Source organism: Pyrus communis, chromosome 12, assembly GCF_041283825.1.
Source record: "Pyrus communis isolate YQ-2024b chromosome 12, ASM4128382v1, whole genome shotgun sequence".
In the NCBI taxonomy this organism is placed as follows: domain Eukaryota; kingdom Viridiplantae; phylum Streptophyta; class Magnoliopsida; order Rosales; family Rosaceae; genus Pyrus; species Pyrus communis.
The window spans coordinates 9,533,897-9,806,690 of NC_142576.1; the positions used below are offsets into that span (position 1 = coordinate 9,533,897).

General features: G+C 37.3%; 19 protein-coding genes, 1 long non-coding RNA gene and 4 pseudogenes across 70 annotated transcripts; 18 read left to right on the forward strand and 6 right to left on the reverse strand.

Annotated features, from left to right (window-relative positions):
• Positions 1–19,618: 19,618 nt before the first annotated feature.
• On the reverse strand, positions 19,619–24,745 carry LOC137744958 (two-component response regulator-like APRR7). 2 transcript variants are annotated; one of them, XM_088681831.1, is made up of 11 exons: positions 24,391–24,743; positions 23,892–24,013; positions 23,392–23,733; positions 22,872–23,033; positions 22,617–22,750; positions 22,113–22,280; positions 21,716–21,887; positions 21,326–21,550; positions 21,100–21,247; positions 20,183–20,993; positions 19,619–19,962 (listed from the first exon to the last, which is right to left on the reverse strand). In XM_088681831.1, exons 3-11 carry the CDS (start codon positions 23,720–23,722, stop codon positions 19,855–19,857), a joined length of 2,259 nt encoding a protein of 752 aa, XP_088537957.1. In that variant the 5' UTR covers positions 23,723–23,733; positions 23,892–24,013; positions 24,391–24,743; the 3' UTR covers positions 19,619–19,854. The 2 variants fall into 2 exon arrangements, with proteins under 2 accessions (XP_088537957.1, XP_068340886.2); XM_068484785.2 differs by having other exon boundaries at positions 21,100–21,550; positions 24,391–24,745.
• Positions 24,746–34,234: 9,489 nt separating this feature from the next.
• Positions 34,235–35,970, reverse strand: LOC137745552 (adenylate kinase 1, chloroplastic). Its single transcript, XM_068485513.2, has 4 exons — positions 35,574–35,970; positions 35,341–35,481; positions 34,844–35,116; positions 34,235–34,692 (listed from the first exon to the last, which is right to left on the reverse strand). Exons 1-4 carry the CDS (start codon positions 35,895–35,897, stop codon positions 34,549–34,551), a joined length of 882 nt encoding a protein of 293 aa, XP_068341614.1. The 5' UTR covers positions 35,898–35,970; the 3' UTR covers positions 34,235–34,548.
• A 142-nt stretch (positions 35,971–36,112) lies between these two features.
• LOC137744861 (Thioredoxin superfamily protein) lies at positions 36,113–38,528 on the forward strand. 2 transcript variants are annotated; one of them, XM_068484668.2, is made up of 9 exons: positions 36,113–36,369; positions 36,458–36,599; positions 36,703–36,748; positions 37,023–37,082; positions 37,220–37,256; positions 37,361–37,440; positions 37,550–37,607; positions 37,695–37,755; positions 38,284–38,528. In XM_068484668.2, the coding sequence occupies exons 1-8, from the start codon at positions 36,165–36,167 to the stop codon at positions 37,709–37,711; spliced, it is 645 nt and encodes a 214-aa protein (XP_068340769.1). In that variant the 5' UTR covers positions 36,113–36,164; the 3' UTR covers positions 37,712–37,755; positions 38,284–38,528. The 2 variants fall into 2 exon arrangements, with proteins under 2 accessions (XP_068340769.1, XP_068340768.2); XM_068484667.2 differs by having other exon boundaries at positions 36,114–36,369; positions 37,516–37,607.
• Positions 38,529–40,184: 1,656 nt separating this feature from the next.
• LOC137744858 (putative disease resistance protein RGA3) lies at positions 40,185–54,442 on the forward strand. 2 transcript variants are annotated; one of them, XR_015954084.1, is made up of 7 exons: positions 40,185–41,521; positions 41,921–43,087; positions 46,975–48,444; positions 53,686–53,790; positions 53,897–53,995; positions 54,091–54,234; positions 54,408–54,442. XR_015954084.1 is itself a non-coding variant. In XM_088681142.1 (2 exons), exons 1-2 carry the CDS (start codon positions 40,385–40,387, stop codon positions 43,118–43,120), a joined length of 2,337 nt encoding a protein of 778 aa, XP_088537268.1. In that variant the 5' UTR covers positions 40,185–40,384; the 3' UTR covers positions 43,121–43,335. The 2 variants fall into 2 exon arrangements, 1 of the variants encoding a protein (XP_088537268.1); XM_088681142.1 differs by lacking the exons at positions 46,975–48,444; positions 53,686–53,790; positions 53,897–53,995; positions 54,091–54,234; positions 54,408–54,442 and having other exon boundaries at positions 41,921–43,335.
• LOC148692307 (uncharacterized) lies at positions 47,013–54,442 on the forward strand. The gene is made up of 4 exons (XM_088681143.1): positions 47,013–48,444; positions 53,686–53,790; positions 53,897–53,995; positions 54,091–54,442. Exons 1-2 carry the CDS (start codon positions 47,013–47,015, stop codon positions 53,703–53,705), a joined length of 1,452 nt encoding a protein of 483 aa, XP_088537269.1. The 3' UTR covers positions 53,706–53,790; positions 53,897–53,995; positions 54,091–54,442.
• Positions 54,443–63,975: 9,533 nt separating this feature from the next.
• On the forward strand, positions 63,976–69,079 carry LOC148692308 (putative disease resistance protein RGA3). Its single transcript, XM_088681110.1, has 2 exons — positions 63,976–65,548; positions 66,020–69,079. The coding sequence occupies exons 1-2, from the start codon at positions 64,400–64,402 to the stop codon at positions 68,969–68,971; spliced, it is 4,101 nt and encodes a 1,366-aa protein (XP_088537236.1). The 5' UTR covers positions 63,976–64,399; the 3' UTR covers positions 68,972–69,079.
• A 450-nt stretch (positions 69,080–69,529) lies between these two features.
• Positions 69,530–127,228, forward strand: LOC137744859 (putative disease resistance protein RGA3). Of its 28 annotated transcripts, none has more exons than XM_088681123.1 (23): positions 113,473–113,614; positions 113,913–113,975; positions 114,127–114,290; positions 114,386–115,022; positions 115,249–115,353; positions 115,456–115,505; positions 115,602–115,707; positions 115,881–115,998; positions 116,093–116,192; positions 116,679–117,197; positions 118,145–119,663; positions 120,136–122,524; positions 123,182–123,263; positions 123,795–123,874; positions 124,133–124,191; positions 124,333–124,438; positions 124,686–124,746; positions 124,846–124,945; positions 125,343–125,452; positions 125,589–125,730; positions 125,862–126,092; positions 126,244–126,405; positions 126,501–127,228. In XM_088681123.1, the coding sequence occupies exons 11-13, from the start codon at positions 118,515–118,517 to the stop codon at positions 123,217–123,219; spliced, it is 3,576 nt and encodes a 1,191-aa protein (XP_088537249.1). In that variant the 5' UTR covers positions 113,473–113,614; positions 113,913–113,975; positions 114,127–114,290; positions 114,386–115,022; positions 115,249–115,353; positions 115,456–115,505; positions 115,602–115,707; positions 115,881–115,998; positions 116,093–116,192; positions 116,679–117,197; positions 118,145–118,514; the 3' UTR covers positions 123,220–123,263; positions 123,795–123,874; positions 124,133–124,191; positions 124,333–124,438; positions 124,686–124,746; positions 124,846–124,945; positions 125,343–125,452; positions 125,589–125,730; positions 125,862–126,092; positions 126,244–126,405; positions 126,501–127,228. The 28 variants fall into 28 exon arrangements, with proteins under 28 accessions (XP_088537240.1, XP_088537249.1, XP_088537252.1 ...); XM_088681126.1 differs by having other exon boundaries at positions 125,973–126,092; XM_088681129.1 differs by having other exon boundaries at positions 126,030–126,092; positions 126,214–126,405.
• LOC148692309 (pentatricopeptide repeat-containing protein At5g02830, chloroplastic-like) lies at positions 73,772–76,275 on the reverse strand (annotated as a pseudogene). Its single transcript, XR_015954085.1, has 8 exons — positions 75,997–76,275; positions 75,716–75,900; positions 75,468–75,533; positions 75,249–75,330; positions 74,827–74,924; positions 74,550–74,760; positions 74,341–74,401; positions 73,772–74,181 (listed from the first exon to the last, which is right to left on the reverse strand). The product of XR_015954085.1 is annotated as a pentatricopeptide repeat-containing protein At5g02830, chloroplastic-like (transcript).
• LOC148692310 (uncharacterized) lies at positions 78,102–80,349 on the forward strand (annotated as a pseudogene). Its single transcript, XR_015954087.1, has 2 exons — positions 78,102–79,116; positions 80,192–80,349. The product of XR_015954087.1 is annotated as an uncharacterized LOC148692310 (transcript).
• LOC148692311 (putative disease resistance protein RGA3) lies at positions 103,509–127,228 on the forward strand (annotated as a pseudogene). The gene is made up of 11 exons (XR_015954083.1): positions 103,509–104,798; positions 105,842–108,281; positions 108,920–108,990; positions 109,983–110,369; positions 110,570–110,650; positions 111,394–112,121; positions 112,625–112,752; positions 113,473–113,610; positions 126,030–126,092; positions 126,244–126,405; positions 126,501–127,228. The product of XR_015954083.1 is annotated as a putative disease resistance protein RGA3 (transcript).
• A 138-nt stretch (positions 127,229–127,366) lies between these two features.
• LOC137744860 (Tetratricopeptide repeat (TPR)-like superfamily protein) lies at positions 127,367–132,821 on the reverse strand. Of its 2 annotated transcripts, XM_068484666.2 has the most exons (13): positions 132,022–132,821; positions 131,544–131,631; positions 131,153–131,357; positions 130,467–130,574; positions 130,125–130,289; positions 129,697–129,979; positions 129,416–129,600; positions 129,168–129,233; positions 128,949–129,029; positions 128,530–128,627; positions 128,253–128,463; positions 128,044–128,104; positions 127,367–127,884 (listed from the first exon to the last, which is right to left on the reverse strand). In XM_068484666.2, the coding sequence occupies exons 1-13, from the start codon at positions 132,581–132,583 to the stop codon at positions 127,541–127,543; spliced, it is 2,457 nt and encodes an 818-aa protein (XP_068340767.2). In that variant the 5' UTR covers positions 132,584–132,821; the 3' UTR covers positions 127,367–127,540. The 2 variants fall into 2 exon arrangements, with proteins under 2 accessions (XP_068340767.2, XP_088537267.1); XM_088681141.1 differs by having other exon boundaries at positions 128,253–128,627.
• Positions 132,822–138,303: 5,482 nt separating this feature from the next.
• On the forward strand, positions 138,304–141,892 carry LOC137745717 (zinc finger CCCH domain-containing protein 11). The gene is made up of 8 exons (XM_068485716.2): positions 138,304–138,732; positions 139,724–139,808; positions 139,910–140,050; positions 140,154–140,245; positions 140,396–140,584; positions 140,707–140,837; positions 141,018–141,120; positions 141,416–141,892. The coding sequence occupies exons 1-8, from the start codon at positions 138,562–138,564 to the stop codon at positions 141,581–141,583; spliced, it is 1,080 nt and encodes a 359-aa protein (XP_068341817.2). The 5' UTR covers positions 138,304–138,561; the 3' UTR covers positions 141,584–141,892.
• Positions 141,893–146,043: 4,151 nt separating this feature from the next.
• Positions 146,044–147,532, reverse strand: LOC137745242 (2,3-bisphosphoglycerate-independent phosphoglycerate mutase). The gene is made up of 2 exons (XM_068485158.2): positions 147,289–147,532; positions 146,044–146,464 (listed from the first exon to the last, which is right to left on the reverse strand). The coding sequence occupies exons 1-2, from the start codon at positions 147,455–147,457 to the stop codon at positions 146,181–146,183; spliced, it is 453 nt and encodes a 150-aa protein (XP_068341259.2). The 5' UTR covers positions 147,458–147,532; the 3' UTR covers positions 146,044–146,180.
• A 3,764-nt stretch (positions 147,533–151,296) lies between these two features.
• Positions 151,297–154,393, forward strand: LOC137745568 (protein REVEILLE 8). Of its 3 annotated transcripts, none has more exons than XM_068485538.2 (8): positions 151,297–151,574; positions 152,034–152,091; positions 152,170–152,293; positions 152,388–152,546; positions 152,653–152,760; positions 152,870–152,932; positions 153,112–153,171; positions 153,877–154,393. In XM_068485538.2, exons 1-7 carry the CDS (start codon positions 151,411–151,413, stop codon positions 153,162–153,164), a joined length of 729 nt encoding a protein of 242 aa, XP_068341639.1. In that variant the 5' UTR covers positions 151,297–151,410; the 3' UTR covers positions 153,165–153,171; positions 153,877–154,393. The 3 variants fall into 3 exon arrangements, with proteins under 3 accessions (XP_068341639.1, XP_068341638.1, XP_068341640.1); XM_068485537.2 differs by having other exon boundaries at positions 151,300–151,574; positions 152,870–152,979; XM_068485539.2 differs by lacking the exon at positions 152,653–152,760 and having other exon boundaries at positions 151,302–151,574; positions 152,870–152,979.
• Positions 154,394–155,542: 1,149 nt separating this feature from the next.
• LOC137744060 (large ribosomal subunit protein uL4) lies at positions 155,543–157,950 on the forward strand. The gene is made up of 2 exons (XM_068483920.2): positions 155,543–156,734; positions 157,614–157,950. Exons 1-2 carry the CDS (start codon positions 155,631–155,633, stop codon positions 157,725–157,727), a joined length of 1,218 nt encoding a protein of 405 aa, XP_068340021.2. The 5' UTR covers positions 155,543–155,630; the 3' UTR covers positions 157,728–157,950.
• A 6,227-nt stretch (positions 157,951–164,177) lies between these two features.
• Positions 164,178–167,692, forward strand: LOC137745865 (APETALA2-like protein 3). Of its 4 annotated transcripts, none has more exons than XM_088682073.1 (10): positions 164,178–165,032; positions 165,131–165,156; positions 165,248–165,278; positions 165,389–165,476; positions 165,573–165,718; positions 165,967–166,011; positions 166,119–166,234; positions 166,323–166,459; positions 166,599–166,715; positions 167,068–167,692. In XM_088682073.1, exons 1-10 carry the CDS (start codon positions 164,572–164,574, stop codon positions 167,344–167,346), a joined length of 1,446 nt encoding a protein of 481 aa, XP_088538199.1. In that variant the 5' UTR covers positions 164,178–164,571; the 3' UTR covers positions 167,347–167,692. The 4 variants fall into 4 exon arrangements, with proteins under 4 accessions (XP_088538199.1, XP_068342000.2, XP_088538200.1 ...); XM_068485899.2 differs by having other exon boundaries at positions 166,119–166,222; XM_088682074.1 differs by lacking the exon at positions 165,967–166,011.
• Positions 167,693–176,114: 8,422 nt separating this feature from the next.
• On the reverse strand, positions 176,115–181,676 carry LOC137745121 (uncharacterized). 6 transcript variants are annotated; one of them, XM_088681417.1, is made up of 15 exons: positions 181,449–181,676; positions 181,209–181,308; positions 180,778–180,905; positions 180,553–180,697; positions 180,299–180,408; positions 179,986–180,069; positions 179,859–179,907; positions 179,659–179,750; positions 179,378–179,504; positions 179,084–179,157; positions 178,142–179,004; positions 177,713–177,823; positions 176,967–177,637; positions 176,670–176,878; positions 176,115–176,442 (listed from the first exon to the last, which is right to left on the reverse strand). In XM_088681417.1, the coding sequence occupies exons 2-13, from the start codon at positions 181,299–181,301 to the stop codon at positions 177,108–177,110; spliced, it is 2,406 nt and encodes an 801-aa protein (XP_088537543.1). In that variant the 5' UTR covers positions 181,302–181,308; positions 181,449–181,676; the 3' UTR covers positions 176,115–176,442; positions 176,670–176,878; positions 176,967–177,107. The 6 variants fall into 6 exon arrangements, with proteins under 6 accessions (XP_088537543.1, XP_088537545.1, XP_088537544.1 ...); XM_088681419.1 differs by having other exon boundaries at positions 181,209–181,326; positions 181,457–181,611; XM_088681418.1 differs by having other exon boundaries at positions 181,209–181,326; positions 181,449–181,611.
• A 1,837-nt stretch (positions 181,677–183,513) lies between these two features.
• LOC137745252 (L-ascorbate peroxidase 2, cytosolic) lies at positions 183,514–186,138 on the forward strand. The gene is given in 10 exon segments (XM_088681840.1): positions 183,514–183,586; positions 183,588–183,647; positions 183,754–183,928; positions 184,074–184,139; positions 184,764–184,812; positions 184,899–184,981; positions 185,100–185,179; positions 185,396–185,498; positions 185,631–185,689; positions 185,826–186,138. Coding segments are annotated over 10 exon segments (750 nt in total). The 5' UTR covers positions 183,514–183,530; the 3' UTR covers positions 185,845–186,138.
• A 2,123-nt stretch (positions 186,139–188,261) lies between these two features.
• On the forward strand, positions 188,262–189,286 carry LOC137744354 (uncharacterized). Its single transcript, XM_088680906.1, has 2 exons — positions 188,262–188,450; positions 188,774–189,286. The coding sequence occupies exons 1-2, from the start codon at positions 188,262–188,264 to the stop codon at positions 189,284–189,286; spliced, it is 702 nt and encodes a 233-aa protein (XP_088537032.1).
• Positions 189,287–191,345: 2,059 nt separating this feature from the next.
• On the forward strand, positions 191,346–213,948 carry LOC137744356 (TMV resistance protein N-like; annotated as a pseudogene).
• LOC148692312 (uncharacterized) lies at positions 193,866–195,172 on the forward strand. Its single transcript, XR_015953786.1, has 2 exons — positions 193,866–194,478; positions 194,805–195,172. It is a non-coding gene; the product is annotated as an uncharacterized LOC148692312 (long non-coding RNA).
• Positions 213,949–235,572: 21,624 nt separating the features above from the next.
• On the forward strand, positions 235,573–242,198 carry LOC137745778 (putative LRR receptor-like serine/threonine-protein kinase At1g67720). Of its 4 annotated transcripts, none has more exons than XM_068485790.2 (15): positions 235,573–235,950; positions 236,284–236,812; positions 237,025–237,530; positions 237,713–237,845; positions 237,954–238,025; positions 238,140–238,208; positions 238,282–238,350; positions 239,125–239,193; positions 239,503–239,657; positions 239,754–239,992; positions 240,498–240,624; positions 240,694–240,762; positions 240,881–241,067; positions 241,362–241,497; positions 241,655–242,198. In XM_068485790.2, exons 1-15 carry the CDS (start codon positions 235,884–235,886, stop codon positions 241,985–241,987), a joined length of 2,760 nt encoding a protein of 919 aa, XP_068341891.2. In that variant the 5' UTR covers positions 235,573–235,883; the 3' UTR covers positions 241,988–242,198. The 4 variants fall into 4 exon arrangements, with proteins under 4 accessions (XP_068341891.2, XP_088537312.1, XP_088537313.1 ...); XM_088681186.1 differs by having other exon boundaries at positions 235,677–235,950; positions 236,281–236,812; XM_088681187.1 differs by lacking the exon at positions 239,125–239,193 and having other exon boundaries at positions 235,677–235,950; positions 236,281–236,812.
• An 8,738-nt stretch (positions 242,199–250,936) lies between these two features.
• On the forward strand, positions 250,937–255,877 carry LOC137745813 (nuclear transcription factor Y subunit B-1). 4 transcript variants are annotated; one of them, XM_088682084.1, is made up of 6 exons: positions 250,937–251,147; positions 251,276–251,510; positions 251,607–251,740; positions 252,519–252,595; positions 253,296–253,346; positions 255,497–255,877. In XM_088682084.1, the coding sequence occupies exons 2-6, from the start codon at positions 251,287–251,289 to the stop codon at positions 255,533–255,535; spliced, it is 525 nt and encodes a 174-aa protein (XP_088538210.1). In that variant the 5' UTR covers positions 250,937–251,147; positions 251,276–251,286; the 3' UTR covers positions 255,536–255,877. The 4 variants fall into 4 exon arrangements, with proteins under 4 accessions (XP_088538210.1, XP_088538211.1, XP_088538209.1 ...); XM_088682085.1 differs by having other exon boundaries at positions 250,940–251,147; positions 251,280–251,510; positions 253,291–253,346; XM_088682083.1 differs by having other exon boundaries at positions 250,940–251,147; positions 251,280–251,510.
• A 6,592-nt stretch (positions 255,878–262,469) lies between these two features.
• On the forward strand, positions 262,470–270,181 carry LOC137744883 (E3 ubiquitin-protein ligase UPL4). The gene is made up of 17 exons (XM_068484693.2): positions 262,470–262,757; positions 263,299–263,971; positions 264,092–264,202; positions 264,291–264,407; positions 264,492–264,650; positions 264,743–264,904; positions 265,151–265,303; positions 265,391–265,512; positions 265,597–266,773; positions 267,115–268,338; positions 268,437–268,667; positions 268,752–268,856; positions 268,964–269,044; positions 269,125–269,193; positions 269,284–269,412; positions 269,505–269,588; positions 269,686–270,181. Exons 2-17 carry the CDS (start codon positions 263,339–263,341, stop codon positions 269,749–269,751), a joined length of 4,623 nt encoding a protein of 1,540 aa, XP_068340794.2. The 5' UTR covers positions 262,470–262,757; positions 263,299–263,338; the 3' UTR covers positions 269,752–270,181.
• Positions 270,182–272,794: the final 2,613 nt, after the last annotated feature.

A 272,794-nucleotide genomic window follows, 5' to 3' on the forward strand; every position in this document is an offset into this window, starting at 1 on the left:
CGTCTATCAGTAATGTTCCCGGCCCAATCAGCATCAGTGTACCCTTTTATCTCCAAATGCCCATGTTTCCTGAAAATCAACCCTCTTCCAGGTGCACCTTTCAAATAACTCAATATTCGCATTACTGCAGCCATGTGATCTTCACTAGGAGAGTGCATAAATTGACTTACTACACTAACAACATATGCAATATCTGGTCTTGTGAGAGACAAATAAATCAACCTCCCTACTAACCTCTGGTATCTTTCCCTGTTTGCAGGAACCTGGTCCGGGTAGACAGCCAAATGATGATTCTGAACTATAGGTGTTTCTGCGGGTTTACATGCCAACATCCCAGTTTCAGATAAAAGATCCAGAACATACTTCCGCTGGGATAAGTAAATACCACCACGGGAACGAGCAACTTCAATTCCCAAGAAATACTTCAAACCCCCTAAATCTTTCATCTCAAACTCAGAAGAAAGATACTCCTGTAATCTTTCCATTTCCTCTGTATCATCACCTGTGACTACCATATCATCCACATAGATTATCAACAAGGTAACCTTTCCTTCCCTGCGTTTGATAAACAAAGTGTGGTCCGCATTCCCTTGTTGGTACCCGTATTTCTTCATTGCATCAGTGAATCTTCCAAACCAGGCCCTTGGCGATTGTTTGAGTCCATAAAGAGCCTTTCGTAGTCTGCATACTTTGCCTGCTTTATTCTGAACTTCATACCCAGGTGGGAGTTCCATGTATACTTCTTCCTCCAAGTCGCCATGTAGAAAAGCATTCTTCACATCAAATTGTTTCAACGGCCAATCAAAGTTTGCAGCTAAAGACAAAAGAACTCGTATGGTATTCATCTTTGCTACTGGGGCAAATGTTTCCTGATAATCTACCCCAAAAGTTTGTGTGTACCCTTTAGCAACCAACCTTGCCTTGTATCTATCAATGGTTCCATCAGCTTTGTGTTTTATGGTGAACACCCATTTGCATCCCACTGGTCTTTTTCCTTGTGGTAATGACTCCACGCTCCAAGTTTCATTTTTTTGTAGGGCTTTCATTTCTACCTCCATTGCCTCTTTCCATCTAGGATCTTGCAAAGCTTCTTCCACTTTTGTTGGAATTTTGATAACATCCATTGTATTCACGAAGGCTTGGTACTTGGAAGACAGTCGATGTGTAGAAACATACTTTGCAATTGCATATCTAATTTTCCCATCCGGAGAATACCTGTCAGGAAGTTTCCCACGATTTTGTCTCGGGGGTAATACATAATTACTTTCAATGTTAGTCAAATTATGAGCTTCATTAGATTGGAATAAGCTTACCTCATGGATATCCTCGGGCACACGGACGGGTACAACTAGAGGAGGGTTATTTCTTGAAGTGTTTGAGCTGTCACTACACGGTCCAATTTGTGTGCTGCTGCTCGGTCCAATTTGTGTGCTGGACTTAGAAAGGCTTTCGGTCCCTAAGCCCCCAGACCCACTTGTCACATAATCCAAAGTAGACAAGCCCAAATTGGGCTCACACAGGTTGTTGGACTCACGGCACAAGCCCAGATTGGGCTCATCAAATCTGCTGCACTCACGGCTACTTAAACCACTAGAACTCTCGGCTGGCTGGCATATGGTATTACGGCAGGTGTCATCCACCTGCACAGTTGGCAGATCAATCCAACTATAATCTTCATTTGTGCTCATCTCCCCCTGAAGATTATAGTAAGTGTTTTCAGTGGGAAAAAACATCTCGTGCTCGGAAAATGTAACATCCATGATGACGTACAAATGCTTAGTTGGTGGATGATAACATCGGTACCCCTTTTGCTGACTATTAAATCCCAGAAAAATACAACGAACTGCACATGGATCCAACTTACTGCGCTGATTTTTATGGAGATGCACATATGCCACACAACCAAAGATACGTGGGGACAAATGAAGAGAAGATGGTAATGTCACATGGTCAGCAAGAACTGCCATAGGAGTGCGAAAATTATGCACTCGGGATGGCATGCGGTTCATTAGATAAACGGAGTATCTGACGGCATCCGCCCAATAAGAGTGAGGAGCGTGAGCACCAATGAGGAGGGCTCGAGTGGTTTCCAAAATATGTCTATTTTTTCGCTCGGCTACACCATTTTGCTGTGGAGTGTGTGGACAAGTAGTCTCATGAAGAATGCCGTGCTCCTGAAAAAATTGAGAAAGTTCGGTATTGATATATTCCCCACCATTATCCGACCTAAGAACCTTAAGGGGTAGAGAGAATTGATTTTTAACCATGCAGTAGAACTGGTTAAAAATCTGTCCAACATCACTTTTATTCTTCATAGTATAAAGCCATGTCATTCGGGTGCAGTCATCCACAAAGATAACAAACCAACGAACCCCATGACTAGTGGCTACTGGAGAAGGCCCCCACACATCAGAATGAACTAGCTCAAAAGGAATTGTTCTTTTATTGAAACTCGAATGATAAGAAGTACGATGACTTTTTGCAAGAATGCAATCATTACACTGAAAATCAGAGTCTGAAATACCACGAAATAAAGACGGTAGCAATTTTTTCAAATAACCAAAAGATGCATGCCCTAATCGACGATGCCATAACCAAATTGTCTTATTCTTGTTCGGATGACCACTGCGCACTTGATTTACGTGACTTGCCGATACATCATCCACATAATATAACCCTCTCCTCTTAGTACCACGCCCAATTATCGCCCGAGTCTGGATATCCTGAAGTAGGCAAAATGTGGGAAACATTAACACAACACAATCTAATTGCTCAGTAACTTGACCAACAGAAAGTAGATGATTAGATAATGTTGGAACAAGTAGTGCATTGTGAATAGACAAAGATGGAGTAAGGGAAATAGAACCCGCTCCCGTTACAGGAGCAACATCACCGTTGGCTGTAATGACATCTTCTTTAGATGGTGAAGTCATGTGATAAAATAATGATGCATCGTAAGTCATATGGTCTGTAGCTCCAAAGTCAATTATCCAACCAGTATCTCTCTTGGTGGAAGTTATTAAAACAGTACCGATTTTACCTGAATCTTCTGCGTTGTCACCCATTGAAATTTGATTGATTAAGGATAGAAGTGGGCCCGTTTCTGTCTCCTTGGAAGCTGCTTCTGAAATTGGCACCGCAAACTGGGCTGCAGCTATTGGACTTGACGGGCTGGGCCTTAGTTGACTCGCTGCAACAGCAGCTATCCCCCTGCTCCCATCAGATTTCTCTTGTTGGGCCTTGGACCCAGCTTGGCTCCCTGCTGCATTATATGCGGCTCCTGATCCAGTGGCTGCCATACGGGCCTGTCCAGCCCGTTTGTTCCCCCGTGCCTTTAGCTCCTTCTTCCTTTCCCAGTACCATTCTGGGTACCCATGAATTTCAAAACAGGTCTCTTCAGTGTGTTTTGTTCCATTACAATGATTGCAATGGAGTTTGTCCTTATCAATATCCTCATGGGTTCGGAATGATCGAGAACTTCCATTAGATGGTGGACGAGACCCAGGTGCCTTAGTTGCCATAGCCATAGGAGGTGCTATCATTGTAGATTTTGTTCCCATCATAGTGACCAGCCTTTGGGATTCACGTCGTACCAAATTGAAGCATTCTTCGATTCCGGGGATAGGTTTCATCCTTAGAATCTCACTCCGAACTTGGTCAAACACACCATCTAATCCCGCAAGAAAATCATACACCCTATCTTTTGCGAGTTCTTCTTTACGAGTTTTCAAATCTGCTCCACACACCATACGAAGAGGACGTCGTCTGTCAAGGTCCTGCCACACACTCTTTAATTCAGTGAAGTACAAATTAATTTGACGACCATCCTGTCTCGTCCGTGTAGCCTTGCACCGGAGTTCATAGTATTGGGACTCATCAGAACCATCATAAAACATCTGGGTGACACTCTCCCAGATATCTTTAGCCGTGGGCAAGTCTATAAACAGGCCAAGCAGGTGGGGTTCCATGGTTTTGAGCAACCACCCACGCACAATAGCATCTTCCGTTGACCACTTCACATATCCTGGATCATCTTCATCTACTGCCGGGATTCTTCCCGTTAGATACCCTTGCTTACCGAGACCTGAAGCATGAACCTCCATCATCTTCGACCAAACCTTGAAGTTCGAGTCGCTCAATCGATACCCAAACGGAATGGAGTTGACGTTGGATGACTCACCTTGGACCGATATAGTTTGCATGGGAATTATATCTCCAGTTTTGATGTCTGCCATTGCACGGACAAATGTGCAGGTTATGTATATTTGTTTTTTTTTTCTGTAGCTTTGTTGATTCCAAAGGCTACGGTGCTTTGGTTTCTGGGTTCAAGATTTGATGAACACCAAAGTTTTGACGGCTAGGGTTTTTTTCCGAGACGAGACAGGTCGAAACCTGCTCTTGATACCAAGTTAAATTCTAGGTTTTAGATGAATATTTTTCTTATCTTTATTCTTCTCACATAGAGGAATATATAAACATATACAATCTCCTACAAACTAGGAAACAAGTATCCCAAAACCACTAGGATACCAATTACATAATTTTATACCAAAAATATCTCTTCATTCCTTATTCCCTAAGATTTCCTCACGCAACAAGGTATGGGTAGGAAAATCATAAGGGGAGAGTTAGGTGAGGCATAGATGGGTGTGACAAGTAGAGATTTTCTAGAGCATACATGGGTGTGACAAGTAGAGATTTTTCAAGAGTATAGATCAGGAGACATTGATCTCAAAAACATTATCCCTAAAGACCTTGGAACAGAGAAATCATGAATCAAAGACAAGTAAAGTTATGAATTTATTTTTACTTTTCAGTTATTAGATTATAAAGTTTAATGTGGAACTAACTCTTCTTTTTTCTGTATGTGCTAACAAACACAAGGAAGTTATGAATTAAAATAATTATTATACTTATGTTGTACAATTAATACTACGATATAGTAGTATTTTTCTTCACTTATAAGTGAAAGATTTCATGTTTCACCACATTGATTGCGAGGACGTATAATATTTATGCTGAGTATGATACTTAGTTATGGCTAGCTCACTTGGTGGCTTAGTCTGATCCCCATTCTTTTAGAGTGGAATATCCCTGCATTTTGAACTAGAATATCGTTGTGGAAAACAATATTCATGTGTTAATAAACACACAAAAGTTAAGAATAAGAATAATTTCAATATTCAATCTATGTAAGTAAACATGTCATAAACTCTTAAAAATAAATGATCATGGCTATAACCATGCACGACTAAAAAAATACTTTTGACTTCTAATTGAGTCCAAGAAAATTCACTTGGAAAAAAAAAAAAAAAAAAGCCTTCAAGCACTCTTAAGACTAATAAAAATTATATTGGAAATGGTGAAAATTTAGATTGAAGAATGATAGAAACTAAGAAGTACTATATATAAATCTATAATCTATCTATACTTCATATGTATTTAATTTAAAGGTTTTTTCTGTTAAAGTCAATAGATTCTTTTGTATTTAAGGATATATCAAGAGTAAATTTCGTTTTTGGGCTAGATCAATGAATTATTTTTATTAATTAGTTTAAGACCAATGGCACGGGGCTCGTGTTTTATGTGCTTCCTTAGTTTGTGCATGAAAATACTATTTAACCCATACTAAGATTAAAAGAATATTTTGTACTCTCTCTCCTTCACTTCTCTGACTCTTGCTCTTGATAACCCAAACAAATTTATGAAATTACAAGAAATCGACGATGATCTCTACCACGAATGCCAATCGATTTTGTTTCGAGTTGTTCGATTTCATCTTGAATCCTTTTAATTTGCTGTGAGATCCGTTTGAGATCCGTTTGTCTCCACCACCGCTACTATATCACGTTTTGGTGGGAACTTTGCATAGACTGCATTGCAATTAATGTTTCACAATGCAAACTGCAATGCAAAGTCTGAATTTACTACAACATCGCAATTGACATGATTCCTTCCAAAACATGAACGACATCCATGAAATCATGAAGCGATTGATGGCGGCAAGGTTTGGGAAGGAGTGGTTGCACGTGTATATCAACTAGTAAAGAATTAAGAAATGGATACTGCGATGGAACATCCGAATTAAAATGTAAAAAGTAGAACCAGGAAACAAACACTGCAACATAGTGTCTGAATCCAAATGCAAAAAAAAAAAAAAAAAAAAAAAAAAAAAAAAAAAAAAAAAAGGAACAAGAAATGAACATTGCGTTGCAGTGCCTGAATCCAAACGTAAAAAACTGAACAAGAAACGAACAATACACTGCAACGTCTGAATTTAAATGTAAAAAACAGATACAAGAAATAGACTCGAATCCAAATGTGAAAAACAAAACAGGAAAAGGATATTATGTTGCAGTGTCTGAATCTAAATGTAAAAAACAAAGCAAGAAATGGACAATGCAATGCAGTGTCTGAATCCAAATGTAGAAATCAACAATCACGTGTGGTGTTAAGCATAGAAGGCATGTGAGCGATGAAAACAAATAGAACTGGGAAACAGACACTTCAACGTAGTGTATGAATCGAAAAATAAAAAAAATACCAGGAAACAGACATTGCATTACAATGTCTGAATCCAAATGTAAAAACAGGCACGTATGAGACATATGAGTGATGGAAAAAACAAAACTATGAAATGGACACTGCTACACAGCGTTTGAATCCAAATGTCAAAAACAGACTTAGGAAACAGACACTGCAACGTAGTGTCTGATCTATATTGACCTATTTCAAGATATAAAAAATATGAGAAATGGGGTGTCAGTTGAAGTGGGTGCCAGCTGTAATGACAGATTCTATAATTTTTGTTTATTTTAAATGCATTTAAATGTTACAATGCATGATTAACCTATTTATAATTAACATAAATATTGTTGATCTATTGTCAAGATGATAACTTTGTATTGATTTTATACAAAATCACTCTTAATTTAATTGCTAATATATAATTATTTTTAATATACGTGACATCATCACAATATAAGATATGTAGGCCCACATATGTGCCACGTAATTAAACTAAAGAGATTTTTTTTTACGGAAGTCAACGGAATGGAGCAATGCTCCACATTTTGAGCCAGTTTGGAATTTCTGTTATTAAAATAATAATAAAATAAAAACAAATAAAATAAAAAAAAAACTCTTTTAAGGATAATTAACTGTAAAATAAAGCAATTGAATGTTTGATAAAATGCTTTTAGAATAATCAATTGTAAAATAAAGACTGAGCGTTTGATAAACATCTTTTTGAAAGTGTTGTGAGTATTAAAAAAAGTGTAAAAGCGTTTGGTAAATTTTAATGTAAAAATGATAATTTTATATAATGACAGAAATGAACATAGTAGTGGGGTGGTGGCATCGACAATGGTGGCGTGGATAGTTGTAGTGATGGAAGTGGCAATGGTTAAGGTTGGTGCTGGTGCCAATAATAGGGGGTGGTGGTTGGGTGTAGAGGTATGAGTAATGGTGGCGATTATGGCGACAATGATTGTAGCGTTGTTGGTGGTGGTGGTGATGACGACAGTGGTATAAGGCTGGTGGTTGCAGTCGTAGATGGTGGTGCCCATTTGTTCTCCAAGGGAGAAAATATTGTAGAATAAATAATATCATTTTTATAATTTCATAAAAGCAGCTTTAAAAGCAAACTTGTGACATCCCACATCGCCCAGGGGAGTGATCCTTAAATGTATATTTCCATCTCTATCTAGCATGAGGCCTTTTGGGAGCTCACTGGCTTCGGGTTCCGTAGGAACTCTGAAGTTAAGCGAGAAGGAGGCTAGAGCAATCCCATGATGGGTGACCCACTGGGAAGTTGCTCGTGAGTTCCCAAAAATAAAACCGTGAGGGCGTGGTGGGCCCAAAACGGACAATATCGTGCTATGGTGGTGGAGCGGGCCCGGGATGTGGTGGACCCCGGGCCGGGATGTGACAATTGGTATCAGAGCCTAACCCTGGTCGTGGTGTGCCGACGAGGAAGTCGGGCCCCTAAGGGGGTGGATTGTGACATCCCACATCGCCTAGGGGAGTGATCCTTAAATGTATATTCTCATTCCTACCTAGCACGAAGCCTTTTGGGAGCTCACTGGTTTCGGGTTCCTTAGGAACTCCGAAGTTAAGCGAGAAGAGGCTTAGAACAATCTCATGATGGGTGACCCACTGGGAAGTTGCTCGTGAGTTCCCAAAAACAAAACCGTGAGGGAATGATAAGCCCAAAGCGGACAATATCGTGCTACGGTGGTGGAGCGGGCCTGGGAAGTGGTCCCCCCCCGGGGCGGGATGTGACAAAACTACATGTTGTTTTTAAAAGTTCCGCTGTTTGGAGGCCAATGCTCTAAAAAATAAGTAAGATATTTTATTTTTGCTAGACTTTTGTATTACTTAACTTTAAATTGAAGCAATTTTTTGTGAAGAAAAACAATACCAAATAGGACATTACCCAAAATCTTAATTAACTAATTTTTAATTCAAGGAAGAAATCTAAACTAGGACCTTAGTTCAAGGACCAATTCTAATTTATTTTAGGGAAAATTAGAATCCCCATCACTTTTTTAATACTCTTTAGATTAAACATTGGTTATAATACAAAATTTGATTAGGACGCTTAAACAATAGCCATGTCAACATTTTTATATTTATCTTACAGTCATTATTGTGTTTTTTTAATTTAATATATTAATTATTAAATTTCATATATATCCTTTTATGTAGATATATTTTTGTACGTGCCTATTCTTTAGGAAGCCGGTTCTCCCACGTTTTTTTTAATTCAATCCCATCTATGAAAGTCTCTTACACGTGAAACAAAACCTACCATTGGATGTGTTGCCTCGTTACATTCGTGAGGAGCAAAACGAAAATCTATTGACCACGGTTGTGTTAAACATTTGATATCACATACCAAGCCTTCAATCAAAGCCTCACATTCTTTTCTTTTCTTTTCTTTTTCAAAATCAAAGCCTCCGAACAAAGAACCACATTTCTTAGTTGGCCTACTATATATTTCGATACTAGCCCAATGGCGTCGTCCATTTCTAGCTTTTAATCTAATTTCTTTGTATAATCTCGTTTTGATAGGAGCTAATGACCAGTGAGCATAACTTTGCCCCAATGCAATTAACTTTACATACCAAACACCTTGAATGATCTAATTTAACATTATATCATGAACCAAACGATCATTATGAGTTAGTGTAACATTAAGTAACGTATCAAACTCCTGGTACATTACAAACACACAATGTATAACGTTTTTCCAGACAAATACGTTTCAAAAATAAAAATTTTATGTACCAAACGATCAATATGAGTCAGCATAACATTAAATGACATACCAAACTCTTGGTACATTACAAAGTTGCAGTCCAATAATGTACCAAATTAAAAATGTTAACTGGTACATTACAATGTTGCAGTCCAATATGAGTTAGCATAACATTAATAATGTACTAATCATAGCCTTGCTCAGGACCCTCAACTTCTTATACTAGTTACGTACGTTGTGGTGTAACTTCTAGCAAGTTGGATAGATCTGAGATCCAACCGAAGCTCCATATAGGATTCTTAATTCGATTAATACTAAAACCCTAATTAACAATTTGGCTAATACACAACATGCATCGACCCTAACGTGTGAATCATGTTTTTTAACTCGATAACTTCAGTTATACCTAGATTAATCAAGTTTTCATCTTTTATTTGTTTTCGTTTAATCAAAACCCTCGACTTCGAAAGACAATCAAAATCAAAGCACCCAACTAATGATTGAATAAAAATCAGTAACTGGAACCTGAATACCAAGTCGACCTTGGTACGAAAAGAAGGCTTATATGGTACGTTCGTAGGAAGGAAGTACCGCTGGAAAATAAAATTCACTAGAAAAATAACATTATAAATATCCTTAAATTCAAATCCTTGTGATATTCAACAAGTATTCTACTCGAATTAAAACTCTAAGACATAGTTAGCAAGAATCTAGGAAACTTGTGTGCATTTTGGGGTGAAGAAACTGGATACGGCAAAGAGATATGTTAAAGGCTATGGCAAAATATGTAATTTAGGTACATTACAATGGGTTAATTAACATACACATTGTCACATCCCCGCCCGGGGTGGATCACTTCCCGGGCCCGCTCCACCACCGTAGCATGATATTGTCCGCTTTGGGCTTACCATTCCCTCACGGTTTTGTTTTTGGGAACTCACGAGCAACTTCCCAGTGGGTCACCCATCATGGGATTGCTCTAGCCCCCTTCTCGCATAACTTCGGAGTTCCTACGGAACCCGAAGCCAGTGAGCTCCCAAAAGGCCTCGTGCTAGGTAGGGATAAGAATATACATTTAAGGATCAGTCCCCTGGGCGATATAGGATGTTACGGAACCCGAAGCCAGTGAGCTCCCAAAAAGCCTCGTGCTAGGTAGGGATGAGAATATACATATAAGGATCATTCCCCTGGTCTATGTGGGATGTCACACACATGGCACCAAATTGTAGGAGAATGTTTAATCGAATTGTTAAATTGAACAGATGTTTAATCTAAGAAGCCTAAAAATGAGGGGTCTATATCAAAATGCCCCTTTATTTTACTCTTAAAATTAATAATTTCACCCCACGTATTTAGAGGAAAAGCCTTCTTCCATTTCCACATGCCACCTTAATTCCTCACACACCTCTTTCATCAAATTATGAAGATGGTAAATAAATAGGATTATAGGACATTAGCATTTGTTATCCTATATTTTACAAACACACACACTAAATTAAATCACTAGAAAAGAAAAAAAAAAAAAAAAAACAGTGTCAACCTCCAAAAGTTGATGGATTGGTGGAAAGAAGATACTTCTATATAAAAATACAAAGAGACAATGCACAAAAAGATGAATCCCATTCACTAAAATCATAGGCTGCAAAGAATTCTATAAGCTCCTGCAATAATAATCCACCATGCATGTTCTAGCAGTAGGAAGTTGCCACAGAGTTCAGATCCTTATTAGAGAAGGAATAGGGGTGGGGACGGAGATATGTTTGTTTCATCCCCAATTCCCGATCGATGTACTTTTGGAGATACACAAAATGAACTCTTCCTTATAAACCCTACCCTTCTGCATTTATTTGCTTATTTTCTTCTTCTTGTTATTTTCCACTTTCCTTAGTTTGGAATAATTAGTAGCTTGGTGAACAGTGGGAGGGAGTGGTACTTTCTTTTTCATATAATGGAGAATGGAACACTTTAGTAAATAAATAAATACATCTCTGCAGTGCCTCAGCAGGTCTAGACGCATTTTCTTAATTTTCAAATGTCTATGCATTAATCGAGATGGTGACCAGCCATCTAGTGCCGCCCAAACCCGCCTAGACACCTGCCTAGGTTGCAACTCACTTAGATAAAAAATAGATAACTTTCCTTTTGCATTTTATTGTTTCCAATAAATTGTAAGAGACTTATTGAACACTTAAATAAACACACATTATATGTTTGCTCCCTATATTTTCATTATGTTCCAATACTTCATAATATATATCATTCTATTTTCTAGCTTATGATGGAATTATATATATTTTAAGTATAAACAAACACTTATTTACACAAAATACAATAGATTTACTTAAATCCGCCTAGTTTGCTTATGCGCCCACCTAGCTGCCTAGGTATTAGACCCCATCCTACCGTCCGACTAGTGCCTTTTAGAACCTTGACTTTTAGATGATGAAAGTATATATGATGCTTATTATTCTTGTGTTTTCTAATGAACTATATATTAATGTTTGTTGTAGTTTTTAATCAAGAGATATTGACGATGACTTGGGTCTAATTTTTATCTTACTTCCTTTTCCATCGATCTCAGGTCTCTAATCAGTACGTAATTCGATCTGGAGGCACTTTATGATGATGTATACTTTTATTTCGTGGATAGGAAGAGGCACTTATGATTTCTATCTCCACTAGTGACCATACGAAGCCACCTAGCTAATAGATAACCACTTTGACGGACAAAAAAATTCATTTGTACAAACCATAATTATACTTCATAGAGAATACAATTATAGACTTGGCAATGATATATGCATGCGAGTGGCTTATTTGAATGTGTAACTAATATTTTCCATTTTAGATACATTTATCCAAATTAGTAACTCAATTAACAGTAAAAGTAAAATGAAACTAGTTGGTTGATAATGTTTTTAATCCGTTTAACATTTCTCCATCCATTTAATGTTTTTACACTCCGTTTAATATCTTTTTCAATCAAAAACAAATGAGAATTAAACCAGTTGACGAGAAGTAAGTTGACAAACCCTGTCCACCTAAAAAGAGAAAGTATAAATATAATAAGGAGTTTTAGAACATTAGTTCTCGCAAAAGATTAATAATAATAATAATAATAATAATAATAAAATTTTAAAAAAAAACTGGTGCTAGTTTAATATTAAATTTAATCCTTTAAAGTGTACTTTTATTAATATTTATATTCTATTTTTGTTATTTAATGTCTAAAATTATAATTTTATTAATATGCACATATTAGTTCTTTCAAATATAAATGAACATAAATGAGAAAATAATAAAAGAAATTAGCGACACAGAAATATGTAAATACATAAGTGTACAGAAATGACTGTACCAAAATATATAAAATTGAATTCTTTGTACCGAAATGTTTTGTACCTAAGTGTTTGTACCGAAATATATTATAGCAAACCTAAATATATGTATTGAAATGTATTATATTGAATTAATATACCAAAATGTACGTACTGAAATGTATGTACCAAAATTTATTATATTGAATTAACATACTTAAATGTCAATACCGAAATGTATGTATCAAAATGTATTATATTGAATTAATGTACCTATATATTTGTATCGATAGATATACTGATATATATCAAATGAGATAATGCTAGGGAAACTAAATTTGTAGACAACTTTCGTAAACTAAATGACATGGAAGTTGACGATTGGATTATTGCTTAAGCGTTGATAAACGTGCTCATTTCCTATTGTTACACGTCATTTAGTTTGAAATTTTGTCTATAAATTTGGTCTCCCTAGCATTACCCTATCAAATAAATTAATGCACCTAAATGAAGAACATACAAATTGTACCGGAATATATTAATATAAAAAAAAAATTAGTTTACCTAAATGTAAACATCAAAATATATTATGATGAATAAAATGAAAATTAAATTTAAATGTAATTAATACATTAAAAATAGGAAGTAAAAAGAGAATCAAACATCAAAATATAATTAATAAATGAGATGGTTAAATGTATCAGAGATGAAAATTAAATTTTAATCTTACACAAGATTATAGTCTAAAATTCATCCTTTTTTTAAAGATTAAAATAAAGTTTTCTAATATAATAATAACTTGGTTGGTTCTGCTGGTTAATATTCTTATAAAACTAGCTGGTGACTTATTGGTGACTTATTAGTTTTAACAAACTTCTAGTGTCTTCTTTGATTTATTGACTTGTAATCCAAGAAATATACCAATTAAGTTGTTTAGTTATTTACCAAAAGAATATATTTGGTAGACTTGTATAAAACTCACTCCTTTGCCTTTGGAATACGAATAATGGAAGCCAAAGTTTGGAGGTTTTGAAATCCGCGGCGTTTGTATTGTTCCAATAAGCATAGGGGGTTGGTTGACTCTTTTTTTAGGGTTTGAAGATTTCGTGCCTTTGGAAAGTTAGTTGGGAAGCGGCACTGTGGACACGTGGGGGAGTGCCCGTTCTTCGGCTACCCAATCACACTAAAACTAAAATTCTACGGCCCTGACTGGTAGTTGTGTTTGCACAACGCACGTGCCAATCAATTTATCATTTTAAAGATACAGCTACCGGTGAAACTTGTTCCATGCATGTATTACACTGTTAGGGTTTTGCCATGGACACAAGCGCTTACGGTGATGTGGACGATTTTTAACCGTTGATGTAATACACGTCATACATGCCCGAACAGTTTTGAAATATCTCATTCATGAGATATTTCATCGCTCCGGCTGACTCAAGCACTGTTCTATAAATTGCTTAATGCTTACAAGCAATTTGTCATAATAAATATAGTAATGTAACACTGTGTACTTTGGACTTGCATATTGCGTAATGTGTACTTTCTTTGGTGATTTAAGTGAAACAAAAATACTATCCTAAAATTTCAATAAAGTTAATTAATATTTTTTGTAAGATATTAACATTTGGATAATATTTGCATTTCTTCTTTGGAAATGACTTCATTCCCCCATTTGCAAATAATGTCTTTTTATCGTAGAAATTTTATATTCATAATTGTTCAATGTCTTAATCTTCATTTGAAGATCATTCCCACAAACAAAAAAAAAACATTTGACTCGAAGATTATTTAATCATTCAAATGATTTTTGTAAGGATGATATTCAAATGAAGATTAAGACATTGAACAGTTTATCAAATTTTTATGGTGAAAAGACGTTATTTGTAAGTGAAAGAATGAGCTCATCCCCCTAGAAGGAAATGCAAGTATTATTCTTAGCATCCTAATATAATTATGGACTTATATATAACGTTTGGCGTCACATACTACAATCTAGTAATATGTTTCTCCATTTGTAAGTGAAAATTTTTTAATTCAACTCTCTTGTATGATGAATTAGATAATAATTTAATATGATGAGTACAAATCTCAAATCCTCTTAGTCCCTTAGTGTAAATTACTAAAGGAAAACACAAAATTTGGCTTTATGCATGTGGATCATGACAATTTTAAGGTGGAGATCCTTCTATTATTATTGTCTGCATAAGACAATATATGTAGGGATTTCATGTTTGTTGAAAAACATGCATATTAGAGGCCAGACATTATATGCTTTATCTTCCAACTCTACTGCGCCATAGTCGGTAGGTTAAACTGAAGAACCGCCTGCCTCCAATGCTGACAATTTCTGCATGTGAGTGTGTGTGTATTTTTTTTTAAATTTACAATATTACAGACAATAAAGAAGAAAAAAAAAAACTCAAAGCGAGTTTCGTTTTACTTTTTAATCCTTTATCAGAAGTTATAAAAATCTTTAGAGGGAAGTCTTGAAATCCACGGAAAGAATAAAAAATAAGACTTGGTAAAAAAGTCATTGCAATTTGTAGTTAAAAAAATTGATGATTACAATTTTTTTCAACGGTCAAATAGTTTTGAATTTGGACATTTTTTATACAGATGATTTTTAAGGCAAGACTTAAAAAATGAATGGTTGAATCATTTAAATACAATGTGAAGTGAATCCTACAAATGACTTCTCAATTAAGCTTATTTGAGAGATCCCCTCAACAGAATGGAAGGAGCATTTTCGCAATGGAACTTTTCACGCACATACTAAGGGACGCATGCCACTTTGGTTGTCTAGGATAATACCGTGGAGGAACGTTGGACTCAATTGCCCATGCCCTAGTAGTATATGTACGTTAGGTAAGATCTCTTACTTGGGCACCATGACTAGAAACCAAGCCGACGTAGCACGAAGCTTAAAGGATTACAAAGTAAATCCTTGAAGAATCGAAAATCTGGAATCCACCAGTTTTTTAGAGAAATCCCAATGGTTTTTTATTTTATTAAAGACTGAATTGATGGAAAAGATGATTACAATGGAAACAGCTAATGGATTAAATAATTAGATTACAACTCCTTATGACAACTTAAAGGTCTTTGGTAATTAAATGACATTAACCGGAAGGCAACTGAAAAGTTTGAAATTTACTACAAACTTTATTTTGCGTTTTTGGAAGTGGCAACCAACGTTATACAATGAGTCTTATTCTGCTCGCGATTCTCTTCAAAACCACCATATTATACGCCTAATCCTGACACAAGAATATTTTTTTGCTGCATTTTATGTCGCCATATCAATTCAATCCAATATTTTTTCAACTTTAATTCTTCTTTTCCATAATTTGAAACATTTTATTTTCTTTATATTTCTTCGTCGGAATTGACCCATATCTTGTTCTACATTAGACTCTTCTGCTTGAAAGGAACTCGGCCTCGAGTTCGTCTTAAAATTAACTATGAAGCTAGATAAGCACATATAATCTAGCCAAAACTTCTTCAAAACTAGATGGTACAACCATGTAGTTGATTCCATAAATAAGATTTGAATATGTACGTAGTTGATTCATCTTGTTGTTCGTGCTCACATGCTTGGTAGTTTATGTTCGTGGTTGATAATGGCTTATATCCTACAACCATATCGACTACAATAGTTTGAGTTTTATCAATACCTTATTCATCATGGATGCTTACTTGATTATCTTCTTCTATAATAGCTTTCTTCAATCATGACATCACCTTGAATTGGCGATTCAACTTCCTTTTCTTCAAATTTTTACTCCATCTTTGTTAGGCATAAGGAATTATCAAATAATTTTTCCTTCACTACTTTTTCTTTGAAAATAACCTTTTTCACTGTTAAAAGAGACAAATCATATTCAAACGAAAGCTATAGCTTTACAATAATTTTCTTCATCCTCATCCTACGCCAAGGTTGGATATGATTCTTTCCTTCTTTCTTCCGTGCCTTTTGCAAACTATCCTACCAAAAGTAGTTTTTTCCTTTAGACAAAAAACAGCTATCTTGACCATCTTCTCCACTAGAATAATTATTCCTTACAAGAATTGCTCTACAATTGAAACTTTATCAAGAAAATCCTATGCATTCACCACCCTCAAAACGAGGAATCTTCCCAACATCAAGTTGACGAGTTTGGCTTGAGGCAAATCCTCCATCGCATTCCCCATCAACAAAAGATTGTCTACAACCACCATAGAAGATCTTTGGTGTGCCTCAAATAGTCTTCCTCCCACAATCAACGTTGAAGAGACTTTTCCATCTTCCAATATCAATTGCCAATAGAATAGGGAAAATCCCTACTCTAATACCAATTGATGCAGCACGAAGCTTAAAGAATTACAAGCATAAATCCTTGAAGAACCAAAAATTTGAAATCCACCATTTTTTTTAATCCCAAAGTTTGTGCTTGATTAATTGATTGAAGATGAGATTACGATGGGAACAAACAATGGCTTAAATAAATGGATTACAACTCCCTAGAACAACCCAAAGGTCTTAGGTAATTAAACGACATTAATCGAAAAGCAACCGAAAATATTGAAATTTATTAAAAACTTTATTTTGTATTTTTGGAAGCCAAAACCATTGTTTTTTGGCCTTAAACTTGACAGGCTCATGGTATATGATGAGTTTTGTTCTACTCGCAATTCTCTTCATGCAAAGCCAACATATTATACATCCAATTCTGACACTAGAATATTTTTTGCTGCCTTTTCTGTAACTATATCAATTGAATCCAATATTTTTCAACTTTAATTCTTTTTTTCCATAATTTAAAACATTTTATAGAGATGCTACCACATATATAGAATCATTGTAAGTTATATAGTTGCACCAACTATGAAAATCACCCCAAATTTTTCCACGAAAAGGTTTCATCTTAATCAAGTAAATTAAACAAACAAAATAAATAAATAAATAAACAGATTCATGCTGATCAAAGAAACCTGTCACACAGATCATATAATATACCTATGGTATTGGTACGGACTCCACATATCATAGCAATTAGCACGAGTGAAAATTATTAGAACCTGGGAATAGGAGCATATGTCAGTAATATATTTATAAAGTTTGAACCATAGTTATATTAAATAAGACATTGATTAGATTAATCTTCAACAGTTTATCAGTTCAATTCAATTAGATTAATGCTATAAAACACCCTCATACATGTAAGATGGTCGACTGAAGTATTCGTCCTATTCTTTATAGAAAACATTATCACCACTTTGCCGGTGGAGACAAAGGAGAAATTGAACACATAACTAGATACATAGATTGTTGAGTTGCAGTTGGATATCTTAATGGCCATGTATCTAATTCAAAGACCTAAGCGATTACTTAAACTAACTACTTATTAGATCATTCTTGCTATAAAAATGATATTAAAATTAAACCATCTTGTTTGCATCAGAAATTCAGATATATACTATATAATCTATATACATACATACGTACATACATACATGCTATGTGGATATATCACCAGAATTTCCACTGAAGTAGTGCTTCTGTTTGTTGAACTTTTGCTCTCTTATCTTCTGTAAGCCCTTTTGTGACTTGTTTTTTAGCTGTTAGGGTTTCCTACGTTGGTTCTTTGTTGGTGTTGGCTTGCAGTTAATCTCCACTATATATAAGCTCATTGATTAGGTAGTATCAATATTGAATTATGTGATTAATTAATTTTATTCAAACTTCAATATTATTTAGATATAATCTGAAATATATGTTTTTTTCAATACTAGCAAATACAGCAGTGCGGTGGCCTTCTTTTTCTTTTGGATTTGTTCCAATTGAATGCGACCAGTGAGCAGAATCTTTAAGACATTCCCAAATACAAGGAAGAACGAAGCAAAGCAAAGCATATCGTGTTTGTCTCTTGTTTTTGACACATCGTCCACTCAAACAAATCAGAGAAAAATATAAAAATGAAGGGTGAAGTCTACATTTCACCTTATTTCGGAGAAACTCTTAAATGTATACTAAATCCGATAAATACCGTCGATGTTTTTGACACATTTGTTAAATATCGAAGAAATTCTTATATTTCTTCCAAACCAATGTTTGACACTACCTAAAGTTTCATTTTAAATTTTATCATTTTCATCAAAAGCAACCGAGATCGATATCAATATTTGATATATTTGTCAATATTTTCACAAATTTGCATATCGATATTTCCACCAATATTGATACGAGGTGAAATTTAGATTTCATCTCCCATTTTCATATCTTTCTCTGATTCTTTGGATATTTCCATGAAAATTTCCATTGTATCAAAGAAATTTTAAACACTGACAACAGGGGATTAGGAGGTTGTTTCTTTTCCATTTTTTTACTTCGCACTTTTGGGTACAGTTGGAGCCCAAGGGCCGAAACACAAAAATTCTAAGCAGAGTCAAACCTGGGCCCAACCCATATCCTGACTCCTCCATCTCCAAAATGTACCAACACACCAAAAAAAAAAAGCAAATATTTTTTTTTCCTTAAGAACCTCCTACCGCCTGCATTTTAAAAGAAAGAGAAGTGATTTCGGCACTTTTTTTAATCTTCGCTAATTAGAGCGCACGAGATGAAAAGGAGAATGCAAAAATCACTGGTTTGTGAGTAATCTCATAATTCTCGTCCTAATGTTTTATCAACTCCGATTTTAACATAATAATTTCCATTGGTTCACGTAATCTGCGCATGTATACATTGGTAAAGAAATAGCGTTTTTCCTTTAACTACTCTAACGAAGAGAGAAATTTGAACTCAGATGCAAACGGCCGGCAAACTGCCTTGGCAAACCGGCCTGCAGTAAAGAGATATACCAGAACTCACATTTATTCTGCGGTGAAAAACAACTTACCTCAAGCGAAATGTTGGCCGGCTCACGGCCTAACACCGAGCGACCAAAAGTCTAGAGAAGGAAATGAAAAAGCTTTTTTCTTTAACATGAAAACAAAAATTTCTAATTATTGGCAGGGCAATAAAATAACACCAGATCAAATAAAGACACTGAAAGCATAAAGCTGATGGCCCCTCGTCTAAAAGAAGCAATTTGAAATCCACATTAATCGAATGCAGTTTCAAGGTGTGGTCTGTCTGGAGTTTTCACGTCCTACACCTCCAAATGTCTCCACACAAATATTTACGTAGCACCTTGCTTGTAAGAGTTGCAAGAAAATGTACATATGCATTTAACTGATAACAGCTCACAAGTACTCACCAAATTTCAACCCTATGTTACCGGAAGTGTCGAGTTAGATATCTGTTGTCCTGCTTGTGTTCTCGCTCACTGTATGCCGCACAAACTGTCCTCGAATGCGAGGACGTTGATCTGCCAGTTTCTTTCTGTTTTGATACCGAACCTGAAAAACCAAACGAAAATTAAATTCGACAAGCTGTCTATATTTTCTCCTATTTTCTGTTTTGATGAATTCGGCTCAAACATGCAATGCAAGAAGGGGTGAATTTAACAGACTGAAGTTAATCATTTAATATAAATGTTGCAAATATAGGAGGAAAGCGCAAATTTTTCATAAGCACTTATTAAGATCCACTATATGCAAACAACTGAATGCTAGTTACCTTTTTCCGGAAGCATCTCTCTTTTCTTTTCTCACGGAACTTGGTCAAGGCAGCTTCTCTCTGCTTCTTGTTTTCATCTACTCTATTTCCACTCTGGTTTCCGCTACCATCACCACTTCCACTTTTCCCAGCAACTCCATAATCACTTTCTAGGTTTGTACCTCCAACATTATGTCCACCACTGCCTCCGTTTTGCCCATTGCTCCCATGGTTACTGCCTGAACCACTCCCATTGATGCTGTAATTTCCAGGATTGCCCTCAACAGGCCCAGTCCCATTGGATGATCCGCAATGTGGGGCAGCTGCAGCCAATTTCTTCAAAGATGAATCATTATTGTTACGAAGCTGTTGCTCTTGCATATTGTAGACAACATGGTGATGGACCCGATGCTGATCATAATCATGATGGAGGTTCTGAATTTGCAGTTGCTTCTGGGTGTCTCTTGATTGAATTCGTATTGCTGTTTCCACATCATTAGCATTATCTACTACAATATGTTCGGTAGCACTCTTAAGGTCCTTCACAGAATGGAAAGCAGATGATGGATGCAAAAGTTGGACTGTGGATGCTGCTGCTGCTGACTTGTTTGCAACTTGAGATTTCGGAACGTCGTTATTAGTATTAGTAGTGGACCCCATATCGTTGATATTTCTGCCTCCGATCGAGCATTGATTGGGAAGGTTATCTCTTGAATGAGATCGAATGTCACAAAAGAATTCCATTTTTGTAACTTCTCCACTATTATCATGCGGAGAGTTGCTTCCGACATGCCCAGAAGGACCCTTGTTAGCATTTGAGGCTGCGTTATACCTGCAGAGGAAGTAACATGCTAAAGGAAAATATAGAAAGTTCAAGTGAACGCAGATTCAAACTTACACAGATAATAATAATTTCTAAGTCTTTCTGTTCCTAATACCTTGAAAAGGCTGAAGAGTCTGAACGTCTCCATACATTGCGGTCATCTTGTACTGTTGTCTCGGTGCCTTTGACTCCTCTAAGCCTTTTCAAACTGGGCTCCACGGATGGTAGTTCATGAGTATCACTATTCGCCTTATTCTTAACATCTAAGGCGTTATAATGTCTGTTAGAAGCTTCAAATTGTGTGTTGTCCATCTGGGAATCAGTGGGATTAGTAACAACACCTGTTACAGTAGCACCATCATACTTCAGCATGCTCGAAGGACTCTCACGATTCAAATTCAGCTTGCCCTTATCAATTTTCTCGTCACGTTTACAGGAACCTGTCTCAAGCAGATTATTCTGTCTTGTTCCTGCTAGTTTTGTTGAAAAATCATTACGTTGCCCATGCTGTAAATCTTTAGTATTGGTCAGGCATATCTCCAGATCTTTTCCCATTGCAAAGTTGTCTGGAAATAGAAAATACAGCCTAATCACGAAGAAAGTAAAACAAGTACATATGCACACACTTAGGTGCGCCACGCGCACACACATCTATATATAGCAAAATTGCATAATAACATTTGAATTTAGGACACGCAGAACCACACAGGTTTCAATAATTCCAGGAATACCATTTTGTTCCTTCTGTTGCTGGCACTCCCTAGTTGCAGCTGCAGGAAGCAATTTGTTACCAAGTGATTCAGCATTTGAGTGAACTACTTGGGCACAAGTACTATCAGGATGGGGCCATGAATATGCATGTCGAGGACTGTCAACTTCTACAGCCCTTTTTGTCCAAGAACTCTACAAAATGAAACGTATTGACACAGTGAGACTGCAGTGTACATTTCTATGATTCCAGGTCATTCTATGAATTTATTGTTTGATATTTCTTTACGGAGATGATCATAAAATTGGTACTGGGATCCTGTAACAAAAAAGGTATCAAGGTACAAAAAGAATCCCTTGTCCTAAGTGTCCAAGAGGTACGTACCATCCAAGATCTTTAGTATCCAATAACAACCATACCTGAGTGCCACTCCCATTGTCACTTCCATCTCCAATATTCAAATCAGTGCTCACATTATCTTCCTCATCATTGCTTCCGCTATTGTTCCTGGACTTTTCAACACTTTTTGATCTTATGGACCTTTGAGTTTGTGTGCCACTTTCACTTCCAGTACCACTGCCACTAGACTGAAAAAAAAAAAAAAAAAAAAAAAAAAAAGGGTTAAGATACTAGTCATACAAAAAAAATAAAGGCAACGTAATATAAACTGCAATATCAAACAAGCATTGAATCACCATTTAGACAAACATATTAAATATCATCATACAATTATAAAGCTCTTCTCATAAAAATCTGCGCTGTTCAATACCAATCTCAAGAGAGGATATTACTCTATATTTCAGGAGAAATATTATATATCAGGAAGTGAGGTAAAAAAAACCACAAAAGAAAGAACTGAACAGCACTATACACGCTTGTGGGCAAACATTTGAATACCAGATCAGAAAATCTTAAGGACTTACACTATGGCATCTCCTCCAAATGTGCTGCCAGAGGTTCTTAAGCTCATTCTTTCGAATAGGCTTCACCAAAAAGTCAACAGCACCCCTTGACAAACATTTAAAGACGAGACCCATTGAATCATGAGATGACATCACTGCACACACATCTCAACAGAAGGCATAGTTAAGCGTCTACTTTCTAAACTGCCTCAAACTCAACATAGATGACTGCTCACTACAGCTGTTAACGAGATGCTCATGGGGAAAATAACTTACTAATCACAGGAACATTTTTCCGCGTCTTATGGCGCATAATCTTGCTTAAAAGACCAACGCCTGATACGCACGGCATGACTACCTCAGTTAAGACTAGATCAACATGATTAGTCAAATCTTCAAGAATCTTCCATGCTTGCACTCCATTTGCTACTGGAATCACTGAAATTATGAAGATTTTAAATGTCAAATCCTCAATTCAAAAAATAAATAAAATATATAAAGAAGATGTGATTAATGCACAAAAGTAGGACTTGTCTGCCGACACTGACAATGTATTTGCAATGACAAAAACTCTACTAACATTATTGATTTTCAAATGCAACAATATACACATTTATGCTATTCAGTAATAAAAGACATGGTAGCATACAGATGATAGCATCCGCATTAATCGTGAAGAAAATACTCAACTCCATAAAGTTGAAAATGCATCCGTTCAATTCTTTCATAAACAGCAGTGCCTAGACATTGTCATGCATAAGTAAGCATTAGGAGTCTCACTAGTACGGTCACTAACCTTCATAACAGCAATTGCGAAGCAGTGCGGTGACAACATGGCGAGTGCAATCATCATATTCCACCAGCAAAACCTTAAGAGATCTTAGTGGTAGAAACCTCTCCCAGCATACCGTTGACCCTTGAGGCTGTTGTGTAACAGTCTGGGCTTGAACAGCCCCACCTTGCCGACCTTTTACATCTCCAGCTCTTCCATTACTTTTCGACTCATCTTCCTCCACCAACCTCCTTTCCTCATCCTCCACTCCATTGTTACCCCTCTTCCCCTCACCCTCCCATGAGCGGTGGTCCAGTTCCAACAGTTGTTTGTCCTCATCACTATTAACACTCATCAGGACACTCCCTGTCAGTCACACAAAACACTAGTAGTAACACGGCCCAAGTTCAGAACCAAAAAAAATATCTTCTTGAATCGGCGAAAAGAATAGCGGACAGCGCTGATTTCAAAACAAAACATCTGCAATTACAGACCCTTCTAAACCTAACACAAAGTGTATTCACCGGTTACAGAGTGATGCCGACAGCAAATTCATAACCAAATATATACACAATTGATGCGGAATTAACGCCAATCGTTGTTAGCTGGCTAAAAACGGCTTGAAACCCAACAAATTGCTTTCACCCTGTAATACCAGAACATCATATCAGTCAAAAAATCCACCGCAAAACATTGACAGCATCAATTGTTCTTAAAGAAAACAAACACTTCTCCAGAAATGAAACTTATCAGTACGCAAAAAATTTAAAAATTTCCCAAAAAGGAGAATTTGGTACTCCAAGAACTTGCAACTGTATATAACAATTAGATTAATCAACAAATTATTCAAATATACACAAAATCAACAGAAAATTGTGATTTTAGATTACTAACATCTCAATTAACAATTCTTAAAAACTGAAAATAATAAAGAGCTTCCAATTAACTAATTCAAAGTAGCTAAAAATAAATAAATAAACGGGGAATTAAAAAATCAAAGAAGCAAAACATGGAAGAAATCACCTGCAAAGCTTCATTAATCGCCATAAGTGAGCTAGATCCAAGCTGAAATTACCAAGATAATCATTGTCACACTAAAAATTAATAACAACGTCAGAGAATAATCCTGAAAATCTTAGTTTGGATCTCCAAAAATGTCTTGGTTCGGATACTTTCAGATAACTTTGTGTTTCCGACAACCTTGACCGGAACAAGAAACATAAGACTCTGTCAACAGCTACAGATGAGAGAGAGAGGGACAGAGATAATCGCCGATCCTTTCGTCAGGGAAAGAGAAGAAAGAGGTGGGGGAGAGAGAGAGAGAGAGAGAGAGGGAAACATTTGAGCTCCGAGATGAGCTGAACGATTGATGACGTGGACAAAACAAGGGCTGGAGATGCAGTAGAAGTAGAAAGACGCCACGCTGGATGCAAGATATTTCCAGCTTGGCGGAAAATGGGGCCGAGGGGATGCTGAGGTGGACGAAATCTAAAGCAGTGAGCGCAAGGACTCGCTTGGCGGGTCTGAAGATTTCTGAGATCGGATTTCTGACACGTGTGTGAACTAGATGGCGAGTACAGCGAGGGGAAACGTCGTTGTCCTTAGGGATTGCCTACTCGCCGAATTATCAACCATGGTTGGTACCGATTGAAGTGGAATGGTGGCGTGTTACTTTTTTGAGTTGACAAAAATGTCCCCCCACACGCGCTGTGTAAATTTTCTTCTCTTTTTTTATTTTTTTATTTTATTTATTTTTAAAGAAGATAGCTTAGATTTTAGATATTAGATTAGAGAGCTGACACAGTTCGAACTTACGCAGAGATGCAATGATATAACTATTTTCTACCGTTGTGGTAAAGGGCTACTTGCCTCTTTTGGGTTTGAATATTAACAGGTTGTAACAACACGTCACTAATTTTAGGATTTTATAAATTTTAAAAGTGTGAATTGACCAAAATGCCCTTAGAAGAGAGATTGTTGACTTTCGTTGACTATCTTTTCGTGATGCGTATGAGCTATTAAGCATAAATTCGAGAGAAATCCACTATGAATCTGCTCGTTAAGACGTTGTGAACTACATTGTTCGGTTACATGGCATGCTTGTCACTATTGTATCTCATAGTGATACATGTTTTGCTTCCAAGTATTGGGAAGCCTTCTGAAGGCCATGTGTATTAAGTTTTGTCACTTACCGCATTTCATTTTCAAACTAACGCCCAGTCTGAATGAATTATCTTAGGGTAAAGTCTTAATCTTAGAGAACATGTTGCTTTTGTTGTTTTACAGTTTTGGCCGGTTATGATAGACACCTATCTTTATTTATGTTGAGTACAACAATAGCTATTATTCTGGTTTGGTTATGGTACCGTTTGAGTCGTGGTATAGAGATTTTACTCACGAAACATGATTAATAGAAGAGTATTGCGAACAAGTATTCAAATGATTGAGATTACGATGTAGTAAAATTGTGTGCTATTGATGTTGTCACCCGAAAGGGTAGTGCGTGAGCACGACTGAGACTTTCATTAGACGATTTAGGTGTATTTCCCAATGAGGGGCAAGATGGTAATATTGCACCCTTAGGAATCTATTACTTACTTGAAGGGACAACAATGAGTTGTCGATATTACGGGCTACAAACCGTAGTATCAATAACTTATTCGTTGGATTCATTAAGTAAGTGGACAATTAGGCTTGTCTACGTTAGTATTTATATTTGTTTAGTTAATTACTTATTTATTATTTGGGCTTGACCCAAGGATACTACACTTATTCTTGGAATATGTGACACTACGAGTGCGTAGGTGAAATTTTTCTAAGCTTAGTCTTGATTTCAGTACAACTAATTTAATTCTATGTTATTGTATATATACATTTTGATGTTATGTTATCATTTATCTATTTTTGACCTCATGTTTTCATAAAGGTATTATTTTATACTATTGTACTAATGGAGAACAAAAGTCAAGTTTGGAGGCATGAAAGAGGAATCATTACAATAGAGACGGAATGACATTCTCTTTTATGCAACAACTCTAACTTGACATCTTCTTGTTATATATATTTTTCTTCTATCTTTCACTATTTTATGTATAACAAGTTATTTCAAATTTTGGGGACAAAATTTTTAAGATGGGTAGATTGTAACAACCCGTCCCTAATTTTACGATTTTATAAATTTTAAAAGCGTGAATTAACCAAAATGCCCTTGGAAGAGAGATTGTTGACTTTTGTTGACCGTTTTTCGTGACGCATATGAGCTATTATTTTACAGTATTCTTGAAGTACTCAACGGTACGAACGCATAAGCGCAAGCGGAATTGAATTTGGAGTTACAATGAGGATTTTACAAACTATGGAGCGTGATAGGCGTTTTGGTAAATTCACGTTATGGGAGATATTTTTCTGTTTCTTCATTGGTGACTTTGAGCTGTGTGCCAAGTGGGGCCCACACCACTCCTCCCCTCATCCCCGTGTCTCCTCTCAGTTTCTCTCCTACTCTTTCGAACCTCTATCCCTCTAGCTCTCTCATCTTTCTCACTCTCTCATTATTTTCATTCTCTATTCCTTATCACTCATAGACTCTCCATTCCTCTCAAACTTTCCTTTATATGTGTACAGCACTGAGAGGCAAGGATGCACACCCCCGCCATACTCCACCTGCCATCAACCCAGGCGAGTTTGACATCTACAACCTCACTCCCTCATCTCTCACTCCTCATTTTTCTCTGCAAACCCTGATTAAGTGGTTCAGCAATACCATCACCACCACTAACTTTGTTGCCTTGACAAGATCTGCCAGTTTCTCAGCCAAAAAACTAGGACTTTAAGCTATGAACGCAACCCAACCATGGAATCTACACTGTACAGCGGCCGTATCATTGTTCATTCTTTTTCCCGACCATGGTGAGCCTCATGACGTTCACATCCTTCTTATTTCGAAGCCTTATATAGTTCTTTTAACCTTAAAATTATGATTGGGGTGATTTAGTGTAGAAAACAAGTCGGGGGAGATTCCTTTAGATTTTTGGAAGGAAGGAACCGTGGCCATCGAGCCACTTTCAGGCCGTTTTTTCGGCGAACTCTGATTATAGCACAACCTCAAATGGGTATAGATTGATTCCCTATATTTCTAACTTTAAATGGGTGCTTGATTCACTGAATTTGGTTGAGAATCAAGCTCGAAATGAGCTCGGGAAGTTGGTTGTTCAACCTGCAAAACACAAGTCTTCGCGAGGAAGGTGAGAACTGTGGTATTCGCGGTGCATGGGCGCGCATGGGTGGAGCCACTGTGCTCGGCACGTGGAGGAGCCCGAGGTCCCTCCTTAGATTTCTAGATGTGCTGAACCCGAATCAGCCATCCATTTTTTGAAATTCGACCGTTTTAAAATAGTGTCTTTATTAGTCGTACTTTGTACAAAAAACGCGTTAATACATTATATATTAACGTAAGTAATATCGTTTCTAGGTGAAACGCATTGCAAGGATCATCAATGCCCGTGAAGCGGGTTCAACCCGACAACATGATTTATGAGTGGGTCTTTACTTTTAAATATTATATATTTATTTAGTTTCGACTTATATATCTTATAACGAATTTCCTATGCACATCTAGATTAGATTAACACTTATAAAAATTAATGCATCAACGGAATTCATGAAATTGTTCTACGTTTTACGGGATGCACTGGTAAGCGTACTATAATGGGATGCCTTAAATATATTTACGATCATGAATAGTATTATCTTGACTAGAATTATCGAATTACTATGACACGACTATATTTATGTTATTTGCTCATCGTGTGCTACACTGATGTCAGTACTCCCCCAAGCTAGGGCCAGGCTTTACGTGTATGTTTACATCACACCATACGCTCACTTAGATCCATTGTAGGTGCCAGTCTTGTCTTCGATTGCGATAGGCAATTATGACTCGTATGTGATGCGCATAGCGTCAGTCTTCACGTGACTATAGTACTAAAGCATAACTCATTATTACACCCAGTCATGTTCATGTCAGAAAATCTCTGCATGAACTCATGTCAATATATGTCGATGAGTACTCGATATGATATGTTTATTTCTGCGAGATATTGTGATTACCAGAAGTATTATGCTTATTTACGAATTACTATAAAGTATTGCATTTTCAAGGTATTGATGGCTACGGTAAGTATTTTCATACTATATATAGTATGTTATGTAGAAACTATACTTATTTTACGGTAAGGGACTATTATGTTTTTGAAAATGTTTCATAAAGCTTTATTTTCAGGTTCACTCACCCTTATTTTTTCACCCCTTCAGGTTTTAGTGGCTGAGCTTTCGTGTCGACGAGGATTCTTGGCAAATCTTGGTATATGTGGTTACCTTCAATGATATAATTCTCATCCTACTTGACTGTACTTTATTTATGCTCTGACATCACTTGTGAAATGAGTTCATTCCCACTCACAAGCGCACTCTTATATTTGGGCACTTTTATATTTAAATTTATTCACATTTTCCACATCACCACACTTTATGGCTTCATCACCCTCCTGGTGTCGGTCATCACAGCTCGATTTGGAGTCCAAGTGAACATCCCGGGTCGGGGTGTTTCAAGGTCATATGACTAAAAATGCCCTGAAACATCTAAATGTTGCAGTTCTAAATTGGTTAGGAATGTGATCGTATTACCAAATAAATCTTTATAGAATTCTATAATATTATTTAGATAGGTTTGTAGTTGTAATGTATTACTTGAAAGATAAAGATTCTCACTTCCTTTCTACTACAGATAAAGGCATAATGGTGTCAGAAAACACTCCACATACTTCACCAAATTCTTTCTTTTCTCTCTTGTTGCCGCCATTCTCCATTTCTCCATAATTCTTCAATAAAATAAACTTATAACATGTTATCAGTATGCTCTTGATGTTGCACTAAAGAGACTTTGTCTATCTTCAATTGGGGGAGTATTATGTTTCAATCATTCTTCTTATAATTAACTTTTTATTTTATTGAATTATTATACTTGTTATTGATTCAATTTCTTCTTTTATGTTAAAGGAGATAAAACACCTTAAAGATGGAAATCCAACATTGGAGAATGATCTTCTACAACTAGCATTCAAAGACTTTCTTTTGTTTCTAGCAAATTAAGTTCTTTTAAAACACGAAATCAATATTTTATTGGACTCTGTTAGCATGAAAACATTCACCATGATCCATGAACCCCCAGTCTTCCTATTATATATATTGTATATTGCATATATTATTCAATATATATAAGCATGCACACACGCAACTAATATTTTCATATTTTAATTATTCGAATTATCCTATATGATGCTATATTGCTATGTTGAACTATGTGAGTAAAAAAACAAAAGAACTAAAAACAAGGGTTAGATTGTATATTGCATATTGTTGAACTATGTCGAACTGTTGACACATTTCGTTGTTCCGAAGCTACTAACACTTGGGCTCCTAAAGTAACCTCAAATTTACTACACATGAATTGTATTATGTTTTTTCTCTAGGTACCCTTTTTAGGAACTGGAAGTTCATCTAAATTGAACTTGAAGTTTTGAATTTAGTGCTTTGAAACCTAAAGTTTTCATAAAACATAAACCCATGTATTTACCATGTCTTAGAATCCGAATGTCCTAACTTTGATGCATATTGAGGTTTTATTTCTCATAGCACCAACTACAATCATGTTCCCTTCATTCTTTGGATTGTCGAACAGTCACAAGTTCGATTTCACTGATTTGGACGTTTATGATGGAAACTACTTTAGGTGGGTACAAGACGTGAAGGTTCACTTGGCTATCGAAAAGCTGAGAAACCATTAAAGTCATCAAAGGGCGTGAATAAAGCTGAATAAGCCTCTGACGTGATCTTCATTCAAAGACTTATGCCTGAAGCATTACAAACAGAAGTACCTCGCTAAAGAGGATTCCATGGCTATTTGGCTAGCTCTACGGACCATTTAATCATAATAGTTGATCTTGCGTGAAGCAAAACATGATTAAAACCTTTATGTCCATGAATAGGTACCATTTTGACGTTTATAAAATCCGATCAAATCAAAGTTGTGCTAACCAAATCATATGCTTATCTAAAGTCGTGCGCCCCTTTTATTGTGTAGAAAGGAATCCTTCATTTGTAAGCTCACATAGGAAAAATAAGAGAGAAAGCAGGGATGAGCATTACCAAAGATGGACACATTGTGTGGGACTTGGTCTAGGAAAAGAGAAACTTTGGGCAGTGTGCTCAAACATGAATTTTTAGGCTCCTAGCCTTTACAGTGTTATACCAAAAAGGAAACTTGTAGCTATAGCCATGGAAAGATGAAGGAAAACTCAGCTGATTTAGAAAAGGAAAAGAAACCAAGAGATCCTCCAGCTGGAGTCTAGAAGGATCCGTGCTTCTATAAATACAATGCACTAGTACACTGTAAAGGGGGGGGAGAGAGAACCACGCAAGGGAAGAAGAACGACAAAGGCAAGTATGCATTACGCAGAGCAAGCTTCCCCTAAGTGCAGGAAACCTAGTTCTTTAGAGATAAGCCTTCTTTTCATCCTAAGCCTTCCAATAATCTTCCTTAACTCCTGCAAAACCACCAAACCATTAGAAATCCTATATTAGCTACTTTGAAGCGATACGGCCAAGAACAACCCCTATCTCATGTTAAACTTCCACACTACACATCATTCATGCAAGTTATAGCTTATTGTGACTACTCAGTCGTTTCCAGTGTTTGTTAGTTTAACAAATACTCCTTAAAGCTTTCAGCATTAGCGCCAAGGAAAACACTTCATCAACACTTAGGGAAACACTCCATCAACGCCCAAGGAAACACTTCATTGGCGCCTAGAGAAACACTCATCAGCACTTAGAGAAACACTCCATCAAGTAGGGCTGGAAAAAAAATTCCAAATTACCCGAACATGATCGAAAAATCCCGAAAAGTTCGGTAACCCATACCAAAAAAATTCCAATATTTCGGTACGGGAATTGGGACATGGTCGCCAAAGTGTTCAGTAATCCCCAACTGATATATATATATATATATGTATATGTATATGTATATGTATATGTGTGTGTGTATTATATTTATTAGCATAAATTGTAAGCGTTGGATTTTGTTGATTAAATCTCAACCGTTGGGGTCCAAAACTCACTCTCTCTCATCTCTCAAATCAAGCATGCACTCTCTCTCACTCATACCTCTTGAATCTCTATGCACCCACTCCTTTCCTCCTCCACTCTGTCAACACTCAACGGACTCAACACATGATGGAAATGATGGAAATTTGCTCAAAAATATCGAAAATATCGAGGAAATTGACTGATTTTCGAAAATATTGCGAATATGGGGTGAAGTTCCCCTCTTTCCATAACGTTCCCCAAATTTGGATATTTCCGTGGAAATATCGAGCATGTCCAGGATATTTCAAACAATGGACTTAACACATCGGCCGTCGAGTCACTGACCACCACACCTCTATGGACTACGACTCCTCCATATTCCAGATCTAGACTTCTACAGTTCCACTTCCATCTCCCATCACGATATCCAATCGAAGCTTCTTTGATCTGAACGGTACCAAGATTCATGAAATTATTGTACCATGATATCGATTTGGATTCTGAAATTGTGAATTATGGTTTTGAGCTTTCAATTTGGGGATTTAGGATTAAAGTTAGGATTTCTGTTTTGAAAACACCTAATTTCAATTACTGCTTGATGTCTTTGTATTTGGTTTAATTTTTCTACTTTTGAATTTTGATTGAGGGCTTTCTTCGAACTATGTAAATTTGGAATTTGGGGATTGCAAACTTGTGATTTGTGGATGCATTCATACGATCTTTCTAAATTATGTTAATATATGCTTTTCCTAATCTCAAACTGAAAAATCAAAACAACTTCGAAATACCGAAATTTCGGTTTGGTTTCGAGTTTTGAAATTCCATCTCGAAAAGGATCAGTTTGGGAATCGGGACTTGGGTTTCGGTTCGGAATCCTGACCTGAACAAGCCTCATCATCAGCGCGTAGGGAAACACACGTCAGCGCCCAGCGAAACACTCTGTCAGCGTCGAGGGAAACACTCCATTAGTGTCTAAGGAAACACTCCATTAGTGCTTAAGAAAACACTCCATCAGCGCCGAAGGAAACACTCCATCAACACTGAGGTAGGCATCTCATCAGCGCTAGAAGCACTCAACATAACACCAAACCAATCATCTAGGAGCTGCTGGAAGATCAACAAAGCATTCCCTCAAACTTGCTTTTTCTTTAAGATGTTTTGGGTCTAGTACTCGCAAACTCAGAAATGAGAAACGTGAGATTTTTAGCTCATCTCTTTATAACACAAGCCCATCAAAACCCTTCAACACGAAAACCCCCCCAACACCCCGATTCTATTATTCCCACTCATTCTCAAATTTTTAATAATTATTATCTTGTTATCTTGGCCCCTCATGAAAATGTCATGACAAAGCCTACACATTGACTTGTACGCTTTGGTAGGCAGCATGATCCAATTCCGTAGTGCTTACTTTTAATAAAATATATTTTTTGCAAACCTCACATATCTTCTTTAGGTAGATTTTGGGGCCCTACTACCCTTCCAGCCTTATCCAACACTGGAGAATTGAAGCTGCCAAAACCCTAAAAAAGATGAGAAATAAGAGGTGCAAGATTACGTGGAGGCAAAGAAAGCTGTTGCCTGAGAGAGCTTGCTCATATTCTTCAGGAGATGCTTATTAGTGCTAAACCATGATATGAATGATTAGGTTGAGGCGTTTCTCAGTCTTCATCGTCCCTAAACCGACCTCAGCGATTTCGGCCAGGCGGAGTAGAAGTGGATAAAGCACTCCAGAACTGGTGAGTTATTGCGTGGATTTAAGATGATGAGCAACATACTTAAGACGACTGAAAAACATAATCACAGTTAACCCTGATACAAAAACTGAAAGTCTGAAACCATCTGATGAACGAGTTAGGCGTTTGGCACCGAAATGGACGCCGGGGTTGCCAAGGTTGCAGATTTTAAGCTGTAGGCATAAAAATTAAGACTTCTATATGATATCCAGAAAGTCAGGAAAAATAAATTGGATTACGAGGAAGGGAGGGAGGCTGGAAAACATTTGGAATGAGAGGAGCAAAGACGATCTAATATCCACATCTCGTAAATAGTTTACAGATGTGACTCCAACGACATGTACAATCTTTGTCACGGACTCACGGGCACATTCGCAACGTTCAAGAACTACAACGTGCATGCGACGTAGCTATCACCGCCATAACCAAAAAAAGAACAAAGAATCGAACATGAATCTTCTCTACAATCTGGTTTTCATTTTCAAAGTTTCAGCTGTGATTGAAAGAGACAGTATATGACCCACTAAATAGTTCAAAAACACACAATCATTTCTGAGGCATAAAAACCCCACAAAGTCTAAGCACTAGGATTATAACTACGATCTAATTGTAAGGGAAGTGTAAAAAGAATTTTTACGTAAAATGTACGGCACATTCTATCCTGAAACCGCTTCAACTTATGCAGTCAAGAGCTGGTATTGTGCCGATTCAATATCTGCAGCTGATAACTTGATGATTGGCAGTACTAGTGCCAATCAACTCGGCCAGTGCAAGAAAAATCTGAAAAAAAAGGTCGAACGCAGCCATATAACAGCCAACGACCCTATCAGAATGAGCATGTATCATAACATCAGATATCTTAGCATAACTCATTCATCTGAAACTAAACTATGACACAGAAAGTGTCATTGTCCAAAGAAGAAAATATAAACGGTAAGTAAGAATATGATCACGTCCCAGAGAACAAATGGAAAACTCATAAGAACAGGTTTTACTTGAGGGTTATGAAAACCATTTATTGAGCCCCACAGGACGCAATGTCCTACATTAATCTATTATACGTTACAAGAATACAGTATGCTCATCCTCCTTTACCGGGGCTTATTGCTGCCAAAATTGTTAGTAAATAAATCATCCCCTCAACTAAACAATAATAATGGAAAGCTTCGCTCCCAATGCAATATAACTGAATTCTCTCCATGAGAAACACAGTCCAAAAAATTGAAATTGTCCAAAACCCTAGCTAGCACCTTAGGTGTCAAGAGAATGGCGTGTTCACCTTTTAAAGGTGCAATATAATAATTTATGCAGCAGCAGACTGCTTCTCCTTGTAATCATCGAGATTAAGAGCTTCAAGCAACTTGGGCCAAGACTCTGGGATCCCTCCTGGCAAATCAAACTCCAACAGTTTCCCTCGACTGCGGTAAAACTCCTCTACAGGCCGACTCTGGGAGAACCATTAAAAATAAAATCATCAAAATGAAGTGAAGATAACATTGAAAAGAAATGTTCTATTTTCATCCCTCATTGACTCTTTAGCATTTAAAAATGTTATTCAAATGTGCCCCTGACTAATCATCAGGAAAATAAAGCAATACCTTCTCATTGTAAACGTGAATCCGATGTTTAATCACTTTTTCGGTATCATCCGCTCGAGTAACAAGCTTTGACATACAATGTGCAGGGGGGAGAAGTGGAGCCATGCTAATTGCAGGATGTCCATTTGCGCCCTTGACATTAATGGATGCCACATTAAAATTTCCCCCGCACTGACTACAAGTTCTCCTCCCAAGGCATTTCTCGAGCAGCACATCTTCCCGGAGCTTCAGATTGAGCACCAAATCAATCTCTGTCACCCCTTCCAATATTTCCTACACATACATTGTTACAAACAATCAATCCTCAAGCACATTTCCACCAATTCAATACAACGTTAACATTCGCAATTCCAAGATATCAGCTTTCAATCAGTCAATTGCTCGTCCAGATCAATCAAATTCGTTTAAATCGGATCGCGACCACATTCAATTGTAAATTTAAGATCTTTTATACTACTTTGAATCACATTACACCATTCGAATGCGGAAACACTTACTGCTTGTCGAATCGTTCTAGGAAAGCCATCAAGAATAAAACCCAGTTCCCCTTTAGCTCCCCCAGCCTCCAATCTCTTCGACAACAAGTTTATTATGATCTCATCAGACACCAACTTCCCCTGGTTCACGATCTCCGATAACTGCAACCCACAATAAAACAAACACAGAAAATCAAAACCCAAAAAAAAAATGCAGATCTGACGAAAAAAGTAAGCAATCAGAAGAATAAAACCTCTTGGGAGAGAGGGCCGGAGGAAGCGAGCTCTTCGCGGACGAGATCTCCGGTGGCGATGTGAGGAACGCCGAGGAGATTTGAGAGCCGACTGGCGTACGTGCCTTTTCCGACGCCCGGCGAGCCCAGGAAGACCCACTGCACGCTGCGGTCCTTGGTGTCCTTCACCGCGAGATTGGGCGTGGACCCCAAGCGTGGGCTGTAAGATGAGGCGCCGTGAGAGGAGGTATCCGGCGCGACGCCTGAGTACAGGCACCGGCTTATGCGGGAGACGGAGGAGAGGGAGGAGAATGAGAGTTTTGATAGGCGGGCAAGGGTCGCCATTGCAATGGCGAGGTTTGCAGTGATGGGAGGGGACTGAGAAAGTTGGTTGGCTGTTGGGAAAGCGTTCGGTTTTATGCCCGCTCAACAGTCAACCCTAATGACTGATGTCGTTTTTTAACCAACTTGTTAGGATAAACGACTTGTCGTTCCTACACCCTTGGTAGGACGGAATGATCAGGAATCGCCACGTGTGTTCTCATTTCCCACAAATAAACCAACGGTCGAAAGGTCGCCACTTTCCCTCGACTGCTTCTTCTCTGAGAAACTATGGCGGTTACTCTCTCTGCAACGCTCTTCTCCAGCACCCTCCAGCTTAATCGGACCACCAATCGCAGTTCTCCACGTGCATTCCCCGCGCAATCTTCGAATTTGAAATCCAGCTTCGTCCTCAATGTCAACAGCTGCAACGGAATCGTCAAGTTCTCACCGCGCCAATCCGCCGTCGTAGCATCCGCCGTCTCTGGCTCCCCCGGCAAGTGTTCCTTTTCCAATAATCTGTTTGGTTTCCAAGAAAATCTAGAAAGTAGAAAACTATTATAATCCTGTGCGGACGTGAGCAGGGATTGACTCTTCTTTGAGCGGTGAAGATGCGGCGAGTTTATTGGAAACGGTGAAAGTGTTTGATTTGAACGGGAACGGGATTCCGATATCGGATTTGTGGAAGGACAGGACAGCTGTCGTCGCGTTTGCGCGCCATTTCGGGTGAGTTTCTATTACCAATTGAACTATTTCTTTCTGTACTGAGATTTGATTAGCAATCGTTAATCTGTATTAGTTGAGAATTAAAGTGTTGTTTAATTTTCAGATGTGTCTTTTGCCGAAAGCGGGCTGACTATCTTGCATCAAAGAAGGTATTTACTCATTGATCATAATATATAATTTGCAGCTTCCTCGGCATCAAAGATTAGTACGTGTTAAATTTAATTGTTGAATGGGAACTTTGCCATTTCCACAAGGCATACACTGAAGCCTCCCCGAGGAGGAGGATGTGCGTAATTACCTTTGGGTAGCGATTTTCGCACTCCTTAGTTTTTCGTCAATTGAATATTAGACGATTGTTTCTGCACTTGCATTGAAATCTCTTTGGTCGCAACACAATTTTGACATTTCTTTTCATGTTGACAGGATATAATGGATGCATCTGGTGTGGCGCTTGTTTTAATCGGACCTGGTAGCACTGATCAGGTTTGCCCTTAGAAACTGTATTTGATACATCTGCCATCGGTTGAGAGTTAATTTTTTCTGAGGTTTCGTTATCTATTCCTTGTTTTGATTTGTTAAATGAAATGACCGTTTATAACCATGAGCGCTAATTCGTGTAGGCAAAAGCATTTTCTGAGCAAACAAAATTCAAAGGAGGTAAATCTCAAGAGAGCTTGTGTTATCTACCTTGAAGGGTTCATTTTTTCTCCTCCTTAGGGCATCTCAGTCACAAAATTTTATTTTGTTTTATTGTATTTCAGAAGTTTACGCTGATCCCACTCACTCATCGTATGAGGCGTTAAGATTTGTTTCTGGGGTCACAACTACATTCACTCCCAAAGTAAGAAACACTTCATGTTTTTTATAAAGGTAGCTAGTGGGACTTCTCATCTAAGTTGCTTCCACCACATTCTAGGCTGGTCTTAAGATAATAGAGTTGTACATGGAAGGTTATCGACAAGACTGGAAGCTTTCATTTGAACAAGACACTGTGGCCAGAGGCGGCTGGTATATCTGTATATCCATATCTTACTACAAGTTATATATATATCATGGGAGGATTCACCTTTTATTACGTTCTTGTTTATTTGGCAGGCAGCAAGGTGGAATAATAGTTGCAGGCCCTGGTAAAAGTAACATTTTGTACATTCACAAGGTTAGTCTTTCTGTCCTTCTGTCTGAATGGGAGTTAATCACGTGGTAATAATCGGTTCAGACTGAAACTTCACTAGGAAATCTGGCAGTATTTGCTGATAAAACACTCCACTTTGATTAGGAGAACAGAAACGAGGAGATTTTCAAAAGTTCTTCAGAGAAAAAATGAATCAATATTTACAATTAGATCCATTAAAAGATTTCCTCTTTCCTTTCCCATTAAGATAGGAACTCTTGCTCATGGCATTTTCGGACTTCTAGATTCTCATGCTAGCGACTTGTGGCTACTTAGGAATTTCATGTTAATAAACACCCTTTTTTTCTCCTCCCCACTTGATAATATCACACTCTAGGCAAAAACACTGCAAACTCAATTGTTTAGAGAACACCTAACTTTGTAACACGAAAAGAATTTCACAATTAAGAATGAATTAGAGCATGATAATGAGCTCTTAAACGTTTTCATATAAAAGTTATAGTTGTCAGGTCGTTTTTCCTAATTTGTTATTTCTTTTTCCGGTTGGAGTAGGATAAAGAAGCTGGGGATGATCCAGATATCAAAGATATTCTCAAAGCATGTTGTGGTTCGTGAATTCTAGTTGTCTTTACCTTTGTCGAGTGATTGTGGATCCTATGTCAAGTCATTTCAAATTCCTCATCGAATCAGTGCATTCCTAACTAATTAGCCTAAATCTCGTGATACTTGCAAACCTCTTGTCCAAACATACGCAGGAAAATCGTGTTATAGCGAATATTGTAATGTTGTACCGATCAGTCCATGAAGTAGGGATCTAATTCTAGAAAGATGAAATTGTTCTTCTGGAACACAAATTAGAAAACAAAAACTTTAATGATGAACAAATAACGGAGCAACGTAGAAGCAGGAACCCGGTCTCCTGATCGAAGGATTAATTTTCTTGAAGAATGCTCTTCTTTTGTTGGGAGAAAAAAGATGAGTGATACGTGTGAAGAGGAATGTTAGTTCTGAGCTTAGGTTAGGGTTTTTGGTGGGTGTAGAGCTTTTTTCACACAAATAGGTTTTATTTTTCTTCGAACTGGGTGAATTCAATGTTTAAATAGAATTTTATGTTACATTTTTGTAAGTTTAGGTTGACCATTTAAACAAAGCTTATTAAAGGTTCGAGTTTGGGTACCTGTTAAAAATGCAATTTGTGGACAACACAGTCATAAAAAACGAAGGAAACAATGGCCAACTAGGTGAACTTTAGCACAATAATATTGAGTTTGGCTCGGCTTGTTTACAACGATATTGCTCGTTGGCCATATGATCGTCATATTCAAAATCTGAACTTAAAAAGCATCTTCCCTGAAGATTACCTTCTCTGATGTTGACTTTGGAAAAATATGTCGTGTAATTATTGTATGTCACCGGAGCGCGGCCAAGTGCTATACTTGTATACATGTTATAATATGCGTCAATATTCTACACTTCGAGGTAGTTATTTACAATAAAATAACAAATCACAAATTACAGGGAAGCTTCCTGGATTTTTCTTTATAATATGGTTCGAGAAAGTTTGGTAAGCTTTGAAAAAGAATACATACAAACACTGCTCCTGAGCAATGTGACATGAAAGCAATGACAAATATTGCCAGAGAAATCTATCTGCAATTATTCCAAAATTTCTAACTTAGACTAGTTCTCTATGCATGTTTGTAATTTACTAGCCCGGCAGCCTGTGTGCGATCCACTGTATAAGTTTTGATTCAATAGTCTTCGGTCACTCAATTTAATTCGTTGGATCATCCAAAAGTCTAATATATGTCGACATCGAGTGCTACTTACTAATGAAAAATCTATGTAAGAGACTTTTATCAAATTACAAGAAAGTTAAGGTTTCACAATAAAATGAATTAGTAATATATGGAGTAGTCCAATTACTTAAAAGCACTTTTCTCTGATGTGGGCATACTCTCAACATGCTCCTTCACATGTAGCGAAATTTTAAACTTAGCATGTGAACAACACAAATCAGGCGACTTGAAACATGTGTGCCAATTGTGCTTTACACGTGGGACAACCTGCTATATTACCATAAAGAAAGTTGGGTTTCATCATAAAACCAATTAGTAATATGGGAAGTGGTCCAATTACTTAGAAGCACATGCAATGTCCTTTTTTTTTTGGAAGTGGGATTCTCTCTAAACATGCTCCCTCACGTGTGGCACAATTTTAAGTCTAGCACGTGGACAATACAAATCGTGTGATGTGGGACAAGTGTGGTTATTGGACTTTACATGTAAAATCACATGTTATAATACCATGAAAAAATTAGATTCTATCGTAAAATCAATTAATTATATGAAAAATAATCCAATTACTTATAAAGGTAAACAGATTTTTATTCCTCCCATGAATGATTCACTCTCGACAATAATTCACGAACCACTTTTCCAAAGAAAAAGAAAGAAAAAAGAAATGGCATTGACCACATAGTCCAACCACAACCTACATAAAAATATCAAAATAACGTATAAAAATCACTCACCACACATGGTCTAACGAGCCTTCAATCTGCTTCTGGGTTGCTCTTTTCTTGGTCAACTTCTTACTGGTTTCTCTACTAGTTACTCATTGTCTTCCTTGTATCAGTAAACAAGAAGGAAGGATGGCAGAATTCCTTACTTTTGCTTCTGAGGGGATACTGAAGAGAGTCGCTTTACTTGCCGAACAAGAATTCAGTCTTCTCTGGGGTTTCAAAGGAGAACTCACAAGGCTGCGTGACTCACTATCCAAGATCCAAGCTATGCTACGGGATGCACAACAATCGCACGTTCGGGGCGAGACTGTGGAAATGTGGGCGAAGGATCTTGAGGACATAGCTCTTGATGCTGACAATGTCTTAGATGAATACGAATATGAAGTTCTCCGGCGCAAGGTAGAACTGCAAAACCATACGAAGAAAAAGGTGCTCAACTTCTTTTCACACAACAATCCTCTTGCATTTCGGCTCAAAATGGCACATAAAATTAAGAACATTATTGCGTCGTTGGCAAATCTGAAGAATGAGGCAGCTAGTATTGGACTAGTTGCTAGGTCAACGTTTGTTGATGCAACCTCTGATGATATGGGAGTGCTTGACAGGGAAACAGTCTCCGGCTTTGATCGAGATGAAAAGTGCGTTGTTGGAAGGGAGGAGGTTGTGTCTGAGATAGTTACAACCTTGATCAACTCAAGCAAAAATAAGGAGAATTATCTTTCAGTTATGGCCATCGTGGGCATGGGGGGCTTGGGAAAGACAACCTTAGCTAAATCGATATATCATGAATATGAGATAGATAGACACTTCGATAAAAGAATATGGATATGTGTGTCCACCCCTTTCAAAGTCAAGGCGATTTTAAAAGGGATCTTGGAATATCTTAAACCAGAAAAGGCTGCAATACAGCATAAGGCAGCAATTTGTGAAAACCTCCAAGAAGATTTGAGAGGGAAGCGATATCTTCTGATTCTCGATGATGTTTGGAATGAGGATCCTCAGCAATGGGATAATTTGATGAGTTGTTTGTTAAACGTTAGAGATACTCAAGGAAGCATCATTGTTGTCACTACTCGCAGTGTCAATGTTGCATCGGTCGTGCAAACACTTCCTAGGCATGATTTGGGAAAACTATCAGAAGAAGAATGTTGGCTCATATTGAAGGATAAAGCATTTGCAGATAGGAGTGCTTCTATAACCGAAGATCAAGAAAGAATTGGAAGGGAAATCGCTAGAAAATGTGCAGGTGTTCCATTAGTGGCAAAGGTATGCCTACTTGAACTTGTTACATGGTTTTTTTTTCTTATTCTTATTTGTTGTTCATTAATAAAGCCATACCTCATCACTAATTTTTTGAAATTTCCATCTCATTATAACTTTTTAAACATGAAAAGATTGGCATAATGAGTTCTTAGGGCTCCAACACGAATACCATTTTTTTATAGTTTCTCAGAAAAAGAAAAGAGTTCGAACAGAATACCATTTGATTTTCTTTTGTTCTTGTCATAGTCTTCATTTTCCTTGATAGTAGTTGGTTAGATCTTGTTTGATGATATTTTTATTTTCTTTTATCGAAAATGGTTATGATTGTTGTACATTGTTATTATTGCTTAGTTTTACCCAATCAATTGTCATTGAATAGAAATTCAACTCATGTAACATTAGGTTCTGGGAAATATGATGCGTTGTAGGAGTGACAGTTGGCAGTCTATTCAAGAAAGTACAATATGGGATATACCAGAAGGGGAAAAAAGAATTTTTTCGGTTTTGAAGTTGAGTTTTGATGAATTGAAATCACCATTTTTGAAGCAATGTTTTGCATATTGCTCAATGTTCACCAAAGATTTTGAAATTGAAAAGGATGAGTTGATCCAACTCTGGATGGCTCAAGGATTGCTTCACCCTTCTAACAAAAATAATCTAGAGATGGAGGATGTGGGAAATGAATATTTTAATATTCTCTTGGAGAACTCCTTCTTTGAAGATGTTACCATGGATAATTATACTACTACCACTATTACCCACTGCAAGATGCATGATCTTGTGCACGATCTTGCCATACTTGTATCAAAACCAAAAAGAGGCGACTGCAATGAAGTTCGACATATGGCGCAGGTTTCTACCTCAGTACTGCAGGGGATTCCAAAAGGAAGTGCTCATAAATTACGCTCAATATTTGTGAATGGTGAAATTTTGGGTAACATCTTATCAAGCTTTAAAGGCTTACGAGTCCTAAATTTATATTGGGCTGATATCAGTGAGTTGCCATATTCAATTGGAAAGTTGAAACACTTGAGGTATCTGGATGTTTCTAGGACAAGGATCAGCAGACTCCCCGAGTCTATTGGAAAGCTTTATCATCTACAAACGTTAAAAATGCGTGATCTCAAGCTCGAAGAGTTTCCAAAAGAACTGAAAATTTTGATCAACTTGAGACATGTTTATTTTGATCAGGTGGATAAGATATATCCACTTGGGATTGGGCGTTTGACTAATCTCCAATCGCTATCTGTTTTCATCGTGGGTAAGGAAAAAGGTCGTGGCATAGAGGAGCTGGCTGGCTTAAAGCTACTGAAAGGTGACCTATGTATATATAATCTAGAGAATGTGAGAGATGAAGAAGAAGCGAAGAAAGCAAACTTAGTGGAGAAGAAAAACATCCGAAAACTAGGTTTTGACTGGAAGGCAGACAGGTCAAGAATCAGCATTAACGATGAGGATGTACTAGGAGGCCTTCGACCACACCCTAAGTTGGAACTTTTAGGAATATACAACTTTATGGGTGATAAGTTTCCGTTGTGGGTAACAAGTAGTTCGTTTCCTGCACTGAAAGTAGACCTGGCAATTTCTGACACGACCCGATAACCCGACACGACACGACACGAAATTAACAGGTGTTTGGGTCGACACGATAACGAATCGGGTCTTATCGGGTAACCCGATAAGCACCTGTTAAGATAACGGGTTGGGTCGGGTATACACGTGGGTAAACACGATACACGATAAGCAGAATATTATTTTTATAATTTTATAACCCTCAAAAAATACTGTAATAATTATATACATTAATTTTACAATTTTATACCCCTAAAAATTATAATAAATATATATATATATATATTAAATTAACTATAAAATTTATAATAATTATAATAATTATATATACTATAATAATTATACCCCCAAAATATTAAGTCTATCTATACTAATTATATATATATATATATATATATATATATATTAAATTTTATAAAAACTATAATAATTATTAATTAATAATTTAATATGCATGATCATGCATTGCATATTTGCATGATTTTCCATTGAAATTTGATGCGTCAGGACTCATATGTGATTTGTTTCCATTCTCAAATTTCAATAATCAATTTCTTGCCATTGCCATTTGCCAACTTGCCGCCCTTTTTGAAAAAAAAAAATGGAGGGAAAATGAAAATGTTAAGAAAAGTTGAAAATAAAACAAAAAAGTGAGGGAATTCAATTAGGGAAAGATGTTGGAGGGAAAAGTGAAAATGATAAGAAAAAGTTGAAAAGGAAACAAAAAAGAGAGGGAAAAATGAAAATTAATAGAAGTGGTGAATCTAAGTATAAATAAACTCTAAGTATTAGTCAATCTATCGTTTTACGAATTCTCCAAAACTAATTTCAACGATCCAAACCGTCAAAATTGTTTGTATATGCTTGGAGATCACATCAGCAAAAAATCACAAAAAAAAAACATTCAGAGATCAAGTAACGGGACAAAGCTTTTCAACGGTTATAAATGAAAAATCACGATTTAACGGTTATTTTAACTCCGATTTTGATGATTTTTTATAACTACACTCCTTGACCCTATATGAATACAATGAATGAATTCGATCTTCAATTTAAAATATTTACACAAGTGGATACCACAAAATCTTATGTTATACTTAATAAAAGTATAAATAAACTCTAAGTGTTAGTCAATCTATCGTTTTACGAATTCTCCAAAACTAATTTCAACGATCCAAACCGTCAAAATTGTTTGTATATGCTTGGAGATCACATCAGCAAAAAATCACAAAAAAAAAACATTCAGAGATCAAGTAACGGGACAAAGCTTTTCAACGGTTATAAATGAAAAATCACGATTTAACGGTTATTTTAACTCCGATTTTGATGATTTTTTATAACTACACTCCTTGACCCTATATGAATACAATGAATGAATTCGATCTTCAATTTAAAATATTTACACAAGTGGATACCACAAAATCTTATGTTATACTTAATAAAAGTATAAATAAACTCTAAGTGTTAGTCAATCTATCGTTTTACGAATTCTCCAAAACTAATTTCAACGATCCAAACCGTCAAAATTGTTTGTATATGCTTGGAGATCACATCAGCAAAAAATCACAAAAAAAAAACATTCAGAGATCAAGTAACGGGACAAAGCTTTTCAACGGTTATAAATGAAAAATCACGATTTAACGGTTATTTTAACTCCGATTTTGATGATTTTTTATAACTACACTCCTTGACCCTATATGAATACAATGAATGAATTTGATCTTCAATTTAAAATATTTACACAAGTGGATACCACAAAATCTTATGTTATACTTAATAAAAGTATAAATAAACTCTAAGTGTTAGTCAATCTATCGTTTTACGAATTCTCCAAAACTAATTTCAACGATCCAAACCGTCAAAATTGTTTGTATATGCTTCGAGATCACATCACCAAAAAATCACAAAAAAAAAACATTCAGAGATCAAGTAACGGGACAAAGCTTTTCAACGGTTATAAACGAAAAATCACGATTTAACGGTTATTTTAACTCCGATTTTGATGATTTTTTATAACTACACTCCTTGACCCTATATGAATACAATGAATGAATTCGATCTTCAATTTAAAATATTTACACAAGTGGATACCACAAAATCTTATGTTATACTTAATAAAAGTATAAATAAACTCTAAGCGTTAGTCAATCTATCGTTTTACGAATTCTCCAAAACTAATTTCAACGATCCAAACCGTCAAAATTGTTTGTATATGCTTGGAGATCACATCAGCAAAAAATCACAAAAAAAAAACATTTAGAGATCAAGTAACGTGACAAAGCTTTTCAACGGTTATAAACGAAAAATCACGATTTAACGGTTATTTTAACTCCGATTTTGATGATTTTTTATAACTACACTCCTTGACCCTATATGAATACAATGAATGAATTCGATCTTCAATTTAAAATATTTACACAAGTGGATACCACAAAATCTTATGTTATACTTAATAAAAGTATAAATAAACTCTAAGTGTTAGTCAATCTATCGTTTTACGAATTCTCCAAAACTAATTTCAACGATCCAAACCGTCAAAATTGTTTGTATATGCTTGGAGATCACATCAGCAAAAAATCACAAAAAAAAAACATTTAGAGATCAAGTAACGGGACAAAGCTTTTCAACGGTTATAAACGAAAAATCACGATTTAACGGTTATTTTAACTCCGATTTTGATGATTTTTTATAACTACACTCCTTGACCCTATATGAATACAATGAATGAATTCGATCTTCAATTTAAAATATTTACACAAGTGGATACCACAAAATCTTATGTTATACTTAATAAAAGTATAAATAAACTCTAAGCGTTAGTCAATCTATCGTTTTACGAATTCTCCAAAACTAATTTCAACGATCCAAACCGTCAAAATTGTTTGTATATGCTTGGAGATCACATCAGCAAAAAATCACAAAAAAAAAAACATTCAGAGATCAAGTAACGGGACAAAGCTTTTCAACGGTTATAAATGAAAAATCACGATTTAACGGTTATTTTAACTCCGATTTTGATGATTTTTTTATAACTACACTCCTTGACCCTATATGAATACAATGAATGAATTCGATCTTCAATTTAAAATATTTACACAAGTGGATACCACAAAATCTTATGTTATACTTAATAAAAGCATAAATAAACTCTAAGTGTTAGTCAATCTATCGTTTTACGAATTCTCCAAAACTAATTTCAACGATCCAAACCGTCAAAATTGTTTGTATATGCTTGGAGATCACATCACCAAAAAATCACAAAAAAAAAACATTCAGAGATCAAGTAACGGGACAAAGCTTTTCAACGGTTATAAACGAAAAATCACGATTTAACGGTTATTTTAACTCCGATTTTGATGATTTTTTATAACTACACTCCTTGACCCTATATGAATACAATGAATGAATTCGATCTTCAATTTAAAATATTTACACAAGTGGATACCACAAAATCTTATGTTATACTTAATAAAAGTATAAATAAACTCTAAGTGTTAGTCAATCTTAAAAACAAAAACTCTTTATCCTTGCACATTTAATATTTGTAATAGATTAGTAGTGTATGTATTATTTTTTTTATTAGGCTTTCATTTTCGAGTGTAGATATAGTACTTGAACGAGAAATGTTTTAATGCTTTCAAGTAATATTTATGTCGCAATGTGTGGTATGTGCAAATTTTAAAAAAAATATATATTTTTTTTAACGGGTCATAACGGGTCATAACGGGTCGGGTCACTTTACCCGTTGGGTAAAGTGACACGACCTGTTAAGGACCCGTTAAGATAACGGGTGTGACACGACACGACCCGTTAAGATAACAGGTGTTACACGAAAACGACACGAACACGACAGACACGACCCGTTTGCCAGGTCTAATTGAAAGGATTACATATCGATAATGCAAGGAACCTAATTGAATGGATGGAAGCATCAGAAAACATAGTGGTGTTTCCTTGCCTTGAGGAGCTATTTCTGAGGAATTGTCATCAATTGAGAAGCGCCCCCAGTCATTTTCCATCTCTTAAAAAGTTAGAGATAGACTCCATGGTTAGTGGCATGCCAATAGCAAATATAAGCACCAACCTTAGCACTCTAACTTGTCTCACATTAAAGAAAATAAGGGGACTCGATTCTCTGCTGGAAGGGGTGTTAAAAAACAACAAGAATCTTGCATGTTTGAAGATAGAGGATTGTCCAGAGTTATCTTGTATTGCTACGGATGTATATGGGTGTTGCGCCTCTCTTGATTCGTTGCGTATTTCTACATGTGATAATCTTAGATGTTTGCCTGATGGGCTTCACACTCTTCTATCTCTTAAGAAGATAGCTATAGAGCGTTGCGATAGTCTAGAGTTCATTCCAGTTATACACGGTCTCACTTCTCTTTGCAAATTGTCCATTGTTGACTGTCCTCAGTTATCCAGTCTACCTAATGGGCTAGATTGCTGCACCTCTCTTCAAACATTGGAAATACAAAACTGCTCCAAAATAACCACAATTCCAATCACACAAGGCCTCCCATCTCTCTGTGCATTGCATATTACATATTGTCCTGAATTATCAAGCCTACCGAGGGGGTTGGAATTTTGTACCTCTCTTCAAAAGCTGACAATATCGTCTTGCTATAAACTCACCTTGATTCAAATTTATAGCCTCCCATCTCTCCGGAAGTTGTCGATAAAGTATTGCAGGAGTCTAGAGTCGATTCCAAGTTCTTTACAAGGCTGCACATCCCTCCGTGAACTGCATATCAGTTGTTGTAACAGTTTGAAGCATTTTCCAGATGGGCTACAACCGTTTGCCTCTCTTGAGAATCTCACAATACGCAGTTGCTCAAATCTAGAAACTACTCCAAGTTTAGAAAGCCTCACGCACCTCCGTGAGTTGGTTATATATGATTGTGATGGACTAAAAAGTTTACCTGGTGGGTTAGCAGCATCTTCACAATGCAGCCTCGCCCACTTGAATGTATTGAAAATTGGTGGGTTCAGGAAGGAGCTCGATTCATTCCCTCCTTTTCAGGTTATGTCACAACCTGAAAGATTAAGCTTGTGGGGTTGGCCGAAGCTCAAGTCTCTACCTGAACAAGTTCAACACTTCACTTCTTTAACACATTTGGTTATATATTCCTTTGACGGCTTGGAGGCTCTTCCTGAGTGGTTGGGTAACCTTACATCTTTTAAGTTCCTGCAGAATTGCAAGAATCTGATGTATCTACCTGTCGCTGAAGCTATGCAACGTCTCACCAAATTAAATGAGATACACATTTTTGGTTGTCCCCTTCTAAAAGAGAGATGCAACAAGGAGAGCGGCCCAGAATGGCCCAAGATTTCACATATCGCAAAGATCACTGGTAGTTTTTGAAAGAGTTTCTAATCTTTAATTATAATACTTCAAAAATCTCTCCCTTTCCAAGCCTTACGGGAAGGCTTTTATATGTACATCACATCAACAACTTTACATATTAAATTACTAGGTGACAACATGTACACCCATGCCTCAGCACTATCTATACACCTTTACATATTAAACTACACACACATGCAGCAGCACCATCTGCTGTCTTCTGACAGTAGCTTTAGTAGTAACCAAGCACGCATGGGAATACTTCGGACAGCACACATGCACCTGCACATTCCTTCCTGCTGTTCATGAGTCAGCAAATGCTTGCTGTGCTGTCTGTACAGTTTGGCCTGCTGTCCTTCTTCCAATACTTGGGTTAACAAGAAAAGCTTGAGCTTGACTTCGTCTAACACCCCCCCGCAAGCTAACAGGTTGAGGAGCAACTGGAAGCTTGGACACCAACAAATTGAATCGAGACGAAGACAGACCTTTGGTAAATAAATCTGCAAGCTGATCTTGTGAACAAATATAATTAACCAACAGTTCACCACGAACCACTTTCTCCCTGACATAGTGATAATCAACCTCTAAATGTTTGGTTCTAGAATGAAACACTGGATTGGAAGCAAGAGCAATTGAAGACACATTGTCACACCATATTTGAGGTCGAGTAAGATGTAACTGCAAGTCCCGAAATAAAGACCTCAACCACGAAAGCTCAGCTGCGGTGTAGGCAAGTTGCCTATACTCGGCCTCAGCACTCGATCGAGAAACAGTTTTATGTTTTTTTGAACTCCATGAAACCAGATTTGAACCAAGATAAATACAAAACCCCCCAGTTGAATGCCGAGTATCCGGATTCCCAGCATAGTCCGCATCTGAAAAAGCAGAAAGATGAGTAGTACCTGGCTTATAAAGGAGACCATGACTATGCGTCATCTTCAAGTATCGTAGAATCCGTTTGACTGCCATCCAGTGAAGAGTTGTTGGAGCATGCATAAACTGGCATACTTGGTTAACTGCATAAGATAAATCGGGACGAGTTATCGTTAAGTATTGTAGAGCACCGACAACACTACGATACATTTCTGGTTTATCAAACGGATCTCCAACATATGCACTGAGTTTTTGACCAGAAGACATGGGTGTAGAAATCGGTTTGGCATCAGTGAAATGTGTGCGTGACAATAAGTCAAGAGCATACTTGGATTGGCACAAATGCATTCGATTTCCATCGTACTTAACCTCTACACCCAAAAAATAATTAAGTAGTCCCAAATCCTTCATGGAAAACAAAGTACCCAGCTTTTGAATTAACTGAATGATGTGAGAAGAACTGTTGCCAGTAATCAGAATATCATCCACGTAGATGAGCAGGATAAGATACACCCCTTTTTGGTTGAACACAAACAAACTATAATCACAAGTTGATTCCTGAAAACCAAGTTGAAGCAGGTAATCTGAAAACCTCTGAAACCATGCCCTCGGAGCCTGTTTAAGACCGTAAATGCTCCGTTGAAGTTTACAAACATGATTGGGTAACTGTTGATCAACAAAACCCGACGGTTGACGCATGTAAACTTCTTCGTTCAAGAAACCATGCAGAAACGCATTTTGGACGTCAAGCTGCCTAACTTGCCAACCTTTGGAAACTGCAAGACTTAAAACAAGCCTAATGGTGCTGTGTTTAACCACAGGACTAAAGGTCTCATTATAATCCACACCAGCCTTCTGATGAAAACCATTTGCGACAAGGCGAGCCTTGTAGCGCTCAATTGTTCCATCTGCATGTCTTTTCAATTTGAACACCCATTTATTTGGGAGCAAATTCATCTTTGGATGAAACGGGACCAAACTCCACGTGCCACATCGTTGTAGCGCATTAAATTCCTGTACCATGGCATTTCTCCATTCCTGAGACTTGACAGCTTGACTGAAACAAGTCGGTTCAATTGGAAACTGATCAACAGTTACATGCATAGCATATTTAGGGTTAGGTTTTTGGATGCCAGACTTTGATCGTGTAGTCATTCGATGGTCATTATTTTCTGACAACACTTGTACTGATTCCATGGATACCACAGCTTGTTCATGTGAAGGTATGGGTGATGACAGAGGTAAGGCCGACACGGGTGTAGTAGAGGGTGGACTGGAGGAGTCAATTGAAGGATTGGGGACAGGTTCAGACGGTGCAGTGGAGGGTAAGGAAAGAATTTCATTAGAAGGACAATTTTGACGGAGAGGAATAGCAGGTACATTAGGTGAGTGAGATAAAGGAGACGTGCTAATATCATCAAAATTAAATAATACCACGGGAGAGTTAAATGTACCTGAATCGACGACATTTTCTGAGGTAGATGTGAGTCCCTTAAAAGGGAAAGAGTCCTCATCGAATAGGACATGGCGAGACAAGTAAATTCGTCTTGTGGACAATTCCAAACATTTGTAGCCTTGGTGATTCAGTGAATAACCTAAGAAAACACAAGCTTTTGATTTTGGTTGCAGTTTATGTTGTGTGTATGGGACTAACCATGGAAAACATCGACAACCAAACACTTTCAACATGTCATACTTTGGAACTCTTTTAAACAACTTCTCATAAGGTGACATATTGGATAAAAGTTTTGTTGGCATGCGATTTATCAGGTACGTAGCGGTAGAACAAGCATCAAACCAAAACTGATTAGGAACGTGAGATTGAGAAAGCATAACTATACTGGTTTCAACAATATGGCGATGTTTCCTTTCTGCAAGTCCATTTTGTTCAGGATGTTTTGGGCAGGAAAAACGTTGTGAAATCCCACTGTCAGAAAGAAACTGTTGAAAAGCACGACTTTTATATTCCCCCCCTTCATCACATTGAAAAGTTTTAATGGCAAGATTAAACATGTTCTCGACAGTGGCTTTAAATTTTACAAATATCTCAAAAACTTCACTTTTATTTTTCATGGGAAAAATCCAAGAATACCTAGAGTAGTCATCCACAAACAACACATAGTAACGAAAATTTTCATTAGAAATAACGGGAGAAGACCAGACATCAGAGTGCAAAAGTTCCAATGGAGACGTAGAAACAGACTCGGACAAATTGAAAGGTAACTTTTTACTCTTTCCTAAGGGACATGACTCACAAAAGCTTACATGAGGAGGACCATGAAGTGGTACTAGTTTATTGGAAATTAAAAACTTAATTATTGAGTTGGCAGGATGACCAAGTCTAGCATGCCATTTTTGCACTGAACACCGTACCCCTACCAAGGCTGACATTGAAGACTGGAACCGTCCACTGCCATTTGGAAATGGGTATAACCCATTCTCACATCTCCCTCGGAAAAGCGTCTTCCGAGTCTTGATGTCCTTAACAAGAAAAAAATATGGGAAGATTAGCAGGTAGCAATTGTTGTCTAAAGTAAACCTATGAGCAGATATGATGTTTTGAGAAGCAGTTGGGCAGTGAAGAACATCATTCAAATCAAAACAACAAGCTTTAGTATTTAGTTGTTGGAAACCAAAATGAGAAATAGGAATGCCAGAATCATTACCTACACCTCCAATAGTTTCATTACCAGTGTACTCTTTGGGATTAACCAAATTTTGAAGGTCAGGAGTGACATGTGCATTCGCACCACTGTCTAACAGCCAGGTACCATTGGATTGCTTGTTGAGAGTAATAGGCGAGGAGGACATGGCTGTGAGTTTGTGAGCAGGAATTCGACCTTCATAAGCAGAATTCATCCTTTGGAAGCAATCAAGCGCAGGATGACCTGGTTTGCCACATATTTGGCAAATAATACGCTCACCAGAAAACGAGGATTTCTCACCATTAAACTGCTGGTTGCGCTGATTGGTGGGATTGCGGGGATTGTTGCCACGCTGATTTGACAGAGAAGCACGGGTGAAGGAAGACATTCCTCTTCCATTCCCACGCGATCGTCCACCACCACGTCCTCTAGTGGCAACGAAGGCGTTGACAGGTGCAGGTGCAGCCAAGGAATTATTCTGATCCACCATTCGTCGTTCAGTTGTCAACAAAAGTGCCTCAAGGGTGGGATAGGTGATCGGGGTATCCCTAGCTTGAGCAGCACTTACTGTCATCTCAAATGCAAGTCCTAGATTGTTCAACACAATCTGCACGAGTTCATCATCACTGACCGGTTGACCCGCGAGAGCAAGATTATCAGCAATCGCATTCATGCGATCCAGGTAATCCGCAACAGAAAGATTACCTTTCTTTGTCTGCAGCAACTCATTCCGCAGGAACAAAATTCTGTTCTGAGAAGTGGAGGCATACCTTTGCTCTAAAGCTTCCCAAGTGGCACGCGCAGTTCTCTTGCTTGCCACAGTAGCTAAAACAGACGCTGTCAAGGAGCCATTTATCCAACTCAAGATCATTTGATCTTGTTGAATCCACGCACTGTATGCAGGATTGACAGTGGTAGCACCAGGCAAGTTTTTTGGAGGGCACACCAAAGTACCATCAACATACCCCATCAGATCTCTACTTTTGAGAATTGGGAGAATTTGAGCCAACCACAGTGGGTAGTTGGTTCTGTCAAGCTTGATATTAACAATAGTGGAAAACGGATGAAACTGATTGGTGGTAGGTGGGTTGGTGGAAGAACTGACATTGTTTTCAGCCATTGAAGCGTGGGAAAAAAAAAAAAAAAAAAACAAACAGGATCTAGTCGTTAGACAATGAGAGGCTCAATACCATGAAAGAGTTTCTAATCTTTAATTATAATACTTCAAAAATCTCTCCCTTTCCAAGCCTTACGGGAAGGCTTTTATATGTACATCACATCAACAACTTTACATATTAAATTACTAGGTGACAACATGTACACCCATGCCTCAGCACTATCTATACACCTTTACATATTAAACTACACACACATGCAGCAGCACCATCTGCTGTCTTCTGACAGTAGCTTTAGTAGTAACCAAGCACGCATGGGAATACTTCGGACAGCACACATGCACCTGCACATTCCTTCCTGCTGTTCATGAGTCAGCAAATGCTTGCTGTGCTGTCTGTACAGTTTGGCCTGCTGTCCTTCTTCCAATACTTGGGTTAACAAGAAAAGCTTGAGCTTGACTTCGTCTAACAGTTTTTTCTTTCCTCTTGCATTCTACTTTTTTCTCTCGCATTTCAGTTTAGTTTTCCCTTGCATTCTACGATTTACTGCCTTGTCATATTTTTAAATCATATGATAACCTGATAATTAAGATATGCTCTCTTTGCTCATTTTAGTTGACTATCAACCATACTAGCCAGACACAAGACTTGTCCCCAAATACTTCAAAGTCGAGTGCATGGTTGATGTAAATCTTATTCAAGTCGGCCACTCTTTTAAAGGTACGACTTCTATTTTAAACTTTCAAGCATCTCCAAAATGAACAAAAACATGATACTTTTTCCTCCTTCGATATTGATCAAAGTTGTTTGTTGTTTCCCGAGACAGGTGCTGTTGGAGTTGAAGTACTGTTTATGGAAAATTATGTTCATTTTAATTATAAGCGTACGAGCACTTCCCAATTGCTTAAAGTTGCATGGTATCAGGGTAATCTTTTCACCTCCTGTACCTCCTCTCCTCTAACTTCTCCCTGTTTACGGGTTTCATAGTTTATAGCTTTGCTCATGATGTCGTTTCTGCAGGGGCATCGTTTATTCTGTTAGCATAATTCGGAGGTGGCTTTCTAGGATGGATTTCACTCAACTGGAGGAACTGTTGTGCAATCGGTCCAAACAAGCTCGGATTTCAGGGGATCAGAATGTAATCTTAATCGTTGAATTTATAAGGTGGGTGATGATGCCATGTCCTCAGATTTTTTATTAGCCTATGCATTCAATCTGCCATCTGTGGACTAGCAGGGTAACTGTAAAAAATTGTTTGCCTTCTGTGAGATGTAATAATTAAGGTCTGCCAAAGGAAAAGTACTGAAGAACATTTCTTATCATTTTGATATATGTAGCTTGTACCAGATTGTGAAGTAAGCCTGGTTGGTTAGGCTCAGTAGCAAATCCCAGGCGACTCGTATGAGGCATTAAGATTTGTTTATCTGGGTCTCAACCACACTTACTCCAAAAGTATGTAAGAAACATTGTATGTTCTTTTTTATTAATTTGACAGTGCATACAGAAAGTAGGACTTCTCATATAAGTTGCTTCCACCACATCCCAGGCAGGTCTACAGATAATGCAATTTTACATGGAGGGTTATGGACAAGACTGGAACCTTTCTTTCGAACAGGATTACAGGACACTCTGGCCAGAGGTGGCTGGTATATATTTTCGTTTAACCATCTTATAACTACGAGTATCATGTATGTACAATATTGGGATGTCCACAATTGTGACATTGTTTCTTTGGCCGGCAGCAAGGTGAAATTATAGTTGTGGGGTGCGGGGAAAAGTAATATCTTGTACATTCACAAGGTAAGTCTCCTGGGTATCTGTCTGAATGGGAATTAATAACCTTGTTCCTATTGATCATCATCTAGGAATAACTAGTTCCAGTTGAAGAGAATCCATTTTGATTAGGAAAATAGAATAGAGGGAAGTACATATAGTTTTTCAAATCACAAATGACTTGATGTGTCGTAGAGAATGAAAGATTTCTTCTTTCTCAATACAAGTCAGGAACTTACTCGTGACTTAGTGCCGGCCCTGAGGAGGTGCAATAGATGCCACCGCATAAGGCCTCAAATCGGAAAGGCTCTCGATTTTTCAAATTTGCATACATTTACGTATATATAATAGTATGTGTAGAATATTACAAACTTGAGTCTTAGCACAAGTGGTATTATTGCTTCTTTACAGCAGCCTAGGAAATGCGTTCAAAACTCGTCTCCATCATCTTTTCAGTTTATTTTTATTAAATGCATAAGCTTCCACAAAATAATATAAAAATTCCACACAATAACATGAAAATTTGAACCTTGACCCTCGAAATAGTTAAAAAAAATAATACGCCACCTTTCCATTTGTTAAATTTGTTTGTGTTGTTAGAATTTATAGAAGTTCAATTGAAAACTATAATTATTTTTTTTGAACAAAAAAAATAAAATTCTTAATGTTTTTTAGGGCCTCCAATTCACTTTCGCACAGGACCCTCAAATCTCAGGGCTAGACTTGTAACATGTTGTTTTGGTTATCATTTGAAAATGACAAAGATGCTGGAGATGATCCAGGTATCGATGGCATCCTGAAAGCAGCATGGATTTTGAATTCTGTTTAGTCTTCGTTTATATAGCTAAATGTGGATTCATACGAACGCCCCGGTGCTTGTTTGAAGAGATATCCTTTTTGAAGATGTGAAAAAAGGAGGGTCTCAGAACCTAGGATAATGTATACGAACACATAACTTTTTACCAAAAAATATAAAATAAAAACATAACAAGTAGCTCTTGGAGTTTGAAGACATTTTTTTAGGGCATAGGTTTTTAATGTTTTCTTTTAACTTATTAAAGAAACCAAATGTGTTATTTTAAGAACCGAATTCGCTCAAGCAACTGATAGCATAGCATGTTTACTAAAGGGGAAATGGCGTCTTCCGGCTCCCAAAATACAAAAAAAAAAGAAAAGAAAAAGGAATTCGCTCAAGCAACTTATAGCATAGCATGTTTACTAAAGGGGAAATGATATCTTCCGGCTCCCAAAATACGAAAAAAAAGGAGGTCTCGGTTTGCGGTTCCAAATTAGCGAGTTTGCTTGATTGTGGTTAGGGATGGGCTGAAATGCCTCTGTGAGTCTTCCGGATCTCGGAATGAATGGATAACCATAACTTGCCACCAGTTGTCATCTTTTTTTAAAAATAAAAAAGGAAAAATGGCGTCAAATGATATGTTTAACTGCTATTAATCATCGAATTACATAATCACTTAACGTTTTTTTTTTTTTAATAAGTGATATTATTTACATTAAGGAGGTGGAGAAGTGTAAGATTTGGTTCATTTTATGCCTTTAGTATGTCAGAACTTAAGCAATTTTCTCACTCCAAGCAATTAAACCTTGATAAACAAGAACAACGGATTTCCCTTGTAAAAGAATATTTTGAGGAGGAGAAATCACAGAGCATCTTTTAATTAAAAATTACAGGGGGAAATGCTTTTTCTTTAACTTTAGCTTTAGCTTTATCTTGATTTATTTCCTTTGGCTTTAACTTTAGCTTTAGCTTTATTTATTACCCTTTCAAAGAGCATCTTTGAATTAGGCAGAGTGAGAGACTATCAACATGCTTATGCAATCTGTCCCAACGTATAGGTAGCGTGCCTTGAAGTTCTCTTACGGACGGTGAACTAAGTTCAATTAGTATATTTTTTTTTTTGGTTTAAAAAGAGGACAACGGGTTGTAAGCCACTGTTATCCATTCTTTTCGGGCCTGAAGAAGTTATGAGGACTTTTATCCTGCTCGCGACCATAAGCCAACAAACTCACAAGTTCAGAGCATCAAACTCTAAGTTCGATTAGTTCCAACGTGTCAGTATTGTTATTTTTTCAAGTTTTGGATACTTTCTAAATTAACTGATTTGGTTTATGAACGAGCTTTTCCGGATTAATAAACAAGGCTCCTCAAGAGTGAGCAGGCTATGATATCTGTTAGTGGACTTTTATTTTAGAAACATTTTATTTATTTAAATTATAAGCATGCCTAGATAAAATGAATTTCAGTTATATTTTACAAGTTACACCGATTTCATGATATGTCTAGATTATGATCTATGGCATGATTTATGATTTGCGAGGTAGACATATTTCGAGATTTTACTACCAAATTTATGATTTATGGCTTTTGATTTATGATGATAATGATTTTATAAACGTTAGATTTTTTTTTTTATTACTTATCTTGTCGCATGCCTACACCCACTAGGCCTGATAATTTTTAACACGATCCGTTAATTCGATACGACACAAAATTAACAGGTTATTAGATCGACACGATAACGAATCGGGTCGTTATCGGATAACTCGATAAGCACTTGTTAAGATAATGGGTTGATCCGGGTATCCATGTGGGTAACCTAATAAGCAAAATATTAATGTATTAATTTTATACCCGTAAGACCATCTCCAACCCTTAAAGTAAAACCTAAAATTTTTAGCTCAAAAAATTTAGGTTTTAACTTGGAAACAGTTTTTTTGCTCCAACTCTTCTGCCTAAATTTTTTAGCTCAAGATTATTAAAGAATAAATTTAGGCTAATTTTTTATGTTAAGTAAATTTATTTTTTTTTAAAATATGTACATTATCCTAATTTAATATTATGAACATTTTAACCTAAAAATATTTAGATTCTGATAAATATTGAAAAATCACTAAATTTAGGTGAATTTTGAGTTAAATAATTTTTTTAATTATTTTAGCCGTTGAATTTAAATTTGGACCGTTAGATCTTTTTTGTACCATTGAATTTGATCATATTAGATATCATGTGATAGCCCATCCCGGATTATTCGTACTGCAAGTGTGAAATGACGGTTTTACCCCTAGTGATTTTGTTTCGTTGTGTGGTTGTTTTGGGGTTTTGGTTGGCTACATTTGGACCACACACACACCCACACTCTCATTCTCATCACCTTCCCTGTCCCGAGTCTCTCTCTATCTTTCCCTTCTTCTTCTTACGTACGGACAAGAACCAAATCATTCGAAAACGTTACGGATCAAGGAAGAAAATTATACCTTTGTGTTCGTGAGGTTCATAGGAGTTCAACCATACCCATTTCAGGTAAGGAAACCTTTGTTTTCACGTTGAACTCGAGATCCCCGATTTGGTCATTGTTCATGCACACGTGAATTGTTACATTTCAGGGAATTTGAAGCTTGTAGGAAGCTTGGTGAGGTCCTTAGGAAGCTCGGGATGGTTCGTTTGAAGGTTTTGGACGTCGGGATCGTGAGTTGCAAGTTTGGCCGGGTTTTGTGAAGTTTTTCCGGCGAGATTCCGTTGGTTTTAGGGCTCCAAAGTGGTAAGGCTTTGTTCTATTTGTTGTAAGCTTCATTTTGGTACCAATTTCGTGAAATTTGGTTGAAAAAAGAGTGAGAAACGAAGGTTTGAAGATTTTCCAGTTTTCCGTTGACGGCGACGGCGCCAGAGGTTGGCCGGAGAAGACGACAGAATATTCCATCAGTTTGGACGGAATATTCCTAACGGTGTTAGGTTAATTTAGGTTAACTTTAACGGAATCTGTTAGTTTTAACGAAATATTCCTGATGGTGTTAACTGATGCCGTCAGTGTGCTAGGCACGTGCCTGCGCGTGGGCGATGCGTATGGCCGTGCCTTGGCCGACGCGTGGGGTGCGTGAGATGTCGAAAAATTATTTTAAAAATATAAGGTTGTTCGTGAGGTTAAGTAGATCACGTTGGTGTATTCACACACCTCATTTGAGCATTGTATGAGAAGTTATTACTTAGTTTGAGTTATGTGCCTTAAATTAACGTTTTTATAGTTGTTTCGCATATAGGTGAGACCTATCCCGAGGACGAGCGCAGTCACTCGAGGTAAGGGGGTTACGACCCTTCTACATACCAGTGAGTGGGCTTTTGGTTTTCCGTATATACCTATATACTTGTGGATTTTCCCAGAAAATGAAATGAAATGTTTATGTGTTTTAAATGCCATGCATTACGTTTGCCTATTTAATTATGCATTAGTAGTTGTATATATGTATGTTTGGTGCTGCGGACGCACAGGTAAGTGCTAGATAAGTTATGGTTTATATTTGTGATTAGTAGTGATGTGAGATGCGTAGAGAGCTCATAACCTGCACCCCCGATGTTAGTGCTCCCGCCCAGAGTAGGGCACAATCCTTCATGTGATGTTCACCTCCCGCACCACACGCTCATCTTGGATCTAAGTTAGGTGCACAATCCTGTCGTACAGACCACTATAGGTGGTTCCGACTCGTAGGTGACCTGCGATTATTCGCCCAGTCTTCACGTGATCGTAGCACCTGAGCGTATTTATTTACACCCAGTCCTGTCGTAAAGACCACTTTAGGTGGTTCCGACTCGTGTGCAAGTATAGTTAGTGAGTTGGAGATTTGAGCTCTAGATACAGCCGTACAGGTCATGATAGATGACTCCGGTTGACAGATTACATGGCATTGATTGACATTACCTGAGTGTTTACTTTTCATGTAGAGGCATTTAACATGACATATTTCTGAGCATGTTTTCTACATATGTGTATATTCTATTTTCTGGGAAATTATATAGGTTTTACGGCGAGGGGTTAGAACTTTTGATAATGAAATGATTTTGAAAAACTTGTTTTTGCCCACTCACACTTTCTGTTTTGCGCCCCTTCAGGTTCTAGTTGGGATAGCTCTTTTGGTGGCTCTCAAGGAATTCACGGCATATCTGACATATTATCACCAGTGTAGGACCACATCTGGGTGTGTTTAGTTAGTGTTTGTTCCCCTAAACTGCACTAGGTCTTCTGTGCTTTGAATATTGTTTTTCACACTTACGCTTGCACATGTATGTTATCTACTCAGTGTATAGCTTGGTTTTTATTTGTTCGTACTTTTATTATTATTCTTAGCTTCCGCACTGTGCACATGGTTACGTCACCTTCACGTGACGGCCAGCACGCCCTAATTTCGGTCGAGGTGTGTCATATCAGCTGTTGGATTCAATAAATATATAAATATAAAACAAAAAAAAAAAAATTTTGAACGTGGACCATTGGATGAACCAACGGCCCCTTGGCTCATGATTGCCAGTAGACAGCTAGGGGATAAGCCCATATGGGTGGGGTCCTGCTACTACAAAGCTGGTGTATGCAAGGGTGTGAGCAGGTGAGAGCTGGGCATTTGGGCTTTACCTTTTGTTTTCCACTCTCACATGTGGGCTTCACCACTAATTTTGGACTAAATCTTAGGAGGAATTTGAGTTTTGTTTAGATTGTAACACTTAACTCAATTTTAGAACAAGGGTTTGACAGAAATGGGAGGGATAGATGGGAAAATTTAGGCCTTACTCTACGAGTTGGAGTTGGTCTAAAAATACTATAATAATTATACACACACACTCACACACACAATATTTTATATATATATATATACATATATATATATATATTAAATTAAATTTAGAAAATTTGAAAAAAAATGAGGTAATATATTTTTATATAATACAGTACTATTGTTTTATTTCTTTTCATAATTATTTTGGTAAAATTCTCATAATTTGAATGGTTTATAATATTTGGTTTTTCTATACTTAGTTTATGCGGAAAAGAGTTCTAATGTGGAAAACTTTACTGAAAACATCACATAACTCTTGAAGGCAATAGATCAAGCCAAAGTTCCAATACAATTTCTCCATGATGATTGATGAAAATTGAAGGATTTTGTAAAAGGAATAACATGCAAACTTTGAGTTTCATTGGCAAGATTTTAACTTCTGAGAAATGCTTCACAACTTTGAGAAGAAAAACTCATTCATTTTGTATATCCTTGCACATTTGATATTTTGTAGTAGACTAGTAGTGTATTGGTGCTTTTTTTTATTAAGATCTTATTTTGGAGTATATATGTAGTACTTAATGACAAATGTGTTTGTATGTTTTGAAGTAATATTTATGTGGCAATGTGGTATGTGCAAATTTAAGGGAATTTTTTTTTTTTTTTAACGGGTCATAACGGTTCAGATCATTTTACCTGTTGGGTAAAGTGACTTGACCTATTAAGGACCCGTTAAGATAACGGGTGTGACACAACACGACCCGTTAAGATAACAGGTGTTGCATAAACACGACAAACACGACCCATTTGTCAGGCCTAACACCCACACATATTTCCAAATTCCACTAGTTATGGCTAGTGGATGACTATATGTTATACCATCAGTCAGTATTAGCTCAGTATGTAAGTATCTATCAATTCTCAATGATTCAGGTATATATCGGATTTCAGTTTTTATGGCATGCTTAGTTTTTCAGAAATTATATGTAGTGTTATATGTGATTTCAAAACATGGATTAGTATGTTTGAAAAATAAAATGTTCTAGAAAACTTTATTTTTCTTCCACTCACATTTTTATGTTTTGCACCCCCATCAAAACTTAGTAGCAGGAATCAGGTTGATGTCGAGGATTTAGTTGGCAGTTCTGACACGATCCCAAAACTATAGGGAGACTTTCCTTTGTGTGGAACTTCTATTAGTTGTTGCATCCACGTATGGTTTGTAGGTTTTAGACAAGGATTGTCTGCCCACCACTTCCAGTGCCCTACCTGTACCCTCCTGTTTGTATAGTCACAGTTAAGCTACATCAACATTTTATATTACTATTCATTTTTGTCTTATTATATCTATAAAAAAAAATATAAAATGTTGATGTGACTTAACCGTGACCACACAAAATAGGAGAACACGGGAAGAGCACCTGAAGTGGAGGGCAGACAATCCTTGTCTGTGGTTAAATACTCTTAACTTTCTCTGCACTTTATGTCTATGCTTTGAATAATCTGCATGAATGTGGTGGAGGGTCTGAGACCCACTAGCCCATTTTGTGACATCCCACATCGCCCAGGGGAGTGATCCTTATATGTATATTCTCATCTCTACCTAGCACGAGGCCTTTTGGGAGCTCACTAGCTTCGGGTTCCATGGGAACTCCGAAGTTAAGCGAGTAGCGCACTAGAGTACTCCCAGGATGGGTGACCCATTAGGAAATTCTCGTGTGAGTTCCTAGAAACAAAACCGTGAGGGCATGGTTGGGGCCCAAAGTGGATAATATTGTGCTACGGTGGTGGAGCAAGCCCTGGAAGTGGTCCCCCCCCGGGTCGGGATGTGACAATTTGGTATCAGAGCCTAACCCTGGTCGTGATGTGCCGACGAGGACGTCAGGCCCCTAAGGGGGGTGGATTATGACATCCCACATCGCCCAGGGGAGTGATCCTTATATGTATATTCTCATCTCTACCTAGCACGAGGCTTTTTGGGAGCTCAATGGCTTCGGGTTCCATGGGAACTCCGAAGTTAAGCGAGTAGCGCACGAGAGCACTCCCAGGATGGGTGACCCATTGGGAAGTTATCGTGTGAGTTCCTAGAAACAAAACCGTGAGGGCGTGGTCGGGACCCAAAGCGGACAATATCGTGCTACGGTGGTAGAGCGGACCCGGGAAGTGGTCCCCCCTCGGGCCGGGATGTGACACATTTGGGGAATTTCTATTGATAAATACAGTACTGCCTGCAGGTGGGTCTATAATGAAATTATATGGAAAATTTTCAGTAGATTTTATTAGTTGATAATTTTAGTTATGCATGCATGTTATGGCTTCGTCATGCACCCGTATGGGTGATGGTTAGCAAGCCTTGATTTTGGGGTCCACTGGATATTGGGGTTAGGATGTGTCAAGTTTTGTTAGGTCTTAGGATTTAGGCCTTCAGTTTTCCAAGATGCAGCCCTTTAGTCAGAACTAAATATGGTTCATTGGATCAAATCTGAACAGCTGAAAAAGAGAAAAATCCATCAAAACGAGCTTAGGGTGAAATCGGATCATAAATGATCCGTCATTAAATAAATAAGGGTACCATTAACAATTTTAAAAATTTTCAATTTAAACTGTCCCTCTCCCCTACAACAGTCACACTTCATAAATTTGTCTTCTCCGTCGCCCAAAACTCCCAATCTCTCGCGAGTAATTTCAAACTTCTTTCCTGTTGGACAACATCCCATTTGAAAGCTCCCGTTCGAAAACTTCCTTCCTGACAAAAGTTTACTGAAGAATCATGTTATTTGATTATCCACTAGATCTTCTTGCAATGTTCCGCTTAAGTTAACTTGGATCAAACAGGATTTTGAAGTTGTAATATTTGAGTTCTCTGCAACATTTCACTGACAAAAGTCAGAAGACTGAAACAAAAATTAAGAGGAAAAGAAGGTCAATTTAACCAAAGGCTTCATTATCTATTTCGGACTCTGATTTACTGTTTGGTGTATAAAGTTTGATAAAATAAAATAAAAAAATAAAAAAAGCAAGCTCTTGAACTTTATGATTTATACCAAAACTGCTTGGCTGCATTCCTCCCCGTAGACAAATTGCAATTTTTCTTTTTATACTTTTGATAAGTTACTTTTACGCACGTATCAAACTAGCTAAATCACCTTAAAATAAGAACTATTATTGGCACTTCAAAAATCTAATTGTGCACTTCAAATTTGGAGTACACAACAAGATCTTTGGAGTGTCACTAACCGTTTCCATAAAATGAATGAATCTTTATACCTAACTAAATCACCTTAGCCTCAAAAATGGGCTAAAGGAATGATTGTTTGAGCGTGCAACTACGTTAAAGCCAGAAATCATGTTAATTAATGAATTGTCGGGCCTTAAAGTTATTGACTTTTAATCGAGCGGTTGTGCATTGAGTAGGAAACTAGCTCGATTTGGTTCTTATTTATGCCTTCAGCGATGCCAGAACTTAAGAAATTTTCTTATTCCAAGCAATTAAACCCTGATATACAAGAACAACGGAATTCCCTTGTAAAAGAGTATTTTAGCTTTAGCTTTAACTTTAGCTTTAGCTTTAACTTTAGCTTTAGCTTTATCTTTTTATTTAGACTAGGAACATCCTTCAATAATAAGAAAAAGGAAAGGATTGATTCATCTCTGTTGATGTGCTGGTAATTATATGATTCGAAACTTTTCTTTCAAGGAGGTGTTTGGTATTTCAATTCCGGAAGAAAGTAGAAATTCTGAAAGAATCAGAACAATGTAATTTTAGTAGTTATGCTGATTCGAAACTTTTGTGCCTGGGCTTTGAAAAGGAATATTATACAAACAAAAAGCATTGCTCAAGGCTAAGACTCACCCACAACCAAAAACACAAGACTACTCAAGTTTTAAACAACCTTCGAGACTCAGGGGCTATACATTGCGCCTTCAGTCTTCTTGCGGTTTTTCTCAACTGAGACTAGCCACTGTGTTCTTTGCGTTCAACAGATTGTTCGGAAATATGGCAGAACTTGTTACTTTTGCTGCCGAGGGGATACTGACTACGGTGGCTTCACTAGCCGAGCAAGAATTCAGTCTCCTCTGGGGATTCAAAGGAGAAGTAGCAGAGCTGAAGCGATCATTGTCCCAGATTCAAGCTATGCTGCGAGATGCAGCCCAGCAGTCGCAGTTTCGGGGCGAATCGGTGCAAATGTGGGTGAAGGATCTTGAAGATGTAGCTCAACATGCTGATGAAGTGCTGGGCGAATACGGATACGAAGTTCTTCGGCGTCAGGTGGAACTTGGAAACCGAATGGAGAAAAAGGTGCTCAACTTCTTTTCACACCACAATCCCATTGCGTTTCGCCACAATATGGGACGCAAAATCAAGAAAATCAATGCATCTTTGGCGAATCTGATGACTAAGGCAGCTGGTATTGGGCTAGTTAGGCCGACATTCTCAACACTCGTACATGCAACCCCTCATGGTGGTGTAAGAGTACTTGACAGGGAAACCGTCTCCGACTTTGATCAAGATGAGAAGTACATTGTTGGAAGGGAGGAGGCTGTGTCGGAGATAGCTACAACCCTGATAAATTCCAGCAACAATAAGGAGAATTCTATTTCGGTTATGGCGATTGTGGGAATGGGAGGCCTGGGCAAGACAACTTTGGCTAAATCAGTTTATCATCGTCCCGAGATAGAAAGACGGTTCGATGAAAGAATATGGATATGTGTATCTACCAATTTTGAAGTCACGACGGTTTTAAGCATGATCTTGGAACAGCTTGAACCAAAACAGACTCGGCTGCAAACCAAGGAAGCAATGGTCAAAAATCTCAAAAAAGATTTGAAAGGAAAGCGATATCTTCTCATTCTCGATGATGTCTGGAATGAGGATTCTCATGAATGGAATGATTTGATGAGTCGTTTGTCAAGTGTTACAGATACTCAAGGAAGCAGCATCCTTGTCACTACCCGCAGTGAAAGGGTTGCATCAATTGTGCGACCACTTCTGAGGCGTGATTTGGAGAGATTATTGGATGACGAATGTTGGCGCATATTAAAGGATAGGGCATTTCCGAATGGGAGTGCTTCCGTGACCCAAGATCAAGAGCGAATGGGAAGGGAAATTGCCAAAAAATGTGCAGGTGTACCATTGACGGCAAAGGTACATACTTTTATTAGTTTTTTTAAAGTTGCATGTTATCTATTCTTATTCTAATTGTTTGTTCATGAAATGAACGAAATGAAAGCATAATACATATGAGCACTATCGAAACCAATAAAATCATTCAACCATGCTTCACTAGTCAGAAAATCTAGTCAGGATTAAACCCTAATTGATACCAGTTTGTACCTATAGAATTGAGTTCCAACTTTGGTATTCTCCTCTCTTAATATATGTTCAATTACTTGTATACCAAAATACATATACCCCAAACATAGTTTGGTCTCATTCACATTAGAAGTAGAACACTTACATGGAGCTCCCACGAATCATATCTAAGACCTCATTGGATGATATTTCTATTTGTTTTTTTAGAAGATGCTAGTGATCAGTTAAAATACTTACTGCATGTCGTTAATTTTTAGCCTATGAATTCTCAGTTGATAGACATTCAAACTCGTGTTCCAACAGGTGTTGGGAAATATGATGCGTGATAAACCGAGTGATGGATGGCAGTCAATTCAAGAAGGTGAAATATGGAATTTGCCAGAAGGAGAAGAAAGAATCATTTCAGTTTTGAAGTTGAGTTTTCATGAATTGAGATCACCATATTTGAAACAATGTTTTGCATATTGTTCAATGTTCGTCAAAGATGATATTATTTATAAGGAGGATTTAATCCAACTTTGGATGGCTCAAGGATTGCTCCAACCTTGTCGCAACAAAAGCATGGAGGATGTAGGGTATGAAAATTTTAATATTCTATTGGAGAACTCCTTTTTTCAAGATGTTGGAATGAAAGGAAATACTGTTTACAGTTGCAAGATGCACGATCTTGTGCACGATCTTGCAGAACATGTGTCAAAATCACAAAGCGAGGACTCCATTGAGAAACACATGGTAAAGCTCTCTACCTCGGCACTGCATGTAATTCCAAACGGAGGTTTGAATGGTGATATACTTGGTGGCATCTTCTCAAGATTTAAAGGTTTGCGCGTCTTAAAATTACACGACATTGAAATCAGTGAGTTACCAGTTTCAATTGGGAAGTTGAAATGCTTAAGATATCTTGATTTTTCCTACACAATGATCAAAAAGCTCCCCAAATCTATTTGCAAGCTTTATAATCTACAGACGTTGAAGGTGTCCTATGTCGAAAGTTTTCCAAAGAAGCTGCAAAATTTGATCAACCTGAGACATTTTGATCCTGGTTCTAAATGCGTTGGTAGTCCTCAAGCATATCCAATTGGGATTGGGCGTTTGACTAATCTCCAATATTTATGTTATTTCAATGTGGGTAAGGAGAGAGGTCGTCGAATAGAGGAGTTGGGTGGCTTAAAGCAATTGAAAGGTGATTTAAGTATTTATTGTCTAGAGCATGTGAGAGATGGAGAGGAAGCAAAGAAAGCAAAACTAGCAGAGAAGACAAATCTGCGTGAATTAGTCTTTGGATGGGATAAACACAGGTCTATGATCAACATTAATGATGAGGATGTACTAGAAGGCCTTCAACCAGCACACCCTAAATTGGAATTTTTAGGGATTGACAACTTTATGGGTGAGAAATTTGCATCCTGGATGATGGGGAGTCCCTTTCTTTCATTAAAAAGATTACGTATCGCTTCACCTAAGAATCTAATTGAATGGGCGGAAGCAGCAGAAAGCATTGTGCTCTTTCCATGCCTCGAGGAGCCGTCTCTAAGCAATTGCGATCAATTGAGAAGTGCTCCCAGTCGTTTTCCATCTCTGAAAAAGTTAGAGATACAATCCATGGGTAGCGGCATGCCATTAGCAAATATAAGCAGCAACCTGACCACTCTGACCTCTTTGGAAATACATGATATAAAGGGACTTGATTGTCTGCCAGAAGGGATGTTAAAAAACAACAAGAATCTTGCGTATTTGGAGATACAAGCTTGTTGGGATTTAACTTGTATTACTACGGATGATGTATTTGGTTGTTGTGCTTCTCTTCAGTCCGTGTTTATTTTCAAGTGTCCTAATCTTAGGTGCCTGCCTAATGGGCTACAAACTCTTGTCTCTCTTAAGGAGTTGGTTATAGAGTCTTGCGAGAGTCTAGAGCTCATTCCAGACATGCATGGTCTCACTTCTCTCTGTGAATTGTTCATTGTATTCTGTCGTCAGTTATCCAGTCTACCTAAGGGACTTGAATACTGCACCTCTCTTCGTGAGTTGACCATAGAATATTGCTCCAAGCTGACGTCCATTCCATTTGAACAGGGTCTCCCATCTCTCTGTAAATTGGTGATTGACAATTGTCCCGAATTATCAAGTTTCCCGGGTGGGTTAGAATATTGTACCTCTCTTCAGGATTTGAAAATACATAAGTGTGAGAAGCTAACATCAACTGGGATTCACAGCCTCCCACCATCCCTCCACTCTCTGGATATAGATGATTGCAATAGTCTAGATTCCATTCCATTTAAACAGGGCCTCCCATCTCTCTGTAAATTGAATATTCGCAGTTGTCCTGAATTATCAATCCTACCGAGTGGGTTAGAATATTGTACCTCTCTTCAGGATTTGACAATATATTATTGTGGAAAGTTAACATCCATTGGGATTCACAGCCTCCCACCATCCCTCTACTCTCTGGATATAGAAGGTTGCAAGAGTCTAGAGTCCATTCCATTTAAACAGGGCCTCCCATCTCTCTGTGGATTATATATTGAAGATTGTCCTCAACTATCAAGCATGCCGAGTGGGTTGGAATATTGTACTTCTCTTCAGGATTTGATAATATCCGATTGTGAAAAGCTAACATCCATTGGGATTCACAGCCTCCCACCATCCCTCCGCTCTCTGGAGATACATAATTGCAAGAGTCTAGGATCTATTCCTGGTTTAGAAAACCTCACACACCTCCGTGAGTTGAATATAGTTTGTTGTCATGCGTTAAAAACCCTGCACGATGGATTAAAAACCCTCACCACATTGAAGAATTTGGGAATTGGTGGGTTTTGGAAGGAGCTTGATTCATTCCCTCCCGTTGAGGTTACTCCACAACTTGAATCATTGATGTTGTGGGGTTGGCCTAAGCTTCGGTCTCTGCCTGAACAAGTTCAACACTTGAATTCTCTACTTGATTTGTGTATAACAGAATTTGGAATGGAGGCTCTTCCGGAGTGGTTGGGGAACCTTGCATCTCTTCAGTCCCTAAGGATATGGAGGTGCACGAATCTGAAGTATCTACCTACAGCTGAAGCTATGAAATGCCTCACCAAATTAAAAAAAGTAGAGATTGCTCATTGTCCCGTTCTAAATGAGAGATGCAACGAGGAGAGCGGCCCGGAATGGCACAAGATTTCTCATATTCCAAATTTGCGTATGTTTTTTTCTTTTCCGGTTCTTAAATCAATTACGCACAATGTATTCTATTTTCTTCCCTTACTTTTTCATTAAAGTGAATCGCTTGTTATGTGGTATGTATGTTTTTGTTTCGTTTTCCTAAAACTACAATTTAATGTACATGGTAAATTTCAATCCCCAGTAAAAAATTGTGATAAGATATATTTACATCATGATATGCATCTGGTTAAGTACCTATTCCAATCATGTTCTCACATCTCTTTTGACTCTTTTCTTCTTTGCCAACTTTAGTTAATCAGTCAGTTATTGAAATAAAGATATGATCTAATTTTCTAATTTTTAGCTCCAAAAAAAAAAAAAAAAAAAAAAAATCGTGTCTAAGTTTTGAAGTGTTCTTCATATTCATACATGCGTATTTGTAACACTTTTTCAAGATACTGTTTGTTATAGTCAATTAGTTGAAACTATGAGCAAGTGCTGACATATTATGTTTCAATCTACGGTTTACTAAGTAATGTGAACCCCAATTCAGTAATCTTATAAAGTATCTCTAAATGAGTTGAGTGTTAAATTATTCGGCTCAAGTCAGTCACTTTTTTTCTTCCTAAACCTTCTTAGGAAGAGAACTGATCTTTCTTAACATTTTTTGTGACCTCTGGCATTCACCAAAGTTTTTATTTTCTAATTGTCCCTTGAGACAGGTGTGAGTTCGGGCGCCTTATGAGTAACGGCAATTCCCAATGATGAGTAGAGTCATTTTGGGTTGATTCCACTTTGATTACGACTTTGCCATTCATTTAGAAATATACCTCCTAGCCCACGCGTCCATCATCATCGCTGCAGTTCGACTTCTTCTCCGCTTTTTCTGTGCTTTTCGATTCTGTTTCTTGCCATTCTCCGCCTCCGCCGTCACCTTCATTGCCATGTTCTCCAGGTACCCAATTTTCCAATTTCTCAATTTCAAGAACTAGGGTTTTAACCCAAGATTTTAATTTGGGTTCTTTTTTTTGTGTCTTTAATTTGGGAATGTTGCTCAGTTTAATTTTTTCTTTCCAGGATGAAATATTTAACAAAATCAATTCGGACTACAAAGATAATTGAAGCTCTGGAAAATTTTGTGGTAAAAAAGGATGACAGATTATTGAAATCATTTATCGGTGGACGATTTTGACTCCAGTTTAGGGTAAGAGTATGTTAATTTTTCTAATTACTGTTTTTTTCTTTCTTTATATCCAAAAAAAACCTTTGATTTTCTTTGATTGTGCGTTTATTTAATCTGTACTATTATAATCGTTCCCAGTATATTGGGATTAAATTGGGACTAAATTTATCATGATGCTCTTTCCTTTCCTTCTCAATGTAAACATATACCAAAACAACAAGGCTATGGTGAGGGGAATAATTTTCTTATTTGTATTCTATCTGCTCAACTTCGCTTTAGCCAAAATGTTGTCTTTTTCTACTGAGTTATCGTGTATTAGATGTTAAAAAAATGTAATATTATGTTTTCCTACCGAGTTATCCTTATTTGTGTTTCTCTGTTCAATCCAGCTTTCGTATAGAGAGTACATATGGGGTCCTACAATTCCTGTGTTGAGCTTCCAGTGCACAGTTGAGAGACAAGGAACTGTGAAGAGATCAAAGTTTAGGATTTTTGTTTGGCCACCATTGACAAAGTGAAAGGTATATTATGTGTAGTAGGCATACTAAGGTATACTATTATCAAAGTTTAGTATGCGTTGGATTCCAAATATTTCTAAAATCTCAGCTTTTTTGTATTTTCAGTGAGGCCAAAAGAGAGAAGAGTTGGTTGAGAGAGAAAGAAGTCTCACGGTGAGAGGCTACTTTCATTTATGATGTATCGCGAATGCTGTTTGTTGTTAACAACTGCTTCCATTTCTATATTCCCTGAACCCTCTCTGGAAATTAATTAAAATGATTTCTGGTATATGCAATATATGTTACAATTGTTCTATGTGAATTCATATCCTTTACTCCCAAACTTAGGATTATTACTTCATCCAAGTATTTGTAAGTTGGTTGGAAAAATCTCTTTTACATTGAGCACGTCTTTAGATGTTTGGTCCAAAGGGACTTGGAAACTCAAATGCTGTTTGTTATTCCCTTATTTTTTAAGTATTCTTTTGAAGATCTGCGTATCAATTGCAACTTTGAAATTCTGAATGCAAGACTTGCTGGCAATGGAAGTCTGAAGAATGTATATGTAATATAGCTCAGATGAGTACAAAACAACCGTGCATCATCTCAAAGATGTACAATGGCATTTCAGTATTTTACCTTAAAAATCATTTACTAAATAGTTATTATATACAAAGATGAAGAGTTAGGATAATACTCTTTTGTTTTATGGAGGAAAGGAAGAAGGGTTGTCATCAGGTAAGATGTTTAACAAACTGAAAATATCGAAAAGGTCTGGCCAGCTAGGATTAACATACGGCATCTGTTTGGCAGTTCCTCATCGGTTGCTTCTGCCATTTTTTTATTGCTCAGGGTGGTGGAAAAGTGTGAGTGTGTGTGTGTGTGTACTCCCGAAGCTGACTGTGAGAAACCAATGATTTATATTTTGTTTTGAGTATGCAAGGACTACATTTCTGGTTGGAACCTGAGAAACGGAATCGGTCTATGAAAATTAATTAAAATGATTCTGGTATATGCTATATATGTTACAATTGTTCTATGTGAATTCCTATCCTTTACTTTCAAAATTGGGTAGTTCATCCAAATATTTGTGAATGCTGCCTTTTTAGTGAATTTTTCTGTGGATATTATTCATGATTGTCGATTATAGTTTGAAAACCCGCCACAGAGCGCAGACAGTTTTTCTAGTTTTGTCTAAACCCAAGATGAAAATAATTGAGGCAGTGAATTCATTTGAAACGCAGGCAGTCGTGATTCTGAGCAGGAAGTGAACAAAGAAAAGTATCAGATTATTAATCGCATTTTCCAATTTATTTGGGTGCCTCAAATTTTTATGTAGCTTTTGGTCCTGTTATATCAATTACATTGCATATGATCTACCAAGCTGAAAAGGGATTCACCTATATATATGTATGGCAACACAAACAGCATGCAGTTCATTAAATATGTTTTTACCAGAATGTTAGTTTCCAACTTCCAGACTTAAGAATTGATGGTGAGCCTCAGACTAACTCTTCCTTATTGTTTTGCAGCAAGATTATGGAACAGGGTTTTTTCACAACTTTTCGTATCAGGGAATTTTGGTGCTGTATTGCGGACTTGGTTTTGTTGTAGACTACAAAGCAACTTTTAGCCATCAAAAGGAAGTAATCAAATCGATTTTAGGGGCCTATTAATGGAGTCTTCAAGGCATTCCAAGAAAATGTTGAAGCATTCCAAGAAAATGTTGAAGCAGGTAGCTCTGTCTTTCTTTTGCAAGAGTAATAGCTTGGGGAATTTGGGTACTTCATGTTCTTGGCAGGTATTAAGATGATATAGTTAGACAAGGAGGGTTACTGACAAAACTGAAGCCTTCTTTTAAACATGATACTGTTTATCCTTCTTACTACAAGTACTATATGTTGTATGTAACATGTAACGTTATGAGAAATTTTACAATTAGTAATCAACTTCTGTTACTGTTTTTATGTTTTAGCTACAATTGTAGCACCAATTTTACGTATGCATGTGAAATTGTTTGTCTGACATGCAGCACGGTGGAATTGTAATCTAGTTGCAGGTCCTTGGTGAAAGGAACATCTTGTACGCTCACAAGGTATGTCTCTTATCTGCCTCAGCTAATTTTGAATCATTTTTTAGTATGGTGTATGTTAAATACCTTTTTCATATTATAACATCTGAATTCAAATTGTGACTGCTAACAACCAGACGAGAAGTATTAATTGAGGTAGCTATGTGATTTCAAGTGCATCAGCATGGTCTTAATTCGGGTCAGGAAGTGATTGAATCAAGTCTCAGATTTTCATTGCCAATGTCACAATGCACATGTCATCCTGGAGACATTAAATTGCCGCAGTTTTCCAACGAGATTGAAGCTTTTCAATGATTTTGGTTGTCCTGAATTTCAAAGGTAAACAATGGTATTCTTATATAAATTCTATTGCAGATTAAATTCAGGTTGAGCGATCGAGTTGAAAGTCATCTCTTCTTCTATCTATTGCAGGGGGAGTGCAGTTAATTAAAGAATGGCCAGGGTTAGCAATTTTTTCGTTTGGCCAGGAGTCTCTGGATGTAGAATGATGTGCAGAGTGATGCATTGTTCATATTGTTGGTCGAGAAGGATGCTGCTTTTATTCGATTGTCTGAGGATCGGTTTTACAATAGATTTCCATGTATTATCCTGACTGCAGAGGGGCAGCAGGATGTAGCCACCCCTCTTTTTAAGGAAGTTGAAGCTGGAATTGAAGCTAACCGGTGCTGGCTCGTGGAAAAGGATCTGCACAGGCTGGAAATTTTATCAGTTTACGGCTGTGGTCGAAGAACATGTCATATGACAGTGTGAATTTGACCACACCAGATATAAAATGGTTGGGGATACAGCCGAGTGATTTAGGCATTAGTTTGTAAAGATGTAATATCTTTTGAATTGTTTCAGTTGAAAGGAGACGGAATGGAATGAAGTAACAGTGATTTTGTGAATTTGTTTCCCCCAGGGTGATATGCTCGTTTTTCTCGTGGCCGTGTTGTTGTATCTATGAAGTTGAGTAATTATATCTTAGAAATGATGGACAAGATTTCTGTAGTTTAAGGACACGAAAAAACTAAAAGAATATAACAGAATGATGGATAATAAGCTTATTTTCATTGCTTCTGCAGATTACATTTGCCCGTTGTGTGTAATTTACATGCGACACCAGTGCAGTACAGGCTTATTCGGCGGTACTAGTGTACACGAGTAAAAAGAATAATTATTGGTCGTTTAGTAACATGTACAAGTTTGAATTCATACATATGAAGCAGTCACCTTCTAGGGGCACTTCTTTTCCGCAGCCACTGTAGCAACGATCCCCTGGTTACCTTTAGCCTTTCTAGTGCAACGGGTCGTCTAGTGGAATATATCAAGTCAGTCGTTAATTCATTCCTACTTGTCATCTCTTCTGAATCTTGATCTGAATCAGTAATGTTCTCCGGTTCTATTGTCGTATCAAGTCCCGTTTTAGGTCCTGTTGCAAGAACCTTGAGCCCCAATTCATCCCGCAGAAGTTTCGTTATTGCATCTTTCACCTCTAAATTCTGTGTAGTTGAGCCTCCATCAACATCGTGGACTCCTACAACAATCAGCATATCTTCTTTTACTGAATGCCCTGCAAATCATAAACAAGTCTTAGCATCAGCATGCTGAAAGTTCGAAACTCTGGATCCTACGTTTCTTCTTCCATTTCTCATTCGCTAATGTAATTCAAGACTGATTTTTACCCTATCCAAAATCAGAAAGAATAAATGAATGCCCAATCCTTTCATACCTGAGCTGTAGTTCTCTTTGATCATTCGTAGAACTGCAAGAAGAACAATCCGAGCTTCAACCTGTCAACAATTATTGCAGCAATTTAAGAACGTATTAGCATGAGAACAAAGAAATGAATCCTATTTAAAAAAATGCACAAACGAAATCACATAATAACATGTTCACCGAGATTGCGAAGAATATAAATTGGCTGGTACATGAGAATACCTTTGTCAGTCCTTGAAGGTCAACTGCTAAGGTTTCGGCAGTACGCTTTTGCAAGTGTTCTGCAACTTTTTCAAGCAGCAGACTTCCAGGTCTCCCTATGTCAGTTTTGTCGTGGGAACTGAACTCTCCTTGTTTGGCATTGCTGTCTTGTATAACTCCTTCACACCACTCCTCAATCAGTTGCTCTAGGAAACGATCATTAGATTTGTAACTGCAAAATAAATCATAATTAGCAAAATGTACTTGTTCATGACAACCCAAACATGTGCTGGTATACCCCGCATTCCGCATGTCCCGGTATATAGCCAGGCATTGTTGCACTTCGCTCACAGAACCGTATCTACTACGAGCCCTCAGAATTGTATTATATGTCACCTGGAAAAAAAGTGCCAAGGATTTACACGGTGGACTTGTGATCATTTTGTTTGCATTGTCATTAGAATTATACGCAGAATCATGTCAAGACATGTATGGAATTTCTTGTATTGTATAAAATAAAGCAAAAAAATGACTTTGGCAACTATGTTTCATACATGTCGGAGCAGTTCCATCCTAATGGCAGGACGAGTCGAACATAACATGCTAAGGGGAAATCCAAAAGTACACCAATGGAATTATTTGTAAATCATGCTTATTCGCACGAAAACTTTTCTCAGAACGTGTTAGGAATATATGATTGGAAATGTTCTTGGTACTCACAAAATTCGGGCGTATCTGATATTTTTTTCATTTCTGCAAACAGCGACAATGCTAGCTCCAAATTTCCACTTTCCACACAGACCTATGAACCAAAGCACATGATGCATCAACATTTAGGGTGGAAAAAAAAATGCAATTTTGCATCTAATTAATTAAGCACATGTAGGAAGAATAGTGGTTGTAAACAAGATAAATCGCGAGACAGGGAAAGCTTCAAACCTTAATAGCTGTTGTATATGCAACAACATCAGGTTTCATCCCACCTGCACGCATATTTGTCAAAATCTGCACTGAACCAAAAATTTGTTATATTCGTGTCCCTGACTTATTTTGTTTCATCGTGACTTTGTACACTGACAATGAAATATTTTGCCTTGAGTTTTGCTTCTAATTAAAAGGAAATTTTTGACAATGACGCAGAAAGAACTATAAAATAATTAAGTTAATCAAATTAATTTATCTATTACCTGCAAAGCACCCTTGACATTTCCTGAGCTTCCGCAGATATCAGCCAAAATCGACCAGCTTATTTGATTAGGATAAAGACCTATTGTTCTCATCTCATCCATTAGTGCTTGTGCATGGTAGTAGTCAGTACCACAGGCCTTCATCATAGTATTGTACGTCGTAGTTGTGGGTTTGAAAGAAAGCCCTTTAGAAAGTTCAGGTGAAATCAAATTAGAGGTGGAAAACCATACTCATGATGATGCAATGTAGATAACTATATGCTCCACGCAAACTGCTATACCTTTGTAGTTTTTGCTCTTCAAAGACTGGAAAAGCCGAAAAGCCCTATCGTACTGGCAAGCCTCGACGCAAGCATGTAGAAGGATGTTAAAACACTGCGAATTAGGTTCAGAGCCAGCCAGAAGCATCTCTTCAAACAATTGAATTGCCTTCTCCACAAGACCTGCATTTGCACAGGCGCTGATCAATGACGACCATGTAACTGTATTAGGCGTTACACCTGCAGATAGCATGTCTTCTTTGACTTTTAGAGCCATGTGCCACAATTTTGCATCTGAAAAGACCTAAACGATTGGTCATTAGTTATGGAGATCGTAAACGCCTCTCTATGGAAAATCCATTGATACTAAGAAAAATAGTGTTCGTGTACTTGTGCATATTACTATTAACAGTAAGAAAATAATATCTCATAAGCAAATTAATATTTACCTTTACAATAGTGCTGTATGTGAAGACATCCAACTTCAACACTCTGGTGACCTGCGAAGGAAGTGGGCCGAGCTCAAAACTCACAACCCAAACCCCAGTTCGCCCAAACTCACAAGCCTTTGGGCCTAGAAAGCTAGGGCCTTAGGCCGGTTGAATTAAGAGCCCAACCCGTTTAACCCTTTTCTTATTTAAACACAAAAACGCTTACATTGGGCCGGTTCTTCAAGCCCAAGGCCCGATGGAACTTAAACCCAAAACCCATATTTGAACCCAAGCCCAACTCACCTAAACCTAAATCTAACCCAAGCTCAAATCTATATTGGGCCAACCCATTTGACCCAAATGAACCGTGCCTTTGACCCAGCCCGTTGACCCAGCAACCCGATTGACCATTGACTTCCGGTCAACATTGACGGTTGACTTTTTGGGTTTCGATCAAGACCCAACCTAGCCTAATTTCGACGTCCCAGATCCATTTTTGATGTCCGTTTTCTCAAATTCAACCGTTTAAATATAGTTTTATTAATTGGACCTTTTATGTGCTTAGGTGCATTTATTTGTGGCATTTCTGTTTTCGTTAATTTGCGTGGCTTTTTGGCAGCGAAGTATCTGTGAGTGGACCCTTTCTAAAATGCATGTTTTAATAGTAGAACTGCATACATGAAAAACATGATTTAATGGTTACGTTTTATGAGTTGTTATGCTTACTGAGAATATTTTGAATTATCATATTTTATCGAATTCATGTTCTTTGTAATGTAGATGATGGATGACTTTGTACAGCTTATGAACATGCTTTTGCACACTTCTTTATAGTATAGATGATGAATGACTTTATACTATGAAGATGTTTTTGAGACACACACCTATGTTTGGAAAGTTTATGTTCAATGGTTTTGTGCTTATCTAGTGGTCACTATATCGCCACGGGCGAGGATTATGGTTGTTGGCTACGGGTTGGGAGAAATAATCTTTGGCTTTGGGCTGAGAGACATGAAGCTGGCATTGGGCCGGGATATATCATTACTGGTACCATTATTTAGCACTCTATATACGAGATATGTTTTATGAAGGTTTTATAGCATGCTAGGGTTTTCGGAAAAAACTTATTACATATTATGCTATTGAATTTCCATAAAACTTTGGGGGTTAGTATGTTGTTAACTGTTTCAGTATTATATATGTATTAACTTGGTCCACTCATGTTTGTTTTGCGCCCTCTCAGGACTTAGAATCGAGGTGTACGATCCTGGCGTCAAGGCACTTCCGCATCGGCATCTTTGAGTCCTCTCAGTGTAGTACCCATTCCTTTGCTCATTCAATTTTATACTATTCCTTTTAGTGTTCTAATTAGTTGTATGCTCTAAACACGTTCCTCACTTGCACATTAATTTTACTTAAATTTAAAAGTCTTATTTATTTCTTTTTCTCATGCATCCTAATATGGCTTCGTCACCTTCGGGTGTCAGCCAACTTGGAGATAAAGGGGTGTTGAAAAACAAGAATCTTGCATGTTTGGAGATAGAGGATTGTCCAGAGTTAACTTGTATTGCTACGGATGTATTTGGGTCTTGCGCCTCTCTTGATTCATTGCGTATTTTTACATGTGATAATCTTAGATGTTTGCCTGATGGGCTTCGCACTCTTCTATCTCTTAAGATGATAGTTATAGAGCGTTGCAATAGTCTAGAGTTCATTCCAGTTATACACGGTCTCACTTCTCTTTGCGAATTGTCTATTGTTGACTGTCCTCAGTTTTCCAGTCTACCTAATGGGCTAGATTACTGCACTTCTCTTCAAACATTGGAAATACAAAATTACTCCAAAACAATGACAATTCCAATCACACAAGACCTCCCATCTCTTTGTGCATTGCATATTAGAAATTGTCCTGAATTATCAAGCCTACCGAGGGGGTTGGAATATTGTACCTCTCTTCAGAAGCTGATGATATTGTCTTGCTATAAACTCACCTTGATTCAAATTCATGGCTTCCCATCTCTCCGGAAGTTGTCAACAAAGTATTGCAAGAGTCTAGAGTCGATTCCAAGTTCTTTGCAAGGCTGCACATCCCTCCGTGAGCTGCATATGAGTTGTTGTAACAGTTTGAAGCATTTTCCAGATGGGCTACAACCGCTTGCCTCTCTTGAGAATCTCACAATACGTAGTTGCCCAAACCTAGAAACTACTCCAAGTTTAGAAAGCCTCACGCACCTCAGTGAGTTGGTTATATATGAGTGTGATGGACCAAAAAGTTTACCTAGTGGGTTAGCAGCATCTTCGCAATGCAACCTTGCCCACTTGAATGTATTGAAAATTGGTGGGTTTTGCAAGGAGCTCAATTCATTCCCTTATTTTCAGGTTATGTCACAACTGGAAATATTAAGCTTGTGGGGTTGGCCCAAACTAAAGTCTCTACCTGAACAAGCTCAACACTTCACTTCTATAACACATTTGGTTATATATTCGTTTGACGGCTTGGAGGCTCTTCCTGAGTGGTTGGGTAACCTTGCATCTTTTAAGTTCCTGTAGAATTGCAAGAATCTGATGTATCTACCTATTGTTGAAGCTATGCAACGTCTCACCAAATTAAATGAGATACACGTTTCTGGTTATCCCCTTCTAAAAGAGAGATGCAACAAGGAGAGCGGCCCAGAATGGCCCAAGATTTCACATATTGCAAAGATCACTGGTAGGTTTTTCTTTCCTCTTGCATTCTACTTTTTTCTCTCGCATTTCAGTTTAGTTAATTACTAATTATCTGATATCGTGTCTCTTTTACTCAATTCCATTATATCTAATGTGCTCAACTCTGTTTTTCATAGAATTTCCTTCCCCTCTACGACTTACTGCATTGTCAAATTTTTAAATCATATGATACGCTGATAACTAAGATATGCTCTCTTTGCTCATTTTAGTTGACTATCAACCTTACTAGCCAGACACAAGACTTATCCCCAAATACTTCAAAGTTGTGTGCATGGTTGATGTAAATCTTATTCAAGTCAGCTACTCTTTTAAAGGTACGACTTCTATTTTAAACTTTCAAGCATCTCCAAAATGAACAAAACATGATCCTTTTTCGCCTCGGATATTGGTCAAAGTTGTGTAGTTTCCTGAGACAGGTGATGTTGGAGTTGAAGTTGAAGTTCCCAATTGCTTGAAGTTGCATGGCATCAAGGTAATCTTTTCACCTCCTGTACCTCATCTCCTCTAACTTCTCCCTATTTAGGGGTTTCATAGTTTATAGCTTCACTCATGATGTCGTTTCTGCAGGGGCATCTTTTATTCTTTTAGCATAATTTGGAGGTGGCTTTCTGGGATGGATTTCACTCAACTGGAGGAACTGGAGGAATGTAATCTTAATCGTTGAATTTATAAGGTGGGTGATGATGCTATGTCCTCAGATTTTTTATTAGCCTATGCATTCAATCTGCCATCTGTGTACTAGCAGGGTAACTGTAAAAAATTGTTTGCCTTCTGTGAGATGTAATAATTAAGGTTTGCCAAAGGAAAAGTATTGAAGAACATTTCTTATCATTTTGATTTATGTAGCTAGTACCAGATTGTGAAGTAAGCCTGGTTGGTTAAGGCTCAGTAGCAAATCCGAGGCAGTCACCGTATGAGGCATTAAGATTTGTGTCTCTGGGTCTCAACCACATTTACTCCAAAAGTATGTAAGAAACATTGTATGTTCTTTTTTATTAATGTGACAGTGCATACAGAAAGTAGGACTTCTCATATAAGTTGCTTCCACCACATCCCAGGCAGGTCTACAGATAATGCAATTTTACATGGAGGGTTATGGACAAGACTGGAAGCTTTCTTTCGAACAGGATTACAGGACACTCTGGTCAGAGGCGGCTGGTATATATTTTCATTTAACCATCTTATAACTACGAGTATCATGTATGTACAATATTGAGATGTCCACAATTGTGACATTGTTTCTTTGGTAGGCAGCAAGGTAAGTCTCCTGTGCATCTGTCTGAATGCGAATTAATAACCTTGTTCCGATTGATCATCATCTAGGAATAACTAGTTCCAGTTGAAGAGAATCCATTTTGATTAGGAAAATAGAATGGAGGGAAGTACATATAGGTTTTCAAATCACAAATGACTTGATGTGTCGAAGAGAATGAAAGATTTCTTCTTTCTCAATACGAGTCAGAAACTTACTCGTGACTGTTGCTAACTTGTAACATGTTGTTTTGGTTATAACTACGAGTATCATGTATGAACAATATTGAGATGTCCACAATTGTGACATTGTTTCTTTGGCCGGCAGCAAGGTGAAATTATAGTTGCGGGGTGCGGGGAAAAGTAATATCTTGTACATTCACAATGTAAGTCTCCTGGGTATTTGTCTGAATGGGAATTAATAACCTTGTTCCTATTGATCATCATCTAGGAATAACTAGTTCCAGTTGAAGAGAATCCATTTTGATTAGGAAAATAGAATAGAGGGAAGCACATATAGTTTTTCAAATCACAAATGACTTGATGTGTCGTAGAGAATGAAAGATTTCTTCTTTCTCAATACGAGTCAGGAACTTACTCGTGACTTAGTGCCGGCCCTGACAGGGTGCAATAGGTGCCACCGCACAGGGCCCCCAAATCGGAAGGGCCTTCGATTTTTCAAATTTGCATACATTTACGTATATATAGTAGTATGTGTAGAATATTACAAACTTGAGTCTTAGCGCAAGTGGTATTATATGTAGAATATTACAAACTTGAGCCTTAGCGCAAGTGGTATTATTTCTTTTTTACAGCGGCCCAGGAAATGGGTTCAAAACTCATCTTCATCATCTTTTCAGTTTATTTTTATTAAATGCATAAGCTTCCGCAAAATAATATAAAAATTCCACACAATAACATGAAAATTTGAACCCTGACCCTCTAAATAGTTAAGAAAAAACAATACGCCACATTTCCACTTGTTGATTTGTTAAATTTGTTTGTGTTGTTAGAATTTATAGAAGTTCAATTGAAAACTAAAATTATTTTTTTGAACAAAAAAAAAAAAAAAATTCTTAGTGTTTTTGAACAAAGATCACTGGTAGGTTTTTCTTTCCTCTTGCATTCTACTTTTTTCTCTCGCATTTCAGTTTAGTTAATTACTAATTATCTGGTATCGTGTCTCTTTTACTCAATTCCATTATATCTGATGTGCTCAACTCTGTTTTTCATAGAATTTCCTTCCCCTCTACGACTTACTGCATTGTCAAATTTTTAAATCATATGATAAGCTGATAATTAAGATATGCTCTCTTTGCTCATTTTAGTTGACTATCAACCTTACTAGACAGACATAAGACTTGTCCCCAAATACTTCAAAGTCGTGTGCATGGTTGATGTAAATCTTATTTAAGTCAGCTACTCTTTTAAAGGTACGACTTCTATTTTAAAATTTCAAGCATATACAAAATGAACAAAACATGATCCTTTTTCCCCTCCGATATTGGTCAAAGTTGTTTGGTTTTTGTCCCGAGACAGCTGCTGTTGGAGTTGAAGTTCTGTTTATGGAAAATTATGTTCATTTTAATTATAAGCGTACGAGCACTTCCCAATTGCTTAAAGTTGCATGGCATCAGGGTAATCTTTTCACCTCCTTTACCTCATCTCTTCTAACTTCTCCCTGTTTACGGGTTTCATAGTTTATAGCTTCACTCATGATGTCGTTTGTGCAGGGGTATCTTTTATTCTTTTAGCATAATTCAGAGGTGGCTTTCTAGGATGGATTTCACTCAACTGGAGGAACTGTTGTGCAATCGGTCCAAATAAGCTCAGATTTCAGGGGATCGAAATGTAATCCTAATAGTTGGATTTATAAGGTGGGTGATGATGCCATGTCCTCAGATTTTTTATTAGCCTATGCATTCAAACTGCCATTTGTGGACTAGCAGGGTAACTATAAAAAATTGTTTGCCTTTTGTGAGATGTAATAATTAAGGTCTGCCAAAGAAAAAAGCACTGAAGAACATTTCTTATCATTTTGATTTATGTAGCTTGTACCAAATTGTGAAGTAAGTGTTTGGGTTAATATTTGAACATTGGACTTAAATGAAGGAAAGCCCAAGAGTGCGTAATTAAAGGGAACATGCCTGAAGCACAGCATCAAGGCCATAAATAAATTGAAGCATTCTCAGCCAAATATAAGTCATGTGCTTACCATTGAAGTGATAAGTGATGGAGACTAATATGCTATTAGACAAAGAACACTTTTTAGTAGCATTACAAGTGAAAAGTTGATGACTCACTATCTTCCAAGTGCTTTCCGGTAAGAACAAAGCTACCGCAGTCGGGTTAATCTGCCTATAAAAGCAGGAAGATGCTCCAGAGACAAAGATACTCAACCAATCAAACAAACAAATATACAAACTTTGATCTTAAGCCAGATTTGTATCTAAAACCTGTAATTAGCCCATATCTTAGTCATTTTCAGGATTATTCCCTACGAAAGCTATCTTTTGTCTAGTTTAAAGCTCTGCTACCTCCTTCAGTGGCGTAGTATCGATCCCCTTGTGTAAACTTGTTTACCATCCATCCCTTTTTAGCGTATAAACCCTTGTAATCTCAAAGATAAGCAATTGCAAGAAGTTCAACCTTGCCAAACAAGGTGAAATCTTGCCCGAGGCTCTTTGTTTGCTTTCTGAATTAATAGATTTATTGCTTAATGTATTCTCCAACATGTATTCAAGTTATTCCCATCGGTTTTCCTATTATAAAAGTTCCATTTACATTTGGATCTAGTTAGTTTAATGGATATGTTATCATTAAAATCAATTAAGAACCAAGTAAATGACTTAAGGGGATATGGACTCCCTTCATTCGAGCACACAAGACTATGAACTAAAAGTCCTTATTTACAAGGCAAGAAAAAGAACTTAATGTGTACTTAACTCATCTACTACAATCCTTTGATAACAAGAAGTCCGAGTAACTTGGGGTGCAAGTAATCGACTAAACACAACTTGTTCTACATCTGCTATACTGAGATAGCAGTGGCACGCCTAGCACTTAGTTAGTTTTGATTGCGAGCCTCAAGGCCTACACCTTAGACCCCACAAAGGCACCTTTCAGAACTAACTTTGTCCTCTTCTTGTAGCACATCAACAAGTAAGAGCCCGACTACACATCCAAAATACCAATCCCTTGGGGAGCTGTGCTGAGGTCCGAGGATTCGTCTCTAGAGAAATCTTCGCCCGAACATAGTTTTGGCACGCCCGGTGGGATCTTATTAGTCTTGTATGACAAGGAAAAAAAGGAAAGAGAAAACCTTCAGGTGGAACACAGAATACGGGCCATCCCAATGTCTACCAAGATCAAGCATGACTAATCATCTAGAGGATTTTCCTTCCCTACAAGGAACAGTTATTCTAGAAAGCCCGACTCCATTCGAGAAGTCAATAGGGAAGGTAACCAATGATGACTTGCAAGCCACCATGGTACAAGTGCTAAGAAGTATGGAGAAGATCACTCTGGATACCAGATGAGAAGTAAGCAGACTTTGGTCTTTAACGGGGAGTTTGCAAAAAACGATTAGATATGGAGTACTCTACTCCAAAAAATGGTTGTGCCAGGTAAGAAAGTCCCTAAAATGAATCAGTTATCCCTCTATTTCCTTTGCTTGAGGAAAAGAAGGATAAAGGAAAAAACAAGGAAGGATCTGGAACTAGCCAGCCAGTATTGGAGAAAAGGAAGTATGAGATGCCCCAGTTAATCGGAGAATCCAGTGGAAAAGGCGAGCCTACTAAGGCAGACAAGTCCCCCTTATAGGCCACCGCCATTGGTTAATAAAGAAGGAAGGTCCAAATGGAGGAAGCTCGAACCAAGAAAGAAGACTTACTCAGGCAACAATCGTAGCCCAAAGTGCGAACTTCCTCATACCCCACATGATAATACAACCAACCAACAACTTAGAGATGAGTTAGCTGAGTTAAGGAGGATGATGGCCCAGAATGCTCAACCTTAGGCTCGCCCGTTGTTCAGGAACACTTACTAGAAGCCATACCCCGAGTATATTGATGAGCATAATCCTTTTCCACTCAACTTCAAGATGTCTGCGTTCCCCACTTTTAGTGGAGAATATGGCAGTGTGTCATCTAGAGATCACATCTTTAAGTTCTCAAACCATTGCGTAGCATTCGAAGACAATCCTAATTATAAGTTAAGATTGTTTGGGAACTCGTTGGTTGGTCTAGCATCTCAATGATATTCTCTATTACCCCCTAATTCTATTGCTAATTGGGGGCAAATGGAGATGGCTCTCTATGAGTAGTTATATAGGATGGAGTCCGAGATCTCTATCAATAACCTAGTGGAGGTAAAGAAATATGAACATGAGTTTACAGAGGACTTCGTGATGAGGTTTAAAAGGACAAGAATGAGGTGCCAATTCCCTATCAATCATGCCCAACTTGTATCCATTGCTCAGAAGGCTTTGAGGTTGCCTTTGAGGAAAAAGTTTTATGATGTGCAATTCAATGAGTTGCAAGAGTTGGTGATTGTTGCCACAAAGTATGAGAAACTGTTGCTTGAATAACAAGTGAAGCACTTATCTAAGGTGTCTCCTTTCTACAAAAGTAAATCTGCCATTCACCAAGTGGAGTTTGAAGAAGCAGAACCAGAAGAGAATAATGGCCATGGAAGTGAGGGAATAGACATGTGTGCAGCAGAGATAGCTACCCCATTTAAACCTTTAATAGTGAAAAGGTTTAGTCCAACCAGTCAAGGATCAGAAAGTGGTGATGAATGATGGTGGATTTGTCCCCATGAAGCCCCCCTCCCAAAAAAAAACCAAAGTTAATCTTTTGATTTAACCAAGGCCTCGAAGATCTATGAAGAGCTGATGCGGGCAAAAGTGATTATGCCAGACAACACTAAAAAGATGCCTAAACCAGAAGAGCTAAGATGAATGAAGTATTGTAAGCTGCACTACACCTTCAATCACTCCATAACCAACTATGTCTAGTTCAGGGATTGGATACAAGACCTCATAGTCAAGAGAAATTTGTTGTTGGAGAAACCTCAAGCTAATTTGATGATTGACACAAATACTTTCCCAGAGGCCCCAATCAACATGATCAACTTGACTTGGGTTGAAAAAGGGAAAGGGAAAACCACCTGGGAAATGAAAGCAGAAAAGAGGCAAGTTGATAGACCAACAAAAGAAACTATAAAGTTGCCCGAGAAGCCTAAAGCAGCCTTAGTTAAATGGTTGGTGTTATGTAGTAAGTGTTAGTGTGAATGTGAGTTGGAAGTCCTAGCATCTAGAGCTATTGTTGATCGGAAGTTGGTCAAAAGAAAAGAGAAGAACAAGAAGCCCATAGAAGCATCATGCGGTAGTTGAGAAAGAAACATCCAGAAATGTTTTCCAACAGTTGGGGAGAGATTCTCAACCAAATGGCTTGTCAGAGGTATTCAAAAATTATGAAGCTTCTGAAGAATGGGAAGACAGAGAAGCCAAAATACCAAAATGGGTAGATGTGAGGCCACCCTAGCCAAGCTATATCGGTGGAGATGTCAGAATAAAGGAGAAGATGTTAAATCCAGTCATAAAGAAAAATCCTACCCTACTCGGGCAGAAATGGTACATAGTTGGAAAGGATGGGAAGCTTGTCAAAGAAATGAGAGCCTCTATGATCAGGATGGTTCAAAGGCAGCACAAAGCCCACATGAACTCACTAAAAGTCCCCGCTGCCTCAGAAACCTCTGAGAATGTCAAGTTTGAGAAAATGCCTCATGGGGGAAGAAACCAACTTCATTGGAGAACCAAAAAGGAGGTAGAAAAGGCTAATAACAAAATAGAGGAGGAAAGAGATCATGTACCACAAAACCTTCATCTTGGGAAGTATAGAATCTTAAGGAGAGCTCAGGAAGGCATAGTAATGATGCTGACACCAAGATGGAGCCTAGAGCCAATTTGTTTTGGAACTATCTCGCCCAAAAGGAGAATGCCCTCACTGTTGTTGGTCGATACTCTTTGTGAAGTTCCAGGACAAATGCCAAACTTTGGCATAACTTAAGAGGAAGCGCTGCCTGAGCTAATGCTGCCTAAAGAAGCACAGGTCTGGTTAGATGAATTCATGGGTCACATTGGGAGCAAAAAAGAAGACTTACCTGGACCTAGCAACTTCCACGTAAACATGACATATTGATGTGATAAAAGATATCACTCAAATTAAACCCTTTTATTGACAATTGTAGTAAAGATGTAAGTAGGGATTGTTCTAGGCCGGGGATTAGGATTGATTGCTAATCTACTCAAAATGGACTCAAAAACATAAAACTAGGCTTAAAAACACTTAACTAGACTCAAAGAACTCAAAACAAACTAAAAAGACTCAAAACAACACAAAACAATCAAATAGACTCAAATTAGACACTAAGACTTAATTTGGACGAATTCTAACTTTAACTTGACTCAAAACACTTAAAAACACAAATTGGATAGATTTTAGCTAATTTGACACAACAAAGTAAATGGGATTGGGTTTTTGACGAATTTAAAGTAAAAACAAGTAACTTCAAGACTTAAACAAAGTTTGGCACGAAATTGAGTGAATGGATGGGTGATAAGCTAGCCAGAAGGTCCTTTTCCACACATGACACACTTGCATACAAATTGATTTCCAGTTGCTTTTTCAATAAACCATGAACCTCAACACCCTAGATTAACCATGACATCATTAATTAACCCTCAAATTTTCCTTAAGTCATTGAATTAGACGCACAACGCATCGGCAACCAAATTATTCTTCCCAAGTTCCCTACATGAACTGCATAATAGAGACACGAGCAAAGATCATTAAACTTCGTGAAAATCATAAGCATTGACAAGACATTCGTAACTATGACATCATGATACTCATGCTAGGAATTTAACTTAACATGATTGTGACAAGCAACCTTTACTACTTGTGAATAAGTTTGTAACGATTATGTGAAACTCCCTTATATTCTAGCATCAAATTCAAGCATGCAAACTAAGTAGGCCTCCTTAATCAACATACAAGAATAAGTTCTTAATCAAAGGGTTAAGTAAATTGCATTCACAATTTATGAAATCACAACTGGAATTAATCAACTCATATCACAAATATAATCATGGTTTCAAAGTCTCCTCTAGCTAAAACAAGTTTAGCCTCTCATGTTCACAACAAAACAAAGAGAATTTAAATTAAACATTGAAAACAAAAGATAGACTAAACCTAAAAACATTCCAACAATCCAACTTGAATAACAAAAATGTCCAAGGCTACTCCTCTTCTCTTTCTTCCTTGCTAGGCTGCGGCACAAGGGTCTAAGGGTGTGAAATTGGGTTGTGGTGTGTTATGATGAAGGATTGATGAATGGCAGGGAAGTATAATGGATGATAGGGTGCAGGATTGTGTATGTGTGATGGTTGAATGGAAGGATGCGACTGTGTGTTAGAGAGGGATGAATGATGCCTCAATTGTGTATATGAATGAATGGATGTGTGTATGGGTGCAGCAAAGTGTATATATTTTAGGGAAAGGATCTTGACTTTAATTAAATATTTTAGGAAAGAATTAGACCCCAAATCGTCAAGGAAAAGGAGAATTAAAGTCAGAATCCCAAGGGAAAAGGGATAGGAAACTTGCAGCAAGGACTAGGAAATAGGAAAGGTGTTTCCCTTGCACGGCAAAGAAATGATAAAGGGCAAGGAGGTGCAGCATCCCTCTTTGGCTGGGATTAAGGCTTCTAGAACTTATATTTAAGTGTCCTAAATTGATTAGGAACTCCTTTGATAGCTGGAACATAAGTAAGAAAGATTTAGGATTGACTAAGTCAAAATAAGGAAGTTTGACTCATGTTTCCTTCTTTGTGGTTGATTCCTTTTCTTCCAAGTCTTGAATTAATTTCATCCATCTCTTTAGCAGATTCCTAGCCTCCTTTAGTCTTCAATTTCGTCCATCCAACTTGCTCCAAGCATGTGCTAACCATTCCAAGCCCAAAACTGCTCCAAATTGCTTCGAATTGCACTTTCTTGCCACTTTAGCCAATTAGACCTACAAACACACGAAAATAGCTTAAAATAACTAAGAACTAACAACATAAATGTAAGAAAACAAGCTAACTAAGTCACATAAATACGCTTCTATCAAATTCCCCCACACATAGCTTTTGCTAGTCCTCGAGCAAAACAAAACAAACAAAACACAATCTAGACCTTCCAACAATTGTCTCAGGGATTTCCAATGAACATGACATATTAAAAATCACTACTCACATAGATTTTAGCCATCTTTACTCTTAAGCAAACACTTAACCACAGTTACCACTTACTAGCTCACATTTAATCAATTAAAACAACATTTGGAATGTAGTAACATGCCTTAGAGAATTCCCTCAATTCCTCACTAGATATACTCTTTATTTTCACACAGATTTTTTTACTACACTCCCTACACTATGTATATGTGAGAAGATTGATGTAAACATGTAAACTAGCACTCACATATGTTATAACAAAGAAAGCATTTTCTGGAATTATTAAAATGACATGTATATAATCTCATGAATGGAATGCTACTACTTACAACGAGAACCAGGGATTCCATATGCTCATTCCAAATTCAAACTCCACATATTAAACACATAACATCAAGATAGAAGTCTAAGGGTTGTAATGAGGCTAAGGTATTGGCTAACAAAGAAAGGTAAAGGATAAACAAAGGTTCTTAAAGCAATAGGAAGCAAAGTAATGAAATTGACACTTAGAATTCACTTTTGATGCAGAAATCAACTTTTAAACACAAGGGGAAGATTCACACAAAACTTAGGGTCAAATTCAAACTTTTGGACCCTTTCTTCAACAACCAATACTTGTGAGTTCATTCTCACTTATTTCTCAACTTTTTTTCTTTCTTTTCGCAACTTTTTTTTTTCTTTCTTTTCTTTCTTTGCCGTGCCCTTTTACACTCCCCCATACTTGTTTTTTCTACAATATGTTGATCAAAAGGAATTCCTTTTAAGTCATACTTCACTATTCTTTAAAAACAAGGGTATGGATAGTCCTAATCTAGGCTACGTGAGGATAATGTGGTTAACAAAGAAAATAGGCTAAATAAGGCTCAAAAGGGTTAAACCTACAATACATACGCAAAGGGATAAGGCTTTTTGGCTTTGGTTTAACTAAACAACTTCATCTTATTGTATGTTATGCAATCAATATCATGCTTTGAATGAAATGGGCATGAGTTCTAGTATTTGGAACTATAATGATGAAATGCATTATAAGTAGCAACCAAGTAAAGAAACAATGAGATCATGCAACGACCTTAGAAAACAATAATCCACTGATTTATAACTCTCCAAACAAAGTTTAGGCTCAAGTCTCTCAGGGTTGTAGTGTTAGTTTGAGTTCCTTCCTTTAAACATGTTACAAAAACTGATTTTTTTTCTTGTGATCACATGTGAATTCGTAAACAACTATAACTAAACATAAACCAAAGAGCAGATCAAACCTCCATCCATGTTTGTAACTTTCTTTAATAGTCATGCAATTAAAAACCAAATCCTCATCATTGTGTTGGAAGGTACCCTAAGACACAAATAAACACACAAAAACAACTCTAAAACACTCTTTTGGGTTTTTCAAAACTGTTTTTCAAATATTTTTTCTTTCAAATTTTCGTATTTTCTAATTAAGAGACATAAAAACACTTCAAAACACACTAAAAACACTTAAAAATAGTGAGTAACAACATTAGAAGTGATAGGTGAATAAATCCCACAAAAATCATGCAAAAACAGCTTGTTTACTCCCCCACACTTAAAGCAAACATTGTCTTCAATGTTTCAAAGAAAGACTCACACTTAAACAAGCAAACAACATAACAAACAAACACAACTAACATGGCAAAATAAAATCAATAAAGAGAAAGGGTTAGGAACGCAAATCTGGTTGTGGATTGTTGGATTGCCTAAGTCTTCTTTATTTGAATGCATGGATTGCCTCCCAAGAAGAGCTTACTTTAACATCTTCTAGCTGTATGATACCTCATTTTAAGCTCTATTAGAACCCACGGCATGGAGGTGTATATCCTCCACAACCTACTCTTCGACATGCTCATAATATGGCTTCAAACGATGCCCATTCACCTTGAATTCTTGGCCATTCCTTAAGCTTTGAATTTGGACTGCACCATAAGGAAAAATATTAGTAATAACAAAAGGACCAATCCATTTAGAACATAACTTACTGGTAAACAAACAAAGGCGAGAGTTGAAAAGTAACACTTTCTGCCCAATTGAGAATGTCTTGCTACGAATCATCTTGTCATGAAATGTCTTTGTCTTCTCCTTGTAAATGCGATCATTCTCATAAGCCTCATGCCTAATCTCTTCAAGTTCATTCAATTGAAGCTTCCTATGAAGTCCAGCCGCATCTATGTCCATGTTGAATGTTTTGACGGCCCAATGCGCCTTGTGTTCTAATTCCATGGGAAGATGGCATGGTTTGCCATAGATAAGCTAAAATGGGGACATGCCAATGGGTGTTTTGTAGGCCGTACGATATGCCCACAGTGCATCCTCCAAACGCAAGCTCCAATCCTTTCTTGTTGGCCCAACGGTTTTCTCCAAAATCTGCTTGATTTCTCTATTTGAAACCTCGGCTTGGCCATTTGTTTGAGGGTGATAAGGTGTTGAAACCTTATGTGTGACATTATATTTCTTGAGCAGCGCCTCAATGGTGCGATTACAAAAATGAGACCCTCCATCACTTATGAGCACTCTAGGCATCCCAAATCTAGAGAAGATGTTATTTTTGATAAAATCTGCAACCATTCTAGAATCATTAGTACGGGTGGCTTTTGCTTCCACCCATTTTGAGAAATAATCAACCGCAAGCAAAATATAAGTGAAACCATATGAAGAAGAAAAAGGACCCATGAAATTAATGCCCCAAACATAAAAAATTTCAACATTGAAAATAGGGGTCTGCGGTATTTGATCCCTTGCACCTATATTGCCCATTATTTGACAACAATCACAAGTCATACAAAAAGTTCTAACATCCTTAAAGATTGTAGGCCAATAAAATCCACATTCTAATACCTCAAGGGATGTGCGTTGTGTGCCAAAATGACCTCCACATGCATAAGTGTGACAAAAAGCTAAAATTGAATTAAACTCAGAATCATGCACACACTTACGAAGAATCTGATCAGAACAATATTTCCACAAATATAGGTCATCCCACATATAAAACTGTGCATCCTTTTTGGGTTTATCATATTGGTGTTTGTTTAGGGTGCTTGGAACTTGTTTAGACACTAAATAATTCACCAAATCTGCATACCATGGCTCACTTACCTCAATGGACAACAATTGCTCATCTGGGAACGTCTCTTGGATGGGTAAGGACTTCTCATCGTGCACCAAACAACTCAAGTGGTCAGCCGCCACGTTTTCACTTCCTTTCTTGTCTCTAATTTCAATATCGAACTCTTGAAGGAGGAGCATCCAACAAATTAGCCTTGGTTTGGCCTCTTTCTTGGCGAATAAGTACTTCAACGCTGCATGGTCAGAATAAACAACTTTAGTGTCAAGTAAATGAGAACGAAACTTATCTAAAGCAAACACAACAGCAAGAAGTTCTTTTTCAGTGGTAGAGTAGTTCAATTGAGCATCATTCAAGGTCCGGGATGCATAATAGATGACATGTGGCTGCTTGTTCTTCCTTTGGCCTAAAACAGCCCCTATTGCATAATTTGAGGCATCACACATGAGCTCAAAAAGTTTGCTCCAATTTGGTGGAACTATGATTGGGGCCGAGGTAAACATCTCCTTGAGGCGTTTGAAGGCCTTCTCACATGCTTCATTGAACACAAATGACACTTCCTTTTGAAGGAGACGGCAAAGAGGTTGTGCAATCTTTGAAAAATCCTTGATGAATCGTCTATAGAATCCTGCATGTCTAAGAAAAAAACGAACCTCTCTCACTGAAGTAGGAGAGGGTAAGTAGCGTACAAGATCTATTTTTGATTTATCAACCTCAATTCCTTTTTTAGAGATTATGTGACCCAAAACTATGCCTTGTTTTACCATGAAATGACATTTTTCCCAATTTAGAACAAGGTTAGTTTCAATGCATCTTTTCAAGATTGAAGTGAGATTATGTAAACAATCATCAAACGAATCACCAAAAACACTAAAATCATCCATGAATATTTCAATGATCTTTTCAACATAATCTAAAAATATACTTACCATGCATCTTTGAAATGTGGCTGGTGCATTGCACAAACCAAATGGCATTCGACAATTAGGCAAAGGTACCAAAAGGACACATGAATGTGGTCTTTTCTTGGTCATCCGGAGCTATAACAATTTGATTATATCCCGAATAACCATCAAGAAAACAATAAAAAGAATGACCGGCTAACCTTTCAAGCATTTGATCAATGAATGGCAAAGGGAAGTGATATTTCCTTGTAGTGGCGTTGAGCTTCCTATAATTGATGCAAACTCTCCAACCTATTCAGATACGTGTAGGCACAAGCTCATTCTCTTCATTCTTCACCACAGTGACTCCGGATTTCTTTGGAACAACTGGGACCGGCGAAACCCAACAACTATCAGAGATTGGATAGATCACTCCACAATCAAGTAGCTTGATAATCTCATTTTTCATGACTTCCATCATTGGAGGGTTGAGTCAGCGTTGAGCTTCTCGAGATGGTTTAGCCCCCTTCCTCCAAGAGTATTCTATGCATGCAAGTTGTAGGACTTATCCCCTTAATGTCGGCCAAGGTCCACCCAATGGTTGTTTTGTACTGCTTTAGTACCCTCACCAACTAGTCTTCTTCTTGTGCCGTGAGTGAGGAAGCAACAATGACGGGCAAAGTTTCTTGTTCTCCCAAGAAAACATACTTCAAGTGGTTTGGTAATGTGGCTGTATCACTGAATGAAGCAACTTATTAGTAGAAACAGGAATTGGAATTGGGATTGGAGACTTACCATTTTTCGTGGCAATGACTCTAGAACAGCCACCATCTCAAATACATCTTCACAAGGGGGTACGGCATGGAATTCCTGATTGGTGCCGTGGGTGTGATTTGGTGCTGTTTCTTGGTTTTTGAGTTCCATTCCACTTGTAATGACCGTTTCAAGTGCATCCTCATGTAATTGTTTAAGATGTTCCTGCGCCAATGAATCAATAATATCAATAGAAAAACATGAATGATCATCACTAGGATATCTCATAGTTTTAGAAATGTTAAAATCAATAATCTTGCCATCAAATTCCATTGTCAATGTTTATTTGAACGCATCTATCTTGGTGCGGGCTGTTTTCATGAAGGGTCTCCCAAGTATCGGCAAGGGTGTGGAATGGGCTGTATCTTCCATCTCAAGCACATAGAAATCAGCCGGGAAGATTAAGTTATTAACCTACACCAAAATATCTTCCAACACTCCTTTTGGATATGCATTAGAACGATCGGCTAATTGAATAATAACACCATCATTTTTCAGCTCTCCTAAGTTCATAGATGCATAAATAGAGTATAACATGACATTAATGGATGCACCTAAGTCTAACATGGCATGTTCAAACTTAGTATTGCCAATAACACAAGGGATTGTGAAACTACCTAGATCTTTGCATTTAGGAGGCAATTTCCTTTGTAAGACCGCTGAAACATTCTCACTTACCCTTACCACTTCCTTATTCGAAATCCTCTTCCTTGTTGTGCAAAGCTCTTTCAAGAACTTGGCATACTTTGGAACTTGTTTGATTGCATCAAAGAGTGGAATATTGACTTGCACCTTTCTAAATGTCTCAAGAATGTCCTTGTCATTCTCCTCTTTCGTTGATTGCACAAATCTGCGAGGGAAAGGTACATTGGGTGGAATAGGGTTAGAAATAAGTGAATTTGGACCTAACTTACCTGTAGTGGACGAACTGGATGAATTAGGGTCTTTAAGTGGCTACGGCAAAGGTGTTTCTACCCTTGTCGTGGCTTGGCCTTGTCCCTCTTCCTCAAATTGCAACTTCTCATCCTCTTTTTGACTTGATTTGGATGGTCTTGGGTTAGTTCCAACTTCTTTGCCACTTTTCAATGTGATGGCTTTGGCATATTCAAATTCTCCCTTAGGGTTGATAATGGTTGAACTAGGCAATTTGCCTTGGTCTCTAAATTGTCCCATGAATTCCGCCATCTTCCCCATTTGTTTCTTCAATTCATCCACCTCTTTAGCTTGATTTTGTACCCCCTCCCCCCACATCAAAGAGGTAAGTAATTGAATAAATTTATCATTATCCAAAGATGTACTTGAGCTTTGTTGAACCGGAGGTGGTTGAGGTTGCATTGGTGTGAATGGCTTTTGATATATCCCAAGGGGTGTTGGACGAAATCCTCCTTGTTGTTGAGGTTGTTGAGGCTCACTCCACCTCATGTTTGGGTGATCTCTCCATCCCGGATTGTAAGTGTTGGAGTATGGATCATGCCTTGGTGGATTTTGTCCTTGATAGCCCACAGCATTGACACTCTCCCATCTTCCATTTTCAATCAATTGAGGGCATTTTTCAAATTGGTGTCCTTGTATAGGGCATACACCACATATTGTGTTTTCTTGCATTTTGGGTTTTTCAACAACCTGTGACACAAGAAGAGTGAGATTAGCCAATTGAGATTGAATTTCAAATATTGCACTTACCTCATTCACATGTTGTTGCCGTGGTATGTCTCTCTATCCAACTCCTTCATATTGTTGTGCATTCAAGGCTCGGTTTGCAATCACAGTCTTGGCATCAATTGGTGTTTTGTCAACCAAAGCTCCTCCCACTGATGCATCTAGCATTTGTCTCTCAATTGGAAGAAGTCATTCATAGAAATATTGAATTAGAAGCTCTTCTTTCATTTGATGTTGAGGACATGATGCAACAAGAGTCTTGAAATGCTCAAAGGACTCCCCTTGATTTTGTTGAATTCTACTAATCTTCTTCCTCAAGAGAATGACTCTCGAAATGGGGAAATTTTTTTTCTAAGAATGCTCTCTTCATGCTTTCCCAAGATGTGACAGTGCCATGTGCTAATTCATACAACCAATCCATAACTTTTTCCAAAAGAGAGAATGGAAAAGCTTTCATCTTCAAAATGTTGGCATCCATGTTGATTGGAGTCATGCTTGAACAAACCACTTCAAATGCTTGTTTGGATCCTCTATAGACAGCCCATGGTACTTTGGAATGTGATGCAGCAAGCTAGAATTCAATTCGAACTCATCGGTCTTGTCTTGAGCTGCCCTAGGATATTGAATGCATAGGGGTACGACATTGTCCAATCCTGAGGCTGAATGTTATTTAATTGTTCGATTATCCGCTGCCATGACTTATGCTTTTCCTTCCACCTGAGCCGTGGCCTATTCTTCCTCCTCAAAATCAAATTCTAAGCTAGAACTAGGTGGATTAGGTTCCGGCTCCTTCCTCTTCCTTCTCAAAGTCCACTCAAATCGTCGTCAAAGTCCAAGATATTTGCACGAACAGGTTGAGAGCTTCGAGTCATAAACTAGTACCTAAAAACAAGAAAAGAAAACAAGGTCAGCAACTAAAACAAAAACACACGAAAAAGAAACAAAAAGAAACAACGGGGGATTAGCAAAGTTGCTAATCCCCGGCAACGGCGCTAAAAATTTGATGTGATAAAAGATAGCACTCAAATTAAACCCTCTTATTGACAATTGTAGTAAAGATGTAAGTAGGAATAGTTCTAGGTCGGGAATTAGAAGGGATTGCTAATCTACTCAAAACTGACTCAAAAACATAAAACCAGGCTTAAAAACACTTAACTAGACTCAAAGAACTCAAAATAAACTAAAAAGACTCAAAACAGCACAAAACAATCAAATAGACTCAAATTAGACACTAGGACTTAATTTGGACGAATTTTAACTTTAACTTGATTCAAAACACTTAAAAACACAAATTGGACAGATTCTAGCTAATTTGACACAACAAAGTAAAGGGGATTGGGTTTTTGACGAATTTAAAGTAAAAACAAGTAACTTAAAGACTTAAACAAAGTTTGGCACGAAATTGAGTGAATGGATGGGTGATAAGCTAGCTAGAGGGTCATTTTCCACACATGACACACTTGCATACAAATTGATTTCCAGTTGCTTTTTCAATAAACCATGAACCTTAACACCCCAGATTAACCGTGGCATCATTAATTAACCCTCAGATTTTCCTTAAGTCATTGAATTGGATGGACAACACATCGGCAACCAAATTATTCTTCCCAAGTTCTTTACATAAACTGCATAATAGAGACACAAGCAAAGATCATTAAGCTTCGTGAAAATCATAAGCATTGACAAGACATTCGTAACTATGACATTATGATACTCATGCCAAGAATTTAACTTAACATGATTGTGACAAGCAACCTTTACTACTTGTGAATAAGTTTGTAACGATTATGTGAAACTCCTTTATATTCTAGCATCAAATTCAAGCATGCAAACTAAGTAGGCCTTCTTAATCAACATACAAGAATAAGTTCTTAATCAAAGGGTTAAGTAAATTGCATTCACAATTTATGAAATCACAATTGGAATTAATCAACTCATGTCACAAATATAATCATGGTTTCAAAGTCTCCTCTAGCTAAAACAAGTTTAGCCTCTCATGTTCACAACAAAACAAAGAGAATTTAAATTAAACATTGAAAACAAAAGATAGATTACACATAAAAACATTCCAACAATCCCAACTTGAATAGCAAAAACGTTCAAGGCTGCTCATCTTCTCTTTCTTCCTTGTTAGGCTGCGGCACAAGGGTCTAAGGGTGTGAAATTGGGTTGTGGTGTGTTATGATGAAGGATTGATAAATGGCAGGGAAGTATAATGGATGATAGAGCGCGGGATTGTGTATATGTGATGGTTGAATGGAAGGATACAACTGTGTGTTAGAGAGGGATGAATGATGCCTAAATTGTGTATATGAATGAATGGATGTGTGTATGGGTGCGGCAAAGGGTATATATTTTAGGGAAAGGATCTTGACTTTAATTAAATGTTTTAGGAAAGAATTAGACCCCAAATCTTCAAGGAAAATGAGAATTAAAGTCAGAATCCCAAGGGAAAAGGGATAGGAAACTTGCAGCAAGGACTAGGAAATAGGAAAGGTGTTTCCCTTGCACGGCAAAGAAAGGATAAAGGGCAAGGAGGTGCAGGCAAGAGACAAGAGACAAACATGTGACCATCGGGTAAGAAGTCTCGCAAAAGCTACATTTCGATTAGACAAGAGACAAACATGTGACCATCGGGTAGATGCATTAACCAAAACCATAAAATATCGAAATGGTCCATAAGATAGTTGAATAGGCCCACAACTATCCCCTTGAATTCTTTGCAAAAATGATGGGGGTTCAACATTACCATTTAGTGTGATGGTCTAATTACCAACTTCCCTTGAGAATAAACCTTGCAAGGGTTATCATTTAAGATAGCAATGTGTTTGCTCCATAATGGATGTCCATTAGAGTTGGTAATGATCCTACGCATCATGGTGGATCCTGGTTGACCTAGACGGTCATGCCAAAGCATGTAAACTTTTGAATCAATGAACTTCCGGTTCATGACAGTATGTGATTTAATTGTCTTTATGTATGTATAATACAATCCACTCGACAAACCATGCAACTTCTACAATATACGCTTCTGGGTATCAATGGAGGTAATGCATATATACTCCATATTTTATGCACTTTTAGTTTCAATGTGGTATCCGTTTAAACGTATGTTTTTAAAACTCAACAAATTTCGAGTAGATCGAATAGTGTACAACGCATTTTGTATGGATAATATTGTTCCATTTGGTAACATGATCTGGGCTTTTCCTGAGCCTTCAATTACATCTGATTGGCCTGATATTGTTGTTACCTTTACTTTTGTAAGCATTAAGCTTGAGAAATACTTTCGATCTCAAAGTATTGTATGCGTGGTTGTGCTATCTACAAGACAAATATCTCTGCCATTGCTCTTGTTTTGAGAATGACCATAGTTTTTATCTATGCTTTCTGAGTAAGGAAATCATAGTTAATTTATTTATAATAAAAGGAAATTGATTTGCCACTTTTATTGATTTTGAAATGCAAGCATTTAGACTACAAGTTCAGAATAATAAGAGTACATTGAACATAAATGATTTAATCGGATCAATACACTTCATTCCCTCTTTCCACAATGAAGTCCGAGACATCTAGGTTCGTTGTGTTCAACTGTCCTGATAAGTCGGACAATGGATCAGGTATATCCATTGGTTTAGCATGGCCGAGGAAATTGGTCTCGACACCCTTCTCCTTAAGGAAGGCTTAATACAGATCCACCAGATGTTTTAGGGTACAACATGTACGCGCCCAGGATCCATTGCCATCACACCTATGGCAAACCTCTTCAGGATTTCTAAGAGTGTTATTCATATGAGCTTTGCCTTTGTGGTGATTTGCATTCTTGAATCTCGAGCCTGAATTATGCCTTGGAATCTAGTTGTGAAATTGAACACCATGATTCTTGCCTTTCTCATTCCACCGACCTTGCCTGTGACCATATCCTCATTTGTAATTATTGCCACGAGAGGATGTGGTGTTCATTTCGAGGGGAAGCAGCATTCACGTTTGGAAATAGTGCAGATCCAGTAAGTCGGGACTAATGATTCTTCATTAGAAGCTCATTATTTTGTTTAACTACCAGGAGCACATATATTAGCTGGTTGTATTCAGTGAAGCCTCGCTCTCTATACTGCTACTGCATGAGCACATTAGAGGCATGAAAGGTGCTGAAAATCTTTTTTAGCATATCTTCCTCAGTGGTGTTTTCCTCACAGAGTTTCACCTGGGAGCTAATTCTAAACATCACATAATTGTACTTAGCCACTGACTTGAAATCTTGGATCCTTAGGTGAGTCCACTCATAACGAGCTATTAGAAGAATCACAGTTTTCTAGTGATTATATGTATTTCTCAATGCCTTCCAGAGTTTTAATGGATCTTCAATCGTCAGGTATTCACTCTTTAGTTCTTCATCAAGGTGGCGACGGATAAAGATCATGGCCTTCGCCTGATCTTGAGAAGATGCAATGTTCTCCTCCTTGATTCTTTCTTCAACATTCCTTACCTCCAAATGGATCTTGGCATCCACTACCCAGGTAAGGTAGTTCTTCCCAGTAATGTCCAGGGCAACAAAATCAAGTTTTGCCAAGTTCGCCATTTTCTTTTCTAAAAGAAAAATGAGATGTGTAAGAACTTGCAATAATATGTATTCTAGAGAGATGTAGTGTTAGAACTTCTAGTTCTTACAAATTTTTCATTTTGATCTTCAAGCCAAAATATAAGCACTCAAAACTTCAGGATCAAGATTTACATGATTATTGAGGAGGGCGATTGTACCGCACCATTTTCATTGAAGCAAGCATAGAATGAGCGATTATTCCGCACCACTCAAATAGTAGGAAAACATAAATATGCAGAGCAAGGTGGGCGATTATACCGCACCACCTAAAATTGCAATAAAATTAAATTTGCAGCTCAAGATAGACGATGATATCGCACCATCTTGGATTGCAGTAAGATTAAATTTGCAGTTCAAGATGGAAGATTGCACCGTATCATCATTGATTGCAGTAAAATTAACATAAATAAACACTGGGTTAATAATCAGGAACTACACCAAATAAGAAATCAAAGATATAAGTAGTTGTTAAATTGAGAACGAGAAGCAGGCATGGTGCTAGTAGTTCATCACGAGGGTACAACATGCAAGTGAGGCAGATGAAGAAGGAGAAAAGGAAAATCCTTGGAGGAAGCATTTTTCGGTGAAGGGAGATGAGAACTGGTTAGAGAGTCGTGCTGATAACGTATTATAAATAGGTAAAAATTAGAGAGATAACCTTTGCTAGTGATAGGAGCGAAATAGGTGTAAAATATCATACTGTAACTATAACACAAGAGAATGACAGATAAAAGAGGGAGGGAGAGATGCTGATGTTACTGATCTTTTCTTTTCGCAGTGTGTTTTGATAGCACACAGAGCGCTCTATTTATAGAGCAATAATTACATCTTTAAAAGCACAACACACACCTTTTGAAAGTATTACACAAAGACAATCATATTCTTTTCCCAAGTCCACATTACTGTGTGGACATTCATTCATCCACCAATATTTACAACAAATGTGTTATTTTAGGAACCGAATTCGCTCAAGCAACTACCATCATAGCATGTTTACTAAAGGGGAAATGGCGTCTTCCGACTCTCAAAATACAAAAAAATAGGGAGGTTTTCAGTTCGAGGCTCCAAACTAATGAGTTTGCTTGACTATGGTCAGGGGAGGCTGAAATGCTTATGTGAATCTTTGCGGCCCCCGAAAAGAATAGATAACCGTAGCTTGCCACCAGTTGTCCCTCTTAAAAAAAAAGAGGAGAAATGGCGTCAAATGACGGGTTTAGCTACTATTAATCATCAAGTTATAGAATCACTTAACGTTTTTTTTTTTTTTTTTTTTTGTGTTTTTTTTAATAAGTGATATTATCTATACTAAAGAGGTGGGTGAATGCAGGATTAACTAGAATTTTTTACTCATGATTGTTTCAAATATTTTCACCAAAAGTGCTTTTAGTTATTTAAAAAGCACATTTAAACGAGCTCATAGTAAATTTGGAGTACACAATTAGATTTTTGGAGCACAATAACAATTTCTATAAAGTAAATGAATCATTATATCTAGGAAGTTGTTTAATGATAGGATTTTTACCACTTGCGCAAAAAGAGTTAAAAACACCTAAAATACTTGCAGGAGAAACAAAATTATCGTAGTATAGTTGGCTTAAGTAAGGTCGTTCTCCACATAGGTTAATTTAAATAAATTTACGTAAACCAAAACTCAACTAATTATTAAGAACAAATATTGGAAAAATGTGATTTCATGACCTAAATTAAGAAAAATAAATTTAATTTAAAAGGTTGACTAAATCTGCAATTTTAAAGAAAGAACAAGGAAACAATTTTTAGAATTCAAGTGAGAAAGCACTAGGGTTCTGCCGTCACCTTAACAGACCTATGTAGTTTTACCAATTACTTATGAATTACACATACAACTTTGAAGGTTAGGTTTTCCTAAATTATATCCTACTTGTGGCAATCAAGCTAGAACATATATCAAACATGCAATTTGTCTGTGACATTCAGATCAAATATAAGTATGCATGACTCATTACGCTTCCTTGAAAAACCATGCAACCCCTAAGACGTGACATTCGCCCTAGGTGAGATTACAATTATCAATCACAAGAAGCAATACTCAATCCCTCCGTGGCATTCTGATCGAAATGCATCCAATTAATTATCTAAACATCCTAATGGTCGCGAATCACTAAGACACAAAGACAGTTTCAACACAGTGATTAATAATTTAAAGTATGCATGTATAATATCATAAGCAATCAAATAAAACTACATATTCATGCTAAGGTTCATGGCCTTGCCCTAGCCAAAAGAATTAGTTATGCATATTCATAATAAAAATCACAAAGTCTTATTGAAATCGAAAAAGAATGAAAACACCTTGAAAGTATAAGTCTTGAAATCTCTAAGCTTTGCCCAAAATCTTCTCTCCAAAAATTGCATGAAGAAGAATCCCTTAGGGCTAGCCAAAAGACTTATTTATACTACTCTCATTAAATCCTCCTAGTAAAAGGTCTTAGAATAAGACTAGGAAACCAAATAAATTGAAATAAATTAGGAAACATAATCCTAAATTGATTTGGTAAATTCACCCAAAATTTTGTATAGCCACGTTTTGAACCCATATTAGCTCCAAAACTGGCCCAAAATAGCTAGATTTAAATTTGGACTATTCTAAACACTTCTCTAGAAGGCTACAAACTCATTTGAGGTCATCTTGGGCTTCAAAAACTACATTTAAGCCCAAAAACGTCATATTCCAGCAATGCGCATTGCTTCTTTATTTAATCGTCAGAAAATAACCGCTTGGTAAAAATTGCTGAAATTTTGACATGAACAAGTTAAGGAACACAAAAACGTCCTCCAATTTAAATTACTCCAAAATTCATCCGTTTGATCAAGTTTCACTCCAGAAGAAGTAGAATGTCCTATGTTAAAAATATAAAACAAAATATCAAAATTCTATCAAAATAATTACCAAATTATACTAAGAATAGGAAAAAACTAATAATATGAAATCGACTCATCATTACCTTAATTAAGTCACCTTAGTAGGCCAAAGGATTGATTGTTTGAGTGTGCCACTACTAGTTAAAGCTAAAAAATATGCCACTACTAGTGAAAGCTAGAAAATAAGTCGAATGCATCATCGCGCCTTAAAAGATATTTGACTTTAATCAAGCGGTTGTGCATTGAGTAGGAAACTAGCTCGATTTGGGCTTCTTTTTTTTTTTTTTTTTTTTTTATGCCTCTAGTGATGCCGGAACTTAAGCAATTTTCTTATTCCAAGCAATTAAACCTTGATAAACAAGAACAACGGATTTCCCTTGTAAAAGAATATTTTGAGGAGGAGAAATCACAGAGCATCTTTTAATTAAAAAATTGCGGAGGGAGATGCTTTTTCTTGATTTATTTCCTTTTCAAAGAGCATCTTTGAATTAGGCAGAGGAATGCTTTTTCTTAAGCTTTAGCTTTATTTATTTCCTTTTCAAAAAGCATCTTTGAATTAGGCAGAGGGGAATGCTTTTCCTTAAGCTTTAGCCTTATTTATTTCCTTTTTCAAAGAGCATCTTTGAATTAGGCGGAGGGGAATGCTTTTCCTTAAGCTTTAGCTTTTTCTTGATTTCTTTTCTCTAGCTTTAGCTTTATTTATTTCCTTTAGCTTTAGCTTTTTATTTTTATTTTGGAGATTATGAACATCTTTCAATAATAAGAAAAAGGAAAGGAGTGAGTCATCTTTAGCTTTTTCTTTTTTTGCATGGTTGATGTGCTGGTAATTATATGATTCGAGACTTTTGTCTGTGCCTTGAAAAAGAATATTCTACAAACAAAAAACCATTGCTTAAGGCTACTCACCACAACCAAAAAGCGCAGACTACTCAAGTTTCAAACAACCTTCAAGACTCAGACGCTATACATTGCGCCTTCAGTCTTGCTGTGGTTTTTCTCAACTGAGACTACTCATTGTGTTCTTTGCGTTCTACAGTTTGTAAGGAAAGATGGCAGAACTTGTTACTTTTGCTGCCGAGGGGATACTGATGAGGTTGGCTTCACTTGCCCAACAAGAATTCAGTCTCCTCTGGGGATTCAAGGGAGAAGTAGCACGGCTGCGGCAATCATTGTCCATGATTCAAGCTATGCTGCGAGATGTGGCCCAGCATTCGCAGAATCGGGGAGAATCGGTGCAAATTTGGGTGAAGCGTCTTGAAGATGTAGCTCAAGATGCTGATGAAGTGCTGGAGGAATACGGATACGAAGTTCTCCGGCGTCAGGTGGAACTTAGAAACCAAATGGAGAAAAAGGCGCTCAACTTCTTTTCACACCACAATCCCATTGCGTTTCGTCACAATACGGGACGCAAAATTAAGAAAATCAATGCATCTTTGGCGAATCTGATGAATGAAGCAGCTGGTTTTGGGCTTGTTGCTAGGCCGACATTTCCAACACTGATGGATGCAACGTCGCATGATGGTATCAGAGTACTTGATAAGGAAACCGTCTCCGTCTTTGGTCGAGATGAGAAGTACATTGTTGGAAGGGAGAAGGCTGTGTCGGAGATAGCTACAACCCTGATAAATTCTAGCAACAATAAGGAGAATTCTATTTCGGTTATGGCGATTGTGGGAATGGGAGGCTTGGGCAAGACAACTTTGGCTAAATCAGTTTATCATCGTTCCGAGATAGAAAGACAGTTCGATACAAAAATATGGATATGTGTATCTACTCCTTTCAAAGTCAAGGCGATTTTGAGGGGGATCTTGGAAAAGATTAAACCGAAAAAAGCTGGGATTGAAGGTAAAGCGACAATATGTGAACGTCTCCAAGAAGATTTGAAAGGAAAGCGATATCTTCTCATTCTTGATGATGTCTGGAATGAGGATTCTCATAAATGGAATGATTTGATGAGTTGTTTGTCAAGTGTTAAAGATACTCAAGGAAGCAGCATCCTTGTCACTACCCGCTGTGCTAATGTTGCATCAATTGTGCAAACACTTCCGAGGCTTGATTTGGGATACTTATCGGATCACGAATGTTGGCTCATATTAAAGGATAGTGCATTTCCGAATGGAAGTGCTCTCATGACCAAAGATCAAGAGAGAATGGGAAGGGAAATCGCCAAAAAATGTGCAGGCGTACCGTTGGTAGCAAAGGTATATATGTTTTTTAGCGTTTTAAAGTTGTTGCACGTTTACTTCGAAAATTAAACAAAATTAATTAAAATTTCGGAGATCTCTCCATTTATATACAATTAGCATAAAATATTCATTAAAAATCGAAATTTACCTCAATAGATAAACTCAAAAACTGAGTTCTCTTGTTTTTTCGGGATATCAAGCTTCTTTGATCGCACTTCAAATTTTCCAGGAAATTGAGTGACAAAAACCCAACAAAAAGCAATTTTCTTTGCGTTTGATTTCTATATTCAAAGAAGAAAAACAGCAAAACAAAGAAAACCCAGATCGGATAAAGGGTTCTTGAGAAAGCCAAAGAGAGAAAATTTTCTTGGGAAACAAATAGGAAGAACAGAAGGGTACCAGGGAAAGCTGGTGAAAGGACAAGAGTTATGAGATGGAGTGGAGGAAGAAGAGAAAGAGGTGGAAACCGGTAATGGGTGATTTGTGAAACAGTACCGTAAGGATAATGTTCATTGAGGGGTTATTTTGGCAAAAAATGAAAATAAGATAATGTGAACAATGAGTCACTAGACCAAACCCTATAATTCAGTAAAATCGAACTATGTCTAATAATTGCTTACAAGGACTTATATCAAGTTTCCTCTTATGTTTTACCCGAGAAGAGAGGCCAAAGATGTGGTTTTATGCGCTGTGACCACTCCTCCTATCATGGAGTTAGTTACTAGCAGTTGTCTATGTGGTTTTAACCACTTCATCATTCAAATGATTGCTTAATTATTTTTTCTTCATAATATTTAATATTATTAAATATATTAAGTCCAATAATAATATGTCACTTATATATCAAAATACATATATCCCAAACATTGTTTGGTCTCACACATTAGAAGTGGAACACTTATATAAAGCTCCCACATATCATTGCTAAGATCTCATTTGATGATATTTCTATTTGTTTTTTCAGAACATGCTAGTGATCAGTTAAAATATTTATTTTATATTGTTAATCTTACCCTATGAATCTCAATTGATAGACATTCAAATTCGTGTACCAATAGGTATTGGGAAATATGATGCATTGTAAACTGAGTGATGGGTGGTAGGCAATTCAAGAAAGTACAACATGGAATTTGCCAGAAGGAGAAGAAAGAATCTTATCAGTTTTGAAGTTGAGTTTTGATGAATTGAGATCACCATCTTTGAAACAATGTTTTGCATATTGTTCAATGTTCGTCAAAAATGATATTATTTCTAAGGAGGATTTAATCCAACTTTGGATGGCTCAAGGATTTCTCCAACCTTCTCCCAACAAAAGTATGGAGGATGTAGGGAATGAATATTTTAATATTCTATTGGAGAACTCTTTTTTTCAAGATGTTGAAATGGAAGGACATATTGTTATGCACGATCTTGTCCACGATCTTGCAGAACATGTGTCAAAAAGCAAGGACTTCATTGAGAGTCGACATATGGTAAAGCTCTCTACATCGGCACTACATGTAATTCCGAACAGAGGTTTGAATAGTGAAATTCTTGGTGGCATCTTATCAAGATTTAAAGGTTTGCGCATCTTAAAATTAGGTGATGCTAACATCAGTGAGTTGCCAATTTCAATTGGAAAGTTGAAATGCTTGAGGTATCTTGATGTTTCCAATACAGTAATCAGAAAGCTCCCCAAATCCATTGGCAAGCTTTATAATCTACAGACGTTGAAGATAGGCAATGTCCCACTTACAAATTTTTCAAAGAAACTACAAAATTTGATCAGCTTGAGACATTTTGGTTTTTATTTTCATACTAATGCGGAGAGCTATCCAATTGGGATTGGGCGTTTGACTAATCTCCAATCTTTACCTTATTTCAGTGTGGGTAAGGAGATAGGTCGTCGAATAGAGGAGTTGGCTGGCTTAAAGCAATTGAAAGGTGAATTAACTATTTATCATCTAGAGCTTGTGAGAGATAGAGAGGAAGCAAAGAAAGCAAAACTAGCAGAGAAGACAAACATGCGCAAATTAGTCTTTGGATGGGGATCTGCGAAAATGTCAAGAATTGGTGATGAGGATGTACTAGAAGGCCTTCAACCAGCACACCCTAAACTGGAATTGTTAGAGATTGAATGCTTTATGGGTAAGAAATTTGCATCGTGGATGATAGGGAGTCCCTTTCCTTCATTGAAAAGATTAGCTATATCTTGCGCCTATAATCTAATTGAATGGATGGAAGCAGCAGAAAACATTGTGCTCTTTCCATGTCTCGACGAGTTGTATATGTTCTATTGCAATCAATTAAGAAGTCCTCCCAGTCATTTTCCATCTCTTAAAAAGTTAGAGATAAGTGTCATGGGTAGCGGCATGCCAATAGCAAATATAAGCAGCAACCTAACCACTTTGACCTCTTTGGAAATAGATAATATAATGGGACTTGATTGTCTGCCAGAAGGGATGTTAAAAAACAATAAGAATCTTGCATATTTGGAGATAAGATCTTGTCAGGATTTAACTTGTATTACTACGGATGATGTATTTGGTTGTTGCGATTCTCTTGAGTCCGTGTGTATTGATGGCTGTGGTAAACTCAGGAGTCTGCCTGGTGGGTTACAAACTCTTGTCTCTCTTAAGATGTTGAATATACGGTGTTGCAATAGTCTGCAGCTCATTCCAGATATGCACGGTCTCACTTCTCTCCGCAAATTGTATATTGAAGTCTGTCCTCAATTATCCAGTCTACCTAAGGGACTTGAATACTGCACCTCCCTTATTGTGTTGCACATAAAAAATTGCTCCAAGCTAACGTCCATTCCATTTGAATAGGGCCACCCATCTCTATGCACATATGTTATTTGCAGTTGTCCTGAATTATCAAGCCTGCCGAGTGGGTTAGAATATTGCACCTCTCTTCAGTATTTGATAATATATTCTTGCAAAAAGCTAACATTCACAGGGATTCACAGCCTCCCACCATCCCTCCACTCTCTGAGGATAAAAGATTGCGTGAGTCTAGAATCTATTCCAACTTTAAGGGGCTGCCCGTCCCTCCGTGAGTTAGAGATAGTTGATTGTCATGGGTTAAAAAACCTGCCCAGTGAGTTAAAAACCCTCACCAGCTTGAAGAAATTGGAAATTGGTGGGTTTTGGAAGGAGCTCGATTCATTCCCTCCTTTTGAGGTTACTCCACAACTTGAATCATTAAAGTTGTGGGGTTGGCCTAAGCTTCGGTCTCTGCCTGAACAAGTTCAACACTTGACTTCTCTAGCTTATTTGGAAATAATAAGTTTTGATGGAATGGAGGCTCTTCCAGAGTGGTTGGGGAACCTTGCATCTCTTGAGTTCCTATTTATACATAGCTGCACAAATCTGAAGTATTTACCTACAGCTGAAGCTATGAAATGCCTCACCAAATTACAAAAAGTACACATTCTTGGTTGTCCTGTTCTAATAGAGAGATTGTACGAGAAGGGCAGCGGGGAAATGCACAAGATTTCTCATATTCAAAATCTTCGTATGTTTTTCCTTTTTCCGGTTCTTAAATCAATTACGCACAATGTATTCTATCTTCTTCTCGTACTTTTTCATTAAACTGAATTAATTGTTATGTGGTATATACGTTTCTGTTTCGTTTTCCTGAAACTACAATTTAATGCACATGGTATGAATTTCAATCCCCAGTGTAAAATTGTGATAAGATATGTTTACATCATGATATGCATATGGTAAAGTACCTATTCCAATCATGTTCCCACATCATTTTAGATTGTTCTCTTCTTTGTCAACTATAGTTAATCAGTCAGTTATTGAAATAAAGATATGATAATTTTTAGTGCAACAAAAAAAAAAAAAAAAAAAAAAAAATCGTCACTGAATTTTGAAGTGTTCTTCATATTCATACATTTGTATTTGTAATGTTTTTCAAGGTACCGTTTGTTGTAGTCAATTGCTTGAAACTATGTGCAAGTGCTGATATGTTATGTTTAAATCTATAGTTTACTAAGAGATGTGAATCCAAATGACTTGATTGTTAATTATTCCACTCAAGTCAGTCACTTTGTTTCTTTCTAAACCTTCTAAGAAAATTATCAACACTTTTTTAAACTCTGGCATTCACCAAAGTTGTTATTTTTGAATTGTTCCTTGAGACAGGTTTTTGGTGAGGCGAATGATGAGTGACGGCATTTCCCAATTGTTTGAAGTTGCATCAAGCAAGATTCATGGTAAGCTTCTCTTTTTTATTAGATTTATCCAGCTTTTCGATGCATATTACTTAAGTCTAAAGTTGGGATTGAAAATGTTGAAAGGAACTTTGTTTACGGGTTCTCCTCCCCGCGTGAGAGCGTTCTTTTTGAGTGAGAGGTTTTCTCACTGTGTGTGAGTGTTTCCATTTCCAATTTCCAGTTCAGCCGCTGGCCTTAGCTTCGGGCAAAGCCAGTGGCAGCTCCTTTCAATTTGCTTTTTCTGTTTTTTTCCCTTTGTATCTCAGCCCTTGCACTTCAAATTTGTCCGTTCCTTGCCCTGATCAGAAAACTTGGTTTCCCTTTGTATCTCAGCTCTTTTCATCTTCTTTCTCTCCCATCTGGGTTTGCTCTCTCTCGACTTCACCTTGGACCCAATCTGCTCCCACCTTGTTCCGCCGTATTCTAAGATTTTATCGGAATGTGTGTCAAGCTTTGGCTCAGGTGTTCGCACCACCACCTTCCACCTTCATGTTGATCTCGGCACTGTTGCCAGTGGTTCAACTGACTTCATCCCTGGTTTTCTACCATTGGCGACGATGAATTGGTTATGTGTGGAGTTCAATTGAGGACGACGACGTCTACTTTTCTTTTTGTTGTTGGGGCTTGGTTGGTTTTCACCTCTGGTGCATGATGGTTGCTGGTTCGTGGTCGTCAGATCATGCTTTGGCAGCGATAGGGGAACCTTGCGGCTAAGGTTTTCAGTTTTTTTCTGTGCGTTTCTTTCTCGTGCTCAACTCTCGAGTTGGATTGTTGTTGTGGTGGCCCATTTTTGTTTGTGCTTTGTTGTGTTTTTTGGCCTTTGTTTTGTATGTAAGTTGTTGGTAATGAAACTTTACCTTTTATCAAAAAAAAAAAAAAAAAATTGAGATTGAAATTGAACTATTCATATTGCTTATAGAATTGGGCTTCGACTTTGCATTAATTACGGTTGTGCCATTGTGTGTGTGTGAACTGTGCTTCACCCAAAACAGGCGGGTTGGGCTACTGCATTTGGGCCTGGGATCAGCTCTCACGCGTGTTGGGCTGGGTTTTGCATTAATTCCTCTCATCTCTCTCTGTCTCATATCCGCAAATCGAGCAAGAAAAATCTTCAAACCCGAGCTACATTTCCGAACCCAAAACCATCTGAGACTCCGAGAATCGCATCGTTCAGAGACTGCAATGAATATGCAGGCCTTGACACATGAGCAACGCAGCTGCACTCTAGATCCCAACAACCCAAGGATGATATTTCCATGCTAGGGCTCTCGGATCGGCAACCCATGGACGCTATTTTTCTCAAACTCGCAGATCCATGTTCGATCCTCCAATTTCAGAGCAAAACATTGATCCAGTTCCCAGATCCACAAGAAGCAAAGGTAAAGACTCGGTTTGTGCCTCAAAAAATATACTCTCTTCTCTGTTGTGTGCTTGAATGCTTCGGATCTGTGACTCTGAATTGCCGAAAATTAGGTTCTTTGCACCACAACTATGAATTTTAGCATTTTTTTTTCCTACGGTTTAATGCAATCGCAAGATTATTATTTTGTTGATTTTTGACATACGTTTGTGGATGAAGGGTTTAGGTGCTCCGAAATTGCCCGCCCTGAGTTTTTTACACCAAGTGGAGATGGCAACCCAGGCATTGCAACTGGCCCAGGTACTTCAATCTTTTCAGTTTTTGGTAATTTTCGATTGCTGTTTGGTTGCTGAGAAAGAGAGGGAAAATAAGAGAAATCATCAAAGTTGACATATATCATTTGTTTTTAGTCACATTGATTTTTATTGTGAGAAATTATATGATTATTTTTTATAATTACCTGTGGAATTGAATAGTATTATATAAAGCTCTCTCACTACTCATTTTTATCTATATAGTAAGAAATTGCTGTGTAGGTGAACTACAAACCTCAAATTCCCTCCGTCTGTATATTTGCAGTTACTTTTCCGTATAAGTCTTCTCTTGCAAAGAAATTCAAAGGCCTCTAATTGCATTCATGGACTATAACTATAATTATACAATGTACATTATTATTTAAATATAAAAAGGTATAATTTATATATAAAGTCAATTTAAACTCATTAAAATATACAAAAGTAAATGTGAAAGAAGGTTAAGTAATATATGAATGCCATATGTTTTAATATGTTCAAAATTGAAAATAGAATCATGCAATTTTTTTTTATATGAATGAAGTACATGGTGTTCTCCTTCAAAATTGAAATTAGATATCTCCATCCCCTTAATTAAATGAAATATCAGAAAATTACTTTCCCTTTGCCTTGTTTGTCAAATATTATGCTTATATCTGTTTAATTTCATTTTCTATCAGCAAAAGAACTGTGATACCAATGTACTAATGAGTATTGTTTCAATTTCTATGTTTACTCATCTTTTCCCAGGGAAATACTGCATTTAAGGAAAAGCCTGATATAATGTTGTCAAGTGCTACACTGAAGCTATCAGATTGAACATGATGTGCACAACTTATGATTGCAACCGTGCAACTGCTTACTTGGAGGTAATAGTCATTCTATTACATGCATATCTTTAGAATCTTTGTTTTTATAACTATTGGTGAAGGCACTGCAGACCAAATCATGTTATCTCTGCATATTGTAAACAGTTCTGTTTGTAAAAGGACAGTTGGGTGGTTTTGCGTTAGTTGCTGTTATCCAGATTTTGTATCTTTATGTGGAAATGAGTCGTAGCTGTTGTGGATTATGGTTTCAGAACCAGCAGCAGAGCATGGGCAATTTTTCTGGTATCTACTATTTTTACATAGGCATCTGGTTTGGCTTCCTACCAAACATAAATTTCTAACTGTTTTATAGTCAGAAGGCATCGAAGTTTATCCAAGGTTGTTCTGTTTTGTACCGACTATTTTTCACATATAAACTCGAAATTAGTTTGTATAACCACCAATTGTATTTCAGCGTTATTAAACTTAGTTTAGTCCAATTAGGGTTCTTACAATTTCTGCCTGGAAGGAGGCAGAAAAAGCCATTTGCTTCTAGTACGTTCTTCCAACCCACAGCTCCAGTTCTCTCTGGCCAGTTTTCCAGGAAGCACAACGCGAATCCTGTTCTCCCGATTCGAAGAAAATTCTTCAATTGGCTTTGATTTCAGGGTAAGTCTTCTCTCTATAGAATTTTGTTTGGGATTCTCTCGTTTTCCCTCTGTTCAGCTCAATCTCTATGGCCTCTGGTTGAATCTGTTTTTGTTAATCATCCTTGAAAAGTGACCTATGAGCTTTCTTGGCCAAAGAATCGTGAGTGACTGGGTTTAGGGTTGTGGGGTTATTGATTTTCTGCCATGCTCTTTCTTCTTCCTCGACCTTTCCTTTGTCGGCTACCTCTTCCAAGTGAGCCACCTCATGATCTTCAAACCCAGGAACATTCCAAATTTGCAATCAACAATGAAACCTGTACATGCAACTTTCTTTTCGTTTTATCTGTTCGTCTCCAACGCCTGGACCTCGTTTGGTAAAGTAGATTCTCCCTTCTTTTTTATTTGTCCCACTTAACTCATTATTTTCTTCCCTTTTTTTGTTTGTGATTGTAAAATATGGAACAATTTGGTGGGCTATGACCAAATCTGAAATTATTAAATTTCCTGCTTTTGTTTTTGCAGAGTAGTACCCGCCAAAAGCCTGAGGGTTCAGTTCGAGAGCCATGGCTCCAGCTGGGAAGGTTTCTGAGTTCTGCAGAGAAGGCAATGACTGATAATCTCTCTCTCCTACACCAGTTTCATGAACACAAGTACAACACCTTTTCTTCAATTCTTCAATTCTCTAAACTATTGTTATTTTTGGAACTGAATTTTGTTAATGTAATGTACATGGTATGGATTTCAATCCCCAGTATAAATTTGTGATAAGATACGTTTACATCATGATATGCATCTGGTTAAGTGCCTATTCCAATAATGTCCTCACATCTCTTTTGATTGTTCTCTTCTCTGCCCACTTTAGTTAATCAGTCATTTAGTTGAAAATACGCGCAAGTTCTGACACATTATGTTTGAATCTGTAGGTTAAAGTGTACCAGGGGCACCTCTGTTAATCTGATTGTTACATTATTCAACTCATGTCAGTCATTTTCTAAGAACAGAATTGAGCTTTGTATTCCACATTAGCACAGCTTCATTGAATTTGTGGCTTGTGACACTTGCTAAACGCAAGATGAAAAGTAATCGAGGCAGTTAATTCATTTCAAACGTAGGCAGTCTTGATTCTGCGCAGGAAGTGAACAAAGAAAAGTCTTAGATAATCACTATGATAATTACAACTGTGACATCAATTACATTGCATATAAGCTACCATGCTGAAAAGGGATGCACCTACATATGTATGGCAACACAAACTGCATGCAGTTCATTAAAAATGTTTTTATCAGAATGTTAGTTTCCCACTTCCAGATTTAGGAATTGACGGGGAGCCTCGGACTAACTCTTATTCTTTTCGCAACTTTTTGTGTCAGGGGATTTTGGTGGCTGTATTGAGGACTTGGTTCTGTTGTATACTACAAAGCAACTTTTAGCCATCAAGGGGAACTAATCAAATCGGATTTTAGGGGATTATGAATGGAACCTTCAAGGCAGTCCAAGCGAATGTTGAGGCAGGTAGCTCTTTTTTTTCTTTTGCAAGAGTAAAAGTTTGGAGAATTGATCACTTCACATTCTGGGCGGGTATTAAGATGATACAGTTAGACAAGGAGGGTTATTGACAAGACTGAAACTTTATTTTGAACAGGACACTGTTTAACCGGTTTACTACAGGTACTATATGTTGTATGTAATATGTAACATCACGAGAAATTTTACAAGTAGTAATTAAACTTCTGTTACTGTTTTTGTGTTTTAGCTACAATTGTAGCGCCAATTTTAAGTATGCATGTGAAATTGTTTGTCTGACAAGCAGCACGGTGGAATTGTAATATAGTTGCAGGTCCTTGGTGAAAGGAACATCTTGTATGTTCTCAAGGTATGTCTCTTATCCGCCTTATCTAATTTTCAATCATTTTCGAGTATGGTATATGTTAAATACCTTTTTCATATTATAACATCTGAATTCAAATTGTGATTGCTAACCACCCGATGAGAAGTACTAACTGAGGCAGCTATTTGATTTCAAGGGCATCATCATGGTCTTAATTTGGGTCAGGAAGCGATTGAATCAAGTCTCAGATTTTCATTGCCAATGTCACAATGCACATGTCATCCTGGAGACATTCATTTGCCGCAGTTTTCCAACGAGTTTGAAGCGTTTCAATGATTTTGGTTGTCCTGAATTTCAAGGGTAAACAATGGTATTCATATATAAATTCTATTGCAGATTAAATTCGGGTTGAGCGATCGAGCTGAAAATCGTCTCCCTTCTTCTATCTATTGCAGACTTGCAGTTGATTAATGATCGATTAATGAATGGCCAGGGTCAATTTTTCGTTTGGCCAGGATCTGTGGATGTAGAATGATGTGCAGAGTGATGCATTTTTTATATTGTTGGTTGAGAACGATGCTGCTTTTATTCGATTGTCTGAGGATCGGTTTTACAATAGAATTCCATGTTTATCCTGACTGTAAAGGGGGAGCCAGATGTAGCCACCAGACTCTTTTTAAGCAATGAAGCTGGAACTGAAGCTACCGGTGCTGGCTCTTGTGGACAGTACGGCCTGAAGTGGTCGAAGAACATGTCATATGACAGTGCAAATTTGAACACACCAGATATAAAATGGTTGGGGATACGGCCGAGTGATTTAGGCATTAGTTTGTAACAGTGTAATATCGTTTGAATTGTTTCAGTTCTAAGGAGAAGGAATGGAATGAATGAACATTGATTTAGGTAACCTTGCATCTTTTAAGTTCCTGCAGAATTGCAAGAATCTGATGTATCTACCTATCGTTGAAGCTATGCAACGTCTCACCAAATTAAATGAGATACACGTTTCTGGTTATCCCCTTCTAAAAGAGAGATGCAACAAGGAGAGCGGCCCAGAATGGCCCAAGATTTCACATATTGCAAAGATCACTGGTAAGTTTTTCTTTCCTCTTGCATTCTACTTTTTTCTCTCGCATTTCAGTTTAGTTAATTACTAATTATCTGATATCGTGTCTCTTTTACTCAATTCCATTATATCTGATGTGCTCAACTCTGTTTTTCATAGAATTTCCTTCCCCTCTACGACTTACTGCATTGTCAAATTTTTAAATCATATGATAATCTGATAATTAAGATACACTCTCTTTGCTCATTTTAGTTGACTATCAACCTTACTAGCCAGACACAAGACTTGTCCCCAAATACTTCAAAGTCGTGTGCATGGTTGATGTAAATCTTATTCAAGTGAGCTACTCTTTTAAAGGTACGACTTCTATTTTAAACTTTCAAGCATCTCCAAAATGAACAAAACATGATCCTTTTTCGCCTCGGATATTGGTCAAAGTTGTGTAGTTTCCTGAGACAGGTGCTGTTGGAGTTGAAGTTCCCAATTGCTTGAAGTTGCATGGCATCAGGGTAATCTTTTCACCTCCTGTTACCTCCTCTCCTCTAACTTCTCCCTGTTTAGGGGTTTCATAGTCTATAGCTTCACTCATGATGTCGTTTCTGCAGGGGCATCTTTTATTCTTTTAGCATAATTTGGAGGTGGCTTTCTAGGATGGATTTCACTCAACTGGAGGAACTGGAGGAATGTAATCTTAATCGTTGAATTTATAAGGTGGGTGATGATGCTATGTCCTCAGATTTTTTATTAGCCTATGCATTCAATCTGCCATCTGTGTACTAGCAGGGTAACTGTAAAAAATTGTTTGCCTTCTGTGAGATGTAATAATTAAGGTCTGCCAAAGGAAAAGTACTGAAGAACATTTCTTATCATTTTGATTTATGTAGCTAGTACCAGATTGTGAAGTAAGCCTGGTTGGTTAAGGCTCAGTAGCAAATCCGAGGCAGTCACCGTATGAGGCATTAAGATTTGTGTCTCTGGGTCTCAACCACATTTACTCCAAAAGTATGTAAGAAACATTGTATGTTCTTTTTTATTAATGTGACAGGGCATACAGAAAGTAGGACTTCTCATATAAGTTGCTTCCACCACATCCCAGGCAGGTCTACAGATAATGCAATTTTACATGGAGGGTTATCGACAAGACTGGAAGCCTTCTTTCGAACAGGATTACAGGACACTCTGGCTAGAGGCGGCTGGTATATATTTTCATTTAACCATCTTATAACTACGAGTATCATGTATGAACAATATTGAGATGTCCACAATTGTGACATTGTTTCTTTGGCTGGCAGCAAGGTAAGTCTCCTGGGCATCTGTCTGAATGGGAATTAATAACCTTGTTCCGATTGATCATCATCTAGGAATAACTAGTTCCAGTTGAAGAGAATCCATTTTTATTAGGAAAATAGAATGGAGGGAAGTACATATAGTTTTTCAAATCACAAATGACTTGATGTGTCGAAGAGAATGAAAGATTTCTTCTTTCTCAATACGAGTCAGAAACTTACTCGTGACTGTTGCTAACTTGTAACATGTTGTTTTGGTTATCATTTGAAAATGACAAAGAAGCCTTCTTTTTTTTTGTCGAAATTTGGTGTCAAAATTAAAAAAAAATTTTGTCCAAATGTTTTATGTTATGACAAAGGTGTCCCGAGGGTCTAAACATATCATCTTTTTGCCAGAAACCTTCTTGTAGGACTTTCTCACACCAAAGATAAAATCACAGCCCAACGCCTCTGAACAGCGCCTCAGCTCTCTCAGCTCGGCGCATCTGAGCCGGGCCCTGCACCACACCGTCCTGACGTCAGCCCAGCTGACAGGCCCTCGACCACCTGTGCTGACAACCCACGTGCTGGGGCCAACCCACAATTATTCAATGCAATAATTCCATGTTGTAATAATTCAGTGGACCAAGTACTCTAGCCTGTGGGGCCGATGAAGCATGTGAGTTCACATGGTTGGCCAAGACTGGCTCACAACCAAAAAGCAGAGTACTGAAATTTTAAACCACCTTCAAGACTATGGGACGTTTGGATTTATTTGAAACGCATGCAGTCTTTGGTTCTGGGCAGAAGGCGAACAAAGAAAAGTCTCAGATTTTCATTGGGAATGTTACATCCTCTTGCCGCAGTTTGAAGAACTACGATGGACTCGGACCAACTCTTCCTTATCCTCTCCGCACCTCCACCTAAACCCCTGTGGTAAATTTCCCAATATTTCCCCCAATTCTTTTTTCTCTCTGTTTCTGAGTAAGAAAGTATGATGCTCAAGTTCTTTCAATTTTTTAAATTTTTTTCTATTTAATTTGAACTGTTAAGATGTTTTACATTGTGGATTCACTTAAAGATGGTGGAGAGGTATGAATCTAGCAACCCACCTTTTTTCTTCAAGATTTGAATCGACTGAGCGATAATGGTGTGTAGAGAACTTGATTAGTACAGACTGCTCTTAGACCATCTACAAGATGTTTTTAGTTAAATGGATTTTTCATTTGAAGGTTATGGCTGAGTTGCAAAGATTAGGCAATAGATAGAACCAGAAGGATGGAGTCAACGGGGGGATAGAGTTATGGAGTATGATATTACATACTTTTTCTTTTGTCATGATTGTAGGTTTTTGAAAAAAATTCACTTTCGGAGATTGAGTAAAAATATATAAAGGGTGTTGGTGAGGGTATTGATAAAGTGATAAAATATATAGAGGTTGGCAGTTAGTTAGGAAAGAGAGAGAGGGACAGAATGAGAGAGGATGAGTTGTGAGGGCATTGAGAAAGTGATATAATTGTTAGGTCTAAGAAAAAAAAAAAAATTATTTGTACAAAATTACTTTAATGTCCACATCGTTTAAAAATAAAAAATATTTAATATTTAATGAACAACTAATTGAATCATATTATTGCTAATTTATTATAAAATACTAATTATTAAAAAAAAACTATATAAAAAAATTAATTATTAAAAAAATGTTAAAATAACAAAAATACTCCTGTCATATTTGATGCATTATTTTAAATTGCTTTCGAAATTTTTTATTTGAGAAGTATTTTTGTTCAATTACTTTTTGTGAAACTTGTGATATGAAAAAATCCTATTAATTAGCCGTGGCTTTATATATAAAGATTCTACTTGTTTTGTTCTTTTTGGTTCAGCTCGCGCCTCTGAGCTGTGCCCTGAGCCACACCTGCCTGACGTCAGCTCTGCCGACAACCCCTAATAAATTTTTTCAGGTTCTCGGTACTCCACGTCATATATGTACCAACCAATAAAAATAAAACTCGTGGCTACAATTATTCAATGCAATAATTCCATGTTGTAATAATTCTGTGGACCTGGTGCTCAAGCCTGTGGGGCCGATGAAGCATGTGCGTTCACATGGTAGGCTAAGACTCGCCCGCAGATATTCAATTCAATAATTTCATGTTGTAAACAACCTTCAAGACTCAGGGGCCATACTTCTTGTTGGTTTTTCTCAACTGAGATCATTCAGTCTTCTTTGAGTTCAACAGTTTGTTAGGAAAGATGGCAGAGCTTGTTACTTTTGCTGCCGAGGGAATACTGGCTAGGGTGGCTTCACTAGCCGAGCAAGAATTCAGTCTCCTCTGGGGATTCAAAGGAGAAGTAGCAGAGCTGAAGCGATCATTGTCCCAGATTCAAGCTATGCTGCGAGACGCAGCCCAGCATTCGCAGTTTCGGGGCAAATCGGTGCAAATGTGGGTGAAGGATCTTGAAGATGTAGCTCAAGATGCTGATGAAGTGCTGGACGAATACGGATACGAAGTTCTTCGGCGTCAGGTGGAACTTGGAAACCGAATGGAGAAAAAGGTGCTCAACTTCTTTTCACACCACAATCCCATTGCGTTTCGTCACAATATGGGACGCAAAATCAAGAAAATCAATGCATCTTTGGCGAATCTGATGACTAAGGCAGCTGGTTTTGGGCTAGTTAGGCCGACATTCCCAACACTCGCGGATGCAACGCCTCATGGTGGTGTAAGAGTACTTGACAGGGAAACCGTCTCCGTCCTTGATCGAGATGAGAAGTACATTGTTGGAAGGGAGGAGGCTGTGTCGGAGATAGCTACAACCCTGATAAATTCCAGCAACAATAAGGAGAATTCTATTTCGGTTATGGCGATTGTGGGAATGGGAGGCCTGGGCAAGACAACTTTGGCTAAATCAGTTTATCATCATCCCGAGATAGAAAGACGGTTCGATACAAAAATATGGATATGTGTATCTACTCCTTTCAAAGTCAAGGCGATTTTAAGAGGGATCTTAGAAAAGATTAAACCGGAAAAGGCTGGGATTAAAGGTAAAGCAACAATATGTGAAAATCTCCAAGAAGATTTGAAAGGAAAGCGATATCTTCTCATTCTCGATGATGTTTGGAACGATGATTCTCAAAAATGGGAAAATTTGATGAGTTGTTTGTCAAGTGTTAAAGATACCCAAGGAAGCAGCATCCTTGTCACTACCCGCAGTGCTGGTGTTGCATCAATTGTGGAAACACTTCCCAGGCGTGATTTGGAGAAATTATCGGATGACGAATGTTGGCGCATATTAAAGGATAGGGCATTTCCGAATGGGAGTGCTTCCGTGACCCAAGATCAAGAGCGAATGGGAAGGGAAATTGCCAAAAAATGTGCAGGTGTACCATTGACGGCAAAGGTATATACTTTTATTAGTTTTTTTTAAAGTTGCATGTTTTCTATTCTTATTCTAATTGTTTGTTCATGAAATGAACGAAATGAAAGCATAATACATATGAGCACTATCGAAACCAATAAAATCATTCAACCATGCTTCACTAGTCAGAAAATCTAGTCAGGATTAAACCCTAATTGATACCAGTTCGTACCTATAGAATTGAGTTCCAACTTTGGTATTCTCCTCTCTTAATATATGTTCAATTACTTGTATACCAAAATACATATACTCCAAACATAGTTTGGTCTCATTCACATTAGAAGTAGAAGACTTACATGGAGCTCCCACGAATCATTTCTAAGACCTCATTTGATGATATTTCTATTTGTTTTTTTAGAATATGCTAGTGATCAGTTAAAATACTTATTGCATGTCGTTAATTTTTAGCCTATGAATTCTCAGTTGATAGACATTCAAACTCGTGTTCCAATAGGTATTGGGAAATATGATGCGTGATAAACCGAGTGATGGATGGCAGTCAATTCAAGAAAGTGAAATATGGAATTTGCCAGAAGGAGAAGAAAGAATCATTTCAGTTTTGAAGTTGAGTTTTCATGAATTGAGATCACCATATTTGAAACAATGTTTTGCATATTGTTCAATGTTCGTCAAAGATGTTATTATTTATAAGGAGGATTTAATCCGACTTTGGATGGCTCAAGGATTGCTCCAACCTTTTCGCAACAAAAGCATGGAGGATGTAGGGTATGGATATTTTAATATTCTATTGGAGAACTCCTTTTTTCAAGATGTTGAAATGGAAGGAAATACTGTTTACAGTTGCAAGATGCACGATCTTGTGCACGATCTTGCAGAACATGTGTCAACATCACAGAGCAAGAACTCCATTGAGAAACACATGGCAAAGCTCTCTACCTCGGCACTGCATGTAATTCCAAACGGAGGTTTGAATGGTGATATACTTGGTGGCATCTTCTCAAGATTTAAAGGTTTGCGCATCTTAAAAATGTTCAATGTTGAAATCCCTGAGTTGCCAGTTTCAATTGAAAAGTTGAAATGCTTAAGGTATCTCGATGTTTCCTATACAGGGATCAAAAAGCTCCCCAAATCTATTTGCAAGCTTTATAATCTACAGACGTTGAAGATGTCCTCTGTCACAAGTTTTCCAAAGAAGCTGCAAAATTTGATCAACCTGAGACATTTTGATTTTGGTTTTAAATTCGATGGTAGTCGTGAAACATATCCAATTGGGATTGGGCGTTTGACTAATCTCCAATATTTACGTTATTTCAATGTGGGTAAGGAGAGAGGTCGTCGAATAGAGGAGTTGGCTGGCTTAAAGCAATTGAAAGGTGATTTAAGTATTTATTGTCTAGAGCATGTGAGAGATGGAGAGGAAGCAAAGAAAGCAAAACTAGCAGAGAAGACAAATCTGCGTGAATTAGTCATTGGATGGGATGAAGACAGGTCTATGATCAACATTAATGATGAGGATGTACTAGAAGGCCTTGGACCACCACACCCTAAATTGGAATTTTTAGGGATTGACAACTTTATGGGTGAGAAATTTGCATCCTGGATGATGGGGAGTCCCTTTCCTTTATTAAAAAGACTACGTATCGCTTCACCTAAGAATCTAATTGAATGGGCGGAAGCAGCAGAAAACATTGTGCTCTTTCCATGCCTCGAGGAGCTGTCTCTGACCAACTGCGATCAATTGAGAAGTGCTCCCAGTCATTTTCCATCTCTGAAAAATTTAAAGATAGAATCCATGGGTAGCGGCATGCCAATAGCAAATATAAGCAGCAACCTGACCACTCTGACCTCTTTGGAAATAAATAATATAAGGGGACTCGATTGTCTGCCAGAAGGGATGTTAAAAAACAACAAGAATCTTGCGAATTTGGGGATAATAAATTGTGGGGATTTAACTTGTATTACTACGGATGATGTATTTGGTTGTTGTGCTTCTCTTCAGTCCGTGTTTATTTCCTGGTGTGATAATCTTAGGTGTCTGCCTGATGGGCTACAAACTCTTGTCTCTCTTAAGGAGTTGACTATAAGGCTTTGCAAGAGTCTAGAGCTCATTCCAGACATGCACGGTCTCACTTCCCTTAGTGAGTTAACCATAGAATATTGCTCCAAGCTGACGTCCATTCCATTTGAACAGGGCCTCCCATCTCTCTGTAAATTGGATATTCGCAATTGTCCCGAATTATCAATCCTACCGAGTGGGTTAGAATATTGTACCTCTCTTCAGGATTTGACAATATATAATTGTGAGAAGCTAACATCGATTGGGATTCACAGCCTCCCACCATCCCTCCACTCTCTGCATATGCATAATTGCAAGAGTCTAGGATCTATTCCTGGTTTAGAAAACCTCACACACCTCCGTGAGTTGAATATAGTTGGTCGTCATGCGTTAAAAACCCTGCCCGGTGGATTAAAAACCCTCACCAGCTTGAAGAAATTGGAAATTGGTGGGTTTTGGAAGCAGGAGCTTGATTCATTCCCTCCTTTTGAGGTTACTCCACAACTTGAATCATTAAAGTTGTGGGGTTGGCCTAAGCTTCGGTCTCTGCCTGAACAAGTTCAACACTTGACTTCTCTAGCTGATTTGCACATAATAAACTTTGATGGAATGGAGGCTCTTCCGGAGTGGTTGGAGAAACTTGCAGCTCTTCAGTCCCTAGAGATATGGAGCTGCACGAATCTGAAGTATCTACCTACAGCTGAAGCTATGAAATGCCTCACCAAATTAAAAACAGTAGACATTGCTCGTTGTCCCGTTCTAAAAGAGAGATGCAACAAGGAGAGCGGCCCGGAATGGCACAAGATTTCTCATATTCCAAATATTGGTATGTTTTTTCTCTTCCGGTTCTTAAATCAATTACGCACAATGTATACTATTTTCTTCCCTTACTTTTTCATTAAAGTGAATCACTTGTTATGTGGTATGTATGTTTCTGTTTCATTTTCCTGAAACTACAATTTAATGTACATGGTAAATTTCAATCCCCAGTGCAAAATTGTGATAAGATATATTTACATTATGATATGCATATGGTTAAGTACCTATTCCAATCATGTTCTCACATCTCTTTTGACTGTTTTCTTCTTTGCCAACTTTAGTTAATCAGTCAGTTATTGAAATAAAGATATGATATAATTTTTTGCTCAAAAAAAAAAATTAAAAAAAATATTCGTGTATAAGTTTTGAAGTGTTCTTCATATTCATACATGTGTATTTGTAACGTTTTTCAAGGTACCGTTTGTTATAGTCAATTAGTTAGAACTATGAGCAAGTGCTGACATAATATGTTTAAATCTATAGTTTACTAAGTAATGTGAACCCCAATTCAGTAATCTTATAAAGTGTCTCTGAATGAGTTGATTGTTAAATTATTCAGCTCAAGTCAGTCACTTTTTTTCTTCCTAAACCTTGTAAGAAGAGAACTGATCTTTCTTAACATTTTTTGTGAACTCTGGCATTCACCAAAGTTGTTATTTTTTAGCTTTCCACGGCGTTTGGGTCAGCGCGAATGTTGTGTAACGGCAATTCCCAATTGTTTGAAGTTGCATTGGACCAGATTCATGGTAAGCTTCTCTCTTTTGATTAGATTTATCCAGATGCATATTACTTAAGTCTAAAGTTGGGATTGAAACTCACGTATTCATATTGCTTATGAAATTGGTATACGAATTTGCATTAATTACGGTTGTGCAATCGTGTGTGGAGAGATTTTTTAGTGTGACCGGAACACGGGATGGTACGTCACGTGTCACTATTCAAATAGTGTGATATTTGTGTTAAAAAATTAATAACTTAAAAATAAAAATTTTCACTACTTATATAAAAACATGTGTGTTCCAATCATAATGAAAAATTTCTCGTGTGTGTGGGCTGTGCTTCACCCAAAACAGGCGGGCTGCTGCATTTGGGCCTGGGATCAGCTCTCACGGGTGTTGGGCTGGGTTTTGCATTAATTCCTCTCATCTGTCTCCGTCTCATATCTGCAAAACAGGCGGGTTGGGCTGCTGCACTCCAGCTTTTTTTTTTTCAACGGATTAATGCAATCACAAATTATTTTGTTGATTTTTTACTTACATTGTGGTTTGTGGATGAAGGGTTTCGGTGCTCCGAAAATGCCCGCCCTGATTTTTTTACACCAAGTGGAGATGGCAACCCAGACATTGTAACTGGCCCAGGTACTTCAATCTTTTCAGTTTTTGGTAATTTTCGATTGCTGTTTGGTTGCTGAGAAAGAGAGGGAAAATAAGAGAAATCATCAAAGTTGATATATACCATTTGCTTTTAGTTGCATTGATTTTTATTGTGAGAAATTATATGATTATAGTGTATAATTACCTGTGGAATTGAGTAGTATTATCTGAAGTATCAATGGTAATAAATTGCTGAGTAGATGAACTACAAACCTCAAATTCCCTCTGTTTGTATATTTGCGGTTGCTTTTCCGTATAACTCTTCAAACCCAGGAACATCTCCGACGCCTGGACCTTGTTGGTAAAGTGGATTCTCCCTTCTTTATTGTTTGTCCCACTTAACTCATTATTTTCTTCCCTTTTTTGTTTGTGATTTTAAAATAATTTGGTGGGTTATGACCGAATCTGAAATTATTAAATTTTCCTGCTTTTGTTTTTGCAGAGTAGTACCCGCCAAAAGCTTGAGGGTTCAGCTGGGAAGGTTTCTGAATTTTGCAGAGAAGGCAATGACTGATAATCTCTCTCCTACACCAGTTTCATGAACTCAAGTACAACACCTTTTCTTCAATTCTTCAATTCTCTAAACTACTGTTCTTTTTGGAACTGAATTTTGATTAATGTGTTATTGAATTTATGGCTCTTTAAGGCCAAATTCTGATGTGCATCTGGTTAAGTACCTATTCCAATAATGTCCTCACATCTCTTTTGATTGTTCTCTTCTCTGCCCGTTTTAGTTAATCAGTCAATTAGTTGAAATTATGCACAAGTTCTGACATATTATGTTTGAATCTGTAGATTGGAGTCCCTGTTAATCTGATTGCTACGTAATTCAACTCAAGTCAGTCATTTTCTTAAGGTACCCTTTTTTTCTTTGTAAACATTCTAAGAACAGAACTGAGCTTTTTATTCCTATCACGTTTTCTCAACTCTGACCAAAGTTGTATTTTTTTATTAGTTCCTGGAGACAGGTGATGGCTGGGAGTCAGAACGTTTCTCTATTTTTATTAGTAGAAGCAATTCCCAACTGCTTGAAGTTGCATTAAATCAGATTGTGGGTAAGCTTCTCTCTTTTGATCGGAACATTCTCTATTACTTTTACTGTTTTACATAGGCTTCTGGTTTATCATCCCACCAACCATAAATTTTAATAACTTTTTGGAAAATACATTCAGGCATCATATTTTTCCAAATTTTTTCTAAGGTAGCTATGTTTTTGACTGATTTTTTTTCACTTTTAATTGGAGTTTGAAATAAATTCTAAGACCAAAATTTGAATGCAAAAACAAATGTGAAAAAGGAAGGAAGGCTGTTTTATTGAACATAATTAGCTCTATTAGGTATGGAACGATTGGATTTATTTTCTTAGCACAGCTTCATTGAATTTGTGGCTTGTGACACTTTCTAAACACAAGATGAAAAGTAATCGAGGCAGTTAATTCATTTCAAACGCAGGCAGGAAGTGAACAAAGAAAAGTCTTAGATAATCGCTATGATACTTACAACTGTGGCATCGATTACATTGCATATAAGCTACCAAGCTGAAAGGGGATGCACCTATATATGTATGGCAACACAAACTGCATGCAGTTCATTAAATATGTTTTTATCAGAAAGTTAGTTTCCCACTTCCAGATTTAAGAATTGACAGGGAGCCTCGGACTAACTCTTCCTTATTCTTTTCACAACTTTTCGTGTCAGGGGATTTTGGTGGCTGTATTGAGGACTTGGTTCTGTTGTATACTACAAAGCAACTTTTAGCCATCAAGGGGAACTAATCAAATCGGATTTTAGGGGATTATGAATGGAACCTTCAAGGCAGTCCAAGTGAATGTTGAGGCAGGTAGCTCTTTTTTTTCCTTTTGCAAGTGTAAAAGTTTGGAAAATTGATTACTTCACGTTCTGGGCGGGTATTAAGATGATACAGTTAGACAAGGAGGGTTATTGACAAGACTGAAACTTTCTTTTGAACAGGACACTGTTTATCCGGTTTACTACAAGTACTATATGTTGTATGTAATATGTAACATCACCAGAAATTTTACAAGTAGTAATTAAACTTCTGTTACTGTTTTTGTGTTTTAGCTACTATTGTAGCACCAAATTTACGTATGCGTGTGAAATTGTTTGTCTGACAAGCAGCACGGTGGAATTGTAATCTAGTTGCAGGTCCTTGGTGAAAGGAACATCTTATACGCTCACAAGGTACATCTCTTATCCGCCTTAGCTAATTTTCAGTCATTTTCGAGTACGGTATATGTTAAATACCTTTTTCATGTTATAACATCTGAATTCAAATTGTGACTGCCAACCACCCAATGAGAAGTACTAACTGAGGCAGCTATTTGATTTCAAGGGCATCAGCACGGTCTTAATTTGGGTCAGGAAGCGATTGAATCAAGTCCCATATTTTCATTGCCAATGTCACAATGCACGTCATCCTGGAGACATTCATTTGCCGCAGTTTTCCAAAGAGTTTGAAGCGTTTCAATGATTTTGGTTGTCCTGAATTTCAAAGGTAAACAATGGCATTCATATATAAATTCTATTGCAGATTTAATTCGGGTTGAGCGATGGAGCTGAAAATCGTCTTCCTTCTTCTATCTATTGCAGACTTGCAGTTGATTAATGAATGGCCAGGGTAACCAATTTTTCATTTGGCCAGGAGTCTGTGGATGTAGAATGATGTGCGGAGTGATGCATTTTTTATATTGTTGGTTGAGAAGGATGCTGCTTTTATTCAATTGTCTGAGGATCGGTTTTACAATAGAATTCCATGTATTATCCTGGCTGTAAAGGGGGAGCCAAATGTAGCCACCACTCTTTTTAAGCAAGGTGAAGCTGGAACTGAAGCTACCGGTGCTGGCTCTTGTGGAAAGTGATCCTTACGGGTTGAAGTGGTCGAAGAACATGTCATATGGCAGTGCAAATTTGACCACACCAGATATAAAATGGTTGGGGATATGGCCTAGTGATTTGGACAAGTACAAAATTCCGGAGCAGTGTAGGTTGACGATGACAGATCAGGATATTAAAACAGGAAGGAAATGCTGGAGGAAGATTTTGTGAAGAAGAATCCAAAATGGGTTGAGGAGCTCTCATGGTGAAAACCAAGCAAAAGGCAGAAATTCAGGCTCTGAGGGCATTCAGCTTTCAGTATCTGCCTCAGGTTTATTTGCCACTAAAACTGCAGGAGCAGGATTGGATATGAGCACCGGGTAGCATTTGTTTTATAGCAAGTCATGAATTTACTTTGACATTAGTTTGTAACGGTGTAATATCTTTTGAATTGTTTCAGTTGAAAGGAGAAGGAATGGAATGGATGAACAATGATTTTGTGACTTTGTTTCCCGTGGATATTTTGCTCATTTTTCTTGTGGCCGTGTTGTTGTATCTAAGTGGTTGAGTAACTACTCTTATTAGTCAACAAGATTTCTTTAGTTCAAGGACACGAAGAAAACTAAAGGAATATAACGGAATGAAGGATAAAAAGCTTATTTCATGGCTTCTGCGGATTACATCTGCCCGTTGTGTATAATTTACATGTGATACCAGTACAATACAGGCTTATTCAGCGGTACCAGTATACACAAGTAAAAAAGAATAATTATTGGTTGTTTTAGTAACATGTACAAGTAAAAAAGAATAATTATTCACCTTCTAGGGGCACTTCTTTTCCGCAGCCACTGTAGCAACGATCCCCTGGTTACCTTTAGCCTTTCCAGTGCAACGGGTCGTCTGGTGGAATATATCAAGTCAGTCGTTAATTCGGTCCTACTTGTCATCTCTTCTGACTCTTGATCTGAATCAGTAATGTTCTCCGGTTCTATTGTCGTATCAAGTCCCGTTTTAGGTCCTGTTGCAAGAACCTTGAGCCCCAATTCATCCCGCAGAAGTTTCGTTATTGCATCTTTCACCTCTAAATTCTGTGTAGTTGAGCCTCCATCACCATCGTGGACTCCTACAACAATCAGCATGTCTTCTTTTACTGAATGCCCTGCAAATCATAAACAAGTCTTAGCATCAGCATGCTGAAAGTTCGAAACTCTGGATCCTACGTTTCTTCTTCCATTTCTCATTCGCTAATGTAGTTCAAGACTGATTTTTACCCTATCCAAAATCAGAAAGAATAAATGAATGCCCAATCCTTTCATACCTGAGCTGTAGTTCTCTTTGATCATTCGTAGAACTGCAAGAAGAACAATCCGAGCTTCAACCTGTCAACAATTATTGCAGCAATTTAAGAACGTATTAGCATGGGAACAAAGAAATGAATCCTACTTAAAAAAATGCACAAACGAAATCACATAATAACATGTTCACCGAGATTGCGAAGAATATAAATTGGCTGGTACATGAGAATACCTTTGTCAGTCCTTGAAGGTCAACTGCTAAGGTTTCGGCAGTACGCTTTTGCAAGTGTTCTGCAACTTTTTCAAGCAGCAGACTTCCAGGTCTCCCTATGTCAGTTTTGTCGTGGGAACTGAACTCTCCTTGTTTGGCATTGCTGTCCTGTATAACTCCTTCACACCACTCCTCAATCAGTTGCTCTAGGAAACGATCATTAGATTTGTAACTGCAAAATAAATCATAATTAGCAAAATGTACTTGTTCATGACAACCCAAACATGTGCTGGTATACCCCGCATTCCGCATGTCCCGGTATATAGCCAGGCATTGTTGCACTTCGCTCACAGAACCGTATCTACTACGAGCCCTCAGAATTGTATTATATGTCACCTGGAAAAAAAGTGCCAAGGATTTACACGGTGGACTTGTGATCATTTTGTTTGCATTGTCATTAGAATTATACGCAGAATGATGTCAAGACATGTATGGAATTTCTTGTATTGTATAAAATAAAGCAAAAAAATGACTTTGGCAACTATGTTTCATACGTCGGAGCAGTTCCATCCTTATGGCAGGACGAGTCGAACATAACATGGTAAAGGGAAATCCAAAAGTACACCAATGAAATTATTTGTAAATCATGCTCATTTGTACGAAAACTTTCCTCAGAATGTGTTAGGATATATGATTGGAAATGTTCTTGGTACTCACAAAATTTGGGCGTATCTGATATTTTTTCATTTCTGCAAACAGCGACAATGCTAGCTCCAAATTTCCACTTTCCACACAGACCTATGAACCAAAGCACATGATGCATCAACATTTAGGGTGGAAAAAAAAAATGCAATTTTGCATCTAATTAATTAAGCACATGTAGGAAGAATAGTGGTTATAAACAAGATAAATCGTGAGACAGGGAAAGCTTCAAACCTTAATAGCTGTTGTATATGCAACAACATCAGGTTTCATCCCACCTGCACGCATATTTGTCAAAATCTGCACTGAACCAAAAATTTGTTATATTCGTGTCCCTGACTTATTTTGTTTCATCGTGACTTTGTACACTGACAATGAAATATTTTGCCTTGAGTTTTGCTTCTAATTAAAAGGAAATTTTTGACAATGACGCAGAAAGAACTATAAAATAATTAAGTTAATCAAATTAATTTATCTATTACCTGCAAAGCACCCTTGACATTTCCTGAGCTTCCGCAGATATCAGCCAAAATCGACCAGCTTATTTGATTAGGATAAAGACCTATTGTTCTCATCTCATCCATTAGTGCTTGTGCATGGTAGTAGTCAGTACCACAGGCCTTCATCATAGTATTGTACGTCGTAGTTGTGGGTTTGAAAGAAAGCCCTTTAGAAAGTTCAGGTGAAATCAAATTAGAGGTGGAAAACCATACTCATGATGATGCAATGTAGATAACTATATGCTCCACGCAAACTGCTATACCTTTGTAGTTTTTGCTCTTCAAAGACTGGAAAAGCCGAAAAGCCCTATCGTACTGGCAAGCCTCGACGCAAGCATGTAGAAGGATGTTAAAACACTGCGAATTAGGTTCAGAGCCAGCCAGAAGCATCTCTTCAAACAATTGAATTGCCTTCTCAACAAGACCTGCATTTGCACAGGCACTGATCAATGACGACCATGTAACTGTATTAGGCGTTACACCTGCAGATAGCATGTCTTCTTTGACTTTTAGAGCCATGTGCCACAATTTTGCATCTGAAAAGACCTAAACGATTGGTCATTAGTTATGGAGATCGTAAACGCCTCTCTATGGAAAATCCATTGATACTAAGCAAAATAGTATTCGTGTACTTGTGCATATTACTATCAACAGTAAGAAAATAATATCTCATAAGCAAATTAATATTTACCTTTACAATAGTGCTGTACGTGAAGACATCCAACTTCAACACTCCCGTTGATTCCAAATGCTGTACTTCTCTGTAAATATCCTGTGCCAAATCAACTCGCCCAGCAAGACAACATATCTTTAAGAGGATATTATAACATGCCATATCTGCTCTGACGCCAAGATTCTGGATAGAGAATAATAGATTTAGATAATTGTAGCTTAATTCACAAGAAACCAATTATTTATTACATAACATTGTCAAATACAAACCAGAAGAACAATTTCTGTATTGAGTAACATTGAAAGAAAAATAGTAGATGTCCGCGCTGTGTGCGTATGAAAGAGAGACAGACAGCATTACCTTCATATTCCTGTAAACATGGAATGTGTAGGTCAAATCATGTGCGTTCACATTCATGAGACTGTTGAAAACATAAATATTCGGAGTGACCTTCTGTTTGAGCAAGTCCTGCAGAAAAAAATCACGGGGATGAAGATCCTGATTTGTAATCTCACTGACTGCATTAATGTTATAGACATGTACAAGGATTCGTTTGGCAAATATGGTTATGTTTTGAATGAGATGATGATGAAGAGAAAACAGATAAAAGTATACAAAAACTACATTTTAAAATAAAAACTAAAAGCAATTCAGTAATTTTTAATATTTATTTTTGTTTATTCTCCCTTCGATCTTCATCCACTCTTCCATCCTTGTCTCTGTTCCTTTCTCTTCTTGTTATTAAAGAAAACAAAATAATAGCAAACATTATCAAGATTCAAGGTGCTAATTAAACCATCAATTTTCTCAAGAAAAAAGGACCAAGTAAAGAAAAATTGATACTAAATAGTTTCACATGAAATACAAATGCTGAAAGAATTGAAGGAAAATGTCCCAGCTGGCACATACCACCACACCACAGCTCATAAGGAAAACATAGATATTAAAGGGAAAAATCAGTTTTGAGTTATGGAATAAAAAGAGTTAAACAGTTCCAACCAAGCAAAACAGTTCCAAATAACGAAGGCAATCACGGCAGTATATACCTCATAGATGTACCTAGATTTCATGTAGTCTTTGCAGAGGCCACATACATCAATTATTGTGCGATAGACATACATATTAGAACCACTCAGGTTTTCCTTGGATGCTTCATATGCTGTCAAAGCAGACTCCAACGCCCTTCTCTTTCCAAATTCATTTATAATGTTGCAGAATAAAATATGCGCATGTGGAAAAATACAAGCATACCTGCAAAATGTAATGACCAAAGCATAATGAAGAAATAAGTGCTATTGAAAAACAAGCAAAATTTCACATCCTTGGAAAGAGTATGAAGTCTTTCTAATCTAAACTTGCTAAAAGAAAATGTATGAGCAATGCAGAAGACATACGCGAAACCCTCGGACCGACTCATAAGAGAACAGCCAATTATACCTTATTGCCAATTTCGGGCAGCGTTTATCAACACAAACTTTGATAACTTCATATGGCTCCAGCAGTTCTTTGATCGGGAAATGAAAACCTGAACCAAGTATTATCTGTTACCAATCCAAACAGTCTCATGTTCTCAACCATGGCTCATCATATGCTCATGCTCATTCTCCGAAGACTGAAATTCTCACGAAACATTGATTCTTCCCTTCCCATTCACATTACACTAACTCATGACAAGAATTTCAACATTTCGACCGCCCTTTTTCTAAATCCAGCATTTAGAAGCAACCAAACACATTACCAATTACACTTCAAAAGTATTATATGCCAATGAATTTCAAAAGTTGGATACTTAACCATTTCTCTAACAATTTGAAATCTTTGAACATAAAACCATGACTGGGTTCATTATAAAACCAATGCAGGTTTATACTTCAATAAAATAAACAAATTAATCAAGAAATAATGTGAAAATTACCTTGAAGAATCTCCATGAGCTCAACAAGTTCCTGCACTTGCCTACATTTCAAAAGCCGGCGACACTGTCTCCCCAGCAACTCCATAGCGTACCCATCAAACAGCTTCAACGGCGGAACCCCGAGCTCATCAACCTTACTCAGCACATCAACAACGCCCCCCACCTTCCCCTCTTTCAAAAACCCCGAAATGCCCTTCGCCACCAGCTCAACCCTGAGCGCCGCCGTGAACTCTGATCCCCTGACGCCCGAAAGCACGACGCTTTCGACAATCATGGCGAAATCCTGGAGCCTTCCATCCCGGGCGAGTTTTGAGGCGAGGTCGGCGAAGTAGCAGAGGTGGGTTTTGTTGGAGTCCCAGCGGACGGCGGAGAGGGGAGGGGGGCGGGAATGGAGGGTGGAGATTGGAGGGGAGGATTTGGAGGGAGGGAGGGATAAGGGTTTGTTGGTGTTGTCTTTGTAAGGTCTGGTGGAGTGGTGGTTGTTGGCGGCATGGGGATTCGGAAGAGTGGCAATGGTGGAAGAAGAAGAAGAGAAGTAGCTGAGGATTATGAACTCTCTCATCCCTCTCACAGCAATACAAACCGTTGTGTTACTTTGTGTATGTTTCTAATATTTTTTTTTATTTATTTATTAAGTTTTTGGGTGTGAGATGTTTGGGGTTTTTATATGGGTTGTTGAGGATTGGATTTGAAAGGCCGGTATTTTCGTGGGAAATTTTATCAACTTTGAAACGGTTTCTTCAAAGAGCTATGGAGGACGCTCTGTTACACCACCTGTTATTCGTATGTTATTAGCAAAATGGTTATCAGACTGTGTTTTGGTATCTATTTGAAGAGAAATTTTTCTATGTTACAGAACCATGTTTTTGTGCTATTACATCACGTGTCATAATATAAGTGGAGATAAAAAAAATTGAGTTTTCCTCCGCATATATTATGACACATGGTACATCAGACCGTATTCTAAAAATACTGAAAATTTTCTCATATTTGAAACATTTAATCATTTGGACTTTGTAAGATATTTTTATGCTTGACTTTTATGAGCGATTTTGATACTTAATTACGAGTAGCTTTTTTGTAAAAGATCTTATTTTCTATTATCGTGAATAACGAACTTGCAACTTAACAAAAGTCTATCCTAAAATGAACTCTATTCAAACCATTTAACTTGATCAAAGCATGTCTATGTGTGAGAAGGACAGTGATGCTCATCTAAGGTCCTTAATTCGAGGACCAGTTAGAACCAACTTATCTCAACCATAGAAATTTATTTAGTAGGATTTAGCGGCTCAAATTCTTTCACAAATTAAAACATTTTATTCACACCCCTCTTAATTTAATCCGCCGGTTTTGTGGAAACCCGTTCTTCTCTTGTCCTTGCAAATCTCTTCGATTGCTTCTTTGTCAATGTCCTTGCACGTCTTGTATTACAAGGTTTGCAAGATAATAATTTTCTTTTTTATTTTGTTTGATTCACAAATATTTCCTCAATCTTTAATTGATTACAATTTTCCTTTTTTCAAAATTTTGTCCATGTTTGTGATTTTTATGAGCCAGAATGGTTGTTTCATGTTATGACGTCTGATGTAAATATTTAAATTCGAATTTAATAATATCTACTCTTTGACAAAAAAAAAAATATTGTCCTAAATTGCATAACACAAGAATTGTAGGGCTTATTTGATTTTCTTTTCTTTATTTTATTTTATTTTGATCATCTGGGGTTTCTTTGCAGTACTTCTGTATTTGAAAACATGACCTATTAAATACATTTTAATAAACGAAATTGGGAAGGAAGTTCAGTGGTGGCTGATTAAACGAAGAGCATAAGATTTTTTTTTTTTTTTTGTTGGGATTAGGTTTATAAGCCAAATCCGGAGAAATGAACGACGTTGTCAAGGAATTCTTACATGTTTTTATTTTTTCCGTGAAGGTAAAATAAACGTCGGCTGATCGAACTTAGAAATGGCTGTAAATAGGTTGTAAAAGAATATAAACCGTTAGATATTATTGAATAAAATCGTAGAATATGAGCCGTTAGATGTTATTGAATAAAATCGTACGGCTGATATAGAGTTGGTCTTCACAATTCCTCAAAATGAGAACTTGAGGTGAGCATGTATCACTGGTCAGAGGGAAGGGGTTAGGGGCTAAAGCCGTTTTAGCCTTCTAAAATGACCATATCCATGAATTAGCATTGGCATCCAATGAGATATAAATCAACATTAAATGGAATAAAATCACTAAATAATGTGGCGTTACAATCTTTTGCCACATCATGTGGTATGAATAGCATTGTTCAATTTTTTCTTGTTTTAGAGGTGAGGAGCTCGGAGTTAAGAATTTTTAAAAGCAACCACTATGTGTCTTTTGTTGGTTGCATGGGCGAATGCAGGGGTTCCCTGGGATCCTATGAAAGTTGAGAAACATGGGGCAAGGGTCGCCGGAGGACTCTACGGCCATCTGGTATGGGTCTTGAAACTCCCCACAAATTATTTGTTGAAATGCCTCTTTGGAAAATTTTGGTAGGCCTTGGGCACTGATGCTCAACAAGCCTCGTCATCAAGCCTTGGAAGTTGTCGAAAAATTTAGGCATAATGACATGCCCGCCAATTGTTCGACTAAATAACTCGCACAGTAAATTAAATCATTTGGGTGTACTATACATGATATATGCATCTGTGTGAGTTCTATGATGCGAAAATGTTACTAAGTATTCGTCCTAATGGATAGGGTGTTAGATTTCTATCAATACGTTTAGGATTGAAAACTTTCCGTTCTAAAGTAATGTAATGGTTTTGAACTACGCTCCCTTAATCAGACTATTATTAAGAAAAGAGGCATCGTCAAACTCTTTCTCAAAATGACAATCATATCTCTGTTTTTCTTCTTTTACCCTTACTTTTAACACACACTATTTACAATATGAGAACAAAAAGTAATTATATATTATGTTAAAAAAATAAAAAATTATGCCCACATTAGAATAAACTGCCTCATCATTGTCCCATTTTTCATAACTGAATTTTTCGTTTTTAGAATGTTAAAAGCTAATCAAACTCCTTAATCAAAACCAAAAAAAAATAAAATGAAATGCCTTTAAAAAATGATTTTAAGTCATAGCATTCCTATTTCTATGAAATGAAATGTTCATGAACTTCTTGACCGTTATTTTATGGTAAAAACTCATGCTTTTTGTGTATATATTATTTTTACAATTGCCTGCAGATTTTTAAGATGCCTTCTTCTTCTTTTCTCCTCCAAACATTGAATTTTTTTTTTTCAAACAATCATTAAGATATTTGAGTAAACTAAAATATATTTTAAGGTACAGAATGCAAGCTCCATACGTTATTGTTTTACTAAATCTATTTTCCATCAATTTAGTTTTTTTGGATGATTCTTGTATGTGAGAAATGTGTTTTTTGAATTAGTATAAAATTCGAGACTAGTTACCTTCTTTTCCAATGATTTGATTGGTCAGAATCGAGGTGAGAATCAGTTATAACAGTCATTAATTCAACAATGAAAAAACCTACAACAAAAGAAACATTACAGGTGGAGTCTTGACGATTGTGCTATGTCCAGTGGCAAAGCCACAACAAGGTAAGAAGGGGTGGCCGCCCATCCGGTCGTCAAAAATTCACATGCAGAGCAAGGAATCCGCCCCTTCGGTCGTCAAAAATCCACATAAAGAGCCATGGTGTCGGTGAGCTACTTGTCGCAGAGGAGGGCAACTCCTACGCGAGGAAGAATAATAGAAAAGAAAAGTTGTTGTAAAAAAATCTTGTATCGGACGGTGTCGTTTCAGCATTCCTTTCAAATGAAACGTTGCATTTTGTTACTTTTTCCACATGGAATAAGACTTTCAATACTAAAATCACCTTAATGTTGCTAATACAATATGGAGGAGGTTATTTCATACTCAAACTTGTATGGTTTTTTTTTTTTTTCCCAGCATCACTACTTTCAATGACTTTTTGATGTGACTTTGAGGACTTGTTTCATGTTTCAAAAATAATAGGAAAACTAATGAAAAATGCTTGAAAATTTTGAGTTTTAAACAAAAGAAGAAAAATATGTTGTAAGTGAATAGTACTATGAGTGACTTTTTAGAGTAAAAATGTCTTTAACATTAAAAGTGAACAATACCATAAGTATTTTGTTAAGATTCCCTAATTTAAATCCATCTAGGCTCCTGCCTAGATCTCGCCTAGGCACCTAGCTGCTAGGTTCTAGTCCGCTGTTTGACTAGCGTTTAACATGTTTTCTAATCCTAGCCAATATAAGCTTCTTACATTGGCTTTAGTATTATTGCTTACAACCGCCTTGGTAGAAAGACTATTTTCTGCTATGAATATTAAATCAAAATTTTGCACTCTTCAATGTGAAAGCAACTACTTCGATTGGACCTTACACTCTTTCGAATTTCACCTCTCCCTTCGACAAATCTTGATTTCGCCACTAAGTCGTTCAGTTCATGGTCGGGTTCGGGAATGGTTACGATGCCACGGTTTAGGATCGGTTTTTTTATTACACCACTCCCGTGGTTTTGGCTTTTAGCATTTTTCCAACATATTCCACAAACATTTAAGAGTTTAGAATGAAAATCATTGCTCGTAAGTTTGACTGTATTTAGTTTCCATGAAAATAATAGTTGAACTAGATATAAACATTCTAAATGATTGAATTTTAGATCGGGAAATTATGCTGCATTGTTAAAAAAATGTTTTAAAGGTTCAAATCTCATAACAAGATGAATTACGCTGATGTTCAGCTCTAAATTATTTAAATTACGAGAGACTAGCTGAATTCAAACTTGAGTTCAGAGGAGGAGAAACATAATAATTTAGCTAAGTTTAACTCGTCATCATTCGAACATTTGACCTCTCATTTATAAATGAAAAAAAACACAACTAAACCATCATATAAAAGAAATACCCTAGAAATTGAACTTAATCCCATTTTCTCATAAATCAAAAATATCACCGCTTACACTCTAAAAACTCAATTTTTGCCCTACTTTGAAGATTTTCCATTTATTCCGTTAAACTTGCTGATGTGGCATCATATGGCAAAAATGCAGCGGCTATTTCGATCAAATTGTACCACTAAACTATTCAATAATTAAAATTAAAAAAACTAAAAACTAAAAAGAAAATTCCCAATTCCCAACATTTATCCGCGCCCTCCCTCTTGGCTTCTCTCTCCCTCCGCATCGCCACCTCCATTTCCTACGGGACTGGCGATCGGCATAGTAATTACTGGATTTTTGTTGGGTTGCACGACCGAGTTTTCAACTTTAAAAATGGATAGCTGAAGAAGAAGATTGGCGGGGAAGGACATGAGTTCCTCCGTGAACCAATTTCGAATTTACTTATCTACATCTTTTAAAAATAGACTTACTCTATTAACATCTCACATACTTAATATATTTCATATTTACGTTTTCAATTAAAAAATTATCTTAATACACCTCATACTTTCTTATAAGACCTTTACACCCCACATTCTCATACACCTAATACTTTCCACATACATCCCACATTCTTCAAATCTTATAATATTCATTTTCAATTTTTATAAATTAAATTGACCTAGGATTAAAACCCTAACATTCTCTAAAAAGAGAAGTCTACAATCTGGTATGTTAAGCTTGAATTCCATTGGATCATCACAGCCAATCTCCTTTTCTCTGTCTCTTTAAGCCTTTTGCTAACAAAAAAGGATTTCTGCTAAAAAATGGTAGCTGGGAGGAACCTAACAGATCAAAAGTAAACCCCAGAAGATGAATAAGAACGAAAAGGGCATTACTGGGTTGGCCTCCTATGAAATTGGGTGGTATGGAAAACAAAAGCATGCTTAAATAATTACCAATGTCTTTGAATAATAAAAACAATGACAAATGTGAAATTGTCATTGCATGGTAGATTACTTAAGCTACTTAATATTAAATTTTAATATGAGGTGCATTCAACATTACATACAAAAACTTTAAAAATATTGCAAACTTGAAACTGGTTCACGAAGGAACTCAAATGTACATTTGGATTTTGAACTTGCTGTGCTTCTGGGAAAAATGGAATTTAATAGCCACAACCGTGCTTTTGAGAAAAATGGAATTTCAGGCACAATCCCAATTTTCCACTGCAAGAAAAATTCTGTGGAAATTTCAATTTTCCACTTGTAAGTGGGAGATTAAGTTCAATTCCCATAAAAAAAGATAATAGTGAATGTTAAAATTAAAAATAAAAATGCCTTGTACGCGCCGCCAATTGTGGCCAAGAATGGGAGAATTACGAGGGTAATAAGACCAACCAGCCCCACAACAATCCGCCACGTCGCGTATTTGCAGGGGCAAATCAGGAAATCCACATAGACGTCAAGCTTCTGGAGTGTCCCGTCCCGTTCATATTCCTTATCCAGATTACCAGACGGTTGGCAGCGCATCATTTCGGAAACTCGGACGGAAGATCAAAACCAATCCGGAAATCGTCCGAAATTTCGGAAATCGGAAGCTTTTGATGCCGATAAGGGATGCCGCCGAAGCAGCAATCGAAGGCCGATTTGGCGAAGAAGCAGAAGATCGTAGAGGACAAGACCTTCGGGCTCAAGAACAAGAACAAGAGCAAGAACGTGCAGAAGTATGTTCAGAGCCTCAAGCAATCCGTCGAGCCGAAAGCCGATCCTTCCAAGACTGCCGTTAAGGTCCCATTTTTCTTCATTTTTTTAAGTTTCTTTGGTTAATCATTGATTGATCGGTTGATTGATTAACTTAAATTTTTTAGGAAAAAAAAGTGAGAAATTTCGATTTGTTGCACCCAACTTAGATTAGAATAAACATTGCAGACGTGGTTAGTCTAGTTGGGCCAAGACAAGTTATCAGCCCTTTCACCCCTGTTTGAATGCTACTCGTGTGCATAAAATAGTTTAGAATATCGTCTTCTGAAAAACCAAAGAATTGTCAAAAGACTAGGAAATAAAATTTAGAATTTGTATGGTCATGGAAAATTTTTAATTTCACGTAGATGAGTTTGAGGAGAAGGACTTACCAACACTCCAGGACCCCACCGTCACCAATAACACGACAACGTGTTATGCTTCACATGATTGGTTTGGGACGTATCCATCTTGACATTCCCGTTTCATGCTAGTTCTTTTGAGTTTGAGACTTTTTAGGAAATTATCATTTCATTTCTCAACTGAAATAATATCACACATTTTTAATCATAGCTCACCTATTCTAACCAAAGCTAACGAACTTAGTAACAAACGTAACAAACTCTAAGTATCATCCTTTACAGATACATTTACAATATTAGCCTTAATAGCCCCCCTCAAACTGATCTGAGGCACTCGAAGAGAGAGTTTGTCGCGAAGAAGCAGAAATCTGTGCTTGGATAATGCTTTGGAACAAATGTCTGCAGTCTGGTCCTGTGTGCAGACAAAGTGAACTGAAACCTCTTTAGCTAAAACCTTCTCTCTAATATAATGATAATCTATTTCAACATGCTTAGTTCTAGCACGAAAGAGAGGGGTTTTAGCCGGAGATATAGCAGAAAGGTTATCACACCATAACTGTGGAATACATGGAAGTTTGAATCCAATGTCAACTAAGACTTTGGCTTTTTTCAAGTGGTTATCTGTTTGGCTTCATATGGAGCTTCTTTTATAGTAACTAAAATGATTCATATAACAGAAGAAGAAGGAGGAAGAGAAGGCCAAGGACAAGGAGCTGAATGAATTATTTAAGGTTGCTATTAGTCAACCGAAAGTACCAGTTGGTAAGTGATTAATTTCTGTTTTACTGCCCTGTTGGTTGAAGTTTTTTATGTCTATATACAGTCGAAACTTCGATATGATATAATATTTGATATGTGTTTAGGTGTTGATCCCAAGTCTATACTATGTGAGTTCTATAAGGCAGGGCAGTGCGCAAAAGGTTTCAAGTGCAAGTTCTCACATGATTTGAATGTTCAGAGGAAGGGAGAAAAGATTGACATTTACAGTGATAAGCGTGATAATGGTACCATATAGAATTTTTAGCTTCAGTATGATGCCGATTGTCCACAATTTTGGGTATTTTTGTGGTTGATGTTGTTCTAAGTTTGCTGTTATATCTTTTATAGAAGAAACAATGGAGGGCTGGGATCAAGAAACTTTGGAGAAGGTGGTGGAGTCAAAAAAAAATGAGTACAAGCAGAACAAACCAACTGATATTGTAAGTTTTCTCTCTCTGAGGCTTTTCGTACAATATGCATTCTAGTTCTCAACTTCTTACATGCTTATTTAATATAGATGGTTCGAACTATGGATGTGCTTGGTAGACTTCAGAATGATCTTTCCTTTGTTGTTCGGAATATATTTGCAGGTCTGTAAATACTTTTTAGAAGCAGTGGAGAAGAAACAATATGGTTGGTTTTGGGTATGTCCCAATGGCGGTAAAAATTGCATTTACAGGCATGCTCTTCCCCCAGGATATGTTTTGAAGTCTCAGATGAAGGCTCTGTTAGAGGAAGAGAGTGAAAAGATACCCATTGAAGAGGAGATTGAAAATCAGGTATTTGACGAGTCTTTACATCAAATTATAGCATTTCCAATTTGAGGATCTAAATGCCTTGAGTTTCATTTCTATCGTTTCCTGATATGTAACCTCACCAAACATTTGCCTTTTGCTTTTAGCGTGCTAAATTGACAACTTCAACTCCTATGACTCCTGAGTTGTTCATGCAATGGAGGAAGAAAAAGATCGCAGAAAGAGATGCTGGCTTGGCTGTGCAAATGGCAGAGCGGGCTAAGAATGACCGCATGAGGTGTCTTTTCTTTCCACTTTCTCCAATATATGTTCACCCCCACCCTTTTGGAGGACGAAGAGTAAATGAAAAAGAAAATGGATACGACTATTAACATTCTCATTTTAGAATGGAGGAAATGACCATGTGAATTGAAGTTGCTAACATTTACTAATTGTGTTATTCTCTTCGCTCTTGCAGTGGCCGTGAACTATTTTTGTCAGATTCTAGCTTATTTGTGGATGATGCCGAGGCACACGGGAATTACCAAAGAGAGCAAGAACCTGCAGTTTCCGAAAAGAAGGTTAGTTCTGTTTTTTAATTTTCTTGGCGATGAACAGAAGGGTACTTTCACTTATTAGCTGTCACCCTTTTATATTTGCCATATAAAAACTCTCTATTTTATTGCACCGGAGGCCGGTGTTATGAGATAGAAGTGCTTATGCCTGCTAAAGCTTATGATTATTGTTCTTGCATAGTTGACTGTAGATGCCAGTGCGGGGTCTGGTTAATCTGTAGGATGCTAATATTGACTAGTACAGAATTGAATGGACTATGTGTTAATTGTTTCACTCAACTTTTCTTCGGCCTAAATTCAGGCCATTGAAAGCTCTAATGGACATGGACCAAGCAACCCAACAACAGCTGGCGGTGATGCTGAAGTTACCAATTTCAATGATGACGACGAAATGGACATAGATGAGTTGAACGAGTTGGAAGCAAGCTTAGCGAAGGTAACAATTCAAGAACCGGGTGCTCGTGCTTAGTCCAAGAGAGTCAAGCTGAAGTCTGCATACTTCTTTAAGTTGCATTCATCTTACTATCCGTAAGCTCATGGCCCCCTCAATGATGGCGACCTCTCACGGATGTTTTCCAAAAGCTTAAAACGTTCACCCGTGAGTGCTCGTACCATCTTTGGGGATCATTGTAATATATTGCCTTCTCTATAGCTGATTGTCCCTTGAGAAGGACACGGAAATAATCGTTGTATTGTAATTTACCTGAGCACCGTAAAACGCAAGTAATGTCTCTCCTTTCCATTTATGCTAGTTACCAGTGGTGAAGAATGTAACCAATGTTTCTCTTGTGATTTGGAGCAAACAGCATGCGGTGTGGGCTACAATGCCTATAAAGTGACCAACATAGGGACCTATAAATCCAAATGCCCCTGACTAACATAAAAGGATGTTCAATAACCATTAAGGGAACCAACGTGCATTTCTCACTTAGTGTTCCATCGAAGCCTAGCACGGTACATCAAGATAGAGACATCCCTCATAAAAGGACATATAAATCCAAATAAAACTGCCTAACATAAAAGGGTCAATTACCATTGAGGGAACCAACCATACATTTTTTTACTGTAGTGTTCCTTCAAAGCCCAGCATGTTACATCAAGAGGTGGGGGGCAACTCAGCTTGCAAAACTAACTATCAACAAGATTAGTATTAAGTGCATAAGCAATTGTACACTAGCGAGGACATCTTGACTTAGGCCGTGCATAAGCAAGCATGACGCCATAAAAATATGTCTAACTTGTACTTCTTAACTTCTTACGCATTCATTCTATCATTAATAATATCTCAACTTAATCACTCAAATTCAGCATAGATTGATTAGATCAGGCCCGATATTAACCCAACTTACTTGTGGTATGAAGTTCTATCTCTATCGTAGATTGTTGTCACAATTTTTCAGCGGGAAATTAAGTACATTTGTGACTTGTATCGAACCATACACCCCTATATAACTAAGCGTGGTGCGTCTAGACAGTGTATAATGACAGGCACTAATAGGCACTAATAGGATAAACCTATTTTCTATCTTGATGAGTGAAATTTTGTGTCAAACAGAGAGCTTTTTTGGATGCATGAATTTGGAAAAACCTTTTGCACCTTTGAATTATAATTGAAATGTTGCTGATACAAGTTTCTGAGTTTTGTGGAGGAGGCCATCAGATAATTGAAGAAAAAATTTATACATCTTTATTTTCCAACGTTGGAGAAATCAAAACCAACCATTTCGTGTTTAGCTCGTATACTCTTTTTATATCTCGAACATAAAAATTGAAAGTTAAAAACAAAGTATCGAACGAGCCCTTAAAAAATTGTAAAACTATGCCCTTTTTAATGATAACTCTCAAGATATATGACTATTCTTTTTAATTGGTTAAGAGCTACATGATTATTGATTAGTAACAAACCAAATTCGACAAGGAATGGTGCAGCTTCGCTCCCAACAGTTAAAACTTTTTATATTAGAATTGATCAACAGCACAATGATGGTTTTTTCGGGTTCAACTGCAACAAAATTGTCATTCTTTATGGTCACAGATGCTGTCTAGATAAAAGGGCTTCAAATTTGCACGACTGGAGCAACCTTGTTGGCCATATGATTGCACAGTTTACAACTGTACTAAAAAAATTGCAGAAACTTGTTGAGAAAATAAAAAAATGAATAAATGACAGAGAAAAACTCAGGTAAAATTAAGTAAAAAAGGTGTGGAGTTTTATACGAAAGGTCTTCACTCAAAAGTAGAGGAACCACTCATCATAGAAGTTGTACTTTACTCGGCCTAATTGGATAAATAGTTTTGATAGTGAAAAGGTACTTGAAAAATAGATCCTTTAACAAATTTAGTAAAAAATTTTACTTAAATACAAGGGTAAAAAGTATTTTTATTTCAACCATTTTTGTGGGTTTTCTATCCAAACCAAATTAGTAGAACAAAAAAAGGGAAAGTGGGTATAACTGATTTGTTTTTTGTTTCCTCAAATTCCCAGCCTTGATGCATCCAACCTTCTTTTAATATCATGAACAAGGCAAGAAATTTGTATAAATCACATCATTCACTTTCGTAACTACAACCATTAGACTCTTCGTTTTCTAGCGAACCATGAAATAAAGGCATGAAATTTGTATAAATGGTTAAGTACTTTTTGTAAGAAAGAGTGAAATTACAAATTGGAGCATGGTTGAGATTTCATGTGTCCTGTCACCACAAGAGAGAAGAGAGTGAAATCATTTTTGAATTAAATTTGTTAACGAATTACACAACAAGACTTTAAATCCTCTTTTTTTTTAGCACATGGACTATCTTCCGAATGCCATATCACCATGAGAACTATTTATAAGATTTACGAATGGGACCTTACATTCTTCAACAAAAGTCATCCATTAAGACATCAACATTTTGATAAAGTTGGCGTCAGAGAAAACATTTTGACAAATTGAAACAAGGGTCTCTTGAAACAAATTAGGTTTCTCTGTTGCATGAATCCAAAAGCACGGTTGAATCTGCAACCGGATAACAGATTGCGCGAAATTCGTGTTCATTAAACACTGTTGAATTCCAAAAGCCATGCAGGACAACAAAGAGTTCATCGCCAAGAAGAACAGAACAATATCCTTCTTCATTAGAATGTAAGAGTAAGAAGAAAAAGAAATGGTTTATTATGAATTTATGATAGGATCAGTACATCAAACCAAAAGCACACCCAATTACAAATTTTCTCATGCATTCTCAAGAGCAGCTGCTCAACTCCTTATGTAGATATATAATACTGCAGTACTGCTTCAACATTTGCAGCTACTTAAAGACATCAATGCTCGTATGAACCATACGTTGTTAATTTGATCGCCTTCCGGCTGCATGGGCGCCTGCGCAACCTGTGTCGCCACCTTTATAAGTTGGCTCAGCTCTCTCCCTGGCTTTCGAAGCTGCTCTCTCCCTGGCTTTCGAAACTATTCTCACCACCAACTTGACAAGTCTAGATATTATCTTAACTTTGATCTGGCCTCGCTTTGGAGGAAGCCTAGATAGAGTCATTGGTGTGGACTTTGGAGTACAAAGAAAATGGGAATGAGACAGCTTTTTATAATTTTGGTGTTGGAGCAGAGTGAGTAATGCAGATAGACTGCTAAGTGCTATAAGCTATTTATATTATTTGCTGAAGAAAAAATCATGCAGACGAGGAAAATGCACTATTTGATGGAATTATACTCTTGTGATGGCTGGTTAAAGACGCAAACTGAAGCAGTCAGTCAAGTCAATTATCTGCCAAACCAGACAAGCTCAAAAAATTCTTGAACACAACAGTTAATTGCCCAATATCTTTGGGTAACTCTGGACCTGAAATCTCCACTGTCCCCTTTGAAAAGGACCCGAAGAAGCTCTTGCTGGTGCAACGCAGACAAACCCTAATAGATGTCATCTTCTGGTGAAGGGAACACAAAAATGTGGAAGTACAATAGGATAGTGGAAAACTTAGTGACGACTGCTGGGGTTTTCTGGTTCTGCCTTGGAGCTGATCCTTTAGACATGATGATTACCAAATCTATATGGTTTACACTGTGCTAACATGAGTTTATCTCTGTCAAAGACCAAACTATCACATCGTTCTCTTCGTCGTCACCAACATTAGGGTTTTTTCTGTTCACCGCGTATGATATCAGTGGATTCTAACCTGTAATCCTACATGAATGTGTCTGTTAATTTGTTTTGCACGTGTGCTCATATCTTTCTGCTTTTTTGGCTGTAAAAACAGTCAATAGCTAATAGGGAGGCATATTTTGATATAATAGTGACCTTAAATTCTTTTGTAATTGTGAATTACTCAAGGAGAAAATATCGGATCACTGAGTGCATATGTTTGCGTAATGAGTGAGATACTCATATTAGGTGTGCATTAGGTGACGAGGCAGAATCTCTCAAAAGCAAAGGTATTGATAAAGTGTTTTTGTGATCTAGTCATCTGCTCAGCGTATACGTAGTACCATATAGTCCATTGCCCTTGATTTTGAACCGAGTCATTGAAAAACGTTGTTTGTATAATTACACTGGATTTGTCTTCAATCATACATCATTATTGCAAAAATTTAGACAAATAGGAAACCATTAAGAGATTTTGGTTGCATGAAAAATAAATAAATAGATGAACACATACAATATTTCCAGAAAACACTAAAATGAAACCATTTAATTATAGTGGTTAGATGATTTTGGACTTGAGAACTTTTTCGCAACGATGATCTTTGAGGAAATACCAAAATAGACAGTTTGGATAATAGAAATACAATGCCGAGTGACTCTACATAAGTGTCCCTCTAATAAATTTATTTAAGAATCCTTGAATTGAAGCTCACTCATCAAGTACAATCTGATTCCTTACCAATATCAATGTAAAGTAATGCCAAATTGAAAAACTACACAGATGCAAACCTGAGCTGAAGAAGTAAGAACTTTCATTTATTTATAATAATCATATTCAGAATTCCTTTTCCAACTAGCCATTTCCTCATAGGAAATCACAATCATATTTATAACATGAGCCCTGTGTTTGTTGTGTTTTTGAAGAAGTGAAATTACTTAAGTGGATAAAGAATGGTGTATACCAAAAGGAAGGTGACAATAACAATGGCTCCTGCTAGGGTAAACCTTGGACTAGTCCATAGCATGAGATTGGACCTTTCTGTCCTCTTGATTGGATCAACCTCCTCAGACAGTGGGTAATTGGACTGCCTAGGGTTCCAGCTCACGTACTTGTTTGGAGAAGAAAACCCTGCGAAGAAGCCACCCTTCTTTTTGTTTTTGCCTTGTTTCCTTATGTTTGCCCATGCCTTGTCCCAATCTGTTGAAAATTTATCACCTGAGGAGGTATTTGGATGATCGACAATCAACTACCATATGGTCGGTTTTATGGTCAGAAGCAGCTAAATCACCTTGAGAATTCAAACTTAAGAGGACTTCTTGTTCGCTAAGAAAGGAAATCGCAACGACTAAGAGCTAGTTGGTAACCACTTAATGGTGGCTAGGAGCATGATATATTACCATTAAGATTGGGCCAAATTAAGAGGGTGGGCGGTTGTATACGCCGCTCTCTCACATCTATCCATCGCATATTGCTTTTGAGTGATGAAGCGATTGTGAGAGTTGAATGTATACATATTACCCACTGATGAAACTTTCTTTTAACCCTCTCTCTCCTTTAATTACCTTTTAAAACAAGATCATTATATCATCCATATGCATAATGTTAAGACATGAATCTCACTACCATCCCTAGTGTATTCTTTGGTTTAATTAGAATAGCATGCAACTCATTGTAGAGAAATTGTGAGATTGTGAAGAATTGTCTCAGGGATTTATAACGAATTAAGTCACACTCCAATTCCTGAATTTTTTGGTCGACCTCAACTTCCTTCAGAAACCCCGAAAGATGAACAATTAATTAATAAGCTAATAATCTTAATTAAAACTGGTAAATCCAACTCATCCAAAATTCCAAACAGCACCAACAGTCAAGTGATGACCAAACCAAAACTTGATGGGAAATGCAAAATAATCAGAAGCACATCACACGTGAAGTAATTCTTACATCCAGAAACTGATAATTAACAAATACAAAAGTTAACTAATAGTAATTAAAAAGCTAATCATATCAATTAGTAAAGCTGCAGTTAGTAAGCATACCATTGTTGTCACCGTTTTGTTGGGGCTCCTGAGAATCCCTTCTGGAACACAAGGGCTTCAATGGCGAGTAGCAAGAAGATGGAGAAGAAGATGCAGAGTTATGTTTTCGAGAGGTCCGAAAGTTGTGAGAGGAGGATGATAAGCTTCCTATTCGAGCTTGAATATCCATTTGCAGCAGCACATCCCAGAAACCAAAAGAATATTCCAGTCCAATGCAAACCTATGCAAACCTACTGCAGGTTGATCATCTCATGGCTTAACACTTCCGTACCGTCTTATCACACTGGGAGATTTGCCAGCCTCCACTTCTCCCTTGCCCTCTCTCCCTTTGACACGTGTCCTAATTTTACATTGCTTTAAATTTGAATTTCCCTAAACTTTGGAGCTTTCGTCTCTTTGGTCCTTCAAATTTTTTCTGTCTCAAATTGGTCCCTAGATCCTAAATCCCAAATCCGTACCCTTTTGAATTTGTGCTTAATAAGGGCATAAAATGAATTTTATTACAAAAGTTGATAACATAACACGTGATTACTTTTAAAGGCATTACTGTAAGAAAAAATACACCATTCATATATTGGCATGTGAATATTTATATCTAGGAGTAGGTAATATCGTTCGAACTAGAAAAAATATTTTTCACCTTAGGTAATAATCAATTTGATCAAATAATATTTAAATATGTTTACACATATCACGATCTAAGTGATCGTTTCAGTGTTACAGGGATGTGATGTCAAAGAGTTTTTTTTTTTTGTTGAAATAGTCGGCCGCTAATCTTGGCAAATTATATAATTCACGTATTGTTGACCAACTTTGCACGGCAAGATTTTTGAGGACCAAAGTGAAATCACCACTAAAGCTTAGGGAATCAAATTAATTTGTAACGAACTCTTGCTATAAAAGTTTCTTCTATTTTGTGGTCACAATGGGTGGAAGCAAATTTTGTAACTACTCTTATCCTAACTCATCCCTCTTTCTTTATACATGCTCTATTCTCATTTCAATGTGTGTTTTTTTTTTTTTGTTTTTGATAAATTTTTTTTGGCGTAACTATCATCGAAATAATGTCAAATAATGTTATTAATTTACTCATATCGCCGTCATATGACTTATCAATCCACTCATATTATGTGTATAATATTTGTGCATTGTTATATATTCATAGTAAGTAAGAGGCAGTCTTACGGTCACAATAATTAAAAATGATAATGAGAATAATATAGGGATGCTTCCAATATTGATTTTTACCATCTTGTTTGGGAGTATTTGTTTGTTCACTTTTGTTGCGATTTTTAACCTAATTGTATTTGTTGTTAAACCTCTGAAATGTTGTGAATCTTGTGATGAGTGAGAGGTAAATCAAATTAAGCGTCTCATTCATAACATGACACTGAGGATAGTCAACATTTTTCTAGTTATGAAGCTTATTTATTATTTAGATGCTATTGTGGTGGTATCTAAAGCTAAAAACGCATTGTCAGATGAAAAGTTTAAACACATAACAATATAAGATTGATTTGAAATACTTTCACAATATTATACCAAGCTTTGATATCTTTTATGAGGTAAATTTTCTAGTGGGATTCCTTGGCCTCTCTCTCTCAAACCCCTCGCTTTATCGCAATGACTGAAAGCAAATATGTTTATAGGCACTTAAATATTCTTCTCTTCAAAACAACTTGACAAATTCTGAAAAGAAAGCAAGTGGTGAGTGGCAGTCGTACCTGGTGACCTGGCGCGGCTGTCCCCACCAATGACTCTCTCGGAATCATGCAATCATAGTTGTGGACAGGAGAGAGTTGCATGTAGCATCAGCACAAAATCGGTCACGATTAATATTTTTGCTCGATTTGAGGCCAACCAAGAATTCATCTACACAGACGCTGCCAGACAATAGGTTGCCTGCTTATCCTCATCGCACCCCATATTCAATGAGCCTGCAAGACAAGTTTTCGATTTCTTGTGTAACAAGGGACCATAGGTCCATAGTAATGTTACACGTGTTTATTTGTACTATTTGATGTAAAACAATGTACTTTGTTTGTAGCTAATGTTTTACCATCCAGTTAACTTGAACAACTTTTTCTTTAGAAGTTTTTTTATTTGTTATTTTTTATGTTTTATTACAAGCGGTAATTTACACTAATTGACATTAAAATCAAAAAGGTCACCATTTACAAAAATATAGAAGACAAATTCCACCTAAGGGTTTTATTATATGGTACCAGAGCAAGGCATCGTATCGGGTATGACAACGAGCTTAGCATGAGTTATGACTTCACGATTATGGATGGTATCAAGTCTGGGCAAATGGTCAGATGGTTTGAAAACTAATAATAACCAAAGAAAATGGTAGGCTTTACAGAACCAAAGAAAATGGTAGGCTATATAGACTTAGCTTAATCAAGTTAGTTAGAACATTGTGCTCAATCTCTTTACACTCAAATTCGAATCTTTCTTCCTGTTGATTAGTTAAATTTATTATAAAGTATCCTTTAAGTATTATTGTACTTCTCCGATATAGAACTCTTTTCACTTCTATCTTGGCTTATATGGAGCCAACGTTCTACACCAACAATCTTCTCATTGGAGAGAGCAAGCCAAGATAACGCCGTCATTTACAACAACCCGCACATTTCAGGAATGGTATGGTTGCAGCATCGGTCCCCGCAACTCCACCTCCTTCGAGAAGGATTTTTCCTTGATCCCCCCCTACGAGCTCTTGCTCCACCTAGCTCCTGGCAGACTAAGATTTCCACGAGCATAGCTTTACTAGCCATGCTCCACCTTTTTCTGTAGGTTCACTAAGTGTAAGGAGTTGCCATCGTCTATTAGAGTATTGACCATGTGCCTTCCACTTAAATCTTTGCGTCAAAGTCGAACCAGACTCTGATGCCAATTGTTATGTCACATGCTCCATAAGTGACCATTAATAAAACTGTCATGCACCGATAGTGTCCATATTTAACCAACCAAACCCTATTCTTTGGTGGTATCAAGCCCAATGAACCTTAGATGTGTGATTTTATCCCAAAAAATCTTGATGCAATTAGAAATGAAACACCTATATTTAAACCTGATGTAGTTCTGCGATGTGAGATTCTCTTCACATCCATCTTGGCTTGTATCAAAAGCTAACCTTTTAACTCCATGGATGAGAAGAAAATGAGTATAGAATAAATAACCCCTCTTTATTATCCTATACATTCACTTTTCAGGTATGACATAAGAAAAAAACTAATGAAATCACTCACTTATTTTCATTATTTTTGTTGTTAGTAAACCCATGAGCAGGAATGATACTCATTCCTTGTAAGTTTTACAATGTTTATCATTGCATAGCGATGCAGTTCTGCCCTTCTCATGGTTGTTGATACATACAATTCAACTAGAGAAGGGTTTCAAGATTAGTAATGTCACCTCAATTTTTATATATAATATAACGATAGTTAAACACTTAATGGTGGAAGTTTGGATTAAACCATACAATGGGTTAGCTAAAATACTTTAATATGGAACTTGCCATTTGCATGGGTAAACTTATAAGATCTCTTACTTACCACTAGATTATAGTACTAATGACGTTCATGTCAACCTGATTGGATAAAAATAAGAGTTTTGTATACAATTTCATTTGTATAACGCTTATGGCCCTTGCTCGTCGTATTTCTTATAGAAATAAAATCTCTAGTAAAGTTGGAAACTTTTAGTACGTAATTGTCACATACAATGATGTAGTATTATTAAATTTACGTATTATAGACAAAATACGTATATTATAATGTGTGTAGATTAGTAACACGATGTGACAGTATTATTATCTATCAGTAGAGAACTAACACGTGATAGTGATAGAGCCGTAAAGACTAACAGATGCGAGGAAGTTTCAAATCAGTGCCATAGACTAGGTCCCCACAGTAAAAACTTGTAAAAGCAAAGACGCGGGACGATTAATTGAGTGGAGGAAGAAGAGAAGCCGGTGACCAAATAATTGGGCGGCCACAATTCACTCGCATGCCACCACCACGCATTTTGTAACACACACTCCCTCAGACCCCCGCGCGCCACAAACTCTCTCTCTCTCTCTCTCTCTCTCATATACACATTCATTCATTCAGTCACATGAACTCCACTGCCTCCACCAACCCCCAATCGTCAATGGGCACGGCGTCGACGCCTTCCTCAGACGGGTCGGGAAAGAAGGTCCGGAAGCCATACACCATAACCAAGTCCAGAGAAAGCTGGACCGACGAAGAGCACGACAAGTTCCTCGAAGCTCTTCAACTGTCAGTTCTTCCTTTATTCGTTGTCTTTTTACTTTCAAGCATTCAATTCTGTTTTCTTTGTTTTTTTCAACAAACGGTTGGATAATCTCCACTAAGTTCATCAAAACTTCGGGAAAAGGAGGGTTTGAACCCGGACGCAGTGGGTTGAAGAGGAACGTCTTATCCACCACGGCAGTCCACCGCCTGCCTATTTCTGTTTCAGTTTACTTGACTGCTTCTTGGCTTTAATTGCTTTTTGTGTAGCTACTGTTGTGGTGTGTTGTAATTTCTTGTTTTGGGTTGTGGGTTTTATTTGAATCTTCCAAATTTCTGAACTTTAATATTCTTGCGCTCCAATTTAGTTCTCACTTTATTTTTTAGAATCGTGAACAGAGTAATGTAATGGGAGATTTTAATGTGTAAAACTGTAGATTTTGTCATTTGATGTCAGAGTTATTGAAGTTTCGGTGGGATTTTCAGGTTTGATAGAGACTGGAAGAAAATCGAAGATTTTGTAGGTTCGAAAACGGTTATTCAGGTTTGGAACAAGTGTTTTTCTGCTTTTTAGTTTGAAGTTAGTATGAATTGGGGGTTTTTGAGAATTGGGGTTTTGCAGATTAGGAGTCACGCCCAGAAGTACTTCTTGAAAGTTCAAAAGAGCGGGACAACGGCGCACGTGCCTCCTCCACGGCCAAAGCGCAAGGCTACTCATCCTTACCCTCAAAAGGCCTCCAAAAATGGTTCTCCATTGTTAAAAGATAGTGGCATCGTGTCTTTCTAAAGCTTAAACCTTAATTGTTTTCACTTTTAATTGTTCAACATCGGAATTGGCAGGTTTACTTCCGTTGCAAGCATCCATTGCTTATCCTTCTTCAATGAACGCAATTGCATCTACCTATTCTCCTTGGGATGAAACTTCCATTTTGACAAACCCTGCATCGGACCAAATTCTGTTGTCACGCGAAGAATTTACTAATCTTCATGGAACTGAAGGTATACATTCTATTTTTCTAGTTGCTTTGCTTGATATGCCTACGGCAGAATAGCTTTATCGAGAACTTTCCAGCACTTATTATGGGGTTCGGCGTTACTGATTCAGCTGATATTGGATCAAAGGGGTTATCAGGGATTAACACATGCAGTCTTAGTGGCCCTCTGCCAAGTTCCGAGATACCAAATCAAGGGAAACAAGCTCCTGGGCATCATGGTGATCATCAGACTGCAAATGCTGACTATATCTGTTCTCGGACTTTGAATTTCAAGAAAATTTATGGTGGAACATTTATGATTTATGTATATGTTCTACTATTTTGCAGGTCTTCCTGATTTTGCCGAAGTTTATAGCTTCATCGGGAGTGTTTTTGATCCAGAAACAAAAGGTCATGCTCAGAAACTCAGGGAAATGAATCCCATTAATTTTGAAACTGTGAGTTGAATGAAATTACATCGCTTTTAACAATTTGTTTCTTGACGGTTTCTAAGATTAACAAGTAACAGTGGGATGAGAATAGTTACTACGAATCAATGCGCCTGTAGTTAAATTTTGTTATTTCTGCAGGTTCTGTTGTTAATGAGGAATCTCAGCATCAACTTGTCCAGTCCGGACTTTGAGCAAATGGTAATTCTTCCTATTTTGTGCTATTACAATTGTAGTGTCGTGTGATGTAACTTTTCTTCGCAGTTAGGCGTATGTTTCTATTGTTTCACAGTTATCCTTGTCAATTCCAATCTCCTTCAAGATTTGGGTGTAAAAAGCAATGTGGATATTGTTTTTCTTTGACAAAAATTACCCATTTAACTAGCTATGTTTACATTACGACTAGAAAAAAAAAAATCCAGTTTTACTAGTTTACACATTTGCTAGCTTTTGGATTGCTGATGTTTTCTCTTTTTTATCGTGACAACAGAGTTTCGATCTCCCTGAACTGGATCTCTTTTCTCATGTTTAAATTTGTCATGAGAATCAAATAGTGCTGCTATCAGCAACGAGTGTAATGACCTTAACTATAAATTTATCTTAAGAGAAAAATGATGCTTAAAATAAGGAGATTGGTGAAAGATGACTCCGAAAAAGCTCAAATTAGAAGTTTCCATAAAACTTTACATGCATGACAAAAAAATTGAAGCTTTTCGTGAGCTGTTCCTCCTGAGAAAACACTTCGAAATCTTGAGAGTTCCATTAACTCTTAATGAGCCTATCAGCATCCTCTCTTTATTTATCAAATGTCCCAACTTCTCATTTGGTTTGCCTTATTCCTTAAGATTTTAGTCTTTCTAAAACTTGTGATTTTCTTTAATTTTGACTATTCGTATTTTGGTTCAGAGGAAGGTCCTGTTATCATATGATGTCCTACGAAAACAGTAGCTGCAGGAATTGTCACCACGAAGCTGAACAGGGATCTGTCATGATGAACTTGTTCGTAGTTACACCCGCTGACTGGTGTGTGTGTTTTGGAGCAAAAGTGTACTGGTTCTAGAACAGTAAATGCCAAATCCGATGTTAGGAATGTAGTTCTGCAGACACAATGCATAGAGCGTTAGAGGATGCTGAAAGGAAGAAACATTTGAACTGGTTTTCAAGCTGTGCAAAAGGATCTAAATTGTCTGGTGGCCTCAATGGATGATATATTCGTATCCCCGATTTTGTCCAGGCCTTCCAGACAAGCATGCATATCGTGTAACATGTGTTTAGTTGTAGTTTTCTCTTCTTTCTTTCTCCCCTTTCTTTACGTTTTCTGTTAAGGAAACAACATTAGGGTTGCATCTTGTGCCATCAAACAAATTTAACTACGACAACGGAAAGGCTCTTTTTTTATGTTAAGGAAACAACATTAGGTTTACTTCCTGCACTTCAGTTGATTGTCAATTTGGGGTTAACTGTATCAAAGTTACAAAGGAAAGGCTTTTTTTATGTGACTGTTCAAGAGTGAAATAAGGAGTGAAGTCTGCATGTATACGTGAAAGGTTTTTTGTTTTTTGTTTTTTTTTGTTTTTTTTTGTTTTTTTTTTCACATGAATAACGAAACATTGATAGTTTAGCAACAAAAAGAAAACATGTTACAATCTACGTTGCATAGCTCAATAATCAATCAGCAATGAGGCCAATTGTATAATTGTAAAGAGTTTGTAACTGAGTTGGTTAACAGCAATTATCAGTCTGGCGTGTTGTCTTGAGTTAAATTCTTTCATTTCTAATATCCTTCTATAGAAGAAATTGTACCTTCTCATTCTCTTCAAAATCCATAAAGTATTAGAGCTACTATCATATAAGTCAAAAGTAATTTCAATATTAAGAATGTTTTTGATTAATTTTTTCAATATTAAGAACTCATCAAGAAAATATTAGGGCTCATTTTTTTAAGGGAACTTTAACGAAAAACTTCTGTTACTGTTTACTTTAACGAAAAATCACATTTTTACACTAAAAAGTCAATCATGGTATTATTCGCTTTACCTTTTATTTTGTTCTTATCGTTAAAACTCAAAGTTTTCAAGCTCTTTTCATTGGTTTTTTTTTATTTTTTTATTTATTAAATTTCAAATTGTGTTTGTTTCTATCACGATGAACTTCAATATTAAGAATGTCTTTGGTCAAATTTTTCAATACTAAGAACTCATCAATAAAATATTAGGGCTAATTTCATTTTTTTTTTTTAATTTCAAATTGTGTTTGTTTCTATCATAGTTTCACGAGGCCCACAAACATTGAGGCCCAACTACTCCAGCCTACCTGATATGACCCAATATATGCTATAACTTCAAAGAAATATTTTTTTTTTCTTGAACAAAATTGATAAAATACTCAACAATTTTTTAGCATTTCACAAAATAAGATGAATACGGAATTGAATGTAAGAAAATAATTTATGGACCCAAAAAAATATGTAAGAAATTAGAACAAAAAAACTCCAAAAAAAAAAAAAAAAAAAAAAGGAAAATGGGGCGTCCAAACCTGAAAAAACCCTACGGCCCAAACATTTTAGGTATAAAATCAACTTTAAACACATTTGTCACAACCCTAAACCCTCACACCGCATCTCTCCCTCTCCATCTCTCACACTCCCCCCACTCTTAGAAATGGCCGCCGCCGCTCGCCCCCTCGTCACTGTCCAAACCCTTGACGGCGACATGGCCACCGATCAGTCCCAGACCGTCGCCTTACCCGACGTCATGAAGGTGCCGATCCGCCCCGACGTCGTCACAGCCGTCCACTCCCAAATGTCGAACAACAGCCGCCAGCCCTATGCGGTTTCCAAGAAGGCCGGTCACCAGACCTCCGCCGAGTCCTGGGGAACTGGACGCGCCGTCTCGCGTATCCCTCGTGTTCCCGGAGGCGGGACCCACCGCGCCGGGCAGGGAGCCTTCGGAAACATGTGCCGTGGCGGGCGTATGTTCGCTCCCACCAAGATCTGGCGCCGCTGGCACCGGAGGATCAACGTGAACCAGAAGCGATACGCGATCGTTTCGGCGATTGCGGCTTCTGCCGTTCCCTCTCTGGTCATGGCCCGCGGTCACAAAATCGAGACCGTTCCGGAGCTTCCTCTTGTTGTCAGCGACTCGGCTGAGGGCGTGGAGAAGACTTCGGCGGCTCTGAAGCTTCTGAAGCAGATTGGGGCTTACGCCGACGCCGAGAAGGCGAAGGACAGCCACGCGATTCGCCCTGGAAAGGGTAAGATGAGGAACAGGAGGTACATTAACCGCAAGGGACCTCTCATTGTGTACGGAACTGAAGGGGCTAAGCTGGTGAAGGCCTTCAGGAACCTTCCCGGTGTCGAGATTATCAATGTGGAGAGGCTCAACCTGCTGAAGCTCGCTCCTGGTGGGCATTTGGGTCGGTTTGTGATCTGGACCAAGTCCGCTTTCGAGAAGCTCGACTCGATTTACGGGTCGTTTGACAAGCTCTCGGAGAAGAAGAAGGGATATGTGCTGCCGAGGTCGAAGATGGTCAATGCTGACTTGGCTAGGATCATAAACTCTGATGAGGTGCAGTCAGTCGTCAGGCCTATCAAGAAGGATGCCAAGAGGGCTCCTATGAAAAAGAACCCTCTCAAAAACCTGAACACTTTGCTAAAGTTGAATCCTTATGCTAAAACTGCAAGGAGAATGTCTCTTTTGGCTGAGGAGCAGCGCGTGAAGGCTAAGAAGGAGAAGCTTGACAAGAAAAGAAAGCCCATTTCTAAGGTAATCGATCCAGCTTGTTTCTATTTGAATTGCTTTTGATGATATGTTAGTTCCTTATAAAATATGATTGTTAAAAATAATTGTTCGTTTCGTTGTGAAGGATAATTATGAAATATGATTGATTGATTCACTCAGTTTTGTGTTTTAGAGGATTTTACAGGATGATTTGATTGCAAAATGATGTGCCTGCATTAGTAATTTGTTGTTATCTGGTGTCTAATTATACTTGAAATGAAAGCTAATTCTAATTTAAATAGTAAATGTAATTGTGTTGTAAAGATGTTTAAGTGTGCTACTGTAAGTACGCTGCCTTCCGGAGATGAAGGGGTCTTGGACTCCCAGTGGTGACTTTATAGTAAATGATACCGGTTTTTTAAAACTCTGGTTCTTAGGCGAAGTGATGCTGCCTGCATTCCCTATCAAAGCTATAGTGAAGCGGAAAATAAGCTTATATTTTGAAAGCAAGTTGTAGAAATACTTGGTAACTTAAATGATCAAATTGTTTTGGTAAACCAAGATTCTGAGCATTTCATTTGGGAAGTAGATATTCTTTACAATACTTTTAGCAGGTGAAAGTTAAACATTCAGTATGGCAAAAAAGTTGATCTTACATGTTTCCGATATGCGTTATTTCTTGATTCAGATTATTTCGGACATAGGAGACGCCTATCCAATGTTTTGTGTTTTTGTCGCTCTTATGTGAATCCTATTTCGTAATAGCAATGTTTGTTCATGTGTAGTTTACGTATACCAAGATTTTGTTTGATCTTGTATGCTAACGTAGAATATCTGTTTATGTTGACTAATACTTGTGGGAGTCTTGTTTACTTGTATGCGATTGTAGGCTTGTGAGCTAATTTACTTGTTTATTTTATCCAGGAGGAGGCTACCGCCATCAAGGCAGCTGGAAAGGCTTGGTACAAAACTATGATCTCTGACAGCGATTACACCGAGTTCGACAACTTCACAAAGTGGCTCGGGGTTGCCCAGTGATTTAGTTTATTGCTTTAAACTCCTATAAGACATTGTTTTTGTTAGTCTATTTTGCTGTGGTGTTTATCTGTGTCTTTTGTTTACTTTTAGTCATGGATGAGAAGTTTATGGGAAATGAGTTTATTGAACAAGCAAGTTTTGATGTGTTATTCCTCCATTTGATCTGGTTGGAGATTTTCTATAACGTGCACTGCATTGTAATATTTTTGTTACTTTTCCGCAATGCTTCGCTCTGATCATGTTAGGGTCATTTGGTTATATTACTGCTTGTTATGATTTGATTGCTTTTGCCTTGTTGTGATTAGTGGGTTTTGTGACTCCTGGTTGTATAGCCAGTCCGACGAGCACATTTATCGTAGAATAACCGGTTTGCGGGTTGGAACCGTTAATATCCAATGCAATTAAAGTCGCAATGTATTTTTTTATTTTTATTTTATAAGAAAATAAGAGAGAGAGTTTAGTTAAGTTACAATGGGTAGTTTAGTTTCGTGTCAAATTTGTCATTTATGAGATTTGAATTTAAAACCTTTCACTTCTAAGTGGAACGCTATTAGATCACAGTACTGAGTGGCAAGTCACAATATATTAAGATCAAAGCACATCCAATGTGCTCCCTAAATGAGCTTAATTTAGGAGGAATTTAGTGCTCGTTTGGATGTGCTTTTAAAATGATTGGAAACGTTTTTAGTGAAAATGTTTTTGGAATCAATCTTTAGTAAAAATGCAAGTAAATTCTAGAAAAAACACTTAAAGTGCTTCTTGGAAGAAATACATAACTGGTGTTTTTTGCAGAAAGTATTTTAAGTACTTTTAGAAACAAAAAATATTTTCTCTAAAAGCGTTTTCAATCATTTTAAAAGTACATCTAAATAAACCCTTGAAAAATTTCATCTCCGGTCATGCTTTTGCTCTTAGGGTAGCAAAATTTGCTACGAGTTCATAATCAAGGGAGTGAGAAAGGAAGGGCTCCTCGCATTAATTACTATTGTTTTAATCTGTTAAAGAAAATATTCTATTTCTATTGATTTATATTTATTTTGCCTCACTCATTTAGAAAGTATGGTTGGAGGTGAGATGTTTTAGGGAGCTTCTAGACTTTTTAGCTAAAATTTAACTAAAACAATAGAGGGTATGATTGAAGGTTCCTAACTCTCATAGTCGGCAGAAAAACTGAAAGTTAAAACACAATCATAAAAGGCGATTTTCAAAGCATATGTTAAAGTGAGGCGTTCTTCTTTATTTTATTTGAACTTAAAACTTAAAACACAATCATAAACGGCAGTTGCATCCGTATTTTCTTTTATTATTGTTCTTTTTGCGATTTTGTTTTTTAATCTTTTTCAACTTCGAGCATTCCGATTTTTTCAACTTTAACGAATTAAGAGGTAGCTGTGTTATTTAGTACGAGTCACAAAGGCAAAACATTTGTACTATTACTTAAGAGAAGAGCCTTAGACTGACAACCCGTCTCTAATTTTATATTTATATTCAAGGGAATTGATAAAAATGTCATAGAGGTAAGGACTTTGACTTTCGTTAATCATCGTTTAGAGAAACATATGACTTATTCTTTTAGCGTATTAAGTAGTACTCGTTAGTACGAACATATAGGCGAAAGTCGTTTGCTAATCTTCATTATAACGGTATAGTTACGAACATTTAAAGTTGGTTATTTAAAGTTAGTTAATTGGTTAAGGATGACCAATTAGATAAAAGGCAGAAAAAGGGCAGCAGCCCAATCAGAAATCAGAAAAAAAATAATAATAATAAAGGGAAGAAAACTTCCAGCTTTCTCGTGCACGCCACCATCGCAACCACCCAACTTCCAAGGCTGATTCTGGCCAACTCGGGTGGAATTTCTCGATGCCGCCACCGCCATCTTGAAGCTCTTATTCCCCTCTACAAAATTCACCCAAGAACCACCTTGATTAACCTCTGCATGTGGCGGTTTGAGGCCACGAAAGTTGACGGTTCTCACGGTGCTCCAACTACCCTTTTTTATTTTTCCGGCAAAATGGCAAAGCGATGGCCGATGCCACCACTTGGGCTTTGTAGCCCATCATCCTAGGAGCAAAACCCAACCAACCTTGGCCCCGTTGGACCACCGTAGATGACGAATCGACACTGGGAAGCTTTAAGCACCCGCCGGCTTCGTGGGCAAAATTGACCATCTTCTGTCCACTTTTGGATTTCATGGCAGGTACGAACGTTGTTCTGCTCATTGAGATCTTCATTTCTGTAATTTTTGAGAATTTTTAGAAATAGTTGAATTTTCCGGCAAGTCGGGGTGGCCGACCGCCACTCACGGTGACGCGTGGCCAGAGGACCATCAATGTTATGTTTAGGATAAATGAAATGCCTAGAGTTCAGTCATGAGGATCGTATGACGTAGATTGATCGTTGGAACCTAAATTCTCTACAATACATTAAAAGGTCATTATATGAATCGACAATCCGACCGTTGGATCGTCATCAAACTTTAATACGTTATAGTACGTAATATTTGAGAACCATAGAAACTTACGGATCGGGAATCCGATGTACGGATCTTCATGAATTGAATTTGTAAGTTCATAAAATAAATGTTGACCGTCAATTGGTTTTAGCAATTGGGGGAGATTCGACCATTGGATCGTAATGAAACCTTAGGATGTTGTTCTAGAAACATAATGTATATCTTTGAAGTAACGGATTCGAGATCCGTGATGCAGATCTTCCGGATTATATTACGTAGGGATGTGTTTTATGTAAATTATGTATTATATCGGTAAGAACTCTGAGACGTGATTTAATAATTGGTCACAGGCGACGATAATTCATGTTGTCTCGATATTCATGCGAGGGAGTCGTAGTGCAGACCTAAGGTGAGTGGGTCTTTTCCCTTCTATCGTGTATATATAAGATTGACATCTCCACAAACATTTATAAATTGAATATTTCATATAATTTATGTGAATGCTTTGGAGGACTAGTGCGAACTACGAATGGCTTGATCTCTGTTTAGAGTACGTAGACAGTCTAATAAGACGTTAGATGGAACCATACAATAAACGAGACTAATTAATTGGGACAATAGCCTTGTTTGGGGAATTGAGCAATGCGAAGGATATTGGTGGAAAATGTGAGATTTAACCTTATGATTTTGGTGGTTAAATGTTGGTCATAAATCAATATGTGAGGAATCAAGGAAATGAAGTAAGGAAACGTAAGTATTGATGGTTAATTAAATTAGTGTCTAGTTGGGCTTATCTCCGATAATTATTCCCGAAAATAAATAGTTCAAGAGTAGAGCGTTATAGATTGTGCATTTTACGCCATATTGTATATATTTATATATACTTGAAAATGCTATGGTATGGGTGAGTTTTAGATTGCATCATGGCATATCCATATGTATATTACCGGCACATAATTATTGTGAATGCTTTGAAGTGCGAAGGTGAACACAGAACGCACAGGTAAGTTCAGGTGAGTATATGTTGTGAAATGTGAGATGCATGGTTATGATTACATTTTATTTGAAATGATGGGGTTATGACATGGCTACATTTATGTTTTAGGCAACTCCAATATTGTCGTACATGTTGCAATAATAGGTAACTCCGACACTATCGTACAGGTTGCCTATGAGTCGTACATGCGGTATTAGATGCATTTAGAGCTCATAAACCTGCACCCCGATGTTAGTACTCTCACCTGTGGCCAGGGCACAATCCTTCACTTGATGTTCACCTCCCGCACCTTACGCTTACCTTGAATTCAAGGTAGGTGCACAAGCCTGTCGTACAAACCACTATAGGTGGTTCTGACTCGTAGGTGACCTGCGATTATTCGCACAGTCTTTACATGATCGTAGCACTTAAGCGTACTTATTTACACTCAGTCCTATCGTACAGACCACTAGAGGTGGTTCCAACTCGTGTGCAGGGATTATTGATGAGCTATTGATTCAGTCGTACATGTCACTATAGGTGACTTCGATTTATGTGCTAGCATTGATTGATGAGACATGGATAAGTCGTACATGTCACTATAGGTGACTTCGACTTATGTGCTAGCATTAATTGATGAGCTATTGATTTAGCTGTACAAGTAATGTGAGGTGAGTCCGGCTAGCATGTTGATGAGCTATTGATTCAGCTGTACAGGTCACGTGATGTGACTCTGGCTAACATGTTGATGAGCTATTGGTTCAGCAGTACAAACCACAATAGGTGGATCTGGTTAACATGCCATTTCATATTGATTTATTTCACCTGGGTTACTTATTCTTGTTGAGATATTTGACACGGCATAATTGTGAGACTATTATTTTGGTTATGGTTTTAAGTTATAGTCACGCCTGTTATTTTTGGAAAATTATACAAGTGTTACGACGAGGGGCTACTGCCTTTGGTAATTGAAATTGGTTTGAAAAGTTTTGTTTCACTTACTCACATTTTTCATTTTTGCACCCCTCCAGGTTCTAGCAACAGAGTTCCGTATCGACGATGATTCGTGGCACTTTTCAGTACAGATGTCTTCTTATGATGGTATAATCATTATCTTACCTTACTGTACTATACATATGCTCTGTATCACGAGTGAAATGGGTCTAGACCCGCTCATCGCGCACTCGTGTACTTAGGCACTTTTAGATTTTAATTTATTCACATTTTATACATTATCATACTTTATGGTTTCGTCACATTTCATGTGTCAACCAGAACGCCTCGATTCGGAGTCCTTGTGGACATTCCGGATCGGAATGTGTCACTTAGTTAGCCTCTTTTATAAAATTCCAATTATGTACTCATTTTTCCAATTTTACCCAACAACAATTTTAATCATAAGGGATATTGATGTACTTTAAATTAAGAGTTGTTGGTTGGTCCCATATCATATGGCTTGGTCTACTAGTTATGGCTTCAAGCAATTTTAGGTACTTCGAGGACGTGTATAAATACTGCTCTACCCAACTTGAAAATGCATAACATATCGAGTAGCAAGAATGTGCTACATTTATGTATTATGTTTACACCGTTCATTTTGAGTACAATTAAGGTCCGTTAAGGTTAATACTTCTAAGGAGTTTATAACTCAATCCATTCGATATTATTAATAATATTTACAAATTTATGGACGGCATATCCGCATTTAGACAAAATATAGTTAATTGATCTTTGGTGTGGTTGGTAAATAGGGGCAAAATCATTTTATCTTAACATGCTTTGCTTGGTCTAATGGGTTTATTCAATATCTTACCTGTCCTACCTAATTCCTATGTTTGATTCAATCATATGTTGTCACTTCACAAGCAAACATAAAAAAAAGAGAAAAAAGAAGAAAGGTGCAATCCACTCTTTTTTTTTTTTATCTTTCACAAATTATTAATTAATTTTTGTGATTTGATACTCTTTAATTCATTTGATTCGATAATAAAAAATTAAAAAGGTATGCAAAAGATAAAAAAAAAAAAAAGTAGATAACATCGACTAAAAAGAAAAATGCATAAAATGTGCCCTCCCCCAATTAGTCCCAACAAATAAGGATGGAGTTTTTAATTATTGTTATATATTTATATATGTATATATACAGGTCCTTTAAGGGAAGAGATTTTATTTTTCAAAAAAAAAAAAAAGAATACCCCTCTTGATTGTTAGATTTGATTTTAATGAAATTCTATGATTGATATTAAATTATAGACCACAGAATCTCAACCATAAGATTTCACTAAAATCAAATATAACGGTCGGAAAGATGTACTTATTTTTTTTTTTTTAAAACAATCATTCCTTCCCTTAAAAGCTTCTTTTATATATATATAAAAATAAGATGTGACAAATGAAAGGGATGTCTAAATCACGCCCACATAAATAAGATGTGACAACCGTTCCCACTCCTCTTTGAATAAATACAACATTCATCCTTATTAGTGAATGTTCACTTGTATAATTACAAGTTAATGATTGTTCTCTAATCAAGTATCTTGTACTTGCATTTCTTAGCACAATTCGGTGAATCGTTCCAACGTTCGTAGAATTCTTAATCCTAAAGTATATTAGCTAAATTATATTAGCAGCTAAAGTGAATGAACGATTGACTGTAGCATTCTTTTTAGCAATTCTAGTAACTTAACAGCAATGTTTCCTTACAAAACACCATTTTCGGTTTGAGCTGTGGTGTAGTTAGCCATTTAAACACTACATAATCTATTTTTAACCGTTGATGTACGTGGAACCCACGCTTCATTAACCTTGTTTCATAAGTTTACCCAAAGGCCAGAGTGTTGTGCATTGTGAAAGAAGCAAAGCTACACGCGCCAAAAATAAAAAGGAGAAAAAATAGACTAGTACACAAGATGGTACATGATATATTATTATATAAATAGTAGAATATGTGTGTAAAAAAATAATAACTTAAAAAAATAAAATTTTCTACAATTTATATCACATGGTGTATCGGTGTTCCGATTACAATGAAAAATTACTCGTGAGTCTCCTCTTTGTTCTTTCCTTCATCACCAAGCAGTCAATCTAATCTCCCACTCTCCTCTCTCTCTAACAGCTTCTTTATTAACTCCTCTGTTTCTTGTGGGTGTGCATGAATGAAAGAGAGAGACTCAGTGACTCGCTCAATCACGCAGCCGGCCTCCGCCTCCAGATGATCATCCCCCGCCGGCGCCTCTTCCACAATCTCCTCCTCTAATTCTCTCTCCCTACTTTCATCAAACACGTTCAAAATAAAGCAGCTCCATGACTCCCTCCCTTCTCCTGCTCCTTCTCCTCCTCCCTCATTTTCCCCACCCCACCTCCTTCTCCTCCACCGCCTTCTGAATCAACGTCCCAATCCAAAACCACCAGCAATGCTAGATCTCAACCTCGGGTTCGTCTCCCACGACGTCGTTCCCGATTCCCACCACAAGCTTCTCTCCACCACCCCGATCGAAAGCTCCGAAAGCTTCAACTCCTCCTCCAACCTCACCCTCGCCGGCGAAGACGACGACAACTCCGCTACTCTCAACTTCCTTGCTCCGAACGACGACGTATCCGCTAATCACTACGACGGTCGGAGGACTATCCAGCTCTTTCCGCTCGCCCAATCCGTACGCTCTTCTTCGTCGTCGTCGGCTTCTAAGAAGCAGTGGCTGGGACGATCGTCCGGTTCCAGATTGGAGCTGGAGCCGATTTACTATGCTCCTGCGGAGCAGAGGATTGCGCCACCGCAGCAAGTGAAGAAGAGCCGGAGAGGGCCCCGGTCCCGGAGCTCGCAGTATCGGGGCGTTACGTTTTATCGAAGAACCGGGAGATGGGAATCCCATATTTGGTTAGTGTTTGGTTACGGTGATAATGTTGTCCTATTACTCTGTTTGGATACTCTGTTTCTGCACTGAATTTGAGCTCTTTGGCTTTCTATTTTTGTAGGGATTGCGGGAAACAAGTGTACTTGGGTAAGAAAAATGATTCAAAATCCACCATTTAATCGTCTTTATTTATTTATTTTTTTTGGCTGATTATTTTTAAATTTTTGAAATTTTTTAGGAGGATTTGACACTGCCCATTCTGCTGCTAGGTAAGAACTAAGAAACTGAGAAGGGTTAACAGTAAATATTTCAATGTAAAATTTGGTTCCAATTAGTAACTTGTTTGGGTAATTTTGGGTTTGTGGTAAAATGATGTTAGGGCGTATGATCGAGCTGCGATCAAATTCCGTGGAACCGAGGCTGATATTAACTTCAGTGTCAGTGATTATGAGGATGATATTAAGCAGGTTTGATTTTGGAGTGTAATATGTATGTAATGTGCAGGTTTTTACTTGTTTGTTTCATTTCTTTCGATTTGGGTTTTGATTTCGATTGTAATGCAGATGAGTAATTTTACAAAGGAACAATTTGTGCATATCCTGCGCCGCCAGAGTACTGGGTTCTCTAGAGGAAGCTCGAAATTCAGGGGAGTCACATTGCACAAATGTGGCCGCTGGGAAGCTCGTATGGGCCAGTTTCTGGGCAAGAAGTAAGAAGTCGTTCTTTTTCACTGTTCTTATTTGAAGTATTAGTTTGTCCCTTAAATTTCGTAACATGGATGTTTAGTATTCCTTTATGTATGTGGTCTTAAGTGATTATGCTACGTGAACAAGGGAACGACACAAAGAATTGTGTTCATCAAGGACCAATAAATAGTTGGGGCTTGGTTTCATGTATGTTTGGATGTGTTGATAAATTGTTTTTCATTGGGTACGGTATTTCATTGGTTGCCTGCAGGTATATATACCTTGGCCTATTTGATAGCGAGATTGAAGCTGCAAGGTCTTTACGATATTATATAGGCAGCATTTTACTCGATATCTAAACTTTGAGATCTTACTGACCTTGGGATTCATTTAAGTCAGTATAGTGTTGCTCTTTGAAACCAGGGCATATGACAAGGCTGCCATTGAGTGCAATGGAAGAGAAGCAGTCACCAACTTCGACTCAAGCTCATATGATGGGGAGTTAATGTCTGAGGCCAATAACAAGGGTATTATTGTTGGTGGAGAACATCAATTCAAAAGATACCAAATTGAACTATTCTTTTATTTTTGTCAGTAAATCATGTATCTAAAATTTTCTTGGTGCAGGCAGCCACCAAAATCTTGATCTGAACTTGGGAATTGCTCCCCCTTTCGTTTCTGAAATCCAAAGGGAGAACATCAATTTGAGCAGCTTTCCTTTTCAGCTAGGCTGTGACGGCATTCCTATTCACACAAGAGCAAGGGTAATGTTGCGATCAAATTATGATTACCCCTATCAGTTCAATTTGCCTTTCTATTGTATAGAAGATCTTGATCTTGTATCTATGTCTACAATGCAACTTATGCTACTCCGTTTTTAGCAGTTCGTTGTTCTTTTTACAGAATGCGAACTCTGTTCCAGCACCTATGAGGTCTCAACTTTCTCATGGCTCAATGGTGGCGTCTGAGGTGCCTCCTATAATGAGCAACATGAATTCCAGTTTCTTTCCCATTCATATGGTAATTTACCATCACTTCTAGTCATTACAATTTTTTTTTTTTTTTTCAGATCAGAAACAAAACCTTAGTTCTTGTGCCTTAATTAGTTCTTGTCGACCCTTGCAATATTTCATTTGATTATGTAACTTGTTGCAGTTTTTATGTTAAATCTTCAGTGAAATTTTACTATTTGGGTTTACATTTCTTTCTGTTGTTAAACATTATTGGTCCTTTCTTTCTTAACTTGTGGAAGAAGCATCACAAGCTTCCCTACGCTAATGTGAACAAATTCTTTGAATGCAAAGAGGATTTATGTCCTGTTTATTGCCATTTACTGTGTCTGTTAACAATTCAATGTCTTTGTTGTTTTCAGGAAAGAGCTATGGAGAAGAGTATGGATGTTAACTCATTTCCCAGTCGGGCTTGGCAACTCCAAGACCTGAATGGCGGGCCAACTTCCATGCCACTCTTCTCTGCTGCAGCATCATCAGGATTCCCTTCTTCAACAGCCACTTCATCGTCATCAGCTGTCACTCAACTTCATTTCCCTAACAAGGCGATTCTCCGCCACCAATTTTCACCGTATTCACCACCAACAGCCCCCATTTTTATTGCAGAGGCTGAAAACCAGAAGCAGTTCACGATCGGATAGTATTTCAGGGGAAAATGTTGTCTCGGACTATTTTGGGGGCAAGGTAACAAGGAAAGATAAAAAGAAGTTTAGTTATCAACTTTATTTTGCTTGCATTGCATAAAGCTTATGAAATCAAGCTTCGCGGTCTTGTGGCATGGAAAAACTGCGGTAGCTTTGCCTTTGGCCGGCGACGATCATAGATTTGCGGTCGCATTGTTCTCCATGCTTCAGTTGAGGGTATAGCAAAATGTGCTTTCGGCAGCTTACAATAGTTCAATTTCAAATCTTGTTTTACTTATGAAGCGTTTGTACTTTGTAGTAACTTTATGGCATGAATGCGAATCCTTTATATATTTTTCTGATATCCCACATTGGGGGCTTCTTTTTTTTCCCGCAATATATAGAATGTTAAGCATAGATTATCACTTGTAAAAAAATATATCGGTACATGGGTTTAATAATATTAAAATTCAAATATAAATTTATATTAAACTAATTGAAAATAAAGGGAAGAGATTCACACTCGGGAATGAGTTTCCAATGAGAAACTCATTCGCAAGTTGCAATCAATATATAGTATTAGTCACTATTTTAAAAATTCCCGCATAGCGCCAACTAGGTGCTAGGTAGTTGGTCACTTTCCTGATTAATTTCTAGACGTTTGAAAATTGATAAAGGGCATCTAGATTTGCTTAGGCGCCCGTCTAGCCCGCTTAGACCCACCTAGGTCACGACTCTCACTTAGACAGAAAATTGATAACCTTCATTTTCATTTTTTTAAAAATAAATGTAAGAGACTCGTTGAATATTTGGATGAACAGTTATTATAGGCTTGTTTACCATGTTTTCAATATGTTCTAACACTTCATAATCTATGTCATTTTTTTTTTTTGTAATTCATGTATTTCAATACAATTATGTATTTTTTTAGGTATAAAAAGACACTTTTTTATACGATATAAAATAAACTTATTTAAATCGCCTAGGAGCTAGGTCTCTGCCCGTCGTTCAACTAGCACCTAATATCTTTTAGAACCTTGGTATTACTACTATTGACATAGATGATTATCATGTATTTAAATCGAGTGCAATTAAATAGTTGTCACATAGTGAAAATCTCTTCTTATGATGCTAAATGAGGTAGACAACTTGGGGTTGCTCCAATCTATGCTGAAAAATATATTATATAGAACGAATTTACCGTCACAGTAATATTTCATACCAATAATACAAAGATATTATTGATATGAAATACCACACATCAATCACATCAGTGAATTCATGTTATGCATGTTGTTTTCCTGTGCTGGGGTTTCAAAGTTAAAGTAAAAAGTGTCATCATTCTCGGCTTCAAGGAGCTGGTACAAATCTGCCCGCAGTGCAAAAGGATCAAAGGATAGATAGGATCCTCGTCCTGTCCGTAAAAATGTAAAAAATTAAAAATAAGAATATGGCGTAATTATTTTGAGTAATTACTTTGTGCTTGTGATAAATGAGCAGTATGAACAGCCTGTTGTTCTTTATACGTCTCAAATAGTAAAACTGTTAAAAACCGTTCATGATATATAGAGTAGGATTCTCTCATCTTTTTTTCTTTCTCATTCATTTTCCTTTTATTTGAACGATCACAGTTAAGCTACATTAACATTTTATATTAATTTTTTTATAAAAAGAAAAAGAGAAAATAAAGAATGTTAAAAAAAAGGATGGAAGGGAATAGAAAGAGAATGTGAGAAAATCCTAATCCGATTCAGATTCCCCCAAAGAGACCAGTAGTCTGAAGGCACCCAGCCCTTCGACGTACCTGCCCATTATATTTATTAATACAATACAATTCACCAACAAAAAAAAATGAAAACGCAGTTTATAGAATGTGGCATTCTCATTGTTGAGTGTAGAAAAATTATTAAAAGAGTCAATAATTTTATAGATGGGGTGGTGCGATGTCGAACTCGCTGTTGATTTCTTTACTTAGCGGCTACATTCTAGGAAGGAACGCTCTCAGCCTAGGGTTATAGAACTTGAAGATAAGGTTACTTAATTCACTACAATGTTCAGGATTTTTTACCCCATGTTCAGCAGCTTTCACTATATTTGTAAAAATATAAGTGCGCCGAATCAATATCAGGTTAAAGGAACAAAGATACTCAAAGGAGATGAGTGTCTTTACCATGAATTTTGTCCGGCTGTCTAAATGCCTAATTTTGAAATATACTTGTGAAAAACAAATAATAGAATACCTCACGTCGTTAGGAACATAATGAAGTGACCTCTTTTAGAGACTCTTCACCGGCTGAGACTTAGATAGATAACCAACCGAACTAGAAGTAGTTTTGTTTAACCAAACTGAAGGTACTTCAAGGCCAACTAGTTCTATGACTCCAGTAATGTTTAGCCGAACTGAATATCTTGTCGATTTGCTAACCCAGTGATCTTCAACCGAATTGAATATGTGATGACAGAGGGGTTAGGATAATTTGTATTTTTCTCAGGGTTGACATAAGGTTTTACACAGAGCGTTTGAGTTGTTTGTGTGTTGAGTTGAAATGGCTCTGTACGTTGCAGAATCACTTCTATTTACAAGGGTGAGGTTCATGAAGGACAAGTCTGCTAACTTGTAAAATTTTGATAATAGTTCAATTCTTTGGCATATTCTTTGAATATACTCAGAATTATTCTCAGACGAAACTCTATCACCGCGTTGTCTCAGCCTCTTCCACTTGCACTAGGACTCTGAACATGGTCTCATTATGCGATCAATTCATACTCTGTTCATAAACCTTGATCCTTAAACAATTAATCCCAATCATATCAGAAATCAATTTTGATCCTCGAACAGTCTTACTTTGATTAAGACTTGGCCACATCACAAACTGATCCTTGAGTAGTCATACTCTATCAATAAGTTGGCTACTTCATTAGCACGAACACAGATCGTTGCCGGATCTAAAAAAAGGGAGCCTAAGGATCAAATAATTCGGACCGTTGAAATTTAATCAAACGACTACAAACAGGGAGTCCATCTACAAGTTATAATAATTGTAACCGTTTGATCAAATTTTAACAGCCCAGATCATTTAATCCTTATGCTCCCTTTTTTTAGATCCGGAGAGGATCTATGTTCCAGCAACACCACTGGGTTGGGCCAAGGATCCAAATCAGCCAAAAATGTTAATTTAATCTCACAATAAACTAGAAATAATATGCTTTAAATTTATCTCTATTGATAATTAAATCTAAAACTTATTAATTATAATTAAAAAAAAAATATCACTAGACAACATGTAAAGAAAGAAATAAACAAAAAATGCGGGAAGTATTTGATACATAGTATCAAAATCTTGTCTTAAGTGGAAGTGCCAAAATTGTTACCCTTTTATACAAATATCTTTTCCTCGGTCACTTTTAAGATCTCTCTGTTTCCCTCTCCAGACTGCAAACTTGTAGGGGGTTATATATAGGGCAGACCAGGAAAGGATAGGCTGTGGGCTTGTCATACAAGGTTTTCTATTTATATCCAAAATGTATCACCTCGCGATTTGTGAAGAAATTGAGGTTATATTATAAAATTAATTAACAATACTAGAAGTTATCTAATTCACTTATAAATTTATGCAAGCTCAATTTTTTTATTAATGTGATATTTATTCTTAACACGCTTTCTCATATGTGGTGAATTTTCAATCCTAACATGTAGACAATATAAAGAGGTGACGTGAAGCTTGTGTGACCGTTAGACTTCACACGTGGGACAATCTGTTCTGATATCATGAAGAAAATTGAAGTTTTACCATAAAATCAATTGGTAATATGAGTAGTAGCCCAACTTGTATATAAGCCCAAGTAAGGTCATTTTTTCCATCGATGTGAGATTCATTCTCAACAATTTGCAATCGCTTTTTTTATTTATGTATTATATTATATTAGATTTTATGTTTATAGAATTTGTGGTGTTGCATATATATATATATATATATATATATATATATATATGGAATCCGAATTCTCGCTAAATCATCTTTATGAGAATTCCGAGTAAATCATATCTGTTTATTGTATATCGTGCAGTAAAAAATTATTTTAAATATTTTTATTTAAAATTAAATATAAAAAAAAATCTGATAAAAACTGATTGCACAATATACGATAAACTGATATAATTTACCGATCTTCAAAATCCTTACCAAAACAACCGGAAAGGATCGTGTTGGATACATATGATTAGTTTCCACATCGGGTAATCAACCAAACTCTTAATTCAGTACTGTTCATTGATGCCACTGCAGCTATTTGCTAGCTAGATCTTGAACAACAACTCATCAAAGTAACCCTAGCTGGCTAGCTAGTGCCCTTCTCAATGAACTCGTCTCAATCCCTTTTGTTTTGTCTATCATTTTCTGGTGAAGATAAAAAATCAGGAGTGGAGTAGGGGATTTTGTGTGTGTCTAAAATCGCATAGACGTGGATGCAAAACAAGATAAAAAAAACTTTGGTAATGAAATAGTTACATGGCATATCGAAGAACTTTAGACAATAATCACTTGATTTAATTCATTAAGAAATATAGTAATGTGATGATACAGATAGAAAATAGGAAATACTGAAACGAATCCAAAAATATATAGAGAACTTTTTCTCAATAACCACTAAAAAATCTGCATAAAGATGTCATCATTCTTAATAATTAAGGCATTTTTCTCAATAACTATTGCCTTATGAAAACAATAATTCATAATAATAATTAAAAACTAACAAAAAGTTTTCAAAAACTTTAGTTTTAATCATAAGGACAAAATAAATATGTAAATAAATAGTATCAGAAGTGACTTTTCAAGATAAAAATGTTCTTAAAATTTAGGGAGTTTTAACGAAAAACTTACGGTACTTTTCACTTTAACGAAAAACCATATTTTTACATTAAAAAGTCAAACATGGTACTATTCACTTTATCCTTGATTTTGTTCTTATCGTTAAAACTCAAAATTTTCAAATCATTTTCATTAGTTTTCCTTAAAATTTAAAGTGAACAGTACTAAAAGTATTTCATTAAGATTCTCAAAAAATAATTCTTGTAAAAAAAAAGGGGTGTGATATTCACACATCCTATTTTACTTCTCACACACCTTTTTAATTTTCAGCCTTCGAATCAGATGAATTGAATAAGACAAAAAAAACATAAATTAATAAGAAGTGTGTGAGAAGTAAAAAAAGATGTGTGGGTAGCACACCTTTAAAAAAAAAAAAAAAAAAGTGTTGCCTAGTAAGCTACCTCTCTGTGCACTACCCTGCACGCGAAGGGCACTCTTTGCATTTACTGCATGGGCGGTTGGGAGTATTTTACTTTCCAGTGGCACTATTTATGCACATGCATGGCTTGTGCACAACATTGAATCATTACTCAACAGTCTAAACTACATCACGATATTAAGTGCTTGTCTGGATACCCTGAATCGGAACATTTTGAAAATAATTAACTTTTAGATTTACAATCTAATAATACACATTTTAGATTGTAAGATAGTCTAGCTAAACAATAAGAAAAGAGATTTTCGAACAAGGAAAATGATCCAATGACTTTAAAAGAATTAAATGAAAGGCGGTATGAGGTGAAAATCTCATGTGCAATCAAAGACTAATGTTCAATCTTTTTAAAATTTTCACATAATGAGAATATTTTTTTAAAAATTTAATATTTTTCAGAGAGTAATATTCAAAAATCCAATTCATAATTTGAAATCACTTTCTAGAAATTAAGGAACGAGAGCTAAACAAATAATTAGCCCAAATCGCCACGTAATTTGGTACATAATTTGTTAAGTGTAGCGTTACTTTTCTTCCCGGTCGTGAAACAACGTCGCGGGGACGTCTGGAATGCATTACCACACTGTACTTACGTCCTTGCTACTATTTGAAACAGAGTACGTACATGCAGTAGTAGTACAAACAAGTACTTTCACCACGCTATCTCTAAAACCTAAACCTCTACATCTAGTACGTTCTTCGGATCTCTTCTATCAAGATCATCGGATCAAGTGATTCAGATCTTTGAAATTTTATTTAACGGTCAATTACTTTGACTCTTTAAACGTTATAGCAATTTTTGATCATTAAATAAAATTTTAAAGGTCCGAATCATTTGATCCGCTGATCTTAGGCTCATATGTTTATATATGTTTGTTTGTAGATGATGGTGTGGCAGCAGCAGAAGAGATGAGTAGAGTGGTCCAGTCCAGAAGGTCTATCACTAGGGCTTGCATGCAAATAGACCTGGGTTCCTCCTAGGTTTCCTTTCACAATAATGCAAACCCAGAACACGCGACACGTCATCATCCATCTTCATTTTTTCTGTACCTCCTCAGTCCTCAACTGTATGCGATCGAATCTTAAGTGGGATGAAAACATTGACGAGTCACCGTCAGAGCAGCCTATATACCATTACCAACCTAGCATTTTATTTTACGTAAACTACGATTTGACCATTACTTTAATTAAAATTGACCATCTGAATTTTTTTTAGTAAATTAATTTCTTAAACTATTTAAAATCAGCTAATTGGCTAAATGTCGGTAGATTTCATCCCTTATTTGGTCAAATTTAAAAGAAAATTAATATTTTCTTTATTAATTCTTACTTGTCAACTATAAATATCAATAAATTTATGACATTTGAGAACAAAATAATATGTAATGACAATTTGAAATGATCTGTTATGTAAATGTTTGGTTTTTTTATTTTTTATTTTATGTTTTCTCATTATGCTATATGTTTTTGAATTATTTTGTGTCCATGTGTCAAAATTTTATTAGTGGTTATAATTGACAAGTAACAATTGATAATGAAATGACTAATTTGCTTTTGAATTTGATGGAATTGATTTTGCAATCTAACAACAAGGGTTAATTAACTGATTATAAATAGTTCAAGAGGCTAATTTACCAAAAAAAAAAAACAAAATTTAAGAGGTCAATTTCAACTGGATGATAGTTCCGCAATTTATCCTTTTATTTTTACTGGGTTTATATACCTCCCAGAAAGAATGATGACTGAGATTTTTACCCGCTGATCATTCTTCTTCTGCGGATCTGCAAGAGCTTCACTTTTTAAAGGCAAACATATTAAGTCCCCAATGGCGAGTTTTTACTGCACGCCGACCCTTCTGAGTGACCGTTTGAATTATTGGAGTGGCGGTTCAGGAGGACCTCCTTTGGACCTTCGAGAGGTGGGGGCTTCGAGGGTTTCAAGATAGCTTCCACGGTTATGTGCTTAATTCTCCGTTATCAAGGCTTGGGTTTTCCACTAGGGCTCATTTGGTGGATAAAAATCTGATTTTTGTATCAAATCTAAAGCTTATTTGAGTTTAAATTTTAATGGTACTGTGTGAGATCATAGTTTGAAATCGCATCGCGTTAAGGAAATAGTGAATTTTGTTTGTATGGACAATCATTTTCACTTCTATCATGTTAAGGCAATAGTGAGTTTTGTCCGTATAGACAATTATTTTCAACTCGATCATGCCAAGGCAATAGTGAATTTTGCCTATATGGACAATCATTTTCACTTCGATCATGCTAAGGCAATAGTGAATTTTGTGTGTATGGACAATCATTTTCACTTCTATCATGCTAAGGCAATAGTGAATTTTGTCCGTATAGACAATTATTTTCGCCTCGATCATGCTAAGGCAATAGTGAATTTTGAAGTTGTTAAGACTTTTCGTAATGATCCAGGTGGATGTAATACCTATATATAAAAATCGGGCATTCAAAGTTTAATTTCTTTAACACTATGTCTACGGTGCTCATGTTTCACTGGGCATCCAGACAATCTTATGTTAGCAAAAGATGAAACACAAAACACGTAGTTACATGAGGCTAGGTGCACGTTGAATCTTCGTTCATCTAGGGTGCCCAAGGGATCGTACCATCCTCCGATCCTCGATTCAACTTCCTTTAGTCAAAGATGACATACTGCTTTTTGTTTTATGCTTTCATTTTTCTATCCCACCCAAGACACCGGGTTAGTTGTTGATGTTAAAGCAGTTTCTTCCTTCTGAAAATTCCTCTTCTGCCTTTTGTAATGTTCATAGAAGATTTTTCTAACCTCTTCTAATTTCATTTACAAACAAATATATATATATATATATATATATATATATATATATATATATATATAGTATTAGTTATTAATTAGTAAAATAATTGTCCCCGATGACCTAGAAAAGGCAAATGCTTTTGGACCAACCCTAAAAAAGCAAACCTAAATTAGATGCGTGCAAGCAAAATGCCTATAAAAATAAAAAATAATAAAAACTAATGAAAAGAGATTGAAAATTTTGAGTTTTAACGATAAAGACAAAATAAAAGATAAAGTAAATAGTACTAAGTTTGACTTTTTAATGTAAAAATATGATTTTTCGTTAAAATGAATAGTACCACGTTTTTTTCGTTAAAACTCCAAAAAAAAAAAAGAGGAACGAGGCCTAAACGAACTACAAAGAGTAAAATGCCATTTGACCCCCTAAATCATTACTTTAGTTAAATTGACCATTAAAATTATTTTTTTCATAAATTAACCTCTTGAACCATTTGAAATCAGCCAATTAACCCCTTACTATTAGATTCCGTTCACTATTATATCAAATTCAAGAGTAAATTAACCTTTTCATCGTCAATTCTTACTTGTCATCTATAACCAGCAATAAAATTATGACATGGACGAGAGATTAGAATAAAATAATAGTTCAAGGGTTAGAAATGGATGAGAGATTAGAAAAACAGGAGAAAAAATGAAAACAAAGATGCACACAAATGATACTTCTAGAGTACTTTACTTAATACAGAACATCTTAACCGGAATCAGGTGTACACGCTCGGGGATAGCCAAGGTTCTCCCCTACTTAACGGTCTCTGACAGTATATGCCATAACATTCAGCCAAATCAGTACCACCAACACAACTTTCAGTTCAGCATTCATTTGTCGTAATTGTACACTTGCTCACTAGCGAAAGTAATCAATCTTTAACAAAGGTCGATATTGGGTAACATCAGATTCATCCACCGAGTTGAGTAAACAAAGACGGACGGCCTTGTTTATATCAGTGCCCTCAACTCTGCCTGCAAAAACAAAACAAGACAAATAACTAATTACTATGTTGAGAAGCATTTTTCCGGACATGCCAACTTTAATTTGTTCTCCGCAAACAAAAAAAAACCAAATTTACAAGAATTAAGGGGAATTTTTCAGACATTTGGACCGCATTATGATTTTCTTTAATATATTCGGACAGATGTCATACTTGCATATAAGCATATGCCCGTAGTGCAGTCACTATAGTCTACACCGCAACGTATATAACTCGTCAATCACCCATCTGTGTTCCCTCATACCAATGATAGCATATCCATTTCCCTGCTTAGGTAACATGTGCCTTCGCTATATGGAGACTTTTCACTGCATTGACACTTACCCAGACAGACCAGGAATGTTGATACTCGAGGCCTATTACTACCAAATGAATGCATAAACCTCCTTCCCACTGTGTGTTCCATTCTGTCAATGCAGTAATCCTTAAACCCATTACTGTCTTTTCGGGAAACATCAAATTCCAACAAAAAGAAAGACAAAGGTTGATCCTTACTAGGCAATACTTATTAACTTTGGATGGAACTCAAAACATGAAGCTCCATCACATGGGAAAATTTAACATCAACCGGGTAATCCACTCAGTCACACTTGACCCCAGTCAAGCGTGGAAGAGAAACTCCAGCAACCGAAAATTTCACATTTCAAATGATCTGTTGTTTAGATGACTAAAGTAACTTGTTGGAGACTGCTTATTCTCATAACAGGGAATGAGCTTGTTAAATCCCAGTCGATCGTTTCTCAGTAGATCTGATATACCAAGATCGGCAACACTATTGACCCGATTCCATTGCACCCAATCATTATTTGATAAATGCATGTCACTGAAGTGTTGACTGGTGGGTTGCACAAATGAAGAAGATGGATTGGGCTGGAATTGATCTGGCTGCTGTGTAGTAATTCTTTGTGCATCATTTAGGTAAGAGTAGTTCATGAAGTGGTCTTGACATCCTAAGTTCTGTGGGGCAGAAGTTGACTGCTGTCTCAGCATATGGAGCCTAGCATCTGGCTCAGAAGAGTTAAACTGAGATAAATTTGCCCTCTTACTCAACCCTCTTGCCAATAGTTCCTCACTGACTTCCAGAATTGCTGGATCATTGATCTCGACATTCCCATTAATACCAGAATAACCAGTTGGTATACATGATGGTTGCAACAAGTGATTCACTGTAAGGCAGAAGCAGGATGGTTAGAATAAATCTTGGAAAGAAAATTCACAAAACATCACAAGAACCAGCCAACCTGAACTGTCAAAAGCCTGATCCACCCTCCTAGGCCTCAAATGAGAAGAAAACCCTGGAGGTGGTGCTCTACTTGGCACTGAAAATCCTGGCGCAATTGAACGAGGAACTTCTGTGACGGTCAGATATGACAGAGAAATGGAAGAAAAAAATATTAAATTTGAATATTCATATATTCTAACATAAAAATGAGGATATTAAACAATGCTGAGGGGAGAGGAGTATTTGAAAAAAGCTCCAGAAAATGCTAAGAAATTATAAATTTGAGCTAGAGATTTAAGAGAAATTACAAATCATGAACTACAAATGCAAATTATACCAGCTCTATATGAAAAAACAAATAACCAAGAGAAGGGTAAAAAAGAGTTCATCAGACAGCGCAAACATCATTATACAGAAATATGTATAAGGCATATTAACAGATACAAACCTGATACTTTAGAAGACGTAAAAGAAGGAACCCCAAGAAACTTATTAGACTCTACATCTACGAAGTACTCCTTGTTACCCATCAAACCAGATAAGGCGTAGTCCTTGGATGCATTCCATATATCATTATCACAAGAATCCTCTTGTTGAGCAAATGAGAACCTGGACTGCTTTTTATCAAGCAGTTTTCGTGAATTTTGTACTCTGAGGAGACTGCACTCTTTATCAGTTTCACTCAACAACTTTACAAGATTGTGAAGAGGAGATAAAGAACCGTCAGGTGCATCCAAGTCCATGGTCAAAATACTTGAGATTATGCCACTCTCTCCAATATCTGGAGAAAGACTGCGGTGAATGCTGGGCTTATTGGTTTCACACCCTCTCGAGTACTTCCCTAATCCCATCTCAGGTAACACACTGGTAGGTTCATATGTTCTATACAATTCAGCAACGCTACTGCCTTGGATATCAATGGATTTATCTGATAAGTTTGATGATGAACAATAACTGTTTTTGTTGCTGATCAAGTTGGTGGATGTTGCTCTGCTACCCCGCTCAATGCCATTGTTTTGTAATGGACAACATAAGTTTTTGTTGGAAGTTACACTGACCGGAGCTCTTTCTGCTAGAGCTCCAGAAGTTGTATTTGATATAGCTGCTTGACCATTTTTGGTGATAACCTGTTCGGTCATTAGCCACTCACGGCTTTCTTCAGATCTTACATTGTGGGTAGAACTTTCATTGCGTACCACTTCTGATGAAAGGGGATGAAGATCACTTGATTTCTCAGGATTTTGATAAAGAGGCCTTTCAGAACCTGGAGAACTTGTTGCTGGGGGCACACTAGGGGTGACTTGCATGACCCTGATAGAGATAACCAGACAAAATTAGTTGTAAAACACAGGATCAAAGTTAAGATGCCACAGATCATGAGATTAGATACCAAGGTGCTATTGCAGGAATAGATGTTCTGGGGTCACCATCTGCACGATAACTCTTAACCTCATTCCCAGTAATCTGTTGAAATGTGATATATCAAAGGTTAAATATAATTGAAGTGCATAACAAAGCATCCAGAACTTAAAAACTCGTAATCATGCATTTTTTATGATTCTTACGATCCTTTATCTTGATGACATCATACATTTTTTTTCACAAGCCTTCTACCTTTTCTGGCACTATAATATAACTATTTATCACAACAAATCAGCAAACCAAAACACATGCAGACTCTTACATTTGATGGATGATTAGTAGCTGATGACCTTTCGGCTTTGCTATTCTCAGCAGTTGGGGGAGGTAAGCCTTTCACTGAATGCCGATTCAAATTATTTGTAACACCAATATTTTGGTGATCCTTACTCCTGTGAAACAATAGTGTTCGGGTTAAAATATAATATTGACCATTGAGAAAAGAACCATGAAAGCGCAAACAAGGCAAATGCATAATGCACGCATTGAAATCTATTGGATATTTCAAATGTACAGAATATATGTGGGATTGCACCTCTCATATACCTTTCAAAGGCTGAAAGCAATTCATCCTTGGTAAAACTATCTTCCTGAGAACCAAAATCATGCAAATACCAACAATCTGGATTGTTGCAAGGCTGAACCAGCAAAAGAATTATTTTCAAAGAAGATAAAACAATGTTTTCCTTTTGCCAAAAAAAAAAAAAAAGAAAAACTCACACAGATGAAATAACTTAGGTAATTACCACACTTTTCAACCATGCATGGCAGTACTTTGTGGTTCCAAAAGATGCCCTGAAAATTCAAAACTCAAAAGAGTCAAACATTGCTATCTAAGCACCATAATCTTAATGCATAACAACACAGGCTTACCTCAAGCATCGACCATCTAACACAAAACTGTGTACTGATTGAATGCACCGAGCTGCTTCATATTCTTTTGAGTATGATACATACCTGGCAGAAGGAATTGAACCACTATTACAAAAGAAAGAAGTATATACCCTTGATAACCAGCCACCATGCCGAATAAAGAAACAAACTTTTACCAAAATGCAATAATTACGTAAAAAAGAGGATCATGACCTATTAATATTTGATTAGAACAAAAGAAAATTTTAAATAAATACTACATTCCACATCAAGCAGGTGAAGTTAAGACATTGAAAGTGGTATGCACACTTACACACAACAACTGTTGTTCGGAGCCTGTTGGATAGCCCCATTTGCTGTACGAGAGATAGAAACCTTCAAAACCTTTCCGTACTGGCCAAAATACTCCCTTCGCTTGAGAAGCTAGTAAAACCGAAGAAAAAAATTGAATATCAGAATTACATTTATGAAAGTACAAGATTATACAAATTCAATAAGACATCAGATTATGTCCACACTAGGTCCCTACTTAAATATTTTGAGGGCAATGAGATAATAGCTACTCACATCTTCACTCGCTAGGTTAAGAGGTATTCCAATCACATATACTAGGGTCCGTTGGAGAACTCTAACATCAGTAAGATGCTGCTTCTTTACTTCAGATCCCTTGGGTTTCTTCTGTTTCCGCTTCACATTAATTTCAGCCACCAACCTGTTGAAGGGGGAACAGTTTCAATCCTCAACATATCAGTTGTCACATAATAACATCCATTAACCTGAAACTATACCAACTTTTGACAATTTGCCGCCACTCCAACAATTTTTTCTTTGTCATAAGGTGTACGGCATAATGGACAGCGACCCTCCTTTCCATCATTCACTGCCATTTCCATAATGTGATGCCAACACCAAACACATACCTGCGCCCGCAAATGGTGAACAATTAAGGAATTAGAGTAAGTCCACATAGAAGTGCCACATAAATCAGAACACAAAGTTATATACCATGAAAAACTAACCGAAGAATCAAATCTTTCGCCAATTATTTGAATTACAATGTCATCAAATTTACACATTCATCCATCCAGACTTTTAACACTAAAAATCGACCAGTAAATAAACACATTGCAACAAGAGAGAATCAAGTTCTTATTTGCAACAAAATAAAAAAATTACAGATAAACAAAACGAGCAAGTGAACAGGGTTAGTGTTTCGTTCAGACCTCATAACCGCATTTGCACGGCTTCAGCTGCTGATCCGTCAAATCCATCTCCTCAGCGCATATCGGACACGTTTTCTCTCCGATTTCACTCATGATTTTCCTGAGAAACAAACAATGCCTTAAACATTACAAAATCAGTACCAAACAACGCAATTGTTGCACATTGACACTGAAATGGGACTATCCAAATCCAAAACTATACAAACGACGTCGCTCAGAGGCATTGAAGCGAAGACTTACAGACTCACAGTGTGCGACGGAGAAGGAGAAGGACGAGAAGCAGGAAATGGAGTGCAGGGGAGGAAACCCTGGATAGGATAAAGCACGGAAAAGTAGAGAGAGAGAGAGAGAGAGAGAAAGAGAGAGAGAGGAGAGAGAAAGAGGTTTGAGGGTTTGGATTTGTGTCCGTGTAGGCAGAACGAGCATTTTTTTGGTGGCTTTTAGCGCGTTGAGTGACCTGTGTCACTCGATTAATGACGTGTCTTTCTAACGTTTATAAAAGGTTTTACCCTAACCGCGAGCAGCAAACTATTTTTTGGGCTGGGCTTTGACTGCAAATTTTGGGATGAGCTTGGGCTTCATGGCGTTTTGAAATGGGCTTCATGGCTTTTTGGGATGGGCTTTTTCTGTAACAAAAGTTTTACTTACAAGAAATTGCACCTGTGTTATTAAAAACAAAGTGAAGACCACAAGAAAGAGGTTACCACAACGATGAGAAGTTTCTGGGTAGGGAAATCGGATTGGAGTTGGTGTGAGAGGAGGTGAGGCCAAAGTGGAACACGTACACATAATCGAGGTGTCGGACCTTAGAATTTCTCTCCAACGTGTCATTGACAGGAAGAATAGAAAAGAAGAAAGAATAACAAAATAGGACTAGGATCTTCTACATGTTTTTATCAAAGGAAAATTAATGAAAAATACTTGAAAACTTTGAGTTTTAATCAAAAAGATAAAAAGGTGTTGTAAATGAATAGTATCAGAAGTGACTATTTTCGTTAAAAATGAATAGTACCAGAAGTGTTTTGATAAAACTCCCTTTTATCCATGCATGATTATATAAGGGACGTTGGAGGATCCTTCTATAGAAAAAAAAAAAAAGGCAAAATAAATCAAAGAAGCACAATGACTTTCCCAACAAGTTAAAACTTTACTGAAATACACTAATTGATTGTCTTCACTCAAAACTGGTCCGTAGACAATCAAACTTTGCTAAAGCCTTTTATATTTTAACATATATTTATGAGTAATGCTACAACTTTACTGAAATACACTAATTGATTGTCTTCACTCAAAACTGGTCCGTAGACAATCAAACTTTGCTAAAGCCTTTTATATTTTAACATATATTTATGAGTAATGCTACAGTTATCACCTAGTTGTACCACCTCTCTAATAAAAGTAGAACCCGCTAACGCATGTTGGTCCCATCTGTATTAGAGAGCTGGTTCAAATAATGATACAAATAGATGGTAAGAATAGTATTTTTGTATATTTATTTGTTTATATATATAATAATTTTTTTTTAACAAACGAGATGATAATTTACAAGAAACTCAATTAAACCATGAAAAAAGAGATTTTGTCACGAAATTTTAGATGTCAAAATGAACGTTGTTTAATTAATTGAGTTATAAACCACTTGTGTTTATATGTTCCACTCGATAGCATGGTTAATTTAGATTGTAATGGTCTCTAGAAACTGCTCAAATGATCCAATCATCCATGACTCTGCATCACAACTCAAAAAGTTCTCTCTCGAAACAACTAGTACCCCCTTGACCAACAGAACAAATCTCAGTCCACCTCCACACCACTCTCCATGCGAAACGTGGCCCGACGAATTCCAAGTTTCTGTTTTCTTTCCCGCCGCTAGAGAACACCTCAGCACTCGCTTACTAGGCATGATCCTGGCCGTTGGTTCAGCACCCGGATACAAAAACGATCTCTAGAACCTTCGTCTCCCCCAAAATACGCTTCCTATATATGCATTTGTTCTGTGTCTGAAACTCTCTCCTGAGACCTGCGCTGTGTTCAAAGCCTCAAAACCGTGGCAATTGCTTCTTTCTAGCTAGCTAGATACTCTTGATTGTAAGTTGTTTTTTGCTTATTTTTTTTTATAAATTCCAATTGGTACGTAAAAGATTGTTTTTCAGTATTTGATCACTATATGATCATTATTTACTGGAAATGGTTAATATTTGATAGATATATTCGAAAATATTTGATTTTGATCAGTTCGGCGATGAGATTTGGAAACTAATCGTGCTGAGTAATACGATTAGCTTTGTATAATTTTTAGGTGTGAAAAGATTGATTGACAACATGGTGAAACAATACCCGACTGTGAGCGAGGAGTACCAGAAGGCGGTAGAAAAATGCAAGAAAACTCCGAGGGCTCATCGCCGAGAAGCACTGTGCTCCGATAGTCCTCCGGTTGGCGTAAGTGCTAAGAAACCTCTGTCTATATTTCTCAAAATTTGACTCTCTGTCATTGGCAACGATCGAGCGGGTGTTAAATGTTGGAACTTTTGAATGATGGGCGCAGATGGCACTCAGCTGGTACGTTTGACATAAACACGAAGACTGGAGGACCGTTTGGGACCATCAGGCACCCGGAGGAGCTCGCTCATGAAGCAAACAACGGTCTTGATATCGCGGTTAGGCTTCTGGAGCCGATCAAGGAGCAGTTTCCGATCCTCTCATATGCAGACTTCTACCAGGTATATATCTATCCGTTGAGAGAATTCGTCTTACTTGTTCAAGCAATAGTCGACGCTAAATTAATCATTGAATCCTAATCTTGTTTTTAATGTGATTAGTTTTGTCGTAATAATGAAATTATGTATGTTTTGCTGTGAATTGAAGCTGGCTGGAGTTGTTGCTGTAGAAGTTACAGGAGGGCCTGAGATTCCTTTCCACCCTGGTAGACCAGTAAGTAAACCCTTGTTTTTTCTCTGCAACTTTATGATTTTTTTTATTATGTTTAATGTCCAATATTGTGAATGGAAAAATTATATTTTGGTTTATTTATAACTTATACGCTATGATTTGTTCACTAATTTTGTCACCCCTTTATAATAATCAGAAGTTTGGTAGGATTTAAGAACTTGGTCTGCTGAAGTTTGGCTCTAATGACATTAACAATGCAATATTTGGTTTACACTCTTCGGCCTCGTTTGGTAGATAGTATTGGATTGAATTTGATAGCTTGCTAGACTTAATGTAGCAAAAAGTGGATTTGAACTCCCAAACCTTGTTAAAGTTGAGGGTAGAAGATGGATTAGATATATATGAAGGCCTTCCACCTTGGTAGGATTGGAAGGTGAGGAAGGGAGAAGTATTCATCTTCTACCTACGACTACTTGGATAAGATTTGGGAGTTGGCATCCATTTCTTGTTCTAGCTTAACTAATCGAGTGAGTTATCTTATCCAATCCAATGCAATCCAATCCAAACCACTAAACGAGGCCACACTTAAGGATAGAGTCAAATAATAATCATTGGTCTAACTTGTTTTTATTCCTAGAATCATCTAACCTTGTGTGCTAATTTTAGGATAAACAAGAACCACCACCAGAAGGTCGTTTGCCAGATGCCACCAAAGGTTAATAGCTACTAAATCTTGCAATTTCAATTGTATGATTGTAAGATCAATGTCTCTAATTATTTCGTTATGTGTTGGTGCTCTAGGTTCGGATCATCTGAGGGATGTCTTTGGACACATGGGACTTAGTGACAAGGACATTGTTGCATTATCCGGTGGACACACCTTGGTCTGTCTGTGAACGACACATTCTTCTTTCTGTATAATTTAGCGTAGAGTTCACCATTCCTAAGATATCATACATGTACAGCTACTGAATGATTGTGTATTTGGAATTTTTTTTGCAGGGTAGGTGTCACAAGGAGCGTTCTGGATTCGAGGGACCCTGGACAACCAACCCTCTTATTTTCGACAACTCCTATTTCAAGTAAAGATTCATTCCATTCAGTTTTACTATTGCTGAATTAATAGCACTTTGCAGATTAAATGGAATCTTACACTGCAAGTCATCTAATTATCCCGTCTCACTATGTGTATGTTAATATTGGTACTACTAACGATTTGTAAATGTGATAAGGAAAAGATGGTAATCAAGAGTTAAGTAGTAATTGTCATTCTGATTTACTATCATTTTTCCAAACAGGGAACTTCTTAGTGGAGAGAAAGAAGGTCTTCTTCAGCTGCCATCAGATAAAGCTCTTCTCGAGGATCCAGTCTTTCGCCCTCTTGTCGAGACTTATGCTGCGGTTTGTATCTAATTGTTTATTCTACTTAATATGAGTAAATTATGGCTTACCATATGCAGTCTATGCATATGCTCTCCTGCAGTGATGATCGTTTGATCCAACTTTTGGTTTCTTTGGTTTTGCTTCAATTAGGACGAAGACGCCTTCTTTGCTGATTATGCTGAAGCACATTTGAAGCTCTCCGAGCTTGGGTGAGTACTGGAAACTTAGAACCGTACTTTCTTTTGTTTTCCATTATTATCCTGATAGTCGTTCAGGTTGTATCTTTGTTTTTCAATTTATTTATAAATCTAAAAATTTAACTCGTGTTACATCTTTCTTTTGCAGATTTGCAGATGCTGAGTAAAAGATTGTAATTTGTAAATTGGTTGGGGGTGCTGGCTTGTGCCATTTTTCTAGATTAGAATTAATATTTGATTGCAAAAGATTTGGTTTGTTGTTTTCCATGGAAGTTTTTCTGCTTGTGAGTGTGGTAATAATACTATGGTAGCATTTGCTGCTTATTATGCATTGTCACATGTGTACTCATAATGAACAATGCTAGGGAGATTGCATTATAATATCGCATTGCCTACATTTTTAATGGTGGTATAGTTCCCCAATTGAAGTAAGTTTAATGAGGTCTTTAACGTTTTTGATACGTACTTGATTCGGTTTGCATAACTCCCTTAAGTGATGCAGCAAACACAAATTAGTCATCTCATACTTGTTCATCATGTCAGTTTTGAACTCTTCCATCAATTCAACCACATAGATTGATACTATAAGCATCCTTGCACTTTCTTTTCCCTTTGTACACAGAGTTGCTTCACTGTTGCTATCACCCTATTCAAAAATGCAGATTTAACATCCAGTTGAAATAGCTGCCAATTGTTCTTTGCAGCAAGAGCATTCAGTGTCCTTATTATATCTAGCCTTGCAACAAGTGCAAATGTCTCATTATAGTCTACTTCAAGCTTCTGTGCATAGCCCTTTGCCACTAATCTTGCTTTATTTTTGTGAACTGACCCATCTAGGTCCAATTTAGTCTTGTTCACCCACTTCACTCCAATTACTGGCTTGTCAAGTGGCCTATTTACCAATTCCGAGGTCTTGTTCTTCTCAATCATGTTCAACTCCTCTTGCATTGCAACTTTCTAAGCATCATCTTGCGCAGCATCATCAAAGTTCTCAGGTTTAACCATGCATAAGTTGTAGTGTTTATACACCTCATTGAGATTTCTGAGAGGAGTTGAATCAAATGCTTGTGTATCAACAGACCTCATCTGCACACCTGCATGACTACACTTTGAGAACAAGATCCTTCACGGCTGCACTTTGAGAACAAGATCCTTCATAAGAGGTAGGAGATACCGAGCTAGTTGAAACCTCAGGTATTACTTGTCTCACAATAGTTTCATCTTCTTCAACTTCTTCAATTTCTCCAATCTCTCTACACTCAGAAGCAATTAGAGGAACACATCTCTTTCACTTTGTTCTCCTCCCAATTCCATTTTCCATTTTCATCAATTAACACATCTTTGAACACAATCATCTTCATTGTAATAGGATTTAGAATTCTATACCCCTTCTCACATGAACTATATCTAATGAAAATTCATGTTGTACTTGACTCTTCCAGTTTGTGCCTTAGAGTTCTTGGTACTAAGGAATAGGACAAAGAACCAAATATTCTGAAATGTTTAATCCCAGGTTTTCCTCCACTATACACCTCAATAGATAGACAACAGTGTTAACTACCTCTGTTAAACCCCACCCTTAAAACCTAATGTAATTTCACATTTATATTTAAGTTTGATGAAATTACATGCATCCATTTTCATTGATCTCTCGCGCTGAGCATATGAGCTCATACAAGACAAATATAACCGTTAGAAGAAAGAGTGTTACAACTCAAGTTTCAAACTCAGCCATCCATCCTATATTACACTGAGATTAGAACACTTGTCACTCATCAAGCCCTATGAGACTTAACAAACTAATTACATTTAATCACATAAGCTCAGCCTATGATATGAAGCATTACACTAATTAAACCTTGTAATCTTTCTCAAGTCAGTTCTTCAATTTACACACCAACAATGTCGGCCTAAGAATGAGGGTGGGTTAGGCTTTCGGGACCTCTATGCTTTTAACTTAGCCTCCTTTCGAAACAAGGGTGGAGGTTGATTCCTAACCTAAACTCTCCAGTTGGTAGAGTTTTGAGAGCGAAATACTTCCCAGATGGTAATTTTTGGAATGCCATTGCCCTACCTATTGCTCCCTATGCATGGAAGAGTATTGTGCAGTCTTGTTTATGTTGGAGCATGGTTTAAGATGGGCTATTGGTAATGGTGAAGTTGTTCGAGTATGGAAGGATAATTGGTTACCTAGACCTCTTACGTTAAAATTCTTACACCGACACCTCTTGCTCTTGGAGAGCTGATGGTGAAGAATCTAATCTCCACTGACGATATGTGTTGGAAGATCGATTTGTTGCACCAACTGTTTGCGAAGGAAAAGGTTTGTTATATTTGTTCGATCCCGCTTAGTTTTCAAAGGCTGCCTGATAGGTTGATGTGGCATTATGATAAGAAGGGGATGTTCTCTGTCAAAAGTGCTTATAAAATAAGAAGTGATGTTGCTCCAGTTTTATTGGCTTCTTCTTCATCGAATAATGGAGGATCTTAAGGTGGTCTGTGGCAGGCTATTTGGAAGCTAAAAGTTAAATCCTGCGGGTGGAGGGTTTGTACGGATACTCTCCCAACAAGGATCAACCTGGTAATGAAGGGAGTTAGGCTCGAAACTTCGTGCCCGAGGTGTGATGCAGCTGAAGAAATTGCACAGCATCTTCTAAGGGACTATAGCTTCTCTCGTGCGGTGTGGTTCACTGCACCAGTGGGTATGGGGACAGTCGGAAACCATGATGTCGCTTCAAAGAAGTTTGTTGGAAGTATACATCCATACATCCATGTGACTTGCGGTCACATGGCCTAGAGCCACCAAATCCTAGATATGAAGGTGGTCATCATTGTCTCAAAGTGTAAAACCGTCATCTTCCCTTAATTGAAGGGAGTGGACTGATTAGTTTCATAGCCTAGGATTTGGTGTACTTTCCTTGCTTTAAGGATTGGATTAAGCTTAGGTTTATCCGGTCACTAGGGTTTCTCTGTTGGTTGCTTGTAACCTTCCCTCTCTCATCTCTTCTCCTATTTATACTTGTTTCCTTGTACATTGTTACGTATGAAAATATACATTACAATTGAATCAGAAATTCAACAAAGTGGTTGTTCCAGATTTGCGAGAACAAACGGGTGGATTTTGAGGGAGTACTAATGATGATTTGGGCCCGGAAGGAAGGGAATGGTGTGGTATGGGATGGGCGTTTCTCCGAGCCTTTAGAGGTGGTTCAAAGAACGCTCAACTGGCTGTATGGTTTCCAGGTGGCCAACCAACCTAGCCGAGTGGAGGAGCCAAAGCAGCTGTGGTGGTTATTGCCGAGTGATCAGTGGTTTAAACTGAACGTTGATGGCACTGTGAAACTGAAGGAGGGAGTTGGTGGTGCTGGAGGGGTGATCCGCGGGGAAGGAGGAGGATTCAGGGCGGAGGGGGTGTGGAGGTTCCAGGGCATTGCATCGATCAAGCAAGTGGAACTCTTTGTTGTTAGGGAGGGCTTGCAACTCACGAAGACACTGGGGTCCACGCATATTGCGGAGGAGACGGATGCAATGGAAGCGGTGGCGGCATGTATGGATAGGTATGTGGATCTTTCTAGTCCCAGCTTTATTGCCAGGATATCCATGAGATGACGGCTCGGCTTGAAGGCCGTACTATTTCGTATGTCCCGAGAGGTTGTAATAAGATGGCCCATTGCCTCTCTAAGTCAAGTTCATATAGTCGTGATTCATTATTTTGATTCGAGGAACCCCATGACGTTATTAGGGATGTACTCAACCTAGTCTTGGTCTCTTGACGAGTTTAGTAATGAATAAAGCTATCGTTTTCCCTTAAAAATTTAATTAGACATTAGATTTTCTGATGTGTCAAAATTGGCAGCACACAATAGATATGTCCATCCACATAGGATTAGCATATCAGTTGAAGCTTTTATCTACCTTCAAATTTTACCATGTGATATTTCACTTAGAATTTGACTATCTTCTTTACAGATGGTCTAAGGTACATGCACTACAACATAATGTCATAATTTTAAGAATTAGTTAAAGGGGTTTTTTAATTTTAATCTTTCAAGAAGATTAAAATTTAAAAAAAACCTGGCGTTAGATTGATTATTGATTTTAGACCCTTAATGTGTACTTAATTCAAATTCATATTATATTTTTGTTTTTATATATAATAGAATTTTTTTTGTCAAAGTTTTTATATTTATAGATAGCTTATTTAATGTTATTACATTAAATTTTAAATTTATTATTATACAATTTTATTTAACTTTCTCCAATTAGTGTACCTAAACATCCATATCATAATATATTTTACTAAATTAGTGTACCGAAATGGCCGTACCTAAATATATTATAGTGAATTAGTGACAGATAAGAAAATATGTAAAAACATAAGTGTACCAAAAATTTCGTACCTAATTATATGATACTAAACTAGTGTACCGAAATATCGGTACCTAAATATATTATACTAAACTAGTGTACTGAAATGTCTGTACCTAAACATATTATACTAACGCATTGTACCGAAATGTTGGTACCTAAATATATTTTTATGAATTAATGGAAGATACGAAAATATGCAAAAACATAAGTGTACCGAAAAATCTCTACGAAAATATTTTCTTATATAAGATGCCTACCATAATGAGAATTAAAATTTATAATATTTTCATAAAATTTAAATTCATAAAATTATAAATAAAAAAAAGAAACATTGAATACATATGCTGGCATTAAATAGAGTAGGGACTAAAAGTAATTTTTAATCTTGTATAAGACATTTTTCTAAACTTCATCTTATTTAGGGATTAAAATCTAGTTTTCTATTAGTTAAATCCACTAGTCTGTCTCACTTATATTTTCTCTCAGTATATCTTAGTTCAAGTTGAAGGAGATTCAGACTAACTTAATTCAAGTTGAACGAGATTCAGACTAAATTAATTCAAGTTGAAGGAGATTCAGGGACTAACTTAATTCAAGTTGAAGGAGATTCAGACTAACTTAATTCAAGTTGAAGGATATTCAAACTAACTTAATTCAAGTTGAAGGAGAATCAGAATAACTTAACTCAAGTTGAAGGAGATTCAGACTGACTATACCTATTTTGAGTTTTGTTCCCGTAGACATTTTTATGGTCTCTTCATCTCTCTCTCTCTCTCTCTCTCCCCCCGCTTTTCCCACCGCCATGGAGGTTTCCCCATGTTCAAAATGGCAGGTACCCTTCCCTACATTTTTTAGTTTTTCTTTACATGATTTCATTTTGGAGTATTTTTCTTCCTTGAACTGATTGAATCTCATGATTTCATTTTGTAGTATTTTTCTTCATTGAACTGATTGAATCTCATCAATTCTGCTAAAAAGCATGTATTTTTTAATATTTTTATTACATTTTTAGCTTGTTTACCTGGTTCTTAGAAAAATCCTGTTCATAAATTGTATGAAAATTACTTTAGAAGTGAAAAGTCAGCTTAAGTTTTAATGAATTCAGCAATATATCACAAGTTTCTAATTTTTAATTAAACCCATGCCTTAATTTTACTTAATTAGTTCAAATTCCTTGATGCTTTTGTAAATACTTATGTAATTTGAAGCAGGGTTTGTGAGTTTGGATTGTGGAGGTGAATTTTTAATGATGGTGTGAGTATGGAGCCTGCTACGACGACAACTTATTGGTGATGAGATGCAGCTTGCTACGAATGCCGCCGCAGTGTCTTCTTCTTCTCCGGCCCGTCAATGGAAATACGAAGTTTTTCTAAGTTTCCGAGGGCAAGACACCCGCAAGAGTTTCGTTAGCCATACGTACACTGCATTACATAATAAAGGAATTCTGACCTTCAAAGATGACAAAAGGCTTGAGCACGGAAAATCCATTTCCACAGCACTTCTGAAAGCAATTGAGGAGTCAAAGCTTGCCCTCGTCATTCTTTCACCAAACTATGCCAATTCATCGTGGTGTTTGAATGAGCTTGTCAAGATTATGCAATGCAGAAAAGATATGGGGCAAGAAGTCGTGCCAATCTTTCACAATGTGGATCCGTCTGAGGTGCGCCACCAAACGGGAAGGTTCTTGCTGGCCGTGAGGAATGTAACGGAGCATGAAGAAGTTTATTCTGAGGATAGGAACAACATAAACCGGTGGAGGGCTGCTTTGAGAGAGGTGGCTGGTCTTAAGGGCTGGGATTTACAACATTGGTAAGTATTTTACACACAGTTTAATATCTTAGTTTGGTATTGTATGCAGTTTTGGTAAGTGTGTTGCCTGATTTGCCATTTTAGTTTAAGATATTGGCCTAAATTATCAATTTTTGGATTTCAATTGTTGAAATGAACCAGTTTTTCAGTAGTTTGTCGATGAGTAATGCTAGGGAGACTAAATTTGTAAACTAAATGATGTGTCACCAATAGAAAATAAGCACGTTTATCAACGTTTAAGTAATAATATAATCATCAACTTCTATGTCATTTAGTTTACAAAATTTAGTCTTCCTAGCATTACTCCTTGTCGATATCTGATTGATATATTGTTGATATCTAATTTTGACTGGTTCAGCAATTGAAATTTGGTTTCTAATCATTTTAGCCAAATTCCTTTCTAGTTTTTTAGAGGTTGGCACATATTAGTTATGAAGGTATGCCTCTGTGAGTCTTCCCAACCCCCAGAAGTGGTGGATAACTGTGGCTTATCACTTGTTGTCCCTCTTTAAAAAAAAAAAGTTTATATGAACATTTGCAGGTGCCAATTTCATAATGATTTGAATTTAACCTGCATGTACAATTTGTTTTTTTTAATTGATATTATTGACACTTAAGGGAGGGAGTGAGCTTTAGCCTCACAATGGGCTAGCAATAATGTGGTTCAAATTCGTGTTTAACGAAAATTGAACCTAAGATCTCTCACTTACAAATGAAGAGAAATATCACTAGACCATAGTACTAAGTAGCTTAACCTGCATGATATTAATTATTTATATTGTTTTATTCTGATACTCTCATAGGGGAAAAGGGTATTTTATGGTATTATCAAGGTTTCACAAAATTGGGTTGCTCCCATAATATACAAGAAGAAGATACCTTGCATGGCATTCCCTCTGGGTATACGAATGTCTAAGTTTGACCAACCAAAACAAAATCTTGCATGAGAGTTGGTCCACCCTCTATTTTCAATTGGTTTTCGTATGGAACCTCCAAATTACTTTTGTATACATACTTGACCATGCTGTTATATTTATGTTCTTTTTTCTTCATTTCAGGGTGGAGGCAGAACTTGTAGAATCCGTTGCCACATGGGTACTAAACCGTTCATTGTATGCATCTTCGACTGTCGACGAGGGCTTGGTAGGAATGGAATCTCGCATTGATAAAATACTACAAGATCACTATTGGATGTGTCATTATTAAAAGTAGGGTGGATAACAGCTCAGCTGCTGTTGGTGTTTAGCTGTTGCTTTCGGTCCTCCATCATCTATTGTTTATCCATTGCTTTCGGCCCTTCTTCACTGTAAAGCTAAAGTTAGATAATAGATTAAGATTAGTGGGATTGGAGGTCATCATTATGTTGGCTTAGCTGCCATGGTCCTCCTTTCTTCTTCACGTTTTTTTCTTCTCCCATATATGTTGCATCGTGTAATGGTTTCAGATATGAAAAATACATCAAACATTCAACATGGTATCAGAGCGGGCATCATCCTCAGCCAGTTCTGTATATCGAACCTGCTGTGTTTATTTTTTCAAAAACAATGGCAGATGGAAGTATCATTGCTTCTTCATCTGGAAGCGCCTCTGAAATGGATATCAATCCAAACCAACGACTCAGTTCAGTATTATTGAATGAGTTTAATTATTTGCCATGGGCAAGGGCTGTTAGTCTTGCTCTCGGTGGAAGATCCAAACTCGGTTTCATCAATAGCAGTCAACCTGCACCAGATGCTTCTTCTCCAGAATATGGAGGGTGGCTATGTAAAGATCAACTGGTCATGTCATGGTTGTTAAATTCTATGGAAAGGAATATTGCTGAAATCTTCAGCTATTCCGAGTCGTCTCTCATCCTTTGGACCACCGTGAAGGAGATGTATGGAAATCAAAACAATGCAGCTCGCATCTTTCAACTCAAGAAGGATATCTCCAACATACAGCAAGAAGGTAAAAGCTTTGTTCAACATCTTGGTTCTTTGAGAAGCATGTGGAATGAGTGTACAGACCTCACACAACTGATCTCTCTGTGCTCCTTAAAAGAACTGAAGAAGATAAAAATTTTCAATTATTGTCTAGCTTGAGCTCAGAATATGAGGATTTGAGAAGTCACATTCTCATGAACTCGGAGCTACCATCCTTCACTAGTATCTGTGCAACTATCCAACGTGAGGAAGTAAGGAGAAAAGTCATGAACAATGGTATAAAAACCAACGTGACAGAAGCTAGGGCTTACCTGACAAATGAAAAAAGATATAAAGGAAAAAACCCTCATTTAAAGTGCCTACATTGTGACAACATCGGGCATGTGAGAGACAAGTGCTGGATCCTACATCCAGAACTCAAACCTGACTTCATGAAGGATAAATCCGCACCAAAGACAAGTCGAGCACACCCTCGTGCCAACACTGCAACATCTTCATCTATCAACAATGTTGATACCTATCAACAGTTCACTGCAAATCCTGCCATCCTTTTAAATGAGTTCGCAGCGTATCTCCAACAAAAGAAGGGAAAAGAGGATGGATCGGTTGATCATGAAGATGGAAGTACTACTGCATTGATGGGCAAATTTGCAGGTTTTTTAGCTGATGCTGATTATGTACCTCAGACAGACTTGAAAGGTATCGTAACTGCTTTCCAAACTGCTCTTAAAATAAATGAGTTACATGATTTTTGGGTTGTAGATTCTGGTGCCACAGACCATATGACTAATCAAATGTCAAAGTTACATAGATTTGAGAAACTACATAATCCTTCACATGTATCTGTTGCTAATGGTGAAGGTGCTAGGATTGTAGGAAAGGGAAAAATCCACCTGATATCTGATCAAATAGAGTCTATGGCCCTATATGTCCCATCATTTCCATTTCAACTTCTCTCAGTGGGAAGAATCACAAATTCCTTAAATTGTTTGGCCATTTTTTCACCAAAAACTGTCATTTTTCAGGATTGTATAACCAAGAGGACGATTGGTGAGGGGTTTTACCTTGATGGTCTCTATTACATATCAAAAAGCTCTTCCTGTGGGTTCCATGCCAAGTCAAAGTCCATCCATACCTCCATTCAAGCTTCCACCTTGTGGCACCAACGACTAGCTCATCCATCTCAACCTATCTTATCCACCTTATTTCCTGACTTAGGCAAAGAATCAACCCACTGTGAAACTTGTCATTTGTCAAAGGCAACAAGACTACCTCTAGGGTCTTCGATGTCTAGAGTTTCTCATCTTTTTGAGCTTGTACACTCTGATATATGGGGACCAACAAATGAATCTTTTGATGGTTATAAATATTTCATAACTTTTGTTGATGATTATTCAAGAGCCACCTGGTTATATTTGTTAAAATCAAAAAGTGAGGTGATGGAAGTGTTTAAGGACTTTCACAACCTTGTCAAAAATTATTTTTCTTCTCAAATCAAAACCCTAAGGTCTGATAATGGCACAGAATACATGTCCCAAGTCATGACTCAATATTTGAGCAACAATGGCATCATACATCAAACTAGTTGTGTTGGCACACCCCAACAAAATGGTGTTGCCGAGAGAAAAAACCGAGATCTCCTTGAAAAAACTAGGGCATTGATGTTACAAATGAATGTACCAAAACGTTTTTGGTCTCAAAGCGTCATGACAGCAGCTTACCTGATCAACAGATTACCTAGTAGGGTTTTGGGATTCAAATCCCCAATGGAGATAGTCAAGAACAGAAAGGTGGACTTGTCTCACCTTAAAGTCTTTGGATGCATCTGTTTTGTTCATGTTCAGTCATTACATCGAGACAAACTTGATCCTAGGGCAACTAAATGCATTTTCCTTGGCTACTCGTCCACACAAAAAGGGTATAAGTGTTATAATCCACAACTTAAGAGATTAATTGTTTCAAAGGATGTTCAATTTCATGAAACTAACTCTTATTACAGTAAGTCTCTGGATAGTACAAGTCAGGGGGAGATTATCTTGGACATGTTTCCACTGCCAAGGACTGAGATACTCAACAATGCGGGTGATCAAACTCACACAATGGATCTTGTGGCTCCAAATCAACCGGATTTATATGACGACAGGAACATGCCTGTAGAAGATGAAACTGTACGTAGTATTGGTCCTGAAGAACCTTCAGAAGAGTCTCTTCCTACCATACCTCGACGAAATCCAACTCGTGAGAGGCACCCACCAGCAAGACTGCAAGACTTTGTTACGTACAAGCTCAAGCACCCCTTATCCAACTACTGTTCTTATCAAAAGTTGTCACCTAATTACACTGCCTATTTGAGTAATATATCTGCGCATGATGCGAGATTTATACGCACACAAATTAAACCCTCTTTTTTATCAATTGTAGTGAAGAATGTAAGTAGGGATCGTTCTGGACCGGGGATTAGGAGGGATTGTTAATCACTTGGAAACTGACTCAAATATGTAAAAACAAGTTTAAAACACTATACTAGATTCAAAGAATGCAAAACTAAACTTTAAAACACCAAAACAAACCAAAAGACTCAAAACAGCACCAAAACACTCAAAACTGCCTTAAAAACACAATCCGGGCAGTTTTGAACACTAGACACAACTTTGGACGAAAATTGGTTTTACTTTGACCTAAGACACTTAAAAACACAAACTAAAGTGGTTTCTAACTACTATGACTCAACAAAGTCAAGGGGGATTGGTTTTGGACGAAATTAAAAACAAAACAAACTTTTTAAATTAGAACAGATTGTAAAACGAATTTGATGGAATCGAATGGATGGGAAGCTAGCTAAGGGGTTCATCTCCACACATGTTATACTTGCATATAAAACGATTTCCAATTGCTTTTCAATAACTCATGAATTCTCAACGCCCCAAGTTAATTAGGTTCGCTTAAATTAACCTTCAGATTTTCCTAACGTTATTGAATTGGATGATTGCATACGACAACCCAAAACATTCCCCACAAGTCCCCTACATGATTGCATAATAGAGATACAAGCAAGAATCATTAAGTTCTATGAAAACCATAAGCATTGACGAAGCACTTGTTACTATGATTGCATGAAACTTATGCCAAGAATTTACTTAACGCGATTGAGATCATCAACCTTTACTACTTGTGAATATAATTCCATAACGATTAGGTGAAATTTCCTTATATCCTAGCATCCAATTTATGCATGATAATTAAGCGTGCACTCTCAACCAACACACACAAATCAATGTAATTCACATAGATAAGTAAATTGAATTCACAACTTATGAAACGCAATTAGAAGTAATCAATTCATATAGCAAGTATGTTCATGGTTTCGAATCCCCCCCTAGCCAAGGGGGGGTTTAGTTCCTCATACGCACAAAACAAAGAGAATTGAAATTAAACATTGAATTCAAAGGAAAAGAAACACCTAGAAATTCCAGCGACGCGAACTCGAATTGCATGAACTCCCGAGCTTCCTTCTCCTTCTCCTTGGTGCGGCAAGGGTCTAGGGACAGGTTTAGGGCCTTAGGTGTATGGATGCATGGTTATGGAGGGATGTAGTAGTGTTTAGGGGAAGGGGATGGTGCAGCAAAGCTTAAAACTAAGGAGAAAGGTGTTTGGTGGCTGCGGCAAGGGTGTGGAGAGGGTTGGACGAATTTCTGGAATTAATGAATGTGTATGAGAGAGGTGGTGATCTGATCTAGGGGTTAATATGAGTATATATAGGCACTTAAAACCCTAGGGTAATCAGATATGGACTTGAATAACCCAATTCCACAAGGAAATAGGCCATCTAGAAGGTAGGAAACCCCAAAGGAAAAGGAATAGAGGCGCCAGATTTTTAGGGTTCTAGAAACAAAGTGTTTTGTGGCAGAAATTGGCACTTCTAGAAGGATTTGGGGCGCCACTTTTGTAGGAGATAAGATAAGGTTCCTAGAATCATGTTTTAAGGGCCAAATTTGTAGGGAAAAAGAGATAAGGGTGCGGCACCTTTGTAAGGATAATGTTAGGGCTTCTAGAAAGCCTAAAAACTAAGGGGATTTGGATAAAACCCACGGCAAAGATAGGATAGGGCATCTAAGGCTTCTAGAAACCCTCCAAGATAAGGTAAAGTGCATGGCATCCCTATAGGATTAGGATAAGGTGTCCTAAAGTGTTTAGGACTCCTCTTTGTGGCTGAAAACCTTGTGCATTAGGATTAGGAAAGCTAATCCTTCTTCATCTTGGAATTCTTCTCCTTCTTGGACTTGGAAAGCTTCTTTGTTGCCTCACTTGAGACCATTTGGATTTTGACTTTCCTTCATCAAGTAGGAAACCTTATTTGAGTAGGAATCTTTATTCTTCTAGGAATCCTAATTCAACTAGGAAACCCATTTTAACTAGGAATCCTAATTCAACTAGGAAACCCATCTTAACTAGGAATCCTAATTCAACTAGGAAACCCATCTTCCATTTAGGGACTTTCCTACTTCAACTAGGAAACCTTGCTCAAGTAGGAATCATCATCTTCAAGTCTTCAATTTCGTCCATCCTCTTGGCTCCAAGCATATGATGTCCATTCCAAGCTCTAATTTGCTCCAAAAGGCTCCAAAATGCATCCTTTTGCATACTTTGCCCTTAAAACCTGAAAACACATAGAACTAGCTTAAAAGACTACTTTACTAAGGAAAAACACTATAAATGCACAAAAACAAGCTAAACTAAGGTGCGTAAATATGCTCCTATCAAATTCCCCCACACTTAGCTTTTGCTAGTCCTCGAGCAAAACAAAATGAAACAAAGTAAATAAACGAAGTAAAACGAGTAAAACACAACCTACACCTTCCAACAATCACCTCAGGGATTTCCAATGCACATGACATGTTAAAAATCATCATTCCCACAGATTTTAGCCATCTTTACGCTTAAGCATTTACTTAATCATGGTCACTACTCATTAGTTCACAAATGACCAATTAAAACATGATTTTGAATGTAGTAACATGCCTTAGAGAATTTCCTCAATTCCTTACAAGATATGCACTCTATTTTCACACAAATTTTCTGACTACACACCCTATACTAGTTAAATGTGAGAAGATAGATGTAAATATGAAAACGAATGCTCACATATATGTATGACAAAGAAGCACTTTCCGGAGTTAATAACATGTTTAGATATGATCTCATGAATGGAACGTTACTACTTAGATGCAAGAACCAGTGACACCATATGCTCGTACCAATTTTAAACTCCACAAATTGAAACACATAACACTCAAGATTAAAGTCAAGGGTTGTAACGGGGCTAGGGGTATTGGCTAACAAAGAAAGGTAAAGGATAAAACAACCGTTCTTTAAACAATAGTAAGCAAAGCAATGAACTTGATACTTAGAATTCACTTTAGAGTGCAGAGAATAACTTTAAACAACACGGGGAATACACGTGCATACTTAGGGTCAAATGCAACGTTTTGGACCCTTTCTTCAATAACCAACAACTTAGAGCTCATTTTATGCTCTTTCAACTCCTTTTCATACTTTTCACAACTTTTTCTTTTTTTCTTTTTATTTTCCACGAATTTTTTTTTTTTTTTTTTTCCTTGCCGTGCCTCATTCAAGACTTTGGCATACCCATATATCAAGAATCCTTCCCCCACACTTGTTTTCTACAATGCAATGATCAAAAGGAATTCATCGTTGAGTTATGCTTTTACTATGCTTCAAGAACAAAGGTATGGGTGGTCCTAGTCTAGGCTAGGTGAGGATAATTGTGGGTTAACAAACAACATAGGCTAAACGAGGCTCAACGAGGTTAAATCCTACAAAACAAATGAAATAGGGAAATATGGCAATTTGGCTATGGTGGTTACTACTAACTTCATCTTGAATATGTGTTATGCAATTCAATAACATGTTTTGAATGAAATTGGCATGAGTTCTAGTATTTGGAACTAAATGATGAAACGCCTTCTAAGTAGTAACCAAGCAAAGAAAAATGAGATCATGCAACGACTTTAGAAAACAAGAATGCACAGATTTTAACTCTCCAAATAAACGTTTAGGCTCAAGTCTCACAAGGTTGTAGCATTTGTTTGAGTTCCTTCCTTCAAGCATGTTACAAAAACTAATTTTTTTCTTCTTTTTGATTACATGTGAAGTCATAAGTTATAACCACAACCAAGCATAAACAAAGAGTAAATCAAACTTTCATCCATGTTAATCATTCTTTTTAACAGTCATGCAATTACAAACCGAATCCTCATCATTGTGTTGGAAGGTACCCTAAGACACAAACAAACACACAAACAACAACTTAAAAACAACTCTTTTTGGGTTTTCAAAACAATTTTTTTCAATTTTTTTCTAGGATTTTCGGATTTTTAGAACAACAAACTCTAAAACACTCTAAAACGGCTTAAAAACACTTAAAAACAGCAAGAAACAACATTTGAAATTATGGGTGACAAAACCCTACGAATTTGCATCAAAACACTTTGGTTACCCCCCCACACTTAAATCAAACATTGTCCTCAATGTTTCAAACATAGACTCACACAAATAACAAACAAACAAACAAAACAACATCTAACAACCTAACATGGCAGAAACAAAATCAACAACAAAGAGAAGAGTTTAGGAACGCAAATCTGGAATTGGAGTGCTTTCTCGGTCTTCCTTTGTTGAATGCATGGGTTGCCTCCCAAGTAGCGCTTGCTTTAACGTCGTACAGCCGGACGAACATGCTTCTTAGCCTCACTTAGAGCCCACGGCATGGAGTGGGATGTCCTCCACAACTTGCCCTTCAACACTTTCATAATATGGCTCAATGAATGGGAGGGGATAGTGATCCTCCCTGATGGTGGTGTTTTGGTTCCGAAAGTCCATGTAAATGCTCCCACCACCTTTAAATCGATTGGTCACCTGCACCAAAGAAGGTAACAACCTATTAGTTGAAATGGGAATTGAAATTGGGATTGACGACTTACAAACATATTGTGGTGAATGCTCAAAATCGGCAGCCCTATCAACAATGTCACCATGGCTACTTTCGGCCATGTTGGGTGGTTGTAGGGCAATCACTCCAAGTTTTTCTCCAATGGTGGTTCTTGATACATCCTTCTTGATAAGTGTGGATCCTTTCGGCCCTATATCCTTATGCACATGTATGACAAAACAAGAATGACTATCATTAGGATTCTTAATAGAGTCATAAACATTGAATTTAATTATATCACCACCAAACTCCATTGTTAATGCTCCTTTGGCCACATCAATCTTTGTTTGGGCTGTTTTCATGAACGGTCTTCCAAGTAGGAGTGGCAAGGGTGGAGAATGAACCGAATCGTCCATTTCAAGCATGATGTGCAAATTTACTTAACACACAAATTAACCCTCTTTTGACAATTGTAGCATATAAATAAGTAGGGATCGTTCTTACACCGGGGATTAGGAGGGCTTGCTAAACACTCTAAACTGACTCAAATAACTAAAATTAACCTTTCAAACACTTAAACTCACGTAAAAAGACTCAACTACGTTCACAAGACTCAAAATAGGCTAAAAACACTCAAAACTGCCTTAAAAACACAATCTGGGCAGTTTTGAGCCTAAACACAAACTTGGACGAAAATTGGTTTTACTTTGACCTAAGACACTTAAAAACACAAACTAAAGTGGTTTCTAACTACTATGACTCAACAAAGTCAGGGGGATTGGTTTTGGACGAAATTAAAAACAAAACAAACTTTTTAAATTAGAACAGATTGTAAAACGAATTTGATGGAATCGAATGGATGGGAAGCTAGCTAAGGGGTTCATCTCCACACATGTTATACTTGCATATAAAACGATTTCCAATTGCTTTTCAATAACTCATGAATTCTCAACGCCCCAAGTTAATTAGGTTCGCTTAAATTAACCTTCAGATTTTCCTAACGTTATTGAATTGGATGATTGCATACGACAACCCAAAACATTCCCCACAAGTCCCCTACATGATTGCATAATAGAGATACAAGCAAGAATCATTAAGTTCTATGAAAACCATAAGCATTGACGAAGCACTTGTTACTATGATTGCATGAAACTTATGCCAAGAATTTACTTAACGCGATTGAGATCATCAACCTTTACTACTTGTGAATATAATTCCATAACGATTAGGTGAAATTTCCTTATATCCTAGCATCCAATTTATGCATGATAATTAAGCGTGCACTCTCAACCAACACACACAAATCAATGTAATTCACATAGATAAGTAAATTGAATTCACAACTTATGAAACGCAATTAGAAGTAATCAATTCATATAGCAAGTATGTTCATGGTTTCGAATCCCCCCCTAGCCAAGGGGGGGTTTAGTTCCTCATACGCACAAAACAAAGAGAATTGAAATTAAACATTGAATTCAAAGGAAAAGAAACACCTAGAAATTCCAGCGACGCGAACTCGAATTGCATGAACTCCCGAGCTTCCTTCTCCTCCTCCTTGGTGCGGCAAGGGTCTAGGGACAGGTTTAGGGCCTTAGGTGTATGGATGCATGGTTATGGAGGGATGTAGTAGTGTTTAGGGGAAGGGGATGGTGCGGCAAAGCTTAAAACTAAGGAGAAAGGTGTTTGGTGGCTGCGGCAAGGGTGTGGAGAGGGTTGGACGAATTTCTGGAATTAATGAATGTGTATGAGAGAGGTGGTGATCTGATCTAGGGGTTAATATGAGTATATATAGGCACTTAAAACCCTAGGGTAATCAGATATGGACTTGAATAACCCAATTCCACAAGGAAATAGGCCATCTAGAAGGTAGGAAACCCCAAAGGAAAAGGAATAGAGGCGCCAGATTTTTAGGGTTCTAGAAACAAAGTGTTTTGTGGCAGAAATTGGCACTTCTAGAAGGATTTGGGGCGCCACTTTTGTAGGAGATAAGATAAGGTTCCTAGAATCATGTTTTAAGGGCCAAATTTGTAGGGAAAAAGAGATAAGGGTGCGGCACCTTTGTAAGGATAATGTTAGGGCTTCTAGAAAGCCTAAAAACTAAGGGGATTTGGATAAAACCCACGGCAAAGATAGGATAGGGCATCTAAGGCTTCTAGAAACCCTCCAAGATAAGGTAAAGTGCATGGCATCCCTATAGGATTAGGATAAGGTGTCCTAAAGTGTTTAGGACTCCTCTTTGTGGCTGAAAACCTTGTGCATTAGGATTAGGAAAGCTAATCCTTCTTCATCTTGGAATTCTTCTCCTTCTTGGACTTGGAAAGCTTCTTTGTTGCCTCACTTGAGACCATTTGGATTTTGACTTTCCTTCATCAAGTAGGAAACCTTATTTGAGTAGGAATCTTCATTCTTCTAGGAATCCTAATTCAACTAGGAAACCCATTTTAACTAGGAATCCTAATTCAACTAGGAAACCCATCTAGGAAACCCATCTTAACTAGGAATCCTAATTCAACTAGGAAACCCATCTTCCATTTAGGGACTTTCCTACTTCAACTAGGAAACCTTGCTCAAGTAGGAATCATCATCTTCAAGTCTTCAATTTCGTCCATCCTCTTGGCTCCAAGCATATGATGTCCATTCCAAGCTCTAATTTGCTCCAAAAGGCTCCAAAATGCATCATTTTGCATACTTTGCCCTTAAAACCTGAAAACACATAGAACTAGCTTAAAAGACTACTTTACTAAGGAAAAACACTATAAATGCACAAAAACAAGCTAAACTAAGGTGCGTAAATATGCTCCTATCAGCGCATGAAGAGCCTCAATCATTTCAAGAAGCTAACCAATCCCAAGTGTGGCAGCAAGCAATGCAGGATGAACTGCATGCACTCGATCAACATAAAACCTGGAGCATTGTGCCACTGCCCAAAGGAAAGAAGATAGTAGGCTGCAGGTGGATATACAAGATTAAATTCAACTCGGATGGGTCTATTGAAAGACACAAGGCACGATTAGTGGCCCATGGCTTCACTCAAACATTTGATGTGGATTACAAGGAAACCTTTGCCCCCGTTGCAAAGATGAACACAGTGCGCGTACTCTTGTCTGTGGCTGTCAACAAAGGATGGCCTATGTATCAAATGGATGTAAAAAACGCCTTCTTACATGGTGAGCTTGAAGAAGACGTCTACATGAGATTACCACCGGGTCACTCTCAAAGTCATAAACAGGATGTTGTGTGTAAACTGCACAAATCAATTTATGGTCTTAAACAATCACCGAGAGCCTGGTATGCTAAGCTCAGTTCAGTCCTTATCAGTGTTGGTTTTGGAAGAAGCAATGCGGACTCCTTTTTATTTGTACGCTCAGGCACCACTGGTACATTGGTTGTTCTTGTGTATGTTGATGACTTGATCAACACCGGAGATAACCCTGAAGAAATCAAAGAACTCAAGCACTCCCTTCAGCAACGCTTTGCAATAAAAGATCTTGGTGTTCTGAGATACTTCCTTGGCATCGAAATGGCTACATCTCACAAGGGCTTCTTCCTTAACCAGCGCAAATATGTTTTGGATCTCCTTAAGGAAGCAAACATGAGTGATGCTAAACCGGTCCCTACACCTCTTGACATTAAACTTAAGGTCAGCTTAGAGGGTCAATCTCTTCCAAACATAAGTTATTATCAGCGGTTGGTTGGTAAGTTGATATACCTGACCATCACAAGGCCCGACATTACCTATGCTGTCAGTATTGTTAGCCAATTTATGCACTCTCCCACGATGGAGCACTTTAACCTAGTCAAAAGGATACTTCGGTATCTAAAAGGTTCTGTGGGACGTGGTATAATCATGAAGAAAAATGCAAGCACTCAGATTACAGGTTATTGTGATGCAGATTGGGCTGGCAATTCCATTGATCGTAAGTCTACAACGGGATTTTGCACGTTTGTGGGAGGCAACCTTGTCTCATGGAAAAGCAAAAAACAAACTGTCGTTGCAAGATCCAGTGCTGAGGCAGAATATCGGGCAATGGCATCTACTGCGTGTGAACTAATCTGGCTCAAAGGTTTACTGTGTGACTTAGGTGTTTTCAATCATCAATCCATGTCCCTTTTCTGTGACAATCAGGCTGCAATGCACATTGCTTCCAACCCAGTTTTTCATGAGAGAACCAAGCACATTGAAGTCGATTGTCACTATGTTCGTACACAAGTTCAATCTCAGGTTATCCAAACGCATTTTGTAAGGAGCTCGGATCAACTTGCGGAGCTATTCACAAAATCATTGGCCTCTCATCAGTTTCAGCTTCTTCTTGGCAAGCTTGGATCTATCAACCTTTTGGATCCAGCTTGAGGGGGAGTATTGGATGTGTCATTATTAAAAGTAGGGTGGATAACAGCTCAGCTGCTGTTGGTGTTTAGCTGTTGCTTTCGGTCTTCCATCATCTATTGTTTATCCATTGCTTTTGGCCCTTCTTCACTGTAAAGCTAAAGTTAGATAATAGATTAAGATTAGTGGGATTGGAGGTCATCATTATGTTGGCTTAGCTGCCATGGTCCTCCTTTCTTCTTCACGTTTTTTTCTTCTCCCATATATGTTGCATCGTGTAATGGTTTCAGATATGAAAAATACATCAAACATTCAACAATCACATATGTGGATGGACAACTGACTGCGTACGCATTATAGGGATACATGGGATGCGAGGAATTGGAAAGACGACAGTTACCAGAGCTGTTTATGATCAAATCTGTCACCACTATGAACGTAGCTGCTTTCTTTCCAATGTTAGATCTGAAACTTCTAAAAAGGGTCTAGTTTCTTTACAAGAAAAACTTCTCTCCAAAACCCTGGTGGAAAAAATTGGAAAATAGAGGATGAGCATATGGGAGCTGCTATGATAAAAAAACGGTTAGCGTTTATCAAGGTGCTTGTTGTTGTTGATGATGTGGATCAATTAGCACAATTAGAAAAATTGGCTGGAGGTCGCGACTGGTTTGGTCTAGGGAGTAGAATTATCATAACAAGTACAGATGAACATTTGTTGAAGGTGCATGGTGTTGATGGAATATACAAGGTCACTGCCTTAGACCATGACGAGGCTCTTAAACTTTTGAGTTCAAAAGCGTTTAAGAAGGGCGATCACCGTGAAGATTATTTGAGTCTTTGCAGCGATATAGTACAGTATGCTGGTGGCCTTCCATTAGCTATTGTTGTCGTAGGTTCCTTTCTATGTGGCAGAAGCATCCTCGAATGGAAAAGTGCCATAGATAGGCAGAGGAATACATCAGATAGAAGTATCATGGATGTTCTTCACATTAGTTTTGATGGACTAAGGGAAACAGAAAAAGAAATATTTCTACATATTGCATGCTTTTTTAAGGGGAAGGATAGGGTTCGTGTGACCGAGATACTAAACTATTGTGGGCTCTACCCTGAAATTGGGTTAACTATTCTTTCTGATAAATCTCTTATTACTTTTTCCAGCAACAAGCTGGAGATGCATGGTTTGCTACAAGAAATGTGATGGCAAATAGTTAGTCGAGAGTCGCCTACTTATCCAGGCAAACGTAGTAGGCTTTGGTCTCTTGAAGACATCCACAATGTGCTGACAATAAATAAGGTAGAGCTATACTCTACTTACTTTCCTTGTATAATAATCTTCACTTCACTTATTATTGTTTTTGTAGAATTAGGGAACAAACGTAGCTCAAGGGATAGTTATGGAGTTGCCTATATTAGAAGTGGCTCATTGGAATCCAGAAGCATTCTCAAATTTGTCTCAACTTCGTTTTCTCCAAGTTCATAATGTGCATCCTTCCCAAGGCCTCACTTGTCTTCCGGAATCCTTGAGACTCCTCGAATGGACTGGGTATCCCTTAAGATCTCTCCCACAATATTTCCAACCAGATGAGCTGATTGAACTTAACTTGTGCCACAGCAACCTTGATCTGCTTTGGAAGGGAATAAAGGTATATGAATGTTTGTTAGCAGCCAATAATTTCTTCAATTAATAATTCAGTTGTATGCTTAGCATTGACGGATTAATTTATTTTTCTCTTTATGTGTGGTGTGCATTGAACAGCGTTTTCCCAAGTTGAAGTTCATCAAAATCTGCCATTCTCACCACATTTCTGAGACCCCTGACTTCACAGGTGTTCAAGAACTTGAGAGTTTAGATCTTGAAGGATGTAAAAACTTGGTTGGAATTCATCAGTCCCTTGGACTTCTCAAAAAGCTGACCCTCCTAAATCTTAAAGATTGCGAAAGTCTCGAGAGTTTGCTAGGAAAAATTGAAATGGAGTCTCTTGAAACTTTTATTCTTTCTGGCTGCTTAAAAGTCAAGCAGGTTCCTGAGTTTGGAAATATGCAACTTCTGTCAGTGCTTAAACTTGATGAAACTACCATAGAAACAATACCGGAGTCAATTGAACACCTTAGTGGCCTTGTTACATTAGATCTAAGCAACTGCAAGGATCTTGTTTGTCTTCCAAGAACCATTAACAGATTGAAGTCTCTGAAAAATCTTAATCTTTCTGGATGCTTGAAACTTGGCGAAGAGCAGGAAAGCATGTCAGAGGTGGAGTGTTTGGAGAAGAATGATGATAGTAGAACTGCTGAAACAGAAGTGCCTAATTTTGGAGTGATGCAAAAAGTGAAGAAAGAACTAGTGACTTTCTGGTCGCCTGCATTTGGTCTGTGTAACTTAACAGATCTGAATCTAAGTAACTGTAAACTTCGGGAAGGAGCATTTCTCAATGGTCTTGGAGTCTTATCCTCACTAGTGGCATTGAATCTCAGCGGAAATAATTTTGTTAGTCTTCCATCAAGCATCTGATCCCTTGTTAAGCTTGAGAGCATTAACATCGAGAACTGCAAGAGACTTACAGAGCTGTCAGGTCTCCCATCAAATAGTAAATTGGATGTGAAGGCAGATGGTTGCTCGTCCCTTCAAATTTTCAATACATCCGAGCTCAATGTATTGGAGAAATCATATTTCAATTTCCTGAATTGCTTCAAACTAAATGACAACCAAAGTTTACTTAATATGACATTTGAAATGCTGAAGAAATTCCTTCATCAAGTGAGATCTCTCTCTCTCTCTCTCTCTCACGCTCGTGTAGTTGTGTGTGTTTCATACTTTAATATCAGTTAATAGCATTCCAATTTTGATTGACACAGGGAAACTCTAGTGCAAGAGAAACTTTCCAAATTGCAATTCCTGGAAGTGAAATTCCTAAGTGGTTCAGCCATCAAAACGATGTTGGGAGTTCATTAACCATAGACCTACCTCCACTTTGGAATAAAAGTAAGTTCACGGGATACGCTCTGTGTGCTGTTTTTGTACTAGACGAGCATTGTGTGGTTGATGAACACGATACATTTCATTTCAAAACTTTCCATGCTACACATCATCTTGTGTGTTGTTAGACAAATAAGGAATATGGTTGGAGTCCTTGTGTAATTGTATATAATATTATTATTGGAAGAATAAGCTGTCCTACAGCCGTCAAGCCGTCCTACCTTGTCCTACCTTGTCCTACCTACACACTAGCCGTCCTACAGCCGTCAAGCCGTCCTACAGCCGTCCTACCTTGTCCTACCTACACACTAGGACGGCTACCTTGTCCTCTACAGCCGTCCTACCTTGTCCTACCTACACACTAGGACGGCTACCTTGTCCTACCTACACATTTGTATCATGTATATATATCCTTGTAATCTTGTAGAGAAAGATAATGAAAAAATAAGCATTCTCTTCCATTTGCATTCTCTTCCATAAGCATTCTCTTCCATTTTTCCACATTCACGTATCAATAACAAATATATTTTTTAGCCTACATACCTTTTTCTACATGGTATACAGAGCAGGTTTATAACCCTAGCCCTAATTTTTTTTTCGGCAGCTTTCTCTGCCGTTCCCATGGCTGTTCGTGGCTCGTCCCGTCCCTCCTCTGCTCGTCCTCCCCTCCACTGCACCTACTGCAATTTTGATTATCATACCCGAGACACCTGCCATAAACTTCATGGCTATCCCGTTGGTTATCCCCTTCATGGCCAACCGTGGCGACCACCGCGCCGTGCCACTGCTTCCAGTTCTTCCCGCAGCCATGCACCTTCCAGTCCTCCCCGGCAGCCACGGTTTTCTGCTTCCCGGCCCCATAATTTCACCCAGGCCCATCACGTGCAAGGCACCCAGGCCCCCGCCTCCTCTTCTACTCCAGCGACCCACCAAGTGCACGGGACCCAGCCCACTTTGCATGACTTGCAGCTTGCCATGCCTGACCTCTCTGCCAAGCAGCACTCCCGTGTTCTAGCTACTCTACGTGACACCACCACCCCTCCTCAGGCCAATGCCGTGCTCACTACTGATTTTGCCCAAGGTTTGTTACCTGTCACCTCTCGTCATGGTCAATGGATTCTTGACAGTAGTGCTACGGATCATATTACTTCTTCCGCTTCATGTTTGGTTAATCGTTCTCCTTCACATTTGCCGCCTGTTTCTTTGCCTAGTGGTGCTTCCACTCCCATTACTTTTACCGGCACTCTTCCTTTAAATTCCTCAGTTACTTTGAAGGATGTTTTATGTGTCCCTAATTTCCGAGTGGACCTTTTATCGGTTGGTAAACTTACAGATGGATTATCGTGTTCCATAACCTTCTTTCCTTCTTGGTGTGTTTTGCAGGACTTGGTTTCGAAGGCGATGATTGGTGTGGGTAAGCGACGTGGCGATCTGTATTACCTTGTGGCCCTTACCTCTTCTCTCCCCACCCGTCAACCTCTCTGCAACATCATTACCATCACCTCCTCCCGCTGGCATAGGCGTCTTGGTCACCCCTCCTCCACTCGTTTGCAAGCTTTAGCATCTAGCTCTCTTAATTGTACTTTTGATTCTAGTCATATTTGTGATGTTTGTCCGTTGGCAAAACAAACTCGTCAAACTTTTCTTTTGAGTTCAATTTCATCAACTTTCCCTTTTGCTTTAATTCATTGTGATATTTGGGGCCTGAATCGTCAATCTTCTCTTTCTGGTGCTCATTATTTCTTAACCATTGTGGATGATTTTTCTCGCTTTACGTGGGTCTTCCTCATGAAACATAAATCCGACACTCAACAATTAATTAAGGATTTTTTTGCTTATGTCACTACCCAATTCCGCACTACCATCCAATGCATTCGTACTGACAATGGTGGTGAATTTTTATCTCTTCGTAGTTTTTTCTCTGATCATGGGGTGCTTTTACAAACTTCTTGTGTTTATACCCCCCAACAAAATGGCGTTGTTGAAAGAAAACATCGTCATCTTCTTGAAACCGCTCGCGCCCTTCGTTTTCAATCCCATCTTCCTATCAAGTTTTAGGGGGAATGTGTTCTTACCGCTACTTATCTCATCAATCGTCTCCCTACCCGTCTTCTCCATCATAAATCCCCATTTGAGGTTCTCTTTTCGAAAACCCCATCTTATGACCACTTCCGCGTCTTTGGTTGTCTGGCATATGCTACCTCTGTCACTCCCACCACCAAATTTTCCCCTCGGGCTCATCGTTGCATTTTTCTCGGTTATCCTCATGGACAAAAGGCCTATACCCTTTACGATCTCGACAATCACCGCATTTTCACTAGTCGAGACGTCATCTTTCACGAAAGTACTTACCCTTATGCCGTTTCTCACCCTCCTATCCCATCCTCTTCGCCTACCCTACCCATCCCACCCCCTCTGGACTTTACATATAACCCACCCCTTCCTACCCCGACGCCTCACCCTCCTCCACCCTCCTCCCTTTCCACGCCTCCCACATATTCCCTTGCTGCCCCATTACCCGTTCCTCCCCATGCCCCTGCCCTCTCGGCATCCCCTCCTTCCCCCCCCCCCCGCTACTTCCTTACCTTTCACCCTTTTACCCACGGACATCCCTACCCCCCACTACCTACCAATCCTCCCCTTCCCTGCACCTCTTCCCGTGCCCATAAACCTCCATCCTATTTAAAAGACTACGTTTGCTCGCAGGTGATTCTGCCATCCCACCCATCTTCGACTTCGCAACCCGGTTCTACACAAGGTACGCGATATCCACTTTGTAATTTTCTCTCTTATCACCGTTACTCTCCCAGGCATTTTTCTTACATTAACTCTGTCAGTCGGACTGTGGAGCCTTCCTCCTTTGCCGAGGCTGCCACTGACCCCAATTGGCAACGTGCTATGACTGAGGAGCTTCAAGCTTTACATGCTAATGGTACTTGGACTTTAACTTCCTTGCCCCCTGGCAAAATTCCCATTGGTTCTAAGTGGGTGTACAAACTCAAGCACAATTCTGACGGCTCTATTGACCGCTACAAAGCTCGTTTGGTTGCTAAAGGCTTCACTCAGGCTGAAGGTATTGATTATCATGACACTTTTTCTCTTACTGCTAAGATGATTACGGTGCGTTGTCTTCTTGCTCTTGCTGCTAGTCAGTCTTGGTCTCTTCATCAGCTTGATGTTAATAATGCTTTCTTACATGGTGACTTACATGAAGAAATCTATATGTCTCCTCCTCCTGGTCTTCGACGACAGGGGGAGAATCTTGTGTGTCGCCTTCACAAGTCACTTTATGGTCTTAAGCAGGCTTCTCGCCAATGGTTTGCCAAATTCACTAGTGCCATCATTTCTGCCGGTTTTCAACAATCCAAAGCTGACTATTCATTGTTCACTAAAAAGTCTGGTATTTCTTTCACAGCTTTGCTCATTTATGTGGATGATATTGTGATTACAGGCAATGATGCTAGTGCCATTAATTCTCTAAAGTCTTTTCTCCGTGATCATTTTCGGATAAAAGACCTTGGTGATTTAAAATATTTTTTGGGTATTGAGGTTTCTCGTTCCAAACAAGGGATTTATATTTCTCAACGCAAGTATGCATTAGAGATTCTCAAGGACTATGGTTTTTTGGGAGCACGACCCATTACTTTTCCTATGGATGACACAAAATTATCTGATAAAGGAGAACTTCTCAAGGATCCTGAAAAGTATCGACGATTAGTAGGTCGGTTAATATATCTCACTATCACTCGGCCGGATATCACCTATTCTGTGCATGTTCTAAGCCGTTTTATGCACGAGCCAAGGATATCTCATATGGATGCTGCGCTTCGTATTGTTCGTTATTTGAAGGCTACTCCAGGTCAAGGTTTATTATTTCGTTCTGACAACCAGACCAAGTTAACTGCGTTTTGTGATTCTGATTGGGCAGGTTGCCCTATCACTCGCCGTTCGACTACTGGGTATTGTGTATTCTTGGGCGGTTCTTTGATTTCTTGGCGGACGAAACGACAGAAAACCGTTTCGCTCTCTTCAGCAGAGGCGGAATATAGGGCCATGGCAGGTGCTTGTTGCGAGATAGTTTGGCTTCGTTTTTTGTTGAAGGATTTGAACATTCCTTTGGATGGTCCTTCCATTTTATTTTGTGATAATCAAGCAGCGTTACATATAGCTGCCAATCCTGTTTTTCATGAACGAACTCGTCACATTGAGATGGATTGTCACTTTATACGAGATAAGATTGTAGATGGCACAATAGAGACCAAGCATGTGGGTACGGCACAACAGTTGGCAGACTTGTTTACCAAACCTCTTGGGAAAGAAAAGTTTTCGGGTATGTTACGCAAGTTGGGAGTTCTTGACATCCACTCTCCAACTTGAGAGGGAGTGTTAGACAAATAAGGAATATGGTTGGAGTCCTTGTGTAATTGTATATAATATTATTATTGGAAGAATAAGTCATCCTACAGCCGTCAAGCCGTCCTACAGCCGTCCTACCTTGTCCTACCTACACACTAGCCGTCCTACAGCCGTCAAGCCGTCCTACAGCCGTCCTACCTTGTCCTACCTACACACTAGGACGGCTACCTTGTCCTCTACAGCCGTCCTACCTTGTCCTACCTACACACTAGGACGGCTACCTTGTCCTACCTACACATTTGTATCATGTATATATATCCTTGTAATCTTGTAGAGAAAGATAATGAAAAAATAAGCATTCTCTTCCATTTGCATTCTCTTCCATAAGCATTTTCTTCCATTTGCATTCTCTTCCATTTTGCCACATTCACGTATCAATAACAAATATATTTTTTAGCCTACATACCTTTTTCTACATGTGTCGACTGAAACACAGTGGAAAACAATTAGAAGTATGTGGCACACAGCCTGCCTTTCGCTTTAAGCGAAAGGTTTTGCCAGGTTGATTTGGATCATCTTTGGATGTTCTATGTATCCCGTGATAAAAACTTTGGTACGGACTGGCATAACAGTTGCAGTCAGATTGAGTTCTTGTTTGAAACCAGAGGGCCAGGCTTGAAGGTGAAGAAGTGCGGAGTACGGTTGATGTACGAGCAAGATGTGCAAGCTCTACAATCTGAAAGTGCCACTGTTAATACATCAATTTTTCCAGTTGAGGAGGATGTCATCAACATGATCGATGATAACGTGACACACACTTCCTCGGATATGACATTACATCAAGGGGAATGGCAACTTTTCCATTCTAACGGTTTTTCTCATTCTGTGGGCATAAATGAGGACATAACCAAACGTGCTTCGTCGGACTCCTTTCTACAGTGGACACAATGGCAACTGCTGGATTCCATCCTCCCAACAGGTGGTTTTACTCATTCTTTTGGTCTCGAGGCTGCGATCCAAGCTCGTGTAGTTTCTAGTCCCGAAGATCTACAAACCTTTATAATCCGTCTGTTGGAGAATACAGGAAGCTTGCTCCTTCCGTTTGTGTATTCTACAACAATATCACCTGATCTAGAGACCACTCGCAAACTCGATAAGATGTTGGATGCAATGCTTACCGATGAAGTGGTTAGAAAGGCGTCGATTTCAAAGGGCATGGAACTAATGAGGGTGGCCGCAGCTGTGTATGTAGAAATACCATCGGTTAAATCTACGATGGAAGCTTGGTTAAGTTCCGGGGGCGTTTCTTTTCACCATGCTCATGCATTTGGCCTTATATGTGGACTGCTAGGATTGGATAGCACTACTACTCAAAGAGCGTACATGTTTATTACAATGAGAGATGTTATTTCTGCTGCAACAAGGCTCAATCTGGTAGGCCCCCTTGGTGCGGCTGTGCTGCAGCATAAGATTGCTTCCGGTGCCGCTGAAGCTATACTTAATCGGTGGAAGGACCGCCCAGTTGAGGAAGCATCGCAAGCTCTTTCTTTGCCCCAAATTTAGGCTCAAACAACTTGATCTTAATAATTAATTTTATTTCGTTCTTGGGATCTTACTGCAAACATTGGATAAATTTTTTAAGAAGATTTAATGAAATTTTGTTTTTGTACAACGATATGTTTATGCCAAGGTACATGAAGAAATAAATTAGTACTCGATTTGTCATTCATGCAATTTGAATCTAAGACATTCTTGCGATTCGAATCTAAGGCTTTCTAAATAAAGAATCGAAGTTTGCTGGAGTTGTTGCCGTAGAAATTGCAAGAGGAGCCTGGGAATATTCCTCTTCACGTAAACTCCGGTAGACCAGAGAGTAAACCCTTCCTTTTCTCTACAACGTTACTAACTCCAATCATTGGTGGCAGAAGATAATGAAATGTATATTTATGGTAAAATAAATATTCGCTACCATCCTTACAGAAAATTACAACATTTCAAGAGAGACTGCAACAGCTTATCACAAGTTAAAAGAAGATGGTGAAAAACAAGTAGGACTAGTGAAAGGAAATGAACAGTATTGGAATAATATGATGAAAGAGAAGCTGCACAATATCAACAACATGATGGAAGCCTAAAAGAGCTAGCAACAGATAAGCAAAAAATAAAAAACAACACAATAATATAGCAAGTGGAGAATCCCTCTCAGTAGCATCAAGCTTCAAATACAAATGCAAACAACATTGAGAGACCTGGAATAATGGCAAATGAATAAATAAAGAAGAAAATTGACTCATTATGGACATTTCACATGAACTTGAAAGGGGTTTTCATTAGAGCTCCCTATAACTAATTCATCTTCTATCTTTGATTTGGATAAGATTTGGGAGTTGACACGAATTGTTTGCCCAAATTGAATTTAGTGAATTATCCAATACAATCATAGACCCACATGACACTAGACTTTAAAATAGTCAAATAATATTGTAAGCCGTTTTTTAGATTTCGGGGGATCTGTGCAAAACTTATAAAATGGCCCATACTTAAGATAGTTTTTCAAAAAAAGCAGTATAATGTATTGATGCTGGAAAACCATAACTTAAATCAAAACTTTAGGACTTACTGATTGTAAGTTTACAAATGTCATTAAATAATAAGTAAAACGACCTACAAACATAACTTTCACTAAATAATAAAAAAAACAATTCAATCTTAAACAACCAAACAAGAAAAAAAAAACTTCAAAAACTCTTAACTTTAAAAGTTTCACTTGAGCATTATTATATAATAAAGTTTTTTTTAATAAAAAAAATTAAAAAAAAATTTGACACACCCCGACCTGGAATGTCCACCTGGACTTCAAATCGAGCTATGTTGGCCGACACCAAGAAGGTGACGAAGCCATAAACTGTAGTGATGTGGAAAATGTGAATAAATTTAAGCCCAAAAGTGCCTAAATACAACAGTGCGCTTGTGAGCGGGAATAAACCCATTTCACACTTGATGACAGAGTATAAGTAAAATACAATAAAGTAGGATGAGAATTATACCATCGAAGGTAACCGCCTATACCAAGATTTGCCAAGAATCATCGTCGATACGAAAGCTCAGCACTAAAACCTGGAGGGGCGAAAAACAAGGGTGAGTGGGCCTAAAAACAAAGCTTTGTAAAAACCTTTTCAAAAACATAATAACCCCTCGCCGTAAAACAAGTATAGTTTCCAAAATATACATACTACATATAGTAAGAAAATACTTACGGCCTGCAAAATCTCAAGGATTCAATACACCACAATATTTCGTAAGTAAGCACATGACATCCGTAATCACATAGTCTCGCATAAGTAAACATATCATATCGAATGCTCATCGAAACATGCTGACACACGAGTTCATGCATAGATATTCTGACATAAACATGACTAGGTGTAACAATAATATACGCTATAGTACTACAATCACGTGAAGACTAGGGCTATGCGCAACACATACGAGTTCTAATTGCTTATAGCAATCTAGGACACGACTGGCACTTACAATGGATCCAAAGTGAGCATATGGAGCAATGTGCACATACACGTGAAAGCCTGGCCCTGGCCCGGGCAAGTACCAACACCAGTGCAGCAAACGATGAACAGATAACATAAATATAGTCATGCTAAAGTGATTCGATAACTCTAGTCAACATAACATTATTCATAGTCGTAAATTTAGCTAAGGCATTCCGTAACATTTATAATGATTTATTAACTCTCATCGTTACGTCATTTTCTATAAATGTTAATTTAATTACTGCAATCATATAGAAAATTCGTTATTAGAAGTATATATGGTAACTAAACAAATGTATGTATATATCAAAGAAAAGACCTACTCACAAATCATGTCGTCGAGTCGAACCCGCCTCACGGGTATCGAAGATCCTTGTGATGCGTTTCACCTAGAAATGAGACCATTTATGTAAATATAGCGTACTAACGTAATTACGCATTTTCATACAAAGTACGGCTAATAAAGGAACTATTTTAAAACGATCGAATTTCGAAAAACAGACAACGGATACGGATTCGGCACTTCGAGAAACCCAAGGAAGGACCTCGGGTTCCTCCACGCGTTGCCACAACTCGGCGGCCCGGGAGGCCACGGGCCACGGCACGCGCTGAGTTGAGTCGCCAAAAAAGTTGCCGGCACTGCCATATACGATGGTGGAGCACAATACCTCTAGGAGATGCGTGTGTTCTACGCGCCGATCGCTGCAACACCATGTGAGGCCAGAAATTTGCAGATTGTCTTCCTAACTTTCAGAGCTAATTTCTAGCTTGATACTTAACCAAATTTGATGATTCAAGAGCCATTTGAAGTTAGAAATGTAGAGAAGGAGCCTATACCTATTGGAAGCCTAGTTATGGTCTGTGTTGGTCGGGGAATTTGGCTTGAAAGTAGTCAGATGGCCGCGGTCCCAAATTTTCCAGAAATCTGGAAAATCATCCTATTCATCCAAACAACTTTTAACCCTAACAAAAAAACATTCAAACTTTGAGATTGTTCACTGACAATGAGAAGGGTAAGAGGGAGACAGATCCTAGCGCTTACCTTGGTTGGGATTAATGGAAACTCGCCGGGAATCCATATCCAAAACGAAGCTCCGCTTGAGCTCCAAGGCTCGATTCCAGTAACCCAAACTTGGGGTTAAGTTTGTAGGGATGAAATAATCTATTCTAGTGGTATGATGGTCTGGAGTTCGCCAGTACGGCAAAGGGTTTAGGTGGTCGCAGTGTCTTGGTGGTTGAACTTGCAAAGAGGGAGAGTTGACAGAGGTGAGGGAGCTAAAGAGAGAAGGGCCAAGAGAGTTTGATAGAATGGGAGAGAGAGATGTCCTCAAGAGTGAGGAGAATAGGGCATAGGGACAAATGGGATAGGAAACCCATGTGGGTGGGTCCCACCATGCAGAAAAATCATACAATAAAAAAATATTAAAATAATAAAGGGGTAGTTCATTTCGAATAATGAATTTACCAAAATGCCCTTGGACTTCGTAAGTCCATAAAATCTCCTTCGTAGCTCCAAATTCGATTTTGCTTGCTCCTACGCGTTTGTACTATCGAGTACTTTAAGAATACGGTAATAATATCTAATACGCGTTATGTAATGGCGGTTAACGAAAGTCAACAATCTTGCCACTAAGGGCGTTTTCGTCAATTCACTCTTTTAAAATTTATAAAATCGTAAAATTAGGGGCGGGTTGTCACAAAAATCATTTTTTAGGATGGTGTTAGTGGCACTCCAAATATTTCATTGTGCTCTCTAAATTTTTATATTTAAAAAGAAAAAGTTTACACTTATAAATAGTATATAATGAGATTTTAAAGTGCTAATAAAAGTAATTGCTATACTGTTGGTATCTAATTTTTACCAATTCAGCAATTAAGATTTGATTTCTAATCATTTTAGCCAAATTCCTTTCTAGTTTTTCAAAGGTTAGCACGTATTAATTCAATTTGGTATGAGCTTATAACATTAACTATATCCTACCAAGTTGGAAGTGATAAGTTTCTTTCATATCTAAATCTTGTTGAAGGTAAAAATAGATTAGATATAAGGGAAACTTATCACTTCCAACTTAGTAGGATTGAAAGGGAGAAGTCTCTGTTACCTGTAAATAACTACTTCATCTCCCACCTTTAACTTGAAAAAGATTTCACTACTACATAAAACAATTATCGCGACGAACAAGAAATCAACTCGTAAATAAGAAATCAGCCGCCTAAAATTATAAATGACAAAACTTCATTGTCCCAAGTTGGTCGCGTAAGGCTCGTAAAGAAAGGTATTACATGACGAAAAGAAAACACTTCGTCGCGCAAATAGTTATAAGCGACGAAAAACTATGTTGTCGCTTCAAATTAATATGAGCAAAGACAATTCGTTGCATATTCATGTGGGCATGACGAAACTAAACTCATCGCATGAAGATTAGAAGGACAAAGGGTTTCATGGTGCAAGGCGGAAGTGACGAAGAGATTCTTCGTCGCATAAAGTTTTAAGGGACAAAGGTTTCTTACGCAACGAAAAACGAGGTCGTCGCATAAAATGAATAGGGACGAAGATTATTCGTCTCATATCTATATTCGCGATGAAACAGGACTGGTCTCATGAAGATTAGAGGGATAAAGGGTTTCATGCCACAAGAACAGAACGACGAAGAGATCCTTCGTCACATAAAGTTTTAAGGGACAAAGGTTTCTTTATCGTAAGATTTGACTCTGTCATCGCTCTAGTTACCAGTGACGATGAATTATTTCATCGTGCAAACCATTGTTTTAATAAAAATATTGTTTATAATCTGAATTTCAAAACAAAATAATTTTGTTTGGTTAAATTTAATTAAGAACATTAATTGATAAAGAAGAATATTAAGTTAAATAAATATGGAAAATGTATGTACAAGTGGGGAAATTTTTTAAATGTACGAATGTTTAATTAAAAAAAAAAAAACTACAGTAAATAGTCATCAGAGTCAACTTCTGCGGTCGGCTATGCTAGGTCGGGGGCCTTGGAGGTCGAAGTAATAGGAGGAGGTGTAGCGGTGGGGATGTTGAAGCCTGAAGCGCTGCAATGATTTGGCCCATCTTATACTCTTGGGCAACAATACGAGCTTCCTGGGTGGTGATATGGGCAGACTGCATCACAATGTGGTTATGTTGGATCGCCACCTGCTGCTTAAGTTCCACTACTTTCTCTATCAATGCGACATGTCCTGAGGTAGAGGTGGAAGATGAGGTTCCCGTCTCACGATGACGGGCATTTCCCATACCCCGATACACATTCCTCAGCCTAGGACCGAGTCTCTGGTCGAGGGTGTCAATCATGATACAGAGACATGCATCCTCATGGGGGAAAGGTAGGAGCCACCTCCTCCATTGGGGTGAATCAATTTAAAAATTACAAAAACTTACATGGAGCCCCTATGTGAACTCATCCCCGAGCCGCACGTACACTTCCTTGAAACTTCGACCCCGTCTGCATTAAAAAAGAATAAAAATTAGTTATTAGTTGTGTAATTTAGAATAAGAGTAATAACTTTTTTTTTTGAAAAAATGTGGTTACCCGATGTCCCTCCTCTATCCTATATGAAAAGCATTAGGAGCTAGAGTGGTGGAGAAGCTTCTTCTTCGACCTATTTATTGTGTTGGCCTTGGCTATTTTTTGTTAAAAAAAAAAAAGGAACCGTATTAGTGCCGATATTAATTATAAAGTATTAAAATAAAATAATAAGCGGAATTGAAGTATTAATTAAATATTATTAATCTATAATAATTTATATAATTCACTCACCAAGTATTTTTCATCCTGAAAATGGGTGCAGAGCCAGGCTCAATTTTCAGGGTGCTTCACCAACTCCAAAGGGCACCAGTGTGCTAGAGCATCAGCCGGATCGTCGAATCTCTTGAAATACTTGTGGAGATCGTTCTTCCACTGAGTGAACCAACCGGTGAAAAGTTCTTGGATGTACTTGGCTTGATTGGCATCAAGGTCCTCGAGGTCATAATGATGCTGCAAATACGAAACAGATTTATCAAAGTTACCAGTTATTAAATTTCACAACTTTATTTACAAAATAATGAAAAAAAAGCTTTTCTAACTAATAGCTCATGAAGAACGGAGTCCTTGGTCTCCTATAGGACAAGTCTCCAAGACTCCCACTGCATGGGGCAATGGTGATGCACAATGAAGCCAATGTCGTGGACTAAATGGTTGTACTGCATCTTTGTTGCTACAGCCCGATGTCGAGCATCCCATGACATCTTTATACGCTCCTGGATGGTAGGTGAGCTGTGATGTGCCCATGAGTCTGCATGGACCCCTAGTTTTTTTAAGACCTACAAAATGAAATAAGTTAGTATAAAAACATTTTAAATAGTCTACGAAAAATTCGACATAACTTCCCCTAAAAATACAACATTTTCCATAACCTACAGACAAATAAACAACATAACCAACACAAGTACACAACAATTCATACATAGAGGAACTGAATAAAAGTATATTAAATTTACTAAATTAAAAATTTGGAGAAAACAATGTATTACTTGTGTCAGCTCCCTCTCCTACTGCGGTGAAAGCCGATGCAAACTCATCAACCTCGTTGACAGGCCAGGGCCATCGATGAGAGCGCCGAGTGCTCAGTAATGGATGAGTCACCAAAGAAGTCGATGACTCAGTCATTGCCGACATCGTGGCCTGGGGCAGATGTATTACAGCCTCCGACGTCGGGGCTAGTGCTGGTGAAGCGGTGGTGATAGTAGTAGTAGGTGGTGGAGGTGTCGAAGGGGACTTACTAACTGACCTACACTGCCTAATCAACTGCGATATCTACAAAATTCAATTGAATGATCAACATTTAAACTATATTATTAATACCAATTTATATAATCAATACAAAATACTAAAATTTAAAAAGTAAAAATTGAACCTTATAATTCTACAAGTAACACAAAATTTATGAACTTGTAAAAGCAACCCTAAAATTAGTTAATTAATACAAAAAAAAAAATTTTAATTTATACCTACAACCTAAATATTAATCCTAAATTTATAAAATTAAATTCAAAGCGTAAACCTACAAATGTTTAAGTTAACAAATTTAACTAATTTAACAAATTAATCCCAACAAATAATACTTCATCCAAATCATTTTTTTTTTAATTTTAACCGTACATTAATTGTGACAGCCCGTCCCGGATTATTCGTACCATAGGGGTGAAATGACGGTTTTGCCCCCAGTATTTTTGTTTCGTTGTGTTGTTATTTTGGGGGTTTTGGTTGGCTGTTTGGACCACACACACACACCCACACTCATCCTCATCCTTTCCCTGACCCGTATCAGTCTTTCTTTCTCGTTCCTTTCTTCTTTGTACGAACAAGAACCAAAGCACTCTGAAACGTGGTAGATCGAGGAAGAAAACTACATATTTGTGCTCGTGAGGTCCTTAGGAGTTCAACCATACCCATTTCAGGTAAGGGAACTTTCATTTTCACGTTGAACCTGAGATGCTCAATTCGGGGTACTGTTCATGCACACGTAAATTCATGTGTTTTTTGGAATTTCAACTTTGTAGGAAGCTTGGTGAGGTCCTTAGAAGGCTCGGGGTGGTTCGTTTGAAGGTTTTGGACATCGGGATCGTGAGTTGGAGGTTTGGCCAGATTTGGTGGAGTTTTCCCGGCGAGATTCCGTTGGTTCTAATGCTTGAAAGTGGTAAAAATTTGTTCCTCTAGTTGTAAGCTTCATTTTGGTACCAATTTTGTGAAATTTGGGTGAAAAACGAGTGAGATATGAAGTTTGGAAAATTTCCCGATTTTCCGACAACGGCGACGGCGTCGGAGTTTGGCCGGAGAAGACGACGGAATATTCTGTCAGTTTGGACGAAATATTCCTAACGGCGTTAACAGAATCTGTCAGATTTAACAGAATATTCCTGACGGCGTTAACTGACGCCGTCAGTGTGCCAGGCACGTGCCTGCGCGTGGGGGCGCATGCGGCATCGGAAAATTATTTTAAAAATATGGGGATGTTCGTGAGGTTGAGTAGATCACGTTGGTGTATTCATACACCCCATTTGAGCATTGTATGAGAAGTTATTTCGTAATGTTGGTTTTGTACTTTAAAATTAACGTTTTTATAGTTGTTTCGCATATAGGTGAGACCTATCCCGAGGACGAGCACAGTCACTCGAGGCAAAGGGGTTACGACCCTTCTACATACCAGTGAGTGGGCTTTTGGTTTTCCGTATATACCTATATACTTGTGTTTTTCCCAGAAAATGAAATGAAGCATCTATATGTTTTATATGCCATGCATTATGTTTGCCCGTTTAATTATGCATTATTAGTTGCACATATATATATATATATATGTTTGGTGTTGCGGACGCACAGATAAGTGTCAGGTAAGTTATGGTTTATGTTTATGTTTAGTAGTGAATTGAGATGCATAGAGAGCTCATAATCTGCACCCCCGGTGTTAGTGCTCCCGCCTAAAGTAGGGCACAGTCCTTCACGTGATGTTCACATCCCCCACCACACGCTCATCTTGGATCCAAGTTAGGTGCACAGTCCTGTCGTACAGACCACTTTAGGTGGTTCCGACTCGTAGGTGACCCGCGATTATTCACTCAGTCTTCACGTCATCATAGCACTTGAGCGTATTTATTTACACCCAGTCCTGTCGTACAGACCACTTTAGGTGGTTCCGACTCGTGTGCAGGCATAGTTAGTGAGTTGGGGATTTGAGCTCTAGATTCAGCCATACAGGTCACGTTAGGTGACTCCGACTGACAGATTACATGGCATTGATTGACATTACCTGAGTACTTGCACTTTGTTTAGAGACGTTTGACATGGCATATTTCTGAGCATATTTATATATATGTGCATATTCTATTTTCTGGGAAACTATACAGGTCTTACGGCGAGGGGTTAGTACTTTTGATATTGAAATGATTTGAAAAGCTTTGTTTTTGCCCACTCACACTTTCTGTTTTGCGCCCCTCCAGGTTCTAGTTTGGATAGCTCTTTTGGTGGCTCTCGAGGAATTCACGGCATATCTGACAGATTATCACCAGTGTAGGACCACATTTGGGTGTGTTTATTTAGTGTTTGTTTCTCCTGGACTGCACTAGGTCTTCCGTACTCTGAACATTGTTTTTCACACTTACGCTTGCATGTGTATGTTATTTACTTAGTGTATAGCTTGGTTTTTATTTATTCGTACTTTTATTATTATTCTTAGCTTCCGCACTGTGCACATGGTTACGTCACTTCCACGTGATGGCTAGCATACCCTGATCTTGGTCGAGGTGTGTCATTAATAATATTATACCTACAACTAAAATCTTAATTCTAAAATTAAAAAATTAAACTACAATTCTAAACCTATGGTTTTAAAGGTAACAAATGAACAAGTAAACTTACAAAATATAAAATAATTCTAAACTAAAATTCTAAACCTATAATTATAAAGTTATAAAATAATCCCTGACACTAATATGTTAATCCTAACATTATCAAAAACAACCCTAAACTTTAAAAATTCAAACAAAAAATTATAAGGTTAACAACTTAACAAATTTAAGTAATTTAAATGAAATTTGTTAAACAAATTGAATAAATTGAAAATTAAATGAAATTTGCATAAAAATTATGAAATTTAAAATTTTAACCCTATCCAACCCCTACCCCACACCACTCATCCCCACGCCACCCCTACCCAACCCTCAATGACTTAGGCACCGCCACCCAACCCAACCCCCACCCCCCATCCCCGACGCCCACCAGAGCCCTACTCCCCAAATCCCCAATTTCGAAATACTTGAATCCCCAAATCGAGATAAACCCTAAATCCCCAAATTGACAAAATCCCTAAATCAGTAACCCTTAATGCCTAATATGTAATCAATCCACAAAACCATACATCTAAAATAATTAACAAATGAAAAAAAAAAAAAAAAACCAAATTACCTCAGAGTTGAGAGAGAGAGTTTGCGAGAAAGAGAAAGCTCGAGGGAAAGAGAGAGAATTGCAAGGAGGGAGAGAGAGAGTTCAAGGGGGAGAGAGTTCGAGAGAGATAGAGTTCGAGTGAGAGAGATGGTTGGAGTGAGAGAGTTCGATGGGGAGATAGAGGTTCCGGAAAATGAGAGAAAGAAAGGCTCTTTGGAACTAATAATGCGAAGGACTTTGTACGACGAACACATTTGTCGCTTAGTTTTAATGAATTTTTAAAAAAAACCCGCATTATTTTTTGTTAATTTGAGAACAATGCACAACAAAAGGAAAATATTTGTCGCGTACAAGTAAAAAGCGTGACAAATATAGCACATTTCATCGCACAACATTTAATGAACATTTTAAAAAAAAGGTGCCTACATTTTAATTTGGGAATTTTGAAGGACCTGTAGCGACGAAGTTATCCCATTCATTGCGCAATACGGTATTGCGCAACGATTCACCCTCATTTGTCACCCAATGTTTAATGAACATTTAAAAAAAAGGCGGCCATATTTTGATTTTGGGAAGTTTTGGATTGTATCTTGGGAGACTTCCAAGATCAATTGTAATTGAGTCTATAGGAATTTCAATTTAAGGACCTCCAACTACCTAAAATGGTTCTTGGACAATATTAGTATCCCGAAGTGTTTTTGCATCAATTTGTGTCGAAGTTTCGAGGAGTTGGTTGGCAAAGTTGTCGTCATCATCGTTGTCGTCAAGATCTTGGTCCGAAATGTTACACCCGCCCCTGCTTATAAGGATAATTCTGTAATTCTCCCTAAAAATTTATAGAATTATCACTTTAGTCCTCAATTTGTCACCCAATCAAGATCTAGAAATTTAAATTATTATCCTATCCCTAGGCTGCCACGTGGCAGCACCTCAACTCCCTTCCCTTTTTCTCTTTTGTCCCCCCCCCACCTGCCGTGACACCTTTCTTTCTTCTTCTTTTTCTTTTTCTTCTTTTCCTTTCTTTTGTTTTGTTTTGTTTTGTCTGCACCTTCTTCTTTCCTTCGAAACTCTCCCAATTCTCTCCCTCTTCTTCTTCACCATGAAAGGCACACACACACCCACAGCTGCACCTACTCGAGGAAATCATCACCATCATCGCCATCAAAACCTCGTCTTTCTCTCCCTTTCTTTCATTGCAGTGAGGACAAAAGAACCCGAGAACTCTCCTGCAAGTTTCCTTTATTTTTCCGGTTGGGTAAGCCTCAATTCTTTCTCTATTCATATTAGATTGTTGTCTGGATGAGATTTACTAAGTTGTATCTCGTTATTTCCAAGGTTTTGGAGTGTTTTTGGCATGGGTGAAGGCTCACCCAATTTTCTGGCGAATGTGTGGTTTCCAAGGGTTTTTCTGGCCACCACAGGCCGTTTTACGGCGAACCAAAGGTATAAAACTACTCCTCTCGTCTAGTGCTTCATTTTGGTACCTAGATCGGGGTCTCGTTTGAGTGTTTGGCGTTGGCCGGAGCTGTGGAAGCTCCGGCGTCCTTCTCCGGTGCACCCAGGCCTTCGGGCCGTTCTCCACCCTCACATGGGCCTTAGGCCTGTTTTGGTCTTTGGCCCAAAACCCTAACCCTTTCTTTTTTTGTTTTTATTTTGTTTCTTTAAAAAAACCCAAAGGCCTTAGAGCCTGTTAGCCAAACCCATTACCCTTTTTAATTGGGCCTTTGGGCCGTATGGTTTCAAACCCAAACCCAGCCCACCTAAAACCTAAACCCAATTATCCTAACCCAAACCCTAAAGCCCAAACCCGTGACCCGTGACCCGTTGACCGTTGACTGGGTCAACGGTCATAGTTGACTTTTGACTTTGACCAGTCAACGGTCAGCGTTGACTTTGACCGTTGACTTTTTAAGTTTTCGTGTGGGGACCTTCCTAGGCTAATTTCGACGTTCTAAACCCGTTTCCGATGTCTGTTTTCTCAAATTCAATCGTTTGAGTAGAGTTTGACTGAAAGTATCAATTGTGTGTTTAGGTGCGATTCTTAGCAGTGATTCCGTTATTCCTGATTGGTACGGCTTGCACCATCGGTGTACGGTGAGTGGACCCCTTCTAAAAAATACATGTTTTAATGGTAGAATTGCATACATAGAAAAGCATGACTTCACAATTATGTTTTACGAAACGCTTTGAGATAACATGCTTACAAAGGCTAGTTTAAATTATTACTATTTTTCCTATAGCCCATGTTCTTATATAATATCTGATGGACGACGATATGATATTTAGAACATGTTTAGAACACCTCTTTATAGTATAGATGATGGATGACTTTATACTATGAAGTTGATTTTCAATATATATATGTTCATTGGTTTTGTACTTACCTAGTGGTCTTTTCCGCTACGGGACGTAGGGATAGATCCGGTCCGTCCCGGGCGACGGTTTGCTGTTGGCATAGGGCCTGGAGTGTGTTTTCCTCTGACTGTCTGCTCAGAGACGGGGAGCCGGCAAGGGGCCTGAAGTGTATTTTCCTTTGACTGTCTGCTCAGAGACGGGGAGCCAACATGGGGCCTGAAGAGTTATATCGGACATTCACAAGTGATTATTATTTTATGCGAATTATGATTTGAGACATTGCACGACATGCTAGATTTCGGAAAACCTATGTTTCTCATTATATATGTGTTTTCATAAAACCTGGGGGTTAGTACGTTGATAACTATTTTATTATAAATATATCAACTTGGTCCACTCATGTTTGTTTTGCGCCCCCTTCAGGACTTAGGAATGAGGAATACGACCTAAGCTACGAGGCATTCCCCTACCAGTGATATTGTGTTATATTCGCTCCGTTTCGCCATCTATTGTAATAGCACTTCTCTATCTGAGTTCTGCTTGTACTCTGTGTTAGACTTATGCTCTGGACGTGTTGTGTATTACCTAATTTCAATACTTAGAAGTTAAACTATTACTTGTGTTTTGAGGCTTTATTGAGTACTTTAGTTTAATTCTCCGTTTTTGTTTAAATTAAATGGCTTTCGTCACCCTTCGGGTGTCGGCCAGCACGTGACCATCTTGATGTCCCTAGGACCTCGGGGTCGGGGTGTGTCACGAAATATCATACACCCCTCTATGATCAATCCTCTGAACAACTTTCTATCCCTTCCCAGCCTTTGGATTATTGATGTAGAAAATTTGCTTGGTCATAGTTGCCAAAATGTAGGGGTTTTCACTGTACCAACATCGGGTAGTGTTCACCGATAGTAAACCATTGTCCCGTTTACACTCCCATTCCTACTAGGGTTTGTATCGAACCAACGACACTTAAAAATGATGACTTGGCAACGGTCTTTGTAAAGCAATTGGACCACACTTGTTAGTTTGCCATAGAAATCAATGTCTGCAATATTTCCCATTCATGGGACATGTACACCAGTATTTTGAATACAAAGCTTGTCATCACGCTTAGCTCCCAAGAATTTTATGTTATTCACATGACACCCTGAGTACAGTTCCGCGCTTAGAGGTCTGATAGTCAAGTTGTATAATTCATCAGTATACGCGGGAGAATTGGTTTCCTTCAATTTTTTCACCTAATTTATACAAAAAAATTGACATGTTTGTTTTACCAAAATTTAAGACAACTATCATGAAATTATATTTTAGGACAAAACCAACAAAAAAAACCTAAACAACTTACTTGTTCATAAAACCAACTAGGAAACAAGTCGCAGTGCTTCACGGCATATAAATGCGAAGGATGTTCCCACTTCATCAACTCTTCATGCTCATCTATCTACTCAATTGTCTCATCGCAATTGTTAGGTATGAACCAATGAGCTACTTGCATATCCCTTTCGGTGAACGAATTGCCTCGTACTAGTTCGCTAAATGGTATTGTGATTTGGGCAAACACATATAGTTTTTGCCTTCTCACACCACCATCATTATTATAGTATGGTCAATTGAACGTCGTCTCAATGTCTTGTAAGTACATAGCACAAAACGTATTTGTCTCAAATGTCACCGAAGCCTCCATAATTAATCATTTAGGCTTTACCTTGTCCTTTACACTCTTCTTTAACTCACCCAGTAATATGCAAAAATAAAATTATGATGATTCAAATAAGTTAAATCGTCAATTGATCACGAATTACTTAATGACTAAGGACTTTATACCATTTAATTAGATACATTCATCGATAATTGATGAGTCCAGCAAGTAATGCCTCATCTGGTAAGTGAATCATCACGTGGATCATACTTGTGAAGAAAGAAGGAGGAAATATTTGTTCAAACTTGCATAGACTTCGACAATGTCAGTGCGTAACTATTGTACATCAAACTTTCGCAACGTCTTAATAGATAATTGAGAACAAAATCTCGCCAACAATAGAATCGACTTTACCACATCTTCTGGCAATAGGTGCCGAATACCAATCAGAAGCAGGCATTGTAGTATGACATGACAATTGTGAGTCTTCAGCCCATAAAATTTTCCCCCATCTACGTTTGCACATCGTCCGATATTTGAAGCATACACATCTGTAAACTTTACGGAGGATAGAAACTTTAAAAATCCTTTTCTCTTCTTTTGTTTTACTGAAAAAGAAGCTAGCCCCTTTTTGGCTATCTCACCCTCCATCGTCATTCGTAAACGTGGCCTTATTCCTATTCGCTCCAAGTTGATGCGAGCTTTGATCGTGTCCTTCGTATTTCCCTCAATGTCTAATATAGTTCCAACCAGTGTATCAAACATGTTCTTCTCTGAAGGAAGATTTGTGAAAAACAAGTTCATTTGAGCAACATCAACAACATGCAATTAACAATTAAAAGGCGGAATCATGTTTATATGCACTCAAAAACAAAACTTAACCCATGAACTTCAAAGCCTAGTAGATAGGTGAACCAAGACTCAACTCAAAACAAAGTGAGTTGAGAAATCAATACCTTTGTAGATTCCTCTTTGCATAAGCAAAGGCTAATCACCCAAAGAGAGGGCCTTCATTCCTTGCATCTTAGATCCATGGATTTGGATGGATGAAAAGGTTTCTCCAAGTTCCCAAAATTGAGAACCTCTAAGTCTCCACACCAAGGCATATTGTAGAAGAAATGAGTGACCTTGGAGGAGTTTGATTGCTAGATGATCCCTCCAAGGTGGCCGGCCTCTTTGAGAGCAAAGGGAGGTTTGTGTTCTCATCTTTACTCCTAAGAAAACCCTTAGGATGAAATGGCTATAAAGATGTCTTTATACCATCTCACAATGGAGTGGCAAACTTGCAATTAAGCCAAGTTCACTACCCTCCTCTAAATGGCCGGCCTAAAGGGATTTATTGGGCTATTTGGGCCTTTGTGAATCATTATTCATTAAGTTGTCATACAACTTAAGTCAATGGACTTGACGTTCGAAGCCCATTGGGCCTTAAGGTCCAAAACTATCCCGAGGTCTTTAACGAACTTATTCGTTTGATTAATTAACATATTAATTAATCCTTGCCATAAATAATTAAACCATTTAATTATTCTTACTCATCTTCGTTGAATCTTCAATCTCTACCTTACACGGTGTACGATCCATTAGGTTCCTTTTAGCGAGGCAGTGGGCGATTCAAACTCTTTCAAATCGATTGTGAATTGAAACTTACTTTCAATTCTCCCGTTAGTGATAATACACTTTTAGGGCTTCCACAAACCATGGTTGACGCCTAGCAGCATGTCATGGTTACCCAAGCTAATCAGAAGAGGTGGAGAACCTATTCAGTTTTAGGATTACAAATGCAATACGGTCTTTCTCTAATACAATACTCTTGACCACATTGTTTGGTTTGATAGTTTATTCATGTCTACTATCCAATGTGAGTCTTGTGCTTATATGATTACCTTGAATGTGATTTGGAACACATTCCTAAATCTCATTCATACTTTGGCCAAAGATTCTTAATCATATCATAAAGTATTCTCCCTCAAACAGTTTGAAGGTTAGAGATCCCTTGTTGCGCATTCACTTGCCTCCATGGCTAAGTGGCTTAACCCCAACGATGCCGTGGACACCCTCCTGATGGAGTGACTTTGACATAATCAAAGATTAAGGACCTAACCACAAGACAACTGTGATGCCTCAGGTCAAAAGACTAATTTGCATTATCCCAACCATGAGTTCTCATGTGACATGAATATGAGAACTCTTCGTTGATCGTGTTCAGTGAACTCATTCTCTATTGAGCACCTACGTACTTGTCTTGATGTCACACACACCAATGACTCGAGACTAGTTACTCTCCCTGAGAGAAGACATAGCACGTACTGATCTTAACGGACTGTCAATGCCCAATTGACAATCCTATGATCAGGAACGTTTAGGATGTGTTAACGAAAGAATGGTCTCATGAATCTAACTTCTTTAGATCGCATTCTTCCAATCACATATTCCTTGGACTTATCGTTTAAGCATATAACATTTATATGAGACGGCTCAAACAATAATGTTTGCCCTTAATATTAAACTAGATTAGTTTAACATGTGAAATGTCCATAAAGTATCATCATATGATTGGTTTTAGGGCACATTTCCAACATTCTCAACATGTATAATATCGAGGTTGCGGCGTAGTTTCAATTTGGACCAGTACGGCATCTCAAAGAACATACTCTTGTGTGTCAAGTTTAGATGGGTGTATGGAATGGTCTTATTGACTGATTTTCCAAACAGACTAAAATCCTAACGGTTTAAGTGCGCTAAAAGATTTTCTTCGGACCATTCTCTAGGTCTTGGCTGAATCTTTGTTCTGTCGAAGAATGTTGTCTCGTTCTGACACCACTCGTGATCACACAACAACCATCTACAATGCCCTAAGTAACAAATTTTCCTGACGTGCCAAGAAGACATTGTGTCATCCTTGCAAACTGGGCATGCTAGTACTCCACTTGGACATTATAGCATATGCGGGAAAATCGTTTATAGTCCACATTACTACTATTCGCAAGGTAAACATCTGCCCAATTGTTTTATCACATGTAAAAACTCCGTTTTCCCATAAATCTTTCAGCTTATCGATCAACGGCCGCAAATAAACATCGATAGACTTGCTCGAATCCTCAGTTATCAACATAGTCATCATCATATATTCTTTCTTCATGCATTTCCAAGGCGGCAAATTGTACGGAATTGCGAAGATTGGCTAAGTGCTGTGATTTTGGTTTAATACCCCGAACGGATTAAATCCATATGTGGCTAGCCCCAATCTTACGTTCCACGACTCTCGAGCAAAATCGGGGTACAAATGATCAAACTCTTTCCATGCCTCACCATCGGCTGGATGCCTCATCAAATCATCATTCATCTGTTTATCCTTATGTCATGTCATGTCGTTAGCAGTATGCGTCGACATATACAAATGCTGAAGCCTGGACTTTATTAGAAGATAATGCATAACTTTTTGTGGAATCATCGTCGTTTTGTTTTGAGATGTCATTTTAAACCTCAACTCTTTGAATTAAGTTATTTTCAACGGGTTTGAGTGATGGAATGTTACCTTCGTCGTGCTAACTTGTTTTGCGCGACGAGTTTTATGTCGTCGCATAAAGTTTGGTCGTGCAAATGGTTTTTTCTACTAGTGTTTGGGAGTTGACATAAATTGCTTGTTCAAGTTGAATTTTGTGAATTATCCATTACAATCATAGACCCAAGCGAGACCATACTTTTAAATAGAGTCAAGTAATATTGCAGACTTGTTTCTACTAGACACTCCAGTTTGAGAAATTTGTACACTTCGTTAAATTTTAATCCAATAGTAGGTGATTTTTTTAATTTTTATTGTTGTACCTTCTCATCCAGTATTGAATTAAGATCAAACGAGACTCAATAATATTAATTGCTTGAACTCACCTTCATTACCAAAGTTTTATCGAAGCACCCAAGAAGAGGGCAAGAAACAAGCACACTAACTACCAATGGGACCAATCCATCCATTCCCACCCAATAAAGTTAGCAACATAATGGATGACTTATCGGGAGCTCAACTGAAGTTTAGTTTGAAATCCACCGCAACTAGTTGATAAGAATTCTTGAACCTACGATTATTTTTCCTCATTTGACGCAATAAACAGTAGCAGCATGACACACTCATAACGCTATAGACGAATGAGATTTTTCCTTCCAACGACGATCATCCCACGGAATAAGAAGATTCCACTTTATTGTATTTGACATAAATTTATATTGTGATTCACAAAATTAAGTTGTTGACTAACGTTTCAAATCCTATTTAGTGTACAAAGAAAATTAAAGGGTAAATTACACTTTCATACATTAGGTTTATGGTCTATTTCAATTCCTTACAACATCTTCAAAACATTTCACTTTCATACCTTAAGTACTATTTTATTTCAAAATAATACCTCTGTTATATTTTCCATCCATTGATCTGTTAAATGCTGACGTGGTTGCCACATATATGCTACGTGGCTGCCAAATGTCTGCCACATGGCAAATAAAATAATTTTTTAATTTTCTTTAAAAATCCTGAATTTTCTCAAAAAAAAAAATAAAAATGAAAAAAATGAAACCCACTATCCCTCCCCCCCCCCAGCGACACACATCCCTATCCCTAACCCAAAACCCAAAAAACCTGCAGCAGCAGCAAGAAGAAGAAGAAGAAGAAGAAGTCTCCCCCCCTGGGCGACCCACCTCCTCCTCCCCCCCCCCCAGAGCCCCCCGACGTTGCGCGACCTTCCCCCTTCTTCGCCCCCCTCGGGGTCAGGATCTCGTGATTTTCAGTATGGGTGGATTTTGAAAATACTTTGAGTTTGAGATGATTTTTGGACAAGTTTTGTGGTAGATCCACCTAATCTTGGGTGGAATTTTTGTGGGTGATGGGGGATTTTTGGGAGGGGTGATGGGGGATGGGAGAAAGGGGTGGCTCGAGTGGGACGAACTGGGGCTTTTTTTTTTTTTTTTCAAATTTTTTTGAGAAAATTCAGGTTTTTTAAAAAATATTTTTATTTGCCACGTGGCAGACATTTGGCAGCCACGTGACATATATGTGGCAGCCACGTCAACATTTAAAAGATCAATGAATGGAAAATGTAACGAACGTATTATTTTGAAATAAAATAGTACTTAAGGTATGAAAGTGAAATGTTTTAAAGATGTTGTAAGGAATTGGAATAGACCTCAAACCTATGGTATGAAAGTGTAATTTACCCAAAGTTAAAATATATTTCAATTCTAATCCTTCTCGTAGAAAGACTAGTGTTGTATACTTATCAAATCTTTCTTGATTTTTTATATAACAAGTCAAGTCGTGACAGCAAAAACCAATGCCCTTTCTTTCAAAACATAGTCAACGATCTGGTCAAGCCATCGTCCCAAGCAACACGAAAGCCACGAGGAGTTGCGCGTTCGTTGGAGCCTTGGAGCCACCAAATAACATGTAGAAATTAATGCCTTTTTGAACATCAAGAATTCAGGACCATGTCTTACTCCACACCAATAGGACCGAGATATTTGTCTTGCATTTGTTTTGATTTATTCTTGTCATCTATTAGCAAAGTTCAAATGTAGATGCAAGGTCAAACAATATTTGGGTCAAAGTAAAACCAGTTCACCACATTTGATTAGTTGATCAAGGACGTTCGAGTGGTTATTCAACCAATGACGGTTCTTGATATCAAAATTTATGGTTGAAAGTTCAAACAAGATGAGCGTAAGGCTTGAAAAGAAAACCGATGATAATTGAATGATACTTTAATTTTAACTATTGAATTTCTTTTTCGGGGTGATAATTTTCAAATGGTAGTATAATTAGGCTTAAGCTTCTTTGACTAGAGCAAATGCACTCTCTACACTTTTTTTTTTTCGTAATTTACTCAATGTTTTTGTAATTTAGTTCAAATTTTCACTTGCATGTATAAACTTAAAAAAAAAAAAAAAAAAAAAAAAAAAAGAGGATGACAATGTTTAATTTGTCCATTTTTGCTCTTTATACAAAGAAAAAAAATATGATTATAAAAAATACTCACATACTATATCTATCTATATATATTATATATATATATATATATATATATATATATCTATTAATTAATGAAACCCTCTTTGTCAAGGGTGAAAATACTATTTAGTCTTCTATCACATAAAAAAAATGATGGGCAATAATGTAATTTCACAGATCCAAATTTTACTGCTTTTTATTGAAACTTCACCTACTGGTGATGTTAAAATATTTCCAAGATTTAAAATTAAAAACAAAAAAAAAACTAAAAACAAAAACCTCCCACTCCTCCCTCCCCACGTTCTCTCTCTCCCTCTCTCCTTCTCATTTTTCTAAAAAAATGTGTTCATACACACAAAGTATGTAGGCAAACGCTATATTAATTAAGAGAAGTAGGCTTGTCAACTTTTTGCCCCCTTTTCTTTCAATTTTGCCCTCATTTTTTAATACACAATGTTAACATGAGAAGGGCAAAATAGTAATTTTGCATCTTTTGAACTTTTTTCTCTTTTTTTCCTATTTTGCCCTCACTTTTGATACACAATATTTACATAAGGAGGGCAAAATAGTAATTTTATATCGAAATATTTACATAAGATAAAAAAATATGCACTTGTTAAGAGAAATTGTCCCACCATCATTTTTTTCATACACATAAGTGAAATTATGATGTTTTTTGGATAGTTTGAATGAACTGAAGCGGTTGCGCTTGAGAAGAACGTGGGAGGAGGTGGGCGGTTTTTCCCCTTTTTTTCCTATTTTGCCCTCACTTTTGATGCACACTATTGACAAAAGGGAGGGCAAAATAGGAAAAAAAAAAGAAAAAAAGTTGACAAGGAGGCTTCTTTTAATAATAGTATAGAAAAAAATATGCACTTATTAAGAAAAATTATTCACACACACAAATTGTTTACTCTCTGCTAGTTCATACATTATTTCACGGCTAGTGATTACAAGCTTAATTAAAATATAAAGAGAAATGCTAATTATATTTCCATTTTAACGGTCTCTTTTGATCTTTTCTTTCCTTTTAAGATCCTTCAATATGACTTGATAATTCAAATCGACTGTAGAATCATAATCGCAAGTAGAGATGACAATTCAAACCGTTAAACCTGATAACCGTTCGAATGGTACGAATTTGGGGATAAAAATTAAGTTATATTTTAGATAAGAAAAAAACCAAAAATATTATTCAGATATGGTTTCAAATAGGGTTATAGGAGTCATTGATCCGTATCTGTTTCCAAATCTAACCCGAATAATACAAATTATATATAATATAATTTATATGTAATAAATATACTATTGTATAATATATATATATATATATTCACCAAATCAATTACTTTGAGAATTAAAAAAATTGCATTTTGTGGGAGAGATCAAACAAACATCATCAATGTATCTATTATATTATAATGACTAAATTATTATCTTATATTATAATGCGTCAATAAACAAACATATTTTTGGTATTGATTAAGATTGATATAACCACTAACCAATGAATAATCTATTACACAGTAAGTAAGATTATAAATAATCTGCAATAATTAATTTATGATTATAAATATAATTAATCTTTGTGATTACGAAATGATTATGACATTTTTGTCCCCAGACCAAGCCGGCGCCGTCTTTAGTCCGCAAGTCGCAAGCACTATAAATCTCCTCTTCTGGGCCCCACGTGGCCAACCATTCGCCTTTCCCCATGTAGAAAAACCTTGGACCCCATTCATTTCCCGTCAGAGACTTCTCCTTCCTCCAAAATCTGTCTCTCTCATCCACCATTATCTTTAACTTCTGTTGTTTGTCAGTATATTTTATTTTCCATTATTCGGGTTTGTTTGTTGGATTCACTTTTCCATCTTTAATTTCAAATTTTTATAATCCCCTCAGTGCGTTTGCAACTTTATCTCTCCGTAACTCACACTCACTATCATTTTCGAGTTTTACCTCGGAGCCAATTTTTATGGTCTCTCCATCTCTCTTCCAACTTTGCACACCACCATGGAGGTTTCCCTTCTCCTTCTCTCTCTCCTCCTCCTCGTCGTCCCTTCCTCTGCTCAAACGCCAGGTACCCTTCTCTCTCTTTTGAATCTTTATACTTTACTTGCATGATTTTTTTTTTTTTTTGCAGTGTTTTCTTTTTTGAACTGATTTAATCCTAATAAAGCATGAATTTTTAGTATTTTTAGTACAATTTTAGCTTGTTTTCTTAGTTTGTAGAAAAACCATGTTCTTAAATTGTCTGAAAATTACTTTAGAAGTGAAAAATTAGCTTAAGTTTTAATGAATTCAGCCATTGATTAAAAGTTTCTAATTTTTTTTTATTGAACCCATGTTTTAGTTATACTCAGTTAGTCCAAATTCCTTGTATAAAGTTCCTTCCTTGTGTAATTTGAAGCAGGGTTTGTGAGTTTGGATTGTGGAGGTGAAGAAAATTTCACTGATGATCTGGGTGTGGAGTGGACTCCTGATCAGCTCAATTTCGGCGAGACGTCCTCTATAGCTGTTTCCAATGAGACCAGGAAGCAGTACTCGACGTTGAGGCACTTTCCGGCGGATTTGAGAAAATATTGTTACACATTGAATGTCACAAGTAGGACTAGGTACCTTCTAAGAGCGACATTCTTGTATGGTAACTTTGATAGCAATAACGTTTATCCCAAATTTGACATTTCTGTTGGGGCAACCCATTGGTCTTCGATTGTAATTTCGGATGCCAATACGATGGAGATGCGCGAGCTTATATTTCTGGCGAGGAATCCTACTGTCAGTGTATGTTTATCCAATGCTACGACTGGACAACCTTTTATATCGACTCTTGAGCTTCGACAATTCAATGGTTCCATGTACTATACTGATTATGAGCAACAGTTCTATCTCAGTGTCTCTGCTAGGATTAATTTCGGTGCAGATGATGAAACACCAGTCAGGTATGCTAAGTTTATCTGCTTAGGAGGGCTTCATGGCTTATTTCTTGAAGTAGGTATTGGTCCAAATGTATGTAACAAACTACTGTGAGATCAAACTTTGTAATATTCCCTGATTTAGATAGAATATCTGAGCTAGGAAGTTTGTAGTCTGAACTCTTTTCGCTTTGACAAAGATTTGTGATTTTGAAGGATATGTATTCTGTGAATTTCAGGTATCCTGATGACCCCTTCGATAGAATATGGACATCAGACTCTGTCAAGAAAGCGAATTACCTCGTCGACGTTGCTGCTGGAACCAAAAAAGTGTCAACCAAGTTGCCAATTGACATTAATAGGGATGACATGCCACCCGAAAAAGTTATGCAGACAGCTGTAGTTGGCACAAATGGAACACTAACTTACCGGCTGAACCTGGATGGTTTTCCTGGTTTTGGATGGGCATGCACCTACTTAGCAGAAATTGAAGATTTAGCTGAAGATGAGTCTAGAAAGTTTAGGCTAGTACTTCCAGGAAATACTGAACTCAGCAGAGCTGCTGTTAATATTGAAGAGAACGCTCAGGGAAAATATCGTCTCTATGAACCAGGGTTTGCAAACTTATCCCTACCGTTTGTATTATCATTTAAATTTGCCAAAACAGCCGATTCTTCCAGGGGACCGCTCTTGAATGCAATGGAGATAAATAAACATCTGGAAATAAATGATGGTTCTCAAGATGGTAAGTTCCCCAGTAGTATCTGGATGGTTTATGGCTTCTCTTCTCCCTTGATGCAATGATGTTTACTGCTAATTTTGCACGATTTATCGCTATTAAGCACATGCCCTTGTTCATCATTCCCTGAAAAAAAATCTTTTGACTCTTTCCTGTTATATGTGATACTTGGTTTGTATGATTTTCAGGAGCTGTTATTTCTAGTTTTGTTTCACAGTACTCATCGGCAGATTGGAGTTTGGAAGGCGGTGATCCATGCCTCCCAGTTCCATGGTCTTGGGTTGAGTGTAACTCAGATCCACAACCAAGAATAGTTAAAATGTATGGCTTATATTTTTCTAGTTAAAGTTATTGTATGAATCACTACTGCTTCTGCATAGGTATATAGTTCCGAGCTGACAACTGCTTTTGTATCACTTTGCTTGGCAGAAAATTATCTAGTAAGAATATTACCGGGAATATCCCTTCAGACTTGACGAAGTTGAGCAGTTTAGAAGAGTTGTAAGTTTCATATTGCATTCTTGTATTTCTGAATGGTATTGAGTGTTTTCAAATTTAGTTTTATAGAACTTGTTCTTTTTAGTGTCGTTGTTGATATTTGTGTTCCAATTACAGATGGCTTGACGGGAACTCCCTGACTGGTACAATACCTGATTTCACTGGATGTGTGGACTTGAAGATCATGTAAGTGATCTCACTTATTCTAACAATGTTTTTTAAAGAGCTAATACTAATAAAATAGCTTTGCATTATACAGTCATCTCGAGAACAATCAGTTGACGGGCGGACTCTCCTCTTTCACGAACCTACCAAGTTTGAAGGAACTGTAAGTGTTCCGGGACTCACATGTAGTTTACCTCAAATTGAAGAAAAAAATGTGTGTGAGACTGTGGCAGTTGTTCTTTCAAGCAATGAGTCGCATGGCCCTCTTTGTGTATATTTTTATCATTTAATTAAATGATTTTACTGAAATAGTGGATAGTATATAAAGTGTGGCTTCCACCGCATGCTTTGGCACAAGTTATACAATAAAAGACTTCAGTAATTTTTCTGCTTAAAAGACCTTCAATGTGTGGGTACCAGTGTTGTAATCAATGTTATATATTGCCGTCCCATTCCTAACAACTTAAGTTTATGGCTCTATTAGTTGTCTAACATGGTATTAAAGTTCAGGCTGCTTGGACCTCCGTTCTCCAGTTTCTTCTTATTTTTTTATTGCAAGGAGCATGTCTGATAAGTTATACCTCTCTCTATCTGCATCTCTAAGGACAAGAGGCTACACATGAAATAAGATGTTAGCGGGAACTACATTTTGGGTCATTCCCTAATCGTATAAGTTTTCGGATGTGTTGTCCAACAGTAATTTTGTAGTTGTACATTTGCATATGTATAGATAGTCTAAGATACACTGTACCAAACATTCTGTGTCTATTTGAGAAAAAAAATAGACGATTATCATGATTCAGAACTTGGAAAATAAGTAACCTCGTGAAATTTTTTATGCCGCTCATTATGTTTTATTTTTCATTTTTTCTAATCAATGTCTGACATGCTGTTTTTTTATATAAGATCTTAATCTTGGGCGAATCTGATGTTGCAGGTATGTGCAAAATAATATGTTAACCGGAACAGTGCCATCGAGTCTTCTCGATAAACTGGTTAATATGAAGTGAGTATCACTTTTTGCAGATAAAACTGAAGAGCATAAGAACAAAATCATAAGTAAATTCTAGAGCTTAAAATCAGTGTAAACCTTGCCTTATATTTATCTGCTTCATTAATAGTAAAAATCAGAGTGTCCTAGAGTAAGTACACGTCTTAAATTGTATCCTTCATCCTGTATATTGTATAGTATACCCAAGTATATCTTTATCTTGCTGCATCAAATCTCTTGCTCTCTCTATTCTAGTCATCGGGGCCTTGTCTAGGACTTGCGCCAATGTATTTATCTTCGCTCTTCTATGTTGTCTCCTGACAGCTATGCTGGAAATGTTAATCTGCGGAAAGGGAAAACAAGCAGGAGCCGCAATAACATTATTATTGGTACATCAGTTGGGGCTGCTGTCTTGGTCATAGCTACTATTGTATCTTGCATACTTTTACGCAAGGGAAGGAAGAAATTTTACAAGCATGGTATGAGTCTGAAACAAATTTGAGGTTTACATGGTTTTTGTTTCTCTTAATTTTCAGTTTGCTTGAATGCAATGACATTATTCTAACTCGCTACAGACCAACTTGGGAATCAACCTGCACAAGGAATACGTTCTTCTAAGAGTGATGCTCCTAATGAATCTGCACACTGCTTCTCTTACTCTGAAATTGAAGAGGCTACCAGTAAGTTTGAGAAGAAAATAGGTTCGGGAGGTTTTGGAGTTGTTTACTACGGTAAAATGAAGGATGAAAAGGAAATTGCGGTCAAAGTTCTAACGAGTAATTCCTACCAGGGAAAGCGAGAATTTTCAAATGAGGTTAGTTTTTGTATTATTGGACATCTTTTACATTTTTTTACATTTCAGGTTGCTTTTTCTTTCTTTTAGGATGCTCAACCCTGTCTGTTTGCTACTCTGTGCCTGTTTGTATCTTTCTATTTATTGAACTGTTGATGATTCTTCTTTTTCTTTGGGTCGAAAAATTCATTAAATTCTCCTTGCATATGAACAAATATTTAGCCGTAAGTTAAGTAGGACGGGGAAGTGCAAGGATTGAAGTGTCTCTACATAATCTCGAATTTGCATTATGTATTTTCCTGTAAATCGTATAATATTGTGATTTTGCAACTTTTCTGGAAACTAAATGGAAAAAACGAATCATTTTAAAATTTCCGCGCTGTTCCCTTCTAGTGTTGAAGAGCATTCATAAAAGAAATTTGGTTTCGTAATTGTTGTCATATCCTGTCACTTTGGGTTGATGTATTACTGTTGGACATCAAAACTTGGAACTCTGTGGACTGACACATGCTTCGATATCATCTAGGTAACTCTTCTTTCAAGGATACATCACAGAAACCTGGTACAGTTTCTTGGGTATTGCCAAGAGGATGGAAGAAGTATGCTGATCTACGAGTTCATGCATAATGGAACTCTCAAGGAACATCTTTATGGTAAGTTTGCTTCTTGTTGATGGAATCTATTGAAATTTGGACGGCTAACAAGTTTTGAATTGTTCGCAGGCCCATTAACACACGAACAGAGTATCAATTGGATCAAGCGCCTTGAGATTGCTGAAGATGCTGCAAAAGGTCTAATACGCTAGAAAGTTCTTGTTAGTTATTACTTCTTTTCAATTTAAGCAGCAGCAAAAAGTGCTTCTTCCTTAGTATGTTAAATTTATACATGGTCTTTCTCGTGGTTCTTCAGGAATTGAATACCTTCACACAGGCTGTGTTCCAGCTATCATTCATAGAGATTTGAAAAGCAGCAACATTCTAATTGACAAACACATGAGAGCAAAGGTTTCAGATTTTGGTCTTTCCAAACTTGAAGTAGACGGAGCATCCCATGTGTCAAGCAAAGTTCGGGGCACTGTAGGGTATCTGGATCCCGAGTAAGGCCTTCTTTTCCATAAAAGTTTATGTTTTTCGTTGAGATCAAATCTGCCATCATTGAGATAAGTTACATAATAAATATGTTACTGCTTTGTTGTCATGGGATTGTTAAGTGCTGAATGGCTTTGGTAGAGTGCTCCAATTAGTAATTAATTTGTGTTATAAGCTGTCAACGCTTTAGGAGATAGGTTTGTAGTTACGGCACAATAGTTATACGCACTGTTTTACAATTTCATTTTTTACCCCATATTTCTGCGTGTTAAAATGACTTCTTTGTTCTCACTGGTGTTCAGGTATTACATCTCCCAGCAGTTGACAGACAAGAGTGACGTTTATAGTTTCGGTGTCATTCTTCTTGAGCTGATATCAGGTCAAGAAGCAATTTCTAATGAAAACTTTGGTGTTAACTGCCGTAACATAGTGCAATGGGTAAGTGTAGTTTGCTTTGCATTGCAATGAAGTATTTGAAATTTTTTATCACTTGCCGTAAACTTTTGATCAGTACTAATACTGAAAGTATCAACATTGGCATATTACCATTATTGTGAGTTGCTCCCTTTCTTACCTGTGAAAATGGTTGTCACAGGCAAAATTACACATTGAGAATGGCGACATTCAAGGAATAATCGACCCCTCACTGGATGGCGAATACGACATCCAGTCAATGTGGAAGATAGCCGAAAAAGCCTTAATGTGTGTTCAAGCGTACGGATTTATGAGGCCGTCCATTTCAGAAGTTCTCAAGGAAATCCAAGATGCAATCTCAATGGAAAGGGATGCTGCAGCAGTAAGAGAAGGTTCCTCTGATGCATCAAAGAATTCAATCCCTTCTTCCTTGAACACAGGTTCCCTGGGTCTTGGCAGAAATGACAATTTCTTGTCGATCGATGAGTCTATCGCCCGGCCAACTGCTCGATAGTAATTCGGTTGGCATACACGACGTGTAAATATTTTTTTTTTCATCTCCTATCGTAATTTTAGGTTGTACATTGGGTTTGCATTATTACAACTCTTACTCTTAGCCGTGTTGGATAGTGTATGAAGGATAAAGGGATCAAGATAGATATATCTTTAGGTTGTAAATATTGATCGTGCAAAATTATTAGCATATAGGAATGCTGTGTTGGATTTTTCGTTGAGTGCCCTTTGGGGATTTTTCGTTGAGTGCCCTTTGGCCCTTGCAGAAAGTGTTGTGCGGAGGCGTCAACCAATACGTTTAAGATTATGTGCGGAACCGCTACTTAGTATTACAGCCTAGTGGTAATCATCTTCATTTGTGAGTGAGAGGTTTTAGGTTTAATTCTCGTCAAAGGCAAATTTGAACCATATTATTATTAGCTCATTATGAGGCTTAGCTAACTACCCCACTCTTAGGTATGGGTTGTTTAAAAATTAAAAAAAAAATAGAAAGATTATGTGCATAACAAAATAGCAATATGCAAGAGAGAAAGTAAACTTATTACAACAAGAACGCCGAGATTTATACGAGATACATATTTGCATTTGTATTTAAGGAAGAATACCTACACTAAATACAAATACAAATACCAATCACAAATATACATTTGACAATAATTACAAAGAAGAATCTGGAGTAAAGAATTATATTCTAACTTACACCGAAAAAGGGCTAAAATATTCATTCTTGGTTTTCTAGATGCAATAAAATCTTCTTGTTGCGAAGGCTCTCGATAGATACCTCCTCATAATTAATCATGCCCTCATCATCAAATTAAACCCTAGGACTTGTGTCTGATTTATCAATCTTCAAGTGATCAACTAAAATTACATTGAACTCCATATATTTTATGTTGCAAATATATGAATGTACATACATACATTAATACTCAAGAGTAGGGTTATACCTAGCGGAAGATCTTGAGTGGATAACCGTCTTGTGATTACGAACTCTCATGCGAATCACAAATTATGAACGCCACCATTTGTAGAAGGGAAATTTTATTTGAACACATCTAATCTCTTTCTACATCCAACTTACTATTTGTACCTATTATTAATGATAGTAAATCGTATTGAAGTGGTTCATCCGTAAGTTTCCTCAAGTCCAAAGCTTAATTCTCTTCTCTTTCCCAAATTTCATCATGAAATGGCCATTATGATGGAATGCGATTGCAGAGACGGGTCCCTTATGACACAGAAGTCTAAGTAGAGGAGCGGAGCTTATAGGCTTCCACATGAAAAGTGACAACCCCATTATAGGGGTTCACCTGCACTACACATCAAAACAACCTATGGTTGTCCTGTAACTATCTACCATCTCACCCATTGTCACATCCTGATAATGAAACTACCCAGGAATTTGGGAGGAGGGAGGAGGGAAGAGATGGCAGCAGCAGAGAAAAAACAATAAAAATCTATATATATAAAGTGAGAAGCCCAAATAGAAGAAGCTTTCAATATTCCAATTATGTCCTCACTTTGATAGAAAAAATAATTAACAACTGCCCAACAAAATACGGACAAAATAGTAATATTGTACAATTTAGAAATCAAACGTGGAGAAGACAAATTCCACCATGTTTGCAAATCAGTTTTTCTCAAACTATTAGATTTCCTTGCCGAGGAGGATAGGCGAAGGCCATTCCATCAGTTGATATCTCAAACTTCAGATATCCCAGCGGAGGCCATTGGTAAAGGTTACGGTATTGAAGAAGCAGAAAAAAAGATGTATGTATAGCACAACAAGTCATAGCAGTTTCAATCTTTGTCCAAAGTGTGCAATTTGGGATGATGGATGATGAATTCCAGATGATTGCGCTTATTATTTAAAGTTACTTCTTGCTTCCTCTTTAGTTTTCTTATTTGCACTTTGATATATATGTTCCCTACAATTGTTGTTTGTAGTTTGTCTGTTTATTTTTACTCTTCAATGTTGTACATATGTATTTTATCAATAGTGATTAATGCATTCGTTACTGTTTTCCACAAAGAGTTTGCACTCTCTCTTCCAAACATTAGTGACATTGGTGATTAATTTTAGCAACAAAAAAACATTGAAGCCATCGCCATGGATCTGGGGATTGGTGGTACGTGATCGGAGATTGAAAACCCTAGAAACTGGAAGTTGACGTATAGGGTTGAGTTGAGGAAAAGTAACGTGAAACCTAAACGAGCAAACGAAAACATTTGGTACTTCAAGTGTAGGTTGGTTTTCTTAATCTCTCTCTTTTTTTTTTTTCTTTCTGTTCTTCCTTTTCCAGCAAATTTTCTTATAACTATAGGCCACGATTGCTTATAAAGTATTACAATCACGGGGTTTTGCACAAAAAAAAGAGGAGAGGCTGACACTTGATGGGTTTCTCTTATTAAGTTTTCATTCGTTTATCCCTTTTTTTTTGTTTATTAATTTTATTGACACAAGTTTTTTCATTAGGGATAGAAATTTGGGTAATAATATGCTACTGTGATGTATCTTGCAAGGCTAAAGATGCTTCTATGCATGTTTGAAGGGACAATTTGAGTTTGTCAAACACTACAATGGTCATATAGGTTTCAATTTTTCCCAATTGTAACCTTAGTTATTCATGTTCTTCAATATCTTAGTTAATTTGCTGCCTCTTATCTATCGCTTTACTGTGTTCACTTCCCATATCATACTTGGAATCTCAACTCAGCATTCCAAATTGAGGAAGAGTAAACATATAGAATATTTGCGTTTAGCTTATTCTCTATTCTTTAAGTTAGAAATATATTTAAAAGAGTGGGTTGAAAAACATAAGTAAAATCATGTGTAGTAGTTCCCTTCTAAGAGTGTCGATATTAGGATGGATGTTGGCAATGGCCACAGCTCAAGTCGTGGCTTGAACGAAGAGGTGAAGAAAATGAGGGAGGAGTGGATGAATAAAGAAGAAGAACATAGGAAGGCTGTGGAGTTGGTTTAGTAAGATTATGCTGCCAAGCTTGATGATTTGGAGGCTCAAATTAGGTCAGTTTCAATATCAAATTAGCCTTCATAAAAAATAAATAAATAAATAAAGAAGAAGAAATATTGAATATATGTTGCTAGGTTTATTTTATAGTTTCCATTTTTTTCCTTGCAAGATTGATTTTGAACATCATTATTAGCTTCACTCTGTTTATGTGTTTTTCTCTTTCAGATACGGAGGTTTAAACAAGATTAGTTCAAGACTAATAATATTGACCTCTCCATTATCCCATGAAAATAAAATTTGGGAGGATCAAGAAATGAATAGAGATTGAATTGTTACGTCATTTTGTCTCATTTATTTGTTAATTTTATACTCATAACAACATTTGAACAAGTTTAAGTTTTTTCCTTGATTGTGATCTCCATGCTTACTGTTCTATGTGGGCTGTTGCAAAACACTCTAGAGAGTGAGCCAATTTTATTTGACCTTAGATTGGTTAAAAGAAGAAGAGCATGTATTCTTCGCAATAATCAAATTTCATTGAACTTGGAGAAATACTATTTGACCAACGAAGATTTTAGTTAGTTTGCAACTTAAGTTAAAACTATAGTGACACTATTAATGTCTATAACTAGTGAATAACAATGGTAAACAACTAACACAACACATTTTTAGGGACGCATAGTGCCCGTGATTAAAATGATTAAAATAGGGGCTTTTACCTAATTATATGTATTTATTTTTTTTAATGCTCATTTTATATTTTCTAAAAATATTAAAAATCAATTAAAATCTTCAATATTATGAATTTTCAACCCCAAAAAACATAATTAATATCTTATAACAAAAAAAAATAATATATTGACATAAATCTATCTGCAAATCATTCTACCGTAACTCAAGTAACAAATATATGAATGTATATCATACCTGTAAGTAAGATATGAAACTTAACTAAAAGGTAAAAAAAAAACATAATATATATTTACAAGCTAGACACATGAATCTTACTTGATTATAAAAAAAATCTGTCATGTACGTAGATAAATATAATTAACCTATGATATAGGTTGATTATAAAAATAAAAAATAAAATCTATAAATGGGATTTAAAACGGGATAAAGAACAAGAAAGAACAAAAATAATAATAATAATCAAAGAGATAATTAGGAAGAAATTTGATTTTTATAATAAATCTTATCATTTAAGAGATAATTATTGATAATAAAATAATAAGATTTAAGAAATTGAACTTATTTTAATAAATTGGACTATTCCTGCTATTGGCTCAAAAAATTGGACCTATATCAAGTTTCCCCTTAAAAATAATGTCTCTCGCATGAGCGTCAGCGCGTGCGAAAAGGCTAGTATAATATAAAATGCATGAAATTTGACCCAAAAAAGAAGCAAATGGAATCAAAAGTCCTTGCAATGTCTGCAAGTCCTTTTAGTGTTTTGGGGTGTAGAGAGAGATCGGGAGAGTATTTGCAACAATTTGCTGTTGCACAAAGTTTAACAAAAAAATGTGGGATTGATAAAAAAAATTGAAACTCAAATACTCATCTTCTAAACCCTAAAAAAAAGTTGAAATCAAACGAACAAAAAATTCATAAACTGAGTCGTACTTTACTTGGCAAATTCAAAACTTCAAAATCATCATCCATCAATAAAAAATATTTGTTTTTCTCTATAATACCTATTAGGGTTTTAACCGAAATGAAAGTAGGATAAACAAGGAATGATGGTAGGGTCTGATTATAGTTTGGAGTTATTCATAAATTTGAGTTTTATTATTAATTTTATTTTGTACTTAATAGTAATTGTGTAATAGGGTAAAAAAGACAATTAACATTTAAAATTTAAGTTGGATGTAAAAAAATATTATAGGAATTTAAATAAAATTTTCCCTTGTAGAATTAAACTGTATCTTAACCCAATAGATTGTCTATATACCTTACACTAGGCAAAAGGGTCAAACCTACAGAGTCTTCTCCTGCCTACCTAGTGATTAATTATCTAATCCAATTCTCACGTAACTTTTTAAGAAATAACGATATAAACATCTTGTACTTTTCATCAAAAACGTATAAAAGCGACGAATCTTAACATAATTGTAATAGCAACAACGCCAAAAGCACTAACTAAAGCATACAAAATCCATACAAAAAATTAAAAAGAACTCATAACGCCAACATCTAGAATTAAGTTTATTCTAATCTTAGTAAAATCTATTTGAGGTATTTGTCGGTTTGGCCCCTGAATTTGTATAAAGCTGTTAATTTTCCTTTTGAGCTTTAATTTTACTCTGAACTTTTATAATTAGCCAAGTTCATATATTTTGGGAGGATTTGAGAGGATTTTAATAGATTTTGATAAGTGATGGATTTCATAGGATTATGTAGAGTTATACAAATCCATATGGATTTTGGAAGATTTGAGAAGATTCATATAATAGATTTTGTAGCGTTGAATCTTGACCGTCAAATAAATCAAATGAGGATAAATGTACCTAGGTCATAAATCTAAAAAATGAAGCTGCTTTCTGTTTATGCTCTGGAGCTGCATTTCACGTTTTCTAGTCTGTCTACTAGAAGTATCAATTACTTTGTATACATTAATCAATTTCTTTGCTCGATTGAATTGCAAGAACTCATATTAGTCCAGTCTAATATATATGACTAGTAGACCGGTTAAAGTCCAGCAATATAAGTAGGATTGTTCATAAACAATCCATAAAGAAAAAAGCGTGATGAAAATACAGAAGCAAGAGGATGAAAAATCCATCAAAGTATTTGTTGGCATCATACAGATTGGATTTGAATGGTTGTAATTCCAGAGTGCATATGCCCATATGCCGTACCAACACCACTCCAAAAGGTGAAGAACTGGAGACACAGTTACAAAATCAACCCAACACGATAGAAGGAGGTTGGTTGGAGATTAAGGTCGTTTAAAATCTCCCTCTCTTCCATGAAGAAAAAATTGCACAAACTTGCAGAAAAAAAAAAATTACAGATAATCGAAGAAAAATTCCAGAGACGATGAAAAAATTGTGGAGGTGAAAGAAGAAGATAAAACAAAGAGAGTGGCTAGTAGATAGTGAGACGAATGGCTGGTTTGATATTGCTGTGCTTTGGAAAAAAAAAAATTGTTTTTGCTGTGCTGTAAGAATAAGTAGCTGTGAAAATAAAGTAGCAGAGTGTTTGGTAAACTTTTTTGTAAAAGTGCTTTTGAAAAAAAAAAAAAAAGCAATATTATAGTGTTTGATAAACTTTTATGAAAAAAAACTAGTTTTTCAAAGCTGGGTTTTGCAGCTTTGTGTTTTTGACTTTTTTCAATCCAAAACTGTGAAAAAAAAATTGAAACTGAATGTTTACCAAACATAAAAAAGCTCCCAGCTTTTTTTTATAGCCATTTTTTTTCTTCAGAATCACCTCAATACCAAACTAAGAGAGAGAGAGAGAGAGAGAGAGAGAGAGAGAGAGAGAGAGAGAGAGAGAGAGAGAGAGAGAGAGAGAGAGAGAGAGAGAGAGAGAGAGAGAGAGAGAGAGAGTGGCTAGTAGGTAGTGAGAGAAAAGTGAGAGTCAGACATCCAAGAAGTCCTGGATTTGACATCCTATGATGTGAGTTAGGATTTTATTTAGTCATGGCTATATATATTTTTTTTGCTTTTAAATACCACAAAATTCACAACTTAATGAAATCATACAAAATTTTTAATTTTTTAATTCACTTAGATTTGGATGAATTTAAAAAATGACTATTAAAATCTTGATTGACTACACTTATATTTGTATGGATTCTAAAAATCCTTTAGGGTGCGTTTGTTGTGCCGGACTATCTCGGACTGGACTAGCTTCAAGGACTAAGTTGGACTGGCTTAGATTAGACTAAGCGGGATTAACTTAGTAAAGCGTTTGGTGCAGTATTGGACTAAGAAGCTGGATAATAACAAATTCTAATATTATATTATTTAATCTATAAATTATTAATATTTTATTATGATCTTATCTTTTTCTCCATCTTTTCCTACCATTTCTGCTCTCTCCCTCTTCTCTCAGTTCTTCGTTCCATCATCTCCCTCTTTTTTTCCTCCCAAACCTCTGGATTCCTGTCTCTCTCTCATTCTCGGTCAAACTCCTTATTGATTCTAGTCTCTATTTCTCTACCCTCCCTCCCTTTCTAGCTATGCGCTGTTTGAACGGAACCTCACGGCTCCATTTTTCTCGATGAGTTGCAGGTTTCCCGACGTGTTTTCCAGCCAACCCTCGTTGAATTGGATGAAGTTAGCACCGCTAACAAATTCCTCACCATCCCTGGACCGAGATCTTAGCTTGGCATGCTCGAATCTATCATGGATTCGAAGAGGCCCAAACAGGCCGAGACTTCCAAGCCATTTTCCGGCCACATTCGACCACCTTTTGGCCTCCATTCAGGTAGAATCGTAATCTTGTCACTCCCAGCTTCAATTTGGTATATTTTATATGAAAGTTGGTTGTGAAATGGATTTGAAAGAGAGTTGAATCAGAAAGTTAATGATTGATCTAGGTGACCGGAGATGACGAGGAGTTTGTCGGAAGTGGTTGTTGAGCATGACGAGGACGAGAGAGAGATGATAGTCTTAGTTAGTCCCATGATTTTTGGGGGGCTTCTTTAAGACTGGCTAGCCCATGATTTAGTCTAGGCGAGTGAGACTTAGTCTCATTAAATCTAATCTCTGCTGGGAACAAACTTAGGATTGGACTAATCCTTAGTCCAGTCCAGTCCAATGATTTTAGTGAGGGCAAACAAACGGCCCCTTAGACCATCTCCAATGGTTGGGCTAAAAGTCAAATTTTTTAGCCTGAAAAATTTAGCTTTTAGCCCAAAAACAGTTTTTCTACTCCAACCGTTCTACCCTAAAATTTTAGCATGGGATTATTAAAGAATGAACTTAGGCTATTTTTTTTTGTTAAATTAAATTTTTTTAAAAAAAATAAATATGTAGACTATCGTAAATTAATTTTATGAACATTTTAATCTAAAAAAAATTTAAATTCCGATAAATATTGGGTAGAGTCCATCCCGATTTCTGGGCTAAATTTCGGGGGGAATTTGGCATTGGTTTAGCATTTAGCATTTAGCTCAAAATTTCCCTTTGGGTTGGAGTGGGTTTGGGGGGAAACTTTGGGGGGTAATTTGACTTTTAGCCCACCATTGGAGTTGGTCTTAGTTGACTACTTTAGGATTTTAAAGTCTTTTAAAATCCTCTCAAATCCGAGTTTGACTACACCTCTTTAGCCGATTACCCGCCTAAAATTTTATAAATAGAAAATTTGGGCTCTGCATTTTGATTCTAAAATTTTATGTGTTGTTCACATGATCAAAATATATAGAAAACTAGATCAAAATTTTTAAAATCTAACGAAAATTAACTATTTATAAAAGTTTATAAAATAATCGATTAAAATTAAAATTAAAAAAAATTGATTAATTATAAAAATTCAAAATAATCAGCTAAATGAAGAAATATGCCAAATCTATTTTCTTACCTAACTTAGGTGCTACGAATCTTCTGCCACCGCAGTGAATGTCATAGTGAAAAAATGGACTAAGCAGGACCGACCACCGATATTATTGCCGATTGGATGGGAGCGAATGAAGATTCTCGTCAAATCTTCTTTATGAGGATTTTATGGATCATTAGATTATATATGTTTATATTATATCGTACGGTTATAAATTATTATAAATTTTTTTATTTAAAATTGAATAAAAATAATATTTGACTAAAATTGATCGTATAATATACGATGAATAAATATAATTAGAGGATTTCCGAGATCCATTACAAAAAATATTCTCTCTCGTTGATGGACGCTTACAAACGTACGAAACATGATTTCAATGGGAGCCACAACGACGTCGTTTAGCGCACAGATGCAGAGTCCACCTGGAACTGCCCAAGCCACATGGTCTAATCGTTATGACCACACTACGACCACGCCACAACAGTAACCGCAACAGAACACGGAATCTCTCCCCTAACTCTCTCTCTCACCTCCCCCAAATATTAAAAAGGAAAAACCAACGGCGCTGATAAACCTCACTCTCTCATCCCAGTCGTCTCCTCTCTCCTTTCTTCTCCAGCGTCCGATCTAAAATCCTCCCTGCAATCTCCATCTCTCGCGCCAAATAAAATCAAACAGGTTTTTTCTCACTCCTCCATTTCTCTCTCTATGCTCTCTCTCCCCTAATTATGGCGAGTCTAGGGTTTCTGATTTTTCCGATGGCGGTTCTGTTATGTTATTTCTGTGCTGTTTTTGCTGTAATTGAGCTAGGGTTTCAATGGCGGAAGCTCCCGTGAGTCCAGGCGGCGTCAGCCACGAGAGCGGCGGCGACGGGAGCGGGAGTCCGCGCTCGAACGTTCGGGAGCAGGACCGGTACCTCCCGATCGCTAACATCAGCCGAATCATGAAGAAGGCGCTTCCTCCTAACGGAAAAATCGCCAAGGATGCCAAGGAAACCGTCCAGGAATGCGTTTCTGAGTTCATCAGCTTCGTCACCTCTGAGTACGACGCCGCTTTGTGATATTTTTTTCGTATTTTGTTTATGAAAATTTTATCTGTCGGTTTTGGTTTGATGTGTGGGGGTGGAATTGTGTGCAGGGCGAGTGAGAAGTGCCTGAGAGAGAAGAGGAAGACGATCAACGGTGATGATTTGCTCTGGGCAATGGCGACTTTAAGCTTTGAGGATTATATCGACCCCCTCAAGGTTTACCTCACCAAATACAGAGAGGTAACTCTGTCTAAATTGTGTTCGCCTTTTTTTGCTCGTATTTGTTTGGTTTCAGAGAAAATTTAGTGGGATTTGGGAAATGATAAGGAAGTGAAAAATATTGATCTCATTAGTTTGTTTTATTTTTTGAATTACTTGTATTCAATTAATCTCAGAATTTCGGTGTTTTGAAACAAAGCGGAGTGTTTTCTTATCTCATTTGTTGTAGGTTCGGATTCAGTACATTCATTAGTAACATTTAATTTTGATTTTGTGGCAATATGAAACTTAATGTTTTCTGATCTCATTTGTTGCTGGTTCAAATTTGGTAAATTCATTAATAACATTTCATTTTGATTTTGTCATGATATGAAACAGAGTGTTTTCTGATCTCATTTGTTGTTGGTTCGAATTTGGTAATATCACTAGTAACATTTCATTTTGTTTTTGTTCCGCGAAACGAAACAAGTATTTTCTGATCTCATTTGTTGTTGGTTCGAATTTGGTAACTCATTAGTAACATTTCGTTTTCATTTTGTCGCGAAATGAAACGAGTGTTTTCTTATCTCATTTGTTGTTGGTTCGAATTTGGTAAATCTATTAGTAACATTTCATTTTGTGCTTTGACTAATACATTGTTGCTTTTGTTTCTGGTGGTTGTCTTCTGGGTTGATTGGGATATTGCAGGTGGAGGTGAGTTAAAATTGTCATTTTTTATTCATGCAGCAGTTTTTATAATTTCTACCGTTTGCTTTGATTGATCTTTCTCACTAATTATCGGATTTCTGTTTGTGGTGGCAAACAGGGTGATACCAAGGGTTCAGGGAAAGGCGGAGATTCATCTTCTAAGAAAGATGCTCAGCCAAGTCTAAACCCTCAGGTTGAATATGGTTTTATTTTAGGGAATTGTTATTGGCGCTCCAAAAATCTCATTTTGCATTCCAAACAGTCTATAATTAGAATGAAAAATACACTTCTGAGGCGTGTAGAATGGGTTTTTTGGAGTGCTAATAACAGTTCCCTTATTTTATTAATGAAGCGATAATCTTTATTTTATTTTTTTTCATATCGTTTTTTACTTGGTATAAATTGTGCTACTTCTTTTAGGGGGTTGTAATTTATATGAAAGCTTATCTTATCCTCTTAGACCATCTCCAATGGTTGGGCTAAAAGGCAAATTTTTTAGCCCGAAAAATTTAGCTTTTAGCCCAAAAACAGTTTTTCTACTCCAACCGTTCTACCCTAAAATTTTAGCCCGGGATTATTAAAGAATGAACTTAGGCTTTTTTTTTTTGTTAAATTAAATTTTTTTTAAAAAAATAAATATGTAGACTATCGTAAATTAATTTTATGAACATTTTAATCTAAAAAAATTTAAATTCCGATAAATATTGGGTAGAGTCCATCTCGATTTCTGGGCTAAATTTCGGGGGGAATTTGGCATTGGTTTAGCATTTAGCATTTAGCTCAAAATTTCCCTTTGGGTTGGAGTGGGTTTGGGGGGAAACTTTGGGGGATAATTTGGTTTTTAGCCCACCATTGGAGTTGGTCTTATGGTGGCAATTTTTTTCTTAGAGCAGATTTCTCACCAAGGTTCTTTCTCCCAAGGAGGGAACTACTCAAATTCTCAAGTAATCTCTTGCTCTTCGTCTCCACTTACCCAACTGTTTTCAGAAATTATTCATTCTTTTAAAAAGTTTGTTAGACAGTAATCCTTTTATTGCCACCACATTTCCATATAAATTTTAATCATTTCCATCTATATATAAGCAATATTTTCCGTAGCATTGTCTCCTCCGATTGATGGATTTGTCAAATAACCTTATTCGAGAGACACCTTGTAGGGTTTGCCTCCGAATTTTGTTTTAATGATCCAAACCATCTAATTTTAGGTATTTTCTTAAAAAGCATCCTTGCACAAAATTGGACAAATCCGAAACCATTAAGAGATCTAGTTGTACCCAAGAAGATAGAAGGAAATGTTTCAAGAAGACACTAAAATGACAATCATTTAATTAAAGGGGTAAATGGTTTTGGGTTTGAGTATTTTTTGCAAGGATGATGTTTACGGGAAGGCCTAAAAACTAGATGGTTTGGATCATTGGAACATAATACGGAGTGGGGGCTACAAGGTGTCCTTATTTGAGCGGTCCGTCCATTGAAGCTCCATCTTCCTTTGCATGTTTTGAGCATGATATGTGCACAGCCAAGTGATGGTTCTTCAAGAAGAATCATCGACACAATTTGTTTGCACATCATGATTTAATCTTATTCCTGGCTTTGGTTGGTTGGTGTTTTTCACTTCAGTTAAAGATACGAAGATTTTCTTTTCAATATTATGTAGTAATTGTGCATGTCATTGATAGAATTGATCATATGCTGGATGATCATTTGTTAGTAGAATGTGGATAACCTTTTCTCTGTGCAAAATAAAGCAAAAACTGCACCCAAGCACTTAAACCATGCATGTTTTTATGAGGTTTTCTTGTTTTTATACATTAATTTTTTGCATGCCCTGAAATACTAGTGTAAATTGTGCCATGTTCGATCGTCTTCGAGGTTTTCACTTGTTGCTGCAGAGTTTATAGTTGGTGCTTTTGTGATGAGTTTGTAGTTGTTGCTATGTTTTTCTTTTTACCCAACGTATGCTAGGTTAAGTGTGTGCTTTCCAATAGTTAAGATTATCTATACAATATAAACTGTTCGTTGGGGTGAACGTGAGATGTGGCAAGCTACTGACTAGGGGTGCAACTCAGGCGGGCTGGAAGGTCAACCCTATCCTAACCCAACTTTTACAATTCGGGCTCGAGTTCGGGTTGGGTTTCATTCGGGTTCATTTGGGCTCGGGTTTAATTGGGTTAGGGTTTATTTGGGTTGGGTTTGGGTTGTCCAATTTTTTTCAATTTTAATCTTGTACCAACTTAATTTCCAAGAATTCCCAAAAAAATTAAGCCAAGTAGCATCAAAGCTAGCTAACTCTAATTTCATAAATCAATCTACTATAAAGCTTTAGGATTTAGAGACTATGAATATGGGCTGACTAATCAAAGCCTCTTATTCCCTAAAAGCTTAAGTAATTATAAAAGATAATTTATTAAAAATTATTAGAAAGGGCGTTGGTTTTTGGACTCGGCACACTTTGGTGTAATATGTGCATTAATTGATATAGGTTACAATCTGGTTAGATTGGGTTTGGTTAGGCGGGTTGGGTTGGGGATGGACGGGCAAGTGATTAATCCAACTTAAACCAATCAATGAACGGGTTGAAATTGGGTTGAGTTCGGGTGGGTTATAACTAAAAAAAAACCTGCTTGTTCGGGTTTAAAGTTGGGTTGGACATGGACGGGTTCGGATTGGCCCAACCCAAGTTGTACCCCTACTACTGACCAGTAGTAGTTGCATTTTAGCATCCGATGTTAGTAGATCTATTAGTACTGTAAGGGATCATGTTTTAATTCAACTTTGAGCTTCCAATAGCTTAGTCTAGCTTCTATAATGTTAAAATTTTGGGTAGGGAGAACATGTGATGAATGTCATACCAGCGGTGCGGCAAAGTTACGTATGAAAGATCCTTAAACTTTAAGATGACATTTTTGCATGTCAAGGATTTTTCCTGAGCCTGCCTTTTGCGATATTATTGTTTGTCTGTTTGGCTTTGTTTTCGATGAATCGCTTTATGAAACTATAGAAATGTTATTGCTAGTTGTGACTTGTGAGTATGTTGGTTTTGTGGTTTTTGTACTCGGTATGGTCTGATCTAATGAATGATTTGTTGTCACAGAACCAGCACATGATAACTCCTATGCAAGGGTCAGAGTAGATCAAGTCTTCTTGAAGCTACAGAACAATTCAGCTGCCCGTTTGAGATGATCTCGTCCAGTGCGCGGAACAAACAGCGATGAATAACTTGTTAAATTATTTCCGTTGTGAAAGCTATAATTCGAGGGTAATATTAGTGATTTCATTCACGTCCGTTAGTATTTGCTTTACTGGTATGGTTTTTATGGTAAGGAGTTTATTTAAGTTGAATGTCTGGTATTTTAAATCTCAGGAGGATCTGTTTTCTTCTGATTCGTAGACTTTATGGCATTGTTCCTGTTACCAAACTGTGTAGGAAATCTTATTTACTTCCAAATTCTATAGTATATTTTAATTTTTGTTATTCTGGGCAGTTTCATTACACGCTGTATTGGAGGAGAATAATTTACATGGTACGGACCCTAGGTCTTCTCGTGGCGTTCAAAGGAATGCTTAATCCCTCTACAACCGCCTAGAATTCGTGAAAAAATGACTGTTCGCTTATCCAGTTTGCGTTCTACTCCAACTTTCTTGGCTAATTACTAAGCTTTCCAGGTTCGCTACTCTAGTTGAACTCGGATTTCGTACAAAGTCTTTCTTAATTGGCCCTTGCCTGTCTTGCTTGTACTATTACTGTAGTGGTGTACTCATGCTATGTAAGTCCTTCAAACGCTTCCTAAGATAGGAAATATGCAACTTCTGAGTTCTTATATGCAAGGAGTCATCATCTTTGCAGAAAAAAATCAATGTTAAACGTGCGAAACAACGAATGGTCCTACGTGAGTGAAGCAAATGTTCTCATAAGATTCTCTTATGTTGTGAATTGAAATGAATGGAGGATGTTTACGTACTTTTCACTGGATGCGGTGATATGGAGTTGGGACACTTGGTACATAATCTCCGGCCCCTTCTTAATGTACCGATTCGATCCTTTTTCACTAACACCCTTACGGGTTACTAAGACGGATTCCCATTCTCTTTGACTTCATGGTCGAATATAATTGTCGTCACTTGCCGTCCACTTTAATCAAACAGTGGTGGAAGAAGTACAACAACAAAAATTAAATGATCACATGCTATTACATTAAAATTGAATGATGTAACGGTCCGTTTGGTAGGCTGTTAAATTAAGATTGAATGGTGGATGATCTTAATAGTTCTTTTGGTAGGCTGGATGAGATTGGGTTTTAGGAATATGATTGGATAGACAGAGACTTGTAATATATGTATTAATGATAAGTTAGATAGCTCACTTTATTGTAGATTCATAACTCATCGAGTCATATTTATCTTACATTTTGACACAACAAACAATGGACTGGACTCAAGTTTATTTTAATTGGTCACAACCTATCCAATCCAACCCACCAACGGGACTTAATTGTCTTGAACCACAAAGTCTAGTTGTTGAACGTGACTCCACTAATAGAATAATCTTTGTAGGACTTTTCATAGTCTTGCATTAGTAATTTGAAACGTTATACTAGTAATACACCTGTGCTATAAAAGTAATTTGGGGTTTCATGATAGGACTAAGACCTGGTTTGGTACTGAGGTGATTCTGAAAAAAGCTAGTATCAAAAAAAAGCTGGGAGCTGTTTTTGTGTTTAGTAAACATTCAGCTTCAGCTTTTTTTTCACAGTTTTGGGTGAAAAAAAAGCCAAAAACAAGAAGCTGCAAAACCTAATTTTGAAAAACTAGCTTTTTTTCACATCCGTTTTACATAAAAGTTTACCAAACATTATAATACTGTTTTTTTTTCAAAAGCACTTTTACAAAAAAGTTTACCAAACACTCTGCTGCTTTATTTCACAGCCGTTTATTCTCACAGCACAGCAGAAACAGCTTTTTTTAAAGCACAACAATACCAAACCAACCGTAAAACTTATATCTGGTCAGCATTTAAGTTGATATTTCTACTCGTATATCAATCTCTACTCAATCCATGAAAATACCAGTCTTGTGCACAGAAAGGAAGAAATAATCCTTAGTTTTTAGAGAGAAAAGGAATCCATGAGAAAGTAAAGAAAGAAAAAGAAAGCGATAGAGAGAGTCGATGCGGTTCGTTCGCGGAGCTGCACGTCAACACGTTGCTTTTTGCGCGCCCAAATTCCACGTCGATCGAGTTCGGGTTTTGCGCGCGGTGCACCAATCCTGTTCCTTTTCTTCTCCCATGCGTAGCAACTTAGTGGAAGATGCCTCGATATCAATCCCTAATTATTTCTTTATTCCTGTGAGTAGAAAAGCATAAGTCTCATATGCTTAAGTTATGTAACGCCTGCTTATATCTTGTTAAACACTTAATAAGAGCCGTTCGGAATTGATTGCTTCCGTATGAATTATTTGAACTCGTAAGTGTTTTTGCTAAAAGTTTTGCTAAAAACGCTTGTCAAACGTTGACGTGTTTTACTAAGGATCACTTGTATGTTTTTCATAAAGTACTAAAAAGTGTTTCTATAACTGAAGTATATAAGATAACTTATCAAACGTTGTTGTTTTGCCTTTAAACTTTTAGTTATCTGAAAACGCTTTTAGAAACGTTAGATTCTAAAAGCATTGCTAACTGATTAGCAAATGAGGCATTTCCTTCTTTCATGTCAGGTCATGCTTAGTATTGTTGGATTCCAACCAAAACATAATTAACATAGTGGCAAATTTGGCAAAAGGACCAACCTAAAGATTCGGTATTATAATTGTCATTGGCCAATAAAAAGTTGGGTCGGTTTTCCTTGTTTGGCCAATCACAATGATCACAAAATTTTCAGACGCACCACCCTTTATTTAAGCCTTAATTCTAGCTATGGTTTTGTATTACTGTTTGGACCTGATTTCGCACCCACTTCGCTCATATATTCTAAGTTGTTTGATAAGAGAACTATTAAGGATCAGGATTGGTTTCCAGATAAAGTTTGAAACAATCGCAGAATCTATCTAGGTTTAAAGTCCTAGTCGAAGATGACAAGACTTGGCAACGATAGAGTTTCACCCGAGAATAATTTCGAGTGTATTCAGAAAATATGCTCAGGAATTGGAATATTATTAGAATTTTCCAATTCGTTAGACTTGCCCATTACAAGATCCACCTCTATAAATAGAAGTGGTTCTGCAACGTGAGAAACCTTTTCAACTCAACGTGAGAAACCTCTATAAATAGAAGTGGTTCTGCAACGTGAGAAACCTTCACAGGAAAGCGTACTCACAACCCTGAAAAAAAAAATATTAATTATCCTAATCCCCCATCAACTCATATACAATTTGTTAGAATATCATTAGGTTGGCCACCGGCAACATATTTTTGTTAGAACATCACTGTGTTGGCAATCGTCAACATATTCAGTTCATTGGAACATCACTTGAGTCGTAAAACTAGTCGCTCTAGGAGTACCTTCAGTTTGGTAGAACAACACTACTTCTAGTTCAGTTAGTTATCTATCCAAGTCTTAGCCAGTGAAGAGTCTTCGATTCTTTTGTAGAAAGAGGTCACTTCATTAGCTTTCTCGCCGAAATGAGTTGTTCTATGATCAGCTACTCACATGTGCATTTCAAAGTTCAGTATTCAGACTAGGAGTGGATTCGGTTTCATTCAGTTCGGTTTTTTGCCAAAATCGAAATCGAACCGAAACTTTGGTTTGATTCATTTTGGTTTGGTTTGTTCGGTTCAGTTTTGGTACGGTTTTGATTTTTTTATCTTTTTTTTTTAATTTTTTATAAAACTTGATCTTTTTTAATATGACATTTAGAAAAAAGGCTTGCATTGGTAGACTAATAATAAGAAAATGAGGAAAGTGAGAATATGGGAAGATAGTTGTACGTATACAAGATCATATAAACCAATTCTATTCTATCAACAACCTTAATTGCAAAGAAAAATGATCACCGTATCCATTCAAAAGCAAACAAATGAAGAAGCTCTTCCAAAACTTTCCTCTATAACCAATGAAATATCCTCCCTAATTGAACAAAGTATGCTCTTTGAAAAAGCCCTAGGCTTAGTTTCAAACTTGGCAACAAAGTTTCACAAAAGAAACATCATGGGATACATTCATAAAGTGTAAAGGGATTCGGTTCTGTTTCTGAACCTCCAAAACCGAAACCAAACCAATAAGGTTCGGTTTGGTTTTTTCTTTTTTAGTTCAGTTTTTTTTTTTCGGTTTTCGGTTTCATTTTGGTGTTCGGTGTGTTTTTTTTCTATTTTCGGTTTTTTGAACCCACCCCTAATTCAGACGGTCAAACAACGTTCACGATAAATACACTCATTTTATTTTAGTATCTTTGCCCCTACTGCTTGAGACCGATTCGGTCCACTTATATTCTCATGAATATAAGTGAAGTTGCTGAACCTGGTGCAGAAGATCTTAAACTTTGCAATGAATTAAGCAACCTTATCTTCAGGCTCTAGAACCCTAGGTTGAGAGGCGTTTCGTCCTCGGTAGTAGTCACTAAGTGCAGAAGTTAGCAGCGCGTTCAACACCACCACCACATCTATTCTACTCACCCAACCGCCCGCATTCACAAGAATCATGTAGTTAGCTCAATAGTTGCTTGACGCCATATAGGTCTTGTAATTTCAAGGTCAACAATTATACATAAAGTTTCACTTTATACTCTACATTTTGTTCTGGCTCATTTTACCCCATGTACTCATCTTTTGTATTCTATGTTACCATATTTTGTCAATTAGGTTGAGATAGACGGTAGTTTCACTAACGTGGTAGGTTCTTTGGTTTTTCCAATTATGAATATAGGGATAAGTCATTGTGATTGTGAATTCTAATGACAACCTTTGGAAACTTGAGCCATTTTAAATTGTTATGGACAGAATTTGGGCAATTTAGGTGCGGCCCTTTATGTCTTTTTGATTTGGGTTAAAGTGATTTTGTTGTTTTAAATGTGAAAATCGATTGGAAAGACCAAAGAGCATGTCCATGTTTGTAAAACTAATGTCTCTTTCAACTCAGTTGACTGCATCATGACATAACATAAAACACGTAGAATAATATTATCTCAAAAAAAAATAAAAAATAAAAGGTAATCGTAGAATAATTACTAAACTTAGAAAAAATTTCACTCCTAACCAAAATAAAGCATTAATTTATTTTTTACGACTAACCTACTCTTGTTGATAATTAAATACGCCAAATATATTCCAAAAACTTGGTATTTCCAAACATAGGATAGAAAAATGTTCATTTATGCATAACAAACATAGCCTAAAGGGTCATTTACAAATGAAGAATATTATTAGTTCGTAATACTAATTGACATCTTAAAATTAGGTCTTAATCAAAGTATTTAGTATAACAAAAAGTTTATTTTTATTTTTTATTTATTTTTTTGTTGTTGTAAATAAACGATATTATATCAACTAAGGGCTCGTTTGGTGGGTTAGATGGGATTGGATTTTAGGAATATGATTGAATTGGTAAGAACTTGTAAGATAGAACTTGTAACTCATGTATAAGAATATGTAATATAACTCACTTTATTATAGATCCATAACCCATCATATCCAGTTCTATCCATCTCGCATTTTGATATAATAAACAACAGACTTGACTCAACTCCATTTTAATTAATCACAACCTACCCCATCCAGCCCACCAAAGAAGGCCTAAAGGGGTGGAGGAATGGGCAAAACCTTACAATGGATAACAATAATGTTTTTCAAATATGCCTTTGGCGATGTGGTTCAAATTCGCCTTTAGTGAGAATCAAACTTAAAACCTCTCACTTACAAATGAAAAAGACTATCACTAAAACCGTAATATATGCCGCATAAACAATAAGATTTACAATTTCTACATGATTGGGACCTAGCATTGGAATTAGGGCCTAATCAAAGGGCACTCATAAGGCGGTGTTAATGAAGCTAATGAATCTCAAGAATCAGACGGTCCAGATCCATCCTACTCATGATCCACAAAAGGGATCCCGGCGCGCGGCTATCAGCCCTACCTCAGCTTTAATGCGACTTATGTACACAATAGTCAATGGCTAACAGCTAGCCTCTGGAGTTCTAATTAATCAAGGAACCTCGGAAGATAGTCTTTTCCTTAAAAATCTCTAATTTATCATTACAAGTGTACTAACCGTAAAAAAATGCAATTTTTATAAAGAAAATAACTAAGTCAACAAAAAAAAAAATTTAAGAAAATAACTTATTAATCATAATCATTATTGGTATTTTTTTTCTTTCCAAAGATAAGAATTTAATTATATTTGAATTAAAAGATTTACACCATAAAACAAATTATTAAACAACCAGTCTGGCTCAAAACAGTGCCAAACATAAAGACTCCCTCCTGTGAGGCTAAAAAGGGCACATGATATGGGTCATTGAGGTGTATTCAATTGAGATTTTGATAATTAGATTTTAGTCCTTTTTCATAAGTGTTTATCTGAAAGTGTAGGTGTATTCAATTAAATTTTAAAGGAGTTTATAATATCCTTAATTAGTAAGTATAAATTACGTCACAAGACAAATTGAATATAATTAAATATAATACAATTGTCAATAGCAATTCAAAATAAGTCTTCTACTATTCTAAATTCAGCAATTTTCTTTCACTAGTACATAGAACTGAATGTCATGAAAAACAAATAGCATAGGTTAAGAATAATCAATCTAATAGTTGTAGAAAACAAAAAGAGCATGGAGCTCATTGGTGAGCTTAGATAATTATGTTTGGGTAGGGGTATATTACAGTTTTGTGGTATTTCTCTTAACTTATAAGCGAGAGATCTTAGTTCGATTCTCATCAAAAGCAAGTTTGGATCACATTATTGCTAATCCTAAGTTAAGCCCACCACTATTTTCTTAAATATAAATAATATCGTTTGTTCATAAATAACATAAAAAATAGTCGTAGAAAACAAATCGAACTACTAAACATTTGTAGCCCAAACCCAAAATATGAAATTATTGAATTAAAATTGGAAAAATAAAATAAAGGTGAGAGCTTCAACTACACGACATGTTCCATTCCATACAAGTCTTTTAATTGAAAAAGATTCACCTCGCACATATATATCTTCCTTCCGTACCCTCCCTCACACACTCATCATCATCACCGCCACCGTCGTCCTCCAGAAGAATTCCAAGGCGAAAAAAAATCCCAGAGACAATCGAGCCCTTCAGCCCTACGAAAACCCTACACGTTTTCCCTCTGCAATTCGTCTTCGACTCCCTCGAAGGCCGATTGATACCAGCAACCACAGCACCAACAACAACTACTGCACCTTAGGTACAATTAAACAACCATAATTCCCAAATTCTGATTAATTTAATTTTTTTGTTGATTAATCCGTCGCCTTATGAATACATAATCACACTTATCCGTGTTGATATGAACAACCAATGATGTGTTTTTTGTGTTGAATGTGGATTTTTGTTTTTCTGGGGTTTTTTTTTTTTTGGAGATTTAAATATTTTTTATGAGTCGGTTGTTGTTGGATTATGCTTAAGTTTTTGGGGAATCTATATTGCTACTGAAGATTTGAGTGTTTGGTATGCGATAGAAACGCAAGCTTTGGCATAAGTAAAATACATTTTGCTTCCAGCTTTTTGCTGATCATCTGGGTGCTTTTCGATGATCGTCTGTTTTCGGGTTTCGATTTTCAGTTTAAGATTGTATTTTGTGCTTGCTGTCTGTTGTAAGTGTTAACTGATGCTAAAGTTTAATTGTTTTTTTTTTTTTCAATTGTTTGGTAATTATGAATTGGATTTCTGGGTTGAATTCAGTTTTAGAACTAGAGTTAAGGTGGATTTATGCTCTGATCATGCAGGAGTAGATAGATATTGGTTCCTGTGAAATTGGAGTTATAAATGGAGAATCGAGGTCAAAAGCGCACTGAGCTTGATGATGAATTGCCAGCAGATAAGCGGGCTTGCAATTCATTGGAGTTTAGAGCGAGTTCATCAAACTCTTCAGCTCAAACCCATATGAATTCTGTGAACTCTGCACCTGAAACCAATGACCATGATATGGACACTTCATCCTCTGCTTCGGCTAATAGTCGCTCAGAGGGAGAACGTGAGAGGGATTCAGCATATGGGTCTTGTGATTCAGATGATGCAGACGAAAGACACAGTGAACTCAAGGACTATCAGAGACGGAGATCTTCGGGTGATCATGGAAAGTTTAAGAGGATCTTATCATCTTTAAGTGAAGACACTGACCCTTCTGGGCAGTCAGATGTTCTCAAAGAGCTATGTGAAGTCCTGTCTTTCTGTACAGAGGACTCACTATCCGGGATGACGTCAGACGCATTATCACCGCTTCTTGTTAGACTTGCTAGGCATGATACTAACCCGGATATCATGCTATTGGCTATAAGGGCTATAACTTATTTATGCGATGTGTATCCGAAGTCATCTGGCTTCCTTGTTAGGCATGATGCAGTTCCTGCTCTTTGCCAGAGACTAATGGCTTTTGAATACTTGGATGTACCTGAGCAGGTAATGTTGCTGACTTGCTGTACATGGTCATATTTATGTTATCCAGGCATGACATTTATGGTATTGTTTATGCAATGTAATAATGGGGTTGCATGAAATTCTTTTATTATTCTTCTGCAGTGTCTACAAGCATTGGAGAAAATGTCACGGGAGCAGCCACTTGCGTGCTTACAGTCTGGGGCAATAATGGCTGTTCTGAATTATATCGATTTTTTTTCTACAAGTATACAGGTAATTCAATTACTGATGTGTTTTTGCTAGAAATTAGATCATTTCTTTTTTAATGGTTCTTATATTACTTGTATCTTATCTGCATCAGAGAGTTGCCCTTTCTACTGTGGTGAACATTTGTAAGAAACTTCCTTCTGAATGCCCTTCACCCTTCATGGAGGCTGTCCCCATACTGTGCAATCTTCTCCAGTATGAGGATCCTCAGGTATGGACTGTGAAAGTGTGTTTTTATGCCTTTTGCATATATTTCAAATGACCGTACTACTCATACTTTGTTTTATTTTCTCAGCTTGTCGAAATGGTTGCTGTTTGCTTGATTAAAATTACAGAACGAGTGAGCCAGTCCACTGAGATGCTGGATGAACTTTGTAAGCATGGGATGATTCGTCAAGTCACACATTTTATGAGCTTGAATACCCGGCCAACTTTATCCCAGCCACTTAGTAATGTAAGCAACTCAATATCATGTTTCTGAGACCCGCTTCCTTCTGTATTTTACTGCCTTGGAAGATGTTCTCACTGTTATACTTTGGTTGGCAGGGTTTGATGGGGGTACTTGCCAAACTTTCTTCTGGTTCGGTTGTAGCCTTCAGGGCTCTGTATGAGCTTAATATAAGCAGCATATTGAAGGATATCTTATCTACATATGACCTCTCTCATGGAATGTCCTCTAATCATGTGGTGGATGGGCATTGCAATCAGGTTTACAAGTGGATCTTTTGGTTCTTTTCTTTTTCCAGGGTTACTGATTCTTATTGAATCTTAAGAATGTCAAATTGTGTATTTGAAAATGTTGTGACTTACTACTCTTTCTTTATTTGCGAGATGATTACCGACTTTCAAAGAAAATGTGTAAAAATCTTTTGTGATTACAAAATAAGCATGTGTTGTTTTATTTATAACTTGAGGAAATTGAATGGGATCATTGTTTCTATTTGTCTCCTTCAGGTATATGAAGTTTTGAAATTGCTAAATGAGCTTCTTCCAACTTCGACCAGAGATCAAGAGAATCCACAGTTGTCGGATAAGGAATCTCTTTTAGTTAATCAACCTGATCTTCTGCAAAAGTTTGGAATGGATATACTTCCATTGTTGACTCAGGTTTTGTTTCTGATAATACATGGCACTTTATTTGCACTCCATCCAGCCAATGAATAGTATTGTAATGTTTATTTCACTTCTCAACAGTTTGTAAACTCCGGTGCCAATTTATATATTTGCTATGGCTGCTTATCTGTTATCGACAAGTTAATTTATTTGAGCACATCAGACATGCTTGTAGAATTGCTTCAGAAGGCCAACATTTCAAGGTAATATGTCTCCTTGTTTTTTCACTAGAGATCAATAAATCTAGGAATTCTTGCTAATTATAATAAGTCCTCTCAATGTGGCAGTTTTTTGGCTGGAGTGTTTACACGAAAGGATCCCCATGTGTTGATATTAGCTCTACATATTGCTGAGCTAATCCTGCAGAAACTTTCTGATTATTTCTTGGACTCTTTCATAAAAGAAGGCGTCTTTTTTGCCATTGATGCACTGTTAACACCTGATAAGTGTCAATTGGTAACCCTGGAAAAATGTTTGAGGTTGTTGTTCCCTGTGTTTAGTGGCTCACAGATTTTGTTGGATCCTCGTCAGAAGTCTACTTCAAGGGAGGTCCTGAGGTGCTTGTGTTATGCTTTTGCTACTGATAGATCACCATCGGTGTCAGAAAAAGGAAGTTGCATGCTTGAAAAGGATTCTGTTTATAATCTTGCAAAGCATATAAGGACCAAGTACTTTGCACAAGAATTGTATGACCCTGAGAAAGCATTAACTGATGTCCTTCAGAAGCTTAGAAAATTTTCTTCTGCAATAAGTGATTTGAACACGTCCACGAATAATGATGCTCTTGATCAGCATGAAGAAAGGTTCTATAGTATCATGCGTCAAGTAATGGAAAAGCTTGGTGGACGAGAACCCATTTCCACTTTTGAATTTATCGAATCTGGAATTCTAAGGTCCTTAATGACTTATCTGTCCAATGGCCAGTACTTGAAACAAAAGGGGGAACTTAGTGCTGGTAACAGTGATATTTATTCTGTAGAAAAAAGATTTGAGGTGTTTGCAAGGCTATTATTTTCTCCTTTAGACATGATCACTGTGGACCTACCTATGATAACATTAATACGCAAACTGCAAAATGCGCTATCTTCTTTGGAAAATTTCCCTGTTATTTTGAGCAATGTGCCCAAGCTAAGAAGTTCATATGCTACACTTCCATATGGGCGTCGCACAACATATCCATGTATTAAAGTTCGTTTTGTGAAAGACAAAGGGGACACGCGTCTTTGTGATTACCGTGAAGGTGTTCTGACTGTAGATCCTTTTTCCTCATTGCATGCCATTGAAGAAGTTCTGTGGCCTAAAGTCAAAGCAAAAAGAACCAGCCACATTAAATCACCTACACAAGTTAAGGACCAATCTGAAAGTCTACCGGATCAATCACCATCAAATGCAAGCTCTAGTCAAGGGGGAAGTCCACATCCTATGGAGCCTGAAAGCATGTCGACGGACTTGCCTGAGTTGCAGGTTTTTATTCCGTTTCACAATTAATCATACTGATAATAATGCTTTTATAGAGGAGAAAGTCTTTGTTTTTATTTTAATTTTATGAGTTTATGTTGGGTTCATTTTGTCATCCTCAGCCTTACTTCTCAGGTAGATGAGGTCAATTTAACAGTGGCCTCACTTAAACAAGCGATAAGCTTAAGACAGACAAGTCCTGGAAATCTTTGATGAACTTATGTTTAAGAAAACACTATTCTTTTTTCTTTGAACAACTTTGGATAAATTTAGTCATGATTGATTCTTCTAATCAGCTCTAAGATTGTGCCAATGCCCTTACTTTTGTCGGTGGTTTAATGTTTCAGGAACCTGTGGAAAAAGAAGCACAATGTGCCTCAGAGGAAGACATTGAGATGGAAGAACAGTATCCAGTATCTTGTAGCAAAGAAGATTCTTCTTCAAAACTGTTATTTTATCTTGAAGGGCAACAGCTGGAGCCGTCATTGACATTGTACCAAGCAATTCTGCAACAACAAATGAACGAACATGAAATTGTCATTGGTTCAAAACTTTGGAGTCAAGAATACACATTAACATACAGAAAGGCTGAAGGTCAATATGGTACACATAAAGAATGTCTTTGTTCAGCAGAAAGTTCTGCTCAGAAAGTTGACGTACATGAGTTGTATACTTCATTTTTCTCCAGCTCGTTTGCTTATGATCTTGCTTCTGACTTGGAGAAGTCAAGTCCTGTTTATGATATAATATACATCCTCAAAAGCTTGGAAAGGATGAATAAGGTTATATTTCATCTGATGTCTCGTGAAAGAATATGTGCTTTTGCTAAAGGGAAAATCGATGACTTGGATAATTTTCAGACAGCAGTTATTCCAGTGCCTCAGAATGAGTTCGTGAGCAGTAAATTGACAGAAAAATTGGAACAACAGATGCGGGATGCTTTAGCAGTGTCCATTGGTGGTATGCCTTTGTGGTGTAATCAGTTAATGGAATCGTGTCCCTTTTTATTTAGTTTTGAGGTCAAATGTAAGTACTTCCGTTTGGCAGCATTTGGCCCACTGCTAGGTCAGCCTCATTCACCATCTTATAGGGATTCAGGGGTGACCAGTGACAGGAGACTAAGCTCCGGAAGCATGCCTCGAAAAAAGTTTTTGGTTTTCCGCAACCAAATTCTGGATTCTGCTGCCCAAATGATGGACCTGCATGCCAGGCAGAAGGTGCTCCTTGAGGTGGAATACAATGAAGAAGTTGGTACTGGTCTTGGTCCAACCTTGGAATTCTACACCTTGGTGAGTCACGAGTTTCAGAAGTCTGGTCTAGGCATGTGGAGAGAGGATCGTGGGTCTTTTACCACTGGTACAAGCCATGCTGGGGACAGTGGAATTTTGATATGTCCTTTTGGTCTTTTCCCTCGTCCATGGTTGGGTACATCTGATGAGATACAGATACAGTTCAGTGAAGTAATTAAGAAGTTTGTCCTTTTGGGGCAAATCGTAGGAAAAGCGCTCCAAGATGGGCGTGTCTTGGATGTGCATTTCTCCACAGCCTTCTATAAACTTATTCTTGGCAAGGTACTCCCAATTTCTGCACTATTTATTATTGAAAGTGAATGTTCATCATCACTAGTAAAGCAATGTTTCATCTCAAAACATATGTTTTCTTATCCCAGGAACTTGGTGTGTATGACATCCTGTCATTTGATCCTGAGCTTGGCAAGACACTGCTAGAGTTTAAGGCTCTTGTAGACAGGAAAAAATTTTCGGAATCCATTCATGGAGAAAGTACAACATTGAAATTTGACTTGTGCTTTCGGAAAACCCATATTGAGGATCTTTGTCTTGATTTCACACTTCCTGGCTATCCTGATTTTATTCTGTCGTCTAGGCCTGATCATAAAATGGTAAGTCTCACTAACCTTATCCATTTATTGTTTCTGAATTATTTCATTTGGTGAACCGGAAATTCAATTTACCCCACTTTCTAGGTAAATATTACAAATTTGGAAGATTATGTTTCACTAGTGGCGGATGCAACTGTAACTGCTGGAATTTCTAGACAAGTGGAAGCTTTCAAATCTGGCTTTAACCAGGTGTGTACTATCATGAAATGTCTTTTCAATAGCATGCGGGCTAAATTACCTCTACGCCTTTTCATTTCGATATAGATTTATGTTTTCTTTCTTCTTTGATGTTTCAGGTTTTCCCTATTGAGCATCTTCAGATTTTCACCGAAGAAGAATTAGAGCGTTTATTATGTGGAGAACGTGATTCTTGGGCTGTATGTTTGCAACCACTTAATTTTAATACTTTAAAGGGTTATTGACTATATTCCTAATTTATAAATTTTTATCTTGCCAGTTCAATGAGCTCCTTGATCATATCAAATTCGACCATGGTTACACAGTTAGCAGTCCTCCCATTATCAATGTTAGTAGTTTGTTCTCTGTTCTTTGGTTTGTGTTGATGTTTCATGTGCATTTAAGAAATTTTTATATCACCATTTCCTTTGAATTTCAGTTGCTGGAAATCATAGACAAGTTCGACCAAGAACAGCGAAGAGCGTTTTTGCAATTTGTGACTGGGGCACCTCGCTTACCTCCTGGAGGTTTTGCATCTCTCAGTCCGAAGTTAACTATTGTTCGAAAGGTGTCTATCAGAAAAACATTATTTTTTCCTGATTGCTTTTTATTCGTTGTATAGGCATCGTCATCTGATCCTTCTTTGCTTTGTCTCTACAGCAATCTAGCAACTGCGCAGACTTAGACCTACCAAGCGTGATGACTTGTGCAAATTATCTTAAGCTGCCGCCTTACTCTTCACAAGTGAGCTTTGTTTCCTTATAGCCTTTCGTACTAGAAGTCGTTTGTAGGGAAATATTGCACCGACAAGATGCTAACATATCTCCTTTTCCTTTTTCAGGAGACGATGAAAGAGAAGCTGTTATATGCCATTACAGAAGGGCAGGGATCATTCCACCTTTCGTAGCCTTCCGTTTCTCAATCCGAAGGGTCAGTTCAACTGTGAATTTGTAATTATTAGAGTAGGCCTTTGCTGGTGTAGATAACAAGAACGGGTGGCTGTTGATGGTGATGGAACACAGTGCTGGAACAAGTCGAAGCTTCTTTGACTGACTAATTGGTAGGTCGTGTGAATGCCTGGAAAATTTTAGGTAGTTGGGAAATTTCAGGTAGCTGTAGAAAAGAAAGGATGGGGACGTTCAGATTGATGGTTTTGCATTTCCTTACAAAGCTGTGGACAGAGGTCTTTGATCATTACAGTTTCCTTTTTGGTTGCAGTGGAAAATAGTTAGTCTTTGGTTGTTGAATAAGTTGATGTAAATTTAGTTGCAGTTTCTTTCTAACCAATATTCTGATGTGATATTCTACCACATTTTAAATGCATCATTTTTAGCTAATTTTGGTTGCTGCCATCATTAGTCTGTCGGATGGCGATCAAGAGAGCGCGTTGGAGAGGATGTTCCCAAAAACGTAAATTTACGTCTAATCAAAGGGTTTATTGGTTTGCCGGCTGAGAGAGAGAGAGTAAAATAAGACTCTGATTTTCATTAACTCAATATATCGTTACACAAGTTATCTATCTATGCATAAAGGCTTTTTATCCAAAATGGTTATTGAATTTTGCATAACACATAATTTTGGTTCTTGAGATTTTCCAACTCCGGTTAAGTGGTTCCGGAGCCATTGGCTGGAAGTTTGGGCAATTTTCAAAGCTTTGTAATTTGACCCATAATATATCAAAATGAAGATAGGAAAGTGTAGAAAAAGATTATATCTATTTGGAAGCCCAAAGGTTGCCGGATATAGCCGGAATATAGCTTGAAAAGTGACTGGCCTTATAGAAAACTGGAAAACTTGACGGAAACTAGGTAAACTTTAAACGTTCATAACTTCTTCAATACTCAACAAAATTGAGTGATTCAAAACGAAAATCATACTTCTTGACGAGACGAAGAGCATGGTACCTTTCTTGATGGCTAACTCGCCATGGTTTGGCCGGAAAACGGTTCGAAAATGGCTAACTCGATGTGACCAAGATAGCCACCTTCGAGCCATTTTCCGGCCAAACCAAGGCGAGTTAGCCATCAAGAAAGGTACCATTCTCTTCCTATCGTCGAGAAGTATGATTTTCGTTTTTGAATCACTCGATTTCGCTGAGTATTGAAGAAGTTATGAACGTTTAAATTTACCCAGTTTCATGCGAGTTTTCCAATTTTTCCGCGGACCAGTCACTTTTCAGGCTCTTTTTCGGCCATCTTCGGCAACCATTAGGCTTCAAAATAGTATAATCTTGTTCTACACTTTCCTATCTTGATTTTGATATATTATGGGTTAAATTTGGTTAAGAAATGATTGAGTTACAAAGCTTTGAAAATTGGCCAAACTTTCGACCAAGAGCTCCGGAACCACTTAACGGAGTTTTTAACGGAATAACCAAAATCATGGATGATGGAAAATCTCAGGAACCATTTCTATTGATTTTCAATCTTAGGGACCAAAATTATGTGTTATGTAAATCTCAGGAACTATTTTGGATAAAAAGTCATACATAAATATCATATCCCAACAATATATGCTAGCTCAGCATAATGAATAACTAATCACTAACCATCCTAAGCTTAACAGCTAAGTTAGAATCTAATCTGGTGGTTTTGGTGCATTGTTGTTGTGTGAGATTGTATCACTCTTAACACACCCCCTCAAGTTGAAGGAAGGGGGATCACACTGAGAGCTTGTAAGTAAGAGCAGCAAATCGATCAGCAACTAAGGACTTTGTAAAAATATCTGCAATTTAGAGAAAAGAAGCAACATGATGCACACCAATATGTCCAAGTAAAACTTTCTCTCGGATGTAGTGATAGTTGATTTCAACATGCTTAGTCCTAGCATGGAAAACATGATTGAATGCAAGAGCAATGGCACTTTTGTTATCACAATAGATCACATGTGTCTTTAGCAAAAGAAAGGATATATCTTGCAGAATCTTGCACACCCAAGTAATTTCAGCGGCAATGTTGGCAAGAGATTTGTACTCTGCCTCTCTGGAGGATCGAGCAACTGTAGCTTGTTTCTTAGCACTCCATGAAATTAGATTAGGTCCTAGGAAAACACAGTAACCACTGGAAGATCTTTTATCCATAGGGCAACCTACCCAATTTGCATCAGACCAAGCAGTGAGACATTGAGAACCTTGAGTAAACCAAATACCTGAATCCACAGTGCCTTTCAAGTATCTTAGGATTCTCTTGACTGGGATAGGTGAATAATTCTTGGAGAATGCATATATTGACAAACTTGGTTGACTGCAAAGGCTAAATCAGGCCTTGTCCAAGTTAAATATTGTAAAGCATCGACTATGGACCTGTAATAAGTGGGATCATATAAGAGAGTGCCGGAATGATCCAATTTGGATGCAAAAACAGGTGTGGCATAAGGTTTAACTCCAAGCGTGTCTATCTTTTTAAGTAAGTCCAAGGCATACTTAGACTTATGCATAAACAAACTCTTTGCCGATCTTTGAACTTCAATACCTAAAAAGTAGTGGATATCTCCCAAATCCTTGACAGGAAACAGAGCTTAAAGCTTGGAATGATGGATTGACACTCAGAAACTTCCAATGATGATTATATCATCAACATAGACCAATATAAAGGTAATGGATGTATCTCTTTTAATAAACAGGCTGGTATTAGAATATGATGAACTGAAACCCAAAGAGATAATAATATTGTAGAAAACCTCACACCAAGCTTTAGGGGTCTGTTTAAGACCATAAAGTGATTTCCTAAGCTTGCAGACATGATGAAGTTTGGAAGGATCCACAAAACCAGGGGCCTGAATCATATACACATATTCATTCAAATGACCATGAAGGAAAGCATTACTTACATCCAATTGGTGTACAAACCAATTATAATTGACAACAATGGATAGGAAGATTTTGATGGTAGTGGGTTTTACAACAAGGCTAAAGGTTTATGAGAAATCCAATCCTTCCTGTTGATGAAAAC

Bases quoted from the DNA above. Each gene is read 5' to 3' on its own strand.
- LOC137744859 (XM_088681139.1), top strand. From the start codon at position 118,515: ATGGCAGAGCTTGTTACTTTTGCTGCCGAGGGAATACTGGCTAGGGTG. The intron at 122,525-123,203 runs GTATGTTTTTTC...CGTTTGGGTCAG, and splicing joins TTCTCATATTCCAAATATTG to CGCGAATGTTGTGTAACGGC. The intron at 123,271-123,592 runs TCTCTCTTTTGA...CCCAAAACAGGC, and splicing joins GACCAGATTCATGGTAAGCT to GGGCTGCTGCATTTGGGCCT.
- LOC148692308 (XM_088681110.1), top strand. From the start codon at position 64,400: ATGGCAGAACTTGTTACTTTTGCTGCCGAGGGGATACTGACTACGGTG. The intron at 65,549-66,019 runs GTACATACTTTT...GTGTTCCAACAG, and splicing joins GTGTACCATTGACGGCAAAG to GTGTTGGGAAATATGATGCG.
- LOC137745778 (XM_088681186.1), top strand. From the start codon at position 235,884: ATGGAGGTTTCCCTTCTCCTTCTCTCTCTCCTCCTCCTCGTCGTCCCT. The intron at 239,194-239,502 runs GTGAGTATCACT...GTCTCCTGACAG, and splicing joins GATAAACTGGTTAATATGAA to CTATGCTGGAAATGTTAATC. The intron at 239,993-240,497 runs GTTAGTTTTTGT...GATATCATCTAG, and splicing joins AGCGAGAATTTTCAAATGAG to GTAACTCTTCTTTCAAGGAT.
- LOC137744861 (XM_068484667.2), top strand. From the start codon at position 36,165: ATGGCGGTTACTCTCTCTGCAACGCTCTTCTCCAGCACCCTCCAGCTT. The intron at 36,749-37,022 runs GTATTTACTCAT...TCATGTTGACAG, and splicing joins ACTATCTTGCATCAAAGAAG to GATATAATGGATGCATCTGG. The intron at 37,441-37,515 runs GTAAGAAACACT...ACCACATTCTAG, and splicing joins CAACTACATTCACTCCCAAA to GCTGGTCTTAAGATAATAGA.
- LOC137744883 (XM_068484693.2), top strand. From the start codon at position 263,339: ATGGAGAATCGAGGTCAAAAGCGCACTGAGCTTGATGATGAATTGCCA. The intron at 264,905-265,150 runs GTTTACAAGTGG...TGTCTCCTTCAG, and splicing joins TGGATGGGCATTGCAATCAG to GTATATGAAGTTTTGAAATT. The intron at 269,045-269,124 runs GTATGTTTGCAA...TTATCTTGCCAG, and splicing joins GAGAACGTGATTCTTGGGCT to TTCAATGAGCTCCTTGATCA.
- LOC137745813 (XM_088682084.1), top strand. From the start codon at position 251,287: ATGGCGGAAGCTCCCGTGAGTCCAGGCGGCGTCAGCCACGAGAGCGGC. The intron at 251,741-252,518 runs CTCTGTCTAAAT...GTGGTGGCAAAC, and splicing joins CACCAAATACAGAGAGGTAA to AGGGTGATACCAAGGGTTCA. The intron at 253,347-255,496 runs GTAATCTCTTGC...TTGTTGTCACAG, and splicing joins GGAACTACTCAAATTCTCAA to AACCAGCACATGATAACTCC.
- LOC137745717 (XM_068485716.2), top strand. From the start codon at position 138,562: ATGCCGCCGAAGCAGCAATCGAAGGCCGATTTGGCGAAGAAGCAGAAG. The intron at 140,585-140,706 runs GTATTTGACGAG...TTTTGCTTTTAG, and splicing joins AAGAGGAGATTGAAAATCAG to CGTGCTAAATTGACAACTTC. The intron at 141,121-141,415 runs GTTAGTTCTGTT...GCCTAAATTCAG, and splicing joins CTGCAGTTTCCGAAAAGAAG to GCCATTGAAAGCTCTAATGG.
- LOC137745865 (XM_088682073.1), top strand. From the start codon at position 164,572: ATGCTAGATCTCAACCTCGGGTTCGTCTCCCACGACGTCGTTCCCGAT. The intron at 165,033-165,130 runs GTTAGTGTTTGG...CTATTTTTGTAG, and splicing joins AGATGGGAATCCCATATTTG to GGATTGCGGGAAACAAGTGT. The intron at 166,460-166,598 runs GTAATGTTGCGA...TTCTTTTTACAG, and splicing joins CTATTCACACAAGAGCAAGG to AATGCGAACTCTGTTCCAGC.
- LOC137744858 (XM_088681142.1), top strand. From the start codon at position 40,385: ATGGCAGAATTCCTTACTTTTGCTTCTGAGGGGATACTGAAGAGAGTC. The intron at 41,522-41,920 runs GTATGCCTACTT...ATGTAACATTAG, and splicing joins GTGTTCCATTAGTGGCAAAG to GTTCTGGGAAATATGATGCG.
- LOC137744860 (XM_088681141.1), bottom strand. From the start codon at position 132,583: ATGAGAGAGTTCATAATCCTCAGCTACTTCTCTTCTTCTTCTTCCACC. The intron at 129,234-129,415 runs GTAATAGATAAA...GGTTCAGTGCAG, and splicing joins ATGTCAAGGGTGCTTTGCAG to ATTTTGACAAATATGCGTGC. The intron at 127,885-128,043 runs GTATGAAAGGAT...TATGATTTGCAG, and splicing joins CAAAGAGAACTACAGCTCAG to GGCATTCAGTAAAAGAAGAC.
- LOC137745242 (XM_068485158.2), bottom strand. From the start codon at position 147,457: ATGGATATTCAAGCTCGAATAGGAAGCTTATCATCCTCCTCTCACAAC. The intron at 146,465-147,288 runs GTATGCTTACTA...ATACCTCCTCAG, and splicing joins ACAAAACGGTGACAACAATG to GTGATAAATTTTCAACAGAT.
- LOC137744060 (XM_068483920.2), top strand. From the start codon at position 155,631: ATGGCCGCCGCCGCTCGCCCCCTCGTCACTGTCCAAACCCTTGACGGC. The intron at 156,735-157,613 runs GTAATCGATCCA...TATTTTATCCAG, and splicing joins AAAGAAAGCCCATTTCTAAG to GAGGAGGCTACCGCCATCAA.
- LOC137744354 (XM_088680906.1), top strand. From the start codon at position 188,262: ATGAAGGGAGTTAGGCTCGAAACTTCGTGCCCGAGGTGTGATGCAGCT. The intron at 188,451-188,773 runs GTGACTTGCGGT...TGGTTGTTCCAG, and splicing joins GTATACATCCATACATCCAT to ATTTGCGAGAACAAACGGGT.
- LOC137745121 (XM_088681417.1), bottom strand. From the start codon at position 181,301: ATGAGTGAAATCGGAGAGAAAACGTGTCCGATATGCGCTGAGGAGATG. The intron at 179,505-179,658 runs GTATATGAGAGG...ATTGTTTCACAG, and splicing joins TTGCTTTCAGCCTTTGAAAG to GAGTAAGGATCACCAAAATA. The intron at 177,824-178,141 runs GTTTGTATCTGT...TGACCGTCACAG, and splicing joins TACGTCTTCTAAAGTATCAG to AAGTTCCTCGTTCAATTGCG.
- LOC137745552 (XM_068485513.2), bottom strand. From the start codon at position 35,897: ATGGCGACCCTTGCCCGCCTATCAAAACTCTCATTCTCCTCCCTCTCC. The intron at 35,117-35,340 runs GTAAGTGTTTCC...ATGTATGTGTAG, and splicing joins CTAGAACGATTCGACAAGCA to GAAATATTGGAAGGGGTGAC. The intron at 34,693-34,843 runs GTATTGCTTTAT...TGGTTCTCCCAG, and splicing joins TTCACGTTTACAATGAGAAG to AGTCGGCCTGTAGAGGAGTT.
- LOC137744958 (XM_068484785.2), bottom strand. From the start codon at position 23,722: ATGAGTGTTAATAGTGATGAGGACAAACAACTGTTGGAACTGGACCAC. The intron at 22,281-22,616 runs GTAAGTCCTTAA...TTTTTTTTTCAG, and splicing joins TTTGGAGGAGATGCCATAGT to TCTAGTGGCAGTGGTACTGG. The intron at 19,963-20,182 runs GTAACTAGCATT...TTGGTTTTTCAG, and splicing joins AGAGATGCTTCCGGAAAAAG to GTTCGGTATCAAAACAGAAA.
- LOC148692307 (XM_088681143.1), top strand. From the start codon at position 47,013: ATGGAAGCATCAGAAAACATAGTGGTGTTTCCTTGCCTTGAGGAGCTA. The intron at 48,445-53,685 runs GTAGTTTTTGAA...TGCTCATTTTAG, and splicing joins ACATATCGCAAAGATCACTG to TTGACTATCAACCATACTAG.
- LOC137745568 (XM_068485537.2), top strand. From the start codon at position 151,411: ATGAACTCCACTGCCTCCACCAACCCCCAATCGTCAATGGGCACGGCG. The intron at 151,575-152,033 runs GTCAGTTCTTCC...TGGGATTTTCAG, and splicing joins TTCCTCGAAGCTCTTCAACT to GTTTGATAGAGACTGGAAGA. The intron at 152,092-152,169 runs GTTTGGAACAAG...GGGGTTTTGCAG, and splicing joins GTTCGAAAACGGTTATTCAG to ATTAGGAGTCACGCCCAGAA.